Below are 288,358 nucleotides of genomic sequence, written 5' to 3'. Positions count from 1 at the left end.
GAAAAAGAAATAATTTGCTGAAAACGTGACATGTTTTAGTAAAGGTTTAATCCATGCAAAATGTGCATGCACTTTTAACATTGTAAAGGTCTTTGTCTTCATTTGCAGGCAAAATATGAAATAAGTGCATGGATTTATTGAAATGTGAAAACATATATAGAAATACAATATATAAAGCAAAGAGTTAGTGCAATTCTAACAAGCTTGAAAGTCAGTCCACCTTTTTTCTTCAACACAACTTGAACTCTCGTAGGCAAACTTTCTGGTCAGATGCTTTTGAGACAATATTGGTGGATCATTGTTACTTTTCTATTTCATCTCTATCAAACTGTGTTATCTTTGGAATTTGTCATCGATTTATGACAACAAGTTGTGTTTTTTTGAAACATGCTCACAGTAACAAAGTACCGAAAGGTGACATTTTAAATAGACACAACACTGGTTCATCCGTTGAGTTTCAACCCCAGGATTTTGTATGCTCTGGTGATTCACTGATCAGTGTTACATGGCTTAACAAACAAACAAACGGTTGTGGGCAAAAGACCTGCAACTGACAAATAAAGCCTATCTCATCATCATCTCATCATCATCAAACAAAATTACTATGAAGATGGTGTGGTACAAGGAATAGACTGAAAATGAGTGAAAAAGCAGCCAATGTCCAAAGAAAAACTTGGAAAAACGTTCAAAAAGTCCAAAGAGCAATTGCTTAAGACCACTTTAAAAGTTAGAGGAAAGTCTGACTCTTTGGAAGCAAAATACAGAGATGTAAGGGTGGCACAAGACTTTTGTACAATTCTGTAGCTCACCATTTCCAAATTATGAGGCCCAATAAAAAAAATTTATAGATTTATTAGCATAAAATCTACCGATGACCATTAAAGAACACAACAAGCCATTAATACATGTGATATGCCAAAACATTTAGTTGCTGCATGCTTTCTCTTGTACAGCCTCAGAATGAATTTACTTCTGTTGGGGGCGTTGGTTATTTAATAAAAGCAGCCCTGGTGAGTGATCGTAATCCTGTTTGGGGCACGTATGCAGCAAATCTCCTACCATTACACTTGGAATTACATTTTTACAGTGTAATTTAAAGTCCACTTTGGGTGAAGCCCTTGTATTGTAAAACAAATCACTGGTTTTGATTCTTCAGACACTGTAAAGGCAGTAATGCATATGTAGTTAAAGTGATAATAGGGAGTGTGTGTGTTTGTGTGTGTGTGTGTCTATATGTGATGTGGCCCTTGTACCTCAGCTGGTATTGCTTAGCATGAGAGGGTGCTGCCAAACTCTGTGCCTGATCTTTCAACACCTTTACGACACACAAAGTCACAAATGAGCTCTCAGCGCCTCGGCTACAAAGCCTCAATAAGACATGTCCCTGCTAAGTGCACGGGGTCACATATATGAATGCATGAACAGGGAGTGTGTATGCATTAAAAAGATGGATTTGAAATGATACGTAGGACCAAATGAATTCATACAAAACAAAGAATGTTGTCTAAAATTTGTCAAAAACACACTGGAAAGCATTTGTCTTTGTGCTTCTGTCAAGTTCTCTGTCTCCTCCTTCAAGTGTCTGTTGTGTAAGAATATACAAAATGGAAACCATGTAATCCATTTCTGTGGGGTTGATGTGGAATTTAGCTTCACAGTAAACACGTTTGAAAGAGAGAAGCATCTCAAATTTTTATTTATGCTTGTGTGTGCCCTCAAATGCATTCCCATGACTCCCAATTCCATTTGCAACCAAAAGACCCTTTTTAATCAGTAGACTGCATTCATATTGCCCTGGCCTAAGTTTTATCATACTCTATGTTTGTACTTATTGTTTTTTGGGGGATATATTATGCTGATTTAAAGATAAATCCATCCATTTTCTCAGCTGTTTATCCAAATGGTAAGCTGTGGGAGAGCTTTAGCTTATCCTAGCTGTCATTGGGCGAGAGGCTGGGCTTACCCTGGACAGACTGCCAGTCAATCAGAGACAACAAAGACAATCACTATCACAGTCACACCTATAGCCAATTTATAATCACTGTTAAGACCCTAGTGACACGGGCCTAGAGACTGGTCAGTGACCCCTTACTTTTTTGTATGAACCCATCTGGTGCATCTTTGAATGTGTATTTGCTAACGAGTTGCCATCTGATTGCTGGAGGTTGCAACCAGTTGGTAAGTGGTTTCTGGAGGTTGCTAGATAGATAAAAATGGTGCTGCACCAAAAAACTGTTTTCGATTGCTTCATTTGCTATCAAATTCCATTGCATGGAACATGCTGACGCATCTGAAAACACTCACCAATTACTTGTCGAGCGGTAGTTTGGCACAAAACATAAATAGAGAGCTTAACCTTAAAAGCACGGTGAGTACTTGGTGTTTACATGGAATGTGCGAACTGGTCTGCAAACTACAGGTGACCAAAGCAATCACAAGAAAGTTTTTGGTGCAGCACCCTCTTTGTGACTGATCTCCACTAGCAACAGCCACCAACCACTCACAAATATTAATTTTTCCCTAACAACTAGAGGTTTCCAGCAGATTACAGACCTGTCTCTTGGATTGTTTGACTGAGGCCTAAGTTAAATGGTAAATGGCCTGTATTTATATAGCGCTTTACTAGTCCCTAAGGACCCCAAAGCGCTTTACATATCCAGTCATCCACCCATTCACACACACATTCGCACACTGGTGATGGCAAGCTACATTGACAAGCATGTCCTTGGACTGTAGGAGCTGACTTCACACAGGAAGTCCTCAGCCATCCAGGAAGCTGAAACTAGAAACCTTCTTACTGTTATTGAAGACTCAACCACTCCACCACTAAGCTCTACTCAAGGAGTGTCATATAATTTACAATTCAGCAATCCTTATTTAATGTAAGTACATCCTTTCTGTTCATCCTCAATCTAAAACCAGTTGTTTCAGCTCATTTCCCTCTACAGGAACTTATTTTTGAACGGCTCCCCCTTCCCAAACAAGTCCGAACAATGGTCACTTTGAAGTAGTGATATATTAATTGACTCTCCTTGCACAATGTTGTGTCTGTGAAACACATGGCAACATATTAACAGAAGAGGAGGAGACTTATTTCCATAGATGTTATAGAGCGGTCTCAGTTCCCACAATTGCACACAAATGTGTAAGAAGACACACTCTACACAGGAGGTGGGGTATGTTTGTGGTTAGGGTTGTGGAACTATCAGTGGCTTATTCCATCATTTGCCGAAGCTCGGGGGGTAATAGGGAAGAACTCCACCAAAGCACCAGAAACCACAGTAAAGCATTTCTGTTGATGGAGTGAGAGAGAAAGAATGGAATGCAAAAGAGACAGAGAAGCAAAGAGAGAATGAAAATTGACAAAAGAGAACAAGCAACTATCCATCTCAAGGACAGATGGTGAGAAATAGACGATAGAATGGAAAGAGCAGTAAGAAGTGTGACTACAGTACGTCCATGGGGGTATGGCTGCCAAGTCTCAGTAAATTAGGAGTTTTTAAGAGTTCAAAAGATCAAAACAAAGATCTCAACACAACCACTTGCATCTTGGATCCAATCACAAATAATGACATTAACAAATTTAATCTGAATGGCCTTACAGCTATAATACATTTTTTATATTTTCTAGTCATGTCAATCTTCTACAAGCATAGAAACTAATATATTTGCAGTTCTGAATTCTTGGCTGGACCCACAGACGCAAGACTAGAAACAGAGAAAAACACAAAGGAGAAGATGAAAAAGGCCGAGCGTTCATTGCACTGAGACACCAAAAACACAAGTTGTAGCAAACCGCAGGCGAAAGTTCAAGGTGCTGAAAGAAATTTCTGTAAAAGTTCAATTGCTCTGACAAGGAAGGCAATTACTGCATATGCCATGCCGGTGTGTCACCGCTCTGTGGTGGATAATGAAGCAGAGAGGGCAGGGAGTTTAAAAGAAAAAAATGAACAAATTACCTTTCACTCAGTCAGTTCAAACAAAGGCGCAGAAAGATGAATGACACCAGGAGAAAACAGGAGAAATTACTGAGAAAGGTGAAAAGCAAAGAAAAGAGGGGGAACGGGGACATCTATTAACATTACAGTAAAAACACAAGCTCTCACTCTAACCTTGACATTTTAAAAGCCTCTATGAGGAATTTTAACTCTGAGGTCAAAATAAAAAAATACCAGAGCACGGTGTTTTTCAGAAGTCATTGAAAGGAACCTAAACAACTCCAGGACTCTTTTTAAAGTAATTAATGGTGTCACAGAGGCTCCACCAAGTATAAGTATAGACCCCTCCCTGGAGAAATGTGAGAATTTTTTTAATCATGAATTAAATTGATAGCAATGGGACTATTATGCCTTTTCTACAATGACTAAAAAAGCTGTTCACTTCATCTCCATCTATGGAAACTCTGACTGAGATGATTAATAAAATTAAGCTCTCTTCGTGTGCCCTGGATATCCTGCCTGTGGGGAAGTTAATGAATCTATCAGTCCACACATTCTATCTCTAAAAAACCCTGGATAATTGGATCATTTTAGACCCATTTCCAAACTTCCCTTTCTCTCCAAGGTTTTAGAAAAGATTGTTGCTGAACGGTTGATTGCTGTTTTAAAACAGAAATGAACTCTTTGAACTATTCCAGCTGGGTTTTAGAGCAAACCACAGCACAGAGACAGCTCTGCTCACAGTGATCAATGACGTGCTACTTGCCGCTGATGATGGCAAATTCTCTGTTTTAGTTTTATTATATTTGAGCGCTACAGTATTTTGGGGGGTTATCTTCAGTACTGAATTGGCATTTCAGGTTCAAAGTAGGTCTTTTACTATTGTCACTGGCAAGTCACATCCACTTTCTATAAAGATGACCTGTGGTGTACTTCAGGGGTATGTTCTCCGACAGTGTTTCCATAGATACATCTGGTCCAAAATGCAGCAGTTGGCCTTACTAAAACCAAAGAAAGAGAGCACATTACTGTTACTTTAGCTTCTTTTCACTGGTCACCCCCTTTTTTTAGAAGTGACTTTAATTAATTGATTAAATGCTCACTTTTAAGACTTTGAGCTTACACCAAAATATATATCTCAGACGACTCACTGACCCTGTATGCCCCTGGTCATAACCTAGGGTCCTTAGCCAAGTCTCTGCTGGCCGTCCCACAATATCAGCTGACAAAAAGGGTGATGGGGCTTTTTTCTGTCAGGGCACTCTGTCATTGGAAAAACAACATCCCTGAGGAGATCAGACCTGCAAGCTCCTTGTCTCCTTTAAATCCCTCATAAAGACATATTTTTAGAATCAAACCTTTTCTTTGCCCCTGGTTATTTTGTTGCTCTTTCTAATTGTTTTATCATCTCTTTTTAGTGATAATTTTAAATTATATTAATATTTGGAAAAATGCTTTTCATTGACCTGTTTTTTTTATTTTTAAATGTTTATGTGAACGTTCTCATTCATCTAGGTCATCATAGTGTAAGGAGATTGAAAAGAGAAGCTTCTGGACTTCATTAGGTTTCTTAAAGATGTTTCGCCTCTTATCCAAGAAGCTTTATAAGTTCTAAGAGCAACTAGAGGAGTTCCAGATTTTAAGCACTCTGGGAGTGTCCCCAGTCATGGACCCCCTAATGATCTTCTACCTAATCACACGAGCTAAGGTGTGGAAACGGGTGTAGGTCACAATCAGCCAAGGTTTTGGGTGAACCCACTATGAAACCTAGCCCCACCCTATCATGTGATTTCCTGAGGTCAAATGGTCCAGTCTGGGGAAGGGACTGTCGTAAACCACCACCTCTGTTCGAAGATGGTCATTGACAGTAGACATAGATGGCTTCTTTCACTCCTCTTTCAAACCATTGATCTTCTCTGTTCAAAATGTGAACATTGGCATCCTCGAAAGACTGACCTTTATACTTTAGATGGAGATGAACAACTAGACGGGACAACTAGACTGTCCCGTCTAGTTGTCTCTTCTATGTTGTTTTTAAATGTTCTTTATTCCTTGCTTTTAATCTCATTGTGCTACCAGTCTCCCGCTTCTGAATGTAGTTTTACCTTTATCTTTTTAAACATTTTATCACTACTTGCTTCCTGTCTTGTCATGTGGAAGTTTGTTTTGAAAGGCGCTACAGAATAAAGATCATTATTTTAATATCTGCACCTCTGATTTTTAGCTAATCCGAACAGTTTCATGTTGTGTGTTCTTCACAAACATTCTATTTCTGCAAAGAAATCCCCCAAACAAAAAGCTACATTGTGGTCATTCATCCAGCCGAATAATTCTCCTTCTGCAATTACATGAGATGGAGTGAAATGAGAGAGGGATGAGAGAAACAGGAGGATGAGTGCCAGGGATGAGTGATGCTCTGATTAAAAGGAGGAGAGTTGTGATGTTAATGACGCATCTGTCCGCTGCACCTGACCCTAATACCTGCAAATGGCCTCACTGACATCTATCGGGGGGTGCATCTGTCTTTGAATATCTGTAACAGCCGTTATTCCTCTAGGAATCTGACACGTCTTTCGGCATCTTCTTATTTAGACACCTGGAGAAGACAGTTACGGATGGACCACCTGCAGCAAGATATTTAAGGATGGACCGATGAAGGCGACCGAAATGCTGAAAGATCCACAGACAGTGAATATCTCCAAGGCCAAAAAATTGATCCTTATGTTGAGGCAACTCAGCTGAAGCTGTAGGCATTGAGAGAGGAACCACACACAGATTTGTTGTTTAGCACTGCTTACTATTCAAGATGATTTCTTATTTTGTACAATAACTTTAACATATCTAATGACTTTCACCCTGATATGAGTTATGCGTCGAGCATATCCTTTTCCCACATTTTAGACTTTATTAGTTCATGTACAAGTGCATTAGATTTTAAGCTCATATTTCAGCTCTCTACAAAACTGCAACTGCAATTGTTGCACCATCCACAAGCGTAGTAATGCTTTAATTAATTTTTTTTCTTTTCTTTTTTTACTTAAATGACCTCGGACAAGAAAACCTAATTTCTGCTGTTTAATACTGAAGAAATTTATACTTTTTAAAATTATGCAAAATTGCAGAATATTTTTAAGGTTATCTGCTATAAAAAGCCAAGCCGGGAAAATCTCCTTCATGTTTTTCTGTGTTTTATTCTCAATTACTTTGACACAAAGGCATCTGCTGTGATGCTCACACCTCTGATAAAGTCTCACAGTATCAGTACTGATAAATGATCAGAAATTTAATATTTCTGACTATGTGAGTCATAATTGAATCGAATCGGGACCTCGTGAATCGGAATCGAATGGATTATAGAAATCAGTGATGATACCCAGCCCTAGTGAGCAGCCTAGGCCCGGCAGAAGTAGATGGAGCTGTGGGTAAAAAGAAAAGATGAAAAGAACTGTTGATACATTTTTTATTAAGGCCTGATCCGTCTGAAATTCATAGCCAGTGCTCTGACATGGAGCCATCAATCTCTCAATGCTGAAAAAGCACAGTGTGTCCAGAAAACACATTATATGCTGCTATAAATGCACTGCCCAAGTGTCTCCTCTCCCCACTGCCTTTCAGTGGCAGGCAGCAGCAAACAGGTCGTCAGAGGAGGCCTGTGTGATGATTAAGTTTAACATTGTCTACAATATTGCCAACGAGTGCCAAAGCACTTTCAGCACAAGCACTTTTTCATTTTTTTTTGAAGAAATGTGCTTCAAATAAAGAACTCTGTGTTGACAAAATTGTTAATTAATCGTTTGCAAATGAATGTTGTCTGTAATAACAGCAATTTCCCCCAAAAAAAGTGCACATGTAAAACCGCAGTGTTAAAAATTTGGGTGCACCTAAATTTTTTTTCTTTTTTTTGTTTGGCGCACCAGTGCAACCGTGGCAAAAAGTTAGTCTAGAGCCCTGCCCTGTGCCTAATCGCTTTGGGGAAGAGTTCAAAAGGGCAGTTTGGGTACAGTTTCAAGGGTCATACTACAATGTGGGGTATGTGGCTGTTGAAAACAGGTTATAAAAGATGAAAAAAAATATCATTTTTGTAATCTACATTTTGATGCCAAGTTCATCTTCCTGACATGAAGCCTTCTGTTTCAAAAATGATTTTATAATAGAGTCATATGCCACTTATATCACACTTGTGATAATAGTTTTGGCTGTAAAAAGGAGGATAAAAATTGCTGTTCATGTTCTAACATATAGTTTCGTGCCATCGTTAATTTCTTTTTATGTTGCTTGGACAATGGAAACAGAGAAAAGGAGGCAAAAATAGAGATTGTGCAGTGAGCTTGCATGTCAGTTTTTGTGACCACCTGTGTTCTTCACCACAGCCTTAACTCTCTTTGACAAGACTTGTAATTTCTTTAAGTAGTCTTCAGGAATAGTTCTTCAGGCTTCTTGAAGGACATTCAAGGCTCTTTTTTCAGTGCTGGCTAGTAGTTGTTCTATGCTTTGTAAAGACGGTCCAATGCTGCTTCAATAATGTTGAGCTCCAGGCTCTGTGGCGACCAATCAATTACTGATAGTGTTGCGTTGTGTGTTTTTTATCTAGGCACACTTTTACTGCATTGGCAGTGTGTCTGGGATCACTGACAAGCTGAAAAATGAACCTGTTGCCAGTCACTCTCCAGATGGCATTACATGGTGGATCAACATCTGATCAGTGTTCATGATTCCATCAGTGTTGACAAGATCTCCAACAAAACTGGCCGAAATGCAACGCCAAACCATGACAGAGACTCCACCATGTTTTACAGATGGCTTTAGAGACTCACTGTTGTATCTCTCTCCTGACCTCCTCCCTGCATAGTGATGATAATTTGAACCAGTAATTTCACATTTGTCCAGTTTCCGAAGAACACACAGCACAAAGTGCATATGGCACGTTTTGAGCTAATAGCTCTTAGTACTATTTTATGACTTTCAAACATAAGTTACATGTGTCTTTGCCATTTTTAGTAGATCCAACTGAGCGCTAGTAACAAAGTGCCTATCACTGTTTAGGCAGTGTTGTGCAGACATGACACTTTGAATGACTTATAGGTCAATCTTTAAAGTGGCTTAACAAACAAACAAACAAACAAACTAACAAAGAAAATCATCTAAAAAACATTAAGGTACAAGGATTGTACTAAAAGTGAGAGAAAAAGCAGCCAATTTCCAAAGAAAGCATGAAGATCAAAGGTTCAAGACCGCTTTACAATATTACGAAAAAAAGTCAGTTTCCTTCGAAACAAAATTTAAAGTAATGAGAGGTGGCTTACGGTATTTGCACAGTACTTTATAACAGTTTGGATTTATAACTTTCTTAGTTATATGTTCAATTATAATTCCAACTATTGTTTGGACATAAAATTGGTCCAATAACTTTCTTGAACAAGTTTTATTAATGTGAATTACCCTGGTAACATTACATTTTTGTGACAACCCTGATCAACACACAGAATGGTCGTCAAAGTGAGCAGTTTGGTTGGTTTAATGAAGAAAGTACTGTGTGATGAAGTCTGGTTTCACCATGCACTCATACAGGCTTTCCATTTAGTCAGCATGTTTTTTCACCTTATATTTCCATTCAGTATTATTTATATAGCACAGCAGGTGCTTTTTCCTTTCAGAACCTAAATAATCAGACAAATCCTGAAGAGCAAGCACTTGGCGACATCAGAGAGGAAGAACTCCCTTTACACACGGGGCATCTGACAGAACCAGTCTAAGGGAGGGGTTGCATTCTACCACAACTAGTTGAGCTTTGAGGGGAAAGTAAATGGAGAAAAGCAAAATAAAGACAGACCAAAATCAACAAAGTTAATGACCTACATTAGAAGCATGTAAATGCATGAATGAAAAGAAGGGAGAGGCAAATCTTTCATTACAAGAAGTGAGATTCAGTTATTTGTTGGACTGGCAAACAGCCCACCTTGTCATCCTGCATCAATTCAAGAATACATTTACAGAAAAAAAATACTTGTTTTCTCCCATTTCTCTCTCACCTGTGAGGTTTAATTTATGTAAAAATTCTGCAATTAAAGGATCAGAACTTCTCCACCTTCATGACGTCATTTGTCCAGCTTAGAGGACTAAACGAAAACACATAACCCACGGTGTATTTAACATTATCAATGTGTCCTGACTGGCCATGGCAATTTATTAAAAGGAAGGTCATAAATGTTGGTTGTTCCATTAATTTTTTATAAAGCCCTTATTTAAAAACATCATGATTTCCATTATTAAATATGACGCTGTCTCATCTCGTGCCCTCGGTAATGGCGGCAGAGGTAATCCTGGGTAAGTCTCCATATATCAAGCCTCCAGCATGAGTTCACTGCCAGTAATTGCACATGTGGCATCAGGTCTCATCTTTATGGTGAAACACTGAACAACAACAAGAAAATGGGAGAGATTTACTGTAATGCTGAGGTCAGTCGTTTTTTATAACTCACAGAGAAAAACACGCACACGGATCCACACAGTATCAAGCCAGACAGATATGACATCATCGTGGTCTGTGATTCAGTCGCCACTGGCGACTACCGCAACCAAAGCACATGACTGCACACTCGTATATCAAGACCCCTGTGGTGTATGAGCGTGTGTGTGTTTTCTGATGGGGGATCTTTGAGTTTGGAAAAGCTGACAGCTCTATCCATTTTTCTGTCCACATGCTCCCCTGATGAATGTCTGTCTCTCTCAGCTTTTTCAGCTTTGATTGCGACTGCCTGTCTTTAACTTTTACCCTACGAATGTTATGTGTCTCTTTTATTGTGACTTTCAAATCATCCCAAACAAATACACTTCTCGTGACCTCACAGCCATTTTGCAGCACAAAGCACCAAGAGAAATAAAGAGGAAATGTTACTGGGGCTTATTCCATGAACTGCATACAAAAGATGGACATGGCATGATGTCACTCATTGGTTTTGGACTCTGGAGCCTTAACATTAGCATTTTGGCCACTGCCACATTAGGGCTTTTCTTAGAACTAGAAGTTAAGGCCAGGAACCTGGGTTAGACCACAGTCACACACTCTAGGCCAACTGGCTAGTCAACAATCTGTCTGGTTGTAAAGAAAATAGATATTCTTTGATTGATTTTGAAATAGCTGGAGGCCGATGATATGGGAAGTTAGTTGCAAAGACTATTATAGTGCTGCCCTGAAAACCTTCTTGGGATTGCTTTGATCGCCAGCAGGTTGTTGTGGTTGTTGTTTGCATGGAAGATGCTGACTTGTCTGCAAACACTCACCAACTAGTCAGCAAGTGGTAGCGAAACTGTGAAAAGTGCCACACAAACTGGAAATGTAGTGTTCAGCTTCAAAATAAAAATTGTGTTGTGTGCAACTTTTGCTTCGAAGAAAAAAAATGTTCTCATTTTCCAGTTTGCAATACACTTCTGGCAAAGCATCTACATTTCCACTCAGGTAGTAGTTAGGGAGTGCAGACCAGTTGGTGTCTTCTATGCAAACTATAAGCAAGCAAAGCAATCAGGATTTTTTTTTTAATAATACACAGGTGATTGCCAATTGGTATAAAGGCCTGTGTTAGGGTTAGGGTTAGGGTTTTATCCTTGATAAATTGCATCCATAGACTTCATAGGTGTAACATAAAGACATAACTATTTACTAACTAGTTTGCAAAAATGTTTTGCATCAACTTTTTAAAACAGTCATGCCTCTTGTGCCCTGGATAACTTGCTATGAAGTGGTAGTATAAAATAAATAAAATATAAAATATTTGAATTTTGACTGGGACATGTATTTTTCTTTCCTCTTTGATAAATCTTGAAGTTACACCTTCTTTGTTCCTATGACGTCCACTGTAAAATTTGGTATGTATTGTTCCCAGTGTTGGGTAAGTTACTTTAAAATAGTAACTTAGTTACATTACTAGTTACTTCTCTCAAAAGTAACTCAGTTACTTCAAGTTACTTGTTACTTTCAAAGTAACTAGTTACTAGGGAAAGTAACTTTGGTTTTACTCAGAGTTCTCTTGTTAATGTGTTTCTTCCATAACTTTGCCAGTCTTCTAGCTTGCTTACTTGCCACAAGTGCACTGTGCCACCTACCAATAGAAGGGAAAATATAATGTATAATATATAATGCATATTTCCACGAGAGAAATCCCACGCCTGGACCGTCATTGACTGCTGCCATGATTCTAGCCTACATCACAGAGTCATGCCTTTTACATCCAACACAAAAACTGCAGTCGTGGTGCTTTGATTGTACTCAGAACTCTGAAATTCTGCCTTCTGAATAGGAAGATGTAGGCAACACCAGACTGCAGATGAGCTGCATACAGGGCTGGACTGGGACTGGGAAAATTGGCCCGGGCATTTTGACTAGAGACCGGCCCACCATTATAGGAAAAATCATAAAGCCTTTGAATGAAAATAAACACTGTTGTGACAGTGATGTACACTGTTTTGATGGTATATATGCATCAATCTATCAATCGTTTGTTGAAAGATTCAGATAATTATTTTTTAAAAGCTAGACATTTTAAATGAGAATAAGAAAGAAAGGTATTTCTTTGTGCCCCCCTCTCCCTGTTAATGCCCTACATGCCCCCCTGGCAACACTTTGCTAGACCCGCCCCTGCACAGTTACCAGCTGTCAGCTACCTAAAAAAGGATCCTGGTGTTATTTGTCTCTCAGAAACAGTTCATAACTTCCCTTCAACTCATTCATGTCACCTAAAAGGTAAACCTGTTTCTCCATCACCTGTTCAGCTCTGATGGTTCAGTAAGGACATCTTCTGGTTTCATCTTCATGTTTCCCTCTCACCAGATAACCAAACCATATCATGACCAGCAGGTTTACAGCTGTGGCTCCAGCAAACATCAGCTGATACTAGAAAGTAATATTAAATAAATTCTAACAACAGCTGATCAAGCTTAAACGTGCTGCTGTTGTTTAGCGCGACATCCCCTGGTTTCCTCTTTCGGCGCAAAGTGAGCGATAAACAAACAAGAGAGCCGATCAGCTGATCATTGATCAGTTTTCATGATTGAAGTAGAAACGGGAGAGGGAGGGTGAGAGGAGAGAGAGAAGAAGAGGCAGCTGTGCAGCGTAAACACAGAATAACTCCAGCTTTATGTCTTTTTCATTGTAGCTGAATTACGGGACAAACTGTTCCTTTTCACCTCAATACGAAACGCGTAATATTTTCTCTGAATACCAGACGGGACGGTTGGCAACTCTAATAACTTATGAACAAAATAAAGTTCAACATCAGTAACATCATAGCACCCACCCAGCTGTATAGAAACTCCGTCATGCTAGCTAGTACGCAGTACGAAAAAGTCAGCATAACGAAAATAAACTCCACCTAAACTTGGTTCATATCTGACCCAGAGAGACTGCAGGTCATAACTTCTTACCTGAAGTTCAGTTCACACTTGGACCGGCAGCCGCCTCGGGTCTCTTTTCCTTCTGCGTCCCCTTTCCTTCATCCACCTGCTGGCCTCCACCACTTGCTAATGTTACTGAATCTGTGGAAGCTCCGCGATAGCCACCACACGAAGTAACGAGTAACGACCCTATCTAAATCCCAGTAACGAGTAACGCGTTCCTGATTTTGGCATAATAACTAGTTACCGTGCTCGTTACCACAATAATAACGTAGTTACTGTAACGCGTTACTTAATAACGCGTTAGTCCCAACACTGATTGTTCCTCACAAAAACCTATATGATCATTTAATGTGATTACAGCAGCCCTGGAAAAAACACACACCATGTGCTGAATGTTGGATTTCTTCTGAGTCATTAATTTACCTGATTTTATACTAATAATATACTTTATTGTATTGTTAATAAGGATATCAGCCAATTATTACATGAATTACATTGTACACATATTGCCTGCAGGTGTCTTTGATAGTGAACTCCGTCAGTGTTAATTGTAGCACACTGTTATTTCTGCTTTATGATGTCATCATATGCTGAGGTCCACCAGTGACCTCTGATGAGGTGTAAATTGCACCAATTAGCTTCATGGCTCCTTCTGTGTCCGTCTGCCTCCAGAACAGTGCAATCAATTGATCTCATAAGTATCAAATGCTGAATAATAAACGCAGACTCTCAGACTCTCAGACTCAAACTCTTAGACTGGATTGACCCCAGCCCTCCATTAATGCCCCGTGGTGCCCAAAGTGATCAATGCAACAATTTTCCTCATGGCGTCACCAGATATAAAGCGACAGGGCTCTTAAAACCCATTTTCTATTACCTGTTTAGGGAATACAGTTGCCAGTAATATAAGAATATTCAACTTAGTGGATTTAGCAGTATATTGACAGAAAGATAAATGTCAGTCATATTTATAGACTGAATGATGTTATGCTTTGCTCAAGACGTGAGTGGTTTCTTATGCGACTGCTGTGTTTATAATGCCCAGGGTATGCAACCACAAATAAGCAGCAGACTGAAGCATACACTTTAACCCTCTATAACTGTTTAAAAACAGATAAATTAAAAAAATAATAATCAGCAGATGCAAAAATAATGAAAGCCAAAACAGACTTACTGGCACGATGGAAGATGCAAGATGGCCTGACAGCAATGACAGAGCTCATGATTCAGTCTAAGGCTACGTTCACACTGCAGGTCTTAATGCTCAATTCCGATTTTTTGATCAAATCCGATTTTTTTGTCTGCTCGTTCACACTACAAATAAAATGCGACAGCAAACGCTCTCTAGTGTGAACGCTCAAAGCGGCCCGCATGCGCAAAAGAATATGTCACACACAACGCGCTCTGTTTAGACCCAGAGCAACAGTATTGTTTGACTGATGGCCCTTAATATAAAGACTTCGGTCTTCACGTTTCCCAATTTTTGCTTTAAGTTATTTTGTTATTTACATAATAATGTAAATAACCTAATAATGATCCTTATTGCCGTTTAAGAGAGGAGCGGTGCTTCAAAGGATAGCTGTAGATTTCTGTCAGAATCTGCAGATTATACAGTACAAAATAAAATGTTTACGTTGTCTTCCCAACAGTTTCACTGACATCCACACTGGATGGCCAGGAAGCGTTCGCGATGTCTTCTCGGGCGCTTCTCTGGCGCTGATAATTGGCTTCAGTCTTGTGTCGGTGACGTAAAAGGCGGATTTAATGCGACTTGACCGTTCAAACAGCAGTCGCTTTCTAAAACATCGGATATGTATCGGATTCAGTACCACATACGAAAGTGACCCAGATCGGATTTGAAAATATCGGATTTGCGCCGTTCACACTGTCATAGCATGATCGGATATGGGTCGCATAGGGTCAAAAAATCGGATTTGATGCGCTTTCGCCTGCAGTGTGAACGTAGCCTTAGTAAAGCCACAGTATAACAACCAATATATAACTGTAAATCTATGACTGTGTGACAGTTCAGCTATGGGAGGCGTAGAAAACACTGACCATTTCTCTGTGTCAGGAACGATTAAGAATAATTAGTATGTAATTGCAGGTTGGGCCATGTGCAAAGATGAACACTCAGAGCAAAGACATCTCCAAACAGCTGCATGCAAAATGTTCAAATCATGGTTCCTCATTGCAAACTAGAGATGGACCGATCCGATATTACATATCGGTATCAGTCCGATACTGACCTAAATTACTGGATCGGATATCGGAGAAAAATAAAAAATGTAATCCGATCCATTAAATATCACAAAAGCACCTCACAAAACTTGCAACACGCCGTAACTCGCCTCAGAACGTTAGCACGTCGGAGCAGTATGCATCACGTGATAGAGCGGCTGGTCTGGATAGCATGTGGAGCTTCGCTAGCAACCCGGCATTTCATCTCCGACAAAGTTATCCCCGAGAGAAGTAAAGCAAGTGTGTAAGTCCATCTCTGAATGTTTGTAAAGCATTCCTGCGTTAAGCTTAACAACTGATATATGGAGCGACTGCCTCTTCTTGCTGCTACTTCAATCATGAAACTGCTTAATGATCAGCTGATCGGCTTTTCTGTCGCGAGTCCGTCTCTCTTGTTTGTTTTTGGCCCACTTTGCACCAGAAAGAGGAAACCAGCGGATAAACAACAGCAGCACGTTTAACCTTGATAAGCTGTTGTTAGAATTTATTTAATATTACTTTCTACACCAGGATCTTTTTCTACGCAGCTGACGCTGGTAACTGAGCAGGGGCGGATCTAGCAAAGTTTAGCCAGGGGGGCCGATAGGGCATTAACAGGGAAAAGGGAGCAGAAAGACATACTTTTCTTTCTTATTCTCATTTAAAATGTCTAGCTTTTAATAAATAATTATCTGACACCCAAAGTTTTAATTTGATGTAAAATGAATAGAAGTCCATTACTGTATATAGTAACTATTAAGTCTAATATATATACCCTAGTAAGCTATAGTACTTTTTCCTTTGGGAAGGTACCATCTGTGCAGTCTGCAATTTTGTTGAAGAAAGATGTTGAATCTATTTAATATTTTAATATATTGAAAAATAATTTATTTCTGTGCATTTTTTTTTCACACTGGATCAAATTAAGGTTGATTCAGTTGTTATATCTGTAAAGCACTTTGTGATGTCTATCTAGAAATGTGCTATATAAATAAAATTTTACTTACTTTACTACGTCGATTAAGCATCATGAGGCGGCGCGTGAGGGGTGGTTCCCTATTTTTTATTTATTTATTTTTGTTGTTGCTGGGAGTTGGAACCCTATTAGTTAGGTTGCTTAATATTTACGCTAAGTACTCTTTAAAATACCAGAATAGGGAGGATGGTGTAGGTTTAAGTTTATTAGATTGATCAGTATTGCTGAACTATGAAATTTTTTTTTTTTGCATACAGGTATAACAGAATAGCTTTAGTGTAGTTGTTGTTTTAAACTTGAGTACGAACTTATACAAAATGCAGCAAGATATTTTAAAAAAACAGTTTTGTTGAAAAACACTATATCGGATTCATATCGGTATCAGCAGATATCCAAATTTATGATATCGGTATCGGACATAAAAAAAGTGGTATCGTGCCATCTCTATTGCAAACAGGGTCAGAAAAATGTCTTAGTACAAAAGAGTTTAGCAAAACACAGTTACCAGTGTGGCTTTTTCATGGATGCTAAAAATATATGTATACACCTCCACTAATATTTGGTTAAAGATCTCTCAAGTTGCAACTCAACTAGATGCTTTTGGTATCATCAACAAACTTCTTACATTATTCTGGCTCAGGGCCGTGCAGAGAGGTTTAAAGGGGCGGGTGCTCAAAGTTAAAAAGGGGCACATTGAACCAGGCTGAATAACAACAACACACATTCATCAAGAATCTAATATGGGAAGGGCAGGGCTGTGTTGATCTGAGACTGTAGACAGTAAAAAGTCCATAGGAGAGATGGTAGCTGATTAAATGTCATGAGATAATAACAAAATGCAAAGATTGGTGACAGCGCTTGGAACCATAAGGCAACAAAAAACTGTGAGAAATAATTTAGGCTCTGCCTGTGAATCACTCTTTGCTTCTCTTCTTCCTTCCATCCCATCTTTTCATATATCACTCTCCACTTGCTGTCTATGTGAGAACAAGGCACAACTTGTTATTGCAATAAACTATAATTTAATTATCCACACCTAACAACTCTTGCACTTAATCTATAATAAAATGATGACAGAAAAATGTTATAGCCCTGCCTTTAGTAGCCTCACACAGCTCCTACTGTTTCCTCCTCATGTCCTTACCAGCCATGTCTGGACAATGTTATATCCTGAGTAATAATTTAAAAAAATCCATATACATAAAACACACACATGCACGCACACACAGGGACATTTTAGACCTTCTTCAGAATACTGTATATACTATGGGCATCATGGTGCTGATCCAGAATCCTTACATTATTATTTATTACTAGAGCTACAATAATAAAGCAATGAGGAGGGGGAAGTAATAAATATGAAATAATGTCATTATGATGATTCCATTTGTTTCACTATCCACTCTGTGCAGGGGCAAAGCTTATTACATTTTTAAACTGTAGAGATACAATCATTTTACTGCTGTAAAATCCAAATTTTGTCTTATTTAAAATATAAATCTAATATAATCTGCTTCTTAAAGTATGTTCTTTAAAATACAGCGTGTGTTTTTAATATATTATAATTATAATAATTATTATGTGGACATGCATATTAGATCGTTTTTTAGTGAAATACAATCCCTCCAGAAAGGCAGGAAAAGCCCGGAAACTTACTTTAAAACTAAATATGTTTCTAAATACTTTAAAACTAAATATGTTCCCTAAAACGGTGACAGAGCTACAGACCCATGACAGCCTTACACAGGTAGCCAGCAGCTGTGACCAGCACTACCTGTGCAGTTAATAAAAGGACAGGTAATGTTTGTCGCGCTGTTGCACACACAGCACGCTCGTTTGTTTCAATTCGTCAGTTGCCACAAGACAGCTTACCAACGTTTACGTAATAAGCTAATACTCCTGGGTGCTATACACTACAGTGTACGCTGTACACCTACTTACTGGTTTTGTCACATCAGTCTGTGTCTCTGAGTTAATTTGTGTTTCTCCTACAGCTCCGGACCGCTAAAAATGCGCGTGCTCTTTGTGAGCTCGTTCCTGGCTCGTAACCAGCGCGTTCTGCCGTCAAGGGCGATCATTGGTTAAATGTGATCATGTGACTGATACAAGCCAGATCCTTTTATTTAGCAAAACTGTGATTAATAGTTAAATATTATTGTTGAGGGGCACAGACAGGACTCCGCACGCACACACACATAAAAATAAATAAAACATTTTTTTTAAAAAGTTGCCTCAACAAAAGGGCACCTTGGGCACCCATCAGGAAAGGGGCGGGTGCTCAAGCCCCTCTAGCGCCCCCCCCCCCTCTGCACGTGCCTGTTCTGGCTGGATATTTGACCACTCCTCTTGTCAGAATTGGTAGAGTTCATTTAAATTGGTTGGTACAGAGGGCTTTTAAAAATAATCCACAAATTTCAGTAGAGTTGAGGTCAGGGCTTTGGGATCCCAGAAACTTTATGTTTCATCCATTCAAAATTAGTTTTTGATGTGTTTGTCATCATTTACCTGTTGGAACACCCAACTGTGTCCAAGTTTCAACCATCCATTGAGGTAAATTTGAAGAATTTGGAGGTAGTGTCACAGTTCGGCTGTGTGCAGGCAAGAGTAGGACCCAAACGCAAACTCACAGAGTCAAAAGGTAAACTCAAAAAACACAGCTTTATTGCTGGCGTGGAGTGGGACACGAAAAACAATACAAAATAAACTAAACTGGGAAAAACTAAAGCACAAGGAGCCACAGGGAAAAATCACACAGCTATGATGGAGGACGCAACACTGACAAAGAGAAACATGGGGCTTAAATACACTGAGGGATAACGAGGGGGAATGAGCCACAGGAGGAGAGCACAGCTGAGAGTGATTAAGCAGGACGAGGCAAGGGAAGCAAAACTAGAAACATTAACATAGAACAGACTGTGAAAGTAAAACAGGAAACACACTGACGGAACTCAAGACATGTGGACTTAACAGACTGGGGGAGACAGAACATAGGGATCTGAAACATGGAACAGAAAGGCACAGTAGATCAACATGAACATAACAACGCCACAGGGGAAGAGTAAAACTGAACACGATGAACACAGAAACACCAGACCTCTTCACAATAAAACAGGAAACATAATGAGACGTAGACATGACAACCCAAACTTCACAATGTAAGACACAGACATGAAACACATGAAAAGCAGGGGAGATTTACCATAGTTGGAAACACGAGGGGGAAATAATAAGAACTAGAAACACTTAAGCATGATAACAAATGAACTTAGGAACCTGAAGGGCTTACATAAACTAAAACATCAAAATGAACTAAAACTCAAAACACTGGGTCATAAGACCCAGGATCGTGACAGGTAGTCCTAATTCTTAATTATTCCATCCACTTTGCAATGTTCGAGTGCCATTGGAGCCAAAACAGTCCCAAAGCTTGATGCTACCACCACCATGCTTGACAGGTGATACAGTGTTCATAGGTTTTAAAGTGTCAGTTTTATTCTTCCAAACATACCTCTTGTCATTGTCGTCAACAGTGTTGGTCAAGTTACTTGAAAAAAGTAATCAGTAACTATTTACTGATTATTCCCCAAAAAAGTAATCCTGATTACTTATTTTCAAAAATAATCATACAAAATGTAATCAAATGGAAAAGTCTCATTTTAAAAATTGTTTTATTAGTTTTAATCTTTTAACTTTATGCATCAAGCAAAAATTTAATTATATGCAACATTCTCTGACTGGAAGAAATTTGTTTAACATTTAAACTTGTTTTCTGCACATTCCAGCACATAAAATAAAACATGTTTTTGTGTTTACACTCACTCTTTCAAATAAATGCAAGTGAAACACAGCAGAAAATAAATAAAATCAAAGACTAGCGGTCCTGTTGCTCTATTTTCACCTGTATAGCAAGTGGAGGTTTACCCTGGTGCAGGTGTGCTGCAGCGGTCAGTTGAAGAATCCACGAGTTTCTCTGTGAATTTCACATTACGTGGTAGCGCACTCGGTGCTTGCTCGGAAGTTAAGGGGTTTTTTTGCTGTAAAAAGAAGTTTCCTTCCCACGCAGTGAACAGCGGTACACACAGCTGTTGTCACAAACGTCACACTCGCTTACGTCATTTTCACGAGACACTCGCAAGAAAATCACGGTTTTAGTAACGCAGTAACGCAGCGTGCTTACGGGAAAGTAACAGTAATTTAATTACTATTAAATTACTATTGTTTTCGCAATAGTAATCCCTTACTTTACTCATTATTCGAAAAAAGTAATCAGATTACAGTAATGTGTTATAAGTAACGCTTTACTGCACATCTCTGGTCGTCAATGCCTCAATCGCTGACTTGTTTGAGCATAAAACTTTTCTAAAGAAGAAATTTGGCTTGTCCATGTTCTTGTGAGGAACCTTCAAGTCCAAGGTTATGTAAAACTAGCTTCACTGTGGACAGTGATATGGTTTTCCAGCAGGTTCCAATTCATGACAGGCTTCACCCTTGGTGGGTCCTGGGTTGTTCTTGAACTTCCTAACCAATTTCCTCTGACAGTTAGGGTCTTCTTCCAGACTCTGACAAAGTGGTGACACACTCAAATAACTGAAAACTGATGATCTTGACAGTTAGTGTAAATAGGTTTTGGACTTGCCAAATTGCCACTTGTAAAAAAGGATTTAAGTGAGTGTATGTATATCTATTTCTGCCTATATATGTACTTTTGACACTGTGGATTAGACGAGATTGAAAACAAATTCAAACTTGTGCACCCAATTTTTGTTTGTTAAAGGCATTAAAGGTGTCAATGCTGTACAGTTCAAAGAAATAATGAAAAGCCCATGATGAGTGAATGTAAATATCTGACCACAACTGTATACTGTGTTGTAAAAAAAAAACACAAACTATGAGCTGTAGTTGGCTTAAAAAAAAAAAGATATGTGTGTATTTTTGTCTTTCATATGCCTTTTGATCTGCTGTTTGTGCACCAAAATGAAGAAATAGCAAGCAAGTCAGAAAGTCACTATATTCCCTCCAGCTCCAGAGGTGCTGCGCCAGCGCTTAAGTCTTAACTTTGACCTCTGCTGGATCAATAAACTATCACCTTATTATCAAAAGTTGGATGATCCCTCTGCTGGGCCAGCACTTTAGTTTCTTCCGCTTTTATCGGGTTTCACACTCCGGCAGCTGTTGAGTTTGAAAGCAGCAGGGTGTCCATCTCAGTTATGGTGTGCGCGGATGAGTGTGTGTATTTGTGTGTGTATGAACAGCATCAAAATGTGTTTTACAGCCTGGGACGGTACCGGCCTCGTGTTGTTAGTGGACTGCATTCTTCTCTCTCTTTTCTTAATCACGTACAGACCCACAGTTCAACATCAGGGCAACACAAAAACACACTGCTTTCATCACAGAAAACATCTCTCATTGATATATTTTTCTCATTAGTTCAAAATCTTTTTCCTATTAGCATCTTATACTGTTCAATAGGATATTTTGCTGGAGTATTTGTACATGATAGCAGTATAATTTTCAAAGCGTGTCATGCTTTGAAAACTATATCGTTATCTTGCGTGCCAATGTTTTCCAAAAATGATCTCGCTTCTTATTTAAAAGAGTTTCACCTTTTGCTCCTAAGATCCCTCTGAGCCATGTTTATAGATTTATTTTTCTTTCTAATCAGGATCAAAGAAGCATTTATGATAAAGCTGCAGTCATAAAATGTGGAGAACATTTTGCTGTTTTGAAAAGTTGAAAAGAAGTTTTTTTTTTCTGGGCCAAATGATGCAATTTTCAGTAAACCTTTAATTGAAATGTAAAAGAACTTATAAAACCTAAAAGAAACGCTATATTTCTAAGGCATCTCAGAGGAGAAAGCATTGACCTTCTTTTCATTGTTCTGTTCAGTTATTGTAACAGTTTTGAGGCAGGTCCTAATAAAGGACGTCAGTCCCTCATGCCATGGTCATAGAGACGGATGCTGACAATTTGTTCAAGGTTCTTTATTTGTCACATGCATAGTTATACAAGTATAACACATAGTGAAATGTAGCATTGGAGAAACACGCACATGAGTAGTCTGTCAGAGGTCATTTTGTAGGGCTGTGCGGCAGTTCAACTCCTGTTCCTCCATGCACAAAGCAGCAGATACCCATCCTAGTACTGAGGTAATGCCTTTCAACGGTGCTATCCTGCTCTTCCCCTCAAACTGTCCTGCATACTCGTAAAACTGGAGGAAGTGAACTGCATGTGCAACTTTAATGGGCTGCAGGTACTCTCATATGAATGCAGATTTCTGAGGAATGTTTCCAGTGCCTTGAAGAATCAAGACATGGCATTAGTTTCTATGTTGAACAACAGTCATCTGTAGTCATATTCATGGCCAATCTGTCTCCTCTATATAAAAATCTGAATATTTTCATCCCACTGTTTTCTTTGAGTGCTATTTGTTAGCATTTAGTGATCAATCATTAAAAACTTCAGCATAGCATGTTTTTAACAAAATTCATTGGACCAGTGTAAGTGAAGGCAATTAATAAATTACTTACTCAGTTTCTGTGGTTTTGAAAATTACTTGCAGTCATTTTATGCGGTGGCAAATATATCAAAGGAAGCTAACATAAATAAAGCAAGCTAGCAAGCTAACATAAATGAGCAGGGCCGGAGGGGCAGTGTTAACATGCATTTTCACTCTTTGTTGCACATAATGTGTTTAGAGCACAGTGGTCTAAATAATTATGTAATGAAAGAAGTCTGAAAACACTAAGATTCTTCCAGCTGTTGGCAGTCTGGCCAAACTCAGTATCCAAGCAAGAACTGCCACCCCCAGTGTTAACCAACAGGCTCTATGATAGAGCCCCATTAGAGTTTGTGAAAAAGGTACAGAACTAGACAAGATGAACACCAGGACAACTCAACAGCTAGCTGATATCATCTCTATGGCAAAGCACAGTGGCAGCAGCCTTGCGCTTCTCAGAGGCAGTTAGAGAGACAGTCTGTGGCAGGGAAGGGCCTGTTTCTGATGAACGACCTGAAATTGGGCTGTTGGTTAAACTATCAGTACAACAGTGACTAATGTTTTCAAATTGTGATTATGATTTATGTAGTTCAGATTAACCCTCTGTACCCAATAACAGCCACAGCCAGCTGCTCAATGGATGCACTACGATTTGTATGTAAAACATTTTCTGCACACTATGTTTTAATGTCTTTGAATAATTTAACATTTACTATAAATCAGGAATAAAAAAGTGCTGATTAAATATTTTAGTGAAATTTTACATTTTTACCCCAAGTCATCTGTAATGCTCTTGCCAGCATTCATTGGTAGCAAGCAGGCAGTAGGCAACCTTTATTGTGGCAAATGCAAGCTCCAGAGTCCAAAAAGTTAATGACAATACTTAACACTGGCTGGTGACAAGCAGGGAAGTTAGCATAATAAAAACAGCTAGACAAGACATGACACCAGACATGACAACAAAGGACAAGAGAACTGAGGTCATAAATACACAGAGGCTGATCAGCAGAAAAGGGCACAACAGGCAAATGAACCTTGCAGGAACCTCAGGATATCAACACACTTGCTTGAGTCAAAAACTGCTGGCAGAGCTTATAGCTTGTTCTTTAAGAGAAATTGGCTGCAGAATTCAGAGGAACAGTTCAAACTTCTCACCTCTCTCTCATCTCCCTCGTCTGTCATCTTCTCTAAGGCCATGAACCTGACAGGCGTTAAATTATACCTTTGTTCCTCCTTCCTTTCCACCACCTCTTTCCTCAATCATACTCTACTGACCTCTACACATGTACGCACACACATGTGGCACATGGGATGTGAGTACATGTGGGACAGGAACTAGCATGCTTGAATCTAACAGATCTCTGCCATATATTATTGAAATGTTGTATCGTGTATTAAATTCAGGCAGCTGCAGTGGAAAACTGACTGACTGGGTCAGATAATATACAGCAGGAAGAAGGATAGCTCAGAGAGGCTGTTTGACAGAAAACACATTATGTTTTAGGCTTTATTTTAGCCATTTAATACAACAAGTACATGCATACCTAGATAAGAGAGGAAGCTTTCACAAAATGAAATGTTGTTTTTATGTGGTGAAAAAGGAGTGAAAATGAACAATTTAGTCATGAACTTTAGAAAGATTAATTTATCTGCACAGATTTTAAATAATTGTAACATAATTTAGTATAAAAACCTGTCACTCTACATGCAACAGTCACAACCTGACAACATTGCAATGACATCGAAACTGATCATTAATCAACGAGGTTAGTACTTTAGGGTTGATGTGAGATTGAAAATATTTGAAATAACTAAAAGACAAAAGATGGGAATTGGATCATTAAAATTGTAGGATGCAAGTGAAATAAATATATTTCTATATAGAGATATATAGAGACATTATATACAGTGGGGCAAAAAAGTATTTAGTCAGCCACCGATTGTGCAAGTTCCCCCACTTAAAATGATGACAGAGGTCAGTAATTTGCACCAGAGGTACACTTCAACTGTGAGAGACAGAATGTGAAAAAAAAATCCATGAATTCACATGGTAGGATTTGTAAAGAATTTATTCGTAAATTAGGGTGGAAAATAAGTATTTGGTCACCTCAAACAAGGAAAATCTCTGGCTCTCACAGACCTGTAACGTCTTCTGTAAGAAGCTTTTCTGTCCCCCACTCGTTACCTGTATGAATGGCACCTGTTTGAACTCATCATCTGTATAAAAGACACCTGTCCACAGCCTCAAACAGTCAGACTCCAAACTCCGCCATGGCCAAGACCAAAGAGCTCTCGAAGGACACCAGGAAAAGTATTGTAGACCTGCACCAGACAGGGAAGAGTGAATCTACAATAGGCAAGCAGCTTGGTGTGAAAAAATCAACTGTGGGAGCAATCATCAGAAAATGGAAGACATACAAGACCACTGATAATCTCCCTCGATCTGGGGCTCCACGCAAGATCTCATCCCGTGGGGTCAAAATGATCATGAGAACGGTGAGCAAAGATCCCAGAACCACACGGGGGGACCTGGTGAATGACCTGCAGAGAGCTGGGACCAAAGTAACAAAGGTCACCATCAGTAACACACTACAACGGCAGGGAATCAAATCCCGTAGTGCCAGACGTGTTCCGCTGCTGAAGCCAGTGCATGTCCAGGCCCATCTGAAGTTTGCCAGAGAGCACATGGATGATACAGCAGAGGATTGGGAGAATGTCATGTGGTCAGATCAAACCAAAGTAGAACTTTTTGGTATAAACTCAACTCGTCGTGTTTGGAGGAAGAAGAATACTGAGTTGCATCCCAAGAACACCATACCTACTGTGAAGCATGGGGGTGGAAACATCATGCTATGGGGCTGTTTTTCTGCCAAGGGGACAGGACGACTGATCCGTGTTAAGGACAGAATGAATGGGGCCATGTATCGTGAGATTTTGAGCCAAAACCTCCTTCCATCAGTGAGAACTTTGAAGATGAAACGAGGCTGGGTCTTCCAACATGACAATGATCCAAAACACACCGCCCGGGCAACAAAGGAGTGGCTCCGTAAGAAGCATTTGAAAGTCCTGGAGTGGCCTAGCCAGTCTCCAGACCTCAACCCCATAGAAAATCTGTGGCGGGAGTTGAAAGTCCGTGTTGCTCGGCGACAGCCCCAAAACATCACTGCTCTCGAGAAGATCTGCATGGAGGAATGGGCCAAAATACCAGCTACTGTGTGTGCAAACCTGGTAAAGACCTATAGTAAACGTTTGACCTCTGTTATTGCCAACAAAGGTTATGTTACAAAGTATTGAGTTGTATTTTTGTTATTGACCAAATACTTATTTTCCACCCTGATTTACGAATAAATTCTTTACAAATCCTACCATGTGAATTCATGGATTTTTTTTTCACATTCTGTCTCTCACAGTTGAAGTGTACCTCTGGTGCAAATTACTGACCTCTGTCATCATTTTAGGTGGGGGAACTTGCACAATCGGTGGCTGACTAAATACTTTTTTGCCCCACTGTGTATATATATATATATATATATATATATATATATATATATATATATATATATATATATATATATATATACACACATATGAGACTTTGTGTTTTACACATCTTAAACCAAAGCATTCATTACCAAATGTGAAAACTTTCTGACACCATTGAACTATATACATATATAGGTGACCATCACAGTCACAATGTTTCAGTTTGATTATCTGACAGTTTTCTAGCACCTGACCACCTCTACATGTTAAAAAACACTGATTCGCTGCCTTAATATTGGCTGAATACATATTTGCATGATGAAAGCAGTTAAAAAGGTGGACTGAGCAATGTGTGGACAGTGCATGCATATTGCGAAAGACATTTGTTTTAAGAGATTGAATGTTTTTTGGAAGTAATTTCACAAGCTCTTTTATGGAGATATTTGTGAATTGTCTTCAAAGCCCTACTCACTCATGGCACTCACATGAGCGTGTAGATTTAGCTGTGATGAAGCTGAAGGTTCTACGTGAAAATAGCACCTGTCCACATTCATAAAACACAGTTGGTTCATGTTTTAGCTACGCTTTTTACAAAAGGAATTATTATTATTTTAGAGCCTTAAAGACAGAAAATGTAGTTTATTCTTTTGATTGACAACCAATAAAGTCGTCAAATGCATGAACTTAAAAAAAAAAAGCAAAACAACGTTAGCGCTCATTTACAACTTCCAGTAGGTTTCAGCAAGTACCACTCAGGACTCGAGTGTGCATGCTTGCATTAGGAAATATTTACACATTCATGCGTCACTGTGCACGATCATGTGTATATGTGATCTTTGTGTGTCACTACGTGCGTCACTGAATAAAGTGGCCGTGTGTGTTCCCATTATGAGCTCCCTCTAACATAGGCAATGTTACAGTCTTACATCGGTAACTTGCGTTTCTTCCCACCCGATCATGCGTCAGCCTCTGGTTAGTAATCGCTCTAATCGATGCAGAGACAGAATTGCTCGCCCGTCTTGCCTTGCTCTTCTGAATAAATGCTGCCACAGAGTTCGACCTCCACTCTTTCCCCTCCTTTAATTCCCCACACTTTTCCATTTCTTACAGTTTCTTCCTACTCGTGTTTCCCTTGCACTGTGTGTTTTAAGTTATTCATGGTCTAGATCCCATGTGTCGCACAGCTGCACCACAGATCTTACCAAATCCTTGACCCTAGTCTTGGATGGATAGGTGGACTGGATGAAGTGTGACTGCTGCTGCCAAGGTTCTCTCTGCACTGAAGCTTTGATCGTGTCCTCACCTCAGGTTTGTGTGATTTTGTGAAATGAAGATGTCTTAACATGCAAATCATGAGCACTTCTAACTGTAAGAAGAACAGTTATATAAAAAGAGATGTGATAGCAGAAGCTTTGGTAGAATACGTTTTGCTTTACCTTCACCAGTGCAGGTGCTAATCCCCTTTGTGTTCAGTTTTTAAGTTGAAAATATTCCCTTGAAACTCAGTGCTTTATTATAGCACTTCTGTTGTTATACTTATCATTATTCAAAACATGCTGATGATAAAGAACAAGATTTCCATACCAGATGGGTCAGGGCCCGGGTTAATAAGGACCGCCTCAGGTCTGGCCAACAGAGTGCTGGTGGAAACTGTGCCACTGTTGGCTGAAGACAAAGGCAGAAGATGGGGGGGGGGGGGGGGGGGTGTAGAGTGAACAGTGTTGTGGAGGAGATAGTAGGGACTTTAAATGTGGAGAAGGTTCATAGATGTAGTGAATAAGGACATGGAGAGGGTTGGTGTGATAGAGGAGGATGCTAGACATAGGGTGAAGAAAAAGATTATCTAATGTGCATCCAGAAAAAGAAAGAAAATGTGTCTATTATATTAATTAGCATCTGGTTGCTTTGCAGAATGAATATCCATAGTTTTCAGACAAATTAGTGACTAGTTAAGGAAGATTTTCTTCAGGGGGAACAGGTGGAATGTAAGTGCTATGGAAAAACAAAATCTATTCATGTGCAGTTTCAAGTCTGGTGTGCAAAATTAAATAAAAGAATATAATTGCTGGCTTAGATGTTCCATTAGGAGGCTGCAGTTTGGCAAAGGCCTCACTGAGGATCAGAGTTTTCTCTTAAATGCCTGGCAGATCCCTTTGACAGAGGTCAACAATCAGAAAAATAAACTCTGGGAGGGTGTCGTGCAGTAACGAGAACAAGTAAGCATTTATAGATGAAGAAGGGGATTATTTAAGGTGTGGTCCAGCTGCTGAGAATCTGATAAACTGTCATGATCATGTTTCTTTGACCCAGGTTTTTGAGTTTGCTTAGTGTTTTGCTCATTTCTCTCAGGTTATTCAGACACTTATCCCTTTAAAACAGGTCAGAGCGGGCACGCTCCGTTTTGCGTAACTATTTTTAAATCCCTGTAGAACCGAAACCACGTAAGCTAGCGCAATAATTTTTTTTGCATATGAAACCGGAGGAGTTGAAATTACATCTTGTGCCATCAGCTTGTCCTAGGTCACGGTTTCCTTCCACATATCGCTTTGCAAAGATTGCATTAAAAGCACTTGCAGCAACAAAAGCATAATATTCCAGAAACACGCTTTGCCGATCCGATCAGCTGTTCATAACACTTCCTAAATTGAAATAGACGTCAGCGCGAACTATCGCATGTCCGCCATTACCTGCCCGAAACCAGAAGTGACATGACGTCACTTCTGGTTTCGGGCAGGTAATGGCGGTAATTTCGCGGAAAATGCAGTTTTATACTTATAGGCCTTATAAGCCTATAGTGGTGTTTTTAAAAGTCATGTTTGACATCAAGCTTTTCTGAATAGTTGCTGGGATGCTTAGAACTCAAACTGCACTGCTTTAAATAGTTTATTTTGATGCACCTGCTGTTTTCTTTGCAAATTTGCATAATAGGATTGTTTTTCGTTTTTCCTGCAGTATATAAAAATTGGTGTATCTCAAAAATAAAACTAGGAAGACACTCAAAATAAATTTCCTGTGGTGGGAAACTATTTTTTCAACTTTTTTGTATTTAAAGTTTTGAGGGATAAGCCTCTTAAATTTCTCTAATTAGAAATATATGTAAAAAAAAAAAAAAAAAAACAATTTTCAATTTTTTTGTAGTCTATTGCACTTTTTTTGCAATTTATGTAGTTACTATGCACTTAATGCATACATATTATTTAAATTTGGGCTATAACAGTTGTATTAATGTATAGCAACTTGAAATGCTCCCAGAAATGGCACTACAGCATGTAAAAATATAAAGTAAGCTCTGGCGGACTTGGTTCTATGGTAGGTCTTAAAGGGTTAATTTGAGTTTTGGTGTCCGTGGTGTGTAGTCTATAAGGTCTGTTTATGGATGTCAAGTTTGGTGTTGCTCTCTTTTTTCTTTTGCTGTCTCTCTCCCTTTGTCTCCCTCTCACTCTCTTGTCCCTTGCTCTCTAGCTCCCTGGCTCTCTCTGTGTTTCAGCTCTGTCATGCTCGTCTACCATGTGTGCTGTTGTCTTCCCACATCAATTTGTGTGTCTTATTCTGCATCTTGGTGTGTGTTTCTTGCACATCCTGTTTTATTCTGATAGTCACTTGTCCTTTGCGCATCATGTTCAGTTTTGCATCCTCTGTCTCATCGATTAGATTACATCCAGCCATGTTCCCCAGGTGTTTCCTCTTTGCCCTGATTCCCTTGTTTTTATTGTCTGCATTTCCTTCTGCTCCCTGTTGCGATCTCTCTCAATGCTGCATATTCTGTCCACCTAGTGTCTTTTCAGTTTTTTGTCTCTAAACCCAGCAATAAAGATGCCTTTAAGTTTAGTTCTGCCTGAGAGTCCTACAGTTTGGGTCCTACCCTGCCTGCCCCGCACCATGATAATAAATTCTCTCAAATACAGCAAAACAGTAACAATAAAGTACGTTTTGCATTCAATAATAAAACCTCAATAAGAAAACATCCCCCCCTCCATCTTTTGATTTTTCTGCAGTCACAGGGTGTTCCTGGTCTCTCCGTATCAACAACCAAACCAAGCAGGGCTAATCAAGCCCCAGCTTGCTGGTCAGAATAAAATAACCTTATAGTAAAAGTTGTGCAGAGTAAATTCTATCAAAATCTAATAATAGGTTTGGTTCCATTAACAGCCGCCCAAGGATAGATCAGCCCTGGCTATCTAGTGGCTTTCTTTGTGGCCCTTCTCCTCACCTGTCCTCTATTGCCCATATGCTTGAGGACTTTGGAGTAACCATCCAAACAAAACTCTACATCCAACCTCTGTGGGCTCACAGAACATTTTGTCAAGACACAAAGTAATGGGGGTGATTTGTGTTTTTGTCGTCTCATAGATGATGGTCGCATGTGGCAGCTGCTTGTCCATATCCACATGTAATTGCAGACAGAAGACCTGTCCTCATTTTTGACTGCAGTAAGACTTTCACAAACGGGATCTTGTTTTTACTCTGATATCATTTTCTTCTGTTTCATTTTTTTATTTTTATCGATCCTTCCTTTTTTAGATATCTGTCTGTTAACCTATCCCTTCTTTCTCTTAAACTTTATGTGTACAATACTCTGTCTGTGTGACCAAAATAGCAGCTCAGGTACAGTACCATGTTTTCCATATGGCTCCCATTCACTTACTGTGGAGAAAGGTTATATTGTAGCAACCTGGCCTGTAAAAACAGAGGCAACTCTTAAAATATAATGAAAACCCCACTTCGACATTTACGTTGCCTGTAGGAGTAGTTTAGCAGTGAAGTAGTGGGTCTGTGTTTGATCCTGGAAGAAAAAGCAGAAAAAAACATTAAAAAAAAAAAAAGTCCTAAAAGTAAGAAACTGAGCATCAACTGTACCAACCACCTGAGGTACATTTTTTTTAATCCAGAGGAAAATTTTCCAGGTGAAACATGTCTGCACGAAAATAAAAATCACTAACTGTAAAAAAAAAAAAGTATTACTTTCATAATCATTTTACAGCAGGAAGTTACTTTTTACAGCTTTAAAACTAATTGTTTTTGGAACAAGCTATAAACAAAAAAAAAAAATCACAATTCCATACATATAAATACACAAAAATGCACATTATGATTTTACAATGACAAATGTTAGCAGATAATTGCCTACCGTTTCATCACCGTCCTTTGAGCTCTATATTTGGTCTTCACCACCCCAAACCAATTCAGATACCAACTTTTTTTTTTCTTTTTTTGCCTGTCCCGTTTGGCTCTTTTGCCATTTGAATTGTTGTCTAAAGGCAAAGAAAGATGCCGAACGGATTTACTTTACCAAATTGACCATCCCAGCCTTGCCGTAATGGTCCATTTGATTCACCTTTTATTGTTCATTTTATTTTCACTTGCTGAATACGGGACAGACTTGACTGGGGGAAAGAAGGGGAGAAAGAAAGAGGGAAAGAGAAACAACTGAGAATAGGGACGGGGGAGAAGGGCAAAAGACAAAAACCAACAGAATGAGCAGAAAAAAAAAGAAGAAAAAAAATGCATCTATCGATCACCTGGATCACCTGCTGAGAAAGAAAAAAGAAAACAAGCAGAAGAGAACAAGAGTAATAGAATAAACAACATCACAATGATATATGGGAATATGACAGTAAATACTAAATGTTAAACATTATTGTGCAGCACATAAGATCAACAGAACACAGTGTGCTTTGAGGTAGGAGCCAAAAAGGGTGTAGTTTGTGGGTGTGATCACCCGTGTGTACACCTGTGAGCATGGACGCGCTTGTTTTTTTTTTTTTAAAAGGTTCCTTCATGTAATGATCTGCTAGAGGGTGTGGGGGGGCCACAGCCCCGTCCTCCAGGGCATGAAGCAGGTGTGGAGGAGATCAAAACTCCAGACATCCAGAGGCCCCCAGAACACAAGAGACCAAGGAAGACCAACAGAGGGGCAGCCGCGCCACTGTCCCAGAAAGAGCTGAGGAGAGTCCCAGATGAGGGCTCACTCAGCAGCCGCGGAGCAGAAGCCAGGGGGAGTTGCAGTGACGCGCCCGTGAGCTCCGCCGGCAGCGAGCTGCGCCTGAGTGACCGAGCCCCAGGCCGAGAGGCCGGGGGCACCCCACCTCCGAAGTGGCCCGAGCGAGCCCCAGGCTCCAGGCCCCGATATGCGGCCGCCAAGGAGTCAGCCGGTGTGTACCCGGACGCCCATCCCCGGACACAAAGAACCACCAACGCACCGATACCTGAGGGAGTCCGCCACTGGCAGGGGAAGTGGTGGTAGGGGGAGACAGGCCTCCAAACCTTGGAGGGCCTAAGATGTCCCCAGAGAGGTGGCGCCTGACACCCAACCTGACATATAGACACAGAAATACAGACACACACATATACAAACATCCATTCCCACCCTCATGCTCTCATATGCACTTACTCCACACTCAACCAACGTGGAGACAGACATAAAGAGACGCTGTACACACGATCACACTCCCCAAGCGTACTCTACAAACCGGGTCTAGGTACCCTTGCCCCTGGAGGGGGGAACTGCACCCAGACCCAGATACCAACTTTAAAACTAAGGGTTGGTATATAAAAACAATACAACTAAAAGCACTGAGTGATGATTCTTTGTGCATTCATCGTTGTGGGTAATCTCTTTCATATTTCTTTTCTATCTATTGTTTATATATTTCGGTTTAATGAACCGGCTTTAAATAATCGTGTAAACTTTTAGCAAACATGGAAACTACAGGGAAGTGAACCAGATAACATGTAGACATTAAAATAAACTTTTTTTGTTCTTCGTAAAAGATCTGTCTGTATGGTTTTCTTTCTGATTTAAGCTGGAACTGATTTAAACTGGCACTCCATTGAAGTGGACGAGTATAAATGAAGACAAAATGCCAACACCGAGTGCGACTCGGCTGTTACTCATTGTTTGAACTCAGGAAGGAACCACACAAACCGACATGGATTAATTTAAAGATATCAAACATACAGGCAGAAACAGGCATTACTAAAATAATGAACTCTACTTTTCAGGCCCATTGTATTAGTAGAAACACATGGCTGACACACACAAACACACACTCTTCTTGGCTCACAGGCATTAATATCAGGGTGATATAATGACTCCCGAGGGCTCTGACCTTTTTAAGTGGGATGGAAAACAAAGGCAATGCTTAGACAGTGGCCCACGAGCTTGTACGCACACATCCACACTCAGCCGTACCATTCCAACTTTTTGCTGTGATTTATTGTGATAAAAGGGAGGACCATGGCCTTGGCAGTCTGTGATACATTTTCTGCCGTTATTTGTGTTGGTGCTCGATCGTGTGTGTGTGTTTGTGTGTGTGTGTTTCCCTGTGTGAGGGTCTAGACTGGTGTTAGTCTGTGTAGCCTTCCCACTACAGACTTGATAACTTTCCAGCTACTGAAAACATTTATTTATTCTTTCCTCCCTTTTTATACAAATGGTCTTTAGCAGTTGCTGGGAGCATGTGTGTGCAAGTGTGTGTGTGTGTGTGTGTGTGTGTGTGTGTGTAGTAGGTTTATGTTTGAGTTTATTGGGTTTATTTGTCTAAGGTTTAAAATCAGTTTTGTATATTTAAGTTGTATTTTTATGGGTTTTATGTATCTCTGTGTGTAAGATTTTCTTTTTTTTCTCCTGGGTTAAGTGAAGGAGTGTCCATTTATCAAACATTAGAAGGAAGAGAACATGTACAGAGTAATACATGAAGGATATCATCATTAAATAGCCACATGAACCAGTGCAATGCTTGATTGCGTCTGAGAATAATCTGTATAACTTAGAAAAAGGTCAGACAGGGTTAATGATCAGCAGCAGGGTACAACACCGCTCTCCTGCTTTCTTTACTCAAGTGCCTTTGAACAGTGATGTGACCACTTAGCTGACGGGGGGGGGGAATGCCAAGTGTGAGTGAAATTCAACAAATCTTTAGAGGAGGTTAGATACCAGAAGGGACTACATTTGACTAATAATATACTGTATGGGCGCATTACACAGACATAGATAATTGTTACATATATATATATATATATATATATATATATATATATATATATATATATATATATATATATATAAAACACCCAGCACGCCCCTGCGGGCGGTTTATCCTTCAAGCTCGGGTCCTCTACCAGAGGCCTGGGAGCTTGAGGGTCCTGCGCAGTATCTTAGCTGTTCCCAGGACTGCGCTCTTCTGGACAGAGATCTCCGATGTTGTTCCCGGGATCTGCTGGAGCCACTCGCCTATCTTGGGAGTCACCGCACCTAGTGCTCCGATTACCACGGGGACCACCGTTACCTTCACCCTCCACATCCTCTCGAGCTCTTCTCTGAGCCCTTGGTATTTCTCCAGCTTCTCGTGTTCCTTCTTCCTGATATTGCTGTCATTCGGAACCGCTACATCGATCACTACGGCCGTCTTCTTCTGTTTGTCTACCACCACTATGTCCGGTTGGTTAGCCACCACCATTTTGTCCGTCTGTATCTGGAAGTCCCACAGGATCTTAGCTCGGTCATTCTCCACCACCCTTGGGGGCATCTCCCATTTTGACCTCGGGACTTCCAGGTTATACTCGGCACAGATGTTCCTGTACACTATGCCGGCCACTTGGTTATGGCGTTCCATGTATGCCTTGCCTGCTAGCATCTTGCACCCTGCTGTCATGTGCTGGATTGTCTCTGGGGCATCTTTACACAGCCTGCACCTGGGGTCTTGCCTGGTGTGATAGACCCCAGCCTCTATGGATCTTGTGCTCAGAGCTTGTTCTTGTGCTGCCATGATTAGTGCCTCTGTGCTGTCTTTCAGTCCAGCTTTGTCCAGCCACTGGTAGGATTTCTGGATATCAGCCACCTCCCCTATCTGCCGGTGGTACATACCGTGCAGGGCTCTGTCCTTCCATGATGGTTCCTCGTCTCCCTCCTCTTTCTTGGGTTTCTGCTGCCTGAGGTATTCACTGAGCACTCGGTCAGTTGGGGCCATCTTCCCAATGTATTCTTGGATGTTCGTTGTCTCATCCTGGACTGTGGTGCTGACACTCACCAGTCCCCGGCCCCCTTCCTTCCGCTTAGCGTACAGCCTCAGGGTGCTGGACTTGGGGTGAAACCCTCCATGCATGGTAAGGAGCTTTCTTGTCTTTATGTCAGTGGCTTCTATCTCCTCCTTTGGCCAGCCTATTACCCCAGCAGGGTACCTGATCACGGGCAGGGCGTACGTGTTGATGGCCCGGATCTTGTTCTTACCATTCAGCTGACTCCTCAGGACTTGCCTGACCCTCTGCAGGTACTTGGTGGTTGCAGCTTTTCTAGCGGCCTCTTCATGGTTCCCATTCGTCTGTGGGATCCCCAAGTACTTGTAACTGTCCTCTATGTCTGCAATGTTGCCTTCTGGTAGTTCAATCCCCTCAGTTCTGACTACCTTCCCTCTCTTTGTTACCATCCGACTACACTTCTCCAGTCCGAACGACATTCCAATGTCATTGCTGTATAGCCTGGTAGTGTGGATCAGTGAATCGATGTCTCGTTCACTCTTGGCATACAGCTTGATGTCATCCATGTACAGGAGGTGGCTGACAACTGCTCCGTTCCGTAGTCGGTATCCGTAGCCAGTCTTGTTAATGATCTCACTGAGGGGGTTCAGGCCTATGCAGAACAGCAGTGGGGACAGAGCATCTCCTTGGTAGATCCCGCACTTGATGGTGACTTGTGCTATGGGCTTGGAGTTGGCCTCTAGTGTTGTACGCCACATCCCCATTGAGTTCCTGATGAAGGCTCTTAGGGTCCCATTGATCTTGTACAATTCTAGGCATTCCAGTATCCAGCTGTGGGGCATTGAGTCATAGGCCTTCTTGTAATCAATCCAGGCAGTGCACAGGTTGGTCAGTCTGGTCTTGCAGTCTCGGCTGATTGTTCTGTCTACCAGTAGCTGGTGTTTTGCGCCTCTGGTATTCTTGCCAATTCCTTTCTGTGTCCCGCTCATGTATTGACCCATGTGCCTGTTCATCTTAGCCGATATGATGCCCGAGAGGAGCTTCCATGTAGTACTGAGGCAGGTTATTGGTCGGTAGTTGGAGGGGACCGGTCCCTTCTTGGGGTCCTTGGGGATCAGGACCGTCCGGCCTTCAGTTAGCCATTCCGGGTGTCTCTCGTTAACTAGCAGCTGGTTCATTTGGCAGCTGACCTGAAAAATAGGATCATGGCCAAGCTTGAAACCTGGATCCCCCGTAGCCGGTTACCAAGATTACGTGAAGTACCCTCAGAAGGTCTGCTAGATGATGTTAATGCAGCACTACGGGCAATATATATATATATATATATATATATATATATATATATATATGTGGATTCTGGATACTGCAATAGAAAATGATATGACTATTAGGTGAATTAGTGATTTGGAGTGTGCCCATCAATCTTGCTCTAGAATAGCTGCAGACTCAAGCTTTCTCAGGACCCTAAATTGGATAAGGGGCAGAAAACAAGTAGATGGAAATTGTTTGACAATAACTGTCTTTGCTTTACTTTTCTTTCTTTTTGTTCTACCCTGTGAGGTCTAAGTCTATGATAAAAGATATCATTTTTAAGAAACATAAGAAAAATCAGGGAGCAAAGAATGATTGCAGCTGAAACACATCAAAAGCCATTTACCCTTTTTTCTCTAAAAAAAAAGTCCTTTTGTTAGGGTTTGGGTCCTCACTGATGACACTGATTTTAGAACCAAGCTGTAAAGATGTTTATTCCCACATATAAATTTATGGAATTTTAACAAGGGGATCTATGGGGATTGGCTTGCTTTTTGAGTCAGCCACAAGTGGCCATTCCAGGAACCAAAGGTTTTGGCACTAACGTATTGTCATTTTTCAAACCAAGAGGTCTCGGTCTTATCTGGGAAGGACCACTTGCTGTAGTCTGCAGTTTGGTTAGCTTGAAGCAGGATATGGGGTTTAATGTTTGGGAGACAACTTTAAATATGATGTCATCTTAAGGTGATGGAGCAGACATTTTTATATTTACATTTTATAATTGCTTATTCATACTGCTGCCAGAGGGCACTTACATTTTAAACCCAATGACAAAATGAGAGCTGTAAAAATGAGCTAATGGGTTGTTTTCTGGGAAGGATGCTCATTTTTTTCCACCTCATGCTTGCTTGATCTTTTTTTTCTGGAAAAAACGTCAAGGAACACTTAGAAAACACATCAGATGTCAATGGAACAAAAAGCCATTCTGGATATATATTCTGATATGAACTGGGTAATGTGTTGGGAATTAAATTATGCACATTGTTGGAAATATGGAAATAAAAATTATCAACCTACAGAGGGCTGAATTCAAAGACAATCTGAAAACTAAAGTGAAAAAATTATGCACCAATCCGGTCCATTTTATTATAATCTCTTTACAGCAACTCAAAACGGTGCTCAATAGTTTGTATGCACCATTACATGCTTGTGTGCAATATTGACAATGTGAAGGAATACTCCTAATGAAACTACAGATGGTGTGTTGGAGTGTCGCAGGTGTAACCTGGAGACATTGGATGGACTGAAACATAATGTCCCAGAAGTGTTCTACTGGGTTTAGGTCAGGCGAACATCGGGGGTCAGTCAGTGGTATCAACTCCTTCATCCTTTAGAAACCCCCTGCATACTTGTCATCACATGACGCTGGGCATTGTCGTACAGTGGGAACAATACAGGATTCACTGCACCAGTTTGAGATCTGACAGTGAACCCATGGAATTCAAATCAAATCACTTTTATTGTCACATCACATGTACAGGTACACTGGTACAGCACATGTGAGTGAAATTCTTGTGTGCGAGCTTCACAAGCAACAGAGGTGTGCAAAGTACAATAACATAAGAACAAGCAAAATATAAGAATGGCTAAATCTGAGAATTATATGAATAAATATATGTACAATATAAGAGTGTATGCATATTACTGAATGTGTATACTAAATATGTATGTCCATGTGTGTGTATATATGTGTGTGTGTGTGTGTGTGTGCATATGTGTGTGTATATGTGTGTGTGTGTATGTGTGTATATGTGTGTGTGTGTGTGTGTGTGTGTGTGTGTACATATTTTACAAATTAAATAGAGTAAACAATAAATAAAATATATAAAATATACAGAGGTTGGTAGTTGGATATTGTGCAAAACAAGTGGCATTTATATACAGTGTGGAGTGCATAATGTTGAAGTTCCAGTAGTGAAGGTGAGGTGTCTATGACGTGTTCAGCAGTCTGATGGCCTGATGGAAGAAGCTGTCTCTCAGTCTGCTGGTTCGGGACCGGATGCTGCAGAACCTCCTTCCTGATGGAAGTAGTCTGAACAGTTTATGGCTGGGGTGACTGGAGTCCTTGATGATCCTCCCTGCTTTCCTCAGGCAGCGCTTCCTGTAGATGTCTTGGAGGGAGGGAAACTCACCTTCAATTATCCGTTTAGAACACCGCACTACTCTCTGGAGAGCTTTGTGGTTGTAGGCGGTGCTGATGCATCCAGTGAGGATGCTCTCAATGGCACAGCGATAGAAGGTCCTGAGGATGCGGGGGCTCATGCCGAATCTTTTCAGTCTCCTGAGAAAGAAGAGGCACTGCTGCGCCTTCTTCACTGCCAATTCATCTCAACACCTAATGGTAGTCTATGGCAAATGCCAACCACTAGAGAATGATGGTCCCTCAACCCACCCTCATGAAGTCAGTTTCTAATTTTTGGGCAAAGAAATTTACACCAGTGTCCTCCTGGAGGTCATTTTGTGGCTGGCAGTGCTCACCCTAGTGGTCCTTGCGCAAAGGAGCAGATTCCCATCGTTTGATGGGTTAAGGGCCTTCTACAGCCCTGTCCAGCTCTCCTAGAGTAACTCTCTGTCTCCTGGAATATCCTTAACACTAATGAAGAATGCTAATCAGCTGAAACTGATAACCAACTGCCTCTGCTACTTATTTCACCAGATCAATATCCCAGAAGTTTAACTGACTTGATGCTATACTCTGATTAAAAAGTGTTCCTTTATTTATTTATTTTTTGAGGTGTATATAATAAATAGACATCTATTTGCAATGAACTGAAGAAAACAAAGGACAAAAATGTAGGTGGTCCTTACCAAAGAATGCTTTACAGTCTCATTTACTTTTGAAGTTGGGCCCCATCAGATCAGCCTGGAAACACTTGCAAACGTGACATACCTGGAATGTTCCTCTGACCCCTTACCACCAGGCTACTATGGAAAGCCTACTATATCCACTCCCCTTATTGGTTTCTCGCAATATGCAGAGGAAGCAGAGGAAGCATTTTAAATTCTTGACCGCCCACAAACACACACACACACACACACACACACACACACACACACACACACACACACACAGAGTTAAAAAGTCCTGATTAATTATTGAAGCTGCCTTGAAACAAAAAAAAAAAACATACATTACCTTAGGGGGGGGTAAAGCTAAATCAACTGGTGAGACTGTGATGAAGGTCACAAGCACAAGACACACACACACACACACACACACACACACACACACACACACACACACAGAGAGAGAGAGAAAACTGCACCGTGCAGTGCAACAGAGCTGTTATGCTAATGGATTACTCTGCCGCTGAATCTGCAAAACACACACACGCAAGAATTTGTCACACATGAAAATATACATGATATACTTTAAAAACACACAGAAATACCATGTATTATGTTACAGACACACATACAAACACACACCAACAAGCCTGTAAAAGCTCCATTAAATGTTCTGTGCTCTCTACCTTCAGCTCTAATTGGCGGAGGCTTGTGATTGGCTGCTGGAAATCTGCCAGCAACCAGTGAGAGGTCTCGGTCTGCTTGATCAAAACCATGGCTCCTAAAACAGCAGGGGGCAGAAAGTGCGTGGGTGTGTGTGGTCACCTTAGTCAACATTAATAACACTCACTGGCATACATTCATGGTTGTACCGCCCCACTGGCTACATGGATTACAGTGTACATTTACCATAAAACCTTAGATTAATGAAGTATGTGAAACATCCTGTGTGTTTGTGCCACATGTGCTGGACTCATAATACTCACAGTAGGAGGTCTCAAAGCCACAATGGGCACTGTAATATAATTACCGCTGCACCACGAGTTGTCTGACACAACTTCAGACTGATACACACCACAGTGCATTGTAACAAGACCCCCAAAAGATTTGCAGGATTCAAAGAGGCATATACATTTAAAAGTTGTGCTTTTAGTATTTCAATATAAAGTATGTTGCATATTACACAAGTTTTAGTGCCAGGTTGCAATCATATTTATGTTTTCTGTTAAGTTGGGAACTATTTCTTGCACCTCTGTGTTGGCTTCATTTTCCAGCTGTTGGAAAATGAAGCCAACACAGAGGTTTGCACAAAGACATTGAAACAAAGTAAATGAACAAAAAACAAGAAAAAAAAAAAGACATGACCACAAAAAGAAACACCATCAGGCGAAACTGCCTGTCTGGCAATTCTCACCATTCACTATCAACCATGAATGAGCTATTCTGCTAGTCACTTTTGAATATTACATGATAGTATGGTGTTTAAGCCAATGTGTAAATTCCCACGATTAACATATTAAGTACATGGAAACAACACACTCACTATATTAAAGAAAAAAATCAAAGTTATTCTGTCCAAAACAAAGAACCTATTAAATTCTAAGGAAGGGTACACACCTACACTTCTTACTAGCTGGACCTGTGGGTGTGGGCCTTAAAAACAATGATAAATCATGTATATATATTTTTAAGGAGTTTAATCTAAAAGCTCAGTGTTCTTTATGATGTGTCAGATCCCGGACTCACAGAGGGCTGCTGCTCCCCTGACCCAAACCTGGATAAGCAGCAGAAAATAGACAGAATTTTCACACATATATATATATATATATATATATATATACATACATTAGGGGTGCAACGATACACAAAATTCACGGTTCGGTTCGATACTTTTTTCGATACAAAAAAAATGTTCATGCCTTTTTTATTTGTCATTTATTAAAATGATAAATATATATTTTAATTCAAAAGTACAGTTTTTAAATTTAATGTTGCTGAAACAACAAAGTAATAAAAAAAACTATATGATCGAGAAATCACTCATCTTTGGAAAAGAGTGTATTACAGGGAAATGGCTCTTTCCAAACTAAAAGCTATACTATACGCTTCTTCTTGGCTATATTCTCAGCAGCATATTAAACATATCAGGTCCCCATAAGGAGAATCATGTGCTAACGGCTGTCTAAATCAAGGTTATTATCGCTAACGAAAACTAACGAAATAACGAAAACTAGAAGTGAAAAAACATTTTCGTTAACGGAAATAAAAATAAAAACAAAAAAAGGAAAACTAACTAAAACTGTAATGAGTGTTCACAAAACTAACTAAAATTAACTGAATTTATAGCAAAAATGTGTTTAGTTTTCATTGATGTGTGCGTGTCATACAATAGTCAAGGGTTAAAATGAAGTTCAGTTTCCAGATTTTTTTCTTGCTGTCTAATTATGCCAGCAGGTGGCAGTACGTTAGTCGAGTCATCTGTGTTGCTGCTCCGTCCACGCGCAGAATCATGTCAGGAAAAGTCGGGAGAAAGCGCGAGAGTCCATGACGCGCTTACCTTCAGGGTCATACGTCACATGAAGACCAAAATAGTTCCAAACGCCAGATCTGAATGAGGGTGGGGGAGGTTCAATTTGCCATGTTGCAAGGAGAGCTTAACTTCTGTCTCGCTAGCTTGCCCTGCGCTCAGTGTATCTGCGCTCGACTACTCCGCCTAGGCTGCACTGTCGAGCGCAGATCCACTGAGCGCTCAACACAGACAGCATCGTCAGAAGGAAAGTTGATAAAATAAATGAAAAATTTTGTATTGTTTGATACATATGCGTACCGAACCGAACTGTATCGAACGGTTCAATATCGATACGAATATCCTCGCACCCCTAATATATACATACATATATATATATATATATATATGTAGTATATACATTGGGTGAATGTGCAGTAGTAGCAGCAAGCAGGTGAATTCTGTACATTAATGAGAATAGACATCTGACTATTTTACAGGAGAGATACAGACTAGAGAAGAATTATTTTAAAAGAATCAATAACAATAACAACATCCAATATAAAATATATAAATAATAGTTATTATAATAAAAATCATCATTATTATCTTCTTCCCACTGTCATAATCATCTCATCATCATCATTATCATCAGTACCACCATCTCTTCATCATTTTCTTTCTTTCATGTATATAGAAGATGTTAAGATGATCATATTTTAATAAGTTATTTATATATACATATTAGGTAATATAAAGGGTGTGACTAATATTCATATAAAGTATAGCTCATATAGTTATATAAAGATAACATTTAGCATGCTTGGAAGGCCAAATAAATAGAAATTATCTTGCTTCATGTGTTTATAAGAAAATAAGATGGATCTCCATATTTTCTGCCGTATGCAGATTTATGCAGATTACAGATGCAAGTGAGCGAGGGAATTTAGAATGAGTCTGATTCAATAATGACTCCTCTTTCTTTTTGTGCTGGGTACGATTGTTTCCAACCACATATTAATGAATGGAAGCCAATGTTATAATGTTGTTTGTCATGTTCTCTGTAAATCACACAATTTTGAAGCATGAATTCCAAAAAGAGCAAAGTGGAGGTGGAAAAAAACACAAAAACTGAAAGCTTCATAAAGGGACTTCCAAGTACTGTCTGTGCATCTGAAGCCCCACCGTCCCAAAACTGGTAAAAGCACAATAATGACCGCACTTCAGCACTGAGCAACGTCCTCCAATCACATGCATTTATAAACAACAGAGCCAATATAATGCAGTGTAAACAATACGGATGTGCCTGAAACCTGCATTCTATCTGAATGATGATGGCGCTAACTATGGTTGCAAAAAGACTTCCAGACCTATAGAAGTCTATAAGAAAAAGACTGTCTGACATGACCTCTGTAAAAACTTTTACTGGGTGAAAAAAATTCAGTGGATTTGTAAATCAACGATTATCTGGGGTTTTGATATCTATTTTTGTGCAAACAAGATGAAGACGTTGGCTGATCAAGCCAAATATTTATCGATGCCGATATTGACACCAACGCTGGTATCGGTATCATACTCAAAGTTTAGTATATATAGCGCACAGAATTAAAAAAAACAAAACGTTTTTTGTACATGGTATCAGATTGGTAACAAATTTTGCAGTATCAGCCAGCACTAACATACACTACATTAGGGATATTTAAGGCAATGCAACATACCCACAAACATTTAGAGACATAATTAAGCACTGACAGCATGATGGAAAGTGCACTCTGACCCACTTGCATGTGGAAAATATCTGTTAATACACTCCTGTTACACACAATCATATAGTAGGTCAGCCGATTAGAGCAGACTAATAAGGGAAATAGTTTTATGTTAAGTGGAAACTGAGCAGAGCTGAGGAACAAAACGTACACTAATGTATAGCTCTATTGTAGCTCCGAACATGCAAACACACATATGAGCACACACCAGTGTCATTAAATGTCAGAAACACACACACACACTTGCTCACACATGCGTAAAACATTAAAAGTTTGGGTTTGTGCACATGCACACACGACAACCCTGAAACAGGCTGGGAAAACAAGCGGTAACCTCCGTTAAAATGGATTTATTTTATGAAATCTAATAATCGCAGCAATAAAAACCTATTGGAATAATGTTTGGGTCGTTTCCTCTCTGACGTCTGAAGCCCATTATTCCCGCTCCCATTCACAGAGGTGAGCGAAAGGATATGAGACTGCATGTGCGCCTTCTCGAGGATGCAAAGGGGAAGAATGAAAGGCTCCAAGTTACCCTAAAATAAAAGGATTTAGCCCAACGGGATGTTACATCATGGAGCTGGCCGGCATCCCAGCTGTCTGATTGGTCATTTTTCATCATTCTGAGTCCAAATGTTTAGTCTGCACCGCTTTAACTTTTACTATAGCGCTATAAGCCTCGGCTTTAGGAATTACACATAAATGGGCCATTTCATTTAAAGAAATACAGCAAGACGAATGGAGGCAACGGTGAAAAAGGGGGAAGAATTGGCAATAAAATTAATGAGAAGCACAGCAAGCAGACAGGAAAGTTAAAAAAAAAACAGCAGAATACAAGGAAAACATGAGTTATATTGCTTTAAAAGGAAAATAAAAGAATAATGTGAAAGATTGAAGTGAATATATATATTTTTTAAAGACCTGGGTTAAAAAAAAATGACTGCAAATGGCTTTTCCAGCTTCCAGTTTCTTTACACAGCCAGTCGACATTCTTCAGCCTTCTAATGTTTCAGGATAAGGTAAGAAGATGGCACACACTCACATCCACTGGGAGAAGCTCGCAATATTATAATGGGATAAAAGTATTAAGCTGGGGATCGTCTACTCCCCGAGACTGAAACCTCTCAGAGAGTTAGAGATCCAAGAATAAATAGATAAATAGCACAGAATATACTGAGCAGGCCTGCTGGATATTCATTCTAAAACATCTGCACACGCAGGGTGAACTCGTCTCGGTGGTTCATGGTGGCTGGCATGCAGCGCTACTGAGAAATGTCGTGACACTGGAAGGTCTGGAAGGGGTTAAATATTGGGTGCCGGGTCGGTACAGGGAAGTGTGTGATGTCAGAAAGAAAGTACTCTAGTGACTGTTTGCCATTTATAACTCTTGTTGTAGATGAAGCTTTTGAACTCAATCCAGTTGACTCACTTGAGTCTAGCATTCTGCTAATGCTTCACAGTTTCAAGTCTGAGCGTGAAGAAAATTTGCTAACTGAATATGACATACTTATTGGCTTATCTGACCTGGGGAAAACATGGAATAAAACACAAGGAGGGGAAACGAGGACTCACAGATACACAGGGGGTAAGTCACGAGGGGAAATCAAATAAGCAACATTTTAACAGAACAGCCAAGGGACCATGGAATAAAAGAACAAAATACAAAAACACAAAAACTAAGAATGTTAGTGGATCATGACACTTACAGTACATCACCTGTGATAGGTCACTTAACTACGACCAGTAAAATCCAATCAGAACCACATCTTACATAGGTCAAAAAAATAAAACATCTAAACGTCGTGGATATTTTCATTGCATGAGTCAGAAAAATCTGTGCCTGGAAGAGCAAAAAGGAAAAAGAACAAGGAAATGAAAAAACGAGTAACTAACAGAAGGGAAGACGAAAAATACAATGTGTCCTATTGGTTAGATAGATGTGAAATCTACTCACCCAGTTAACTACATGTGACATACAGTATCTGTTATGCAAAAAATGTGACTACTATGACATACAATCAAAAGAAACCCTCAATAAGGAGTTCTTACACCACCATCAGACCACTCCATCCTCAAGTGTGAGAAAACTCCTAAAGAGGCGCATGCATTGTTGGATGCAGTTATAAGCTTGTTCGCACTTTTAGAAGCCAAAGCATAAAGCTTATGAAACCAATACAGAACCTTTGCAAAGCATGCAAAAAGACTTTTTGTAGGTGGAAACATCAAACTTGTTTCACGACTTGACAAGGAAACACCATGAAGAACAGAAGAGATGCTAGCAGATGGTGATGCGCGACCTAAATGTAAACAAATGAGTCCACTGATCATGGCTAGTTGCGCTTTATGTGCACTCTTAGAGGCAGGTTAAAATGCTTATATAGCAAACCAGGTTAAAAAATATATATTTTTCATGTTACTGTGTGACAATATTGAGCAGCTCCTGAGGAGCCTCAAGGTTACATCACTTTAGCTATTGTTGAACTGAAGTGTTAAACAGTTATTTTATAGTTGTACCTGAAAGTTAGAGGTCTTCTCTTTGCTTACATTTGACTTAATTTGTTCATTTTGCTAAACAATCAAACTTACATTAAGCAAAAGAGGAGAAAAAAATCAGTTTTATGCTCAAATGATCCGTTTTTGACAAAAATATATATTGAAATGATAAACCAAATAAATGATGAAGATAGAATAGAATCGTTTTGTGTATAAAAGCAGAAGTTTCTTTTGATCTATCCACCCTTTCATTTCATCTGTATTCAAAACACGCAACATGGTAGGAGTCTTGGTTGATGGTTGGCGCCTCGAAAAAAAACTTTTTAAACTTTTTAAATTTAATAGCGAAACAAATAAAAACTGAAGTGAACGTAAACATTTTTCAGACAATAAAAAAAACTGAAACGAGCAGCTCTGCTGTGGAAACGAACTGAAAAATAAACTCAACTACAAAAAAACTATGAAATAAAATCTAATTAGAAAAAAAAATCTATAAAGCTCTGTGTTCAACCACAGTTTGCTTTGTGGGGTTCACGCTTTTGTTAAAGAGGAATGCACGGTAACATCTGAGATCAAAGCCTTTGTTCCTAATGAATACACATTGTGGCCTTTTTGAAGACATCCAAAACTATGGATCTACCAGTAGTTTATTAACAAGATTGGTTTTCAAAAAATGCTGGAAAGGGCAGAAATGTTGTTTTATTTCGTAATTTATTGTGTTGGATTTAACAACATTATTAAAATGTTGGTCTTGACCTGGACTCTCTTCTGAACTGGACCAGGAGGAGGTCCGGACTCTGGCTGCGAGCTCTTTATGACAAATCGACATTTCCTCAGAAGTGTCACCAGCATTAACTCTGCTTTGCCAAAAAGCACAGCTTGGTGTGTATGTGCGTACTTTTTTAAAAACCGCAGCTGAGGGGCTAAGAGATGATGAAGATGGTGATGAAGAGCCCGGTGACCAACCAGCACGGCTCTCGCACGAGACAAAGAACAATGAGCTGCACTAAAACACACTCAGTGTGCACTTAGATTTATAGAGCAATCATCACAGTACGAAACTAACTTTACTATCTATTGTTGCTCGCAACAACACAGAGGGATATTGTGCAACTGTGACCACCAGAAACTGCTGCAAACACACACAAACAATGGGTACACAAATATACTTCGCAATGCAAAAAAAAAGAGAAGTGTGGGCTAAAATGTAATACACCAACATGTGCAATAAGGCACATAAACGCTGACATGCATGCTTGGAAACCCACACACACTCTTTGAAAGCATGAATGCAGAAGACAAACAGACAAACAAACAAACACGAGAGGACAACAGCCGAGGCCGGGAACGTCTATGGTAAAAGCCATTCAGGCAGTAACGCACACTTCATTTCACTTCATTGCTGTTTTTACTGTCAGCCTCTGAGCTTGTTAAGAGCAGCGCTTAACGAGCAAATAAATAAATAAATTAAATGTTTGTTTCTGTTTTAAATTCACTCTTTTTTAAAGCCTGAAATCTTATTAGTACTGATGCTAATTTGTAATCATAACATCCCGCCGCTGAGCTAAAAACTACGTTCAATAAAAGGCCACACGCTTTACAGGCACGCAACGATAGGAGGCCAAACAAAGATGGGCATTGTTGTTTGTTGGGGGGGTTCTTTGTTGTGTGTGTGTGAGACAGGACAAAGTTACAGTTCCCACAGTGGAATAAAGGTGAGGCCTGATTTTTTTTTTCATCCCCACACTAAAAAACAGGGCATTTTGGGTTTCTTTTGTCAGCTTCCTGTCCAGCACAGGAAATGGACAGGCATTCTACAGGAGCCTCTCTGCGACCGTGTGAGTGACACCCGTCAACGATGACCTTGAAGGTGCCTGAGGTCGAGTCACCTTCGTTTAACGTTCGTCATGATGTCTGTGTCGTTTCCTTAAAAAGTCCCTTCAGGATAAGTCGGGACGTCCGCCCTTTGGCTCCTCTTCCTCCTGCTCTGCTCACTCGTAACTTCAGCTCTGTGGTTTAAACGCCTCGGACGTCCCAGACGTGGAAGCAGAGGACTTGGGAATATCTTGGGAAAATTACAGGAAAACATTGTGACCCTTCCCTGAGTCTTCAGGCAGACACGTTGAGTGGATGACGCCAGTTTTCATGGGAAAAAGAACTTTTCAAAAATCACAATAGGCACTGGGGACAGCGGGCATTATATTGAGGGTCAGATCAGTAGCAGAGCCTCTTTAGGAAGCACTGGGACATACCTCTGCGGCCCATACAGTTTGTATGGGTCAATCCGTCACAAACGAGCCAATTTTTCTAACAATTTCAGCTCAACTATCTCAGTTGCAAAGACAATACTGGTCATTTCTGAATGGTTTATATTTAAATTTCACAATAATGCAAAATTAAACATGTAAAATGCTTAGAATTCACAGACAATGTAGAAAAATGATGTGCACCCTGTCACCATATTTGGAGAGAGGAGTGTGAAGTTATCAGCTCCTGCACACACATATCTGCTAATTCGCTAGCTGGGCCCACGTCCACATTTTAGGTTTGACAGCATTTTAGTAGATAAAGATGAAAGGCTTGGACGTGAACTGTGCTGCGGTTTGGGGAAGGCCTCGAAGGGGACTGGCGACAGCTCCCGAGCCTGGCAGATCGCCATGTACTAAAGAGAAGTGAAGAAGTTAAAGAATTGAAAAGGGCAGGGAGGGTGGGGCACGTAAATGAGAAAAAACAGCTTGTAGAACTGGGGGAACATATATAGATAAGAACCGGAAGGAGCGTGTTTGGAGGCATGGTCCCGCTCTTAAAATGCAGATACTTTATCTCCAATTTGTGAAAGAGACTCACCAAACCTTTAAAAAAAAAATCTTTTGGGATGTCTGTTTTACACAGCAAGTCATAATTTAGGTAATAATCCTTTAAAAACGGTCCAGAAGGCATCAACAGTAATCACAGAGTTAAGATGTCCATCATAAGGAGGCGAGGCCTGGGAGAAATCTCTCAACTCCTCAGCTCAGTCAATGTTGGGGCACCAGTCAATCTCATTTATGCCTCAAACTGAATTTTTTTCTTATTAAGACGAGATAAAAAAAAAAAAAAAAAAAAAGATTAAAGAAGATTTTAAAAAAGATTACAAAAAATCCATCCCCTAAGAGCTGACCTGAAGAGGTAAAGTACCCATAGTGGCCCCAGCTACCAGGTTTTAAAGACACTTGTTGGGAACGTTGTATACTTTAACATGGAAGTCTATGGGGAATGATTGAAGTGACAGTGAAAGGAAATGTAGTTATTTGACTTAAGATAATCTAAGACTCTATTGATCCCACGATGGGGAAATTGTTGTGTTACCTCAGCTCAGGTACAGATATCAGAAGGAAAAATGCAAGTACAAACAAATAAAAAATAAAATAATACACTATATACAACGGTAGTAGTATGTGATGGTGGATATGGTTGTGGAAATATGCAAGACATAAACTATACAGCTTTACATAATTATTGTACCACTACACAGCAAATTCAAAAGTGTTAAATTTTTTGGTGTTAATAGTCTCCTTGCAAAAGTAGAGTTGATTTTACTCTAAACAGAGTCACATTCTTTTAATGTAACTCTGAGGTGTAAAATGATAGTAGTTAAAATCGAGTGTTAAAAATGAGCGTTTCTCTGTCAAATCTGGAGGTGTTAAAATGGAAACATTAACTCTTGACCTCTTAACTCTGAACTCCTACAGGGGCTATGACACCAATAGAGTAAATTCACAGACTCCGCCCCCAGCACGGCTCCAATCGAAGCTGAAGTGAAGCCGTTTCAGAACATTTTGCTCTACATATTTGAGTTGTTTGCCATTGCTTGGTAAGTCATTTTTTCAAAGATTGTTTCAATTATTATTATGAGCTTTTACTTCTGTGGCTCTTTGGAGTTGAGACAAAGCTGTGTGAAAGGCATTAGCCATGTTGCTCGGTGATAGCAAAATATTCTGTTTTAGCTAGCTGAAAGGTATTGTCTGCGGGCAAATGCCACAGCCTTGAAAAAAAGCTTGCATGTGAATTTTCAGTCAAACTTTTGGTCAAATATACCTAAAACAATGTCTAGAATGTGAAATGTTGGTATAATGGTGCTACTTGAAGCCTGAAAACGATCGCCCATAAAAAACAAACAAAAAAAACGAGCAAACAGCAGTAGCAGACGTCCTGACTGGGTTCTACGTTAGCATAGATCCCTCCAGAGTTTTGTGCACACGGTTTAGGTAAAAATTAAAAAGGTTGAGGTTTTACATTTAGTTCAGTATTACCTGTTGCCTGTGTCTTTGTCTTTTGGGAAAATACTTTACACAAGTAATGGCTCAAAGAGAATTCCTTTTTTTTTTTACTGTGCTGCAATTGTTTACTGGATTATTTGTGCCATTAATTAGTGTCAACTAATTTTTATTCAATCTCCGCACAGGATATGCTTGTGAAGATGGAATATGGGGGAGAGCAGAAGTGCGTTGAAGTTCCACAAAGTGATGAATGAAGGACATGCATATTGTATTGAAGAAATAAGTGATGAGCATGCTGTTATTTGCATTTACCATGTCAGACCTTTTGATAAACAAAATTCTAATGAAAGTGAGAACATGTATACTGTTACATCTTTCAGAAAATGTTTTGAAATTGTGGTGCACAGTTCAGAATAAATGTTTTTCAAAAACCATTGTATCTTTTTAGTAAATGTTTATTTCCAAAAGAAATTTCTAGAAGTTCAGAACAGTAAAATTCCCGCTTTTAAGAATGAATTAGAAGATAACTCTTACGTAGTTAAACTAAAATACTCTTTGAGAGTTAATATATAAACTCTTAACACCAAGTGTTAAATTATCAACTCCAGACAGATTTGGTGTTTAACACTAAATCAGAGTTAACGTACCAACTCTCCAAAAAGAGTTAAATTAACACTCTCTGGTGTGGACCCATATAGACACTTTAATAGTGTTGAAATCAAATCCGACAGTGTTAATTTGGACATGCTGGATTTGCTGTGTACTATTACACACACACACACACGTATACACTAAATATAGATATGTGCGTTCCCAACTCCCGTGACATGTCCTCTTCCCACTGTTAGTGTTTGTTGTCCCCGCTTCTCCGTGTCTGAGCACCCCGTGCTCGTTGCCCTCTCGTCTCCGCACTTCTCCTGGGGTAAGAGGCAGCCGTTAGACACACCTCAATGAGGCTGACTAATTGTACTCACTGGCCGAGAGACCAACGTGAAGTCACGCAATGATGAGCATCAGAGAGAGCTCCACCACACTCTTAAGTAGCTCCTCCGACGAGGCTTGATCAGCTGTGTGATGCTCTTCAGGTGTGGCCAACCACCTGGCAGGGCCCCACCAACCAGGCCTGAAGTGCACCTGGAAACAGGTGCTCCCAGACACACCCATACACACACACACACACACATACCTGCAAGCAGGGAGGACAAGAACACCAAAAACACATATAATATAATACAAGTCCATAACTGCTCAGGGACCCTGGGTTGCTCAGATCCAGGTCCCTGACTGGCCCTTCTTATACAGGATGTCTGTATTTGTAGTCCAGTTTATTGTTGAGGTGAACACCCAGGTACTTGTAAGAGTCCACCATCTCAATGTCTTTACCTTGGATGTTCACCGGTGTTGCAGGGGGTGACTTCCTCCTGAAGTCTATGATCATCTCCTTTGTCTTGCCGGCGTTGATTTGGAGTGCGTTGGTCTCACACCAACCAGCAAAGTCACTGATGACCCCCCTGTATTCCTGATCATTCCCGTCTGATACACTTGCAGTGATGGCTGTATCATCTGAGAACTTCTGTAGACGGTAATCGTCCGAATTATAACAGAAGTCTGAAGTATAAAGGCTGAACAGGAAAGGTGAGAGAACCTTGGACACACAGTCATGGAGCCTCTCATACTGTGGTCTGTTGGTAAGGTAGTCGATTAAAATGCAGAATTACCACAAAAAATGGCAGAGGAAATTATGTGTTCCCGGTTGCTCCATAACAGTAAGAATGGTAACAAACAGGTAAAGTACCTATAATATAAATAATGCAATATACTATGAATGTGAAACACCCACATTCACCTCAAGGTTGTTCTAATCATAAGGAATTAAATATAAAACTTAAAATCCCCTTAAAAAAGTAACTCATTATTTGTTTCCTGAGGGAAATAATGGAAATGAATCAAGACTGTTTTAGTTATGAATCATCTCTGAAATGAATCCTGAACAGGTGCTTGTCACAAAAAGAATTCACAAATCCATTTAAGCAAATAAGCAGAGGATACCTGCACCTCTGGATCTGGATCTTCATCACACCGGCACAAGCAACAACTTCCTGGTTTGGAGTCACATGACTGGGATTCAGCTTCAGACATGAAAGCAGAAGGATTAACTGAGGAAAAGGATAAGCACATGCCCTTCTGAGCACTTGTTAAAATAAAGGTACCACTGCAGATGTTGCAGTGTCTTACTGAAAACATATTTGCAGTGATCTCTGAGTTAAAGCACATCCAGACTGACTTCATTTTGCAAAAGGTTAAAAGCACATGTAAAGGTTAAGAACAGTGTGTAACGCTCAGTCAAAAACTAATCACCATTACTTAGATAAACCATGTCCAAGATCTCACAGGCAAAGCATGAATGTATTAAAAATGTTCATGTGGAATAGTGAAAAATATCACTATTGACAATCAGCTGCATGTAAAAGATGTAACATGTCTGAAAGCGAAGCCACTGAGGAAATGTTGCAAAACAAACACATTATTTATATCTATGAGAGTCTATGAGAAAATGACTCCTCGGCTTCTTGATGAGTGATCCAGTAAATGCTTACAGGATGAGTTTCACAATCTCAAGCCTCAACTTCGTGTCTTATTGCAAACGACATGACATTCATTCTGTAAATTATGGTAGTAGCCAGCGGTGTTTCTCAGTGTCAAAGTCAAGCTCACAACATCTGGTTTCGAAAGCCCACGGTGACGACATCCAAAATGCTCAGATCCTCAAAAAAGGTAATATTTTTAAAAATGGCTTTGACCATAGAAATCAACAATAAAACAAATATAAAAGAAGTGAAAACGAAACATACCCACTGCCTCGCACCACCACCCCCAGCAGCAGCCTGAGCCGTTGATACAATGTAGGATGGAGTCATGCTTTCATGTTAGTACACAAATTCTAACACAAATTCTTCTTGTTCTTAGCTGACAGGAGTGGCACCTTGTGGGGGAGGTATGGTCCCTTGCTCAGCTGCAGGGGAGGGGTGGTGCAGTGAGCTCAAGGGAAAGTGCCAAGGAGGTTGGAGAGACAAGTGCACTGAATTAACTAATGAGGTTTCTCCCTTATATATAGCGAAGCCCAAAAGCTGAGGAACATGGTGCTAAACCTGAAGAACAGCAAACAGTTTTGCCACCAAATAAAACTGACAAATAAACAGTGTGTCGAATTGTGGTCCTTTCCACACACCTTTTGTGGTCTTCTGCTGTTGTAACCCCACTTCTTGCATATTCAGAGATGCTCTTCTGCATACCTGAGTTGTAACAAATGACACTTTGAGTTTGTGCTGCCTTTTCTATAAGAAATCTGATCACTGGATATTTTCTCTTTTTCAGACCATTCTCTGTAAACCCTATAGATGCTTATGCGGGAAAATCCCAGCAGATCAAATAGTCACACCGGCCTGTCTGGCACTAACAACCATGCTCCAATTAAAGTAATTGAATCACCCTTCTTCACCTTTGTAAAAACCAGCAGTTGAGCAGGTGTACCAAATTCAGCAACCAGTCAGTGCAGTGTCCCGATAGAAAAAAATCTGTGATTTCTTTTTCCATTTAAAAGACATTGTCTACTCTTCACATCCACCCAACTGTTAAAGCCGGAAGCCTGAGACAAACCAGAGGATGAAGTAAATAGCGAGCCCACCCTCTCCTTACCTGAGCTCCCAAAGACGTCACCGCGTGCAGCTACACGGTGACTAAACCCCGCAACAATTTGGTGATTAGCATCCTGTTAAATTATATTGCTTTTTCCACTGAGCTGTTCAACTGCATTCCTCACCAGTAGTTAACACAAGCACTAATGAGAGGAGCATGGCATGTAAAATGAGTTTACAGCCGTGCACCGCTGATACACGGACAACAGAAAACAAACAATAGGGAAGACACACTGAGACTGGCAGTCACAGCAAGGCAAGCCCAAGCACAAAGGCTGCGCACAGACATGCATGTAACATGTGGTCAGCCCAGAAATATGAGAGTTACAACAGCGGTCCCCAACCTTTTTTGCGCCACGGACCGGTTTATGCCCGACAATATTTTCACGGACTTGCCTTTAAGGTGTCGCGGATAAATACAACAAAATAAAACTAGTACCGGTATCGAAAAAAAGAAGATTTATTCATAACACACGTGAAAAGACCAAGGAAAACCGAGTTAACAATAAAAATGATAACAAAATAACGCTGAAAGCCGATAAAAACCCTGAAAACCATACATTTCACACCTGAGCCTCAACTCTCGCGGCCCGGTACCAAACGACTCACGGACTGGTGCCGGTCCGAGGCCCGGGGGTTGGGGGCCGCTGAGTTACAAGGTTTATTATGTCAGTCTATGGCTGCTGATGTTAAGCCATTACAGTGTTCATCCCCCTTATCTGCTGACTTCCAGAACTTTTATCTTCCACATAGTGCAGCTCGCCTTGACTACAGCATTGACTACAACATCAGCGCTCACTGACAGACAGCTTCATCGAGGCCGGGATTTGCACTCTGGATGGCCTCGGAGGTGTCAGCGCAAGCTGTTAACGCACATCTGTACACATGTGAGTGTTTGCAAGCTGATATCATATGTCTGCATGTGTGAGAGAGTTTGTAAGCTGATATCACTGCTCTGAACTTTGGCAGTGAGAAGGATAGACTCACAGGTACAGATGGAGCTACTACAGTTTTACTAGCTGCAAGTGCTTGATGTTATAGGCCTTCTTGCCCTGACGTGTGTGTGTCTGTGTGTGTGTGTGTGAGTTTTAGGTGATAATGAAACAACTGGAATTCTGTTTGCGAGCCTCCCCTCCAGTCATTTTCCATCACGTCTGGTGAACGAAGTGCACTTTGACCCCATGTTCAAAGCTGCCCTAAGAACACAGGAGATAGTCTGCGAGCGCTCCCCTGTGCCTGGCTGTAAACAGAAGATTGCTTTGGAGAAATCACGTTTATTTCCTCAGCGAGTTTAATTAACATAGTGGCGAGATGAGGCAACAGGGCGAGGAGAGAGAGCAAGTCGGGAGGTCGCAGGGAGTGTAGGATAATAAAAAGGACAAAAAAAGGAGGGGGATACTTGTGTTGGAGCAAGTGAAGATAATTCTAAACTTCTTATATTTTAATGTGTTGTAAAATAAACATGACAGTTGCCACGGTTTTTATCATGCATCTGTTTATCTTCTTACCTTTTGTTTCAGATTTTTGGGTTATTAACTGAATCGGACATAAAGCACACTTAGGCATTAGCTAATGTTCATAGTTCATTCATGGTTCATAGAGATTTCATATTTGTTTGAGAACAAAAAAAAGCATTTATTGTGAGGAAAACGTGCAAATACAAGCAGAAACATTAATATGCCAAGAAGTACCAAGAAGCTGAAGATTGTTCTTCTGTTATTTTAAGTGAGTTGAGGTAAAACTGCTGTTGTGATTTGGTGCTATGTAAATAAAACTGAAAGGAACTGAATCAACTGAATTAAATTGCAAGCAACTTTACTTTTAGCTGAATTTTCATAGGTTTTAGAGCTTTTCCTGGTGAGCTTTTCCTCTCCTTATGGACATTCATACTATACCGAGACTTTTCTGAGCAGTTTCTTTTCTTGACTGCTAGGTCCATGTCTTATTTAATACAGCATGGCATTCATTTTGTGAATTATGACATTAAAATCACTAAATTTATATTTTGTGGTGGGTCTACCTTGTGACTCATAAAACACCACCCATATGAGCGTCCAGCATCTTTATTTTCACTGAAGATCATATTCTCAAAACACCAGGGTTGATAAGCCGATGGATGATGGCATGTTATTATTGCTGGCGCACACATAGCTGTTGCTATATGGTTGGTATCTTGAGTAGCAATAGAGGAGGGTTCCTCAACCAGTTTTCAACCAGTGGGAGAAGCCTACATCATTACCAACAGTGATGCTGGACATACAGTAGCTACACTATAAAAGTATAAAATATTTGGGCAAAGCTTAATTTTCAAGTTCAGTGTATAAAAGTTGTCAATGCTCTGCTGATTGAGTGACTGCAGGGCTCCAAACTTCCTCTGGTATTAACATCAGCACACAAACTACACCAGGAGCTTCACCAAATCTGAGCAGCTCCTGCAGGTGTAACATGCACGTTGCCCAGTACTTTTTGTCCAAGTAGTGCAGCAAATAGATGAGAGCAGTCGATTTTTATCAGGAACCGAGGTGGCATGTATTAGCAAGCAGTAACTTCAGGTTTTACCCCAGGTTTTTAGGGTTACAAAGTTCTTCCTGAGATACGTCATCATGCACAGCTCACCTGCTATGGAGTTGTGTATGACAGGTTATCTGGAAGATAGCATCACTGCTCTTAAAAGAGTCTACAAAAGTCTTTGTATTTGATAAGCAAAAATGGAAAATACTGATTTTTAGGGACCCTGCTGGCTATAATTATGTTTAAAGTAATTATATTGCTGTATATGACTGAAAAAAAAAGAGTATAAATGAAGGAATTAAGCTTTGCGGCTTGGGGATCGAATATTAACTTTTTGCATATTCATGCTTTACATGTTTATCAGCAGAGATGTAATCTGATTACTTTTTTCAAGTAACTAGTAAAGTAAGGGATTACTATTGCAAAAACGGTAATTAGATAACCGTTACTTTCCCGTAGGAACGCGGCGTTATTGCGTTACTAAAACCGTGATTTTTTTGCGAGAATGTCTCACGACAGTGACGTAAGCGAGTGCGACGTTCGTGACAACAGCTGTGTGCAGATCAACAGTGGATCACATGTCGAGTGCGGGAGAGAGTATGAGCGTGCAGTGTTTAAAGCGTGGAAGTACTGACCTTACTTTGAGTTTGATTCCATAAAAAGTGACAAAAACATTAGTGTCTGGTGTGTGTGGGAGAAAAAATCTTTTTACAGCGAAAAAAACCCCTGAACTTCCAAGCAAGCACCGAGTAGCTACGATGTAAATTCACAGAGAAACTCACGGATTCTTCCACTGACCGCTGCGGCTCACCTGCACCAGGGTAAACCTCCGCCTGCTCCAGTCCTGCTTTACAGGTGAAAATAGAGCAACAGGACCGCTGAGTCTTTCACTTTATTTATTTTCTGCTGTGTTTTACTTGCATCTATTTGAAAGAGTGAGTGTAAACACAAAAAATATTTTATTTTATGTGCTGGAATGTGTAGAAAATAGGTTTAAATGTTAAAAACTAATTTATTCAAGTCAGAGAATGGTGCATTTTATTTTTGCTTGATGCATAATTTAAAAGATTAAAACTAATAAAACATGTTAAAAAAAAGATACTTTTCCATTTGGTTACATTTTGTATGATGGATTATGTAGAAAAAGTAGAATTGGGCTGAAAGATCTATCGCTTTATCACCTCTTCAGGTTGTAAATCGTGTTTTTAAAAGTATCTAAGTAACTAAGTAATTAATCACTTTTGAAAATAAGTAATCAGTAAAGTAACGGGATTACTTTTTTGGGGAAGTAATCAGTAATTAGTTACTGATTACTTTTTTCAAGTGACTTGAGCAACACTGTTTATCAGTGCTGAGATTGCAGCTGAGTGAATAAGGCTAAAACACACCATAAGACCAGCTTGAATCCATAATTTAACATGTTCGTTATGATAGAAGAGCAATTTTAGTGAGACCTTTTTATGTCTTAATAATGGCTCTGAATGGCCTAAAAAACACAGTTTTATCTCAAATCAATATTATTTCAGATTAGTAATCTCAAAAAAGGAAGTAAAGGCAGAATAATATTAAGATGCATACTGATTTTCTTGACCCATCAAACACCAGTACATTTAGATTCTCTGTAGGTTGCACGGGTAAGAAGATATTTTTTCAGCAGACTTCACAGAAATAGTCTTTGACTGTGATTGATGGATTCTGTAACTACTTTCTTTCTTCTGTTGAGGCTTTATTTAGATTTTCAGTGCAGCTTTTCAGATTAGAAACCACCCATTCTTCGAGAGAAAGCCATCACACGTGGGACGTTTTCAGCTGCAGCGCAAACGCAGCCAAAAAACACAGAAGGACTGATGTGCACGACAGAGGAACTGATAAGGAGCAAAAACTGTGAAGGAGTTCAAATGGAAGAAGGAGGACGACGAGGGAGGTCAAGGAAGGGTAATGAGGAGGAGACGGAGGAAGATGTAAAAGTCAAAGAAAATGAAAGAGAAAGAAGAGTGAAGACAGCCCACCCACACTGCACACACACACACACGCTGCAGTCAGAGGTTCACCTGCAGTTCACGCTGACCATAACAACACCCCTGAGAAAGATCGCAAAAGCCAGAACACGAGACGGACAAGGAGAGGAAAAAAGAAAGAGGTTACGGGACGAGGAGGGATGGAGGGAGGAAACGAGGGAGAGGTGGGAAAGCAAAGTAATAATTTAGGGCTGAGGGAGCTCAGGAGAAGAATCGGTCAAAAAAAAGAAGTTCAGTTCAACTTCTGCCGACGCTGCAGGTTCAATCGGAGGTCAGCAAACTAAACCCCCTCAGCATATATGTGCATCCAATCTCCTTCTTATTACATACACAAAGATGTATCTTCAAGCTGCCCAAAACCTCTTTTTTTTTTTAACTTTTTTTGGGGGAAAAGAAAATTGTTTTCAAGAAAACTGTTAAAGTACAGTAAATCAATCTGTGGTCTCTGGTGTGCTTTTAGATCTTTAGATCTTGAAATACAATTTACTGCAATCAGAGTTACTAGTCACAGCGCCAACTCATTGATTTAATGATTCAGCCTTAAATAAATTAATTTGACTGTAAATACAATCATTTATCATTGTGTATGAGTATCATTGCCCCCGTCCCTTCAGGCTAAAACTTTTCCACACACTGGCCAGTTTTTAAAATTGTAGTGCTTTTTTTCCCATTAAAGGTCATATTTTAAAATAGTGTAAGGAAAATGTAGAAAACTGAGTGTTAGTTGTACTACACTGTTTTATATTTCCACAGGTTAGTGTTTAATGAGTAATACTCCCTTGAGAAGAAACCGTCTTCTCAATGCAAGACAGTTTCTTGTTGGTATTTGCAGCGCTGTGAAAAAGTATTCATATATTTTTCTTTTTGCATATTTGGCATGCTAACATATTTCAGATCATCAAACAAATTTCAATATTGGACTTGATTTATCTAGGGAAAAGAAGCAATCCGAACCTACATGGCATTGTGTGGAAAAATAACTGCCAGCTTGCTAAATCATGTATCAACTGTAGTTAATTTTCAATCAAGTAATTTATTTTTTTGGAAAGTTGTTTGGAAATATAAGTTCAGTGTCAGTAGCACCACCCAGATGTGATTACTGCCAGACTTGCTTTGTCAAGAAATTACTTAAATAGAACCTGAAGTAGCGTATCTTAGATCACTTTCTTTAGATCACTCCATGATCTAAAGAAACAGCTGAGACACAAAGTCATCAACATCTAGCAGCCTGGAAATTATTAAAAGCTATTTTTTAGGCTTTGGGAATCCAGTGAACCACTATGAGAGACATTATCCACAAATGGAGAGAACATGGAACAGAGGTGAAGCTTCCCAGGAGTGGGCAGCCTACCAACAACACATCGATGACTCATACAGGAGGGCACAGAAGAACCCAGGACAACATCTAAAGAGCTGCAGGCCTCACTTGTCTCAGTTAAGGTCGGAGGTCGTGATTGAACAATAAGAAAGAGACTGTGCAAAAAATGGCATCGATAGGAGAGTTTAAGGAGAGAACCACCGCTCATCAAGAAGAACACAAAGGCTCGACTACTACATAAGCCAAAAACTTAAATTGATGACTTTTGGGAAAATATTCTGAACTGACTGACTGATGAGACAAAAGCTGAACTTTTTAGAAGGTTTGAATCCCATTGCATCTGGTTTAAAACATAATTTCATAAACAGAACATCATACCAACAGTCAAACATGGTGGTGGTAGTGTGATAGTTTGAGGCTGCTTCAGGACGACTTCCTGTTAATGATGGAACCATCCTGAAGGAGATCTGCCTTAAGTTCATGCTCTGAATGTCAGACACACCTAGGTTCAGCAGCAGGAAAATGTCCAAAACCGAGCAAGGCCTCCTCTGAGTTGTCCATAATTCATCCTGCCATCCAATTGAGATGGTTTCACATGATCTTACACAGGGTATTCGTGCTTGAAAACTCAACAGTGTGGCTGAATGTAAACAATTAAATGGTCTGTATTTGTATAGTGCTTTACTAGCCCCTAAGGACCCCAAAGCGCTTTACACATCCAGTCATCCACCCATTGGTGATGGCAAGCTACATTGTAGCCACAGCCACCCTGGGGCGCACTGACAGAAGCGAGGCTGCCGGACACTGGCGCCACCAGGCCCTCTGACCACCACCAGTAGGCAACGGGTGAAGTGTCTTGCCCAAGGACACAACGACCGAGACTGTCCAAGCCGGGGCTTGAACCAGCAACCTTCCGATTACAGGGCGATATCCCAACTCTTGAGCCACAATCGCCCCTATTCTCACAAATAAGAGTGGTCCAAAGTTCTTCTAACTCATTGCTAGTTGTCTAATCATGTAATTGCCCCTAAATCAACTGAATTTGCTATAGAACCAAAGAAGAGTTTCTGAGACCACTGAAGTTTGTAGAGCATAAGATTCTTTCCTCTGGTCTAAGGAGCTAGGAAAGAAAAGTGCCTGGACTTCTTTAACCTCCTAGGACCCGGCGTCCACATATGTGGATGTCACATTTTGGGTTGTCTAGACCAAAATACTAAATTTTGCTCTACAACGGCCTGATAGCCACTTACGAGGAAATTATACTGCCACTGTTCTATCAAAATTTAAAGCGAATGTCCTAATTTGTGGATCTCATTTCTGTCAGAAACAAAAATCAGGTAAAAAAAAAAAAATCACGTAATTCTTTGTTTTTACATTCATCAGGTCCCAATCAGCACAAATAGAAATTAAAGAAATTAGAGAAATTAAAAATGCATGCCATGAAAGAGTTCGGGTCTTAGGAGGTTAAGTTGCTTGAAGACATTTCACCTCTCATCCGAGAAGCTTTGTCAGTTCTAGAGTCAAATAGTGGAGCGTCCCAGACTTAAGCCTTTTAGGAGTGTCCCCCCAAGAGGGACAATGGACTCCCTAATGATCCTCTACCGAATCACACGAGCCAAGGTGTGAAAATTGGTGTAGGTCACAATCAGCCAAGGCTTTGGGTAAGCTCATTGTGAAACCTGGCCCCACATTATCATGTGATTTCCTGAGGTCAGATGGCCCAGGATGTGAGTGGGCATTAAGGCCCAGTCTTGCCGAGTCTTGTCCTGTGGAGGTGGCTCTTCTATGTTGTGCCATGCGTTTATGAAGAGGCTGTTTGGTCTCTCCAATATAGAGGTCTGGTCATACCTCTGGGCCTCTACCATTTGACCCTAGAACTGAAGAAGCTTCTCGGATGAGAGGTGAAACGTCTTCAAACACCTTTTTTTTTTTGTCCCGTTTGGATCTTTAGCCATCAGAATTGTTGTCTTAAGGCCAAGAAAGACGCTAAGCGGATTTATTTTACCAAGTGGATCATCATGGCCTTGCCATATTGGTCCATTTGATTGACCTTTATTATAATTATGAATTTATTTTATTTTCAGTTGCTACAAACGGGACAGACATGACTGGGGGATACGACAGGGAGAAAGAATGAAAGAAAGAGGGGGAGAGAAAGAAAACCAAAGGGGAGAAGAGACGGTGAGAAGGGGGAGAAGAAAGAAAGAAAAACAAACAAAAAAAACAAAACACCTGGATCACCTGTATGGAGAAAAAAAACAGAAGAGAAAGCAAACAACAAAGAGCAACATAATAAAAAAAAAACGGCACCATCACAATAAACTAGCTAGCAGTAGATATCAGTAGATACTAAATAATAAACGATATTGTGCGGCACGCAAGATAGACAGCGCACAATGTGCTTTGAGGCAGCAGCCAAGAAAGCTGTAGTCCGCGTCTGTGAATACCCATGTGTACACCTGTGTGTACACCTGTGTGTACACCTGTGTGGATCAGCATGCTTGCATTCCAAAGGTTTCTCCATGTAACGATCTGCTAGGGAGTGTGGGGAGCCACAGCCCCGTCCTCCAGGGTATGAAGCAGGTATGGAGGAGATCAAAACTCCAGACATCCAGAGGCCCCCAGAACACAAGAGACCAAGGAAGACCAACAGAGGGGCAGCCGCGCCACTGTCCCAGAAAGAGCTGAGGAGAGTCCCAGATGAGGGCTCACTCAGCAGCCGCGGAGCAGAAGCCAGGGGGAGTTGCAGTGACGCGCCCGTGAGCTCCGCCGGCAGCCAGCTGTGCCTGAGTGACCGAGCCTCCGAAGTGGCCCGAGCGAGCCCCAGGCTCCAGGCCCCGATAAGCGGCCGCCAAGGAGTGAGCCGGTGTGTACCCGGACGCCCACCCCCAGACACAAAGAACCACCAACGCACCGATGTCTGAGGGAGTCCGCCACTGGCAGGGGAAGTGGTGGTGGGTGGGTCTTCAAATAAGTCCAAAAGCTTTTTTTTCCTTAGACTATAATGACCTGGATGACTGAGAACCTTCACAGACATATCCTTTTCTCTGGTCTGTTAAATAATGTATTCTGCATCACTGGCTCATTATCTCTGGAAAATCCTCACAGTGTCAAATTAAATGCTGCTTTTATGAGCATTTAAAACACTGCCTTGACTGGATAAGCAGAACACTCAGCACTGATTGAGTAAATTGGCACTTTCACAGCACAAAACAGGATTAATTAATGAAATTTGTTCAATCCAACATTAAAAAAAAGATAAAAAGTCAAGAAAACTACAGGAATTTTATTACAGGACACAATGCAAGACATACCCACATACAAGACTGGTGTATGTACTCTGTGTGAGCATGTACTTTGATATTTAAACCCTCATCTGTTTTTCCAGCCTAACGGGCCCCACTGTGTGTGTATATGCATTTGTGAGTGTGAGCCAGCAGGTTAATAATCCCTTAGTCGACACCAAAGCCTCTCTGATCTACTTTGTTCCACTCATTTAATTCAGGAAAATGTGAGTCTTTACCTCCACAAAGCACACTCATTTACTTTCTTCTACATGAGAGTGAACTTGTTTATTTGAACATGAGTGGATTCCAGATTTCAAAATAATGCAAAGAGTCAGAAAAAAAAGGTATATTTATCTTTTTGTTTTAATTACAGTGGAGCAGACAGGCTCTGGTATGCAATACCAGTCTGTGCACACTGGGCGGATGTTTTGTGTCCAAAAAGTTGTCAGTGGAAATCAGATGTTGCTGGAGTAAACACTGGTTTAATTTCCTTATTGCAATAATCAGATCAATATTTCTTGTCGTCCTTCGTGGATGGCACCTTTAAGAGGGTTTCCAGGCAGTGTTAATTTCATTGTCCAATGGTTTTCATCAATTTTGTTCCCCAACGAAGCACGAGAACAAAAAAATATGATAAAAAGTATTGACACTTCAGGTCAATAAAATATTGTGGAGAAATTAGATCCGATCAGAACTTTTTTGTGTGTGTAGACTGGCCAGGTGAGCTTGAATGTGATCCAGTTAGAAGTAATCTTCTTGTGTAGTAAGGTGAGACACAGAGTACAGGATCATCAATAATGTTTTTTTTGCTGTTAACATATCCAGTCACTGATTGTTTAAAATATATTATGATAGTAAGATTAATATACTATCTCTCAGGTAGGCTGTGGCATTCAAACCATGCTTGAATGCTACTAAGGGGGCCAAAGTGTGCCATGAAACTTATCCCCACACCCGCCTGCACTGATAATAAAAATGCAGGATGGATCCATGCTTCCATGTTGTTTATATCTACTTCTGACCCTACCATCTGAATATTGAAGCAGAAATCAAGAGCAGCAACATTTTTCCAATTTTCTATTGCCCAGTTTTGGTGAACCTCTGAAAATTATAGCCTCAGCTTCCGATTCACCTGGTGTGGTCTTCTGCATTTATAGCCAATCTGCTTCAGGGCTTGAGATGCTCTTCTGCATACTTTGGTTGCACTGTAATTTCTGACGACCTCTGGTGCCTTTGTCATACTCTGTTACTCGCGTTAATGTACAGACAGCTGTTTATAGAGAAGAGTACTCACTCTGGTAAGTTTTAGTATTTCTAAGCCGATGATATAACAATTATATACTCACATCTACTTACCGTGTCAGTCAAGCTGAATCTAAAAACATCTCTATTGTGTATGAGTCTTCACTTCAGGTCACGTTTTTTCATGTGACGTACACATGGCTTATGTTTCTTCTCGCTAATTAAATTCACTAGTCGAAGGGTAAGATTGCAGTTTTATTGATAATACAGACATAATGCAGTGCACACAGTATTTCTCTCTGCAGCTATGAAGTCTAATTCATATCTTGTGTAGAAAACATTCAGTGCACATCTCCCACAAAACATTAAACAGTAACAGCAAAGGGCTTTGTCCTTTCACATGACAAAGTCCCCGCGTGTTATTTTTCAGTGCAGTTTTTTGGCAGCAGGAGTTTATCACAGCCAGCAGCAGAGCCCTGCTTGTGTCTAAAACTGAAGCACAGTGCAGTTTACAAGAAGAGTAAAACAATAGGTTCAAAGAACAAGATCAACCCCTGGTTTCTGCAGATAACAGTGAAGAGATAAGCAGCATTAAACTGTCACAGAAGCATGTGATTTTGTTTTCGTTTCCTGTTGAGGAAGGTGTTAGCTAGTGTTGCTATACGACAAGGCAGCAAAGCTAAAGGCTAAAGACTTGAAGGCACGTTGCATTCACTGAGAAGAATAATGTCAGGTCAAAACAGCGCTGAGTTAATGTTCGGCTTCTCGAGACTTCAAATAACCAGTGTATATGGCACTGTAAGCAGGATTGTCTCAGTAAAATTTCACCCTTTCAAGACTTGTTAACATCAGCAGAACTTCAATATATAAAGGTATTTCAAAACTCTAAAACAAAAGTTACAAACTTAAAAAAGCTGAAGAAATATTCTGCTTTTTCTGCTTAATTGACAATAATGCCCACCTCTAAACAGAGATCTGATGCATTACGACACAAAGCACAGAACTTTTCATGTTGTTTAGCATTATGGTCTTTTTTAAACGCACAAATGTTCACCTGCAGATGACATTCATCCATCCATTATTTCTGTAGGACCTGCAGAACTACAAAAGTTTTTAAGTTTTTAATTCAAACAATTCTAAACTATACTGTTTGCATCATTTTTATTAGCTATAATAACAACAACAATAATAATAATTATCATTATTATTATTATTATAATAAACTTGTATATGAACCAAGAATATCTGCAATATAAACATCTGGAAGACCCTCAGGCCAGTGAGAAGTAACCTGAAATACTTCCCCATAACTAACTTGAAACCATCAGACACTTTAAACATCCCACAGTCAGGCAGATTTGGGGTATTTGGTGTTCCAGCTGTGTCTGCTGGAAATGTTTTAGAATAAAAATGTAAAGTGTGTGTGGGTTGTTTTTTTTTTTTAAATAAATTTGAAGTTTATTAGTCTGATCCTTCTTTTCTCTCACAAACTAAAATTATAATAAAGTTGGTTTTTTTTAGTGCATTAAAGTTAGGAAGTCAACAGTGGAGGACTAAAACTGTCAAAATTTAAACAAATTATCATTTTAAAAAAAGACCTAATAAATAAATATGGCATTACACGCATTGCAACTAATACACTCCATGTAGGATTTTTTTTCTTTTTTTTGGTTTCATTTAATGCTCGTTAATTACCTGTACAACCAGTCTATTTACTTTCCTATTTTTTCCATTAATTTTTTTCCCTCAAACCTTTTTATTTTACATTTCAGTTTCATGATGAAAAAAAAAAAAAACAGTGTGGCCACCAAGGTGTGGCTTTTAGTATTTGTTCAATATATGCTGGGAAACTTTCTTTAAGATCATCCTCGTGGTTGATCAACACCAGGAGGCTTTGTGTCCAAGAAGTTAATTAATCATTGTGAAAATAGCACTGCCATTTAATACATAAATAAATACATTTAAAAATGAGTAAACTGATTTAAAAAAGCAAAATAAATGGTAAATAATAAAGTGAAAGTTACACAAAAGGTGCATAAGTACATAAAAAATGTATAACAATTGAAATTATGCATTTCATCCACAAGCTTTTAAAAGAAAATAATGCTTATAATATTTATAATTTGCTACATTTAATGCCATATTCATTCATTTTCTGATGTTAACTTTTGTCTTTCTCTGGCAGCTTTGGTCCTCCACACTTTGGCTAATTAAGACAGAAACTATGGAATTCATACTTCAAAACTTAATTCCCTACATTCAAAAAGGGAGATTAAATGCTATGCAGAAACTCAACATACTGTGAGTACTTGGAAAATAATCATAAAGCACTTGATTTCATTTCATATGTATCTGCAGCATAAATCAAATGCACTTTAGTAAGCCTTACCCTCAGAGGTTTTTGAATTTGGTTTTCGTGAGACTTTTTGCCTTTTTAGTTGAATCAAATCTCTGATTAAAAAAAAATACAAAAAAAGAGAAAAATGCAGCATTTAAAGGTGAACATTGAAATACGCTAACGTAAAAAACAAACAAACAAACAGAATACACACAAAAAAACACCTACTCTCAGAAACAGTGATATATGCTGATGTAGTGAAGCTTGGAGGTAAATCCTCTCTGACCTGGCAGGACGACAGGTTACCAAAAGTGCTCACGTTAATGAGCTGCTTGTGAGTCGATGTGACTTTTATTTACGAGGCCTGCTCGACCTGTAACCAGCTGGTGTGAACCTAAAATGAACTAAAAGGGTCCAAGTCAACTTTTCCACTGTGGAGCAAACCAAACTAAGCCAGGATGTGGTTGCACCCAAAGAAAAGAAGATAATAAATATAAGCAAAAATGAGACTTTACATAAAATTTTTCAAATCATGACTCTGTTCTTCTTTATCGTTCACCGATGTTCGGCTTTGCTCACTAAAGCTTGAGCGGTTTAAGGATCAACAACACAATGTGTCCTTGTGTGTCCGTATCAGCCCACATCATCTATCTAAAACATGCTGTGTAATAATACGGCTCAAAAGCAAATCCCTGACTTAACCTGCTGAACCCTGAGGAGGAGAGGGATTAGGTTGGATAGAGAAGGAGGAGGGGGAAAACGGAGGAAGACGAGGGAAAAGAAGGAGAAGAACTGATAGTTAAGGAGAGGAGCTCGAAAATTTGTTTTTAACAGTATTCAGTAAGTGCTGGGAAATCCCACACAACCTGTATGTGACCTGCTGTAATAAAAATATAATCAAAGAAAAAAAAACACCCAGCCTGGATATTATGTTTCACTTCTAACAACTTAACTCTGATCTGAACATTTTAAAAATAAAAGTCTGATTGCACTTGAAAGCAGCAGGGCAACAACATTAAAAGGTGATTCAAAGAGAATGATAGCTGAAAACTCCCGCCACGCTTTAACCTCAGATTGAATTTTTTGGAGTGATAAAGTTTGACATGAGTCGGTAAACTGACTGCCTGACCTGACTATGCCTCTCGCAGGGAAGCAGCGGGCGGTAAAAAGATCAAACACCATCAAAATCACGATCTTTAATTCTGTTTCTGCCGTTTCGGAGCGCAGCCTCACTCAGCGGCGAGCTTTTCTTCTTGTCCTCCCCTGCATGAGGGCAGCAGAGAGAGCGCGAGGCGGGAAGAGAGATGAAAGCGGTGACTGAGGGATGACGGCGATGCAGACGGCACACGCTGAGTTCTGATAGTAACTTTGGAAACGCTTTCAGCACAGAAGTACAGAAGTGAATCTAACTGTAAAGGCACAAAATGCACACATATCAAACATAAGCGCACATACAGCCACTGCTAATCAGGTGTGACTATATCAAAGGACATCTGGATCTGACAATTTGGCTGACTTCATCACTCATGACTCCAGGAAGACAACAGAAAAAGTCTCAAAAAGAAGAAGAAAGGGCTAATAAAATCCGTGCTTGTTTCACTCTCAGAACAGTGGTGTGGTTTCTCATTGTCTCCATTTGTTCACGTCTGTTTGTCTTTTCCTTCAAATGCTCCTCATCTTAAGTTGTTTCCTTGGCTGGTCCAAATGGTCCCACCATCTTCATGGCAGCATAGTTCTGTGAGAGGAAAAACACAAAATAATGCAGGAAGTTCCTTTCTTTTTGTTGCTAATGCTTTCTCTTCTTCATTTTCTCCCCCTCAACTGTCATTTAAAGAGTCAAAATTTGTTTTTTTACAATTTCTTATTTTTTACATTGATTTTGTAATTTCTTAATGTTCTTTTAGTTTTCAGCACACTTCTTTTGCCTTGTCTTTGCCTCCGTGTCTCATTTTCCCAGTGTTATTCCGTGTACGGCTTCAGTCACACAGACCTAGAGACTGGTTGGTGGCACCCCGGCAACTTCTAGTCCCTCAGGAAAAACTGTTATTTACTGACTGACTGGCAAGCGGTTGCTGGATGTTTGCATTCGGTCTGCAATCCCTTGACAACTAACCATGAAATTTAAGAAAGTGAGATACAGACCAAAATAAGTTGTGTCTTTTTGACTTCAGTGGTAAGTCACAACCTTTCCTATGAAAGCGAATTTCAATTTCACTCCTGCTCAGTAAACATTTGGCAAACAGCTTTTGGAGACAAGTCCGTGTCTTCCATGCAAACCGGGGGCCGCGGCAATCTTAGAAGTAATTGCAAGGAAGGTTATGGTGCAGCTTGTTAAGCATCTCCAGCAACCACTTGCCAACCAGTTGGGGATTATGCATTTTTCCCTAGCAAGCGGTGATTACCACCATCTTCCTCGGTGGTTACCACCGCTTATCAATGACCGATCTCTAGGCCTGCATTACTGAGGTTTTAGCAATCAATTTCACTGAAACTGCCACCAGCCTCCAGCAATCACAGCAACCGGTCAGTTACTGTGATTGCTGGAGGCTGGTGCTGATTGCTTACTCGTTTTTCAATAGCATCTAGAGGTTGCCAGATGGTTGGCAACCAGTTTCTAAACCTGTGTGACTGTCCTCTCTGTCTCTGCTGCAGTGAAGCTCCCTGAATCTGCTTAGTCACAGTTTCTTTCTTACACACACACACACACACACACACACACACGCACACACACACACACACACACACACACACACAAACACACACACACACACACACACACTAAAACTTGCCGGGAAGGAGTAGAGGAAGACTCCAAGGAAGAGGATAATGAAGAAGAGGAAAATGAAGAGAATGATGAACCACTTGAACCGTCTCCACAGGATGTATTTGAGGGTCTTGTAAGGGGAGGAGAACCACAGGAAGGATGTCTCTGGACGCCTGAGAGAAGAAAAGACGAGAATGAGAAACTATATTTGTGTGTGTGGTTTTTAGTGTGTGTGTGTGTGTGTAGACTCACTGAGGCTCCTCCAGGTGAGGGTTCATGTTGGGTTCATCTCTGCCGAGGCCGGCTGGTCTCTCCTCTTGCTCCTGCTCTGTCACTATCTCCAGAGACATCTCCACCTTCCCCTGAAATGGAGGCAGCAAACACACAGTTTGTCTCATCCTTTCTTCAGAGAACAAAGTAGGCACGACTGGCAGGTGGGTAAAACGGATATTGCTCAGCGGCTGAATGATGTTTACTTTACTTTGTCTTTATGGGAATTAAGGGATTTTAAACTTCATGTCAATACAAAGTAAAATACTCAGTGCCAGTGTTTGATAAATAACTGTATGGCATATGAATTACAAATATTTCAAGATTTTCTTGCATTTGGCATGGACTTGGTTTACTTTGATCTATCATTAAAATTTGTTTCATGAGCCTGAAGCGTGCTAAGTGTGACAAAAATGCAAAAAACAAAAAGGGCAGCGGACTTATATGTTTTCGCACCCTGTTGAAAATGGTTGTGTGTGTGTGTTTGTGCTCTCACAGCGATGATCTTCTCTCCATTGTTCTCGCAGGTGCAGGGCCACCAGCCTTTGACAGTCTTCTGTTCAAACAGAGACACCAGTTTGTCCGGTGGCTGGTCGAGCACCAGAAGAGTACACTTCTCTGGAGACTTTGCTGGACGCAACATGTGGTTCAGGTCCATCACCAGGTGACCTAAAGAAACAAGCACACTACAGTTAGACAGAGACTCATATACATAATAAATTAATGATGATAACAACACCTGCTGAATATACTGATGTCTGATATTTTCCTTTTTTTTCCTACATTAAAACGTCTAAACGATCCAGCCCCAGGATTATCAATTGATTTTGTAGCATTCACGTCGCATATTGATTATGTTGCGGGACGCACAGACGTGTTGCTATGACGACAGCCACACACATAATGGAAAAGGGGCTTTGTTAGAATGTGAAAAAATAAAGCCACCAAGCAGATTAAACTAAACAACAATGACACAACAGCCACCTTAGCAGGAAGAAAACTCATTACCCACAATCCACCTCACAAAGAGATGAAAAGTGTTTGATTTGTAAGTATTTCTCCTGCTCTCACACATTGCTTAATTTCATACTCTTTGAGAACGGGTCAATTCAAAAATTCACACTAGGAAACGTTTTTATGAATTAAAAGGTCACAATGGCAGATATAGTTACTCGGGCCCAAAAAGGTTTACTTAGCTACTCAGTTTAAGACGATGGTGCACAGACAGTTAGCATTAGCTTTACACTTGTGAATATAAAAAATGACTTCATTGTCCCACCTTGATGGATCAGAATAATAAAAGCTGGGGAAACATGCAGTGTAAACTCTCGATAGGGCACCTTTTCGTGCAACAACATTAACCAATGATATCCTCTTGTTTCTCTTCATGTTGTTTCCCTTGCAGCTCTTTCCTAATGACATTGTACTAGATATGAAAATGTCAAGCTATGATTGGCTCAAGGTTTAACATCTCATGAGACGATGTAAAGACCTAATCACACAAATAATGGAGGAAAAAAAAACAACTTTCTGCCAGGTGAACATCCATAAATCTGCCAGGAAGTCAAACTATGTCAACCACGACAATTCCCGGGAGTTTTCTGTTAGCCGATAAACTGCACTTTTCGTGCAGTGAAATATTTTACAGCCTGAACTCTGTATTTGTTAAAGCAGGGTTGGAGGAGATGGATATTTTGGGGCAAGCAAGGCTTAGATCTCTAAAACTCAGCAGATTCAGCTGTCTGTTTAGCCAGTTTTTCTGAATGACTAATTATCGAGCATGCGCTGAGTGAATTATTGGCGACCCTGTGGTGAAGGGTAGCTAGTAAAAGGTTTGATCTTTGTTGACATTAAGTTGTGGGCTGAAGAGAGACCAGAGATCCACTGGAAGTGTTTTTCCAGAGTTAGCTTCAGTTTGACAGTACAACCGCAGGAAAATGGCTCGTGTCTGACCCGCACACCGTGCAGGAAGATTAACAGTCGGCGGTCCGAGCCGACGAGCTGAAGACAGGCAGGCATGGAAAAAATGCTTTGAGGTGGCCACACACCCGCAGACTCTATGAGGTGAATAAAGTCGAGCGGGAGAAAACGCTGCAGCAGAGCGAGACGGTGACAGACAGGAACAGGTCAGAATCTGGATTCCTCATCTTCCTCCTTGTCTCTCACCGCAGAGGGACGCTCCGTCCACAGACTGTCATCCTCCCTTCTTTGGCAAAAATAAAGAAAAGAAGCTGAACCCATGCAGGGGGAGCGAAAGGGGAGAATCTCGGTGGTAAGTTATTTTAAGGGAATGGGCTGGGGCAGCGTTAGGGGTGAAGGAAAGGCAGAATTTGGACAGCTTGAGACTCGAGAAAAAAAAAAAAAGCAGAAAAAGCAGCCCCTCCCTTGCTGTAAAATGTGCAGACACAGTGGAAACGGGCGAGTGCTAATTCTAAAGATAAATGTTATCACAGTAGCTGTTCGTACATCGCACATATGGTTCCCTGGATATATTTACCTCTAAACCTTGAGCCAGAAATGAGGGGAAATCTGTCTAAATGTCATACACAAATGAGTTAAGTGCATTTCAACCATCCAAAGTCGAGCACATGTGTTTCTGACCTGGAGAATACGGATCCATTTACACGTTTTACAGTAAATCAACGAACAGAAGAAATGGCTTTTAGTCCGACTTTGATTTCACTGAAGTTTCGTGAAGGAAATCCAATTATGTTTTTACCACACATCATGGGTCTAAAATCTCTGGGACCAACCAGCTGTGACATGTGACAGGATGAGATAAATCATGATTTTTTTTTAAAGACCTCGCCTCATTTTCACAGTAAACACAATGTGGCACGCCAGAAAAAACAAACACAGACAGTCAAAGTGATGGTTTTTACCTAGGTAGTCGTCAAAGGAGAACTTGTCGTTGTCCCAGATCTGAATGGTCAGTTTAGGAGCCAGTTTAGTCTCGGCTTTATCCAGACTCCAGAAATGTTCCTGCAGACAAACAGAAGGCAGAAAATGGGAAACAGCTGCAATTTCATAACACCAGGTTCCTTCTTTCAATGATAGATCCTCAAAACATGAATTCTGATTCATTTTGTTTATTCTTGTACAGAGGTACAGGGTCAACACTTGGGTTATAGAAGCCCTGAAAGAAGATCTGCCTTTTTATTTATGTCCATTAAAGACTGAAACAACCGCTTGGTGCTTGGAAAACATGCCAGCTGACAAGGCTGTCAGCGAAAGAAAGAAATGTTGAAAGAAAGAAAGGAACTCAAACAATACATGGAAAAATTACAGATAAAAAAATATATTTTAAAAAATTCATCTATAAATGGGTTATATGGAGATATGGAGCAAATACATTGTGATATGAAATGGAAATTATGAAAAAAATTAAGAATAAATTTGTTTACCTAAATATCATAAACCTATTTCTCCTCAGCTGTGTCCATTTCAGGCTGAGAAAAATATACATAATGCTGGAGGTACCAGCAGGTTTATCACATGGAGTTTGGAGGGTTGTCACCACTCATGGCTGCACTGACTACATCACTGGTGGGGATTTCATTAAAGTCAAAGACTCCAACCTTAAGGAACCATTTTTAACGTGAAGTGTCTGTAACAGTAACAGAGCTCCGCTGTGTGAATCCAGTCCACTAGAGGTGAAAGGAATCAGTGAGTGTGACTGATTTTTATGCGTGTAGGGAAGATCTAATCCAAATCTGCGCTTTTTTCACAATAGCTATCAAAAGTTTTTACCATAGCTATCGGTGTAGCATCCACACATTTCCAGCAAGTTATGTGCAACACCATTGTTTTGTATACCTGACATTTTGTAGCTTACATAATGCAATTTTAAGATTTAGCATTGAGGGCACAATAAGAAAACCATGCACCTTTAATATAATATTTGTTTTCTAGCATGAGCTAACCGTGCAAACGCGTTGACGCCGTGTAGCCCCACACGCGGGGTAAGCTCGTTAACGGAGATTTGCCGCGTTAATGCAGTTATGGTGTTAACGTCATTTTAACGAGAGTAACGCTGACAGCACTAAAATATCTATCTATCCCGATGAACTCTCTTTCAGGTCCGTTCCTCTCACACTCAACCCTTCTTCTTCCATCGAACTTGGGGCTTGGTACTTAATCTCGGGTGGAGGTGATGATATCTCCCCTTTCACCCGTCATCCTGGCTCCCCTTGCTGTAGAATTTGTGTTTGGTATTGAAGATTTCATAGGTCCTTCATCCTATTCATGTAACCCCTTCCGCTTGCACAACCCTGGACTTTATATTTCTTCATACCATTTAGTACTAGTACAGCTGCTGTTATTGTTCTATATTTCTTCATAATTTCTTATATATATATATTTCTATATTGTGTATTTGTGTATTGTGTATTTTGTTGTACAGTTATTTTATTTTTAACTTTAATTTTTATATTTTATTTTATTCCTTTTTGCTAAATTTACCCTTCATTTTAATTTTCATATTTATTTCCTATCCTATTCATAGTCTTTTTTTTTCTTTAGGTCACGAGCAGTTGTCTAAGCATTTCACTCCATATCGTACTGTGTATGACTGTGTATGTGACAAATAAAATTTGAATTTGGGGTTACAAGTGTACTAACATTCCCACAGCGAGGTGTTCTCATAACTTGCCCACTTGCGTCTTCTTGTTCCCGTAGGCCAACTCTCATCAGTGTGTCCTGGGATCCGTGTAGTCTTACCACTACCACCACTATCCAGCTACTCAGCAGCTTTATATCTATTTTAAAGGAGCGATAGAATAAATCTTTTGGTCAGTGTTACTGTTTTTAATGTCGCTCTTAATGACCTGCTATTGCATATGATTCACACGTGCTCACTGGTTTGTACTGAATATTTGGGTTTCTACTTGTTATGCAATTTGTTGTTACGTTTGCTGCCTATTGACCAGGTCTCTCTTGGAAATTAGATTTCATAAGGATAATAATAATAGAAGGTGATTTACCTTTAAAAGTCTGCTTCATTCTTCTCTAAATGTTCTCAAATTGTGCTGAAAGATGTTGCAGCCACTCCATCAACACAGGTCTCACTGCATCTCCACTTCCATACTGGAAGTCTGTGTGTGTGCGTGGTGTGTGTTACAGTATAGTTATTATGGCCTCTGGTAAATTCACGCCACACTGGCAGACAGAAACTGATCCCGTCTCACCTTTGTGCTAATGGGCTTCACTGTGCAGCTGCTGCACATCAAGTTCCTCTCTTTCTCTTTCCATTCGCTCAGTCGTCCTTTTTATCTGCGTGTGAGACTTTGTTATGCTGACATAAAGTACGGCTTTTCACACCTGAATTAAAATTACCCCCCTCTGTGATTTGCAGAATACGACAGCATGTTGCTGTTACTTAATATAGCAAGGAGATTTTACACAAACAAAAAGTTGCACTTGGCAACCTTTGAATGCAAATATTAATTTTCTCCCTCTGACTCTTTCGTGTCTGTTACTGTGGAGCAATAATCCCAGGATCTGTTCATTCCTTTTCATGCTGGTGTTGCGGTGCCATCATGGTGGCATCATGGAGGCAGGACATACCCCCACTCAGTACGATCAGGTCGAGGGGGTAGCAGGTTTTAGTCTGAGACCCTCTTTCAGGGGCTGAATATTGTTTTAAATGACCTGAAGCCATTAAATGCTGACCCACTGACTGGATAACAGAGTTGATGACATTTGTGGACTGGTAGTTCCTCATGTGGACACTAGAGGCTGGCTCCCAAAGTGAGTACATATCCAGAAACTGTTGTTTTAAAATATTGAACTAAAAGGCATTAAAAACAAAACAAAAACAAAACATATTTGCAGTGTGCTACAGAAAAAACTCAAATACATTTGGATAGTTTGCTCCTTCATGTTATGTTAGGTGAACATTTTTATAACTGAGAGCAGACATTTGAATTTAGTTTTTGTCACCCGTAGGAAAGAAGAAGAAATTACACATATGTTTTCTGTGTGCGACACTGTATACTTCCTCGCCTCTTTTTGGATGTAGCTGTCGCTAGCTGGCATATTCTCCTAGCGACAGAGAGGAAACCTCCAACAACCATTCACCAAGTGGTTGTGTGATACATACAGCGGAACCCCGACTTACGAAATGTTCCCGAGGGTCTTTCGTAAGTCGAAAATTTTCGCAAATGGTAAATGGTCTGTATTTATATAGCACTTTACTAGTCCCAAAGGACCCCAAAGCGCTTTACATATCCAGTCATCCACACATTCACACACTGGTGATGGCAAGCTACATTGTAGCCACAGCCACCCTGGGACGCACTGACAGAGGCGAGGCTGCCGGACACTGGCGCCACCGGGCCCTCTAACCACCACCAGTAGGCAACGGGTGAAGTGTCTTGCCCAAGGACAAAACGACCAAGACTGTCCAAGTCGGGACTCGAACCAGCAACCTTCCGATTACAAGCTGAACTCCGAACTCTTGAGCCACGATCGCCCCACAAGTTGAAGCACCGATCGCGCCTTTTGAGTGAGGCGATGCTGAACGATAGGCTATAGGCTAATTGCTAACTAGAACAACAATACGTCGTTCAAGTGGAACAGCGAAGCGCAATTACGAAAGCCAAGGGGTTGTCACATGATTCGGAAGGCATTGTGGGCATTGTAGGCTTAGCCAATCAGAGCCAGCGGATTTCGTTACGCGAGCATTTTGCTGTAACACGGGCAGAAATATTGCCATTCAGTGCCTTCGTAACTTGAATTTTTCGTTAAATGGGGTATTTGTAAGTCGGGGTTCCACTGTAATTTTTCTTAGCATCTGGAGGGACAACTCGGAGGCCAGTTAGTTGAATAGAACAACAGACCTTTATTTACTGTTAGCGGAACAAGACCACAGAAGCCAGGTCTCCACAGCTCTACTCTGTCTGTACATACATGTGCCAGGGTTAGGTAGTCGCCATCCTGTTACAGTAAACACACTACACCCTCTGTGTGTGCGTGTGTCGCTCCTAAAGCTTTGTAAGCTCCTTGGCTCACTTCATCCACAAACTACATACATCCAAGTTATCACTTCACAGATGTCACAAGTCAGGGTGGGACGTCTATATGTGTGTGTGTGGGTGTGGGTGTGTGTGTCAAACTGCTGCTGTATCTAGCAGCAGCAATCAGCAGCCATCAGCTTGTCATTTTGTTGCCAGAGTGCTAAGTGCAGAAATTTGTTTTGTCTTCTTTCCAACTTCCTTGACTCATTGTCCTGAGTTGATGATGGAGCTGAACTACATACAGCATAAATAAATTCAGCTAGTGTGCCTTTGTTCTTTGGGCATTGTCACGTTTCAGTAACAAAACAAGTATACTTACAGTGGCAAAATTTGACAGGTGTGTAAATGTCTTAAACACTGTCAAAGAGTTTGATATGGAAAATCTGTGCAAACAAGGCACGCACGGGAAATCAATTTCAAAATCATAGTTAATTAAAGAATTTGAAACACCTGTAACAAAAGCACTGGAGCAATGTTATTGGTCAGTCGTGCTTCAAAGGGCGGTAATATTCTCAAACTGCTGGTGTGCCTACCGGGTGTAGCTCAAGAGTCTCCAGTGGAGCCAATCAAAAAGAGTCAATGTGCTTTCTCTTTCTGCTCCCTGTCAGTACTCTCACTTCAGGATTTTGGATCAGCTGATGGTTTTTCAGTATTTTAACCTGAATGAACTAGTTTTTCAGCATCACTCTGAGTCAATAAGTTTCTAATTTTAGAGATGTTGCACAAATGCACATATTTGTTGCCGACATTGAAAGACATATCCTGGTTAACAATCCCAACATCCTTCACAGCCTTACTGGAGGCCAAGGTAACGCCACTGATTGTGAAGAAAAATGGAGAATATTCCAGTTTGGATAAATTTGTTTGCCTTCACTGGCGAGCAATGCTGTCTTACTAATATACTTGATCTGCTGCTAGGAAAATATTTTAATGACCTCTGTTAGTGATGTTAATGGGCCTGTGGTGCTTAATAATGCCTGTGTCTCTAGTTTCTCTAGTTGTTCATTATTTTATTAACAGATATCAACTCAGCAAAATTATATTATTGGAACATCCAAATGGATGAGTGAGGAAATGTTTCTCCTGCTGAAAGTGTGGTGTTCAGACAAACTGAATCAAATCTTTCAGATTTCTTTACCTGGATTATTGAGCATCAAGAGGCTACATTTCATCCGCTGTCCTCCCATTATGCAAATGATCGGTGAGGCACCAAAGGTTTCGGCGATCCAAAGTGTTAAAATTCAGGGAAATCTCCCCAAAATGACTTATCTGTTTTTGTTTTTTTAATTAATTTGCCTAAAAAATCACATTCCCAGTTACCACACTGAATTGTACATTGACAACTCCATCACTACTTGACTTTCAGTCCTTTGGTTTATGTGCGAGTCAATCTGAGTGGGTTGGAGTTCTGGTCAGACACAATGAGAACACTTCAGATATCACACTGCGCTGTGAGGGAACGCGAAAGGTATATTTAAATATTTTAATCATTAAACTGAATGATAGATCGACATTACAATTGAAGGCTGAATTTTAAGGCTGAAGTCAGAAAAACAGACGTCATGGTGACATGGTTGAACTAATCAAGCTGGAAAAGACAACAAGTGTGACTTTTCCTTCCACACACCCCATCCGACCATCACACAGCAAGACTGCAGAGTGTTGATAGCGCCGCTGATTTGTTCCTGTGACTCAGTGATTATATCACCAACCGCTGAGGTTTCTGGCTTCATAAACTCCGTTTCTGGCCGCAGCTCTGTTTTCGAGCTGAGGCTCTCTCCGCCCAGCGGAGTTTTTCATTTAAAACTCCCTCTCGTCTGTTCAGCCGCTCGCTGATTGAAGATGCTGCTGCAAGTGAGAGAATGCCGTCGTAAAACATGTCGGCCGCGAGCGGCTAAAGAGCCTCTGGCTCATGCCAAGAAAAGCAAATGACAGCCGGGTTGTTATTCCAGTTTTCGGGAGTGATGTTATTTTAGCTCTTCACTCAGTGTTATTGTTGAGTCTCAAAGATTCAACAACATTTTACTCACAACTCTTTCTTGTTAAATTGTCACATCATTATTTTTGTTAACTGAAGGCCACAGTAGATTCGTTAGCGGACTCTGGAGGGACGACCTCGCCTCGGAAATTCCCCCTGACCGAACTTTGTGCACTGGCTCATGTTTGGGTGTGATGGTTTTGCCACATGTCTCCAGCTCATAGAAACTAACTGGTGATAAGATTCAACTAAATTTGAGGCTGTTTTTTGGACTGAGCAAGGGGCTTGTAGCGAGGTTTTTTTTCATTATAACTGAACAAGTTTACAGTGTGCGTCTGTTTGCAGGAACTGAATGTTATCAATACATAGGCTGGAGTATGGGGGTAAGGAGGTGGGGGTTTCTTTATCAGGATATTTTCAGGTCAGACAAATTTTCTGCATATTTGCAAACTTTTATGAATCATTTTGTAAATTTTCTGCATCACTTTATGACAAAGTAAGGTATATTACAACCAGTGTTGGTCAAGTTACTTCAAAAAAGTAATCAGTAACTAATTACTGATTACTTCACCAAAAAGTAATCCCATTACTTTACTGATTACTTATTTTCAAAAGTAATTAATTACTTAGTTACTTTTTAAAAACACGATTTACAACCTGAATAGGTGATAAAGTGATAGATCTTTCAGCCCAATTCTACTTTTTCTGCATAATCCATACAAAATGTAATCAAATGGAAAAGTCTCTTTTTAAAACTTGCTTTATCAGTTTTAATCTTTTAACTTTATGCATCAAGCAAAAATTAAATTATATGCACCATTCTCTGACTGGAAGCAATTTGTTTAACATTTATTTATTTTCTGCACATTCCAGCACATACAATAAAATAAAATATGTTTTTTTGTGTTTACACTCACTCTTTCAAATAAATGCAAGTGAAACACAGCAGAAAATAAATAAAGTCAAAGACTAACGGTCCTGTTGCTCTATTTTCACCTGTAAAGCAGGAGTGGGGTAGGTGGAGGTTTGCCCTGGTGCAGGTGTGCTGCGGTCAGTGGAAGAATCTGCGAGTTTCTCTGTGAATTTCCCATTACGTCGTAGAAGTTTAGGGGTTTTTTTTCGCTGTAAAGTTTTCTTCCCACGCACAACGGACACTAATGTTTTTGTCACTTTTTATGGAATCAAACTCAAAGTAAGGTCAGTACTTCCATGCTGTTGTCACGAACGTCGCACTCGCTTACGTCATTGTCATGAGACATTCTTGCCAAAAAAAAAAAAAAAAATCACGGTTTTAGTAACGCAGTAACGCAGAGTGCTTACGGGAAAGCAACAATAATCGAATTACCTTTTTTGCAATAGTAATCCCTTAATTTACTCGTTACTTGAAAAAAGTAATCGGATTACAGTAATGCATTAATGTAACACATTACTGCCCATCTCTGATTACAATACATCTCAGGCATTCCTTCCAAATATGTGTTGTTCTATAGCAGCCACAACCTTTTTTGTGCCACGGACCTGTTTAATGTCAGACAATATTTTCACCGACCGGCCTTTAAGGTGTCGCGGATAAATACAACAAAACAAAATGATATGACCAACACAAAAAAATGCAGCGTCCTCCTGAAATGTGCCAACAACATTGAGAGTAACATCCTCTGCCCCTTAATGCTCTCTGGTCACTATGGTAACATGTAAATAGTTCTTTCAAAATAAGACTCACAACTACAACACGGGAAAAGACCCAGGGAAACCGAGTTAACGATAAAAACCCTGAAAACCATAAATTTCAAGTCTCAAATCGTGCGGCACGGTACCAAGCGACTCATTGACCGGTACCACTCTGTGGCCGGGGGTTTAGGACCGCTGCTCTATAGAATACATTTTCTATAATAATTTGCATATTATTTCTGCATTTCTGTACATCCCACCTTAACCCTAACCCTTGATGCCTGTGAATATTTCATTATTGTAACAAACTATAAACACCTCATTATCCCTGTGTTTTTATGTTCAAAACGTCAAGTATGTCAGGAATATCTGTGCTCCAGGATGATTTTCAGGAATAGTATTAATTTCAAATGTTATTGAAGCATAGATTAGTTAGCATAGTAGCAACAACACTACTCTTAAAAATGTCATCAGGTCACTCAGAACGTTCTCGGTTTTAAGTTAAAGTATCCTAGTATTCTGACTTCTCTGTGGTTTTTAATCTACTTGTGTGGTGCGCTGTGACACAGGTGATGACGTACATGTGCTTTAACTACTGAGGGGTAGCTCGTCCCTGCATTTCCTCTACTTTGGTGGTCAGATGCTAAAATCATACCCTGGCGAAGTTACAACAAGCTGGATGGATGGCATTTCCAAATGGGAATGGAAATGTAGATTGGTAGCCTAATTGTATCAGTGTCCAAACACAACTTTCAAAGCCCAGTATAAGTATTCCCAGAACACCTTTCTTTCAAACTTTTCAACACTCGTCTCTTCGTTGGTTTCTAAACCCCATATGCAGCATAATAAATTATTGTCAAGTGATTGCTAAATTTAGTCTTAAAGATCATGACGATGGCATGAAATCACAGCCTCACCACAGTGGATTTTATGTCCCAGTGGGTCTAATTTATTCAAACCAAACACAGGGTCCTTCACTGTATTTGGGCTCGTTGTTACCTTTTTGTCGACGACGCACAGTTGCTCTGCTGGTAAGTAGTTGAAGGGAAACAGGAATCTGTAGTTGAAGTTCCCCTCTCCTCCCAGAGAGCGGTAGTGGACGTCTGTCTTCTGCTTGTTGTGTTCATGTCCGTCGAGCCAGCTGAAAGACAGAATCAGTTATTGTGACCCTCACCCAGTTTATTTAGCTTTATTTTGAAGTTAAATGATTTGTTCCTCTTACCCTTTGACATAAATGTCGCTCATCTTCTCCCCGCTGATGCTGACATCATCCAGGATGACATCACTGGTGTTCCAGATGATGCAACGCAGGAAGAACCTGAAAAAAAAAGATTCAATTACCTCAGATACTGACTGACTTGTTTTGGTTATCAGAACGGGAAATGGATTTGCCTTTCTTGACATATTTGTGTGTTTGTGTTCCTACTTTTTGGCCTTTCGTGGCGTGATGTTGAACGGCGGTCCAGGTGGTCCCAGAGACTTGGGGAAGAGGTCAACCCACATCATCAGACGCCCCTGACAGAGAGCACCGACAAGCAAACAAAAGGTAAGAAAATGCTCAGGAAAAGAAAAGCGGGAAAGGATGAAACTGAGAAGAACTTAAGCACACACACAAGTGCAGTGTGTGTGTGCGTGCTACCTGCTCTATGTCAGGTTGGAGCGGGCTGTAGAGTGGTCTGCTTTCCACATGTTCGGGTACCAATCCCAGTTTCCTCAAGATGTGAAGGGACAGTCGCTCCTTAATCGGGCCAAGATGACGTTTGGACACATTTTTGTCCTCTGAAAACATGACACACACACAGAGACACACACACACACACACACATGCAGAGATTAGGGTTTAAGTACAGGGCCGGGCCACTCAAGAGTGGAGAATGGAAATCCAGAATACTGGGCAAACTGGGAAGCAAGCAGGTCACTTAGGAATAATTCATTATTCATACGCACATACACACTTAGTGAGACACTAACACACTCTAAAGCATTGGTTGTTCTCTCTGCATCACAACCAAATGAGGAAAATCTTCACGGCTTCCAAGCAAAATGAAAATATCAAGCTAACGTCAAAAGTTTATGACTGTAAACTTGGAGTCACCTCGGCTGTAAGAGGAGAGGAAGGAAAGACTGAGGAGGCAGAGGAGAGGAGGGGAGATGTGAAGATGAGAGCAGAGGAAAATGAAAGAGGAGCAAAGCAGAAGGACGAGACTAGGCAAAAGCACAGAGGAGGGATGAGACGAAGTGGAAAGCCAAAAGAGATATTTAATTTGACTTCTGAGACAACAAACCCACAGAAAAGAGAACAAGAGAAGCAATTCATATTAAAACTAAAAGGAAGAAAAATACAACCGAAAAAAAGAGGATGGAGAGCAAAAAGTAGAGAGGCACAAAGGATGGAAGAAGAGCAGAAACTCAAGACAGAAGAAAGAAAAAACAAACGAATGTGACGAAGAGGTGGAGAGAGTGAAGAAAAGCCAAACTCATGAGGGGAGGATGAGGATCGTGGCCTTTTGGCCAATTAGCAGCCCCGTTTGATGGACAGCAAGCTGACGCACAGTAACCGCGGCAACTGTGGAAAGAAAACGCTGCAGCAGCGCTCCTCACCAACCGAGAGACGACCATGATGTTGACGTTGGCTCGTCCACACAAGAACGCACACACACACACGTACCATAAATCACCCCCCCCCCCCCCCCCCCCAAAAAAAAAAAAAAAAAAACGACAAGCGTGACCCCCGCACCGTAGCAGCCTGCATGGAACATATGTGTGGGTCAGCTTTGTGTGCACACAGGGATGATAATGAATCTTGAATATTTATCTCATCACTCCACTCTTCAGGTGGTCCTGCGGTTTCACTCCCCCACCTCCTTTTTCTTCTCTACACCTCCATTTCTTTAGTGGCAGAGGAGGAGGGTAAAACTGAGGCATTGGGCAGGGAAGGAGGGGGTGATGAGGGTGAGAAAGCATCAAAAGAAAGTGAGTAGAAGGAGTGAAATGTTGGAAAAATTGAACGGGGGAAGCAAAGAAGTAGAAGAGCAAGGAGAAAGTACGAAAGGATAGAAGGGGAGCAAATGAAGGGGAGGAGGATGAAAGGCAAAACCGAGAAGAAAGATGATGATATTAAATGTAAGGTGCGATTCATTTGAGAAAGTTTTTTTTTTTCCAAGAAACCAAATGTTGAGATCACATTGACTCACAGTGTTAGTTCAGGTAACTGTTAAGGCAAGTTCTTCCTTAGACGCCTCAGGATGTTACTGAACACTTCCCTGTTAGCCCTGAGGGGAGACTTAATCACAGCGTGCTGTGATTGACCCTGTGGATGTCTGATAAAGCTACAAACTACTAAGGGAGACAGAGCTTTTGCCACTGTGGCCCCGAGACTGTGGAACTCTCTCCCACTGAGCTTAAGATCTGTGGACTCAGTCGTTCTTTTTTTAAAAAACAACTAAAAACACATCTTTTTAGAATTACATTTTGTTAACTTTTGTCTGTTTTTGTTTTATACTTCGTCATCCCTGTGTGAAGCACTTTGTGATCTTTTTATCTAGAAAGGTGCTATATAAATAAAATTTTACTTTACTTACTTACAAACGTGCTCCTGGTTTCACTCCTGACCTGCTGGTGCCTGTTGGGGGTGACTGTACCTCAGGTTATCTACTAATTGGAAAGATGGTGGTTCGATTCTTGGCTGCTCCAGTTTGCATGCCTTGGGAAAGATACTGAACCCTGGGTTGTATTCATTGAAGTGTGAATGTCAGATAAAAAGCACTTACGTGCAGAAAAAAAGAGCTTGTATGGATGATTAATTTTATTTTTATAAACTGTTCTGCACATGTGGAAACATGTGCTTTCAAACTAGACTAGAATAGAGCTTGAAATCAAAAGCGAAAATGAACAATATCAACCCAAGAATAATGTAAATCCCAACAAATATGGAGAGGGGATGGTGGAAAAGAACACGTAAGAAGGAAAACATCAGAGACAGAGAAAGAAATTAAGGTGGCAGAAAGTTCGAGATAATGATGAGAGTGAGTGAAAAGAAAAGAGGAGAGGACGGTGACAAGGAGGTAAAAGGAAAGAGAAAAACAAGAAACAACAAGAGGGAAAATGAGGGTGATGTAGACGGCGTGATGGATGCTGTGAAGAGCAGAATCATGGGGTCAAACTGAAAGAAGAACAGAAAAGATGAAGAAAGAAAAGCAGAGAATAGAAAGGAGGAAGAAAAGCACAAATAAAGGAAGAAAAAGAAGAGAGTGAGGGGGATATGGGTGCAGTGGGAATACAGTGCAGACTGATTTACTTGCTGTAAATGTACTTAAGGGGCACTGAGCATACGTGAATATGTGGACGGTACAAATCTGCGGTTTGTATTTTTGGTAAGCAACTTAATCAGCTGTGTGAAAAGTGTGTTTGTGTTTGGCGGAGCGACGCTCTAATCAAAACACAAACAGCATAACAGCTGCTAAGACCGAGACATGTCCACCAAAGCTGGTAGAACGCCATTTAATATCTGATCTGTGGAGTCCTTTTACTCAATTTAAAAATGTTTTACTGTTCTCAAATCAGATTTCTTACGTTTTTCATGATGGCATCCCTGATTTGTTTATTTATTTAGGCATTTAGCCATCATTTGACAGTGAAACTGAAAGTGAGACCTTCACGTCTTCTGCTCTGCCTCTGCTCCCACTCACTGCTGTAAGGTTGTAAACTACTGCTCTTCTTTGTGTTATGCAGTATTTGCCCCAGTCCTCATTGCTTAGCTTAAATACTTCATCAACCAAATTTTTATATTAGACAAAGTGAAGTCAGCTAAAAGATCTCAAAAACAACAATATGGACTATGGCGAAAAGGGGTTTGGAGGTGGTAATAGAGTCCCTGTGCAAGGTGAATATAGGATCTGCAAAAAGGCTTAAGTAGGTGTTATGTGCCAAAGCACCATCCACATGGATGGTAGGACCCAGGGTTTGCCAGCAGAACATTCCCCAGAGCATCACATTATCTCGGTGGGCTTGTGTGCATCCTGGTGCCAGGTGTTCCCCAAGTGAGCAACGCGCAAACCCGGAAAACATGATTCATCAGACTAGGCCACCATCTTCCATTGTTCTGTGGTCACTGTAGGTGCTTTCGGTGGTGGACAGTAGTCAGCATGAGCACTCTCACTGGCCTGCAGCTATGTAGCCACAAACCCAGCAAACTGTGACTCTCTCTGTATTCTGACACCTTTCTATCAGAACAAGCATCGACATTTTTAGCAGTTCGAGCTACAGCAGCTCGTCTGTTGGATCAGACCACACGGGCCGGTCTTTGCTGCCATGTGCATCAGTGAGCTTTGGCCACCATGACCCTTTTGCTGGTCCACCACCGTTCCTTCCTTGGACCACTTCTAATAGAAACCGACCACTGCAGACCGGCAACATCCCATAATAGCGGGAGGTTTGGAGATGCTCTGATTCAGTGACAGTGCTCTAAACTGTATGCCTGATCAATGTACGGCTCAAGTATTTCATATCTATATACAGTAAATGTATCAATATAACGAACGGTATAGATTTATTATTGCACGTGTTTATATACTTCAGTTGAATTGTGAGGAATGGTCACTCACCGAGGTCGGCAGCGATGTATCGTTCTCCTTTGAAGCGGACTGCTTCGTCTTCATAGACTGGCTTCCGCAGATTTCTTCTCTCACAGAATCTGTATAGCAGCTGCGTGGGTGTCAGCTGGTCTCGCCACTGGTTTACTCCAGATCTAACAGGTGAGAGACAAAAAAATAATATAAATAAAGTCTTATTTATTTTGTTATATCTGTCTATAATCCATCCATCCATCCATCCATCCATCCATCTTCATCCGCTTTGTCCGGGGCCGGGTCGCGGGGGCAGCAGCCTAAGCAAAGAGGCCCAGACCTCCCTCTCCCCAGCCACCTCCTCCAGCTTGTCCGGGGGAATACCAAGGCGTTCCCAGGCCAGCCGAGAGATATAATCTCTCCAGCGTGTCCTGGGTCTGCCCCGGGGCCTCCTCCCGGTGGGACATGCCTGGAACACCTCACCCAGGAGGCGCCCGGGGGGCATCCTTGTCAGATGCCCGAACCACCTCAGCTGGCTCCTTTCGATGTGGAGCAGCAGCTGCTCTACTCTGAGCCCCTCCCGGATGGCCGAACTTCTCACCCTATCTCTAAGGAAGGCCAGCCACCCTTCGGAGGAAGCTCATTTCCGCCGCTTGTATCCGCGATCTCGTCTGTCTATAATCATTGTCACAAAAAAAAGGTTTTGTTCTCACATCCATTTCTGTTGGGTGACATCTGGAACAGTTCAGGGTCTAATTTTATCAGTTTAATTGAAATTCAGTTTAAGCTTAATAAACAGAAAAAAATGTCTCCTCACACATGATATGACTGTGGCAGGCCACACATGGCTCCATATTTGGACAGGAAGCGGTTCTCCAGGTCAATCACCGTCTCGCCGATCTTCTCGTCTTTGGTGAGCATGTCGTGGTCGTACAGCATCACGCGAAGGTCCTTTTCCAGTGGGAGAGAACATGTGAGCTCAAACATCCTGTAGAAAAGGAAAGCAGAAAAGGATTTTCAGCTTTGGTTCAGGCATTAGGAGCTTTCCAGTGGCCTCTCACGCGTTTGTGTGACCACATCAATGACAGGAATTGTGATCACATTTTAAATGCATGTAGAAGTGATTGAAATGCAGATACAATTTTTGTGGTTTTTAAGGCCAAAATTATGTCCTAACATGCAATGTCAGATAAAACCTCCTGGAAAAGGAGCATAAATCTGCACGTCCACTTGAAGGAACTTCTTAAGTTTCACTCCTGTGATGAGTAATGTGTGCTGGTCTGCTAGGACATTTGTCAAGCCTATCCCCCTGTTGCCGTCTTCATGAGTCTATGGAAAGACATTTTAGCAGAACGCTGGTGTGCACTGACTTGTCACACTGACTGAGAGCAGTTTACAGCCAGCAGTCGGAGCTCTGATGTGCACCAAGTTTCTGCTCTACTGTGGTCTGGTGCTCTGATTGGTTTGTGTGTAGTGACCCCTACTGGCAAGAAAACACACATAAGGGCGAAGGACACAAAATAGAGTAACAAGCATACGAAAGAGTGACAGAGTGAATTCAGTATGTGTGCTTATGGAAATAATTCTGAGTCATGTATTTAGACTGGATCCTCATCATCCTCATCATCATCATGTAAGACATGAGTTTGCAGAGCTGTCCCTGTGTCTGTCTGGTTTCTCTGGGTACTCTCACAGTCCAAAGACATGCACTTAGTGGGGTTAGGTTAAATGGTTATTCTACATTTCCCATAGGTTTGAATGGTTGTGGGTCTGTGTTAGAACTGGGTCAGACTGGCGACCTGACCAGTGTGTACCCCGCCTCTCGCCCTATTGTAGGTGGGATAGGCTCCTGCCCACTGTGAAGCTGAATAAGGATAAGTGGAATAGAATAGTTAGAGGATAGTTAGTTGGGTTTTTTTAATCAAGATTTTTTTGTTTTATGAACATTTTACAATGGATTGTCTTTTAATTATTTTAAGAATCCATGTTTTATTATTGTACCCTCTTTAGTTTCATTTTGTCAGCTTCTTTTAAAGTCATTATATTTTATTAGCTCTAAAAAAGATAGAGAGAAGCTTTAATAAAATTATACAAAAGTTCTCTATAACACTGCTTCATGCTAAATTTATGCAGCAATCACCAGAGCTGGATTACCAACTAAGCAAAGAGGCCACCTGCTGATGACGTCTCATACTCAGCTGGTTTTATTAGTCTCCAAAAAAGTCTATTTGCTTTATCGACCACCAATTGATTACTTTTTTTCAAATAACTTTTAATTATGCTTATGTATATGATGGTTGAAGTTGATATTAAACATGGCAAATGAGCAAAGGTTCAAATAATACATTCTGTATATGTATAAGTAATCCCTGTGAGCACAATGCTCAGGTTTCAGGCAGTTTTTGTCTGCTCTTAGGCTCTGTATGGTGTCAGAGTGGATGTAGTCATTAGAGGGAAACTGCTCTGTCTGTGAGCACAATAGCCCCACCCAAACCTTCTGTTTGTAAAGGACATCCAATCACAGGGAAGTTAGCTTAACAAGGAGGTGGCCTTAAAAGGAAGGGCAGTAAAACAGCTAGAGGTAAACAGACAGAGGAACAAGTCCTAATATAAGATTAACAAATATTTGAAGTTTGCAAAGCGACTCTAGTAGAGCTCAAGAATAAACATGAGGATGTGGAAATGAGCATAATCAGTCCCAGAGTGCTGAATATAAACAAATGCAAAATTTAAACTTCAGTTTAGTTAAAGAATAACATTTAAAAGTTAGTTTTTGTACTGCAACCTCAATTATTATTATTTTTGTCCAAACTAGGAATCAGCCGGGACATACAACCTTCATCCCTCTACACATACACAAAGATTTGTGGCACAGTTAGACACAGACTGAATCCACATCCTTTTAACTTGGGGACAGATTGGGACCTTTATACATGATACGTGACAACAGTGCAACATGTGTACACTTCATCCTACCCCTGTGTAAATTGTGTAATAAATAGTTTCTCATGGTATATTTTCCTGTTCTGTATTTTGTTTTTTAACATTTTATTGATATTAAGACATTCAATATAAAACAATTCATCAATTAACAGGAACCCATGGGTAGGTATTCAGTTCCCTGTGAACCATTGCGGTTTATGGCACTGAAAATGTCAAGTGGTATGAAATATGTGCCAGGGTGTGCTGGTTTGCATGGAATAACAGAGGATAGAGGAGTGAAGTTTAAGGAAGCCTGCCTCTAGACCAGAGACTCTGAAAGTCTGTGGATCGCCTCCGAGTCAGCAAGATCGGGGAAGTCCAGACTTTTGGTTTTAGGCACAGATAGACAGAAAGGGGGGAAAGAGGGACAGACCAAAGAGGCATTAGTGTACGTACTTTCCAAAGACTGGGTCCAGTGTACAGGGGATGTAGTTTTCATGGTCGTTGACTGACTTCTTCCCCAGCGTGATCTTCACATACGGGTCACACTGAGAACAACAAGCTTTCTGTTAACTCATGTCATCTATTTCCTTGGTATCACTTATACCCTCCTTGGTACAAATCTTTTCCTTGACCTTAATGAGTATCCTAACCATGAGTACCTAATTCTGGTTACATTTTCTAGCCATCCTCTTCTACATTTCTCTCCCTTTCTCCCCTTATACCTTCCCATTGGGGTCTTTGGGCTGGAGTCCATGAGCCTGGATGATGTAGACTCGGACCAAGCACTCCTCGATGCCATTGGGAGGCAGCTTTCTGAACTGCCTTGGGGGAACAGGGGCACCGGGGTCATCTGGCAGGGGGTAGATCTTAAACATGCCCTGGTTCATAAGGGAGAGGGGTGGAGGGATTGTGAATTAAAGAAGTAGATGTGAAGTGGTGTAAAGGAAGCTTTTAAATTAATAAGTACCGACAAAGATGAATGAATCGAGATAAGCTCTAGGCACAATTTAGCATGTGATATGTGATACGTAACTTCACATCAGGCTGCAACAACTTGCAATGTGGCGACTAGAAGAAAATGGCAAATAGTGAGACTCGACCGAACAACTTTTAAACTTTGCATTTACCTTGAACTCTCCCACCACTGAGGGATCTTCTCCTTCATCTTGAGTCTTTCCTCTGTACAGTTTGAATGTTTGGCAGAAATCAGAAAGTCCTTTAAAATCCTCGATCTTCTCCAGCTCCCGGTCATACACCTGAGGAGGAAGAGCAGAGCGGGATAGGAGTTTATTTAGCCCTAAAACAGGTCTATTTTAATAGCTGACTCACACATTACAAAGTAATAGATACGTTTGGGGCAAAAAAAAAAAAAAGAGAAAGAGGAAAAGCAGAATAAGGAGGTAGGAGAAAAAAAAGAGAAAAAAAAGACATTTAAGAGAGTGTAAAAGAGGGGCAGAGATGGATGAAAGTCCACAGCGCAACAAGATGTGGAGATGACAGAATGAAAGACATATTTTAAATTACAGAAGACTCAGAAAGGAATAAAAGGAAGAGACGCTTGGGGTATGGAAGGAGGACACATCATATGCTTACTATTTAGAGTAGTGAACATGAAAACATCAGAGCCAATGAAAATTGGTGAGCAGACAAAGAGAAAGAAGAAGAGGGGCTGTGAATGTAAACGCAGAGAATGAGAAAGAAAATGCTTTTTGGATCTGTCGCAATCAACATGTTTAAAATTTCAAATAATGAATTCAGAGTATGTAAAAGTAATCCCTGTGAGCCAAAAGCTCAGCCTTCAGACTGAGGTTTTCCAAGTCTTGGATCTGCATGATGTCATAGAGAGGGGATATCCCCAAGGCCTCAATTATACTCTGTTGCAGACAAGGACACAGGCAGCTGGAGGCACCACGGCTGAGTAATCATTCCTGTTATACTTCACTGAAGTCCACTGCCTCGGATGCATGCAGATGCATGCAACGCAAAGTGTCCACAGAGGAGACCACCTGATGTTCAAGCCTTTTATGAGGGACAGCCAATCACAATAAAGTTGGTCAAAATAGGGAGAAGCCAAACATGGATGAATTGAGGTCCAGTAAAAGATACACAAGGCTTATTTTAAGCTGTGAATCATGCAAAGCTAAAGAGCTCATCAATATATAAGAATAACAGTGGTGTTTACATCTAATTCATGTTCAGTTTTTAAGACATTATCAAGTTTATCAAGTTTTTTTTCAAATTAGATACACATGTGTGAGAATTCAATGGGTCCAAAGCATGACTAGATTAATTTGTTTTCATTAGTGATGATTTTCTACTTCACTAACTCAGTCAAATTCATTGACTTTCTTCAGCTTATCAAGTTCTGGAAAGTCACAATCTAGTATGTGAAAGAGGCAGCCAACTGAAATCTCATATTTGTCACCAGCTACAGGTTGTGACACCAGTCACTTTTGTGTTTGAAATTTCGCATCTGTAACAATTATGATGAAAAAGTAGGATAGACTGAAATGAGCTCCAGTCACACAGGCACAGAGACTGATCTGTGACCATCTGGCAACCATCTGTGAGGGAAAAACACATATTCCCCAACCAGTTGCGAGTGGCTGTTGGATGTTAATGGGATTTGCTGGTGAAATGCTTGCTAAAGTCTCCACTTACGCAGTCCAACAAACCAGCCAGTGACCCTGTGATAACAACCTGTTGCTGGGGGAACATGTGCACTCCCAAATCTCATTATTGGAAGATTGTTGTTAAACAAAAGGCTGTTGTTTCTTTCTTGCAAATGTTTTTTTCAAGTTATGCAGAAACTAAGACAGTGGTCTTGCAAGCACTTTTTCAAAATGAATTGAAAGAGGGAGGAGAAAGGTTGTGAAAGCAATGAGATGCTTTCCATTTACTTTGTTATTAAACTGGGAAGGGGAGGAAAGAGGATTGTTAGGAAATGAGGAGAAACAAGGGGGTTGTGTTGGATGAAATGAAGGGTGTACGGTTAATGCTGTGAAAGGAGAGAGGTGAAAGAGTTGGAAAAGCAGGAATGGGGGCAGGAACTGTGGAAACATACCGACGACGGGGGTGATGTAAATGAATGAAAGGTCTGGAAACAGCGATTCATTTCAGTACTTCAACACCAAACCCAAAAGGGCAAGGCAGAGCATGGAGAAAAAGGCTCTGGCAAAGCATATACAGTTAATAATGTATAGGATACACACAGGTACTAAACAGATACCTTGCTGATTAAACCACGATATGATTAAATCATATCACTTATAGAAAATGTACTTAGAAATTACGTTTTTGATATAAAGTTTAGCTAAATTAACCTTACATGAAAAAAAAGACAGAAAATAGCAAACCTTTCTCGATCAAAACGTTAAAGGTCACCTTCTCAAATTCACCAGTTAACAGTTTGCATTTTATTTTTCTTTCTTTTAAAAAAGCTCAAAATAACACTTTGAACTTGTACTGACATCTACCATGAAGCAGAGACTCAAAAAAGCCATTGGTTCTGACTAAGAAATAGCTGGCTTGTTCTCAACAGAGCAAGACAAGTTTGGAAATGCACCCAATACCAATGGAGATGGAAGGCGGTGGGAAAGGAGACGCCAAGAGACAGGCGAAGTCATAACAAGGGTGGTAACAGCGGTGTCTTTGTGACAGAAGCAAAACTAACCAGTTCTGCTGTCTGTTGCAGGGCAGAAGCAAAGATGTGAAATGAGTGGTCAGAGTGTGGAAGCAGTGGAGTAAGCCCAAGGTTTGAGAGAACATCACTGTGTGGATTGAAAAGGACAGTACAAAGAAGGTAAAATGGAAAAATTAGGAGATGAGGTAAAGGCTGATGTAAGACAGCAAGAAAGTAAAAAAAAAAAAAAAAAAATGCAGCGCACCCACTAGAAACCACAGTGGCAATCACAGCTCTTGTTCCTGAATGTCACCAGTCAAAGCTGTTTTATGACTTGGTTTACCAAATTGTTTAAATCATGAATGTTTTTTTTTTTTAATTGCTATAAATCACTTTAGTGCTAGCTAACTTTTAGAGTGTTACAAGCTATGCACTAGCATTAGCATTATACTCTTTCTTCTAGCCTGTATTAACTTTAAGGTCATTGTACACAATGAGATAAACCATGTATCATGTGCCCTGCATAAAAATCAGATGTGACAAACATGAACTTAGTGAAATACCACATAAAAAACTTCAACTGACTCTTGCTCATGTTTGGATGCTTGATTAGGACTTGGTGTCACATTTAAATGCAATGATAACCCTTTAGGCTACGTCCACACTAGCCTGGATAGATTTGAAAACAGCGTTTTCATCCGAAAACGCTTCGCGTCCACACTAGCGTTTTCAGTCGTTTTCACAGAGTTGTGTGTCCACATTGAAATGGACGAAAACGCTTACGTTCCAGTACTGTGCATGCTTGAAATGCAAGAAGATTCGACCTGCCTCATTTCTGTCTGCCGCTTATTTCTGTCTGCCGCTTATTTACTCTTTGAAACGTTGCGGCAAAATGTCGAGGAAAGGCACAGAGTTTTTTTAAATGGACTAACAATGATGTGGAGTTGTTGCTGCGAGTAACACAAAAGTATAAAGTAGAAAAACAAAACAACTGCTGTATAATGCCCTCCGCTATCTTAGTTTAATTGGTCACATGACTGCATCATATGACTAACATACATCATCGTTTTACAAAGTCTGCGTTTTCACTGTCCACACTGCGACGCGAAAGCACCATTTTCAAATGTATCCGTTTTCGAGAGCGTTTTGTAAACGCTGCGTTTTCCATGAGCGAAAATGCCGTCTCAGTGTGGACGAGAGGCCAAGACGGAGAGAAAACGATGCGTTTTTAAACAAAAACGCATTAGTGTGCACGTAGCCTTAGTGTCATTTGTTTGCATGTTTCAAACCAGAGCATTAACACGGTCTTGACTGTGCCATACCTCCTGCCTTTTTAAGTTTAAGTTCAAAGATGTCTGCGTTGCTGAAACTGGAGCTAATAAATCTTACTAAACGGTAGGAAACACAAAATACATGTAACTCCACACAGATTATTACAGCTGTAAAATAGTAGGAGAAATATTAGCTTTGATATTAGCATTGCTAGCAAAGCATAGCATTATCTTTGTGCTAATCATTGCGTGTTGACAGAGCATATTGCTATCATGTCTGTCTAACACAGCCTTTGTCTTCATCATGTTTAAACCATGTATTTAGCCCGATAATGTAAAGTAAGTTTTATGTGAACTTTTTGGTGCTTTCAAACTTATTTTATTCAAACACTGTTGCAGCTGAAGCATCATAGTGGCAAAACCCAAGGCTTTGTCTGACAGCAAACCCATGCATTTAGCTGTACTTCAAACTTATCATCAAAATGAAGCTGATTTAAATGATTTTGAATGTCACATGGTAATTGGTGACAGACAGGCTGGTCTGAGTATTTCAGAAACTGCCGATACTAGGATGACCAAATGGAGAGTGGTCAGGAAAAAGAGAAAATATGCAGTGAGCGGCACTTCTAGGGGTAAAAATGCCTCACTGATACCAGAGGTCAGAGGAGAACAGCTGGACTGCTTTGAGCTGTAACACAATAACCAGGGTGTTTTCTATTTTCCAAATGAAGATTTGCAAAATAGTATCTCTTAATTCACAAGAAGATTGGCTACAGTAGCAGAAGACCATACCGAGTGTCACTTATGTCAGCCAAGAACAGGAAACGCAAGCTACAATTCACACAAGCTTCTATTGTCAAAACTGGACACTAGAAGATTGGAAGGACATTGTCTGGTCTGAGGAGTCTCGTACAATATGATGATAAAAACATATGTTTAAAAAAAAAAAAAAAAAAAAAAGGTCTTTCTTAATTTTGACTTTTTTCTATAGTGATAGCGGGGAACTGGCCACACTGAAGTTCAATTCAATTCCGTGTTATTTATATAGTACCAAATCACGACAACAGTTGGCTCAAGACGCTTCATATTGTAAGGTAAAGACCCTACAATAATACATGCAGTGAACATTTTCATTCATTCTGATGAAGAAAATCTTTGTGGTATTTACTTATTCTCTAGTGGATTGCATTATTCTTCCAGACAATTAATTTTATTCTCCCATTTATGCCAGTTTATTTATTTTTTTAGCAAAGTCTCTATTTTCACTTGTTCTCAAATATTTAGCCCTTTTCGAATGTCATTTTCTTGTCCACCTTCATATGAGTGGCACACCAGTGTGCTAAATTGGTGATGTAACCGAAAAAGTTTTTGCAGCAGCGGGAGGAGATGGAAACAGAACCAGAAAGGTGACAAAATGAGGGGAGCACAAAGCCAAGGCTGAGAAGAAAAGTAAACAAATTTTCCTCAGGTCAGAGCAAGGGCTGGAAACTGTGTCTGCTGACAGTTGCTACCCAAAGACAGTGAAAGGTCAGAGGAAATCAGAAAAAGAGGTTGAAAAAGGTTGGAAACAGCAGCTAATTTCTCTGTGACAGTAGCAGATCTGAGTTAAGGACTTGTCAAAGACATAAAGGAAACAGAGTGGGAGAAAAGTGGAGAGGGGCGGGGGGGAGTAAATCAAAAGGAGGTGTTGGCACCGAGCTGGTCGGTGAAAGGGTGAAAGTGAGGCAACGTGACGATGGAATCAGTGGCTCACTGGTCATTTCACTAGTTTCCATCCAACTGTCAACTGAATTTTGAGCAAAGTTTTGAAATGTCGCAAAAACTCAGAGGTGACTTAGATGTGTTTCCATCGGCCAGGGTGAAACCATTTAATAGGCTCCTGACTGAAAAAAATACAACCACTAGAAAAATGGAAAGAGTCTTTCAAGGGTCAATGACTATTGGGCAAGATGTAATTGTTCTCTACTGTGCCATTTAGTTTGAGCTCTACTTTAATGGTTTCATATAAAGAAAGAGGCAAAGAAATATTATTTGACATTACAGCACATATAGCATGGCTTTTATGGAAAATCTCTGGATGTTAAAACCTATTTTTAAACGTTTTTTTCATTAGATTCATGACTAACTGTGTTGCTATGTGATTGAATAATATTAATAAATACACTTAAAGCCTATCAATTACTAATATTTTACTTTTAAGCCCTTGATTTTGACTTTGTACAACATGTATGTCAGGGTACATGCAGACAACCTGTTGTTATTGCTGTGATGATGTGAAAGGGCTTTCAAGGCAGAGGTTAGAGCTCTAATTAAAGAGTAATAAAAAAGGCAACATTCTGACATGATTAGTCATTTGTTTGGGAATCAGACAAGAGACTGACGTGTGCTTTGAATCCCGGTGGAAGGAAAGGTCGCCGTTTGGGCCAAGAGAAACGGGATAAGGGTTGAACAGAGCGTGGGCGATCAAGGGTTGCTCCTGGGATGGCGGCAGACTCTTAAAGGACCAGACTATAGACAAACATTGACGACGGCTCATTTCGGAGTCGCCAACATCAGAGCACAGCCATTTCCCTGAATCTCTCCCACTGTGGTGTTCCCAAAGCAAATTCAACATGGATGAGTCATGGATGAAGAAGTTAGGGAAACGGACAGAATGTCACGATGCCGAGACTTGTGATGATGGAGCATGAGAAGAGAGGGGGAGGAGGGGAATGACAGACTGACAGAGTGAACTGGCATTAGGGCAGATAAATGATTTAAATGGTGAGGTTTAGAGCAATGAACGGGTTTTAAGAAAAAGGAACAAAGGCTAAAGGCGTCTCCATCTTTTTCATGTTTTCTTATTACTTTCTCAGTTTTTTATTCTTTCTGCTACTGTTACCTTTACCCTATTATACTCTCAGAAATAAGGGTATGGTAAAATTCAATTTCTGTCCATACAAGTCCAAGGTGCATGAATTACACATCAATTAATTGTTGGGACTCCAAGCATAGCTGGACTGGCCATCGGGCATACCGGGCATTTGCCCGGTGGGCCGCTGGCGATTTTTTGTTTTTATGGGCCAATGGATTTTTTATTTATTTATTTTTTTTATTTTTTTAGGAAGGGTATATATAATGAAAGGTGTTGGATTGGCCAATTGGTCATGATCGACTCTGGGCTGGACCAATTACAGCCGAGGAGGCCAGATGCACCCTCCCCCTTGTTTAGCAATCACGTGATTTTCGCGCATTGCATGCTGGGAACTCGTGGCAAAACAATCCAAGTACCGCATCAAACGCAAGCATTTGCAGCACCGCAAAACGTTCATTCTCCGGTTCCAATACCTTCTTGTTTTTTTCTTTGCCGCACAAAAAAGGAATGTACAAAACAAAAGGAGAACCATGCCAGTCCGTACAAAGACAGACTCGACGAAAAGTCAAAGAAAAATACGAGGAAAAAAATCAAAGGAGTGAAAGGGTCAGACCCTTACGAGCACACAGAGGGACAAAAGACGTTAGCGTGCTGCCCAACTTTCACCACGCTCAGATTTATAATCATACGGTTCTTGGAGTGAGTGCCCACACTCATGAAGTTTAGTAACTTCAGGTCACTGCAACAAGCCCAGGTACAGTTTACCGACGGATGGGTACAGGACCTTGAAATGCACCGTGTAGAACGAAAGACCATCGTACGAACAAAGGTAAGTTTACCAGTCTCACAAATCGTCGTCATAAATACACATTCGTTAACCGTTTATTAATAGGACCTTTGAGCTCAACGGTAATTAATTAGCAGTGGAAATAATTTCTGGTAGCATTACAGAAATGTAGCAGTGACAATAATATTGTATGCTGTAATCGTACTGGACAATTAGTGATACAAAACAACTGTTTTATCCTGTGAATAAAAGTATATGTTTTTGTCAACGTACCATGGCAATAACAGAAGCGAAACGCAATATTGTGTCAGGACAATTCACTATTTATGCACAATAAACACAATAAATAAAGGAGCATAGCGCGACAATTTCTGTTCAGCGCCAGACTTGCTTGTAACCTATATCACCAATTATGTTAAGAAAAATGACGCATTAACTACAACAGCAGACTGACCTTTGTGGGAATGCTTGGAGCAGACTAACATGTGAGCTGGAGTGTTCTGAGACGTTATATTTGGTATATCCAGACCATCCGTCGGCTCTTACTTCGGAAACATGGCTTAAAAAATTTCTCTTCAACGACGTAAAAAAAAAACCGATCTCTTTACCCGTCGGCTTCCCGTGGCTGTCATGCGACCGGCTATTGCAGTTAATAATACAACAGCTTCTTGCCATTTTTTGGGTTTCTTTTTATCGCTGTGTAACTGAGTTCAATTGAAAGCCTGCGTGCGCTAGTACCGCTTGCCACAACTTCCCAGAATCCTTTGCGGTTTTACCCCTGAATGATGTCACATTTTCAATCTTTATCCTGGTGGGCCGGTCTCTAGTCAAAATGCCCGGGCCGATTTTTTGTCCCAGTCCAGCCTTGACTCCAAGCTAACTAACTATGAGCACATTTCCGAAAGCCAGTGTCCCCAGATAGAAATGGTGTAGTCTTTCACTTTTACATCTCAAGATGCAATATTTTATTGCTGTTTATTTTGGGTAAATTAAAAGCATATACGCATACACTGAAAAAAGGACACGGGCCATCTCTTGGATTTATGTAAGCATCTTAGGTGTATTTAACGGAATTGGAATTTAACGGAATGTTTTATTGTTTCTAAAAATATCTAATAAGGCAATCTAATACATTTGTTGCTTTGTAAGATGAAAGGTCCACTTTGTACATTTACATTAAGTTTCGCAGTTTATGTCTGCAAGACACAAACTGCAAAGTAAATACCAAGGGTCTAAAGTATAATGGTGGTTCATTAAGGGGTACTTTCCCAGTCCCAAAAAAACTGTTCCCCTAGAAATAAAACAAAAGAAAAAAAGTGTCTGTTTATTTAGTGACAGTGTACATGCACATTGATGGAGATGTTAAATAAGCATTTTGGAAGATAGTGTCAGATTACCACTGAATAAAACTGTCTCTCCCCCCCACAATGCACGTCAGGGTTATTTTTATGACAAAAGCGTCAACAGAAGAAATACAAAACCCCAAAACAATGTACAACCCTTTTCCAATTATTATGTGACTTACAATACTAATGAAAAAGAATAAAAATACAATAAATACTATGTAAATTAAATAGGTAAACTCTTGTAATTGAACATGATCTTTATTTTTGGTCTGAAACTACACAAATCATAAAAATAATAGCTGCAAACCTTTCAGCTCAAAGCTGACAATTACCTTTTAGCGTCTATTAATCTTTTATTTATGAAGGCCAGGAAACCACACCATATACAATAAGTAAACTTTGTGGAATGTGAGTTAACATATGCCTTAACAGGGAAAAATGGGGAATGTGTGCATAAATTTCATATTATTATAGAAATACAAAGATATCACAAGAACTTACATATTTCCTCAAATAGTAATAGTATGTAGTGCAGTTTTACAAGATGCACATGTCGCATAAAATTATTTACTCATGAAAGCAGCCCCAAAGAGCGCAAAGACAATTAAACAATGAAACAATTACATTTTTTAATTTGTCATGTTCCTTGGGTTCTTTTTTCCTTTGACTGTTTTTGGCTATTTTGTATTCGACTTTTGATTATCTCCTGTTATTTACTTATTTATTGTTTTACGTTTTAACTTTGAAGGATAGTTTTCTTTGATAGTTTGCATTAAAGGCTTGCCTATTGCTTAATATTCAGTCTGCAGTGTCCTGCATTTGGATCATCTCTCTTACTGTATTCCATAGTCCTTCATAGATGATAAATGGCCTGCACTTTACATTAACCCTTTACATTAACCTACCACCTGAGCCACAGCTGCCCAAAAGCTACAGGAGTGTTGTTGCACTGATGCATTGACAAAGCAGAGGTTAGAAAAAAGTTTAAACTCTGTGACAGCAGGTGTATACAAAAATTATTCAGGTAAGTGCACTTATAATTGTACTAATTTAGCAGTATCCATAACATGATTTGCTTAGTGCTCTGGTGTGATGAGGCAAAGACACTGAACATGCTGGCACACTGAGTCATAAGTGAAACCATAACCTTGTGCAAAGGTTTTATCAGATTTGGCAGAGTTCTGCTGACCAATGGCTCAACGAATTCATTTACATACATCTGCTTCAAAATAACTTCAGATATGCCTTGTAGGAATAAAGAAGACACTTCTCTCACCATCAGCCTCCCCATTTAAACTAAATTTAGTACTAAACCAATGCTATCTTACAAGCTGTTACATTATTGGTGTTGGTTCATGCTTCAGACAGCTGGAACTTTGAAGTTTTACATTTTGTCAAATGTGAGTCAGAATAATCGAATGTTATTTCAGATTTATTAACTGATTAAGCAGCCGTCCACAACTGTCCCATTTTCTCTTGGGAAAACGAATTGTCCACCCCTGGATGCTAAGAGGTTAATAAAGGGTTAGGTGGTTAATTTTCTCATGGATCAAATGGAAAAAGTAGGGCTGCTGCAAAGGGCTGGACCAGTAAAAGATGGATACAATTAATGCTTTGAATTAACTTACCACTTGAGCCACAGCTGCCTAAAGAATATAGCCAATTGCATGTTCGAATATATGAATTCCCACATCATACTAGACAAACTTAATAAGAATCTTGTATCTAGTTGTAACATATGTATTATTTGCAAGCTTCATTTGAAAGATTTAAACATTTAGTTAAGGAAAAAACAAAAAAACAACAACATTTGTTTCCTACAAGCACTTAACACACATCCTTACCTTGAGAGTGTCAAAGCCTTCCTCCAGATAAGTCGCACACTTGTTTTTCTCTCCAGTTGATGCGTAGAACTTACTCCACCAGTCCATAATCTCTTCTCCCTGTTGGTCACACAATCAGATGTCAGAGTTTGGAAGATTGAATAGGAGGTGCTGAATATAAATAAGGCTGTGTTGTTTGGTAAAACCCAAAGGATACTTTTGAATCATTCAGGTTTGCTCTGCATGCAGTCTTATGGCTTGCGTAATATTATTTTAAAAAATATTTGTGTTGGTTAGACTTCATGTTTGCGTTACTTTCTTGCTGCTTCATTTACCTGACGAGTCAAACTAAAAATAAATAAATAAATACTTGAAAGGTCATTTCCAATTCCACCAAATTGTCTGTGGCTACTGAAAGTGATTTTTGTGTCGTTTATGGGCTGTGTTTGTTTGATATCTGAACTTCTTCTGAAGAACCTTTGACCTTTCAAACCTGTTCAAAGTCCTGCAGTGAGTAGAGCACTGCAGCGCTTTTCATGATTTTTCCAATGATCACATGGCAACATCGAGTTAGCCAAGTTACGTCAACACAAGTAAAAATTGTCTCTGGTGACTCCATGGCATTAAGGTCATGGTATATGGGCGTTCTGAGGCAATGGAAACGGGCAACACTGGGATGGGAACTGGCACAAGGTGGACGAAAATCAACATGGACATAAGAAGAACCGAGTTATGCCAAAAGAGTCCAAAAATGTATATTTATTCATGAAGAAATTAATTATTCTGCTACCTTGCTCCAAGCTGTTTTTCACCACGTCTCTCTATAACCTAGTAATATTCTTCAGGAACAAAAAATACTTGGTGCTTTCATTGTCTTTTTTGGGTGTTTTATGCTGATCAGACGAGGCCAGATGTAGTGAAAATGTGAAAATGTTAACTACCTTCCCGAAAACACAAACTCACTGAGGCTGGACTGAAGTTATCTACCGAGAGATTGGCTGGTGTAGTTCATGTGATTAAGGGAGTATGAAAGAGGTCAGACTAAGTGGAATCCAAGTTTGTAATTTGTGCGCAACCCTAAATTTAACATACCCCTGCTTAAATTTAATACCATTTAAAGTTCTGACAAAAAAACCCATAATCTAAAAAAGGTTTTTTAGTGTTAGAAGCAAAATGTCTCTTAATTTGTTTTCTCCAAACGCATTACTTCTCAGTCTCTGGAAAACATTGATTGCTTTGATTTTATTGTTTCCTAAGTATTTCTTTCTTTTTTGGAGCCAATCTCCACCTGAAACTGGGACTGTTGTGTAGGGCTGCACCAATAACACAGAGGTCAAATGAATATTAAGCAAAACTGAGTTCAGTTTATTGGTGTGGTCCTCCACAACAGTCCTTGGCTCTTACGAGGTGAGAAACTGGGATGGTTGTGAAGAACCGCAACAGTAAGCTTATAAAGAAATAAAATTAATACGGAGTAATATTGAGCTCATCCTATTGATGCGGCCGCCACAATAGTCCCACTTTATAAAGATAGAAAGTTAATACTAAGCAGAATGGAGTTGTTGAACTAAATTAAGCTGATCTCACCTTTGCTTAATATAAAATTTTTAAGCTTATTGGTGTGGCCCTCCACAACAGTCCCAGTTTCTCATGTAGCCTGCTGGGAAAATTAATTTTCCACCCTGAGTTAACAGATGGGGCAAATGCATGCAAGTGCAAAAGTTACCAGAATGAGATGCATTTACACATATTGCACTGCCAACATAATTTCACACCAGATGGGTGTCAGATACTGGAGCTCCATCATGATGCACAAGGGTTTTGGGTGCAGTTGGGCATATAGTTTCCCTTTTAAAAGGTCCACATTAAATGTTTTTTAAGTGCAATAAATCACTGGTGTAATAAATCACAGTGTTGCATTTCGTGCTTTGTTTCACCTAATTTTAATTTCTGCTGTTAGTTTGGCTTACAAAAGCTACTCGGTTGGGTTTGGGAAAAGATTGTGTTTTGGTTTGACAAAATTAACCCTGCAGCTAAAAAAAAAAAAAAAAAAAAAAAAAAAGCCTACCAATTTAAATGTGACACCAAAGGCCCTTACAATCATCAATAACCCGTTGCATCATGGCACAGATGCCAAAAGAACAGCAGCATCTGATGCTGGGGGATTATAATGCACTGGTAGTGCATAATGTGTGAAAGATTTCAGTGGTTTTGGCAAAACCACACCATCTCACACGCTTGGAATGGCATTTTTTATAAGTCGGTGCGCTCCAAAACTTACCCACTGTAACATCTAGTGTCAGCGTTAACAACAAAAGACAGGTCAGAGAGAAATTTAATTTCACCGTAGACTGCACGATCACTCAGTGCAGACGCACAAATGCTGACAGAATTGTAACCACGCATTAAAGTAGAGGGATTAAACACATTTTAAGGAGCTTTTCAACACATTTCTTAACACGTTATTCTCATAGCACATTAGGGGTTTCAATCCAAAATGAAACATACACCATATAAAAAAAAAAAAAGTAGAAGAAGAAATAAATCCCGCTATTACAAAATGACTGCTGGCATTAAATCAAAGGCTGTTAAAGCCTTACTATTACAGCTATGAGTCATCCTGCGCTCACAATGTCGTTCTGTTTTGGAGGGTAAAATATATATCTTTGTTTTTGAAATCTTGACTGATGGCCTTTTGAGGTTTGGATTCATTTTGATTTATACGATGTGATTTTTGGGGAAATATGTGACATCTCGGAAAGAAACCCTGTTTCATGTGTTTTATCAAGACTTCCATTTTCTCAAGCGTGAAGCTGCCTCATCCATCAAATTTACTAAAAGTCTGCTCACATTGGCAACGCCGACCGCAGAGCTACTTAAAAGCTCATTTTTGATTATTTTCTCACAGAAGCGAAAAGTCTGTCCATCTCACTGTGTGTGTGTGCGTGTGTGTGTGTGTGTGTGTGATGGCAAGCTGCTGGCTGCTCACAACAAGGAAACAGCGACCACAAAAATTGAGAATACAGTGGGGACAGATCAACCTACAGTGTGTATCTTCACACACATACAAAAACACACATTTCATCCCCGCCCTGCAACCTTCAACCCTCTGAGGAACACTCCAGAAACACAGTTGTGACGCATGCGCCACTTTTTCCTGTGTGTGTGTGTGTGTGTGTGTGTGTGTGTGTGTGTGTGTGTGTGTGTGTGTGTGTGTGTGTGTGTGTGTGTAAGTAAAGGCATAAATGTTGAACAAAAGTGCTCTTATGGCACTGGGTTTGTGTGGAATCCCCTTTCTCCTACTTCCCACAAACTCTGAGACAGAAACACACACACGCACACAGGAGAAGTAGGGGGACTATGGAATTCCTAATTTTTCCAAAGTGGCAGCATGGCATGGAAAAGGTCAGCACGTGGCGTTTAACTAGGACATGACACACACACACACACATGCACAGTGCCCTGTGTCTGAGGCGTGAAGTGTCTGCTGTGTGTTTATGTGCCCTCTGTGTGCTGCTGGTGCCAAGCATTGATGACCAGGGCGCCAGAAAGTGAGTGTGTGTGTGTCCACGACTCCTGATTCAGACAGATTAAGGCCGCCGGTGGAGTGTTCCAAACTCTGTACTAAGTATACACTCTGGAGATCGAACACACACACACACACACACACACACACACACACACACACACACACACACAGAGCCTGTAGTGGTCTGGTCAGGGTGTCGGTGTGGTTTGCAGCCTATCATTATGCCCTGTGGGGAAAGCCAGCCTAACCAAACCAGACTGGCACTGCCAAGAACTCTATGAGCAGAGCGAGTGCATTTACATAAGAGTTCATAAGAGCACCGAGCTGCTTCATAAAAGCTTTTTTGTGGGGAAACCCCATCCACAACAGAGTCAGAGGTCACAGGTGGGGCTGGAAGAGGCTTCCTTTAAAGTTCACACACATAAAGAGCCAAATCTGACAGAGCGTTTAGGAGCTTTTTGTTGCCTTGTAATGTCAAAAACATACACATTTATCACGAGGGAGCTGCTCTCTAACAAGAAAAGAAAAGTGTTTTTAGATGAATTATAATCTGTGATAAGTTCCAGCATGCCAAAGTTCCAACAGCATGAATTGTGACCTTACATAATCGACGACATCAGGAGCCTCCCAAAAAGCTGCAATTTACCCGGTGAATCATCTGTGGAGGTTACTCTGTGGAACCGTAGACTGTGAATAAAAGATGGACTTTGCCACCATGACATCATTGCTTGGTTTGCCTAAATGTTAGCATTTTGGCCACTACCACCACCTGCTACTTTTAGAGCCAGAAGTGAGCATATTTGGACACAAGGGTGGAGGTCTAAAAGGATCTGCTAACACTAACAAGCTCGGTTGGCAAGCACTTATTACACCAAATACATGCTAATTATTCCTGAGAAACACAAAAGTAACTAAACCTTTACTTATCAAAACTGTAATGCACATTTCCTAGACTAACTGTACAGCTAGTACATCTTTTGTCAGATAACTGCATTAAAAAAAGAAGTTTGTGCTTCAGTTTTGATCTGTAAAACATGTTGTGCGTTCCTACTTTGTAGTAATTATTTGTGTGTGGCTGTGTGCGTTTGATGAACCAGCACAGTCCATGAAAGCAGTTTGTTTGGAGTAGCTGATAACTTAGCGGTCCAGATGATGACCTGGATGACTGAGAACTTTCACACTAATTAAGCTTAGTTTTCAGCTATAGATGCTGCTTGGTTGGATATATTGGCTCACTTTGGTGGTGTGCAGCATACCCGGGAAACCGTGCAGTGTCCTCTAATTTTATGCCAAAAACGTACTGTATGGTCCATTTCAACCAATCCGGCAACGTTGACTTCAAAGCACCCGAATCAAAAACTTTTCCTACTCAAAGATCAGTTGTCTACTGGAGAATTTTCTGAAGCAGCAAGCCATTCTGCCAAAAACTCAAATTTTCTTTGACCTCATTCCATACCTCTAAAATAAACTGGTCAGTGTGAAGAAAGTGGAAAAACTATGTTGGCTTCTTAGGCACAACTGTTTGCATGTATTTGTCATTTGCTCCACTGCGGTTTCAAGGCAGAACAGCAAACCTCAAGTAAAAATCTGTGGCATTTGCACATAAATGAATGTCTTCTTTGCTATCATTGATTGATATTACACAGGGCTGACTCAATCTACAGCATGTCCAGTTTCTGAAAGCTTTTTTCATATGCTGTTCTAAACTCATACCACCGACTAGCCCATTTATCTGAAAAGCCAATCTGCTATGCAGAAAACAATTTGTTCTCACATTCTCCCCAATTTAAAAGAACCTCAGAAGCCTCAAAAAGCGACACAGGTTTTGAAAATAACAAACTTTCTTGCATTTGCTACTGACTGTTTGAGCAAGCTGTGGCTGCTAGTAAACAGTCCATGCTATATGTAACACCAAAGACAATTGGGAATCATATATGGAGGACTAGCAAAACTTGGGGTGACAGAATAGGAAGTCATGGACACTGATTCAGCCCACTGGGTTGAGAAGGTAACCCATATAGGCCTGGGTTCGAATCTGCCCTGAGGCCAGTAACTGTGCGTCTTACCCCTCATCCTGGCTTTCCTGGTATCTCTCCACTGTCCTGTTAAATAAAGGTTAACAAGTATAAAAAAAAAAGAACAGATAGCCTTAACCCTGATGCCCTAACTACCTAAATGTTGACTGTTGGCCTCAGATGCCAAGTCAGATAGGCTCTCTATAATGTGGGAAGCATCTGTGTCTGCATCTTTAGCTGCTAAATGGTCCGCTATGGTCACCAGCTACAGTAAACAATGTCCTTCTACTGTCAGGGAGATGTTGAGTGAATAAGGCTTTTCACAGGAGCTTTTTGAAAGTCTGTCTGATATCTGAAAGTTCAAACACTAACTTGCGACTAATGATAGACTTAAAAGTACACCAGTGCCATCTTTAAAAGCACAGACACATCTGGATGATGGTCTGGGCAACAAATATGTGCAGCGCTCAGATTCTGGAGTTGAACAGCAGCTTACATCAGCCTGTGGCTGAAATTAGCAGAACAAGAAAAACAATAATGATTTACTAAGCTATTTTGACATCTTGTTTCTGGTTACAGTGTCATTATAGGGCCATAAATGTGTGTTTCACAAACCCCCAAAAATGCCACAAAGTCGCCTGGCACAAAGCCATGTCAGTTAGTTTCTCTGGATCCAAAGCAGCCAGGAAGGATTTATGGAAGTTGAGGTAAACTGCAACATTTTCAGAGCAGGATTTTTAACCAAAACTGACTGCTTTTTGGAGAAGAAGTGGAATAATTCTAATAAGAATTAATGGCAGAGGTACAACGATAGAAAAAGCAGACACAAAAACCAGATTATAGTGACCTGACAGATTTTTGAAATCCAGTTTCCTTATGGAAATGAGAAAACACAGAGGTTGGTTTGAACCACGATATATACTGTCATCGTGCACGCATTCTGCCGATGAGACGTGACATATAATGTTCATTTTCCATCTGAGCGACGTTAGATCTCAGATATCACGAAAGGGGGGCTGGAGCCTCCGAGCTTTGAGGAGCCATGACGCTCCTGACAGCCGATCTTCTTAAACTTTTCCAACTCTGAAACTAAATCTGACTGATCTGCTTTGGAAGCGGCTCTGCTGAGCGCACACTCTGCTGCAGTAATCTGGTAATCATCAGACATACGCGCATGACCTGTTCTTTTGGTTGCGACCCAGAGATTAAGGATGCCAGGATTTACGGCACATGAGAGAGCATGCTTTCTTTCTCTGGTGCCGTGAGATATTAGCCGCCTCTTTTTGCTCCTTTAGTTGAAACTTTTCTGATTCTTTTCATTCTCTCTGCTTCTCTTTTAGTCACTTTCTCCCTCTCTCATTCATCCATCCCTCCTCTGTCTTTTAGTAAGAGCTCACAGAGAGTTGTGGTATAGAGGATCTATAAGCAGCTCTGTTGACTTTGGCCATGGCCAGACAGAAAACTGAGCTTTTAATTTGACTGCTTTAAATATCTGACCCTTAATAAAACAAATATCTTTGTTTGGAGAGGAAGAAATCCCCCCCCCCCCCAAATTCGAGCAAGAAAGGAAAGAGCACTACTGGATGTGTATGTTTGTGTGCTCAGGCTGGTCCGGGTCATGCTTAGTCTTCAAACTGACCTGGCTTAGATAAATAAAATAGAAGAATGTAACAAGCAGCGGAGCCCCCCCCACCCCAAGTTCAAATGTGGGATTAGATTTCCTGTGTAACCGCACAGCTCGGTGTGTCGCTCTGTAAAATCTGGCTTTCTCAAGTAGGATGCATTTTTTTTGACACAAGACCAGCAAAGCAGCAAGTCTCCCGTTTCATCCTGGCAGCAGGAAAAAAGCCCCACTTTTATCTCATTCCAGATCGGCCCTCATCTGTCTGCACTCAGTGTTATTCAACAGTGTCTTACTTTAAATAAACTTCATCGATAGATAGCAAAACTAAAACTGTGCTACTGTCTACACACTGTGACCTGGCATCACCTGAAACATTGTTTATTAGTTTTAGATTTTGACTGCCTTTTTACTAATTAATGTGTGTTTTTTGTTTTGTTTTTTACTTAGAGATGGAAAAAAATTCCCACAGACTGTTTTGGACCCCATCCATTTATAGGGTCTTTTCAGCCCTGTTTTTGGGGTATAATAGGCAGGTAGGTGCTTCTAAGTAGTGCTGAAAAACAGCTGGTTGGAAGTGAGGGCTCACATTCACACCTATTGCCAGATAAGAACCACTGGGCCACAGGCATAAGGACTTGTCAGCAATCCCCTGGCAACTAGTCTCTGACTGGTTGGTGAGTGCTTGCTGGCTGTTACTGAGCCTGTGTGAGTAGGAACCTAACCTGGAGTACCCAGAGAAATATGCAGGCAATGGAGGAACATGCAAACTCCACATGAAAAGGCCTCATTATTGCAGGCACATGCTACTATAAGTTGTTGGTGCAGTAATAAGTAATGAATGTCACTGCAAAAAACAAAAAAAACCCCTCAGGTTTTGAATCCGAGGTGTCAGACATAAAGAGAAACCTTTTTCCAGACATATTTTCACTGACCTGAAAGAGCAGCATTTCACATTAGATGTTTGGTTTTTTTTACCCAAATTCCAGCATTGTATTTTGAGAGCATATTAAACATCTTTTCAACAAGTTTTTGCTGAGTGGCAAAGACCTTCTTCAAGAAAAGATAAAACACTTTGCTGTTTTTTGCAGTGGAAAACAGCCAAATGATGATATCCATTAGAGAAACAAATGAATAAAATAGAGTTACATACAGTAACTTGAATTTAAATGTAAACTTTGGGAGTTTTTTTTTTTTTGAAAGCCATTTTCATTTTATAGCAGCTTTTTCCTTGTGGACTCCTAACAACATCCACTGTATGAATTTTATCAACAGTTGCAACCTCGCTAACATCTTGAGTTGTAACAGACTTGTCTCATGGTGCATGTGGTGCACAAATGAGCCAAATGATAAGAAGGGAGACCAAACATTTGGCTCAATGCTGTGTTCAATATAAGAGCGACATCAGTTTCCACTACTATCCTCTGCCTGGCGACCACTGCAAAAATTTCCTGGCTCTGGTGTAGACCTTTTTTAAAAAATCTAGACAATCAGTTGCCAATATGAGCAGATTTGCAGTAAGTATCCACTTTTCTTTAGTATGTGAAAAAAAGACAATTAAGTGGGAGGCTGGGAGGCATGATGTATGGATGGATGATGAAAAAAAACAAGTGCAATGAAAAGTAAATGCAAAGCATGACTGACATTCTTGTTCAATGAATGAAATGAATGACAAGATGAGTTTGTTACCTACATGAAGGCTGGAACTAGAGGTTGAAAGGTTAATGATAGCAGAACTGGTTCCATCCGCAAGCTACAACACATATATACACACACAGAAACACACACTTTCAGGTTAGTTTGTTAGAGTTAGCTTCAATATTTGCAACACATCTCAATGATGAATCATAAAAGACAATTTGAAAGTGTTAATCACTCAAAAAGAAGGAACATGATATTAGAAATATACATGAAAATTACAACATTAGACACTGTTAGACATTATCTACTAACATTTGAAGGGACATCAGCGACTCAAACACAGAAACATCACTGTCACCACTATGGAAGAAATGCAGATACCCAGGTCTAAGTCATCACTGTAGATGACCACAGCCCTAACCCCAACTCTAACCCAAGGCAATCAGAATATGCCTTTTTTTCTCCATGATATTGGTAAAATACAGAAGCAATAAATCTGTTTTATCTTCCACCAAAATACACATTAGAGAAGGATTGGGGTTAGGGTTAGTAACGGCCTTATACTTCAGAGAATTTACTCTGATGGACTGTGACAGAACCTAGATTAGGAGGACAAAGAGCCAGATTTACTAAACATGAGTGATTTACAACAGCTGAGCTGTTTTTATTTCATCGCACAGTTAGTTAATTTCAAAATCAAACATAAAAAACACACCTTTTTTTCTGTATTAAATATCATACCATGCATCATATCATGCATAATTAGCAGTAAATTATGTGTCGCAGATGCTAGTAAATCAGTTTGAGAGTCTTTATAAAAACAAACAGTATTTTTGCTTTTACACCACTGTATAATTGTACAGTGCTATATAAACACAACTCACATGAATTTAAAGGCCAGTTTGCATTCGCACCACTCATCAGTAAATCTGGCCTCAAGTGTTTAGACAAAGTTAGAGATCAGCTGAGAACAGAGAAGGATAGAACAAAGATAGGATGGGAAAATCTGAATGCAGTTATTGTATTTTTGTGCCGTCATCACCTTGCAGTGGTAGACTTTATATTAAAAAAATGTATGGACATAACTTGTAGATATTTGTAACAATAGAACCTTCAGAAAAAACTCCTAATGACTTTATGACCTCTTACATTAGTCTGAACTCTTACTATAATTTAATTTACTTTATAGTCCAATAATAGTTATAAATCAGGATGAAAGCATCGTTTATGTTAGGTTGGGCCAACCTTGTTATTTACATGTCAGTACTCAATAAGCATGCAGTGACCTTGTTTTCACAGTCAGATCCCCACGTCCTGACAGTTCCTCGACAGTCCTTGGAGCACCTCTGCCAGGTCTAAGGGGTAAATACTGATGCCTTTATAACCAAAAGCCTGAGTAGCAAAACGGGTGGAAAGTAGGTTTGTGCTCACGGAAGATGATGCAGGTAACCGACGATGGTCAGAATGACTGCCAAAAGTTAACAAATCGTGTTAAATAGTGATATTTGGCTTGTTTCCCAACTGATTATTGTAAGATTCCTATTAAAGAGAATTTATCTCACTACTCTGTGCGATCTCTTGTAAAAAGGATGCTTGTGCACGTGCAGATCCAACTTTTTGTTTAACCAGGTTTTATGTTTGTCATTTTACTGCTGAGCTTTTGACTGCGGAGTACAGGGAAGAGCAGCGTAGAGAGAGAGACTGAAAAACTTAGATGAACTATAGGCCGAAAGAGAAAAAGATTTTACTAAATATGGAAATGGAAAATGAAGACTATGTCTGTCTCTCTTTGTGTCTCCAGGATTACTGCTGCTGGTGAAACGGTATGTATTATGGAAGTGGATAGTGTCCCAGACTTTGGAGAAAATCGTCCAGCCCTAGTAATAGTAGTAAACCCTAGTGAATTTTCAAACATGTGTAATGATTTCAAATTGGAAAACAGAGTATCAGTATTTGTTTGGTTGGAGCAATCTGAACTAATAGCAATAATTCACGGAAAAAAAAAATGCAGCTCTTAAATGCTAAACTTCTTTAAAAATCAGAACAAAGTTAAGTGGTTTTCAACCCATGTTTAACCAAGGTTACATGCAACCTGATCTCAGTGAATAATGTGAAGTGACCACAGCCTCCTCAAAATGCATTATGTGGTGATGGCACACAAGGCACCAGGAAAACAATGCCAATGGAAAGTCAATAAGGAGTTTGGTTGTGGTGGGTGGACAAATTCCCTGGCAATGATGTTGCCGCAAAAGCTGACGACTCATCCAGAGGTGGGTGTGAGTGTGATGGTAGCTTGAATTACACAAAATTCTCACATAAGGGAGTGGAGTCATTATGAATTGCTGTGGACATCACTGTCCACTGAACTGTGGACAGCGATGTCCTTGTAGTACTATAAATAAATTAGTTATCTATAGTTCCAATATTCAAGTATCCAATTGGACACTTGATTCGATTTGACTACAACTGGTTGCCACATGTCTCTGCTGACTTTGACTTTCATGAAGAAACCTCAGCGTTTAATCATTTTATTTTGCACAAGCTGTGAACTGATCACCATCCCACTTTTATTCTTTAAAAGTTTGCAATCTTCAAGTTAAGAAGAAACAGATGAAGCTCCACAAAGATTGATTATCAAAGACCAATTTAATTAAACAAGTTAGCTGTGCGCCAAGTTTGGGTTTTTTGCATTTTTTTTTTAAAGTGCAACGAAGAATTTCAGCAGTACAAAGAATCCGCTGAAACAAAGCTGCTTGTTGCTGATCAAATGTCGCACTTTGCTCCATTAATTTACAACTTCTAACTCATCGCCCGGTCTGAATCTGCAAATTGGGTTGACAAGAGTGCAGATTTTCTTTTTTCTTTTTAAGCTGTCACTGCAAATTTATCATCCAGTTGCGTGACTGTTATTGTACCCACACAAAGCTGTTCTGATGATGAACTGCACATTTTAATTGGATAAGGGTGTTAATGTCAGGGAGTGTACACTGATTTCAACACCCGCAGACGCACTAATTAACCTCGCTTATTTAGCTCATGTTGTACATATTTTTTTGAACTCCCATGTCACTAAACATTTACCGCTGCCCTCCCCCGTCAAACACAACAAGGCAATTGAGGTTTTGCATCAGTGCAAGAGAATGGAAAAATGGTCAGTGTCGTAAGAATGAGGTAACAGCAATATATTAGAGACAGTCCCATGATGTCTCCTTATGTTAAATAGTGCACGTATTTGTGTGTATGTGTTTTCCTTATGATGTAAATGCATAAACACGTCTCCATAATGTTGATCATTCAGTTTTAACATGAAGTTTTGGTAGGTTTAGTCAAGGGTTTAATTATCATTTAGATAAATTAAAGTCAATGTAATGTTCTCTAAGTGACAGAAACACAAATGTGTGTGTGTGTGTGTGTGTGTGTGTGTGTGTGTGTGTGTGTGTGTGTGTGTGCGCGCGCGCAGCTTTTGTGGCGCCTGTGGGTTAAGGGATACCAAGGAGGGCCGCACAGAGAAATTAAAAAAGGGAAAAATTCCAGCAGGCATTTCAAGATGATGAAAGGATCAGTGAGGGGATGATTGGCTGATGAACCACAACAATGAAGCGAGAGAGAGGAAACGGAGGAGGATAACATGAGGATTCCCCCTAATGAGCTGCCACATTAAAACAGCTGCCAGCTTGATCGATAGAGAAGGGAAGAAGGAATGAGAAAATGAATTAAAAGGGTAAAGAGGGGAAGGCAAAAGACGGATGGAGAGAGAGAGTGTGAGAAAAACTGGGTTGACTGGAGAGGGAAAATAAAAAACAGAGGTGAAGCAAGCTTGAAAAACAGAAAGATGGAGAACAATAAAATGGAGAGATGAAAGGATTACTGAATAGATGAAAACTGCGCAAAAGAAAGTATGGCTAAAGTGAAGATAACAAGAATGGCGATAAATAGAGATAGTAAAGTAGGAAGGAATTTAGAAGGGAAAGGGCAGAGGGATGTAAGGAATGGAAGGATACATAATGAGTGAAAATAAGGACAGAAGAAGAGATGGAGCAAAGGAGGTTTTACTGGGAAAAGGGAATAGAGTTAAGTAAATTTTATGTAACAAGGAAAAGAAGCAAGGAAGGAAGGCAGAAGAAAAACATAATTTGGTAAAAGCTAAAAAGAGCCAGGAAACTGAGCAGAAAAGAAGGAACAACAACTGATAAATAAAAGGAAGAAGTTAGTTAGACGGCAACAAAAAACAGATTTAGAGAGTGCATCTAAAACAAGGTAAAAGGCCACTGAGACATCAGCTACTACCTTGTGGGCCAATGGTCATTATGCTAAAAGGCAGCAGCAGCACAAACGCAATTAAGTTATCAAGTTCAGTGAGTGTTATTAGTCAGCTGTGTTGGCACATCTACCAGTCAAACTGGCGGTGTTCCTAACTTTAAGCCCCAGTTTGGCACAAGTTTTATCTGTCGGACAGATGGCCCCACATTCGAGTCTAGAATACTTTGGTATATAGATAAGTTCATGGTCGACACAGTCAATACATGGTGCCCAGGTCCTGTGCCTACAAAACAAGCCACAATGCTCAGGCCTCCACTGCTGTGCCTGAAATTTAGTTTTCTTGAAATGTGGTGCCGTGGATTATGGACACCACTTTTGCCATGTCTTTACACAATGTTCCAAGAAGCAAATTGGCAAAGCAAGGCCATATGCCAATAGTTGTTTTTTGTTTGTTTGTTTTTTAGAGGGAAGAGGCTTTGTCTTGGCAACCCTTGCAAATCAACCAATTGCATTTGAGAAGCAGCATCTGTCTGTAATTTGTCCTTTTAAATCCTATGGAAGCAGTAAGGGTGTAGGTAGTACAGACTTTATGGACTTCATAGAGTCCTATAAAATCATTCTTTTTCATATGACTGGGCATTTCTCCTATTAAGTTGGTCATTTTACCCTGGGAGTCCATGAGGGGTAGTTCACTTCTCGAGGAAGTCCAAAGTGGCTACTTGAGGAACTGCAGTTTTTGGCAATTAAGCATCCATTTTACACCACTGGATATTTTGCAAAGAAGGAAAGTGGCAGGAAGTGATATAAAAGTAGTGTGGGGAAAAGCTGAATGTAAAGAATGAAAACCAAATAATCGTTTTATTGTGCAGAGGAGAGAGAAGAGGGAGAACAATAGACAGAAGCAAAGGAGGAAGACCAAGGGTCTTCAAATAAAATGACTGACAGCTGATGACAGCAGAGAGGGGAAACTGAGGAGAAGAAAAGAAGAAGTAATAGACATCAGCAAGAAGGTGCAGGGCTCCAAAACAGAAGTCTTGAATTGTTTTACTCTCACAGAGAGGGCTGACAGAAATCACGAGCTTGGAATTCTTTCCAGAAAACTCACAAGTCCTCTGCAGATTCACTGTCTTCAAAAGTTACTTCAGTATTCTCAAAGGGGCCAATCCAGTGGTTTTCCATGTTGTAGCCCATTAACTTCAAATCCTGCACACTTAAACATTACTGCAGAACATTTTCCAAGGCCTGCCACACTGTCTTTAGTGATTTCTGAACAGGCAACCATTGGTTTTGCATAATTACAGTTCAGAGCAAATACCAACCAGCAGAGACAACTCATCTATTCTTTTAGTTATGTTAAAGGAATATTTTCATATTTTGATGAGTGTTTACTTTCTTATCATGGCTGCCAGATGGGTATTTTAGCATAAAGATTGTAGACAAGGGTGCCAGTACCTTTACCATCTCCAAAGGTAAGAGCAAGACTTCTAACCTTAATGATCATGTAGGCTGTTTGTTCCTACCCTCTGACCTAACATACAATGATCATAGAGGCAGAAATATGCCATAAACTGTTAAAAGTGCTGAAAAATAGACTGGCCATTTTTGATGACACAATGCTATCGTAAAAGTATGGTTAAGTTTAAACAGAGTTAAATGTTGAGACTTTTTAGAACTCCTTTAATGCCACTAAAAAGTGCCCACAAACATGCTCAACCAGTGTGGTGGTCCAAGTGACAACAACCCAGGGCTTTAAAATGAAGCCAAAACACGAGTGCCAAAAAGTGCAGTTCTTCTAATGGACACATAGGGCTGACTTCACAAGTTTGTCAGTCCCCAACAGGGTCTTATGTTAAACTGTTAAAATAAAAAACATATTTGAGAGGCAAGAAAATAGTGTTTGCTTCAATAGACTATAAAGCTATGTCTTCACAGAAACCAGTACAGTGCCATGGTGACCAGACACCGCAGAAATGACACTTGTTGACTTCAAGCTACAGGTGACACAAAGTAAGCGGGTCCTGAAATACACTTTCCTCAACTTGGAGGCAACCAACTGAAGTGATTGTCAATAAGAGTGCCAGATACCACAGATAAACCTATGACCTGGTAGTGAATACATTAGCGGATTACCTAGGAAACTGGAGTCCGAAATGTCCACTGGCGATCAATGGTCAACTTCGAAGAGATACATGACAAGTGAATCGCTCCCTGTGTGAGTGACAAATGTGCCAATGCAGGCAGCTGGAGCCAATCAGTGTCTGCTAGACCTCATCCATTGCTTCAAGTCATTAAATTCAACTGAATTCATTTTTTGTTTACATGTGGGGTAGCTGTAGCTCTGGTGGTAGAGCAGGTCATCTACTAACTGGAAGGTTGGTGGTTCTGTCCCCGTCATGCCAAATAACATTGGGCAAGATACTAATACAAAGTTCCTCTCCGAGTAACTTGGGATCTGAGTAACTCCCAGGTTAGATTTTGATTTTGTCATTCAAATCAAATTGGTTCTGACTCTGAATAAAAAACCCATCACATCAGGGACCAAAACTCTACTGGTGAACCTTGAAAATGGAAAGTTTATATTGGCTGTGTGTGGTTATGCATGCTGCAAATATAAAAAACACCTTTGACAAACTACAGTTTGGTTCAGAAGCATTTCCAGACATGTTCTTGTACCATTAGTAGTTATTATTATTATTATTATTATTAATAATAATAATAATAACCTTAATAATCAATAGCCCAGCAAAGCACTTATTACATGTATTTACTTATTGTTGGGCCTACTGGTAACTCTTCTCCTCCTAACACTATTTTTAGAAAATGTAACAACAACAACAACAAAAACATCTTAAACATAATAATGACTTTGCGTTTTTGCAGTTTTTGGGGGGACCACAGTTTGATGACAATGCATTCCTCCTGAAACTTTCCAGCTCCCTTCAGTCCTCAAACATGATTACACAACGATAGCTGCGGTCTGCGAGTGTGTGTTTAGCATTTATAGCGCTGCATTATTTATGTTTGCTCCCTTCAACGGAACCTCGTGCGGTCTGCCAAACCAATAAAGCCAAATTATGTCACGGTCTAATTCTATACAATCTTCTATTCACTAATACACACAATGAAACCACTTACGACTGTGGACCAGGAGGGGGGTAAGAGGGGATATTTAAAAAAATGCTTTAAAAAGACTACATTTTGTTAGTAATTGACTTTGTGTGTTCTTCAAACTGGGATGTCAAAAATCTTTGACCAGTTATCTGGTGAAAGAAGAAAGAGAAAAAAAATGAAAGGGTAAGACAGTGGGACCTGTTGCTATGAGCCTAATAGGGCTGTGTCCTGTATATAGGTTCCCTCCTCACCACTATCCTTGGCAGTTTTAACTCAATGTGAAAAATAGCCTTTACTAAATAAACAATTTTATCTGCATTCGAGTGATATTGTTGGATAGGCTCTTTTTTTCCTTTTCTTTTGTCAAAGATTTTGGATTTCAACAGGAAGGTGAAAGTCACAGCCCAGCCAGAGAATCCTTATGTTAGTGAGAGGAAATTTAGAGATGAACAGAAAAGTGTTTTTGATGCTTTAAAGGCAGTTTTGTGGCAATTATTTAAAGTACTAATTACCAGTAATTACCTACAGAGTAATTAGCCAATAAATGTACAGTGTTGTGTACACAGAGCAGGTTTAGGCAACTAGCTGATACAAAAAGCTCTTTTACCTGGTCAGACACAAGCGGCTGCTCATCATCGATGTCAATAAAAACCTCCCCAGAAATTAAATGGGGCGTCTCACCTACACGTGCCAACACACACAGGAAAAGAAGACACTTAACATTTATCATCAGTGTTAATCATTTTTGCTCTATTTTTTTCCACTGCTGTGTGCCTTACGTCTCCATCCTTCCTCCTCTCCCTCCAACTCCACAGCTTGCTCATCTTCTTGGTTGTAGCGGTACTCCTCCAGCGAGCGGATGGTGCACTGCCCAACCACCGGCTTCCTCCCAAACTGACGATTGTCAATGACTTTGATGACAATTGGCGGCATGTAGAGCTCCTCTTGGGGAAGTCTCTGTGGTGAGATGGAGGAAGATGAAAACACAGGGACTTAAGCGTCTGGCTGCTTAACGTCTATTTCTAATTGGTTATGCCACCTGCCTGCGTGATGTTGACTGGCTGTGGCTGCTGATTGCCTAAAACTGATTGGTCACCAAAGCATGACCAATCAAGGCTTAAATGGACCTTTTCAGATGTAAAGGAAGAAATAGCTGAATCTGCAGAGGTGCAGATACCATCTTTGTGATGGAAATCAGGGTACATACAACACTTTGAGTTAAAGTGTCTTGACGCATGCTCAATCATCCAGGTAAGGAAATCCCCCAAAAGTTGATTCTGTTCATCTGGACGTAGCGTTTTCAGTTGGAGAAACGTTTTGTCACTCATAATCAAGTGACTTCTTTAGTCTCAGCTGACTGCAGGTTCCCCCAAAACCTTTCAACAGTACCTTTGCACAACGCTGAAATTAGCCCACTGATTGAACAGTAGGATGGGAGGTCAGTTTCTTGATCATTGGATTAATATGCAAATTGTCATGACCACTGATCATTGACAATCTTACAATTCTGTGATTGCAGCCATTCCCCAACTCTGTGAATGGTACTGATGGCCATTGATCAGTTGTCACTGACAGTAATGAAACATTTCTCCCACTAAAAATATGACATCCAGATGAAAAGAATCAACTTTTTGGGACTTTGAGTTAACATATAAGTTGAGGATTTTAATATAAGGTTTGCAAGTAAAGTGACACAAAAAAAAGATAAAACAAAAAAAAATAAAAAACACACACACAAGTTGCGGTAAACTCTGTCCTTTTCAGTATATGCCATTTTGTTCTGTCATGTAAGTGTCACTTCCTTGCATTATATCTGGCTCCATTAATCTTAATCGCACACTAGAGATTTTCACACCAGTGTTTTGCAAAAACAGACTGTTGTGAACTTCTGGGAATGATGACCCTGAAGGTCCAAAATGAAGGCCGTTACTGCGTTGTAGGACTATAGTTTGCTCTGTAAAATAAAACAATGAAATGATATTTCATCCTAAGCCTTTCTTATTTATTATTATAATTATGTATTTATTTTAAACTAAAGGTACTCCTGTGCAAACACTTTGGGAAGCTGTGCTTTTTTTCAGACTTCCTCCTCAGTAGTGTTTCTCCTGTTATTTTACTGTTGTCGTCTTTTATGGCTGCACAGTGGTAGGAACATCACATTCCATGTGCTTTTATTTTGTTCTATGCACATATCAGCGTATGAAGCCCATTCTCTTTAAACAAACAAACAAATAACCGCAAAGAAAAAACAAAAACCAAGAATGGACCTTATTCATGTGAGTTTATGGAAAAAATCTAATCAAACCTTTCCAGAATTACTCACAGCTGACTTAACTAGAGCAGAAAGAACAACTTATATCTGCCACAGCCCAATAAAACAATTAGAAAGTTACTAAACAACCACAAATCTGATCAACACTGAGCATTTTATCTTCCTGTTTTCATACAGTCATCATGATCTTCTATTAAAGAGGATTCAATTTAGATTTAAATGACATGTAGCAACATATTTAGTGAAATCTATACAATCCTCTCTTGCGATTTCCTGTATAAGATCTGACTTTTGGTCCAGAACGTCTGCCCCCTTTAAGTTTGCAACCTTCATTGGGTTGTACGTCTGCAGGCTTTAGAAGACAAGCAGACCATCACTTGACCTGCCAGGCATGTTCTCCCGCTTGATGCTGATACTGTAGGTGCTGCAGCTGGCAGAGCTTCTGCAACAGCTATATACTTAAATAAAATTCAACTGGCTCGAGTTCCCTCAATCCTTCTTACTTTTACAGAGAGCTGCAGAAGAAGAATCTCAAAGAACCAGCTGCATAATGAAACCCTCAAAACATTTACAGCAGCTACATCTGAAGACAATATGGCAACACAACCTCATTTATCCAAACTCACTCAAAGGTAAATAAACAATGGGCTGGCAACTGTAATCTGTTTGACCTCTCTGGCTTTAAGAAAGGCTTAAGTGAGGCTGATGATGCTAAACTCACACAATAAACTGAGAGAGCTAACATTAGGTGGTTAGACACTTCAAAGAGAAATATTTAAGGAAACTATGCCCATGACATTTTCTTTTGCTCCCGTGGCATAAGAAAACACTTACGCAGTCATCTTAAGGCCTTAATATTGTTAACATTAAATGCTTGGAATTGGTTCAGCGGCTAAATTTAAGGGGAAAAGAAATGTGCACATTTCCACAGTCCGATTGAGGCTGTCACACTCGTGCGGTGGTCAAAACAGGACCTTAATCTTGTTAACATTAAACTGCAGGAGTCAAAGCAAGGATCTGCATTTAAGGGGAAAAAAGTGAATATTTCCATACACCAGTTATAGCTGTCATAATAAAACACGGAGGTGATCAACTTCAGACCTTAATATTGTTAAACTCTCTAGCCTGTTTGGAGCCGCTGTTAGGAAAATGTGTTTAATATTTCCATATTTCAGTTTAGGTTTTCATAAGAAAACACTTAGGTGGAATTCAATGGCACCAATGTAAACTCAGTGGAAACATATTCTCAGAGGACAGTGTTACATTCGAAGGATAAGTAACGACTGGTACGATTCCCTGCTCTGAAGATTGCGGCTGGTCTGATTAAAATAAATGAGTGAATTAAAAAACGCTCTTTGCAGAGTGACAGCGAGGGGAGCGCAGGCGTCGACGTGCATGCAGTTGGGTTTTTTTAGCGACCATACAACCCTTTTTTTTAACCTGCTATAACTTGTGTTCTTTCATAATAGCCCACTATATTCAACTCTGCAATTCCTCTCAGCCTTACAAGGCATTTTAGCTCACTTTTGGCTCCCACTTATACATGGAAATAAATTTAGTGAAACAAGAGAGATGAAAAGATGTCAGAAGCCAATTTCATGTGAGTAGTCTTGTAGTCTTCACATTGGTAGCCTGATACAAGACCCCAAACATAACCTTCAAACTACAACAACTGCCCAAATAAAGTTTTATTTAAAAAAAAAAATGCATATAGATAGACAGCATATAGGGCAGAGGTAGAAAACTTGCCCTGCGGGTGCTCAGAAAATAACCTGATGTTGAACCTCCTTAAAACAAAATAACTCATAATGGACTTGGGAGGCACAGACAGGTCCACTCCCCTCTCATTATAAATGGAGAATGGGTGGAATCTGTCTCCACCTTCAGGTATCTGGGCACCGACATCTTCGCTGATCTCACTTGGACCCACAACACCAACGCCCTGGTAAAGAAAGAGCAGCAGCGGCTGCACTTTCTCCCTGCCGGCTTTCTACTGCTCCTCAGTGGAGAGCGTGCTGGCCGTTTGGTACACAGGGGCCAAGACTGAGAACAAGAAGGCCGTGCAGAGGCTAATTAACACCACCCAAATAACCACTAGCTAGCTAACACTTGAGATGGGATGACCCTATTAGTAAAACCTGATAACCCATAACTGAACTACATGTCAGATAATGCACTGTGTGTGAGACACCCCTGATATTACCAGTGTCAGCTGGTTAGCAATTTGTGCCCTTTTATGTACTTACTTGCAGATTCATGTGCAAATGTGACCATAACTTCATTACACAATCACAAAGTCTTAACAAATATAAAACTTCTACATATTTTATTTATTCCTAGGATCCCTGAACAAGGTGGAAATGTCTGCCTCTTCAGTGGTGGAAAATAAGATGAATTGGTTTATCCAAAGAAAACTACATCGATGTTAAAGGTATTATCCCTGATTTACTAAACATCAAACTCAGCTTACTATTGACCTTGTACTACAGTGACATCCACTTTAAGAACATCCAGTAAGCATCTGTACCCTCCACCATACCCATGGCAAACATATCCACCCTGCATTTATGGTACATTAATGCCTATGCTAATAGCCATGGAAGATAATTAACTCTTATCTGAAGAAACATTCACTTTTCTAAAAATAAATTTTTAAAAATCTGCTGCAGCACACAAGGAAACCTATAATTTTCTTGGAAAAAGAGAAGGAATTTCTCTATTCTGCCATTATTGTGGTTTCACTGATGAAGATAAATGAGTAACACAAACCACAGCAGAGCTGTCCTTAACATGGAAGCTGTGGGCACTGATTACTCTGTGTGTTTAAGTCTAGTACAGCATAGCTCACCACATCAAGGAGAAGCGTATTAATGTCAAAGTTAGGCTTCTTCTTCACACTGCGGATGACGCAGCTCTGGACCATGCTGCCTCCACACTCCACCTGCAGGCTGGGGGAGGTAACGCTGGCCAGCTGGAAGCTCTTCAGGTTCCGGACGCCCCATGCTAAAATCTGTCAGGATGACACAGAAAGAGTAGTGTTGGTGTTGTCATTTTTAGACTTGTAATAATTAAATCTATCAAACTGCTCATAGATATTCAAAATTAAAAAAAACAAAAACAAAATGAAGATCCTTTAAGTTTCTTTGAGTTTAAATTATAAAAATATTAATACTGAAAAACAACAGAAACTCTCAGTTGAACAGATTTTTATCATATATAATGACTGAAGAGGACACCAGATCCAGACTCATAGAGAAGCATTAAATGAAACCAAGCTTTAAGGCAAACCAAAAATCCAGCAGGAAAAGCAGGAACTTGTGGGAAACACTGGGAGCTTTAAAGAAATAACTACAGTGACGCTACAAACAGGGACGGCAAGAAATAGGAAACACGATGATCCAACAAAGGACAAGACAAGACAATTTATACACATGGTAATGAGGCGAGGGGTAAACAGGTGGGAGACACAGTGGAAACAAATCATGGATAACAAGACACAGGACGACAAACCCAACACAGGACACAGAGTTCAACATGTACCAAAATAAAACAGGAAGAGAGACACAGCAGAACAGCAATATTAGATCAACGTAACACAACTAAACTAAGGACCATGACAGACAAGACCAACACAAAGACGAGCCTGAGGGAACAGCAAGGGAAGGCTAAAGGGAACTAATAAAGCTAAAGTCATCTATAATTAAGACACACATAACACAATAGAGAATCAGTACCAGGGATCAAAAGACTATGATCATTTTCACCGTTTCTCAGCACCCAGGAAGGTGGTGATAATGAAACAGAAAAGTTAAAGCAGATAATTAGTGATACCTCGATGGCGGTTCTCTGCAGAACAGGTTTGATTCCCTGAGGAATCATGAAGACATTTGGCTCTCTCTGAGGCGGTGGGTAGGGAAGGTCTGACTCCTCCGGCTGTGAATATGGATGCAGGAAAGTCGCAGGTCATCAACAAGTGACCAATGAGAATTTGTGCAGTCATGGAGTATTGGAATCATCTGAGAAATGACTCCCCGACTAGGAAAATCCCCTTTTCTGGGTGACTTTAGTGACTTGAAATTACACAAAAATCTGGTAAAGGTTTGGTTTAAGGTAAGAAACTTTAAATCAATTGACTTATATGGCTAACGTTTAATCAAGAAGGTGATATGACATTGTCACTGTTTAAAGCAGTCCATGAGCAATAACGTAGATTAGGCAGAAAACACATTTATTAGCTGGATAACAAGTCTTAAATCTCTGTAGTGTTTTTGCTGTTTCCAAATTCAAATTTAAGAACACATCAAATTCTGAAGAGGAATTTCCCAGGTCGGGACCATCCAAGCAGCACATGAATGCACAACAACGATTTAAACAGCTTGCCGTGCTATTTACTGCCAGGTGAATTGTTCTATGGAAACAAACATGAAGAAATGTTAAATGACAATGTTTAGGATGAGTATATCAATTTTGTTTTAGAGTGTTAATACCACACAAATGTAATAACATTTAACATTAAAAAAAACACTTTAAAAAGCATAAAATAGTACTTTACAACAAGCAGCCTGTTATGTATTTTAAAGCATGCAAATTTAACATTTATTTGGATTAAATATTTTGAATACAAAAGTAATGTAGAAGACCCAACAAGCATGTTAATCCTAAAATCATATAAAACACGTTGAATGTATTTGAAACTCATTGTGTTTGTCAATTTTAAGTTTGACTGAAAAATATAAAAATATGCATCACATTAAATTTCCTACATTGTAAATTTATAAACCACATAATCCAAATATATGTAAAATTAAGATGCGATTAAAATGCATAAGAGGCAAAAATATTTTTGCACCTACAAGAATCTGTAGAAGACCAAAGACAACATCGGTAAGCATTTCTCCTTCTGAGCTTCAGTATGTTTTCCTAAAAAGGTGTAATTATAGTAACAGAAACATTATCTGATTATGATATAATGTTCTCTTTCTTTCTGTGACACAAAATTATTAACTGTACTCACTAATGATAAAATTTAATCTGGAATCTTCTGAAAGTGAAACTTTCTTAAGCTCCTATAAAAAAGGTAAAAATGATTTAAAGTCTGCATGCATGCTGTCTTTGGACTTCCATACGCATCTGCATACAACATACAACAAACCACGTGTAAAAACCACACAGTGTTAGATTACTGCTGATCAAAAATAAGTAAATAAACATTTCAAGTTTTAGAAAAAGGGGATGGCTTTTAACATGCACGTGAGATAAAATTATTAGCGTATGCAGTAAATGGACAGAGACATCAAATGGGATGACCATGGATGGATTTGACTTTGTGTTTCTATATTGTACCCATTGCTGCAGGTTTTCAGAGAGGAATCCTGGAAACATCAGCTGAAGAAGCCAGAATGAAGAAAAAAGAAAATAATTCAGCACAAAAGATAAATGAAAAGAGCTGTAACTGCACAAATATACTGCAACATGTGGGGTGTTTTTGATACGACTGGAAGACAGGCTGTATACTGCATACAAGACGCATAAAGCTGAAGTGAAGACAAATGCAGAAGTGCCATGAATCTGGCTACTGGAGGAACTGCAGAAATTAGCGTTAATTTTTATTTGCCTTTGATGTCACTTGCTTATTTTATGATCTCCAGTTTCAAGATGCTTTTGTCAATTATGGCTCCCAATTACAGTAAAATAGGTCATAAAGCACCGTATTGTTCATGGTGTAGTAACTACGTTTGATCCGATCCTCGATCAGGGAATTACAAAAAATGTTAAAGTTGTGGCTTCAAAATAGAACATCACTGTGTCCCCTTCTATCTTTTACATACAGTTTATGAAGAAAGCAGCAGAAAGAAAAACTGAAGAAAGGACTTCATAATAAATTATTCTGATTTAGCCAGTTTGCTTACTTTGAGACTTTTCCTAACAAAAATCAAAAATGGGGGGGGAAAAAAAAGTTATTTAAATTTTTTTATGAATATTTACTCTTTGACTCTCCTAGACTGTGTGATAGTCTCATATCAGTCATGTTTACTGTCAAACATTTAAATTTAGAGAAAAACGGTACAATACTTGGTGTGGTTTTACCTCATCTAAGATGTGGGTGGAAGTCAGGAAATCTCCCTGTAGGTGATACGACATGAGTTATATTTCAAAGTTAAATGGAAAAGACAAAAATTCAAGAAGGAATGGGAAAAAATGGAGATAAACGTACCTCTTGACCTGGAATATGGTGAAGTGACGGCTGTTGGAATAACAGTGAAATCAAGACTCGTCCTCAAAGACTAAAGCATCCATATCAGAACCACATGCCTTTTTAAAAACTTTGAATATGACAGGAAGGAAAAAGACCAGTAGGTGAAAGTGTCAAGTTGACCTCTGACCTTTTCTCTGCGTATAAACTCAAAGGCAGCCAGCAGCTCGCCAGCGTTCTTGTCCCCTCTGCGAATTGGGAACCAGGCCAGGCGTGGCGACCGAGTCAGTGAGGGCTGGCACACGCAGCGACCCATGAACTCATCAGCTCCCTGAAGAATGAAAACACAACATAGACATACATGTTACATCCATGTTTTAGCAATATAGGAAGACAAACAGATGTTCAAAGACCTCTAAATAGCTTTCATGAGATTTAAACACTCACGTATGTGTCCTGATCGTAGAGTTCCACTATAATATTGGGGGGGCTGGCCATCGTGACCTCGGAGTCGCCAAAAATCTCCACTTCATAGAAGATGAGCGTCTGGTCCCAGGTGGGATTGAGAGTGTTTCGCACCGTCACCGTCTTCTGGGATTGGTGGAGGAAGGATACGATCGCGTAGGGGTCTGGAGAGAAAAACACTGTGAGCCTTTCTTTTCGCTAGTTTAAACTTGGTGAGAGTACATATGACTCAAGGTCTGGACGTTTGGCAGAGTGAGGTCATTTATTTTTTAATGGCTCAATATTTGTTTACTCAACCTATAGGGTTTCCTTTACCTATGGAAGATATAATGTTATTGATGTATTAGACTGGATTATTAAAAGGATTTTTTGCATGACAGTTCCATCCATCCACTTATCTGGGTCCAAGAGAATACCCATTTTAGAAGGGAAGCCCATAGCGCCCTCTTCCAGCCATTTCCTCCCACTGTGGACCTTCACAGGGAGGATAAGGAGTATTATCCTCCTGGAGTTGGAACATAAGCTCAGGTCCTTTTCCTTTAAAAAGTTACCACCACCACCACTATAATCTGCTAATCCAGACAGGCCTACCCAGAACTTCACCAATGCTGCAGAGGAGTGTCAACCAGGGCAGCCCCTCAACATCCAGAGCCTTAAAGGAGTCCCAGTGAATTGTATCCAACCCACAGGCCCAGTGAAACAGAGTCATCTCCAGACCCTGCATCGTCTACAGAGGTCGTACTAGTGGGGTTTAGGAGATGGGTGAACTATTACATCTAGCTTGATGGATACTGAAGAGTTTCAAGAAGCTGGCCCTTAGTGATGCATTAATGAGAAGATTTGTCACTTGCAAATTAGAAAGAATGAAATATAATGCAACTTCTCAGAGAGACCAAACATGTATAAGCAGAAAGGGTAGTTTCTGTTTTTCACACTGGGTCTCATTTTGGTCACTCCCAAAAAAAAAAGAAAACAAAAGGAAAATTAAATGGTTGCAACATCTTCTGGGCGAAGGTTTTGGAAGCTGCTTACGAGCTTTTGCCGCCCTAATTTGCAAAGCAGAGAGCAAGGTTATTATTGAAGATGCTGAGTGAGTTTTTAAAGACGGTCCTCGCAAGTATAGCAGTACAAACTTATGCACGATTATGTCCAAACTGTCCTGGCGTCCTGCACAGTGACATCAGCAGCTTGGGAATGCCAAGCTGGAGACAGAGGGCTGGGAACGCCGCTCTGGGAAGTTTGTTATTCCAGGTTAAAACGGCTCTCCTCCATGTTAAACACACACACACACACACACACACACACACACACACACACACTGAATTAAACACATGTAGCCTACGTACAGTTACACAGACTGAGTAGTTTGTTGTTTCAGGCCGGGTAAAGAGTCTCTGTGGAGCCGTTAGCATTGGAGTAAACAGAAGTTAAGATGCATTTTCCCACCAGCCCTCAATTAACCCTATATCTAAGACACACACACACACTCGCACACAGTGTACAGACACACCACCCATGGTGACCCATTCAATTACCGTCCATTTCCAACATCCCATTAGCTCATAAAAACCACAATACAAACAGCCCCGGGGGGTTATGTAAGTCTGTGCTTGTGTGTTTTTAGTGAGAGTGTGTGTGTTTATGTTTGTGTAGAGGGGAAGCGGCAGTAGTCAGGACCCTGGTGGGAGCCACAGAGGGACATAAGCAAACGAAGACTGGGAAAAGAGAAAGAGGAGAGGAGGGAGGATGGAAAGAAAGAGAAAAGGAGGGAGGAGAGGACAGGAGGAAAAGAGCATTATCTCTAAATGTGGAGATTTTGATCCAAGATTAGATACAGTTTAAAGGAAGAATGATGAAAAAAATCCAAGAAGGGGAATCAGTGGAATCAAGCCACACAAGCATTCTTCATGACTTTATTTCTGCTTTTTGAGGGAACATAGATCCTTACAAAAGACACTCTGTCAGAATAAAATACTAAAGAGCTTCGCGGCAGTTAAACCTGCAATGTTTAACTTTTGTCTCAATCTTCTGCGTACAGTATGCCCATGAATGACCGCAAAAAATAACAAAGTACAGCCAGCTTGATAGAAATAGTGGTGAGCACAGTGCATAGCACTTTCTATAAAGTACCTGGGTGTATTAGACGTTAGTGAGGCCTGTACAGCCTACTTGGGCTACCAAGAATCTAATCAAACAAGTTCTTAAATTCCAAAGTAATCAAATATTGTCTCTACGGGGGAAAGAGTTACGTCATTTTAACATGAGAACATGGGAATGGACTCTAGTTTGAATACAGCTTCAAGTGGTCATTTGAGGAACTGCAGTTTAAGGGATCGTCGGGGCTTTTTTTAACCTCAAGAAGTTAAACTATTAGGAGAAAATAGTCTCGCCTCTTTGTGGCTTTTGTGAGCACAAAGCTTAAATCAAAGCAGGAAGTAAACCAAACATGTAAAGAGAAGAAACACTTCATCAGCTGATTGCTCCACTAGTTGCTTCGTCAGCAAGCAGTTTCTTGCTCTGGTAAGATCATTGCTTCAGCAGGTTGAAAGAAGCAAACAAACAGAGGCAGACGGCAAAGGGCAAACGGGGAACTATAAAGAGAAGCTTAAAAAGACAGATGTGCAGGAAAAGCAGAAAGAAACACAGACAAAAGATGAAAGGCAATCAGAGAAAAAGACAACAGACAGAAGGAAAAAGAAAACAAGAAAGACCTCAGCGTCTTTAATCATGGATGCCCAGACGCCATGTTACACCAGATTAACGCACAAGTGAAGCCCATCCATCAACTCTTCTCATCCATTACATTGTGTGTGTGTGTGCGTGCTAAGGAGACCGAGTGAATGAGAGTGATAGCGATTCATCATGTCAGTCTGTGGCCAGGATGCTCTCTGAGCTTCTTTCTCTCTAACCCTGTCTTTAACCAACCTCCCATCTATCATCGCTCTCCCCCTCCATCTGTCCGTCCATCCATTCGTCTGTTCTCTGAGAGCTCTGTTTTTACATGTGAGTCTGCGGTGGGTTTCTGATTAACACAGGCTCGCAGCAGTCGCAGTTACCGTGACCTCTCTGAATGGAAGAAAAACATGTTGTTTTGTGCGTGTGCTTTGCTCTCTCATTCTGTGCGCCTGTTTTCTGCGCTGCTTCCCTCTGCAGTGCAGTAACACCAGCTGCACATACACAACTCGGTGCTTCATATCAAAGCTTCTTTTTCTTCATGTCCCGTAAGGTTCGCCTGCTGCGGTGCATTTAAAGACTTTATTTATTTATTTGAAAAGTCAAAGGATTGTTAGCAATGACAAAGCGTGAAAAGACACTTGTCAATAGTGATGTTTTAACTTATGAACATATGTTTTCGGCCACATGGGGGCAGCAGAGACATGTTAAATGCAAGTTTATTATTCTCTCTCTTAGTATGGAAGCTCGTTTCCGCCACAAAAAAAAAGAAAAAAGAAAAAAAGGATCTCGAAATTTCGACTTATTAACTAAAAATTTCGAGAAAATAACTCGAAATTTCGAGTTATGGATACTTGTTGTTTTGTCTTTTTTAGTGGCAGAAACAGGCTGCTACTTGATATGAAGTAGCAAGTGAGTGGAAACAATCCACCCTCCCTCAACAATGAGCCTGTCATGGCCTTGGACACAATTTATTTATTTTTTTTCTTTAGTTGTGCATTGTTGTAACTATCCTTGTGTTTTGATCTTTCGATCCTATTCACAGATGGAGTTTCATTGTTCCAGGTTTTGCTTCATGTTGTAGTTATATTTGCAGCTGCAGGCCATGTTCTGTCTTGTGTGTTTATGCACCCAGAGTCAGGAAAAATCTATTTCTAAGACACAGAAAGATGAAGGCATCCTACAGATAATGCAGTTTGGGATAATTTTGCACTTTGTATGTTTTTAAAAGCACCATCACTTTTACTGCCTTTAACTTTTGTCCTGTATATGTAAACATAACACTCCGATAATCACCACAACCATAATTTCTTTCTGGAGGGACGGAAGAAAATCCATCTTATGTAATAAACACTGAATATACGATAATTTGGCGTCTGGATTGGAATAAAGGGGGAAAACAACATTAAAGGTGTCTAACAAAATAAAATCATCAAAACTGCTGGAAAAAATGATTTGGGGTCAACTTTGGCTGCCAGATGATGCAGCAGTTCCAACATTGTCTTCAGTACCTGAGAAGCTGTCTTTGTCCATGGGCAGCAGGTCTCTGGCTTGATACAGATAGCACCGCAGATGGTATCGAGTGCCACCTGCATATATACAAATGCACACACAGACACAGATATGTACACACATCATTATACACACAAAAACAGGGACGGGAAAGAAAGGGAGGAAAAAGGAAGCTGCCTTACGCTCAAAGAAACAGGAAATGGTAGGCCTGTTGACTCCAAACGTGGTCGTAACTGACTTGTCTTCATTCTTGTCCTCTATACTGCTCTGTGGAGGAAGGGTCGGAGGAGAGGAGCAGAACAGAAACAAAACCTTTTACAAGCACTTTCTTTCTGTGTGGCCTTCAAAATAAAAGACTGTGTTACTTTTACTGCACAAATAATGACAGGTCAAATCACTTTATTTTATTTTATCTGTACCATTTTTGATGATTTTGTCCACTTAAGCCCATCTTCAAGTATGTCGCCAAATACCAGTGATAAAGCACAAAGCCAGGCCAATTAAGGGATAAATTACCCAGAATTTGGACTGGATGAATTTGATTTTGCAGCAGGAGGTGGAGCAGGTCATGTGCTAATCAGGAGACTGGAGGTTTGACCCCTGGATTTCCAGTCTTATGCGAGTATTTACCTTTTTTTTCTGTTTCTGACCCTGTTGAGTTCTCATTCTGTATTGGCTCTCCAGGTCTGGGTGATAGCCACTTTGTTTTTTCTTTCTAGCTCACTTCAGGTCTCAGCCTGCGCCTCATCAGTCTGTTTCTACTGTTCTTCATTTGGTCTGTGTGACGTTGTCTTTGTTTCTTAAAAATGGCACTATGTGGTTGACCTTAAAGAGTTTAACCAATCAAATGTTTTCAGGAGAACTTAGTCCAGACACTTCATTTTTCCTATGAGAAAAATCCTGAAAGAATTCCTACAGGTGAGACCATCCAAAAATCAGCTGATAGTTCCTGTGGTGGTAAACAACACATGCCTGCAGGCAGCCATCAAAAATTCAGGGTAGGACTTTTCAGAGGAGGACTAGCAGTTTTGAACATGTGAAATCAAAACACCTGGGTTATATATTGTTTAGGTGTCTACATAATTTGGGGCACTTCCTCACCAGAGAACACTCAAGGGCAAAGATGGCTGCCGGTCCTGTCTTCTCCAGCGGCTCCATGCGGCGCCTCCACCTGCGCCTCCTGAAGCTGTCCGTCTTCCTGGGCTTGAGGTGGAACCTCCAGCCAAAAAGCGAGGCGTACTCCCAGCCCTCCCTCTCCGCCTCGTCTGGACGCTGCTGTGAACACGAACATAAACTTAAATCAGCTTTTTCCCAAAAATAAAAACATGAGGGCAGAAGAGACGCTCAAAGCAAACTTTCCTAAATTCATTTGTGGAGCTTGGCCACCATCTAGTGGTTACTATGGGGAACTTCAGCTGTTCATGACTTAATTTTGTAATTACATTTTTATTTTAAAATTCAATTTAGGAAAAACTATTAATCCACATTTTTGACTAACATCATTTTTTCACTTGTCTTCATCAGCTCCTTTCTTTATACATCAAATCAGGCCAGCAAATCCTCACTGACATGATATTTTGGTCAAATATATCTTCTCAAAAGATAAACAAAAAAAATAAAATAAAATAAAACATACAGTGTGTGGAATAAAATAAGCCATCAAACTGATGGAAACTTTAAGACTTTAATGTTCCTCTGACTATTATCATGGTTGCCTTCTTCACATCACCGGATTTCTTAGGATGGGCAGACATGATGGGGATACACGGATCCGTGACCTAAAAAGAATGGGATGTAAAGTAGGATATCTTCTGTGTTACAGAATGTATCATAATCCCAGAGTGAGAAAAGTAAAGAACATAATTTCTTCTTAATTTCTTCCTAGAAAACAAAAAAAAAAAACACTTGAGGAATTTACAATATGCAGCATGAAGAAATAGGAAATAAGAATTCCAGAGACCAATATGTATTATTTATGGGATTATTTGACAATCATTCATGCAACACCTCAAAATTAGCTGGTAATGCTTCAGAATATGGCCCACGACTCAGAGTGAATAATAGAACATCATCATGTACATCAACATAATACAGCCCACGCTCCGATGGGCAGTTTATTTCTGATGTCAGACGGAGAAATTGTGTTGGGTTTGTTGCAAAGTTACCATAAAATTACGCTGAACTTAAAACTGCTTACAGTATATTTTGCATCTCTTTTCCTGAAAACACCCGAAGTTATGCAAATACACACATTGAAACTGTATTTATCATGCCCTTGTTATAAAGTGTCACCGCTTTGTTCATTGCAGACTCATTTGTCCTGCTTTTGGCTTTGTTGAAGCGCCGATATTTAATATGTCAGAAAAAACAGTGAATGAAGTATATTTTGTTCAAACTCATTTCCTTCTCTTCTGCTACCTTTCTCAGAGCGTCCATCTTCTGCTGGTCTCGTCGCCTCATCCGTATCCATCGTCTTCGTCGGTTGGTGTGGTACATCTTCTCTGCCGGCACCCACGACTTGGGACGCCGGTCTGGGGGAATGGTGATGCCGTACTCCCAGCCTGAACACACAGAAAAGGACTTATTAGTTTTAATTTACTCTCTATTGTTGAAAGTGGTATTATTGTGTGCCTGTGTGTACCTTGATCATCCACAGCCCTGTTGAGATCCTCACTCCACTCCACCTCCTCCCATACCCAACCTGGTGGACACTCAATCTCGTCCTTTGGCACCGCCTTCTCCCCGTTCTGACAAAGACACACTTGCTTAGATTTACTGCGATGACTGAAGCCAAAATATGTTACATAAGCACTTATACATACCACATCCGTGTATCCTTCCTGCATGCCGATCCACTGGCCACCTGGTAGCCTCATCTGGTTTTCAAACACTTCCTCTGTGAAGGTCATGTGACCGGCATCCACATCAAACAGGAGTCTGAAGTATTAACAGCACAAAGCAACAGATACATACACATTCATTTACAAATGACCTTCATGTTTAAATATTTTCATTTGCCACATTTAACTCACTGCTAAACAACTACAGTTGTGGTCAGAAGCTTACATCCATCATCGGAGGCATGAATGTTGGGGTAATTTTGGACTTCTAATTTTGGATTTCTCTAATCTACACATGGTCAAAAGTATACAGATTTACCCCCCACACACTCTAATATTTAGTTAAATGTTCATTAGCACAACCAGATGTTTTCGTTAGCCGTCAACAAGCTTCTGGCACAATTCTGGTTGAATATTTGGATACTTTTCTTGGCAGTAACTGTAGAGTTCATTTAAACTGGTTGCTTTCCTGACATGGACCCAACTTTTAAGCTAACTCCAAAAATATTCAATAGGGTTGAGGTCAGGCTATGGGGACGGCAATTCCAGAAGCTTAACATGAGATTGCTTCATCCATTCCAGACGCAGCTTTGAAGCATGTTTGTGATCACTGGTTTGTTGGAACACCCAACTGTGTTCACGTTTCAACCAACAAACTGTTGATTTGAGGTGAAGTTGAAGAATTTGGAGGTAGTCCTCTCCCTTCATTATTCCACCCACTTTGTGCAATGTAGCAGTACCGCTGGAAGCAAAACAGCCACAGAGCATGATGCACCACCACCATGCTTGACAACTGATGCAATGTTCTAATCCTCCAATATCCCTCTTATCATTGTGGCCAAATAGCTCAATTTTTGTCTCGTCTCATCATAAAACCTTTCTCCTTGAGGTATTTAAGCTTGTCCATGTGGGCAGCTGCAAATTTCAGGTTGAGCTTGAAAGTGTTGATTTTAAAGTTCACTTCACTGTGGACAGAGATGCTGGTGTTTCAGAAGTTTTCAGTTCATGGCAGGCTTGAGCCTTGGTCGTTTCTGGGTTGTTCCCAAACATCCTAACAAATTTCCTTTCATCTGATTGTGACAGTTAGGGTCTTCTTCCAGACCTTAGCAAAGTCATTATACATCTGATTAACTTGTGTTGAATTGTTTGAAATGACAGTCTATTAATCTGTAGCTGTTAAGAAATGGAAACAGACCTTCCAAACTTGTGGAATCTAGAGTTCTCCTTATTTGATCCGAGTTGCTCGGACTTTCTTATCGTTTCAAGTATCAGTCAATCCAGTAAGTGCTGTCAAACAAATCCTTTCTATGCTGACAAGAGAAACTACCAGTTGCCACTCAATCACCAACCGTGATTTAATAGACCTTGAAGTTGTCAGGTTAAGACCTTCAGCCAGAACCTTTAGCGCCACTTAATCAAAGATTTAGGCAACTGTATGAACACTTTTGACCCTGCTTCGATTCAAGATAATTATATAAATTTCACAAGAGAGCCTCTGAAAATTTTGGAAAGAATCACATCAAGATATTTGCCATAGCTTTCCTTTCACACGTGTAGCATACACCAGGAAATAGTCTGGTTCAGTCCGTTTATATATTATAATGTCTAGAAAAGTTCAGGGCTGCACCTGTGAAAATAAGTAAATCCACAGACTAAATCCATAAGTGTTGTAAATATATATATTTCCTAACATGTATAAGTGTCTCCATCTTAATGTATAAAACTGACTGATGGGTTCCAGCCTGTCCATTTGTTGATATCTGGAGCAAATATGTTAATCTTAGTGGATAAATTAAACCTAAAAATGTGCCTCTAAAAAAAATCAGTTAAAGCCACAAAATTCCCATGTTCTTTCCAACAGCTTCAGCACACAACAAAGCCCAGAGTTTGAAACTGTTAATCACAGAATAATGAGAGTGCGAAAGGTTAAAGGAACAGACTCACGTCCTCTCGGGGCTGATGTACCAGTCTCCAGCCCAGGACCAGCCGGGCGAGGGTTTGAAACTCTCTTTGGGCAATTTAACTCTCCCGGTGATGTCGCTATACTTGGGGTAGGTTAAACCTGTAGTTCCCCAGCTGCCCACCAGGGCGAGCCGTGTCTGGTTCTCATACTACAGACAGAGAGAAAGAGGCAGGCTGGGATCATTGCTAATATTTAAAGACTTCTTTTTGAGACTTCATTCTAGTTCTGTCGACTTCTTACCGACTCGGCAAAGACAGACAGTTTTCCTTCAGCATATTCATTGAAGTGTTTGACATCAGCAGCCAATCCAAACCAAACTTTAACCCTCAACTGACCGGGAAGTTTGGCTTCTCCTCCACTGCCCTGTGGACACTGCACAGCAAACACATACAAACGGTGAGTCACACTTTGTGTCAAGAAGCTGATTAACGTAAGAGGTGTAATGTCCTCTGATGTTACTCGACTGTGAGTGTGCACCTTAAGAAAGACAGTCTGCAGCTGACCGCAGTGTTTCCCACAGTGCTGCTGGGAGAAGATGACGGTGTGTGCTGGGATGCGGTGGTACGCTACCCTGCGGTCACCCTGCAACATCCATATCACGATGTCTGGAAGGCTGTTCTGGGGCTGGAAGATTGACGTAAAGGAAGAGAGAGAGAAATTAGTGGTAACGAGTTTTCTCATTAAAGGATAATTTAAATGAATAATAGTTTATGGAATGTGTCTATGCATCCATCTCTAGGCCAGATAAACTTTCAGAGAGGAAATGGTTGGTCAGCTTGTTTTTTTTCAAAGCTCATCACCTTGAATAACATTTAAAATTAATACTTGAATTCATTATAGGAAGACCAAGAAAAGGGAAAACTTATATGACGTTTGCTTAAAAATGACTCAATTTATTTATTATTATTTCCTGTGCTCACTTTCACCCACCAGATATCAAGAGCTTCTGACTCAAACTGTAGCAGTTTATTTAAACGCACCTCTTCAGTCATGGTCCTCAGCCTGTTGGCCCAGTCCTCAGCCTGCTCCAGCATCGTGGAGAGCTCAGTCTCCGGGCCGTGTTTGAGAGCCAGCGCCGCCGCGGCGATCTGCTGCAGGTGGAGGGTACGAACGTGCCTCAGCGAGCGATCCAGAGGCGTTGCACACTGCCACTGATCGAGTGAGGGCAGCTCATCACTGGGAAAAGAGAGCAAAAAAGACGGGAAGCAAACATGGCAGAAAATGAAGAGTTCACCAGTGAGAAGTCACGGGGCTAATGATGTGTGCAGCACGTGCTGGTTGATAAATATCTTTTTTTAAAACAAAGAACAAAGATTATTGTCACTAAAAACAATTAATGTACTTTTAATGCTCCAGAGATGATTGCTGCTTAGCTCAATATTATGTATTGAGGCTGATGCAGCTACATGAACTCACTTAAACTGAGTCAGTTCCCTGGATAGAGATCATTTTAATTACTCTATAATTTAACCAGCAAAAATCTGTCATTAAAGGAATTTAACTATTTTTTCCAGCAAAGTCTTAATGACACATTAACAAATAAAAACTTCCCTGGATTTCCCTCCCTGCAATGAAGCACATATGAACACTTGGGAATAAGTGGATCACAATAAGTTTAAATAACACTGAGTTTACCTGCAGTCACTGATAAGCTGGTCCAACAACTCCACCACTCTGAGCTCCACCTCCTCCAGATCACCGCCAGCCTTTACTGCCAGCTGCACCCTCTGCAGGTTCGCCTCCTGGACAGACAAACCCGTTCACTCAGTTAAAGCTCAGCATACAAATTTAACAACCGACTCCAGGGAGCTTTGAGTTAAATTATTAACACTGATTTTTTTTTTAATGTAATTTTAGATAAAAATAACATAAAACAACTATTATTTTCATGTTTAAATATTTGCATAAAAAATAAAGTATTTAAAGCTTCAACTCGATTTAGTTGTAACAAGTACAGATGAAGACACATTCGGGCACACACCAGCCTGTCTGTGATGGCCAGCAACATGTTGAGAGCCTCGATCCTTGGCTTGATGTCCTCCCACTCAGAAGAGAGAACAACCACCGGCTTAACATTTCCCCATGGGAGGTAGTAATAGTGGCAACCTGAAACATATGCACACACACACATTTACATAGGCAGCAAGAATAGAGACAGTGCTGTAAAAACAATTAAATCATAGTTTTTAAATCACAATCTGCATGAAATTTATCTGCGTTATAAAAATACACATTTTTAATCATCTGAACTGCAGATCCATCGAAATCTGATACTGATCATTGAACACCAATCATCCTCTGTAAACTATATTTGACTTTATGATTTGAGAACTAATACATACTACCTGAAACATAGTTCTTTGTTCACTACATATGCTGTATATCATTTATTTATGCGTAATTGTTATTATTATTTTCACTCATTTACTGCTCAAGTGTACCACTTTGTTACATTTGAACATTTCTCTTGCTTTTCTGCACACACATTTAGGTGTACAGCAGACATAAACTACCCAACAGCTCAAGATTTCAGTCCTTTTTAGTTCCCTGAGTGTCAAATACTCTGAGTTGTTGGTATCTCACAGATAAACATAAGGTGTGTATTGGCATCTTAATCTGTCTCATATGGAAGATTGCAAAGGCGTCATATTTATACACACGGGGTAAGTGTAATATGTTTAGCATTGATGTTTTTCATGGCTATACCTAGCCAGCAAGTGAAAACTGAGGAAAACAAAGTTTCAAATGAGAAGTTGACTACACTCGTCTGGATGGCAAAAACTGTTAACGTACGCCAACTACACTGGGGTGCCAAGTGCATCACCACAGGCTTTAGTACGCGTCTGTAGTGGCAACCATTTTTTGACACGTCGGGATCTTGAAAATGTTTAAATTTTCTTATATTAGTACATAAAGTTATATTTTGAATATTATCCTTCTGAATGTCACACCGGTTCCAGCCTGACCTTTGACCTCTGACTCACCGTCAAACACTGCCCTGCTAAACTGAGTAGTGGAGGCCAGAGGAAGGCAGGTGTAGTCGAACTTGTTGCCGTAGTTGCCGATGCTGACTTCAAACTGGATGGCGTCGTCGACGTCCTGGAGGAGCGTGGCCGAGTAAAATGCAACGAAGAGCGAGAACTTCCTCTTCCTGAGAAACTTCTGCATGATGGCGAGGGGCGGGGAAAAGAGGGATCAGTGTATCTGTCTAATTATCCATCTATCTTTCTTTCTATCTGGAATCAGGTCCTAATCTCTCACCTCCACCACCAAAAGATCATCTGAGGGTATGTCTTCAGTTTTTTGCTCCGGCTTGTCCACCAGTTTCGTGGTAAGTTCCAGTAAAACCCGGCCTCGGTATGCCACGCCCTCCCCCTGACGGACAGAAAAAAGGGACAGACGCTGGCACTGTCACAGTTTGTCATTACAAACCCAGTCTGTGTAGATAACCATGGATAACCTTTAAACAAATACACCTCCACAGCCTGTACTGTACTGTAAAACATGTGATACCATTCCTAATGAAGCCTTGAGCTGAATGTTCTGATCCAACAACATCTTGATATTTTAAAACCAAAGGACACTGTGTGCTCATCTGATACAGACTGGGCCTGCACAAAAGCAGGCTAATTCTCTGCCTAATTCTCCTTTTTGTGCTCCAAATGGGTCCATAGTTTACAAAATGAACATGATATTGAATTCAAAAGGACTTGAAACTAGCCATGGAGATCATGAACGCATTAACAAAGATAAATAGGTTACTTTTCCCAAGTTAAGAGCCTCATGGGGGTCATTGAAGGCGGTGAACTCTCTGGGGCTGCCGTATAGGTTTACAAAACATGGACCAAATGTTGGCAGGAAACCAAGACTGTCATCCACTGTGGGGACAAAAAGGACATAATGTTTTATTATGGAGGGGTTAAGATGCAGAACTATGATTAGAATCAAGCAGGTATGATTAAATACAATTGCAGTGATTAGATATTTTCTAGATTTCTCCAAAATTTAACCATGATTGAAGGAGATTTGAGTTTAGAGAAGAGAACATCACAACAGTGAAGTGAGACAGTGCAAATGACTGCCCAACTCTTGCACACAAAAGCGTTACAGTACAGAGAGGATGGTGGACGTACTGCCAGAGTGGACGCTCCGTGGAGTCAAGTCATCTGAATGCGTAGAAAGGAAGGATGGTTCAGAATCACAGAACAAGAGGAAACAGATGTGTTTTGAACGCCACTCAAACTCAAAGCCCAAACACGACATGCAAAACACTTCAGCTTAGCTTGTTTGAAGTACATGACTTTAAACAAGGTGGGCAACCGAGTAATGGCAGAAAAAGGTACTTAATATAAAATACTTTTAGAAAAACTTTAGAAAGTCTATGAAAGATTAAATATTTTTGTCCCTGATTATTGTTATTTTTACCACATAAACAATGCTGATAAAGTTAGACCCTTGCTGCCAGAAGCAGCATCAACACTATGTGTGAGTCAGATTTGGAGGGAAATCTGGTTGATGGCCTTACAACATGAAACAGGAAATCACTCACAGTTATTGGCAACAAAAGTTAAAGAAAGGAGGAAAAGAGCTGATGAAAAACATGAAGGTGAGTGAATCACTTTTAACCATGGGTGGTTATTAAAGATGTACACAGCCACCATGGATCGTTAAGTCCTCTTTTGAAGCCTAAAGTTAAACATTTTTACTCTTGCCAACTTGTTTTGTTTTTTCAAACCAGGTGTAATGAGGGATGTAGTGGATGAAAAAGGGTCTTTTTTGCAGCACCATAGAATACAACAGAGTTTTCTTGAGTACTGCAATACTTCTGGCACAGTGACACAGCTTACTGCACTGATACAATAGAATAAAATAGAATAGAACATAATAGCCCTTTATTGTCAATGTACATGTACAATGAAATTGTGGGTGCGCCACATTAAATAATAAATATAAATGGTAGACTGCAGGAATTAATAGCAAAGATGAGAAATATATACGGGGATATACACAAGACAAGAGAAATGTATATAAAACACTTTAGAGAACATGTTGCAAAGTGCTTGGAAGTAGTGCAAAAATACTTGATCTGAGTATAAAGTCTGTATGTGAGTTGCCTGAGTGATGAAGGTTACTCAGACCATGGCTCAGAGAAGCATACAGTCCCAGCAGGACAAGTTCTCTACCTCTGCTCTGTACACTGTCTCATCTCCTTCAGAGATGAGCCCAACCAACAGTGGTGTAATCATCATACTTGACGATGACGTTTGTTGGATGGGTTGGTGTACAGTCACATGTGTACAAGGCGTATAGTAGGGGGCTGAGAACGCAGCCCTGGGGTGATCCGATGCTGAGTGACAGTGGAGGGGAGAGGTGGGAGTCGGGCTGATTGAGGCCGGTTGGTGAGGAATGTTCTATTACTTTTCTGGTGTTTCCTTATCATGGTCTGGTTAAAATGGCTCATTATTATTCACGTATTCCAGACAAAGAAGAAATTACATTTACCACAAGCAGTGACCAAAGCTCATGCACCTTCTCTTTTTTTGCAGCTGGGGGCATCAAAGACTGAAAACTCAAGCAGTGTCAGTGTTTCCCACACAAACATTACCGAGTTAGTCTTCATACATGCCACTGAAGAAACATCCATGCATTTTATGCACAAACCACAGGTTCTTTCTACGTAGCACTCATAATTCTTATTCTCATGTATATATGTTTGGCACTGATCACCACCTGCACTCATGTATATATCTTTCTACGTAGCACTCATAATTCTTATTCTCATGTATATATCTCATGTATATCTCATGCACATATCTTTCTTTCTTTCTACATAGCACTTTAATTCTTATTGTCTGCACTGAAGCACCGCAGCAATTTCCTAATGTTGTAAACCTCAACATCTGGCAATAAACCCATTCTGATTCTGATTCTGATTCATTCTGTGTTTCAAAACTTTACACTTCAAGTTTTCAAACGCTAAAACAAAGACATTAACTGAGATGTGCACATTTGGAAGTCACCACAACAGTAAAGACATGTTTATTAGATCCTGGTGAAAACTAACACACTAGCAAAGCCATAAACTATAAAGTGATGCATTCAGTTAAAGTGGTGTATTTCAAAGCTGCACACACTTGAAGGCATTCCTTCAACACAGTCAAAATCTCAGTTTTAAAAGTGTCAGTAATACTGATTGTGTTGTGTGCACAACAAAGTGGGAAGGGAAATCCTATAATATGCACCACTTGTAAGGATGGTTTTGCTTATTCAAAAACAACTTATCCAGTAGAACTGCTGTCGAAGCACACAGTCAACAAGGTTAGCAAAAATTTCATCAGAGAGAGTGGAAAAGTCTGTTGTGAACACAGACAGCAGCACCTGAGACAAACAGTTATCACGTCTAATTGTTCAAGTAAACGTGTGAGCAAATGGTGTAACAACACACACACAATGGCAGAAGTTGTTTAAAGTCTAACAGATGCATCTACTGATTCAGGCTGCAGCTCCTGAGGGTACTAAGTTAATAACTTAAGTGTTTGCAGGGAGTATCAACCACACCAATCAAACTGGGTCATTTCCTGAGCTGACGTGTTAAAAAAAATAAACCGAATAAAGCTCAGTGTTTGATCTATAGTACTGTGTTCACTTTTACCCTGTAGGGTGTAGAACTTCACTGTAGTCTGTCATACACCTGCCCAGAAACTTTACCGCAGCAACCACTGCAGGCCTGTTTGGTAATAACTAGCACAAAGATAATCCATGAAACAAAATGAAGCAGGCTGCAGGCTGTCAGTGTAGACAGTGCTGTTTCACTCATGTTTAAACCGCTCAAATTACACATATTTATATAAATAGAAGACAGAACTAAGGTTTTTATAGTTTTTTATAGTAAGTTGACGTTAAAGTTGACAAAAACCTTATTTTGACCTGTATGATCAGCTGAAACCTCGCTGAAAATATCTCTAAAACAGGTTGGGCATTTTCCCCAAGCTAATGCTAACTGCTTTCAGGCAGAGCTGAATGTGATGTTAAACACTTCAAACAGTGTGATTATCACTGGATGTCAGTAATCAAACCAGGCAAGTTTCAACACTTTGGTGCAGTTTAAATCCAGCCTGAACCAGCCTAATCTGATCTGGTAGAGTCTAGTTCAGACTGGTTGCAACTTGTTACTCACCATCTATCTCTCCTCCGGGGGCGGAGATCTTGGACATACAGAGGTGGGTGGTGCCGATAACGTCGTTGTGACTGGCTCTATCCCTAAAATGAGAAAGCCATAGAAGGATGCAAAGCGCATAGGTCAAAATGACATAGGTCAAAATGTATCTTATACACTAGGGCGTGGTGGGATAATTAATGTTTCTATTTCTACATGAAATACTAGGACTTATAAAGAGATAAAGTTAATACTGAGCACAACTGAGTTCAGCTTATTGGTGTGGCACTGCACAACAGTCCCAGTTCCTCATGTGGGAAATTAACTGCCCACCCCTATTTTTTGGTGGTGTCCCATCTTTTAAAGAGGTCAAAATAATATTGATAATGATGCTAAGTTTGATGAACAAATGTGAGAAAGGGAGATTTTAGCTGAAAATCACCAGTCCAGAATTCTGATCCTCATCTTCTCACACATGGAAGGAAACTGGGAAGAAGAAAGAAAAAAAACATGTACTTTCTAGTGACAATGAAAATACAACTTCTTGGCACAAGAATAGTCTGTCTTTATTTCTTACTCTGACTGGCATGGCCAGGCGCTGGTTCCACTGTGGATTGGCATTCTTTTCCAAAGTCTTAGTGCAAATCTGACAACGAAAAACAAGACAATCCTCATTTGTTTTTATTAACTAAAAACGTATTTGCTTTCCAGTTTTATTTTATTTGGTTGTTGACTAACAATCGTTTTATCAATGTAATGAACTTCTATAGAGTCATATGCACCGTTTTGCCAGCAAAGTGAATCTCCACCAGAGGATCCACCAGATTCTTCCTGTTGCTATCAAAGCCAAGAATCTGCCTCATCCCATCCATGAAGGCATCGTCCACTTCAGACAGAGAAGCATATTAGGAATCTTTATACATATTTTTTTTTCAAGCTTATCAAATGTGCATAGAATAACAACAGAGACTCACTCTGTGGCAGGTCTTCAGCTCTGAAGATCCTCAGGTTGAACGAGGCTCCTCTCAAAGACAGACCTGCAGGCCTCAACAGGTTTGATTCTATATCCTCTTTATCCTCCACACACTCACGTTTATCAGCCTGCAATCACATTAAAGTACAAATACTCACTTGTGATAATGAGTTGCACAGAAAAAGCACAACCATGTAAAAATAGAACAACTCATGTTACTTGATTGACCTCATAGCCTTCTAGGACTATCTTGTAAAAGAGTATGAAACTCACCGGTGGCTCATCTCCAGCAGCTAAGACAAACAAGCTGACCTTCAGGTAGCCTTTGACCCCAGCAGAGAGGTCGTCAGGGTCACAAAGCAGAAGCCACTTCCTCAAGAAGCAGTGCCCTGAAAAGAGGGGAGGAAGAGAGAGGTTTAAAGCCAGAAGCTTGTAAATTCAGGATAAACAAAAGCAGCTTTGACACACGTCAGGAGAAACTTTTCACAGTTATCCTTTCTCACACAAAGCAAGACATAATGACACCAAGCTGCAACCCATGGAGCATGTGACAAAAAACCTTAGCTTTCTGATTGGCATGGACCAAAAAGTGATCTTGATTTTCTAAATATTATATACAATCATCACCCTGGATTCCTATTTAGCTGTAAGCATCATTGCTTGACAGACTTAATGGATTTTAACACATCAGTATCACTGATATGAATATATCTTCAAATATTTTAATTTTGACTGCCCTGACAGTCAATGATAATACATTCAAATATGTTTTGTTTTGCTTTTTGTTCTCTTAACACTTGTATAAATGTTTGCTGGACCCTTTAAAGTGAGATGTTACAGCTTGTGAGGTCTATGAATACAGCTGTCCATCCAAGCTTGCTAGCTTTAGCTGATAACTTCGCACTCCAACTTCTTATCCAGATATCATTATTTCTGGTCCAAAAAACAAAGTGGCAGCAGCAAAAACAATTACCACAGAGGGTTCAAAAAGTGGTTCAGAAAACCGGTGGGTGGCATCATCTAATGGTTCAGAAACATTTTCATACCTGGAAATACTAATGTGGTTTAGCTAAATGGACACAGGCAGTAGGCAGCACACAAGACTCTGACTTGCTAGTGTTGAATACACTGGACAGTTAACTGCATTTGCACCCTGACTCAATCTGACATCACAAAGTCTTTGGACCTGGCAGGTTAAAGACCGTTTTAACATTTGTCAAGTTTTCATTTGCCAGGTTGCTGTGTAGAACAGCAGCAGTGCCAATGTGTGAGAACAGCTCTTCACTCATCCTTTTTCATAACCACGTATCCAAATCAGGGTCATAGGGATGCTGGAGCCTTTCCCAGCTAACACAAGGGAAAAAGTCAGGGAATAAGCCCAGGAACCCTTTTGCTGTGAGGTGAGGTGAGAATGCTAGCTGCCTGACTAAATGGCTAAAAGCTAAGTAAATGAAAAATGTCATCAGACTGATCAATCTGACATAATTTACAGTTTAGCATTTAGATCTTTGTTTAAACTTTTTCAAGCAAATACACCTAAAAATGTTTAAATCAAACAACCATATACTCACTGTGCTCATTGTAGATGGTGCCCACATCCATCTGTGGAAAACAGAACACAGAGACAGATGTTTGAGTTCTTCTAATTTCCAAAGCACACGTGCCCCCCCCTCCTAATTTATCACAGTACACCGCAGTCCAATATTCATAGAAATCATAGACTCAAGTTAAAGCTCTTACCTTGAATTCACCTATCACGGCGTCAGTTCTAAGCGAACGAGAGTCACATACCTGAAAAAGAGAACGATTATAACTCTGATAAAAATAAGAAACGCTGATAGTGTTGAATTTCTCCCACATGCTGGATTTATTCAAGGTAAACAAATTTTTTAAAAAAAGAGAGAAAAACGTCACACTCACAGTGATGAAAATGGGTTCGTCAAACAAGTCTGAGGGTGTCTCGAAGAAGTTCAGGAAGAAAGTCTGTGGAGGGAAATAAATGCAAGTTGAAGTTTGAGTAAAAAGTAACATGTAAAGTTATAATAAAAAGCAGCAAAAACATTTACTCACCTCATCAAAGACTGGGTTGTTCCCCTTTCTGATTCGGGTCCTCTTGGACTGCCCGGCAACTGCTATCTTAACAACAGGTTTAATGTTGATGCCCGGCAACTGTCGTCCCTCAATGACCCGCACACGAATCTGGAAGAGGACACGTGTGGACAGCAACATGTATGGAGTGTAAGTATTCCTTTAATGTGTCTTTTTTAAGTATCGTAACTAACCTGTAGATCCTGTGGTTTGTTGGGTAGCTGTTTGGGCTGACTGCTGGCTCCTCTCCTCCTCTTCCTCAGCCCTCCTTGGGTGTGGTAGGATGGCGGTGAACGCTTGGGCGTCTGGGCGGTGGGGGATTCCTGGCCCGGGGGCCCCTGAGGACCAATTATCACCATGGAGCGTCCATCGTCTGCTCCCTGGTCCTCTGTGGGCTCAAGCATCATCATACTCTCTGTATCCTCCTCGCCCAAAGTATCCAGAGAGATCACTGCACAGAAAGTAGTCCCAGGAAATAAATCTTGGGGTAAACTAACAAAATGGAGACACTGGGTTGGGCAAATGGAAACAGAAGAAGGGGAAAAAAACATACAGTGGTGTGAAAAAGTGTTTGCACTCTTCCAGGGTCTTTGTATGTTTTTGTTTTACACATAAATGTGTCAGATCATCAGATAAGTTTAAATATTTGATAAAGATAATAAGTAAATACAAAATGCAGTTCAGTTTCTAAATGAAGGTGTTGAGATCGCGCAGTCTGGAAAAGGTTACAAAGCATTTCTATAGCTTTGGGACTCAAGTGAACCAAAGTGAGAGACATTACCCACAAATGGAGAAAACTTGAAACAGTGGTGACCCCCCAGGAGTGGTCAGCTGACCAAAATATATATGTGTGTGTGTGTGTGTGTGTGTGTGTGTGTGTGTGTGTGTGTGTCATTACATCTGCTGTAAAAGTAACACAGCATCTCGAAAGGGGTAAACACTTTTTCACACCACTGCAATTATTGTTTCACTATATGACACGCTGAGGTTACTTGTGACCGTGTCCAGCTCCACACTGGGATTGTTATGAGGCTGAGGGTCCAGCTGGGGAGGAGGCTGAAACATCGGAGCCGATCCCGGAGGAGGAAGGTAGGAAACTTGCAGGGTCAGCGTGGCCTATGGGAGGCAGAAAACACAACTTGTAGAAGATCTGTCATGTTTGGCTGTGTGGCAGGCAGAATGTAGGACCCAAACGCAGGGCTTGGAGACAAAATGCTTAACTAAAGGTGGCAGCTTTATTGCTGGAGTACACAAACTAAAACTAGGTATATGAATGCTGAAAGAAAACAAAGAAAAGATAAACTAGAACTAAAAATCTTGCACTCAACATTTCATGACATGGCTAGAGAACATGGTGCTTATGCAAGAACACACAGCAAATGTGGGGGCCACAACAACAAACAGAGGACCATTTGTTGTTGTGGCCTGAGGACTGAGGACTTAAATACACAGGCAGGATAACGAGAGGATGGCGAACAGGTGCACACTCAGCTGGAACTAATCATACATAAGAAGGCAAAGAGGAAGTGAATGCATAGGACACTTGTATACGTCTCTGGAGAAGTACAGTAAAAGATGATGGAAGAGCAGGTCAGCGGATGGCACTTAATAAGTAACTTAACTGCAGTGGCCTTTATGCTACCCATGCTATTCATCTGTATCATCCGGGTTAGGCTTAGAGACAGAGTTTGCCACCCTACCTTCAGATTTACTAAAACTGATGCAAGACTGAGTTATAAAACCATTTCACTCTGTGTTCAGTTGTTTTGGTGGTGGAAACTATCCAACGAGGCCAAAACAGTTATTTAAACTGTGATTAATGCTGTTAAGTTTAAGCTTTTAAGACAGGAAGTCGTGACTTCTATTTAGTGCCTCTACAGGCCTTTTGAGGAACTGCAATTATTTTTTTAGCACTTTTTAGCAGTTTTATTTGTTTTGGGGTTTTTTGTGCCCTACAAGTTGGGATAATTAAACTTAGAGAATTTCACTTCATCATACACCTCAGCACAAATTATGCATAAAACATGTGGCTCATTGGTCTAGGGCAGGGGTGTCAAACATGACTTGGCCTGGCAAAGATTCCAGTCTGGGACACTGGATCGCTTTCGGAAAATGCAAAGGAGAACATAATATTTGGACTTTTAATTGTGTAATTGTATAGTTTATTTGTATAAGCTACAACTTTTCCTACTGATGAAGACCTCCCCTGTAGCCATTTGTATTTCACCAAAGTAATTCAATTATAGATTTCTGTAGTTTAGTTTAAGCTCAAAGAGTTGTGCTGACTTTCCTTCAGTTGAAATAGTACTTCACTTTTGTATATAAGATATCTCAGGGATTAAATATGTAGTTAAACTTCTGCACACTGGCAGAAAGAACCGTTTCACTGGTCTGGTTCAAGTTTAAAGTGCAATTTGTCCCTGGTTTAAATCCTGGACGAGCCCACCATTCTTCACTTATGGTTCTCTACCCAAACTCAAAGTGGCATTTAACCTCACCACCACCACCACCAGAAAAGACCTGTTTCCTGCACACTGTAATCAAGATGAGTTACCCTGTGGTAGCAGGGGTGGCTTCTACTGTTTCCTTCAACAGGAAAAAGCAGCTTAAGTGATAAGCTGTTATGTTTCTGTAAACAAACTCATCAGACTCGGCGTGTCCAACTCTGGTCAGACTACAGTTTCTATGGAGTAGATGTTAAGAATGTGAATATCTTGACATGTTTTTCTTGATTTCTTGGCTCTATCTCACTGAATCTGTGTAAGATTTTGTTTGTGGAAGCAAACAGTTGTAAGGGCAGATGCATCAAGAAATCTTTGAAGAAACAATATTAGTTTTATTTTTGTTTGTAACAGAGTTTGCTTTCTATGACTAATGAAGAAAAAACCTGATAAATCACACATTGTACATAGCATACAGTGTGTGTGTGGGTGTGCGCACATGTATGTGGCATCAATCAGGTCCAGTCTGACAGTGACAGGAAGACTTTGTTTTGGCTTCAGGAAGCAAGGATGGGGAAGAGAACAGTGTTTCATTTGCTGCTATAGGTTTGGCTGCCAAGGTGTGTGCGTGCATGTGTGTGCGTGCCCAGATCTTATACTTCTGCATCTTCTTCTTAAAGACCAATTTGAGTTTGAGCTTTTTTGGAAACTAAAACTACTGAACAATTTTATTTTAGTTGGTGTTGGGTTAGACCAGTAGCTGTGATGACTGGTTTTCTAGGCTACACCTGTATTATGTCAATGTGGGTCTCCATAGAGCAATGTTGTATAATTAGAGGAAAAAGAAAATCAAGCATTTCATCACTGAATAACCATCAGCTGCTGAAGGTTTCTCATCATTAGAAGTATTTTTTTTTTATTTTAAAAAAGAAAAAGGCTCCAGTAATACTAGTCAGTAATAGATACTGTATTCTAGGTGTCTTTTCAATGACAATAAAAAAAAAACAAAACAAAAAAAACACCTAGAATACAATATCCCGGCTGCCATAAGGACCCTCAGAGAATACATGCAGAACGGAGAGAACATGCAAGCTAGGACTTTCTTGCAGTGTGGTACCAGTGCTTACTAGAGTTAATTAAATTTGACATAACCTTGCTGATATAAGATAAATAGTAGTGCTCACACACTTGGAACAAACGGAAAAAGATGAAAAACATAAAGAACATCTCTTGCTTCCAGCAAGACCTTTGCCTAATTTTGAACTCATGAGTTCATATTTTCCAACAAAAAAGTACAAGAAATATAAACGGAAAATCCATGTTGGATTTCCCCAGCAGCACATGAACACATCAGTGCCTCATCAAGTCCAAGACCCACCCACTAACCACCTGTCGACCATTTTTCTTGACATTACAGCCCTGATCAGCCTTAGTCAGCAGATTAGCAAAAAACCCATCTAATAAAATCAATTGCAGTTATTTATAGTTCATTTTATTTGTTGTGGAGAGACATTTTTGTGTTTCTGATTCTTCTTTTTTTTATTAAGGATCCCAAAGAAGGAAATAACAAATCAACTATGATTCAGAAATGTTGCTCACTTTATTTTAAGCTCAAAAGAGGAAACTTTGAGTCATTTATAATCGACTTGTGACGCAGTTAGGCTGCAGATTAATCAGTCAGTGCAGTTCCGTGTGCTCACCCCTGTGTTGTTCCTCTTAGTGTCCAGCAAGGAGACGGTGAAGGTGGCGGCGAAATTGGGAGAGTTGAGCACATCTCTAAGACCTAGCCGACACTCCCCCAGAAACCTGAAAGAGACACACACCAGAAACACAGAGATGGATCTTAAAAACAACTGTGTTATTTACAAAATAACATCTTTAAAGACACAGCTGGAGTTGATCCCAAGTACATTTTCCCTGGAAGTCCCAGTATGAGAATCAAAGAAATGACAACATTAATATGTCGCATGATCTGATATAGTCGTGTTGGTGTTGTTCCCAGATCAACATAGTAAATGTTGTTCCAGGATCAACATTGCAAGTGACCAATCAGAATGTTGTGACATCATACTTTTGCGACTTCGGGAAAAACCGGTAAAACAAAAAACTGTACTTAAGCTGCGAGAAACCGCCTCTGTCCGCCGATCAACGGACCCGGACCCTAACCCTAACCCTTTAATAAACGCTAAGCAGAATTGATATTGTCCTTGCAACATTGGAATTTCATAAATGCACGAATGGCTTGGCGCGCCAAAGAATAACGTCACAACAATGTGATTGGTCACTTGCAATGTTGTAAATGTTGTTCCAGGAACAACACCAACACGACGATATCAGATCATCCTAATATGTCAGCCACCATTGGGCTGAAAAAATCAAATAAACATATCAGAAAGAGAGAGAAAACTTTAGGACTGGTAAATTCTTAAAAATTAGGAATGCACTAACCAGCTCAGCAACAACCAAGAAAAGCTGATGATCCCAAAATTCATTCCTTTGTTAAAAAAACAAAACAAAAAAACCTCTTCCCAACATCTGGCCAAAGCACGAACACTCTTGAGGAGGCATGCATGCCATTGCCAAAGTCTCCAATAATGAGATGCATTATCTGGCAAAGCCTCTCAAAGAAGGAAACCCAGTATTTGGTGATATCCATCTGTTATAGACTTCAAGGACTGAATTACAGCTCTTACCACATGACCCTAACGGTGTTGCACCTGTGCCTAGTCTCTGATAAACTCTTAGTTTCCCTGTTTCCCCATTCACAGTCATTTTCTGACATCTTACAACATTTATTCCCCAACCTTGGTGGTTATTTTTGTTACTGTACAACATTGTCAAGCAAAGTTGTAACGCCTAGAGAGATCAAAGGAACATGGTAAAGCAAATACACCTCAAAATGACAAATATGCACTTCACACATTAAGTCCAGGTGAACAGAAAATCACCGACAACAAAAAATGCTGTGTAAGTTCTCAGTCATCCAGGTCATGGTACTCTATCCAGTTATGAAACAAAAAACTTCTTTAAGTTTCTTGAAGATGTTTCATGTCTCATCTGAGAAACTCCTTCAGTTCTAAAATCAAATGGCATTTAAACTCTAGTGGGAGTTGTCCCTCAAGAGGCTATCTATCCACACTGTGAATGACCATCTTTGATTAGAGGAGGTGGTCTGCCACCTACAACGCGGTTTTGAGATCCCTTCCACAGGTGCCTCAACCCCCAATCCCATCTTGCTTTAGGTGATCTCAATAAGTCACATGATAGGGTGTAGCAAGGTCTCACAATGGTTTCATTGGAAAACTCATGACCCATGCCTTTTTTCACACTTTGGCTCATGTGGTGAGGCACATGATCAGTAGTGGGTAACTGAAGAAGCTTCTCAGATGACAGGTGAAACGTCTTCAGGAAACTTAAAGACGACCAATCGCTTTTCTTGAAGCTCCTTAGAAAACAAATACTTAGTCCAACGATAATGGATTTATGCTGAGAGCTGAGACACAGTCAAGTTCCACTGTAATTTGAGTGGCTGATTTATGGATCCATTCATCTTTCAGCACAACAGAGAGTGAATGGGTGGGAATTTGGCAGAATAAATACCACAATGAGGGGAAGACCTGATTCTTTGGTTCCTGCCCCTTCCCTTCTGAAAGAACTCTGACTGGTGTGACATCTTGATTGAGTGAAGTAATCCAAAAATAACCCACTGAGGGGTCCTCTGGCCACATCTCTACTGTGACAATGTGCAGCTCCATCTAGTCAAACATAGTATGACAATCCTAAATGTATTATCCCAGGGGTGATTTGTACATATCGCCTCTTTATCTGTCTGTTGGCCAGCACAAGGTTTAAAATGATTTACAAACAGCTGCCAGTGATGAGAGATTAAAAGTAAATATAGCCCGTTTGGAGTTTAAAACAGACCTTTCCCTTTTACTCTTCAGTTGTATTTATGGGTTTGATCTATTTTTCTTGTTTAAAACAATTATGCCTCTTTTTTTTGGAAATCTCTAATGATAGGATCTGTCACCATCTGAGACACTTGCCTGCCTATAAAAGGAAAACTACTTAAAGAAGTTTTTTCAGGGTCATTTTGTATATTTCTTCAGTGTTTTGATGCCACATCTGAATGCATATAATTAGCATAGCACAGAGTACCTGTTTCTCCCCATTTTCTCATGATCTTTAACAACACAGTGAATCTCAGCTCCAGAGTCCAGAGGAATCCCCTTCAGATCCCACTCAAAACCCTGACGGACACAAAGGAAAGAAATGTTTTTTTTTAAAAAAAAGAGTGAAAATGGGATCTTATAGGCAGAACATTTTAATTATGATATTTTGTAATATCCTTACTGCACCTTTATTGCATTATATTTGTGAAGTACTTGCAAATTGCAAATAATTTTTTTGTCTGGTTATTTTGCTCATACAGAGATGTTGTCACAATTTCACCAGCTCGTAATGTTGCAAACTTACTAAATGCACTGAATGTGTTTTTAGGGTATGCTAGATAGGTGGTAAGCTAACCCAGGGGAAAGCCAATTCAGGGTTGATTTCAATTCCCAAAACATCATTCATACAGGCTTGTGTAAGTAAAATCAAACAGGTTTTTTTTCTGACTAACGTTAGCTAATGTTAACTTTCACGTTAATTGCAAATTGCTGACTACATACAGCAAATTTCTATCTTAAGCAGTTATGTTAATTATTATAAATTTCCAAGTCAGATCTAACTTTCAGGTAGCAAATTATTTTACTCACTTTGAGCGGCCTGATGTTGCAACCAGATATGAATAAAGAAGCAGTCAAAACTAGCATTGTTAGGACCCAATGGTAGATTAATGTACCATAACAACAGACTTACCTAAATTGCAAGGCTGCTGCCATTCTAACAAATAAAACATTATCTTTATATCTTTACTAGATCTTTTTTTGTTTTCAGTTATTTTTGTCTGTATTTTGAGTTTCTATATGAATCTATGGATGCTTCACTTTGATGAGGACTCCAGGACTGTATGCAAGAGGAGGACTCATCCTGCATTTTCCACTTTGAGTTCTTTACCAAGCAATGTCTTACTTTTAAATTAGGTTATAACTTGTTCTCACATTAATAATTAAAATATACTTAATATTTGACATTGCATTATCACACACTTAGGAACTTTAACGGATGATGGGTTGATGAATTTGTGGCTTAATGGAGGACTTACCTCATTCCACACAGGGTTAGGATTGTTTTTGATGACCTTTGTCTTCTTCTTGGACCCTGAAACAGATATAGAAAATGGAAAATGTAATGTTTGTTTGTCAATACAGATATTGACCTTAAGTTGTGTCAGAAATGAGAAAAATAATTTTTAACGCCATCTCGGAAAACCTGAAAGTCTCCTTTTTGCAGTAACCAACAACTTAAGTTAGAAACCTGTGTGTCAAATATATTTGCTCTGCTATTAGCTCAACTAATAGTGCAAACTTTACTTACAAAGTAAAGTTTTGACCAACATTTATGAGCATAGCCATCTTAAAAAACAAATTTTAAAAATCAGATTAGTGGAAAAAAATATTTTTAACAATAGAAAAGAAAATGTGTCCTGATCTACTCCAACTTTGAATAAGCATAATAATAACTCAGTAAAGGCCTTCAGAAAAGTCTATGCAGTCACCCCTATCTATCCTACACCATCCACACTGACAAACATTTTAATGAAATGTGTAGAATAAAATCGTTAAATGTTCCAGTAAGGGTGGATTGTTTATCTTTACCACTCATGTACCTGTATAATGATAAGAAGAACTGCTCCATCACATGAAACTTTTGTTACCCTCGTTCATGGTTATGCTAATCAAAGACATGAAGTTATTCTGAATATTAAAACATAAGAACAAAAAAAAAACTTTACACATTGCACCTTAAAACTTTGGAATAAATTACCCTTCTCCATAAAAAACTGCTAAAGTCAGAGTTTAAAGTTGAAATATATACTATTTTTGGTAAACAAAATTAAGACTATTGCAGAGATTGAACTTACTATGTAATTTTTATTATCTGTATTTTAAGTTGTTGTAAAGATTAAATAATATAAGTATATCAATTCTAGTCAGCTCATTTTGTGTGATGATTACTGACATACATTTTATTGTAATTTCTCCAAAAGGTGCACTATAGAAACAAGTTCGCACATAAACAGTGGTATAAATATTCTGCTCTAAAATAACTACTGACACACAATAGGTTTATTTGTATATGTGTGTTATCTTTCCATGGCTTCCTGTAACATGAAGTTCGGAGCTCTGATTTCCTGCCCGCTGTCGGGCAGCTTTAACCAGAAGTGAGAGGTGAGACAGGTTAATACCCTGCCAGAATAGGTACTCAAATACTGAAGGCCACTTATGAAACAATATGTGTACAAATATGTGAAAATGTGAGTTATCACACAGGGGGGCAGTTATCACAGTTTCCAATTATTTTTGGTAAAACAGGAATTGATTGAGACAGAGACTAAACTGGTGCTTCCAGATAAAAGGAAACAGAGTCAATGGCTATTGTCTTCATCTTTGAAGTTACCTTTTCATTTCCATGACATGCTAATTCCTGGTAAATGTCACCAAGGACAGCTGAAGCTGATACAAATGACGGTAGTTTTGCATGTATTGACTGCAGTTGTTTATCTGATAATCCCATTAGATTAGATTATTTTAAAAATTACTTAAGTTATTCTTGAGGAGCTTTTACAGACATGCTTTTTACATTATGATGTATTTTAAAGGCAAGTGCAAATAAAACAAGAAAGGTCAGGGGGTTACAAAAGTCAAATATGAATAATTACAGATTTTTAACCATGAGTAAATAAAAAACGCTGAATGAATAACTTAAACAACTGGTGCATAAAATGTGCAAAAAAGAGAATCAGAAAAATGTAATAAGAGGATAGGAGACACTAAAAATGAAAGTAAAAGGGTGTCCACACAGGAAGCTATTTTTTCATTGCACATCATTTTGTTGCTTAGGTTTGGTCACCAACAACATTCTAGGCTCAGCTTGCCTTGGTAACCTTCTGGATTCATCACCCTGCCATATCATCCAACTCAAAGTTGACACAAGTTTATCTTAGAACCACAGGGAGTATCAAACGTGGACATAACTTCCAGGTCAAAAAAATTAAGTCAATGCAGTTGTGCCTAAAAACCTGTCACACTATGGTGATAACTTTAGTTGAACAAAGACTTGTTGTCCTATAGCAGTTCATGGGAAAATAACATCACATCTTTTCCCCTCACCCCCAAATGGTTTGAGCAGATGGTGGCCCCTCCCTGAGCCAGGTAATGCTGAAATTTCTTCCTATTAAAAGGGAGTTTTTCTTTTCCACTGTCACCAAGTGCTTGCTCATAGGCGGTTTGATAGTTGGGGTTTCTCTCTAAAATTGTAGGGCCTTTGCATTGATTTTTGTTGTGATTTTGTTGTTGTGATTTTTCATGAAATAAATAATATTGAATTGAATCTCATAGACAAACTGCTGAGTTGAAGGGTTCAGTCATTTATTAGGGGTTATATTAAATAAAAAAAATGAGGTACTGTTTTATCAATCTTGGTCATACAATGTTATAAAATAGTATTATCTGTGTTATAAAACCATGTGCTCGCTTATGACTTGTCAATCACGAGTCATTAGCCAATGAGTGTTGGCTTTTACAGTCAGATCGACACTTCTTTGTCTCATCTTAGCTTTTCCAACATGGTTCGGGTGGAAGCAGTCATCTCGAGGCTTCAAAACAGAACTTCAGAAGCCAGTGGGTGATGTCACAGTACTTATGTCAGTCGTCTATACATACGGTCTGTATTTGGAACCTTCCCACTTCACATTGCCCTGATAGCATATTAGATTGAAGTCACTGATGTTGTTGAATTTCTCTGGTCTCTAGTCACCACGTTTCTGCGAATTTCTTTCTGCGTGGACACTTTTTTTAGCGCTCTAAACATGCAAGTCTGGTTGTCTAAAAATTTCCAGACCCTTTTGGAAACCAAAGGTCACATATCTTTGGCTTCAACTGGAGTACAATTAATATTTTTAATACATGTATTCCCAGTATGCACACACACACACACACACACACACACACACACACACGGACAAAAGTTGTTTGCCTTCCTGTTTTCCCTACAGCGATCACCAAGTTTGAGAACACAAACACAAACAGAGAGCAATAAAACCATTAATTCAACTATACACACCCAAGCAAGTGCACACACACACACACACAAGTTACCTACGTAAGAGTGCCTCCGTTCTTGTGGGATATAAAAAAAAAAAAAAAAAACATCTCCACCCTTCCACAGAAAGGTTGAGAGGTTACATTTGATTCATGAGTGAATGTGTGTGTGTTGTGCGTGTCAACTCTAGAAATCTCCCAAGTGCTGGTGCCACAGTCTGGAACCTGCAGAGAGGAAGTGGCACAGTATTAACTTCCCGGTTCAGCTTGGCACATTTCTATTATGAGCTGAGAATAGAATAGTGCAGCCCTCTGGGTTTTCAGACACGTATAGGAAACCTAGATTTAGACCTTCACTGTGTGTGTGGACATGTATTTTTAAAGTCAGCTCAAAGTTTAAGGAGTTATGGTCACATGAACAACCAATCGCCCATGTAGTTTTCAGAGCCTGATATATTTGGACCAATAATATTTGGAGAGATTAGAAATAATGAAATATCTCAGTTTACGTATTTGATGTGTTTTCTAGGTTCTTATTGTGTGCGTTTGCACTCTGCTTGAGCACTTTTACAGTGTCTCTCAATCATTCCTTAGGAGTAACTCATGGTTCTGTATTTTAGCCAATGATACTTTGATGACTGATACTGACAATTTAAAGCAGTAATATGAAACTGAACAATATACAATTTATGTGTACGGTAAATGTTACTATGTTTTAATTATTTTCAAGAAGTGACTTTGGAAATAGAGACTATGTCACAGTTTGTAGACTTGAAGTGTTAAGGGTTTATTATTGTTGCCTCCTGTTTGGTTAAGGAGTGTCTGTGTGGAGTAATTGAGAACAGTACCAGCAGCTCAGTCTGACCCACATGGGGGATCCACATTATAAATAGTACAGTGCTGCCAGCTTTTATTTCTGTTTTGATTGAGAACAACACTCACTGACAATAACAACACTTTGGCCGGAAATCCTGCCTTTAGGACACAAACACCAGCACACGCTGCCAGATTTAATCACAGCACCCATAGACTCATTGCTCACAAACACAGCGTAGGAAAAAAAACAGTCATCTGTCTGTGCATTAGTACTCACCATAACCTTGTGCAGAAAGAGTTTCCATGAAAATGTCTATTGTATTGGTCACTATTATAGGCCAGAATTGCTCTGGAAACTCTGGGATACATTTCCACAAACCGTTTTGAATACATTAAATGCAGAAAATGCATATCCCTCCCTCTGGATCCGTTGAGATTAGTCAGTTCATATAACAGTTGCTCAACTAACATCTCTGATGTCTAAAAATGGACATGGTATCTGTGTTCTTGAGGGGAGGAAATTCTCTTTCAATTTTTCTGTCATTTTTCTTTCGAACTCTAAATTCTTCAAGTTATTGGAACACAGTTTTGTGGGGGAAAAAGCCACCAACTCGTTTATTTTCCATGCTTTTTTAAGTATATAAATGGATTATATCATTCATTTTTGATGCTTAAGGTGTCTGGCTCTGCTGGAAAAGGAAAGATGCAGAGTCACTGCACCAAATTCACTTAATTTAAGAGTGTATGAGGAGAGTGAGATATGCATGAGTAAACAAAATAGGAAAAACATCTGCTGGCACGTCGCTTATTAAACCGTGAAAGAGACTTACACTAGTCTTTGTTAAAAGTGGGCTGTTGATCTGTGCACTCAATTTAAAATTAGCAATAGATTGAGGTAAGACGACGATACAAGTATTTGTGTGATGGCACGAGAAAACTGTTAGGACAAAGGCAGGAAGTAGAAAGCAGAGCGCTCTTCATAAAGGAGTCAGATACTGAGTCATGGAAAGTAGCCCTACACGAAAATCAGATCGGAAAACAGGAATGCCGCTGAGGCAAAGTAGCTAAGAGCTCATTTATTGTCGCTGATTGTGACATCACCACAGCCCTGTCACCATGAATAATGGAGAAGAGGGCGTGTCCCACATGCTGCAGTATTCTACTGAACAATAGGTGTCGCCAACCAGAAAGAAATCTAGCGCTGGTACAAGAGTAGAAGAAGATTTATTTTGTTTGTTTTCTCCATCTTTTTAGGTGTTGCAACATCTCCCTCTCTATAAACTGGGAATCTTTGAGCTTCTGCATTTATCCAATATTGAAATCATGGCAAAAACCAACAGAATCATGACATGACAATCCAAAACTTTGTTGGTTTACTTTGTTGGTTTACTTTGTTGCGTCCTAGGCATTTTTCTGATTTTAAGACACCAAAGTCTAGACTGGAGGCTGCAGTTCTGGCTTTAAGTCCTGAATAAATAATAAAAGGTGATTTCACGCAACTTATAGTGTCCAAAAGTGGACTCTGTTTATCTGGACGTAGCGCTTTCAGTGGGAGAAACGTTTTGTCACTCATCCAAGTGACTTCTTCAGTCTCAGCTGACTGCAGGTTTCTCCAATCTTATAAACAGTAATGCATGAAACTAGCACCACTGAATGAACAATGGGCTGGGAGGTTTCTAAATCATGATTATGCAAATTCTCATGACCATTGATCAACAACCACTGATCAAAGACAGCTGATCAATGGCCATTGATCAATGAATGGGACCTCCCAGCCCATTGTTCATTCAGTGGTGCTAGTTTCATGCATTACTGTTTATAAGATTGGGGAAACCTGCAGTCAGCTGAGATTGAAAAAGTTACTTGGATGAGTGACAAAACGTTTCTCCCACTGAAAGAGCTACGTCCAAATAAACCTAATCAACTTTTGGAGATTTACTTACCTGGATGATTAAGAATGCATCAAGACGTTACATTTGAGTGCTCAAACTGAGTAGAAAAGCACTATATAAGTACCAGTCCATTTACCATTCATAGATTTTCTGCAGTGATAGGACCACCTACATTAGTGGTGCAGTTCAATAATTTCATTCATGCAGTACTTTTTTAGATTCCAGCAATGACAGATTAATAACCATTAGTAATAGAATTAAATTTAAACACCAGTAAGTTCAGTGTTGAGTGCCACTGTTAGCCATCTGTTTAGCCACCATATTTGACTTTCGTCATCAGTATATTTGTGTTATTGCCTAATTTAAAAACAATGTCACAGTAAAAAATGTCTGAGATTATAAAATAAGCTGCAAAAGTCATATCTGACAGGCTTTGAATGACAAAGAGACAGCTTATGCTAGCTGAACTCCTCCTTTTTTTTCCTTTAATTTAAGGTAAACATGTGAGTACAGTGAAAGTGCCATAATTATATAAATAACATGAACAACTTTTAGTGGGAATAATATCAGTATGCTTCAAAGCTAATTAGCCAAATAGCTAGTTAGCCTGGCTTTCTAGAATCAGTTAAGAATAAAAACCTAACTTGTTAGCACAATGGGTGATCCAAAATTTCACATGCAATAAAGACACTCAGTTAATTCAATTTAGTTATATTATGTTACCAGCAGTCTGTGTATGCATGTAAAAAAATGTAAAAGAAGAACATAAATGGCTAAGACATTTCCCATTCAAAAGCATTCACCTCAACTCCCAGCATTTGCAACCCACATTTCTTAGATATCTCTCACAGATATGTGCATAGTTATATTCTTGGATAAAAACTGTGTACAGTAGCTGCAGTGAAATGTCTAGTTCATTTATCCAGACACACAGACTCAAGAATTGTGTCTTTCATTCGAAACTCAACTTGGACATCAGCAATACTACAATCAACTCAATGGTCTGTTATTTCTACAGTAACATAATTTTACAAATTACGTATATTACACCTTAATTTTCAAGTCAAATGAAATTAAAAAAGCAACACACACACACACACACACACACACACACACACACACACACACACACACACACACACACACACACACACCAGCTTGAGCTTTCAGCAGCCAAAGAAACAGATATTTCCAAAAACCAAAGAACAAGCTAAGAGAACTGAAACAGTTTTATTTTGAACATGTTACTTGATATTTTTAACAGCCAACTTTCCAAGTTGATCCTATTATTCCCTGACTTTATGCATGCCCTGAACGTCCCATAATCCTCTTACCTCTGAAAATGACACTGGCCTGAGGGTCAGAGTGTTTCAAGTTGTTGGCTCGCTGAATAATACAGCGTAACATGTTGAACGCAGCACGATCCTGAAAGCTGAAAGGCTGTAAAAACTCTCTCAGAAATGAAAAAAATCAAATCCCACTGTCACAGGGTTAATACAAGGTGGATCCAGTGCCGAATGAACCGCTGATTACATGACTACAGGGAGTTTGTAATGAAAACAACCAAAGCAGTAGCGGCGAAAAAGTTACAAGCTAAAGACCAAAAAGAAGAGATAAATCAATCAGTAACTTATTTCCTTATTTGCCAAAAACTGATGACCAAAAACATGAAAGAAAAATAGTCAGAAAGATGAATGAAAATCCAGAAAAATCAGAAAGGAAAATATCCTCAGATAGCTTCTCCACATTGCCTCACAACATCTCCCTCTTTCAGTAACTACAAAATAAAAGCTCTTCTTCTCAGTCGGAGATGTCTCTTTCTTCTCACTGTAACACTCCCGGAGGGAAAGAGGGTAGTGAGCAAATATGTCAGGAACCCAACAACCAAAGGAAATCTCAACATTTCCTGTGCTCTTTTCCTCTCGTCTTCTGGTTATTTCCTTGTCTTGCCCAAATATTTTCCTGCACACCTCTTTCACTTCAGTCTCTCTCTTAATCCCTTTATTTGCTTCCATCTCTCTCATGTTTTCAGTAAACCGGCACCTTTGCTAAAACCAACAGTTCTTATGGAATTTGGAACAATGTTCTGGATTTCCTTCAAAATCCTAGAAAATGAACTGGTATATGATTCCAGGAGTTTCAGTGGCTTTTGTTTAGTTAGATTTATCAATTCAAAATTGGCATTTTCTTGTAGAAGACACGATCTTAATTGGTTGAAATGATCAACTAGACTATGTGTGCCCTTCGCAGCGAAATCAGGTCGAAAAATCCAAAAGTTTTAGTTGCACTGAGATAAGTTGTGGAACATTTATAAAAGGTTAATTTAAACATTCTGTCAGAAAAATGTAGGCTATCTGCAGCAGAGTTGAAGAGTTGTGAGCCTTAACTCTAAGACACATAAATTCCAGTGCCAGCTAGATGCACAGGGAGATAGCACCACCTGCAGATGTAAAGTGGGGGACACACATACCCCAATTTTTTTAAAATTTGGAATAAAGTGAGTGTGGTTCAGGAAAACCTGAATCACCTTCCAATAAGTTATTCCTCATAATGTAAACATTATACTGAAATGTTTTGAAAAAAATATGAGGTGTTGAGCAAAAAAAACAATAAGAAATATTGGTAATCTATGAGTCACTTGTTAATAAAAGGGTCCTACAAGCTGTCGTGCAACTAGTTCATGGGATTGTTTTTTAATGAAACGTTTTTAACACAAGCTTTACAATAATATATTTATAATTGATTTCTAAAATGGTATTTTATGAAAAGTGGTGAGAAAATAAACTAGTCATCTGCATGAGAAGTACTAACAGAAGTAGGCTGTCAGTATGCTTCTTATTCAGTAACTGAAAGCTGAGTTTCATCTGATTTTTCAGGATACCTACAAAATTTCACCCTCTGATTAAATGTTGAAAATTGCCGGAGTGTATCCGTGCTGCTGTATCAATGTTATACTTTATGTCCAAAATGTTTTCATCTTACATCAGTTCTTCTTTATATTGTAATAGTAACAGTTGTGATTTCTTTTACTTTGGGGCATCTCTGTCTGCCTTCAGGCTCGACTCAGTGTGTCCCATGTGAAGTAAATTTCTCTTTGATCCTTTAAGATAACTTTGGATCTTTGAAGCTGATTATACGCAATCTTAAAAGTTGATAAGTTCAAGTACAAACTACTCAAGAGCAGCTAGTTACACCAGTGTGTTTATTATCTGTACTTAAGGCCTAGAGACCAGTCAGCAACCCCTTTAAGCCAATTCTTACTAGGCTAAAAAAAATATGTATGTCCTGACCAGTTGGCAAGCGTGTGCTTAAGGTTGCTATGAAACCTTTTGTTTCAGTCACATGACCCTAGAGTTCACACAATGGTCCCCTGACAACCATAGGGAAAAATGTCTATTCCCCAAATTACTGGTGATTGTTTGCTTGACATTGCTGTCTATTACAGGACAAATGTACTTTTTTTGTTTTTAAATGAAAATTATGGGTGTGAATCTGCTAACCTTTTTGCAGACATCACCACCTAGCAACTGTCAGCAACCACACACCAACCGGTCATTCAATTTGTTTGTCCCTAAGGATGTGTGGTTGATGCCAGTTGCCAACCGGTCTCTAGGCCTTTTTGTCAGAACCCTTAGGAAAGTAGAAAAATTCAATTTAAACAAACAAATAAGACTATACTTATCAGCATGCATCCAAGAAAGTGTCAAGATCTGCAGCAGCAGATTGAGTGGAGCAGCGAGAGGACCCAAATGCAGATGCGTGGAGACTGGAGTTAACAGAAGGCAAGCCGTTTATTCAGGCTGACAGGCAAAACAGCATAAAAATAAGAAAATCAGATTGAATGACGAACTAATCAAGAAACACTGAACTGGGAAAACACTGGGACCCCTGGACCACCAGGATCATAGCTGTAGATGAACAGACTCACTGACAAAAACAGAGGAAAATAGAGACAATATATACACTGATGAGTGATCAGGAAGATCAGGGAACACATTTGAACACAGCGGGAACAAATTGGTCGTAATTAGACAGAGGAAGCAAAACTGAACATAACACACAAGAGACAAAAACTGTCAAAATAAAACAGGAAGTAGCACGAACACCGAGACGCAGACAAGGACATGCAAACTTGACACTAAGATGAGGTTAAACAAACATGCAAACACACGACCGACTCAAGAGAAAAAGAATGAAACACCCAAGAGACGAACATGAGAACAGGTAACGAGACAGAACACAGAGACATGACTGAGGCGAAGAAGAGAGAGAGCGAAAGAGAAAGAAACAGAGATGTAAATAAACATGGAGACAAGACTGACTTCCACAGGAGACACTAAGGACAGGACATGAAACTAAACAACCTAAAATCATCTGAACCACAACAGATGATAGTACAATCAGAAAACTCAAAAGCACAAGAAAACTAAACTAGTAAATGTAACCCATTCTTTGAGATCAACAACAATAACCAAAAAAGATTCATAAACACTGCAACCCAGAACCATACCAGAAAATAAACTGCAACAACCTGCAAAGATAAAATGTTACTGAGAGTTTTGAGACCAGCACTTGAGTAAATATGAACTTTGGTACCTACAAATGTACCCAGCTGTTCAAAGAAAACAGACCCAAAACTTTTTTGTGTGTGTAACTAATTATCACCTTTAAACATCTACATTAAACAGCTTTTCAGTCATCTGAACCCATATTCTCAAAATAGTCCTCTCATAGTAACATCAAATTCTCATACTTGGTGTCTGCTTTTTTAAATTGTATGCACTCTATATCACTATCTAAAGTAAATTTAGTAATAGATTAAACTGTCTGAACTCTGCTTTGTTACCATTATCAAACTGTAAGGAAGCTGAACACGTAAGTATAATGTAATTGAAAACTTTCTGATCTTAAATAAAATTTAAAGGAAGTTCACATATGTAGGTAAACCGTGTTGATGAACTAAGCCATGTCAGTCTGTGTCTTGTCTGTTTGTTCCTCTCTTTTCCTGCAGCATCCTCTCATCTGCCCTGTGCTCACACATCTTGTTCTTCTGAGGCAGTCAGCAGATCTAATTACACTTGATTATATGATTAACTGAAAAAAACACAGTTTCAGTTTATTTTATGCGTATATAAAATTAACCTTGTAAAATTCCAGCAAAATAGCTTCAGACCTGCCTTTGACATCACTACTTAAAGAGAACGAAAAGGGAGATGATAACCTAGAATACAACATAATGAAGATCAAAAATACAGCCGACACCAGCAGGGAAAAAATACTAACTGAACTAACATGGGAGGAACACAGTATGACACAACAAAGGAATGCAGGCACGTTCATGCATTTCCACTATGAGACAGCTGAAACTATTCAAGATGACAAGGGGAAGTGAAACTAAAGGCACACGAGACAACAAAGAATCAAACTAAAACTGGAAGTAACTGGCTGAAAACAAAGACAAAGGACCTCATGATGGAATCAAACCCGCACTGCTGCATTAGGTTCAGAGGTTGTGGTTTCACGTTTAAGTGCTGAATTAAACCAGCTACACTATAGAGCCATTAAACTACAATGCTCTTTATCAGCCTGATGTGCGATTAGCTCTCGTACCATGTTAGCCATCCTGACTTTACAACACAGTGAATGTGGTATGCTTGTCAGTTGATTTTTGTGTTAATGTAGGATCTGATTTAGTGCAATAAAATTCCCCTTATTCATTCCCAGATGAAAGTCTCTGCATTTTTTTTTATTTCTGAGGTCCAGTCTCCTGCCTTTACACAATCCTAGACTCACTGCAGAGAAACCAGATGATGCTAGGACAGAAACGATCGAAATAATCTAATGAGCTTACACTTTCCAAACCAGGGTATCTGTTACTATCCTTTCTTCTTCAGTAGCATTTGAGGCCTTACTGATTCAAAGAAATGATGCAGCAGTTTTTAGGAGCAGATGCAGCAGACACAGCAGAGACAGCATTCAGCTATCAGGGGGAGCAGATGACTTAAAGCAGAACAAGTGTCAGATACAGTGGAACCCCGACTTACGAATACCCCATTTAACGGAAAATTCAAGTTACAAAGGCACTTAACGGCAATATTTCTTCCCGTGTTACGGCAAAATGCCCACCTAACGAAAATCTGCTGGCTCTGATTGGCTGAGCCCAGAATGCCTACAATGCTCACAATGCCTTCCGAATCATGTGACAACCCCCTTGGCTTTCATACTTGCGCTTTGCTGTTACACTTGAACGACGTATTGTTGTTGCAGTTAGCAATTAGCCTATAGCCTATCGTTCACTCAAAAGACGCGATGGGTGCTTCGACTTACGAAAATTTTCAACTTACGAAAGAGCCTCAGGAATGAATTAATTTCGTAAGTCGGGGTTCCACTGTATCAGTGAGGAGGAGAAGCTCAACAACAACCTGAGTGTTCAGCTGTTCGTCAATGTTTTCACTGAGCAGCCACAGAGTTTTTGTCCTAACCCACCACAGTAATGACCACTTTTTCATTTGCATGCAGGAGACTATATCGTATTGCAAATTTTGATAATTACACAAAGTCTGATTATGTTGTTTCACCATTACTATGATTCAGGCATTTAAATCTGCCAAATGGTCACATTTTAAAGACAGTGATTTCAGTGATGCATTAAAGATTGTGCAAGAACTGCTTGATCCTAAGAGCATCACTTGTTTTTCTCCAATAAAACTATATTGCAGCTTTTATGTAAGGCAACATTTTATACAGCACAACATCAGATCCACATCTATAGAAAATATGAATTTCTGATTGACCACTTACTGCAAAATCTCTCGTCTCCAAGGGTTAACTAGACATGAATTTCACCTGCAAATGTTGCCGACCTCAAGACAGGATAAACTATCTGCATGCTGGAAAATTTAACTCTTTTTTGTGATCCATATTAGAATATTAGAATATTTTCATTTGTTCAAGCCAAAGACATAGAACCAAGCATTTCATCTTTTTGCTTTCAGGAAGTCATCATGCCATTTTTAAGTGTGCATAGAAGCCTGCAGTTTTGTATGATGAAACCAGTGCTCCTCCATGTTAAAAGGAGACCGTTGAGGTTCCTCATCCATCTGTTCAGGGTGGTTTCCAGACATTCAGCTGGAATATCCCATTGTAAATAAAGAACCCATAAGCCTAGGAATGCCTTGGGATCCTCTATGGATAACTGGAAGATGATGGATGGATGACTGGAAACTCACTGCTTCAAAAGAAAAAATAACTCACTTTAACTTAAGAGAGGCAAGTTACACTAACTTTATAGTTTTGAGTGACCATTACTTAAAGATGAAAACTTAAGTATCAAAGTGGTCTGTTGCTAGCCAAACCCTAACAGAAATAATTATACCAGCACTACTATATTAAGAATTTTTGTTAAACGTTAACAGTCCCCATTAATCTTTGTGCTTCCAGTGAAAAAGTTTACTTTGCTTAGAAAAACAAGCAGAAATGATTAAAACAAAAGAATGCACAATAACACACTTCGAGTGTAATACACTTGTTTGTCCTGAAACAGATTGCAAAGAGGACTTGCAGAAGTGTCAGGGTTACAATTAGGTTATGGTTAGGTTTAGGGTAAGGGGGGCTAGGGAAATCATTATGTCAATGAAGGTCCTCACTAAGTTAGCTGAACAGGCTTGTGTGTGTGTGTGTGTGTGTGTGTGTGTGTGTGTGTGTGTGTGTGTGTGTGTGTGTGTGTGTGTGTGTGTGTGGCCTATATCACACAGGGAAACATTTGTGCATAGTCATAGTGTCAAGAGTTCATGACACATTTAAGACAAAACAGTCTTTTCAAAAAACAAACCAAATGTTAAAAGCAAACAAATGATGAATAAATAAATGAATAAAATACTTCCCTCAGCTGGGATACAAGATTAGTACCAGTGTGTTTACTGTTAATTTGAACATAGACAAACGTTCCAGATACTTAAAATTTGCTCAGAGTAACAAGTTATCCAAGCTTTACATCAGCTGAGACATAAAATATTTTTGTCCATAAAAGTCCAAAAGTCTTTTTTTGCTGAACACTCGAGCAGAATGACAAAATGCTGTGGTCCTTGGTATTTCTATGTTTTATGTGTTGCAGTCCTGTTAACAGGAGTGAATACGGACTTCAGTCATTACAATCGTTTTAGTGCCTAACAGCCCTCGGTGTATAAATAGCCCTGCTGTCCCTTCAGTCTTGGGCAAAGTGTGTGTTGTGCCTTGGTTATTTCTGGATTTGAGTTTTGTATTTGCTTTTTGGGGCTTTAAATGAATCCTTCATGAACTGGTTTTATTATTTTTAAGTGTGCCTCCAGTGTCCTGAAATTAGATCGAAACTTCTGTACTCCACACCATTTTGGCACAAAGTACAGAAATGCACTAACAGATTTGAAGTCAGGTTACATCTGAATGCTCTGCAGCTAAACATCAAGCTCTTTGAAATGACCTGTAGGCACATAGAAAAGTGTGATCCAAAAGAGATCCATGGAAAACTCTACACATCTTGAATCTACATTAATTAATTTTCAAATAATACAAATGTTTCAGAATAATAGGACAGAATAATAATTATGGCAATGGTTACCAATTCCAAACCTTAGCATGCTACTTAGCATCTGCTAATCACAACTAAACAGCGTTTACAGACGATACAGGACAAAATGTTGCTGGTATTTGGTTATAAACCTGAGGCCTGTGGAATTAAATGCACTCTACTTTAACTTAAAATTGAAGTTTCAGATTTCTGTTCAGGTTTCAGGCTCAGGGTTCAGTTCCTCTACTTAAAGATAACAGCTAACAGTAACAACATTAGCATACAAGCCTTTAGTAGGTATAATGTTTACCAAAGTTTTTAAACTTGTTAGAAGGTAAGCTAGAATTTGCTCAATAAATTAAACCAATTTATTGGACAGTTGAAATGTTGCAGTGATCTATTATAATTCATTCTAAGGGGGGAAGTGAATGAGTGGATTAAATTTCAAGACTATCAGGCCAACGGCTATCACGACAGATCACTCATAACCACAAATGGCAATTTCATGGGAGCACAAAAGAGACAGTCAGACATTTGTCATGTACAAGAATAACTTCTTTGTTTTATGTAGACCATGACTGTGTGAAATCTCAGTTCATTTAACAAGATTTCTTTTTTTTATCAGGTCACCTAAATATAAGAACCTGGATGTTACTTTAAATTGAAGTGTAAACTGAAGCTGCAATTGAAGCCGAGCGAGGAAGTGCCTCATAAGATAAACTCTGCTGAAAGACTGCAGGTATCTATAAACACAGAGGTGCTTTACTGGAAACACAGTCGGCATACTTTCTGGACTGCTTTAACTCTTCATGTTGCTCACATCCTCATCTCCTCTCTCTCCCTCTTCCTCTAGGTCTGTCTCTTTTTCCTGTAAGCTCTTCTTTCTCTGCCCCACCCCATGAAAGATAATCAGAGGTCACTTTCAAATAACAACTTCTCAGCTGTTTTTTTTCCCTTCAGGCCCCATGAACAAGCCGTCCGTACCTTCATAGGTGACGCTGCAGTAGGCATCACTGATGTCATCGTCCGGCGTTTGCAACCGCTCTGCACACAGAATGAACACGCGTAGCATGGCTCACACACACACAGCTGTCAAATCCGAGCAAGAAGCACACTGTGATCCATATGAGGGTGACAATATAGAAAACGTATCCTTAAAATAAAAAGAGATCCATGGCAGTGAAAGAGAAAGGGCGAAATGAGAATAAGAGACACGAGTCAGAACTGAGAGAGCGAGTGGTCTATCTGCAGCTCTCAGCTGTCTCCCTCACTCCCCACAGACGCGAGACAAACGTAGCACAGACCATAGTGCACTATAGCTGACTCATACACACACACACACACACACACACACACACACACACACACACACACACACACACACACTGTCCTTTCAATCACAGCTGGCTTAAAGGGCCAGTAAGGCACACAAACACACATACTTATGCACACACACACAAACACAATGGCCTTTAGTTTTTTTTTTTTAACTCAACAGAATCAGCATTCAAACACTGCCAACTTAAACCAACACATGGGCGGCTAGAAAATGTGCCAGTCGATGCAGATGCAACCAGAGCAAGGTGTAGTACAATCAAAGATGATCTTTAAAGGTGGTGTAGAGCAACTATAGTTGCTGGGTTCACTGTCACAATCTGTGGATTTCTCATGAATTATCCCCCCCCCCCCTCCCCCCACCAATCGCTCCAGGAGTTGAAGTACACTAAAGAGACCTTCTGTGTAGTCAAGTTAATTCAGAATGAAAGTTATTGGGACACCCAACTGTCCAGCAGAAGGCAGCAATATCACAAAAAAGCCTTGAATAACAAGGACAATGCTAAATACAACTTGGCTTAACCTCTTCCAACCCCACCCCTAAAAGAAATTAATATGCACTTGTAGTTTTGAAGTAAACTGTTTCTATTTATGTCCTAAGGCCCAGGAAGTTTTTCCTTCCCACTGTCGTCAAGTGCTTATTCTTGGGGATGGTCTGATTGCTCTGGTTTTATATAAAGTGCCTTGAAGAGACTGTGTAGATTTGTCCCTATATAAATAAGGAGTTGAATTGAATAGACTTTAATAAAGGCTACTGGAAAGAGAGAACTGTCTTAAACAGAGTGCAACAAGGCTGTCATGGAACGATGGCTCCCTTTCTATATGGCAGCTGAGAAACCAAATCCCACAACTTCAGAGTCCTGGCTCACACAATACTTCTTATCCATAATGAAGTTTGAGGGTCATTAATTTGCTTTTCCCCCGGCTCCTCAAAACCTGGAATGTCATGTCTGACCTTCCTCCACCTCCACCTCATCTCCTAACAGCTCTAAGCATGGCTCCACCTCCACAGTTCAGAGGAAAATCCTTTCTGTCTCACTCAACCATCCTATAACTGCGATCAAACTAGACCTTCTGTCCACTTCAAGGGACAGAAGATTAACTGCTGTTTCACTCATTTTAAGCCCATTCCTTGTTCCTGACAATTTTCAGAGAAAGTGAATGAGCCAGTGTTGAGTCTACACAAAGTGTTGCAAAATAAATTACAAAAAACAAAACAAACAAAAAATTTTGTTTCTTTAGTTGAATCTAAGGTAAATGTCAAAAATAGCACAGTTTGACAAGCATAAAACAACAGCGCTGTGCCAACAAGGTGATTCCTAAAATGCAGTTAGCCAAAGATTGGCATGCCATTTTTAAGGAAGAGAGACTGAGAATAAGGCTGAGGTGTGCCAAATTACTCAATTGAACCAACTTCAAAACCAACTCGAAAAACCATCTGACCTTATTGAGTAATAAGTCCAAATTAGAACGCTTTGGTTCATATCATCAGGAATTTCAAATGTGTGTGTATATATATATATATATATATATATATATATATATATATATATATATATAGAGAGAGAGAGAGAGAGAGAGAGAGAGAGAGAGAGAGAGAGAGAGAGAGAGAGAGAGAGAATTTTTCTGAATATTTCAGAAAATAACCATGCAAAATTATGTTTCCACTTACGTTTTAATGCAGAAATGCAATTAAGAAAAATCAGTCAATCAATTTCCTTGTTTCTGCTTGTCTGGGTCTTGGGGGTAGCAGTGTAAGAAAACATGACCAGACCTTCTTCTAAGGGGACACCAAGGTGTGTGATGAAGATATTGGGATTAGATGAATACACTTTTAAATTCCAAATAAAGTCAGACTAAGAATGAGTGTGATACTTTACACCATGCATAAATTATCATTGAGTCAAACACTAAATGTTATTCGACTCAGTGAACAGAATCACAATGCAATCTAGACATTAAGACTCTTCATGTGACTGGCTTCATTCCGGTCTCTGCCTCGCATGACTAAAGTTTTACCAACGCACAAATGAGAGAAGGCAGCAAAGGAATTTGAACTCGTGACTTTTTGGAATTTGCTTCTCTTCTACTAACTAAACCTTCAGCAGAAGCTTATATATAATGTAGTAAATAATACAACTATATGAAAAAATCCTGCTAATGTTCAGTAATGGGGTCAAGCTGCAAACAGACATGGGGGGATTTTGTTTATCTTCTATTTATAGTTTTACCCACTGCGCTGCAGTCATCTACACATTTAGGGCGAGCACGTAGAGAGCTTACGGGAAGCATGCTGACTTGAGGGAGCAGGGACAAAAATAATTTGTGTGTGTATGCGTGTGTGTACTGCTGTGAATGTTTCTAATCTGTTAACGACACTGTGTGCATCACCCAACATCTTCAATCACTTTAATTAGAAGATATTGGTCCTATAAATGCTCCTCTCTCCGGAGAGGCTGACATAATTAGAGTTTCTCCCACATTGTTATTTGTTTACATAATGAATCATGTATAACATAAAAAGATGTATTTACATTTTGATTGGAAAATGGAGCAGCTGACCCACTGTGTATGCCTGACTTTCCTTCTGTTTAAGAACGTTTCTTTAGACAGCTGAAAGTTACAGTAGGCCTTTGTGACTCTATGTCCAGGATTTGATTCTCACTTTGTAAGAATCAAATCCTGGATAAACCTGTTATGTCAGGAAGTGGCTTTGAATTAGTGGTTAGTAGTGATCTGTTAATTACTCATGGTATTCTCACAGAAAGCTAAATTAGATGATCTAAGAGTTTTACTTAGTTAATCAGATGACCTCAGAGAAAACACAACATTAGACAACGTTTGTGCCAGCTGTTAATTCCCAACCAAGCAGGACGTATCTGTGTTATCGCAAAGCTGTTTGGCTTGCTTTTAACCCCTATCTAACATTTCTAGCAAAAACTGCCGTCCCTGGGTGGGCTCGAACCACCAACCTTTCGGTTAACAGCCGAACGCGCTAACCGATTGCGCCACAGAGACCATGCTGCCAGCCCGGTACCAAATGTAACAAATCCAATAAAAGTGTCACAAATATTCCGCATGACGAACTCTGTCTGGCCTCAATATTTTTTAATTAATTAGCAGCGACATAATTTCATCTGTACCCTTGTGTGTGAACCTCACATTACCTGTTTTCCAGGAAAACGTTGGAAAACAGGAGACCTCTGTTTGCTCAGATTTTTAAAATTGTGTTTTGCACATTTCATTTATGCAAAATAAAACTGGAATTTCGCCCGCACATTTGCACCTGTACTGGGGGCACACAGACGTGCACATACGGGACATGCACATTGTGTTAAACACAACATGATAACATGACATAACTTGATAACATGCACAGACTACATGAAGAAACCCTGACGCAAGATTGCCAGGGCTCGTACGGGATTTGTACCTGAGACCCAGCCGTAGCGAGACTCATACCCCAACGCAGAGGTGTGATGCCAATGATAGCGTGAAAGGAAACATATGATGAGCTGTGGCGACCCCTACAGCGAAAGAAGATGAACAGCACTTGATCCACACAACAAATTTCTACCTTTTAAAAGTGAAGCTGAGTAGAAAACTTCACTAGTAGTGACACTATAACAAGCCACTTTGTGATACAAAGCAAAGTCCATCAGAAGAGAAACTTGTTTAAGTGTTACTTCAACTCATTTGCAGCTAATGGAGTAAAATGCAGGACTGACTGTAAACAGGGATGTTATGGGCAGCTAGGTGTGAATAGGTGTGAATGAGCAAGCCTGCAGAAGAGGCTGAAGGCTGCTAGTTTGAGTCCCTGTTCTGACACATTATCACTACAATGCATCACTCTTTGTGTTTCTTTGATTTATTGTTTTATTGTTAAAAAAGGGAAAAGGCGAAAATATCCTGAATGTGATTTAATACATGTATCTAAAAATAAGTCCTCTGTGCTGCTGCAGGCTGATGAGAATTAAAACCAATATTCGTACATTCACTTCAGCTTCAGGTTCCTGGAGGTCAACTTTACAGAGCATCCTAACAACCTCCATGACTGTCCGGTATGGTAGTCGCGCCAAAAGTGACAAAAAGGCCCCCCAGCGTGTTGTGGAAACAGGACAAAACATAGTCAGCTAACAGCTGGCATCTCTGGGTCATCTTTACACCACTTTTGTGAAGAGGGCTGGGCAAATCCATGAAGATAGTACACACCCAGGACACCATTTGTTCACGCTGCTTCCATTTTTAAAAACTAGCCAAACACACACAAACGGACTGAAACACAACTTGTTCCCTAGGACTGTAGCACCCCTGAACCTGACACCGCAGCACCTATGTACCACCCTCATGTGCAACAGTCTTCTGCCCAATCCCACATCCTATCCCTTGCCCACGTAACTACTACAGTTTATAATATGTAAATAAAGTTCACTTTGTACTCCTCAACTCCAAACAACTAAAAGCCTCAGGATATACATAAAATATGTATACACATGGCCTGCAAATACCTCATGTTCAGTCCATGCACATGATTTTTTTTCTTATATCTATTTCTTACTGGGTATTTGTAAATTTGTGAATGTAATGAAGCATATACACGTATTAAACATTTTACTTTCTCATACACAGTAAATTATATCTAAATATTGTGATTTATATTTATATTCATATCAGTATTTTTGTGTTAAAGTTTTTGTACCATGTGAGGAATTATTGCCTTGATTTCGTTATTTTGTCATAATAATAACAACAACAATAATAATAATAATAATGATGACAGCCCAGCGGGTGTTTTCTACGTCTGTCCTCGTGCTTCTAATGTGTCTGAGCGGCCTTTATTGTGAAAATCAGAGGCGGAAGCAACCTGTTGACCGGGGTCGGCTGCTCGTTGCAGAGGGTCATTCACATCTTGGACATGGCGGGTCGGGACCGGGTCGTTCACCTGCTTAGGCAACTCGAGCGCGCGGCGTAAGTTAAATTCGAACCGGAAATAGATTCATCCAGACTGAAAAGAACTGTTAATGGAGACAGAGTGTGCCAGAGTCCGCTCAAAGATAACAGCGTTTTTGAATTTTCCGGTTAAAGTTCAGTTTTATTGAGGGAAGAGCTCAGGAGGCCACAAGTTCTGGATCAGAAGAGAGTTCTTTAAAATCCGGCTCACCTGTGAAAAACATGTTTCACTGAAAGATTTTTTAAATTAAAACTCCTAGTTTTGCAGTCACATTTGACGTGTGGTCAAATGTGACTGCATACATTTCCGATTAAAAAAAAGTGAAATTTGAGTGATTTCTGGGAGCACATGTGACCAGGTACAGGTGTAAAGCTGCACCTGGAATATCTAATGCTTTTAGAGCCCCTTTCACATTCTCTCATGTAAATTGTCAGTGCATCCTCACATTTTGCACAGTTTGACGTCTAATGCTCGCTCTGATATCATGGTGTTGTTCCTGAATTAACAAAACTAATCTTTGTCCAGGTTCAACATTGCAAATGACCAATCACATTGTAGTGGAGTCATAGGACGTGGAAACATCGTGACACTAACATAAAAACCTAATGGTCTCCTTTTTGGATGTTTTCATGAGTGGACATTGGCAGTTTGGGTTCAAATACTGAACCCATCTTTGTCAGGTTGGAGGAAGAATGACAGGGAAATGCTTCCTGTGTATGAGATGTTCACAAGCTACTGCAACAACTCAACTGCTGAACCTTCTCTAAATGTGCAGATTGGTGACATGACTTCTGCTCTGTGTGTCTCTGTGTGAACAGGTGCAGATGTCCTGCTCACTCCAACACCTTCCACCAGGGTAACCTGCACTCATCTACACATCATTCATGTATTTATCAGAGTCTCTGAAAAAGCAGACAAGTGCATCCTGATCAATGTGGATCCTTAACTGATGGCTTGATTTCTATCTCTGCAGGTGTCAGAGCGGCACCCTGCACCGTCCGGAAAACTGACTATGCCTTTGAGGTAACGTCACACCAGACTCTGTTTAATAAGTGTCTGATTTAAGAAGTTCAGCTTGAAGGCTGTTAGGAGATGTAAATCATTAACGTGTGTCAGCTCAGAGTTCAGCTCACATTCACACATTCAAATGAAGCTTCTTTCATTTTTTTAATCAACTGATGGATTCAACCAACCACAGAATGAGAACTTACAGTTTTGAATGTTTTCCTGGATTCATCTGCAGAAGTAGCTAAAACTGTCAGCTCTCCAAACCGAGCTCCTCCCTTTTCTAAGACCCACAAAGTAGTTCCTTTAGTCTGTGGGATTGCTCTGAAAATGCACTGAATTTCATTTGAAGCTTTGACCTGTACAAATACAGGAGAGACTAAAAATCAAAGCAGCATGAAAGCTGCAGTTCTTCTAACATCCAGCAGAGGGTCCAAGGAGTAACTTAGTCCCCATAGACTTCAATGTTGACATGTCCAACTTTCCAACTTTCCAGCAGAAATAGTCCCAACATGTTTACACAGCTTATTTTAGTACAAACTTTGCGGCTCGCATGTTACACATGGATCTGTTGATCTAGAACTAACTCCCAAACCACCGTATCTGTATTTCCTGTGGTGCATTAACAGGAACTGACACCTGTAACCTCCACCTACAGACTGTTGAGGTTGTCAAAAATTCCAAGTTTTGAGTTTGTATAAGTTCTTTGATGCTGCTCATCTCATCTTTGTTTCATGCAAAGTCTGCACAGTGGCATTTTTACTCCTTAGCCGTAAAAGGCTGATGGGGTATTATTGGCACCCTGTTGGACAGGCCATGGCATAGACCCACAAGTTTGTGAACACAGTAACTCAAGAATGAGGCGATATAGGATTTTCAGATTGATACTTAGGTGTATCTATCTTGGATAAATGCGTAAGGTCACTGGGTCATAAGGATTTCTGTGGGTGAGGTAACAATCCTCAACTTTATGTGTACCACCATCAGTCTTGACTTGCTCGTCTTTGTGTGGACAGTCTTTATCCCAATGATAAACAGACTGATAAACTACACACTTATATGCCTTTTCCATTAGCACCTACTCAGGTAGGTACTGCACTCACTCTCTTTTTATTTCCTTCAGATGGCGAGTTCCAACATCCGCTATGGAGAAGGAGTCAGCAAAGAGATCGGCATGGTAACCATCTTCATCCTCCTCATTGCTGTCATGTGATGGTCAGATAGGAATTTTTCTTTCTTCTTTTAATGTGATGCATTGAGAAGGAGTGACCAATGTGGCTCTCTGTGTTGTCCTTCCTATCATTGTGGCTGTTCGCTGTTCTCTGCGTGCAGGACCTGCAGAACCTCGGCGCAAAAAACGTCTGCGTGATGACAGACAGGAACTTGTCCCAACTTCCTCCAATGAAGGCTGTTGTGGAGTCTCTAGTGAAAAATGGAGTCAAGTACAAAGTCTATGACAATGTCCGCGTCGAGCCAACGGACTCCAGGTGCGTTCAATGAGGTCGCTGTCACAAGTGACGGTCTGATTAATGATTGCCTGTCAGATGAAGAGAAAAAAACATGTCTTTGTGTCCAAAATGTCTCATCAGAGAGGAGAGAAGAAAGTTCATCAGAGCCAGGCTTTTTCCTGGCTCTGAGTCAGCTCACATACCTACATAGGGGCTTTTCACAGGGTCACATGACCCTTCCTCCTCACAGAATGAACCGTGTGCACATCAGAGTGCTGAAATACTTAAGCAGTGTTAATGGCAGACAATCAGTAAGTAAATGAATAAGTTAATTTATCAGCTGAAATGACCTCAGCTCGATCTCTGCTGAATTTCAGCTTTAAAGATGCCATCTCCTTTGCTAAAAACCACGCCTTTGATGCGTTTGTGGCGGTGGGCGGTGGCTCAGTGATCGACACATGTAAAGCGGCCAATCTGTACGCGTGTCACCCCGATGCCGACTTCCTGGACTTTGTCAACGCTCCGATTGGCAAAGGGAAGCCGGTGAGTGGAGCTGTGAAACCCCTGATTGCAGGTATGACGCGTCCCGCTTTTTTTCCTTCTTCCTCCATCTTTGTGGCTAACTTTGGGTTTTTGTGTCCAGTTCCCACAACTGCAGGCACCGGCAGTGAGACCACAGGTGTCGCCATTTTCGACTACGAGCCCTTAAAAGCCAAAACAGGTATAAAAATAGGGATATAAAAGCATATTAGAAGTTGATTTTCCCCTTTGAGATGTTTTAGAAAGACAGTCAGTGAAGATTTAATAGAAATCATAAATCAGCCAATAGAAACCAAGCTGCAGGAGCTGTTACTCATTATCCAAGTTCTTATGATGGACCCTGAGCTGTGATTGGCTGTTTATGCTCAGGAATTGCCAGCAGAGCCATCAGACCCACACTGGGCATCGTGGACCCGACGCACACACTGAGCATGCCTGAGAGAGTCGCCGCCAACAGTGGCTTCGACGTCCTCTGGTCTGTCTGTACTTACTTATTTATTCATTTTCTGCATTTTCTGTCTTTTTTGATTCATCATTAATATTTTTGTTATCATTATATTATTAGTATTAATATAATTATTATTTGCTGTGATGATGGCGTGTTCCCTTCATGTTTTCGTAGAGGTAGAGATACTGCCAACCTGATGTGAGACACTTCCATCACACTGATTGATCTCTGCCTTTCAGTCATGCCCTGGAGTCATACACCGCCCTGCCCTACGACCAGAGGAGCCCCTGCCCTACAAACCCCATCAACCGCCCAGCCTACCAGGGCAGCAACCCCATCAGCGATGTCTGGTCCCGCCATGCTCTCCATGTGGTTGCCAAGTACATGAAACGGTATGGCCCCAACTACAGCTAAAGTATATCCATGATATGCATTTCATTCAACTGAATTCATTTGTAATTGAAATAAGTCTTGATTGATTGATTACAGAGCTGTGCGAGACCCTGAGGACCTGGAGGCTCGTTCCAGCATGCACCTGGCCAGCGTGTTTGCGGGGATTGGCTTTGGGAATGCCGGGGTTCATCTGTGGTAAGACTAAGACTGAGATTTCCTGTAATCCTGCATGCAGGCTGTTTGTGCTCATCAGCTGATCTTCTTTTGAAATTTGTTTAACTATTTAATTTGCTTCAATTAAACTGCAAACGTTTCCTTGAACTTCATCAGTGAGAATGGAAATCAGGCTTTGAAGAGGGTTTTTAGCTCATAAGTTCATGGATCTGTTTCTGCAGCGTTGCAGTACAGACAGCTGATTGTGGTTTTAAAATGTCACCTGTGATTGTAGGTGTTCTTTAACACTTTGGTGACATCACATTGAAACTTTAGGGACAGTTTAAGGCCTTATTTACAGTGATGAGTGGATGAAATGCACTGAAAATGTAGAAACACCAGCAGACGATGCAGAAGAACAAAAAAAAAAAAAACAGATAACAAACCAGAAGTGTTTTTGTGGAGTCAATCATGTGATGAAAGTAACAAGCTAATGGTATACAGCTAATAGCAAACATGTATCTGCAGTATTGTGTGATTCATGTGATTGAGACATACAACTTTATTGCCCCCTCCCGCAATGTGTTTTGTGTGCTTTTGTAGTGTTTTTCTATTTGCAGGACTTTTCTTATTTTGCAGTTTATTTGAGCTCTCATAGCCAACGTGCATATTTTCCTATTTGAGCTAAACTGATCCAGACCTTTGCGTGAGCGTTTCAACCTGTTTGTGGTTCCTTCCTTTCAGTCACGGGATGTCCTATCCCATCGCAGGAAACGTCAAGACTCACTCAGCCAAGGGTTACAACGTGGAGCACCCCCTAGTGGTGAGTGATCATTACTGGACATCACAGCTGGCAGTGACGGTCCTAGCCTGTTTGGCGCCCTGGGCGCCACACACACACACACATAAAACATATTAAGGATTGTACATTAACATAAAACTGTTGTCAGAACCATACTGAATTTCACCAGAGAAACACACACATATGAAGTTAGAGAGAGTAAGCATAGTATGCAAACGGCTACCAAACAGCTATCATGATACGTCATACAATAAGAACAGGACAAATCAACAATTGACAATGACTAATTAATATTAAAATCTGTAACATATTGTTTGGAGTTGAGTCTGTTACTGTTACTATTTTTACCATTTCTTTTTGGGGCAACTGTAACGCACATAATTTCCTTAGGGATTAATAAAGTATTCTGATTCTGACTCTGATTGTTTCAGGATGACCTGCCATTATCCAATGACACATCTGCTTACCTGTATCTGTTGCTCGTTTCTCCTCCTCTTCTTTTCTATTTTTTCTAAACTGAGCACCTGATGACTTTCAACTTTTCTTGTCCATCTTGGTTTTAGTTTTGCACTTCAGTATGAACATAAGTCCCCCAACCCGATGATCACCACAACATAACCTAATAGACCTACATCTTAGTTCACAGATTTGCTTTGTCTAAGGTGTATTTCTGGGATTTTGCACAACCCAGAATTCAAATCATGAATACACAATGAGCTTGGATTTACAACATTATGAATGAAATGTGCTCTATTTGGAAGCAGCTGCCCCCCCCTCCCCTTTCGACGGGTTGTGTGTGAGACTTTAAATCATCAAACTGTAAATTATAAATTTTAAATTGTTATTGATCCCTTTACCCCAAGTCCTAAAGTTATATTTATTTTCTTACTCTTCTTATATTTATTGTTTGTTTTCTTGCACTGCTGTAACTGGAGCCTCGTCGTCTCCTCTCTCTATATACTGGACTGTAGCTGATGACAATAAAGTTTACTTTGACACTCAGCAGCAGAGCAGGTCCACCCACCTTTCGCGTACAGAATTTAGAAAAAACATTGGTACAAATTACAAGTCTGTATCATAATGTCTGGTGTCTGTCCCGCCGCCCCGCCTCCTCCTCCCTGTGCCACAAGCAGCAGTCGCACCTTGCAAACTCCCAGCTAATGGGACCGCGGTCAAGTGAGCCCTCACTTACGAAGTCACAGTCAAGCTAGCCGCAATAGAAGGCCGATCGGTGCCTATGCCATTCCCAATATGCGCTGGCTGATGTTGGGGCAGCATGAGTACGAACAATTTTTTTTTTTTTTTTTTTTTTTTTGGCCAATGTCCGTGATGCCGCACCCCACCACGATGCCGCCCCGGGCAACCGCCCGTGTCGCCTGTATCAAAAACCGCTACTGACAGCTGGCACTGCAAACAGATGTTCTTGGCTGAGATCACTGGTGTAGTGCAGCTGGAGTGATGATTTTCATTTTCCAAGATGGAAAACAACATTTCCACGGTTATTTATTCAGGATTTATCCAAAAGAGAGCTGCATTATTACAAACAGAACTCTGTGTGAAGCAGCTGGCCTGTACCATGAACACAATTTATCGCTCATTCTAGGCCTGAGTACATGAAGGTGCTGTTACTGTGACATGTGGACAGTTGCATGCCTTTATTTTTCTGCAGGTACTTTTTAAAGTCTAACACACATCGTTTGTAGCGATAAGTTTATGTTTTTGTTTTTTTTTATAATGCAGTGCTTTAAAGTTTGATTAGATATGGTGCAGCAGCTTGATTTGGTTTACTTACAGTAAAGTCAAGACTGAAGATTAAACTGGTAAAAACAGCAATGAAAATATGCAAACATAGAAATGAAAGAGCACCAATCTCTCCAATCAAGATACAAGAAATCAGTTTTTTCCTCAGGCTCATAAATTTGTTAATGATCCATTTTTCAGAGTATGACTTATTACCCTCGGCCCCAGTAAACAGCAAGTACTTGTAAAACAAATCACTATAAGCTCTCCTTTGTCCCAACATCTATTGTACTTTGGAGTCACATCATCATGTACTTGAATGTTTGCTGGAGCTGTATTAAGGGAAACAAATTTTTACTAATTAGATAAGTAATTTACTTCTCGAGGTTTGGAGCTGGTTTTCACATGCAAGTGCTGCTATATTTAGTACTGTTTGGCCACGTGGGACAATAAAGTTCCTTCTTATCTTAACACAGTCACATTAACAGATGAGGTTGATACACATTTCTATCTGAAGTGTATGAGTCTAATAGAAAGAAGACACTGTAGGAGAATGGTGTTTTGAGCAAAGTCCCACAAAAATATTTAGATTATGACCCAATTTCTGTGCAGAAATGAGACTAAAACCCTGAAACTTAGTTAACTTCAGTTCTGCTGGTTTCAGCAGAAGGGGGCTCAGCTATAAACACGCAGGGTCAGGAGTGAGTGAAGAGCTATGGGTTTGTTTATTTTAAAGGGACTGTTGCTTCTTGGTTTTTAACATATAGATATAAAAGCATATCATTAGCAAACATTTATAAGTTACACTACAGGTACAAATTTCAGGTAAATCATTTATGTACAAACTGACCAACAAAAAACTTGAGGTACTCTGGCATTATTATAAAGTTTTTAGTGATATTTTATTAATTACTCACATGTTGTGATGAGAATAATGCAGAATTAAAAATTGAGCAGAAATAAGTGAAGTAGAGAGATGGCAACGTTGGAAAGACTGAGAGAAAAGACACCAGGGAGGGAGAGAGCTGTGAGCAGCATGGAAGAACTGATGAGGATGGTCAGACAGATGACTTCATATTCTTAAATTCATTCTGACGTTTGATCACTTTGCTTAATTAGAGCTGAATGATGGTCAAACAAGATTAGAAACAAAGGATGACTCAAGCGTGGCCAATGCTCTGGTGCTTAAACAAAACACTACACCTCTGACTGAGATGGACCCGTGCAGGTTTCCTGAGGAACTCCACACAGAACTTTGCTTTGTTTCATACTCGACCTGTGTAGCTTTTAAATAAAATGTTCTGTTAAACTTTGTGTTTTCAGCCTCACGGGCTCTCCGTTGTCCTTACGTCTCCGGCCGTCTTCAACTTCACAGCCCCGATGTGTCCGGAGCGCCACCTTGAGGCCGCAGAGATCCTCGGTACCTGAACGCCTCACACTAGGCCATATTAGATTTAGTATAATAGAGACTGTGTGGAATGTCTACTTTATTTATCCAGCCAAACCAAAAGGTTTCCAGACTTCAATGAGCCAAATAAAACCAGTTAGAAAAAAAGACAGAAATACACTGGAGAGGAACATCCAACAACAACAGGGCACACAAACAGTGAAACATCAAACATCCAAGACAGTCAGCGGGACCTTAAATGCCTCCATTGAGAGACTTTTCAGTTATTTAAGAATATTGAAGGTATTCAAAAATAAGGTTTTTAAGGGCTCTTTGTACCTTTTTAAAGAAGTCTAAAATAGAAAAAATGTAATTTTCTTTCTTTATTTTTTGCAGTAGTAGCACTTTATTTCTTCAGCTATCAATAGAAAATATCCAAATTCACCAAAACTGCCATCACTCTTTAAAAATTGTGCAGTAACAGACTTTCTCTGTGCTATGTTCAGGTGCAGATATCCGGCAGGTGAAGAGGGAGGATGCGGGTGCCGTTCTGGCCGACACGCTGCGTCAGATTCTGTTTGGCCTGCACGTGGAAGATGGACTGGGAGCTGTGGGATACACCAAAGACGACATCCCGGCACTAGTAAAAGGAACTATCCCTCAGGTGGGTCAGAGTTCACCTTCATATGTGTACTCCTGGGTTAAACTGTGAATTTCTTGAGTCATCCCATATTTTTACATTAAGACATCAACCTCTCTCTTTTGATGTCACTTCTATCCCCAGTTTGCTTCCTTGTGACGATTATTCAAGACCTTAGTGCTTAGGGTGTGAGAGGTCCTGGGTTCACATCCTGTTCGAACTCAGAGGCTACTTGCTTTGTATGTTTTTCCTCAAAAACATGTGCAATTTGTTTTCTGGTTTGAATGTTAGAAGGGTATTAAACTGTCCAGACAGAGTGGAAGGCCCCGTAGTATTGTGTTTTCTCCCCATGTAATCTTTTAATGCGACCTTGTTATTCATAGACTTCTTTGATTCTTTGAATTAGCTGATTTCATATCTGCAAATGTGATGTAATGTGAGATAGTGAAGGACACAGGGCCAGGGTGGACCAGGCCTAAACCTGGTCCACCCTGGCCCTGTGTCCTTCACAAGGAGGTGCTATTTGTAACGTGGCTTTAAGGAGATATTTGTTTAGATACATGTGTTGATTTATGTTTTATTTCTTCTGGTTTGTTTCCAGGAGCGAGTGACCAAGCTGTCTCCCAGAGCGCACACGGTGGAGGATCTGAGTCGGCTCTTTGAGGGCTCCATGAAGCTCTACTAAACTCAGCTGCAGTTCCTCCCACAGCCACCAGAGGATGCAGTTCTGAGTCTAAAAAGCCCTCACAGGCTCAAAATCGTTGACGTTTTTCGTTTGAGCTTTGATTAGAAGATTCTTAGGGATTATTATTGAGCTCATCTTTTAAATTCTTTGAAATGATCACCGATTCAAACGTATTGAGCTTCTAACTGCTCATAACCACACTGTGTTCTTGTTTTAATTTGTGAAACTTTTAGAAAGCTGAGTGAAGTCATATTAAAGATATGGTAATTTTATGGAAATAATGAAGACAGTTTTCTCACATTATATCTGCTCTAACAGACAGATGAATTATTTGATAAAATCCTGCTTCAATATCAGAAAGTATCAGGTGTGTTTTAGATGTAACATTTTAAGGTTTCTGCTGCAGAAACTCCGATTCTGATGAGTTGCTCAGTCTGGTATAGTTCAAATAAAGAAGCTCAGCACTTTGAGCATGTTTTTCTGGTTGTTTTCTGATTTATTTATTTTTTATTACAAGATCAAATTGTATGCATTTATTTCATATGTTTCACAATCCCGAGCCTACAATAGTACAGAGAAAACCCTAACATTTAAAGAACCTCCTGTGAGTAAGCACTTGGTGACAGTGGGAAGGAAAAACTCCATTTTAAAAGGACAAGACCTCCAGCAGAACCATGTGCAGTGAGGTGCAGTCATCTGCTGGTTGGGGATGAGGGGAGGAAGACACTCCTTCACATTTACACAAATGATACATATTTGATGTTTTAATAATTTGACAAGTTAATGTTTTTTTTCACTGATGGATTGATTGTTTTGCCAACTTGCCAAATTATTTTGCTTGCTTGCCTAACTATTGACTGATGCCAGTTTGTTTAATTAATATTTTGTTCAGCTGATTACTTGTGTCTATTTAAATGGTAAATGGCCTGTATTTATATAGCGCTTTACTAGTCCCTAAGGACCCCAAAGCGCTTTACATATCCAGTCATCCACCCATTCACACACACATTCACACACTGGTGATGGCAAGCTACATTGTAGCCACAGCCACCCTGGGGCGCACTGACAGAGGCTGCTCTCTTTGATATTTAGTCAAAGAGAGCAGCTTTAAACACAACAGGTTAAAGTCTGAATTCTCACAAAAGGTGACTAAAACGCAGTTGATTGAAGTATGAGTTTGTCAGCATGAAGCTGCTGGTGTTTGATTGGTCGCTGTCAAAGCTGCTCATTAAAAGCACAGCGTTTTTCTGACCTGATTAGATTGTCTGGTTGTTTAGTCTCAAATTCTAGTTCATCATGTTTTCCTGTAAAGCTTCTTTCTTAGAAACCTTGATGTCAGCTTCTCACACTTCTCTCCAGAGGTTTGTTTTGGTTGTTTAGTCTCTTTCTCTGCCTTCAGTGAATTATAATTTTCCATAAAACCTTTCAAATATGTGTACTCCTGTGTTAATCTATGAGTTTCTTGAGTCATCCCATATGTTTTTTCATTAAGACATTAACCACTTCTATCTCCAGTTTGCTTCCTTGTGATGATTATTCACGGCCTTAGTATGACTATAAACAGTGATCTACCTGCTTGGCCTTTTCCCTCAGACTCCAGTTTCAGGCATCTTTCCTTGAAAGTTTGATAGATCTGGAGCCGTTCATTAACCACGTCAATTTGATTTTGTAGGTTCTCGTCTTTTTTATGGTGCAAATCAGCTCAGTGTTTCTTCACACAGGGGCGCACTTCTTAAAATGTAATGTGCAGCATTACATACAAGTGATGGAGCTGGAAGAACGTGTGTTTGGTATTGAGTCAGTTTGAAATCAGATTCATAGAATTTGTTAAAACATCTAGGCTCACCTAGTAATCGTAAGGTTGTGATTCTGCGCTATATAAATTTGAATTGAATTGAGTTTAAACAAACCAATTATGGATTGTGTCAAGACTTCGAGTGCAGAAAGAACAGATTTCTAAAGGCACCACTGATGCTCTGTGTGACACAAATGACAAGACAACACTATCAAAGGACAAAGGGGGACGGACGAGGCAAAGAAGAAAAAATGTTTCAGTGTTTGTTCAACCTGTCTTTTTAACTTTTTCTGTTTCCTTCTGACCTGTTTGCCTCACATTTCTGCCACGTTTCCACAGATACAAACAGTTCAGAAGGATAAAGATGAAACTATACTATTGAAAAGCAGAACATCAGCAGAGACAGAAAATCACACATCAACTGCCCGTAAAAGACAGGCATGGCCAGGATATACAAACACCTTGGTAAGTACATTTAAAAAGACTAATCTATAACATTAATTTTATGTAAGAATCCTGTCAAACAATTTTGAGTTGCTTCATTGCTGCAATATGTAAAATGTATCTATGCAAAAACTTCCCCCTGTGGTTTGTACAGCTTGCACACATTTAGTGACTGGAAAGTGGAAGTGACTTCTCTGGTGGGAAGGAGCTTGGATTAGTGCGTGAGGTTGAGAGGTACTGGCTAGTCAGGCTGACCTCAACACACGGCCTTGGGCTCTAGCACCAGTCTCCTGGAGAGGGGCTGGACTCTGTCTCAGTCTGGAGTTGCCCTTGGTGAGAAGCGGCGGGCTGGGGTGGGTATCCTAGTATCCCCTCGGCTTACTGCCTGTACGTTGGGGTTTCTCCCGGTGGACGAGAGGGTTTGTTCCCTGCGCCTTTGGGTTGGGAAACAGATCCTGATTGTCGTCTGTGTCATGGTCCGGGTGAGTGCTGTGTTTTCTTGCGTGTCAGTAAATCCATCACTGGGCAGAGTCACCACACCCCTCGTTTGTGGCACCTGTGTGTAATTTGTTGGGAGGCTCTTAAGACCAGCGTTCTCAAACATTCCTTGTTGGAACGTCAGCTAACCCGCGTTAGTGAGAGTCATAGCTCGGTAAACCCTGTTTTTGTCACGCTAACCCTGTCTACTTGCCTCTGCAGCTTCACAGTGGATTGGATCTTGCTGCCTGTAACCACTCACTCCCCGTCGCTGGCCTGCTACTATTCTCGGCGCTATTCACCTGCCTCCCTGCCCTACACTTCACAGTGAGTGTACACGAACCTGTTTAGCCTCACTCGGACCACTAATCCCCTCCTAGCCTCGCCGTCAACCCAGACAAGTAAGTCTGAATTTTGTTGCCACCACTTCTTGGACTGCTGCGTGGGGCACGCATTGACTCTACACTCCTTTCATTAGCCTACAGTGACTCAGAGAAACCCTGTGACCCTGTACCTTGTATGCCTGCTCCGGAAAATCCCAAATAACGTGCCCAGCCCGATAAAGAGACTATTTCCTTTTGGCTTTGCTGCTGCACATGCAGTGTGATTCTTGTTTATTGGTTTAACAATTATTTTGGTCTAGCCAAGACTTGTTTACTTTCTCTGCATTCCTGGTGACAGCTTATCTGCTAGCCCTTGCTAATCACAGTGGGTTTGTAGCTACAGATTCTAAGTACCATAATCAGAAACTTTGATAGTAGGTAGCCAATGTTCAGAGGTCTGTTTTCCCTCTCGCCCTTAGTTCACGATTAGCGTTTTTGTTTCTTATACCTCGTCCATGGTGTAACACACCCAAAGAAAGATTCTAGGTCTGACCAACCGTCTCTGTCGTGGGCAAAAAGATGAGAGTCAATAAAATTCTAAAAGATAATTTATTGACAAAAAAAAATATCAAGAGATAAAAGATAAAACAGTCCAGTGTCCCATTTATGAATTATATAAAAAACACACAGTCCCAAGGCCAGAGCCAGCTATGCCACACGGCCAGTTGCACTCCACGTGTTGCCTGTAACAGGGTTAGAAGTTGTCCTTGGAGACCCACCACCCTGCAAGCATATAGCCAGTGGTCACTCCAGCCTCTGCAACTCTGCTACCTTTAGGCTGTGGCATATAATAGGCCCTGGCCTGCACAGAGAGACAAAACGACACTTTCACTATAGAATTCATAGCACAAAATCCATCTATCCCAAACATATCTGATTTCATCACATTACATACCTGCACAGAGAGACAAAACGACACAGCAGTGTTTGTAGTGTGGGCTATAAGTAGACCAGTGTATCAGTGCAATCAAGTACACCTGCCTCTAATTAGTCCAACCCCATTCCAGCCATTGGCTCACCAAAAATGTGACACACACACACACACACACAAAACCACTCCCAACCCAGTGCAACTTCACACAATAATATGGAGCTGAATTAACACAGGCACATTAGTCTACCATGTTACCATGTGTGCCATTTTTGAGTGCCAAATAAATTGTTCGTTTGCACTATACCTCCGAGCCGCCGTGTGGTGTCTGCATTTGAGTCCACTTACCTGTGTCTGGCCACCCGGTCGTGACAGTCTGTAGTTTCATCGGAAGACAGCTCAGAGTACCCAGTCTTCTTGGAGTCCCTTTGTGGGGTGCTGGAGCATGCTCCACCTTGGTACTCTGTCGTCCTACTGGTTATCCATGAAGGCCATAATAGGTGGCAGTCTAATGCCACACTAAGTAAGGGATCCTCTATGCTCAACTTCAGCGGCCTTTAGTAACATGTTCATATTTTATAGACAGGGTGCACCTCACCGTCGTGAGGGTGTCACCGCAGTTTGTCACACTGCGCACGCGCAAACACAAATGTCAGCGAAAAAGACGGCGCAGCACGGCAGTGCAGCGTGTGATCTGGACACAAGCGATGGAGGCACAACTTGTAGAACTTTGGAAAGCTCATCCGAGCCTTTTCGATGTGGCCTCACAAAATTATCACGACACAACAACCGTGAAAATAGTTGGATCTACACTGCTGCTCAATCACAGCTGCCTGATCAATGTTTTTCATTAGCAATTTAGCAAAGTTGATGGTGGTGGCGTGTCTGTGTGAGTGAAAGACAGAGAGAGCGAGCGACAGATTTTCTGTTATAACCTTCATTTTATGGACGCACAGTGTGAGCACTCGGGTCACATCAGAGCATCGGGTCGTATAGTGTGAGACCCTGCATCGTGACCTATGAACTTCTAACCCCTGCGAGTCAATCGTACAGTTTGAGCAGGAGCTGAATCGCGCGACTGAAAAAATCGCACAGTGTAAGCCCAGCATAAGATCTTAAAGTTATAATTGGTGAGGACAAAAACAGTTTTCAAAATGTTGTGATCACTCGAGTACTGTAACGTAGAAGAATGCCTCATTTTATCAGCTCAAAACATTTCTATGTAAAAAGAGCTGTAAATAAAGAAAACTAAGTATGTTTGCATGTTTGGTTTCTCCCCTTATATATGAAATCATGATTTAATAAGTGAAATTTGTATTTAGTCAGATTAACTTTGACTGGGACTAAAATACTTTTTAAAAAGAAATATTCTCTTATTTGCAGAACACTTGAAGATTATCTTGCTGGGAAAATCTGGAAATGGGGAAAAGCAGCTTGGCCAACACCATATTTGGAGAGATGGTGTTTGAGATGGGTCATGCTGAAAACCCTGGAACAAGTCAGTGTAGAGAAGCTACCAGATTGGTGAATGGAACATCTGTCTCTATAATTGACGATCGCACGTCTGAAGAGGATCTGAGGAATGAGATTACAAGGAGTGTCGTAGAGTGTTCTCCTGGACCTCACGCTTTTCTTATTTTACTGAAAGTGGAGAGATTCACAGATCCTGAGAATGAGGAGAATGAGGTTATTACCAATATCATAGTCTTCATAGTCTTCTGTCATAGTCTTTTTCTGAAGAAGCTTTCAGGTATGCTGTGCTTGCCTGTGACAATCTTCCTGAAGGAATGCAGATTGAAGAGTTTTGCAGGGGCAACAACCGTCTATGTGAGTTGTTAGAGAGATGCGGTGGGCGCTGCCACGTCTTTGATAACAAATACTGGAACAACAACCCGCAGCATGAATACAGAAACAACCAGCTACAGAGGGAAAACCTGCTCAACACAATAAGAGATGGTGAGGAACAATGGCAGTGGCTGTTACACAAATGAGATGCTACAAGATGCTACAAGAAGTGGAGAAGGCAATACAACAACAGCAAGAGAGCATTATCTATGAAGCGCCTTGAGGCGACTTTTGTTGTGATTTGGCGCTATATAAATAAAATTGAATTGAATTGAGCATTAGATCGTCATCAAGAAACATGTCACAGGAAGAAATCAGAGAGGAGGCAGAGAACAGAGTCTACAATATTCTCAAGATGGCTGCTGGTGTTACCACAGGGCTGTTGTTGGGAGCACTGCTTGGTGTGCCGGGAATGATTGCAAACGTTGTTAAAATGCCGAGGACTTTGAAAATACCAGTAAAAATACCAGCAAGTGCCGTAGTGACAGGAGTGGCAACACAGGGAGAACTTCCAACGACTGGTGTTAAATTGGATACAGTTGCACGGCTTGCTGCTACTGCAGTAGCAATAGGTGGAGGTTCCATAGGATATTGTGAAGCTGATAAAGCAGATTCAATAATAGAGGCAGTTATGAACACAGCTGAGGCTCTTGGTGTACTAGCTGTAGAAGCAGGAAGAACTCTCACAAACCCTGAAACAGAACGTGTTAATCATTTAGAAAAAGATGAACACATTTCAAGACACGTGTAATGCTCTAAACTCCTTATCATCATTTTATTACCATTTTAAAGTGTCACATTTGAACAGCACATATCTGTATTAATTCTTGATTACTTTGTTTGGCTAAGGCATGTATTGCTTGGTTGCTTGTGAATTTCACTTGTTGTTTTGTGGTAAATGTGCTGTGATAATCCTTAATAATACATTTGTAATAATTCATGCTGCTGGGTGTGGTTTTAAATTGGTTTCATTTTTCAGTACATGTGTACAATAAATTTCCCCATTCCTCTAATCAACGTCTGTGTATGTGGAGCCCTTCATCCTGACATCCTTTTGTCTTCCATTATTCCTGTTTTCTCCCCCAGTGTGACTTCGGTTTGTATCCATGGACTTTATTTTGTCAGCAACAGAAAACAAAGTTTTGCCTTTGGTTTAATTCTGTCCCTGGAGTCATCAGTACATTAATACAGTAGCTCTCAGATACTGGAGTACCTGGAGAGAACCTGGGGAGACATTAACATTGCATTTTCAATCACTGGTTAGTGGCCAGTTACATTGCTAGTATAAATATTAGCTGTCATCTGAGCATCCCTCCATCGATCACCTGTTTCTGTGCACATCCAGATCAAACCCGGGTTTCTGATCACCTGACCTTCCCAGCTGTCACAGGTAGGAGTCACGTGTCCCTGTTGTCCTAATTGGCCATATTCTTGTTGACTGATGCTCCTCATGTCTTTGTATAGATCACCTGCGGATCGTTTCGTCTGAAGCCTTCTCTCCATCGATTGCTGGTATGTGTTTATTGTGTGACGTATGTTTAATTATTTTACCTGGTAGTAAACAGTATTCGTAGGTTGGAGCTACAGAAGCCTCCTATTGGCCACTTTTTTTGAAAATCGGGCAGCACTTTTTGATCAGTATGTAACTTTGATTTGTCAAGATTGTTATTATTTTTTTCCCAGGGCTACATTACAGAAGCGCTGCTTTGACTTTCCCTTCTTTCGTTCGGGTTTCCTTCTGCCCATTTCAGTAACTGGTGTTAAAGAATAAATATATATTCTTAGTGCTTATTTTCTGATTATATTGTTTTGTGCATTTTAATAATAAAGGCCTGTATAAAAGAAGGCCAGCTTTTACTCACAAACAAAGTTCTCAGCCAGACTAGAAATACAGGAAGTGCAGAGCTGCAGAGGCAATATATTAAGAACAGGAAACCAGACAGAAAAAGCGTAACTAAGTAACACACACACACACACACACACACACACACACACACACACACACACACACACACATCAAGTCAGGCCAGAAAGAGTTGTTTTGATCTAAACTATGTGTGACGTGCTAATGACCAAAATAACACCTATATGATACACATTTTTGCCTTCTAATGCTAGAAATCTGCAACTGGCTTTGGGCTGTGCACGGCTCTCTCTTCCGGAAGATGAATAAATGAATAATTTTAAATTGACAATGCTATGTTAATGGCCAACATTAACATTAAAAAAATAACACAGACTAAAAAATTATTTTTGTTGCTGGAAAAACTGGAGATGGAACGAGTGCAGGCGGAAACACAATCATAGGAAAAGAAAATCGATATTATCAGCTCTTTATTTGTGACAAAAAAAGGAAAGTAAAATGAGACCTTAACACTTTTACAGTAAATCTGAAGTGAGGGCAATGAAATCTTTAATCTTGTTATCTTGTTTGTCTTCCTCGCAATGTTTATTGTTTTCCTAAACTTGTTCCTTCACCTCAATGAAAATGTCATGTGTGGAGATAAGACAGGCTTTTGAAATACAGCAAAAATAAACTGGCACATGTCAATATTTAAAAAAGAAAATCTTGGTGAATGCACACAGCATGAGCCACGAGTTAACCATTTGTAATATATGGTTTCTGATCCACTTTAGAATCTGCCAAAAACAGTGTCCCTGAGATGATAACACAATCAAACCAAATAAACTGAAATCATTAAAATTACTCAGTGCTGGAAATAGTTTTTCATAATGTACCATAACATTTCAACAATAACACAGCATTTATAAATAAAAAGGTCAGTTACTAAAGCACGCGCACATTAAACCAATTCATTTATTTTTTCCCCGGCAGTGGTATCTATCTATCTATCTATCTATCTATCTATCTATCTATCTATCTCTCTCTCTCTCTCTCTCTCTCTCTCTCTCTCTCTCTCTCTCTCTCTCTCTCTCTCTCTCTCTCTCTCTCTCTCTCTCTCTCTGAGTAAGTGAAAACTGAAATAACTATTAGCGACCCACAGAAGAGATACTGATTATCTGTATGTAACCTGGGCAATATTCTAATTACACTTCATCCAAAATTTGAGGACCTCTTGCACCCTAAAGAACGAGCAAACCCACTAGTCCAACATGCATGTACAAGTCTTACTTTAAACCGCAGATAGCATACACTGAAGACTGCAGCTGGACCAAGACTGGAGGACGCTAAAGTCTTGTTGACGTCAGAGGTAAAAGGCTTCTTTTGATAAATGCTAATAATAAACTGTGCTTTATTAGAAGAGCTGATTTTTTTTACTAACACGCTTTTTAAAGATGAAGATTTATGTAGTCTTTAAATAATAATGTAAGACTGTTGTTTAAACTGTTTAAAATAAGTATAAATAAGTATAACTAGATATACTAGATAGACTCTTTTGACCTCCTTTAAAAGGTCAAAAGATTATTTCCATTTTTGTTCCTTTCTTGGTTTATGTGATCAACAAAAACAGTTTGTTTAAAGGTGCATTTTCCTAATAATGAATAAATAAACAGGTACATGTGTATACACCACATTAAGTAAAATGTTCAAATGTGATAAACAAAGATACAGAAAATATTTGGAAACACTGCATAGTTCAAACAATACTATGTTATTTAGTAGACCTGTTCATGACAATTCAAATCACTTGCATGACACAAATCTACAAAATAAAATAAACACACAGAACAAAGTTCATGTAAAAATCTTTGTTCTTTCTTTTTCTCTCTCTGTGACATCAGTGTGTGTGTTTTACGTTGCAGTTGCTGCAGTGCTCTGCGATGTGGTCACACTTTTTAAAAAAAGCAGTGCACCAACCATCACAGCTACACCTACCAGGACTTTAACAGATTTTTTGGTTGTGTATTTGGTCAAAAGTCTGTAGACTCTGTGGAGAGAGGCTGATAATGATGATGGTTTAGTGCGCTCTTCTTGTTGTCTCTGCCAGTCTTTCAGCATCTCAGTGGTGTAGCTGCCTCCTTCATTTTCCATCAGCATGTTCTGTATTGTGTTGACCAGCTGTGTCACCTGGAACTGGTTGTTCCTGTACTCGTCCTGCTGGTTTTTCCAGTACTTATTATCTACAACGTGGCACCGACCACCACACTTGTCTACCAAATCTTTCAGAGGCTTATTATTTGCGATGAACTCCTTGATGCTCATTCTGTCAGGTAACTGGTCACCATCCGTGAAGACAACTGTTGAATATTTAAATACATCTGCAGAAAAACACTCCTGCAGTTTCCTGATGACAGCCGTCTCCTGCTCTGTGAATTTCTCCACTCTGAGCACAATAATGAAAGCGTGAGGACCAGGAGGACACTTTGTGACACAGCTTTGTATCTCATGCTTCAGCTCCTGCTCTGAAAATCCTGGGCTAAAAAAACCAGGAGTGTCAATCAAAGTGAGATTTCTTCCAACGACAGATCCAGACTTTGCTTCACAAACATTTGCTTGTGAGTCTGAAAAATTTAGGACTTTGAACTCATTCCTTCCTAATATAGTGTTAGCCAGGCTGCTCTTCCCAGCTCCAGTTTTCCCCAGCAGGACGATCCTCGTTGTGTTTGGAACTAGAAGAAAAAAAGATTAGTTACACTTTTAACACTTGTCTGACTGTAGGCCTAATTGTGCTGTTTGTAAATTGTCTCCTTTATTGGTTTTTGATTCCTGTTTTTAGCAGATGGTGTCACTTAAAGTGAGTTCCAGTTTTGCAGCTCTGTGTTTTGGTTCCTGTTTAACTTTATTAAATATGTAAAAATTGTGTATGTTTCTGTTCTGTGTCTTGTGTACTGTTTGTTTGTGTCTTTCTTGCGGCTGTTACACCCAAATTTCCCCTTGTGGGACAATTAAAGAATTATTCTATTCAATTATTCTTATTCCTGTCCACACGGCAACTTTCAGTTTTTGGTTGTTTTGTTTTATTTTTTCTTCCCACTGAGCTGTTTTGATAGATATATTTTCATTTAACACCACCTTTCACTCAAATAATTCACTAGTCTTACTGTCCCAGTGTGTTTTACCACCTACTAAAGTTCTTTACACTCAGCGGATTAATGATAACATCCTACCACACAACCAGAAGAAATCAAAACCATACTTACATGTAAGGTGTGACACACACAAAAACTATATTCGCGTTGCGAAAGGCATGTCCACAATGTTACACTCATTGTGGACATGCCTGGAAATGCAAGTATATTGGACAGAAATTCATAACTATATTCATCATGTAACTGAGATTACACTTGATGTTTCTCTGGGATGGTCTTTAGCCAAAGTGTTTAAAGCACTGAAGGTTTGGGTAGTAATGGCAATAATAATCGGACAAGTCTGTGTACGTCCTCAGTCGTCCAGCTCATGGTAGACTAAGAAACTTGGACAGCAAGCAGCTGGAGTTGTTATTTAATTATTGGAGCTAAAGAAGTCTCCTGGATTATTATTATTTTTTTTTTTACTAAACTTACAGAAGTCCAGTTGCTTTATTTTGCCAAGCTTCTAGGAATGATTGAAATTCTTTTAACAACATGGATGAATTCAACAACGCTTCAAAGTGAAGGTCATTGGGGCGACCGTGGCTCAGGGGGTCGGGAATTGCATCTGTAACCGGAAGGTCGCCGGTTCGATCCCCGGGCTCTCTGTCCTGGTCGTTGTGTCCTTGGGCAAGACACTTTACCCTACTTGCCTACTGGTGTTGGCCAGAGGGGCCGATGGCGTGATATGGCAGCCTCGCTTCTGTCAGCCTGCCCCAGGGCAGCTGTGGCTACAACTGTAGCTGCCTCCACCAGTGTGTGAATGTGAGAGTGAATGAATAGTGGCATTGTAAAGCGCTTTGGGTGCCTTGAAAAGCGCTATATAAATCCAATCTATTATTATTATACATTTAAAAGAATTTATGTGTGGGTACAGAATGACAATGGATTGTATTTCACATTCAATTGTTTTATACAGATATATTCTTTATTTTATAAACTATTCAATGTCAATTGTTCTTTGATTTAGTTAACTACTTTTTGTTTAGATACAGACATGCTGGAGTACTGACTCTCTTTACATTAAGTTTTAATCTACCTTGTATGCCTGCTCCGGAAAATCCCAAATAACGTGCCCAGCCCGATAAAGAGACTATTTCCTTTTGGCTTTGCTGCTGCACATGCAGTGTGATTCTTGTTTATTGGTTTAACAATTATTTTGGTCTAGCCAAGACTTGTTTACTTTCTCTGCATTCCTGGTGACAGCTTATCTGCTAGCCCTTGCTAATCACAGTGGGTTTGTAGCTACAGATTCTAAGTACCATAATCAGAAACTTTGATAGTAGGTAGCCAATGTTCAGAGGTCTGTTTTCCCTCTCGCCCTTAGTTCACGATTAGCGTTTTTGTTTCTTATACCTCGTCCATGGTGTAACACACCCAAAGAAAGATTCTAGGTCTGACCAACCGTCTCTGTCGTGGGCAAAAAGATGAGAGTCAATAAAATTCTAAAAGATAATTTATTGACAAAAAAAAATATCAAGAGATAAAAGATAAAACAGTCCAGTGTCCCATTTATGAATTATATAAAAAACACACAGTCCCAAGGCCAGAGCCAGCTATGCCACACGGCCAGTTGCACTCCACGTGTTGCCTGTAACAGGGTTAGAAGTTGTCCTTGGAGACCCACCACCCTGCAAGCATATAGCCAGTGGTCACTCCAGCCTCTGCAACTCTGCTACCTTTAGGCTGTGGCATATAATAGGCCCTGGCCTGCACAGAGAGACAAAACGACACTTTCACTATAGAATTCATAGCACAAAATCCATCTATCCCAAACATATCTGATTTCATCACATTACATACCTGCACAGAGAGACAAAACGACACAGCAGTGTTTGTAGTGTGGGCTATAAGTAGACCAGTGTATCAGTGCAATCAAGTACACCTGCCTCTAATTAGTCCAACCCCATTCCAGCCATTGGCTCACCAAAAATGTGACACACACACACACACACACAAAACCACTCCCAACCCAGTGCAACTTCACACAATAATATGGAGCTGAATTAACACAGGCACATTAGTCTACCATGTTACCATGTGTGCCATTTTTGAGTGCCAAATAAATTGTTCGTTTGCACTATACCTCCGAGCCGCCGTGTGGTGTCTGCATTTGAGTCCACTTACCTGTGTCTGGCCACCCGGTCGTGACAGTCTGTAGTTTCATCGGAAGACAGCTCAGAGTACCCAGTCTTCTTGGAGTCCCTTTGTGGGGTGCTGGAGCATGCTCCACCTTGGTACTCTGTCGTCCTACTGGTTATCCATGAAGGCCATAATAGGTGGCAGTCTAATGCCACACTAAGTAAGGGATCCTCTATGCTCAACTTCAGCGGCCTTTAGTAACATGTTCATATTTTATAGATAGGGTGCACCTCACCGTCGTGAGGGTGTCACCGCAGTTTGTCACACTGCGCACGCGCAAACACAAATGTCAGCGAAAAAGACGGCGCAGCACGGCAGTGCAGCGTGTGATCTGGACACAAGCGATGGAGGCACAACTTGTAGAACTTTGGAAAGCTCATCCGAGCCTTTTCGATGTGGCCTCACAAAATTATCACGACACAACAACCGTGAAAATAGTTGGATCTACACTGCTGCTCAATCACAGCTGCCTGATCAGTGTTTTTCATTAGCAATTTAGCAAAGTTGATGGTGGTGGTGTGTCTGTGTGAGTGAAAGACAGAGAGAGCGAGCGACAGAATTTCTGTTATAACCTTCATTTTATGGACGCACAGTGTGAGCACTCGGGTCGCATCAGAGCATCGGGTCGTATAGTGTGAGACCTGCATCGTGACCTATGAACTTCTAACCCCTGCGAGTCAATCGTACAGTTTGAGCAGGAGCTGAATCGCGCGACTGAAAAAATCGCACAGTGTAAGCCCAGCATAAGATCTTAAAGTTATAATTGGTGAGGACAAAAACAGTTTTCAAAATGTTGTGATCACTCGAGTACTGTAACGTAGAAGAATGCCTCATTTTATCAGCTCAAAACATTTCTATGTAAAAAGAGCTGTAAATAAAGAAAACTAAGTATGTTTGCATGTTTGGTTTCTCCCCTTATATATGAAATCATGATTTAATAAGTGAAATTTGTATTTAGTCAGATTAACTTTGACTGGGACTAAAATAGGCTACTTTTTAAAAAGAAATATTCTCTTATTTGCAGAACACTTGAAGATTATCTTGCTGGGAAAATCTGGAAATGGGGAAAAGCAGCTTGGCCAACACCATATTTGGAGAGATGGTGTTTGAGATGGGTCATGCTGAAAACCCTGGAACAAGTCAGTGTAGAGAAGCTACCAGATTGGTGAATGGAACATCTGTCTCTATAATTGACGATCGCACGTCTGAAGAGGATCTGAGGAATGAGATTACAAGGAGTGTCGTAGAGTGTTCTCCTGGACCTCACGCTTTTCTTATTTTACTGAAAGTGGAGAGATTCACAGATCCTGAGAATGAGGAGAATGAGGTTATTACCAATATCATAGTCTTCATAGTCTTCTGTCATAGTCTTTTTCTGAAGAAGCTTTCAGGTATGCTGTGCTTGCCTGTGACAATCTTCCTGAAGGAATGCAGATTGAAGAGTTTTGCAGGGGCAACAACCGTCTATGTGAGTTGTTAGAGAGATGCGGTGGGCGCTGCCACGTCTTTGATAACAAATACTGGAACAACAACCCGCAGCATGAATACAGAAACAACCAGCTACAGAGGGAAAACCTGCTCAACACAATAAGAGATGGTGAGGAACAATGGCAGTGGCTGTTACACAAATGAGATGCTACAAGATGCTACAAGAAGTGGAGAAGGCAATACAACAACAGCAAGAGAGCATTATCTATGAAGCGCCTTGAGGCGACTTTTGTTGTGATTTGGCACTATATAAATAAAATTGAATTGAATTGAGCATTAGATCGTCATCAAGAAACATGTCACAGGAAGAAATCAGAGAGGAGGCAGAGAACAGAGTCTACAATATTCTCAAGATGGCTGCTGGTGTTACCACAGGGCTGTTGTTGGGAGCACTGCTTGGTGTGCCGGGAATGATTGCAAACGTTGTTAAAATGCCGAGGACTTTGAAAATACCAGTAAAAATACCAGCAAGTGCCGTAGTGACAGGAGTGGCAACACAGGGAGAACTTCCAACGACTGGTGTTAAAGAACTCTCACAAACCCTGAAACAGAACGTGTTAATCATTTAGAAAAAGATGAACACATTTCAAGACACGTGTAATGCTCTAAACTCCTTATCATCATTTTATTACCATTTTAAAGTGTCACATTTGAACAGCACATATCTGTATTAATTCTTGATTACTTTGTTTGGCTAAGGCATGTATTGCTTGGTTGCTTGTGAATTTCACTTGTTGTTTTGTGGTAAATGTGCTGTGATAATCCTTAATAATACATTTGTAATAATTCATGCTGCTGGGTGTGGTTTTAAATTGGTTTCATTTTTCAGTACATGTGTACAATAAATTTCCCCATTCCTCTAATCAACGTCTGTGTATGTGGAGCCCTTCATCCTGACATCCTTTTGTCTTCCATTATTCCTGTTTTCTCCCCCAGTGTGACTTCGGTTTGTATCCATGGACTTTGTTTTCTGTTGCTGACAAAATAAAGTTTTGCCTTTGGTTTAATTCTGTCCCTGGAGTCATCAGTACATTAATACAGTAGCTCTCAGATACTGGAGTACCTGGAGAGAACCTGGGGAGACATTAACATTGCATTTTCAATCACTGGTTAGTGGCCAGTTACATTGCTAGTATAAATATTAGCTGTCATCTGAGCATCCCTCCATCGATCACCTGTTTCTGTGCACATCCAGATCAAACCCGGGTTTCTGATCACCTGACCTTCCCAGCTGTCACAGGTAGGAGTCACGTGTCCCTGTTGTCCTAATTGGCCATATTCTTGTTGACTGATGCTCCTCATGTCTTTGTATAGATCACCTGCGGATCGTTTTGTCTGAAGCCTTCTCTCCATCGATTGCTGGTATGTGTTTATTGTGTGACGTATGTTTAATTATTTTACCTGGTAGTAAACAGTATTCGTAGGTTGGAGCTACAGAAGCCTCCTATTGGCCAATTTTTTTGAAAATCGGGCAGCACTTTTTGATCAGTATGTAACTTTGATTTGTCAAGATTGTTATTATTTTTTTCCCAGGGCTACATTACAGAAGCGCTGCTTTGACTTTCCCTTCTTTCGTTCGGGTTTCCTTCTGCCCATTTCAGTAACTGGTGTTAAAGAATAAATATATATTCTTAGTGCTTATTTTCTGATTATATTGTTTTGTGCATTTTAATAATAAAGGCCTGTATAAAAGAAGGCCAGCTTTTACTCACAAACAAAGTTCTCAGCCAGACTAGAAATACAGGAAGTGCAGAGCTGCAGAGGCAATATATTAAGAACAGGAAACCAGACAGAAAAAGCGTAACTAAGTAACACACACACACACACACACACACACACACACACACACACACACACACACACACACACACACACACACATCAAGTCACAATAATTTATTGACAAAAAAAAATATCAAGAGACTCTCTTTACATTAAGTTTTAATCTAAATAATAATTGCTTTTATTATTATGTGTAAAGATTGCCACTTTAACTAAAAATATATAAAGTTACATTAAAAAAAGGGACATTAGTAAAGGCTAATCAGGAAGAGGAAACATAAGGCAAAGCTCCACCAGCATTATTATTCCTGCAGCAACAGGTTAATATCAGTGGGCATAATAACCCCCCCTCCACTATCTGTTTATCTATTCAACCATCTACTTATATTATTCATATTTAGATTATATTTACTTACTATACTTTAGGGTATTCATAAAACACACTCTTACTTGTTTCTTCTGTTTTTCTATGTGCTTTTTTTGTCCAAATAAAGCTCATGTTTAACTTTATGTTAAAATGTGTTTACAATAATTTTCTACAATTTCTTTTACTTAAAATCTTAACTTACAAAATATAAAGTGTGGTATCGCAAGAAATAAGTGGTTATATAAATATATGAGTATACATAACAGTTATTATTCATAGATACCTACATCCTAAGTTCCTGTTATTCTTCTGAAAGAAACAGAATGAGTGTGTTGTTACAATGGTAATGCCAGGAGAGGCAGTATTAGTTCTGTGTTACATTAATGTTCAAGATGGCGCTGGAGTGACGGCAGCCTTTCCAAGTAGCTCTGCAACACCGCACCTTTTTGTTAACTTTAACTTTTTAGACTAGGCTTTTCAAACTTTTTTTCACCTTCCTCTACTTATACCTCTTAGATATAGCGATACAAGATGGATAATGCACTTTTTAAAACTTCTGGAACCAGTTCCTTCATCTATTCGAGAGCGGAGCTGCTGGCACTAAAAACAAAGGGACAGACCGGCATGCGACACAACATCCCGGCCGAGCTAAAGAGGAGCTACAGAGGCTGCAAAGCTGGAGCGAGGAGAGCGGATCACCGGAGGCGATTCAAACCATCAATCCCGACAGTGATCATGGGCAACGTGAACTCGTTACAGAATAAGATTGACGAACTGTGCGCTCTGAACAACCACAGACTATACCGTGAGTGCAGCTTGTTTATCTTCACGGAGACGTGGCTAACCGAGCTAACGCCGCAGGCTAACGTAGACCTATGCGGTTTCACACCCGTGAGAGCCGATAGGGACACGCAGGCCAGCGGAAAAAGCAGAGGTGGGGGACTCATTGTCTACGTTAACAACAGATACTGTAACCCTGGACACGTCTCCGTTAAAGTTTCGGTATGCTGTCCGGACCTGGAGCTGCTAGCTGTTAGCTTGCGGCCATATTATCTACCTCGGGAGTTCAGTCATGTGATCTGTGTGTGTGTTTACATCCCTCCGAGGGCCGACGCAACAGCTGCCTGTGAGAAAATACACACAGTCACAGCAAGACTTCAGACACAAAACCCCGAGGCTTTCATTATTATATCTGGAGACTTTAACCATGCCACACTGGACTCTACTCTGGCTGCTTTTCACCAGTTTGTGAATTGTCCCACAAGAAGCAACAGGACAATTGACCTACTGTATGCTAATGTGAGAGATGCATACAGAGCCACCCCCCTCCCCCCACTAGGGAAGTCAGACCACAACCTGGTTTACCTACAGCCACAATACACACCCCTCGTCCAAAGGCAGCCGGTCACAACGCGCTCCATCCGGAGATGGACCCCAGAAAAGGAGGATGCTCTGAGGGACTGTTATGACACCACAGACTGGGATGTGCTCCTGAGCCCACATGGTGAGGACATAGAGGGGGCGACACACTGTCTTACAGACTACCTCAACTTTTGTGTGGACACGGTCGCCCCTGCTAAGACGGTACGGTGTTATCCTAATAACAAACCGTGGGTAACACAGGAAGTCAAAGCTGTCCTCAACATGAAGAAGAAGGCTTTCAGGAGCAAAGTGAAGGAGGAGATGAAGGCAGCACAGCGGGAGGTGAAACGCTGCCTGAGGGAAGCAAAGGACACCTACAGGAGGAAGGTGGAGCAGAAGTTGGAGAGGAACAATATGAGGGAGGTCTGGAATGGTGTGAAAACCATCACAGGCCACAACACCAAGAAAAGCACAGTGGGGGGGACTGTGGAGAAGGCAAACGAACTCAACAACTTCTTCAACAGGTTTGACCAGCCCACAACCCCCCCACCCTCACCCTCACCTTCACTACAGAGTCCAATCCCCACTCTCCTACCTCCCTCGCTTCCCCCCCTTCCTGACACCATGACACCCCCCTCCTCCAATCCCTCTCTCAGCAGCAAGACATCTCCCCCCCTCCCCTCTTCCCAAACATCTCCCAGTGTCACAGTGGATCAGGTCAGGAGACAACTGAGGAAGCTTCGCCCCAGAAAGGCAGCAGGCCCAGACAAGGTGTGTCCTAGGATGCTAAAGGCGTGTGCTGCTGAACTTGGGGAGCCGCTACAACGAGTCTTCAACCTCAGTCTGCGACTGGGGAGAGTGCCCGCCCTATGGAAGACATCCTGCATCGTCCCCAAAAAGAACCGGCCCAATGAGCTGAATGACTTCCGACCGGTGGCACTGACGTCACATCTTATGAAGACTCTAGAGCGGCTCTTCCTCAACCTCCTCCGACCACAGGTACAACATGCCCAGGACCCACTACAGTTTGCATACAAGGCGGGTGTCGGAGTGGAGGATGCCATCCTGTACCTCCTACACAGAGCCCACTCACACCTGGATGGGGGAAAAGGCACGGTCAGGATCCTGTTTCTTGACTTTTCCAGTGCCTTTAATACCATCCGGCCCTGTATGCTTCAAGAAAAACTGAACAGGATGGAGGTGGACCCCTGCCTGGTGGCTTGGATCTCCGACTACCTCACCGACAGACCACAGTACGTCAGGCTGAAGGACATCACGTCTGACACAGTGGTCAGCAGCACAGGAGCACCACAGGGAACTGTGCTGTCCCCTCTTCTCTTCACCCTGTACACCTCTGACTTCTGCTACAACTCTGAATTATGCCACATTCAGAAGTTTGCAGACGACACAGCCATCATGGGGTGTATCTGGGATGATCAGGAAGAGGAGTACAGAAGTCTGGTGAGGAACTTTGTCGCATGGAGTCACACAAACCACCTGCAACTCAACACCTCAAAGACTAAGCAACTGGTTGTGGACTTCGGGAGGTCTAGAGCAGGTCCACTGCCGGTTCAGATAGAGGGGGAGGAGGTGGAGGTGGTCAACAAGTACAAGTACCTCGGGCTGTGGGTGGACAATAAACTGGACTGGTCATGCAACACAGAGTACCTGTATAAAAAAGCCCAAAGCCGACTGTACTTCCTCAGGAGGCTGAGGTCTTTTAACATCTGCAGGAAGCTCCTGAGGATGTTTTACCAGTCGGTGGTTGCTGGAGTACTTTTCTATGCTGTGGTGTGCTGGGGGAGCAGCACAGCAAAGAAGGACTCATCCAGGCTGGAGAAACTGATCAGGAGGGCTAGCTCTGTGGTCGGCATGAAGCTGGACACTCTGGTGACAGTGGCAGAGAAAAGGACATTAAAGAAACTGATGGACATTATGGACAATGCCAGGCATCCTCTGCACACGGCCATTAACAACCAGAAGAGTCTGTTCAGTGACAGGTTGCTTCTCCCAAAGACAAGAACTAACAGACTTAAAAACTCCTTTGTCCCACACGCCATCAGACTGTTTAACTCCTCTCTGGAGGGGAGAGGGAGGGGAAACAGGAGGACAAAGGAGGGAACAACTAAGCTGTAGTGCCTCTTCACCTCACTGTGCAATACCTTTTGTGCAATACTTTTGTAAATAGTCAACGGTGCAATAGACTCAATACTTGAAATGTGCAATTCACTTGTATTTTTATTTTTATTCCTATTTATTCTATTTATCCCCTTCGTATATTTTATTTATATTGTCTCTGTATTTATATATATGTGTGTGTGTATAACTCTGTAACTTCTGTCGGTGCTGTGCTTTTTTGGAAATCGAATTTCCCAGAGGAACCCACCCGAGGGATTAATAAAGTTCTATCTTATCTTATCTTAATGTGTAAGGAAGTGGAAGAAGTGTGTGTCCTGTAGGAGGCAGTAGAAAATGGATGCTCATGTTCTGTACATGCCCTGAAAAGAAGGTTCAGTAAACCAGTGCAACGATACTCCGGTGTAAGGCTCAATTATTGTATTTTTATTTTTTGAAGATGCAACATCTTTTTGGCGATGAGGACGTTTAGGGGGAAGGAGTTTGGGCGATCGGACTGAAAGAAAAGAGAAGAAAATAAAGTGATGGAGTCGGCTACAGGTTTGGCTAGCTTTTCAACGAATGCAAAAGTTTTCGGCTGGAAATAGAAGGCAGTGACCTCGAAGCGGAAATGGCTACAATTGGCACGCTAGTAGCGTTCGATCCAAAGAATCAGACTTGGGACGAGTATACGGAAATACTCGAGCAGTTTTTCGCAGCTAACGGGATCGACGATGCAGAGAAACAAAGAGCGATATTAATAAGTGTCGTCGGAGCAGCGACGTACAGCTTGATGCGAAACCTTCTCAGCCCGGCCAAGCCCAAAGACAAAACCTTCCAAGAGCTGGTGCTTCTGATGAAAAATCACTTCGATCTGAAGCCCAGTGAAATTGTGCAAAGGTATAAGTTCGACTCTCGCTCCCGCAAGCCGAATGAAACCGTCATGGAATATGTAGCGGAGCTGCGTCGCCTGGCACAGGATTGTAACTATGGCAACACGTTACAACAGATGTTGAGAGATAGGATCGTCTGCGGAATTAAGGATGACCGAATTCAGAGACGTCTCTTGTCAGAAATAGATCTCACTTTTGACAAGGCTCTGTCAATTGCAGTAGCCATGGAGACTGCAAATAAAAATGCACAGGACCTGCAGACCTCAGGGGCGTCAGCAAAATGTTTCAGTCTCACTAGAGGACAACAGGAGAGTCGTACCTTTAAAGCAGAAAATAAAGAGTGTTATCGTTGCAAAGGAACCAAGCACACAGCAGCAGACTGTAAGTACAAACAAGAAAAATGTCATGCTTGTGGTAAAGTGGGACACATAGCTAGAGCTTGTAGAAGCAAGACTAAACTGAACCAGAAAAAGTATGGATCGACATATGTAAAGAAAGAAAAAAAGCAGAGTTCACACTACAGTACTCACAATGTGGGCGAGAAAGCAGATAACAACAAAACTGATAGCTCTGAAGATGACTCTTTTATGTTGAACTGTGTCAAGTGCAGTCAAGGGCACAACAGAAAACTGTTCAAGTTAGGGCGTGGCAGTGTGGTACACTTAAGAAGAGTAGACCCCTACACTGTGGATATGCAAATTGATGGGAAAAAGGTGAACTTTGAAATAGACACTGGATGTTGCCTAACAGTCATGAACGAAGCAACATTCAGAGAAACAGGGAAAGACAGCAAGCCCCCCAGCCTGCAGCCCATCAAAATCAAGCTCGAAACTTATACAGGGGATCCTGTTAAGGTGATTGGTGCAACACGAGTCAGCGTCAAATACAAGCAGCAGAAAAAACATCTGCCCCTGGTGGTGGTCGAAGGCGACGGCCCCAGCTTGCTAGGTCGAGCTTGGCTCGAGGAAATTAAATTGGACTGGGGTGAAGTGAAAAACAGTCCTAACAACAGAAAGCTGCACCAAGTCAAAACAACAGAAAAAACACTTCAGCAAGTGTTAAGTAAACATGAGAATGTGTTCAAAGAGGAGTTGGGCACCCTGAAAGGAATGAAAGCTGCTATTCATGTGAAAAGTGATGCCACCCCACGCTTCTTCCGTCCGCGTTCTGTCCCCTTTGCTATGCGAGCAAAAGTCGACGAGGAAATAGACCGACTGTTGAAAGAAGGCATCATCTCGCCAGTGAAATATGCTGAATGGGCGGCACCAGTAGTGCCACTCCTGAAGCCCACAGGGACAATAAGACTGTGTGGGGATTACAAGCTTACTGTAAATACCGTGGCTTCACTGGAGCAGTACCCCATACCCAGAATGGAGGACTTGTTTGCCACACTGTCCGGGGGTAAGCAGTTCTCAAAATTAGACATGAGCCACGCTTACCAGCAAATCCTCTTGGATGACGAATCGAAAAAGTACGTGACAGTAAACACATCTCGGGGGCTGTTCACGTATAACAGATTGCCTTTTGGAGTGGCCTCTGCTCCAGCAATATTCCAGAGGACCATGGAAAGTCTTTTGAAGGGGATACCTCAGGTAGCGGTGTATTTAGATGACATCTTAGTGACTGGAGTGGATGAAGTAAGCCATCTACAGAACCTGGATGAGGTGTTGACCCGGTTGGAGGAAGCTGGGTTGAGGTTAAAGAGGTGCAAGTGTGCCTTCATGCAAGAGAAAGTGGAGTACTTGGGGCACATAGTGGACGCCCAGGGGCTCCACCCAGTGGAAAAGAAAGTTAAAGCAATCATGGACGCACCTACCCCCACAAATGTCACTGAACTGAAAGCATACTTAGGTTTGCTAAATTACTACAACAAATTCCTTCCAAACCTGGCAACCCTGTTGGCACCCTTACATGAACTTTTGAGACACGAGGTACGGTGGACATGGCAAAAGAGACAAGAGGAAGCATTCCAGAAATCTAAGAACCTGTGGAACTCAGCAGAGGTGTTAGTTCATTATTCTGCTGACCGTGAGTTGGTTCTCTCATGTGATGCATCCCCATACGGCGTAGGCGCCGTATTGTCACATAAGATGGAGGATGGTAGCGAGAGACCTTTGGGGTTCATGTCACGCACACTCTCTCCTGCTGAGAAAAAGTATTCTCAGCTTGACAAAGAAGGTCTAGCTGTGATATTTGGCATCAAGAAATTTCACAAATACTTGTATGGCCGAGTTTTCACGATTTACACAGATCATAAACCCCTAATCTCACTGTTCAATGAAAAGAAGCCTATACCTCAGATGGGCTCACCAAGAGTACAAAGATGGGCCGTGACATTGAGTGCTTACGAGTACAACATCAGGTACAAGCCAGGAAAACATCATGAAAACGCGGATGCGCTCAGCCGGTTGCCGGTCCCAGACTCAGCACCTGAGCAAGAGATGGCTGAGCAGGTTTTGATGATGGATGTACTGGATGACACATTAGTGGACACTGCACAGATCAAACGATGGACAGCTAAGGATGTCTTGTTGTCGCAAGTCCACGAGTACACCTTAAAAGGCTGGCCAACTGAGACCGATGCCTGTTTAAAGCCGTATCGACAGAGAAAGCTGGAACTGAGTGTGAGGGATGGTTGCGTGCTCTGGGGAGCCCGAGTAATTATTCCCACCAAAGGCCGAGACAAAATATTGAAACTCCTGCACCAGACTCATACAGGCATGTCGAAGATGAAAGGCTTGGCAAGGTCGTATGTATGGTGGCCAGGGATGGATGAGAACATTGAAAGAGAAGTGCAGGCATGTGAGGAGTGTCAGAAACACTCCAAGTCACCACCTACTGCACCATTACACCCTTGGGAGTGGCCGGAGTCACCATGGTCCAGAATCCATGTGGACTATGCAGGGCCTTTCCTCGGGGAGATGTTTCTAATCATTGTGGATGCTCATTCCAAGTGGATGGACATTTACCCTGTGAAATCCTCTACATCACAGGTAACTATAGAGAAACTGCGCCAGAGTTTCAGTGTGTTTGGACTACCTAAAATGTTAGTTTCAGACAACGGAACATGTTTCACAAGTGCTGAATTTGAGTCATTCATGAAGCAGAATGGAATTGACCATGTAAGATCAGCACCTTTCCACCCTTCTTCAAATGGGCTGGCTGAGAGGGCGGTCCAGACCTTTAAGGAGGGGATGAAGAAAGTCAAAGGTGATACCTTGCAAACCAGACTGTCCCGATTTCTGTTCAGTTATCGCATCACACCGCATGCCACTACTGGTTTATCACCTGCAGAGTTGATGATGTCACGGAGACTCAGATCAGTTTTGGACTTGCTCATGCCTGATGTGAAAACAAAAGTGCAGCACAAACAATTGAAACAGAAAGAAAATCATGACACCAAGAAAAGACTGAGAAGTTTCACACCAGGAGACAAGGTCTTCATCAGAAACTACTCCTATGGCCCGAAGTGGATTCCCGCAGTCATTGTGAGAGCATCGGGTCCAGTGTCTTACATTGTTACCATTGGATCAGGTCAAACTGTGAAGCGGCACGTGGATCAGGTGAGAGCAAGAGTGGCTGACACTGTTCCCAGTACGCCAGACAGGGAGGTGGAGCCATTGCTTGACAAAGAATCAGTGCCTGAGTGCTGCTTGCCATTGGAGTTGGACACATCGCCACAACCTCCAGCAATGGAGTTGCCTTATGCTCCGGAGACTCCAGCTCCCGGAGACTCCTCAGTGACACCCGTGTTGCGACGTTCCCAGAGAGAGAGACGTCCACCAGAGACTTTAAAGGACTTTGTTAGGTAGTGTGAGATCTTCCAGAAATAGAGCAACAATGCGCTCTGATCTCACAGGAAGGACGTACCTTCCTAGTTAGAAAAAAAAAAAGAAGAGAAACATGGAAACCTATGTACAGTTGTATGGTTGTATGGTTACCTTAATTACATGTTGATTGCTTGTTAAGCATTCTTTAGATAAACAGTTATTTTGTAAGTCAAGGGAGTTGTTGACTTAAGGGGGGAGGAGATGTGGTATCGCAAGAAATAAGTGGTTATATAAATATATGAGTATACATAACAGTTATTATTCATAGATAGGCTACCTACATCCTAAGTTCCTGTTAATCTTCTGAAAGAAACAGAATGAGTGTGTTGTTACAATGGTAATGCCAGGAGAGGCAGTATTAGTTCTGTGTTACATTAATGTGTAAGGAAGTGGAAGAAGTGTGTGTCCTGTAGGAGGCAGTAGAAAATGGATGCTCATGTTCTGTACATGCCCTGAAAAGAAGGTTCAGTAAACCAGTGCAACGATACTCCGGTGTAAGGCTCAATTATTGTATTTTTATTTTTTGAAGATGCAACATAAAGGTTCATATTTTAGTGAAATGGTAAAAAAGTGGATTAATACCCCCCCCCCCCCCCACCCTCCAAAAAAAAAAAAAAAATTATCTTCAGTAGTGCTCCTAAATGAAACACTTACTGTTTATCTAAGATGGCTGCCATAGCACACTGAGGAGAAATGAGCATAAACAAAGCGAGGAACATGTTTTAGCTAGGATGTCAAAACACAGCCCACTGTGTAGCCTGTTAGCTACAGTATAACAGTATAAATAAGATTAGATATGGAGGAATAATTTAATGTTAATCATCCTTTGAGGTATGAACACGTTTGCACTGCTTTAAGAAAGACTTGAAAATAATCAGACTGTTTACACTGGTGCTGAATGATACTACAGGCACTTGTATGCATGTCTGTGTACGTCTAAATTCATTGCTCAGTGCATAAAAAAGAAGTTAACCAACTTACCATCCATGATGAAGGTAATCAGCGGTAGTTGTGCCTGAAGCTTATAATTAATGGTAAACTGTGATGTCGGTGTTTCCTCTCTGCTGTCGGACTCTGTAGTTCTGTTTCACTTTCTGTTTCTGTCTTAAGCTGCAATACACCAAAACAACAAGCAGTTGACGGGCTGTGTTTAAAATCTGTAGCTGTATGGAAACTTAAATTATGATTAGGCTACAAATTTTAAATTACAATTTTATTAAAGCAGAATTATTTTTTGTCATGCATATCTCTCCACTGGAAGTTAGCAAAGACTAAACTGTCTTCCTAAATGATAATAATGATAATGATAATAAATGTTTTAGTGATGCTCAGTTATTTGTAATTAATAAGTAATTAATTCAAAAATCTTAAAATAATGTTGGTTAATTTTTAGAACAGTGGAACTTTCCTCACAATTAAAAAAATAAAAATGATTTGAAATAGAAAAATAACTGTCCACAATCATTCGATGTATATGAATGTGAGAGCAATATTCAGAAATACTCAAAACAATGGTACAGGTACTTGTACTTTACTAATGAGTTCTTTTATAACAATTAATATTTTAATGTCTCAGAGGAAATATTACAGCTGCATTTATTACATAATACAGAGCCCCGAAAGGGATATTTGAGGGAAAAAAATTAAGATGAACTCTTGCGAGATCTCACAAAAGTTTTGCAAGATCCTGAGTTAGAGATCCTGCTACTTTTTAAAAACGGGTCTGTTTCTGTCCATTCAGGAATGAGAAGTGTCCACAGAGCAGACATGGAGGAGGATTTAGAATGTTTCCTGTGGTCACGAGAGGTCTCACAAGAGGACATCACGCACACGCAACAAGACAAAGTATGTGTAAAATTCAGTAAGTGAAAGAACAAGATAGCATAAAACACTGGGGTTGAGAAGGCAATTGACTTGTAGAATAGCAGAAGTCGTATATGCAAGCCTTTAATGTTAACTCTTGTAATTATGTTCAGGTTCATTAAACATAACTTGTTAAGTGCACATATGTTTTGAAATGTCATATTGTAATCTGTCTGTATTGTTACTATTCTAACGTGGACGAAGTCCTTCTGTCAACAAACTAAGTACAGTACGGATGAAGAGACTCTTCTGCAGAACCTAAGATATAAAATTGCAGTATGGAAAGTAAGATCAAAAACCAAAGGACCACTGTGTGGTCCATCAGGTGTGTTCCACAAGCAATGTGAAGGGATGGCGAGACAGTGAAATACTGCAGGAGAGAATATCTGCAGAAAAATTGACACTGTTGGCAAACTTTGTGAACAAACCAATTTGAAGCCCCTGAGATTTTACATGATGACAAGACGAAATATGGTCAACTTTTCAGTCCTCATCTGAGTGGATGAATATAGGGAAGATTTCTTCTTCACAGTATTTTTGTGGTGAGGTGTAGAAATTGGCAGCAGCTGGTTCACTAAAACATGTCCCTCTAGTGAAAATATTGTTACGGGTTCAAATATTGAGGAGGGATACAGGAGGAATTCAAATCACAACACTGGTCCAGAAGGGTTAGGTCAGACGATGATTTTAATGAACACACGCGTGGAGAGCTGAACACCGTCACACACTCAGCGTCGATCTCTCCCTAACAATACACAAGCAGTTGTTTTATATCATCAGGGCATTATTACGCCCCCTCTTGCGTTAAGCAAATACAATACATGCAGAAGTCAAAACCACAAACGTTCCGTTAACGACTTTGACACAGTTTGAAAGAACATCTTCTTTGCCTCCAAGCCAGGTGCTTCCGGTAGCTCATCTCGCTCTCGCTTCTCCAAAGTTGGGCTTTTCTTAAATAACCCAATATAATCAGCATATAAGCATTTAAGATTATAAATTTAAACTCAACAGTTTAAAGTGGTTATAACTGCACCTGTAATAAAGGTTAATGTGATTATGATAACACCTGTAATACAAATTATAACATAATGCCAACAGCTTCAATAAATACTTTGATGAAATGATGATTGATGCAATGATAAAGATGATGGTTATGAACAGTAGCAGTAAAATAATTTCTTTAATCCTACAACATGTAACTAAGAGGCAGCTCTGCTGTCAGGGATATATAGAGAGGAGCTTGTGTGTGCGGTTTTTATAGACTTTACAAGGAGCTGGTTCCTCTGAGGGGACAGAGTGTGCATGCAGGTGTGTGAAAGCAGCAGCAAGGTCTATATTAAGAACAGGGTTTGTGATATACTGTCAGTGCTCAGAGCTCCACACTTACACAGGTTAAACAACCAGATTAGAGATTAACTCTCCTTTTTTTTCACCAAAACAAAACACACACAAAGTATGAACTCCTCTCTCATAGAAAAGTAACCCAACTTAAATGATATGCAACCAACAACTAACTGTTTCGGTTTCGCTTTCTGCCTCACCTCTCAGCCACGTCCCCACATGTTCAAACACCACAGAGCAATAAACAGGAAAGTGCTGAACAGCAGAACATCAGCAGAGACAGAAAATCACACATCAACTGCCTGTAAAAGAGAGAAATGGCCACTCGTCAAGGTCAGTACATTTAAAAGACTAATCTATAACATCCATTTTATATAAAGGGTAATAATAATAATAATAATAATAATTTCCTCTCTTCAACTAACAATTCTCTTTCGATGGTTTTCTAAGCACTTTGTACAATTTGATGCCCAACATGAACATCAGCTTTTAAACGCTGTGTAAAAGAAAACTAACGCAGACTTTTAATTTCTTGTTTCTTAAATTAAAACCCAGAGTCAGAATCTAGGAAAAGAAAATTAAAATGTTTTTTTCAGTAAAAAAATTTCTTTTAAATCAATATCATCAACAGCTTCTTGATGACACAAGACGGAGTAAAATACGATTTGAACACTTTTTACAGTTAAACCTGCTGAAAGGAATGAAGTGATGAAGGTGTTTTCTCAGCACTTGTTTTCTTCACTAACAGACATTTAGCACTCTGAACCAGGAAGTTTAGGGCAGCAAACTCCTGTGAAACAGTTCTGTGTCGTTTCATTGCTGCAATAAAGCATGTATATGTCCTCCTTGTGGTTTTTGCAGCTTGTACATGTCTACTTTCGCTTCTCTAATCACCAGCAGTTTAATTTCCACCCACCAAATCTACAATACTTGGTTGGAGACGGTGCCTGGATCTTTAATAGTTGACACAGCGAGAAGGTTTCTGGTTTAAATTCCGGCAGTGATCTTTTTTATGGCTTTTACATGTTCTCCTTGATCCTGAATGGGTTTCCCCCCAGTTACAGCAGCTTCCTCACACATTCCAGACCAGTAGCGGTTTTTGATACGGGCGGTTGCCCGGGGCGGCATCGTGGTGGGGGGCGGCATCACGGGCATCGGCAAAAAAAAAAGAAAAAAAAATTGCTCGTACTCATGCTGCCCCGACATCAGCCAGCGCATATTGGGAATGGCATAGGCACCGATCGGTTTTCTATCGCCCATTTGCTGGGAGTAAGGGCGTCCTCCGTTTGCGAGGTGCGCCTGCAGCACAGGGAGGAGAGGGCGGGGCGGCGGGGGATTCTCTGGCTGGCTGGAGCAGCATCTAATGACCAACTCACAAAATAAAACAAAATAAAAACAAAACAACAAACATGAAAACAGCAGACATTATAATACAGACTTATAATTTGCACCAATGTTGTTTTCGAAATTCTATAAAGTGAGCGTGAGAGCCCTCGGTGCGCCTGCTCGCTGCTGAAGTCAAAGTAAACTTTATTGTCATCTCCGCTACATACAGTCCAGTATACAGAGAGACGAGACGACGAGGCTCCAGTTAAGTAAACAAACAATAAATATAAGAAGAGTAAGAAAATAAATATACACTTTAGGACAGCAACATCAGAAAGAACACAAGAAGCTGGAGAAATACCAAGGGCTCAGAGAAGAGCTCGAGAGGATGTGGAGGGTGAAGGTAACTAAGGAAATTACAGTTGGTCCAAGAAAATGACAGTAACAGACTGAACTAAATTAAATAATTATATATATTACAAACTTATATATAAAAAAAACACCCAGCACGCCCCTGCGGGCGGTTTATCCTTCAAGCTCGGGTCCTCTACCAGAGGCCTGGGAGCTTGAGGGTCCTGCGCAGTATCTTAGCTGTTCCCAGGACTGCGCTCTTCTGGACAGAGATCTCCGATGTTATTCCCGGGATCTGCTGGAGCCACTCGCCTAGCTTGGGAGTCACCGCACCTAGTGCTCCGATTACCACGGGGACCACCGTTACCTTCACCCTCCACATCCTCTCGAGCTCTTCTCTGAGCCCTTGGTATTTCTCCAGCTTCTCGTGTTCCTTCTTCCTGATATTGCTGTCATTCGGAACCGCTACATCGATCACTACGGCCGTCTTCTTCTGTTTGTCTACCACCACTATGTCCGGTTGGTTAGCCACCACCATTTTGTCCGTCTGTATCTGGAAGTCCCACAGGATCTTAGCTCGGTCATTCTCCACCACCCTTGGGGGCATCTCCCATTTTGACCTCGGGACTTCCAGGTTATACTCGGCACAGATGTTCCTGTACACTATGCCGGCCACTTGGTTATGGCGTTCCATGTATGCCTTGCCTGCTAGCATCTTGCACCCTGCTGTTATGTGCTGGATTGTCTCTGGGGCATCTTTACACAGCCTGCACCTGGGGTCAGTGTATAACACTGCATAAAAAGAGATTTCTTTTCACCCAAAACAAGTCTTAAATCCTAAAAAATTCATTCTATCTGCTCTCTGAGACATTTATTAAGACACACTCACACACGTTATATGGTCTGTTCGCAATTTATCCAGCAAAGTATTCCAAGATGAAAGGTGTCTACAGACATGTCTGCTTTCTGATGAACAGGGATTTGTTTGGGAAGTGTCTAAGTGTCTAGTGTTTTCATGCTGCCTTGCAGTGAAAAGAGAAACATAAAGAGAAACATTTCCTCTATACAAACTAAAATTTTGAAAAACAAAAATCCTGGGAATGCAGCCAAATAAGAAGAGAAAAAAAATACTGTCATACTAAAGTCAAGTCAGCTAGCAAAGGAATCTGACATTCTGATGTCAACCTAAATTCTTGTGACACTACATTAACTTCCTTTTTGATTTTGATTTGATTTTGGACGGTGAATTATATTTTCTTATTTTATTTTTTAAGGAAGTCTTTGCTAAACTTTCATTGTAGAAAGTAGAAACATGCATAAACGTATCCTCCTTTATTTTATCTTTAACACGTTACAGTTGTAGGTGGTTGATGAGGATGCCAAATATGGAAAAAAAAATTCAGGAAGTAATTTTTCTCTTATTTGTAGATCCCCTGAGGATTGTCCTGCTGGGAAAAACTGGAAGTGGGAAAAGCAGCTTGGCCAACACCATATTTGGAGAGACACCATATTTGTTTGAGGTAGATCATACTGCAACCTCTGGAACAAGTCAGTGTACGAAAGCTACCAGAGTGGTGAATAGAACATCTGTTACTATAATTGACACTCCTGGTTTCTTTGACAATCGCAGGTCTGAAGAGGGTTTGAGAAATAAGATTGCAAGGTGTGTCGTAGAGTGTTCTCCTGGACCTCACGCTTTTCTTATTTTACTGAAAGTGGAGAGATTCACAGATCATGAGTACGAGGTTATTACCAAAATCATAGAGTCTTTTTCTGAAGAAGCTTTCAGATATGCTGTTCTTGTCTTCACTCGTGGTGACGATCTTCCTGAAGGAATGCAGATTGAAGAGTTTTGCAGGGGCAACAACCGTCTACGTGAGTTGTTAGAGAGATGTGGTGGGCGCTGCCATGTCTTTGATAACAAATACTGGAACATCAACTCACAGCATGAATACAGAAGCAACAAGCTGCAGAGGGAAAAGCTGCTCGACACAATACAAGAGATGGTGAGGAACAATGGCAGAGGCTGTTACACAAATGAGATGCTACAAGAAGTGGAGAGGCTAAAACAACAACAGCAAGAGAGCATTAGATCATCATCAGGAGACATGTCATGGGAAGAAATCAGAGAGGAGGCAAAGAACAGAGTCTACAATATTCTCAAGATGGCTGCTGGTGTTACCACAGGGATGCTGTTGGGAGCACTGCTTGGTGTGCCAATAATGATTGCAAAAGTTCTTACAATACTGAAAACAGCATTAAGCCCTGTAGTGGCAGGAGTGGTACAAGCAAAATGTCCAATAACTGGTGTTGGATTGGGTGTGGTTGCAAGCCTTGCTGCTACTGCAGGAGCAATAGGTGGGGGTTGTGTAGGATATCGTGAAGCTGATAAAGCAGATTCAATAAAGGAGGCAGTTATGAACACAGCTGAGGCTCTTGGTGAACTAGCTGTAGAAGCAGTAAGTACTCTCACAAACACTGAAACAAAACGAAGCACACACCTGATTAAAAGAGATTAACATGTTTCTAAGAAACATGTAATACTCTAAACTCATTATCATCATTTTATAGCGTCACATTTGGACAGCATTTATCTGTTCTACTGCTTCATAACTTTGCTTTTCTTAGGCTACTTACAATGTCTATATAGGTTTAAAGCTTTTTTGTGTTATTCCAGTATTTCTTTATATTTCCTTTTAGACAATCAAAAACAATTGCTTGTTAATTTTATCTCTTAGTTTTTGAAAAATTTGCTGTGATAATCCTCAGTAAAAAATTTGTCTTACATTGTCCTGCTAGCTATGGTTTAAGATGGTTTCACTCTTCAGTGTCTGCATACAATAAATGTTGAGTGTTGTACTTGAAGCAGATATTTCCAGGTTGGTTTGCAACTTGTATGTACAGTATAACCCTATGTTATTGGGTTATGCTGGGATTTGTTTTCTATTCCTGAATAAATAAAGTTTTGTATTTTTTAAAAATATTCTGTCCTTGGAGTCACTAGTAGAATAATATATTAGTTCCCAGATTTGTTTTTAAAGTTACAGTTAAAATAGTGAAGGGTTTAGAAATACCATTAAGCCCTGTAATGAGAGCAGTTGGGGTAATATTAATTGGTGTTGGATTGAGTGTAGCTGTAGGCATTGCTGCAGGAGCAATAGGTAGAGATTGCATAACATACCAGGAAGCTGATAAAGCAGATTCAATAATGGTGGTGGATAGAAACAAAACACACCCATGATTAAAAGAGATTAACTTGTTTTCTAAGATACATGTAATGCTCTAAACTCATTAGCATCATGTAATTGTGTCACATTTGGACAGCATATTTTTTATTTTTTATTCCTATTTATTCTATTTATCCCCTTTGTATATTTTATTTATATTTGTCTCTGTTTTTATATATATGTGTGTGTGTGTGTGTATATATATATATATATATATATATATATAACAATTCTGTAACTGTAACTTCAGTCGTTGCTGTGCTTTTTTTTGGAAGTCGAATTTCCCAGAGGAACCCACCCGAGGGATTAATAAAGTTCTATCTTATCTTATCTCTTATCTCATATATCTGTTCTACTGCTTGATTAAATAGGTTTAAGATTTTCTGAGTTGTTTTAATATTTTATTTATATTTCGGTCATGGTATTTTTAGTCATACAATTCTTTTTAGCCAATCAAAAATGATTGCTTGTGAATTTTATCTGTTATTTTGTGGCAGATTTGCTGTGATAATCCTTAGTAATACATTTGTAATACATTTGCTGGGTGCGGTTTAAATTGGTTTCATTCTTCAGTGTCTGTATACAATAAATTTTGAGTGTTGTACTTTCAGAAGATATTTCCAGGTTGGTTTGTAACTTGTGTGTGTGTGTGTACAATATAGCCCCTTGTCCATTGAGTCTTCCACTGTAGCTATTTATATCCTCAGTGTGACTTCTGTTTATATTGATGGACTTTGTTTTCTGTTGCTGACTAAATGAAGTTTTGCTTTCTGTTTAATAATTCTGTCCTTGTCACTGATACATTAATTAGTACATTAATACATTAGGCATGACTTATTATAAACATTCATAATAGGCATATCAGTTATGTATGATGGCAGAACGTTGTATCTGTGAGGCAACAGTGTTGTGATCAAAACTTTTGGCAGTGGCAAAAACTTCATACATGTGCTTCATCCACGAGACAATTAAAAAAACACATCCAGATGTGCAGAAACAACTTTTTTGAATTGTTCAAAATAGTTATGAACAATAATAAATATTTCATTAGTTTCAAATACTTTTATTGGAGGTTAATGGATGTTCTAAAATAGAGGACATGCAGAGGGTTGGTGTGACAGAGGAGGATGCTAGGGATGCTAGGAGGCAGATGAACTGCTGTGATGACCCCTAAAAGCAGCAGAAAGGCTGCATTTTGCTCAATGCCAAAAGGACATCGTTATTCCACAGCACAAACCAGAGAAAGGAGTGGGTTTCAGAACATCAGGCTTTCTATGTGAAAGCAGCTTAATACATATGTGACCACTCTTTTTTCGTGTGAAATAAGTAAGAACTAGTAACTGGCATAAATGCCACCTTGGCTTGTCTGTGTCCAAAGTAATTTGAACCCAGGACAGCTAACATATGTGGACATATCCAAGTATCCAACTCAGAGGGTGTAACATATACAGGGTGGGCCATTTATATGGATATACCATAAGAAAATGGGAATGGTTGGTGATATTAAAGTCTTGTTTGTGGTACATTAGTATATGTGAGGGGGCAAACGTTTGCTTTTTCAATAGGAAGAGGGCCATGTATAATAATAATAATAATAATAATGTGTATGTGTTAGACCCCATAGGGAAATAGTTCTTCTGCATTTAACCCATTCACCCAGTGAAGCAGTGGGAAGCCACCAATGCAGCGCCCGGGGAGCAGTGTGTAGGGACGGTACCTTGCTCAGGAGTACCTCGGGGTAGCCATTCAGTGGAGTTGAACCCCCGACCTTCCGATCATGGGGCCACCACTCTACCTACTGAGCTATCCCTGCCCCATACTGAGCTGTGACACATCAAACTTATTGGTAATGTCACAAGAAAAACAATGATGTTCTTGGTTTCAACGTAACTTTATTCTTTCATGAGTTATTTACAAGTTTCTGACCACCTATAAAATGTGTTCAATGTGCTGCCCATTGTGTTGGATTGTCAATGCAACCCTCTTCTCCCACTCTTCACACACTGATAGCAACACCGCAGGTGAAATGCCAGCACAGGCATCCAGTATCCGTGGTTTCAGGTGCTGCACATCTCGTATCTGCACATCTTCACACCATAGACAATTGCCTTCAGATGACCCCAAAGATAAAAGTCTAAGGGGGTCAGATCGGGAGATCTTGGGGGCCATTCAACTGGCCTTGCTAGAAAAACTCAGGGAACGTGCCAGCTTCAGTGCATAAAGAGGGAAACAAATCATCATGTAGCAATTTCAAATATCCAGTGGCCTTGATGTTTCCATTGATGAAGAATGGACCCACTATCATTGTACCCCATATACCACACCAAACTAGAGATGGACCGATCCGATATTACGTATCGGTATCGGTCCGATACTGACCTAAATTACTGGATCGGATATCGGAGAAAAATAAAAAATGTAATCCGATCCATTAAATATCACGAAAGCACCTCACAAAACTTGCAACACGCCGTAACTCACCTCAGAACGTTAGCACTTGGAGCAGTATGCATCACGTGATAGAGCGGCTGTGGCATGCAGGACCTGTCGGTGGTCTGGATAGCATGTGGAGCTTCGCTAGCAACCTGGCATTTCATCTCCGACAAAGTTATCCCCGAGAGAAGTAAAGCAAGTGTGTAAGTCCATCTCTGAATGTAAAGCATTCCTGCGTTAAGCTTAACGAGCGACTGCCTCTCGCTCTCCGGCTGCTACTTCAATCGTGAAACTGCTTAATGATCAGCTGATCGGCTTTTCTGTCGCGAGTCCGTCTGTCTTGTTTGTTTTTGGCCCACTTTGCACCAGAAAGAGGAAACCAGCGGCTGAACAACAGCAGCACGTTTAAGCTTGATCAGCTGTTGTTAGAATTTATTTAATATTACTTTCTACACCAGGATCTTTTTCTACATAGCTGACGCTGGTAACTGTGCAGGGGCGGATCTAGCAAAGTTTAGCCAGGGGGGCCGTAGGGCATTAACTGGGAAAAGGGGGCACAAAGACATACTTTTCTTTCTTATTCTCATTTAAAATGTCGAGCTTTTAATAAATAATTATTTGACACCCAAAGTTTTAATTTGATGTAAAATGAATAAAGTCAATTACTGTATATAGTGACTATTAAGTCTAATATATATACCCTAGTAAGCTATAGTACTTTTTCCTTTGGGAAGGTACCATCTGTGCAGTCTGCAATTTTGTTGAAGAAAGATGTTGAATCTATTTAATATTTCTTGAAAAATAATTGATTTCTGTGCATTTTTTTCACACTTCATCAAATTAAGGTTGATTACGTCGATTAAGCATCATGAGGTGGAGCGTGAGGGGTGGTTCCCTATTTTTTATTTTTTTATTTTTGTTGTTGCTGGGAGTTGGAACCCTATTAGTTAGGTTTCTTAATATTTACGCTAAGTACTCTTTAAAATACCAGAATAGTGAGGATGGTGTAGGTTTAAGTTTATTAGATTGATCAGTATTGCTGAACTATGAAATATTTTTTTTGTATACAGGTATAACAGAATAGCTTTAGTATAGTTGTTGTTTTAAACTTGAGTATGAACTTGCAGACTTGCAAAATGCAGCAAGATATTTTAAAAAACAGTTTTGTTGATTAAAAAACACTATATCGGATTCATATCGGTATCGGCAGATATCCAAATTTATGATATCGGTATCGGTATCGGACATAAAAAAGTGGTATCGTGCCATCTCTACACCAAACCATCACTTTTGTTGTTCCAACAGTCTTGGAGGGATCCATCCAACGTGGGTTAGTGTCAGACCAATAGCGGTGGTTTTGTTTGTTAACTTCATGTTGTGGAAGTTTTCCATTAATTAAAGCCTGCAGACAAGCAGTGAGCGGTAGCTAACATTCTTTAATCAAAACACAAAGAACAGACAACCAAGTTGGTGGAGAACCTACATGACCTACATGGCCATGCTAGTCTCACCTGAGCCTAGCATGGCTCTCAGTTAAATACCTTCTTTAGGAACGAAAGGCAGTACACAGCCGTTTCACACCTTAAGGTTCACACTCCCTTGCTACCTCCCAAAGTCATCAAAGAGACAAAAGATTCTTCCTGTGGAGTTGTCTGCTTCCCTTGTATGAGCTATTACTTTCATTACTGAAGGATTACCAGACCAAACATTCTCCGTGACATTTCAGTATTTTCTGAGTTTTACCTAAATTGAACTCATGTTGGCTACAAACACCTGTTGTTTTGTTTATGTTCACATTTTCCTGCCAAAGCAGGAAATGTGTACTTCCTCTACACCTTAACAAACCCTTTATTTTGTTTATAGTGTACATAAACTCCATCCACCTTTAATAACTTGCTACCAACTGAGATCAAAATAATTCTGAGTTTTAACAGCAGTACTGTAAATTTTATTTATTTATTTATTAACCTTTATTTAACCAGGAAGATCCCATTGAGATTAAAAACCTCTTTTTCAAGGGAGACCTGGCCAAGATAGGCAGCAGCAGATGTCTCACAGTTACAGAAATTACTCAAACACAGGCAGCAACAACACACATGCAACAATAAGTGAAAGAATACAAATAAAATTAAAATAAAATTCAATAAAATTCAAATAAAATAAAAAGTCAGTTAAAATGACAATCAATCTAATTGAAACAGTTGCATGTTATGGACTTGGCCTCAAGGATTCGTAGTTTAGATTTAAAATCACTTAATGAAATGAATTCAGTCATTTTCCATTCCTTCTGCAGTTTGTTCCAGGCCGAGGGTGCTAAATGGACAAAAGCTCTTTTACCAAGTTCAGTTCGGGCAAATGGAACAGAAAGCAACAAGTAACGATGCGGACGAAGAGAATACCGCCCAGCATGTTTCATTACAAGCAGGGAACATAGATAAGAAGGCAGCAACCCAAGTATCGCCTTATATATAAAACTGCATAAATGAGAGTTCCTCCGACTTACCAAAGCAGGCCATCCTACCTGAGAGTATAACTCACAGTGGTGAGTCTGAAATTTACAGTTTTGTTTGTCTGCAAGGATAAAGAGGGTGCAAGAATATGCATGTAAGTCACATTCATCCAAAGTAATTTCAATGAAAGCAGAACTACACACAGAAAATAAAGTCCTTTACGTCTTCTTTAGGCACACTGGATTTAACTCTGGACTGCAGTACTCCCCATCCAAGACTGGAAAACTATGGTGTTGTATGGTGTTGTAACTAGATCTTACAGTCCCTGATAATGCATTGCTTTAAATGGAGAGAATCTTGAGAGATGGCAGCCCAGAAACTTTACCAGCAGCTCACATCGTTTGGTCTTTTACCCAAGCTAATCTGCCATTTTTTCTTCCTTGGTTAGGTTAATTCATCAACTTGCCCAGGTTTCAGTTTATGTTTGTTTTTGTCAAGGACCAAATAAATAGACTGTTGATTGAAAGATGCTACAAAACCGGAAGCTTTTTTTCTTTTCTTTCTCGTGGCTGCTCCTTAACGCTATCCAGTTAGGGGACTGCATTACAGGTGTGACTAAACATTAAACATCTTAAGTGTGTGGAAAATTATTATGGTATTTATATTATGACTTAATTTTTCCTTTAAAGTAGCTATGTTCCAATGTGCCTTTTTAAAGCATTTTTTTGGCCTTTTAATAGCTTAATTTGCTATTATTCATATAGTCCAACCAATTCATTCCACTTTGTGGTTTTTGGTCATATAGTTAATACTGAAGTTAGCTGGATAAATTTAACATTCATTTTTTACTCATATTGCTTTAACATGTGTGAATTGGTGGGTGCAACTGCTAAAAATTAAACGTTAGCCATTTTGACATGACATTGTAATTGACTAAAGATTTTGCCAGTGACATTACTTAAGTCATTTCTGTATTTATCCACGATTTCATGTTAAAATGTCAGGTGTACAGTTGGTTGTAGTTAGTAATGTAGGTACTGTTTTAAACTACTACCTAAACATTCTGCTAATCTGTTCAACTGCTTTTTATTATGACTGTATTTAAGTTGTTTTTCTTTTCTTTTTTTTCTCCCTCCTACTTAGTATCATGCCCAAACTGAAGAACGGTGTCTGCTTCAGGACAAACAAGATAAAAGTAACACGGAAAACAGTCAATGGCGTAAAATTTTTATATCTACAAATGAAATCCTCGCCTCCCAACTTTTTTTTTTTTTTTTTTTTTTTTGGCCTGTCCCGTTTGGCTCTTTTGCCATCAGAATTGTTGTCTAAAGGCAAAGAAAGATGCCCAACAGATTTACTTTACCAAACTGACCATCCCAGCCTTGCCGTAATGGTCCATTTGATTCACCTTTTATTGTTTATTTTATTTTCACTTACTGAATACGGGACAGACTTGACTGGGGGAAAGAAGGGGAGAAAGAAAGAGGGAAAGAGAAACAGCTGAGAAGAGGGACGGGGGGGGGGACGGGGGGGGGGGGGGAAGGGCAAAAGACAAAAACCAACAGAACGGGCAGAGAAAAAAAATGCATATATCAATCACCTGGATCACCTGCTGAGAAAGAAAAAAGAAAACAAGCAGAAGAGAACAAGAGTAATAGAATAAACAACATCACAATGATATATGGGAATATGACAGTAAATACTAAATGTTAAACATTATTGTGCAGCACATAAGATCAACAGAACACAGTGTGCTTTGAGGTAGGAGCCAAAAAGGGTGTAGTTTGTGGGTGTGATCACCCGTGTGTACACCTGTGAGCATGGACGCGCTCGTTTTTTGTTTTTTAAAAGGTTCCTTCATGTAATAATCTGCTAGAGGGTGTGTGTGTGTGTGTGTGGGGGGGGGGGGGGGGGGGGGGCACAGCCCCGTCCTCCAGGGCATGAAGCAGGTATGGAGGAGATCAAAACTCCAGACATCCAGAGGCCCCCAGAACACAAGAGACCATGGAAGACCAACAGAGGGGCAGCCGCGCCACTGTCCCAGTAAGAGCTGAGGAGAGTCCCAGATGAGGGCTCACTCAGCAGCCGCGGAGCAGAAGCCAGGGGGAGTTGCAGTGACGCGCCCGTGAGCTCCGCCGGCAGCCAGCCGCGCCTGAGTGACCGAGCCCCAGGCCGAGAGGCCGGGGGGCACCCCACCTCCGAAGTGGCCCGAGCGAGCCCCAGGCTCCAGGCCCCGATAAGCGGCCGCCAAGGAGTGAGCCGGTGTGTACCCGGACGCCCACCCCCGGACACAAAGAACCACCAACGCACCGATGTCTGAGGGGGTCCGCCACTGGCAGGGGAAGTGGTGGTAGGGGGAGATAGGCCTCCAAACCTTGGAGGGCCTGAGATGTCCCCAGAGAGGTGGCGCCTGACACCCAACCTGACATATAGACACAGAAATACAGGCACACACAGACACAAACATCCATTCCCACCCTCATGCTCTCATATGCACTTACTCCACACTCAACCAACGTGGAGACAGACATAAAGAGACGCTGTACACACGATCACACTCCCCAAGCGTACTCTACAAACCGGGTCTAGGTGCCCCCGCCCCTGGAGGGGGGAACTGCACCCAGACCCAGGTGGTGTTTCCCTTTTCCCTGCAGTGGGGGGAGGCAGACCGCCCCGACTCCGCAGCAGCAGGAAGGCTCCACACTCCAGACCGCAGTCGGACGGCCAACTCCTCCTCCTAGCCCCCCCGCTCCAGCAGGTCGCAGAGAATGGGGGTGAGAGAAGACTCCAAACCTCCCTCCACCCGCTCATTGTAGTGTTGATGCATTTGTGTTCTAAGGTGCAATTAAAACCCAGGAGGGCATGGAGCTACCTGCCAGAGAGCAGCAGGTAAGCGCATGGTCCCTCCTGCTAGCCCTCAATGTCTACGTGTATTTAAAATTGAGAGGTGGGCAACGATGCCAGGGGTGGGGTGTACACCCTGATGGTACTCGCCTCCCAACTTAAGTCAGACAGATTCACCTGTCCCCACACCAGTCACACCACTGGCTGAGAATATGGATAATGTGACTTGCAACACATTTGGTGAAGAGACAGCATGCAGTAAGGCAACGACAAAAGAACTCAGCCTGTGGGATTCAGTGAAACATCAAATTTTGCAAGTGTCACATAAATTCTCAGCACTATCCAAAAACATTTGCACTATTTGCAAAGAACATGGAGAAATAAACATGTATATTGCAAAACGTGTATTAGGAAAACACACAAAAACTCCACCTTCCAGAGAAGTGGAATGTAAGTAGCTAATTACTACTTATATTCTTAAATGTTTTTTCTTTTAAAATAGTTCATAATTACTCTAAAATAGATATTATCTTTGCTGGAGGTTTTTGTGTGTGTTTTCCCATATTACTTGTCTTTCTACAGGAAACCTACTATGAGAAGGCTTGGCTTGAGTTAGAGCTACATTTACCAGAGGATCACAGTACCCATGCAGTATACACAAGAGAGATAAAAAAAATTTGTGAACACAGATTTGTTCTTAGAGATTTATTACTTAATGCCATACTATTTTGGTATAATTTTAAAATGAAATATATCAGATTAGATAAGATAAGATAAGATAAGATAGAACTTTATTAATCCCTCGGGTGGGTTCCTCTGGGAAATTCGATTTCCAAAAAAGCACAGCACCGACAGAAGTTACAGAGTTATACACACACACATATATATAAATACAGAGACAATATAAATAAAATATACGAAGGGGATAAATAGAATAAATAGGAATAAAAATAAAAATACAAGTGAATTGCACATTTCAAGTATTGAGTCTATTGCACCGTTGACTATTTACAAAAAGTATTGCACAAAAGGTATTGCACAGTGAGGTGAAGAGGCACTACAGCTTAGTTGTTCCCTCCTTTGTCCTCCTGTTTCCCCTCCCTCTCCCCTCCAGAGAGGAGGTGTTTGTGTTGTGACTCATTCTTTTGGATTCAAGAGATTTTCATAGTTCAGTATTAGTTGGTCTTTACTTTTGTATTTTCTGCATCTAATTTCATTCTGTTAGTCCGTCCTAGTTTCATCTCAGTGTTTTGTGCCTGTGCCTGTGCGTTTTACTCCTTGGTCTCACCTAGTTCATCATGTCTCCATGTCTCTATTCTGTCCCAGTGTCAAGTTCACGTGTCTTAGTTTGTATGTGTCTGTCTGTGTGTGTGTACTTCCTTTTTTATTTTGATAGTCTCCCATCTTGTGTGTTTTATATTCAGTTTTGCTTCACCCTGATTCCTCCAGGTTCTGTGTTCCCCATGTGTGTCCACTCTGACCTGATCTCCTCCTGTGTGCTGTTTGTGTCGCCCTCTGTTCTGTCACGTTGTAATTATATTCGTGGAGCTGAAAGTTTTCCTCTCTTTCGTCCACTTTTGTCTCTACGCAACGTTACTCTGCCTTGCCTCTCTCCTTCACTGAACACAACTCCCCCTCCCCCATCGCTTCACCTGCAGGCAACAACAAGATGGACACGGCAGCTATCAAAGAGGAGCTGGTCGGTTAAAAGAAAACATCTGGAAATTACTATTTTAGTGCTGGTAGCGTTAAGCTCGTTAAAATGACGTTAACGCTATAACTGCATTTACGCGGCAAATGTAAACTTTTAGTTTACATTTTGACTGCACAATTGTGAGCTTTTTTTATGCACAAAAACAACATTGTTTTATTTTATTTATGGAGCATTACTATTTAATAAATGCTGATAATTTATTTCTGAGTTGTTTTTTTTATGTACATCTACGCTGGATGTTAATAAAAGTGCCTGTGTGAGATCTGGGACACAGCTTTGACTAAGAACTCTCTTTTTGTTCTTACTTTATGGCTTTAAAAAAAGCTTGAGATATATATCGTGTATCACCATCCAGCTAAATAATATCGAGATTTTTGGGCCATATGTAACGTAACATTATGTAACATGCTATGCTCTTCAGTTGTACAGAGTGGAGGCTAGATTTGGCTGTGTGATATGTTACAGAGAAAGTATTTGCCTAGCTTCTGGGCGTTGCCCTGGATGCCTGGTCAGATATCATACCCTTGATATTCTCTTTCTTTGATTTATTAAAAAGCCACCGTGGGCAGCATGGTGGTTAGCACTGTTGCCTCACAGCAAGAAGGTCCTGATTTTGCATGTTCTCCCCGTGTTTGTGTGGGTTCTCCATGCAGTTAGAGGGGTTAGGTTAATTGGAAACACTAAATTGCCCATAGGTGTGAATGTGAGTGCGCTTGGTTGTCTCTGTCTATGTGTCAGCCCTGCAACAGACTGGCGACCTCTCCTACCTCTCGCCCTAAAACACCTGGGATAGGCTCCAGTGATCCTGAAAAGGATAAGCAGTAGCAAATGGATGGATGGATATTCAAAAGCCAAACAGAAATATGATGACATGGAAAATAAGAATTTAAACCCTCAGCTGGCATATATAATGCTGATTTCCATTCAGGGTGGCACAAGCCACTGTACTCCTAGTTTGAGTCACAAAGTTAATGTCCCAGACAGGGTCTTCATGCAGGTTTGTGAAAGCAATAGAAACATCAATATTAAATACGGAGTCTGTGATTAACTGTCAATACTCAGATCTCCACAATTACATAGGCCAAAAACTAGGATTTGAGATTAGCTCTCCTTTTTTCTTCAATACACCAAACACAAAATATGAACTCTTCTCTCATACAAAAGTAACTCAACTTGAATCACATGTAACTAACAACTAGCTGTTCCTGTGTCCTTCTCACCTTTCTGCCCCACTTCTCAGGCACGTTTCCACACGTTCCAACACCGCAGAGCGATAAAGAGGAAACTGCTGAGCAGCAGAACATCAGCAGAGCCACAAAATCACACATCAATTGCCAATAAAAGACAGACATGGCCAGCAAACACACTAGTCCTGGTGAGTACATTTCAAAATACTAATCTATAACATTAATTTTATATAAAGGCAAATAAAAGTCAACAGCCACTTATTAAACCAAACATGTATCAGATTCTAGACATTATTTTAATTTATGTCCTTGTTTGATCTATCCCTTTAACAATTTCCCTTTGTTATTACTACTTTTAATGGTACTTTGTACACTGTGATTCAAATCAGAATTTTAGTCTACAAATCCAAAAGCTGGTTCATGAAATGCCCAACATGAACATCAACTCTCAAAAGTTAAAAGAAAAGTTTGACTGAAAAGTTATTTTCTTTTATTAAAGCTTAGAGTCAGAAAGAATGTAGGAACAGAATTGTTTTTCAATTAATGTCATCTGGAGTTTCTTGATGACACGAGAAGTGGGAAAAAAAAAGATTTGAACAGTTTTTCTACAAAACTACAGAGGAACAAAAGAAGGAAGGTGTTTTCTTGTTCGTCTCCTTCAACATTTGTTCTGTTCACTAATAAACATGATTCTTTACCCCGCTTCAGATTAATGGTCCACTCACCAAATCTACCAAGACTTTATTTCCTTGTTTGATCCAATTCCAAAATATTTGTAAAATCTAAATAAAGCCAGATTGCAATGATTAGAAAATCTAACACCCAGATTTTATTTACAATAGAACATAGAAAACACATCAACTATTTAAACTGAGAAAATTACAGTATCTGTGTGCCTTTTCTTTATTTAATTTGATGTAACAGGGGTGACAGAAGTCAGGCACCTACTGGTTTGGAGTCTCTAAACAGTTAAATATTACTATACTGTAGGTATCATCATATATGGCGCACATGAAGAGGAAGTCATACAGAGGTTGAAGGGTGAGGGAGAGATGGTGTCTTGACATCATGATCTATAATAATTGACACAGTAAGAAGGTTACTGGTTCAAATCCTTCTGTGATCTTTTTATTTTTTTCCTGGAGTTCGCATGCGTTTTCTTCCTCCAACAGTCCAGAGACACACTTGACATAATAGAAAATACACATTGTTTGTCTTCAGAGTTTGAATTGTGAATATATTAACTTTAAATTTTACCTTTAAAATGTTTATTACTCTTCAGCAAAACAAGAAGAACCAGAGAAGCCAGAACTCAGGATTTTGCTTCTTGGAAAAACTGGAGTTGGAAAGAGTGCATCAGGAAACACCATCCTAGGAAAGGAGAATGCTTTCGAAGTGATATCATTAGAGTGTCAGAAGGAAAGAGGAAAGTTTGAAGGTCAAAAGCTGGCTGTAGTTGATACTCCAGGTCTGTTTGACACCCGTAAGCCTGAAGATGAGTTGACAGCAGAGATGGAGAGAGCCATCTGCTTTGCTGCTCCTGGTCCTAATGTGTTCCTGGTTGTGATTCAGGCCAACAGATTCACAGAAGAAGAACAAAAAACTGTCAAAATCATCCAGAACATGTTTGGAGAACAGTCAGCATGTTACACTATGGTCTTGTTCACCTGTGGAGACAATCTTGAGGCAGATGGGGTGACCATAGAAAAAATGATCAATGATAATCCAAATATCACTGACTTCATCAGTCAGTGCGGTGGAGGATATCATGTCTTTAACAACAGAAACAAGAATCCCTTTCAGGTCAGAGAGCTGCTGGAGAAGATCAACACAATGATTGCGAGAAATGGAGGAGAGTACTACACCAATGAAATGTTCAGAGAAGCTCAGAGAGCCATGAAAAAACCAGAAGCCGACCTCAGGATTGTTCTTGTTGGGAAAACCAGAGTTGGGAAGAGTGCAGCAGGAAACATCATCTTAAAGGGAAAAGTATTTAGATCAACAGACTTCTCTTCCTCTGTAACATCAGAGTGTAAGAAGGAAACGTGTTGATTTGATTCATTCAGAAGATATTTGGTGAACAAGCAGCTGATTACACAATGGCCTTGGTAATCCATGAAGATGATGAGAATAAAGACACCATAGAAGAAGCAATCAAACATCCAGATCTCAAAGACTTTATCAGTCAGTGCCGTGGAGGATATCATGTTTTTAACAGCAGAAACAAGAATCCCTCTGAGGTGCTGAAGGAAATCAACAATCTGACTGAAAGAAAAGGAGGATGCTACACCACCAATATGTTTGAAGAGGCAGAGAAAGCCATAAAAACAGAGATGGAACGACTTCGGAAAGAAAATCCAGAGATGACGGCCAAAGAAGCAAGATACAAAGCAGAAAGAAGGAACGAGTTTACTCGGTGCATATGGGATGCCATTATTGGTGGAACTGCTGCAAAAGTTAGTGCTGGAGTTGCTACTGCTGTTGGTGCTGCAGTTAGTGTTGGAGTTGGTGTTGGATATTTTGCTCAAGGAGTGAAAGGTATAGGAGCTGCAGGGTCGGCTGGATTTGCATCAGGAGCTGTAGTGGATTTTGCAATAAAAACAATTTTTAAATTGAAATTGGGGGATTGTGTTACACAGTAATACTCAGTGGAAGTCAACATTTAGAGTGGGGCAAAAAAGTATTTGGCAGCCACCGATTGTGCAAGTTCTCCAACTTAAAAAGATGAGAGAGGCCTGTAATTTTCATCATAAGTATACCTCAACTGTAAAGAACAAAATGAGAAAAAAAAAAACCCAAAAAATCACATTGTCTTTTTAAAGAATTTATTTGGAAAATAAGTATTTGGTCAATAACAAAAGTTGATCTGAATACTTTGTTATATGCCCTTTGTTGGCAATGACAGCGTTCAAACGTTTTCTGTAGTCTTCACAAGGTTTTCACACACTGTTGCTGGTATTTTGGCCCATTCCTCCATGCAGATCTCCTCTAGAGCAGTGATGTTTTGGGACTGTCGCTGGGCAACACAGACTTTCAACTCCCTCCACAGATTCTCTATTGGATTGAAGTCTGGAGACTGGCTAGGCTACTCCAGAACCTTGAAATGCTTTTTAAAAGCCACTCCTTCATTGGCCTGTCCCCTTTGCAGAAAAACAGCCCCAAAGCATGATTTTTCCACCCCCATGCTTCACAGTGGGTATGGTGTTCTTGGGATGCAACTCAGCATTCTTCCCACTCCAAACATGGCAAGTGGCGTTTATACCACATAACATTCTCGCGGGTTTTGTCCCTGTGGCCTTAGACAGCTCTCTGGTCTTGGCAATAGTGGATGTTGGAGTCTGACTGTTTGAAGGTGTGGAGATGTGTCTTACTGATAACGAGTGGAGGATAGAAGAGCTTCTTAAAGAAGAAGTAACAGGTCTGTGAGGGACAGAATTCTCGCTTGTTTGTGGGTGCTAAATACTTATTTTCTGCACCATTATACAAATAAATTATTTAAAAATCATAAAATGTGATATCCTGGGTTTCTTTTTTACATTCTGTCTCTCACAGTTGAAGTGAACCTATGCAGAAAATTACAGGCCTCTCTCATCTTTTTAAGTGGGATAGCAATCTGTGTCTCCCAAATACTTTTTTGCCCCAATGTATCATCAGCTGGTAAACAAGGAATTAAATGAAAAATAATAACAGTAATAGTGTGAACCTTTTTTCAGTATGTGTTAGAAAGAGAAACAGAGTATATTGTGGCGCGCTTATACAAGGAGGAGACAGAGGTGTCCTTTGGTCTTGCTTCCCGCGAGTTAGCCAGGGAGCAGAAACAGCACACAGCATCAAAAAGGCGTTCTCTCCACCCAGAAACACACAGTCGCAGAGAGAGAGAGCGCGCTACCTGTAACCATGGCAACATAACGCTGCCGCCTGGAACAACAGAACATAGCTGTCATGACCCCAAACAGCCCTGACCCGCTACAATATGTTACCCAAAGAAGAAGGACATGAAGCTGAAAGAAACAATCAGTTTCTTTGGGACAGATGAGTTTTTGTGATCATTTAGCAGTAACTTAAGGACAAATTATCATAAAGACAGAAGAACATAACCACAGCATAGCATAACTGTCTTTATAAGTCTCTTTTTTAATTTTTTTATGTGAAATATAATCTTCAATAACATCGTTTTTGTTCGTTTGCTGAATAGAAACATGTTAATCATCACTGATTATTAGCCTACTTGTAATGATTGGGGGAATTTGAATTTTGAATTCTACTTTGTACATAATCTGACAGACTTATTGGTTTAATGTGTCTTGAAGCTGTGGTATCACATTTAGTTTGATCTCCTGAATAATGTATCATTAATAAAACAGATTAAATGTATTGATGGGGGGGGGGGGGGGGGTTTCTTGTCTTTTCTAATAAAAAAAAACCTGGAATGAACCAGTTTCCCATGAAGAAGTTTCACTGAAGTGTTTGAGCTGATCAAATGACATTTATTTCATGTTTTCTCCACTGGGTTAAATACATTTTTATTCAGTTATTAGATGGAACAAATTAAGAAGTCAACAGTCAAGTGAAAATAATCTGCACACGGAGGGTTGGAAAAAATGCATCAGCCATCATTGTGAATCAGTTTGTTTGGTTTCATCCAGCAGCACCACCTGCTGGACTAACTCTAACCTGCAGTCAAACTTCAAACGAAGCAGAAATATTTCTTTCACCTCTGAACTTTAAGTGTGTGATCATCTGTGCTGAGGGATGGGAAATCAACGAGAATGAATGTGGATGGATTTTTTAAATCAACTGCTATTAAAATCAGCTCAAAGTAATAATTAATCAGAAATAATGTGTGTGAATTGTGTCAAAAAAGATCAGAGAAACTTGTTAATATGAGAATAATGTACAAAAACACCTGAAGTTAAGGCTGGAACTGAAAACGCACATTTATTAAACACAACTACAACAATGTTTAAATAATAATAAAACAAGACTGATGCAAACACTGCAAAAAACTTAAGACATTACAGTAATGGTAAGACACCATAATAGTTTTATACATTAATATGACTCTAAATTAAACTTACAGTTGCTTTACTCAAAGGGGGGGAGTTTACAGGCTTTATCCTTTGCCTGTTGAATTAGGAGTGTTGTCCAAATTCAAATTGTAGTTTCAACACAGCGGACAGCTCTTTTCATTTCCTGACTGCAGTTCCCCTACCCTTCTTTTAACCTCTTATTCCGGTTAGGAAAAAGAGGTATCGCTTCAGTCTGTCTGCAGATCAAAGTTAATGTTACTGATTGAACAGGTGTTCCTGGTGTGTGTTCGCTGTTCAAACAGCTGCAGGTACAGCAAAATGTAAGCGAGGAGAATAACATTTAATACATTTTCCAAATCACCACATTAATACACACACAGGTCGGTACAGTGCGTATGTCCTGGTTCAGCTCATATAATAAGGCGCATAGAACAAACTATAAATCCGCCTCCTCTCCCTGCAGAGGGCTGAGGAATCTTTCATTAATGATGACGCTGTGTTCCGGAGACCTGATTGGTCGGTGGGCGGTGCTTTCACACCTGTTGCTCTCTGATATTTTACTTAACCTGCTCCGGAGCAGGTAGATCTACTGCACAGGTTATCATAGCGATTTATGTCGGTGATAAGTGAGCCACCTTCATAGTAGGCCACGGAAGTCACTCGGATAAACCCAGACCTTGCTTCGTAGTAGGAGTAGATCTTTGACGTCGTTATGGCATCCGCTACACGGAGAAACAATGAGACCTCGTTAGACGAATGTCAGTCATCGAGCAAACTGCCGCGAAATGCCAAGAGTCACATAGCAGCTTTAATTTTAGCTCGAGGGGGGAGCAAAGGGATCCCGCTGAAAAACATCAAGATGCTGGCCGGGGTCCCGCTCATCGGGTGGGTGCTGAGGGCCGCCGTGGACTCGGGAATGTTTGACAGGTGAGGAAGGACAAGAGCTTTTATTGTAGGGTCAGATGAACGAGCACCAGCAGCCAACTTTAATGTCTTTTCGTTATGAAAACATCAAATCAGATTTGATTATATTATATTAACCTACTTCTGTCCACATGTCATAACGGCCTCCTTAAAGTATTCTGCACATCAGTAAAGTCAGGGAATATAAAATGCATCAGTTTGCTCCCTGATCGCTAAGCAGCTGCTGAGCAGCTCTGTGCTCAGCTTTAAGCGTGACGTGGAGGAGTCCCACGCGTCCTTTTAGGATGTTTACTTAAACAAAGTCACAAATGAAGAAAACTGCTCGCATTTATCTACTATATTCCACTTCTTTTTTTTCATCGGCGTGACTCCGCAGACATAACCTGCACGTTATGAGAAACATTTTCTAACATTTTTGTCAAACTTATTTTGACTTTACAAACACTATTACGATCTGGAATTTGTCTCTTCCTATTAAAGTCACCCTCAGCTGAAACATAACTACTCATACACTTAAACTGTGAGTTACAGCAATTCATACAATTATGCAACAAAACCCTAAAACGTCCAAACTGCCAATGAGTTATTGCACTGTGAGCTCAGTTTAATTATCCGTTAACAGTTTAGTGCCGCTGCAGCCATCGTTTAACCAACATGAGATCATTCATCAAAAAATCTGCTTACTATAAGTGCAGGTTTGTTTGTTTGTTTGTTTGTTTTTATCGTACATCAGATCCGTTCATAAAAAAAAATGGAGCATGCGCACTGAGCTAGGGCATAATTTATATTCCAGCGAAAAGAACAGCAATTACCAGTTATTTAGTCTTCCTACAACTGGTTTGTTCGTTTACCGATAAGCTTGGAGGTACGTGTGTCACCAAGAGGCTGGCAGGTTGTGTGCGTGTGGTTAATTACAGACACAAATTCTCATTTTGTTTTGTTAGCTTTTTGCGGGTCATGTCTTGTTTTCTGATAAGGTGAGACTTCTCTGCCATCATTATCACAGCTGGCTGTGTCATTGTCGACAATTATACTGGACACATTTATTAATATTAAGCCCAGAATCCCTCTTAAGTCGCCCCAACAGGTGGATACACAGATTTGATTTTGCAAATTTCCTGATCCTCCCCCAATTTTTTTCAGTGAGCTTTCATGTGTTAAGTAAAAAAAAAATGTGAAGAGACTGAGTCTGTCTAATCTCCTTAATTATAATGGATCACATCCATAGACCAAAAGTCGATATCGATATAAAAATGTCGACATAAAAATTAAATAAGCAAAAAAGAGACGGAAGAAACACCCTTCAACTATATTACGAGTGTTGACTGTTCAAAGTTCCAACTTCCCTCTTGCAACACCACAACTTCAACACACTGATCCGAACAAAAACGGGAGTAAACAAACAATTAAAAAAATAAATAACACATGACAATTGGTAGAGAAATTAACTGTTTTGTATATCCAAAAACAAAAATATCGGGCGATATATCAGAGTATTGTTTTTCTCAATCGCTTACATTGGACGATCTCTAATCACTATAGCTTTGGCTATGAGGACAAAATACAGAATGTCTAGTAGTGTTATGAAAAGAGACGGTTACAATTAATAATAATGATTATGCACCTTCACTTTCACAGTGTGTGGGTATCAACGGACCATGATAAAATTGAGGAAGTTGCAAAGGCATGGGGTGCTCAGGTGCACCGGAGGAGTCCTAAAGTCTCCAGAGACTTTTCCTCATCAGTAGAAACCATCCAAGAGTTTCTTGAGCACCATAAAGGTAGGAACGTGTTTCTAAGATGGTCTCAAAGCGTTGCCCTGCTGCCACACAGTGCAGATTACTCTGCTTTTGTTTTCACAGAGGTGGATATAGTTTGCCACTTCCAGGCTACATCACCGTGTCTCCACCCGTTCCATGTGAAGGAGGCCTTGGAGAAGATCACGGTGCACGGTTACGATTCAGTCTTCGCAGTGGTCAGGAGACACCAGTTTCGCTGGAAGGAGGTTAAAAAAGGATGTAAGTGAGCAAGTCTGCACATTTGACGTCTGATCTCACGTTTACCTTTTACAAAATGTGTTACTGTCTTACAGAAAGTATTATGAAGAGAAAGAGAATGAGCTGCCTAGTTAGTTAGAAATATACTGTAGTATATTTTTATATAATAAGCTCAAGTTATTCATCTATTATCCATTACGTGCTCCTACATGTTTGTATAGCTAAACATATCAATGCCTCCTTTATCTGATTCTTATTGCACTACAAACCTCTTAAAATGCATTTAAAAACAACAAAGAACATAAATTAATGTAATTAATGAGGTTTGTGCTCTTGGAGTGCTTCTTATATTTCAGCTGCCTAAAGGAAAGTATTTAAACTATTTTTAGAGGGTGTGGTTATCCTTTTCATCTTGTTTGTCTTCTCTTCCAAATAGACCTGTGTGTTGTTTTTTTACACTCACTTTCTCAATTTTCACAAAAAGGTCAGATTTCTTGCTGGTATGTTAAAGGATTCAAATGACAGGGAGGAGCAGCCATTAAATACACGATCTTTGCACCTGTACCTTAGTAATTATTAACTGCGATAAACAAAATCCAACAGATGCTTCACTGGACAAACAATGAATCCTTACAGTGACAGTCTTTCTTTTTTATACTTGTTTTTTAACTGCTTGGTGTTTCTAAAAATGGGATTGGAGAACTGGTTCCAAGTTGAGAACTGGTTATTTGAGCTATTACAGTCCAAAATTTCCAAGCTTATCAGCTCTCTTCATCTGATAATTATTGATCTGCATGCAAGCAGCTTTCAGTTTTGATACTTACTCACACTTGTGCTTGTTTTCCACCCGGGGGAAGCACAGAGGCAGTTGTTAGGCATTCATGGATTACTTGTCTCCCTGCAGAGAGTGTTTACAAAATGCAATATACTGCCAAAAGCATTTGCTTGTCTAACCTTACATGCATATGAACGGCCCATTCTTAATCCATAGGGTTTAATATGATCTCTGCTGACGTTTTGCAACTATAATGGCTTCAACTCTTCTGGGAAGGCTTTCCACAAAATTTAGAAGTTATATGGGAATTTTTTTTTTAATGATTCTTCCTGGGGCACATTTGCGAGGTCAGACAGTGATGTATGATGAGAAGACCTGCCTCACAATCTTCTCTCTAATTCACTCCTCACATAGTGCCTCAGTATCTGCTGACCCTGCTCTGTGATTATGTGCCCTACCACTTTTTGGCTGAGTTAAAAGAGGTACCAATAATTAAGTCACTGCACACTGTGCCTGACATTTCTTACCAACCTAAATCAGATGCAGCAGATTCATGTAACAAAACAAAAGTCAGGTACTTGCATCATTTCCCAGTATGTTGATAGCTTAAACAAATAACATAACAAGACACTGATCTTTTCAATCTTGTTCACTCTCCATAGTTATACTAATAATAATCCAAAACATTGCCGGTTATCACGGCTGTCACTAGTTCATTTTCCACTTTTCTTCATTTATATCTTGCATTCACACAGAGTGCCAAAGAGGAGTGCAGCCATCTGTCAGGTGCGCAGCTCCCGGTAGTGGCTGGTGGCATTGTCACTTTGAACATAAAACTGCTGCTGTGCATTAATAAAACAAAACTAATAACAGCTAACATTTAAAAATCTACCTGACTAGTCCCACACTTTTGTATTTTAAAAGAGGCATGAAAGACCCAGAATCTCTCAGAAGTGAAGGGTTTTTGCAGGAACAGTGAATCTCCTCAGACAAGAACTAAAAGACTCTTAAGTTCCTACTGTCACCATACGGAGTGCTAATATATCCTGATGCGGTGAATCATAAAATCAAACTTTAAGTCCTAAGTTGTTAATTCCTTTTCACTTGCTTACTTGTCACCAATAAGACATTTTGAACCATGCATCCTGTTTTACTTGGCATAAAGTCATTTCACTTTGGCACATGCATGTATTTCTAAGTTGTGTTTGTAATTACCCACATGCACACAACCTGTCAGTGCACTTGATTACACACCTACCTCCAGGTTTACAACCAGTTTAAAGGTTAACTCATAAACTGGTTGTTGGAGGTATAGATCGTGACTGTTGTTCCTTTTACTGGAATTTCCTTTCCATCCTTCTTCATCCTGCACACTCGTGTTTCCTTTTTTCATTAGTTTTATGAACAGATCAATACAACTCTTAACATGTATTTGATAAAAGACATACAAACAAACAAAGCTACAGAATTTAACACATTTCTCACAGATTTGGTCACCCACCTACTATGATGGCATGAATTTCCCTTCAATGTCTTTTTAAAAACTCAGTTCACTCACACACTGGTTACTATGTCAAGAAGCAGACAGCTTCTCTGTGTAAATAACTACTTAATGGAAAGAGGAGTTTGCATTGTTATTAATGGATCCTGCTTCTTTCTAGCTGGTGAGCAAACAGTGCCATTCAATCTGGAGCCAGCCAAACGGCCACGACGTCAGGACTGGCCAGGGGAGCTGTGTGAGAATGGCTCATTTTACTTTGCCAAAAAAGAGATCATTGAAAAGGAAGGACACTTGCAGGTAAAGGTGGTGGTGGTGGTGCATATATGGTTTAAAATGACTATAATGACTTTATAATAACTGAAAAAACAGCCCCAATGCCCAACAATTAAACCGTGCCTTTTTTTTTTATTCCTGGTTGGCACCAACATTAAACACACACCTATAAGACAGCAGCAGATGAGATTGATGACAAATGGATCAGATTTCATCAGCTAAGTTGTCGAAGAGATTGTTCAATCCCTATTGCTGTAAAAATATCTTGGCATGCTGTCTGCAAGCTTTTGAAATCTCCAGACTCTTTATTATGAAAAGGAGTCCTTGGACTGCAGGAAAAAAGTCTGCTTAAAACAGGAACAATGTTATTTTTATAGAAAAAAGTTTCATTGAATAAGAAGCTTAACTTAACTTTGGGAGGAAGTAAAGAAAAAACAGACTTTCTGAGCTGGATTTCCTGTGTTGAAAGTTTAGTTAGTTGTGTTCTATTTTTGTGGGATTCTTACTGAAACTGTGTTACGTTCCCCTGAGGGGTCTAGGCGATGAGGGGGGAGTAACAAAAAGTGACCGGGTTAGAAAAAGGAGTCAAGGAGGCAAAAGGGTTAAATCAAAGAGTTTTATTAAAGTTCCCTTTCAAACTCAACTAAAAGAGACGGACAAACCACTGTTTAAGAAAACAAACAAAACTCAGGCGTGGTCAATAAAGTAAAACGTAAGCCAAAAAGAAAGAGCAGCTCACTAGCTGAAAACCACCAAAAACACTAACACAGCTCACTAGCTACTAACACAGCTCACTAGCTACTAACACAGCTCACTAGCTACTAACACAGCTCACTAGCTACTAACACTCAGCTCACTAGCTGTAACCGCACTCTGGCCCAGAGCTCACCTTTCCCTGGGCTTAAATCTCCCTGATTACTGACGGGAGTCAGCTGTGTAAAAGGGAAAGGTGGCACCTCAGGCAGAAGAGGTAGTGGGACACGCCCACACAGGCACCTTCAGGAGGAGGCCCTGCTAGGGCTGTAACAAACTGATATTGGGTTCAATTTCATTTGATACTCAGAGTCTTGCGTATTTCTCTCTTTAATTGTTGTGTAGTTTGATGTATTTAGGAGAAGAATCTGGCACAAAACAAAACCCAAAACATAAGGACAGAGATCTGGCTGGTACCCAACAAGGGGAAAAAAATCTATAATAAACCAAAGGACCAAATTGGACTGTGACAGCTCCACGGCTTTTCCAAACCCTTTGTGTAACAATACATCTAAGTCATGCTTGTGTTTTCACCTCTGTAGGGCGGTAAGTTAACCTACTATGAGATGCTGCCGGAGTACAGCGTAGATATAGACGTGGACATCGACTGGCCTGTGGCAGAACAGAGGGTTCTCAGGTGAGAAGCGCTGAAAATAATGTCTACCAGTCAGCTTTTAATCAACTATCCATTCCCTTTCCTGATCCAGCCTATGTTTCTCCAATCAGGTACGGTTACTTCGGTAAGGACACACCAGAGGTGGTCCGCCTAATGTTCTGCAACATTTCCGGCTGTTTAACTGATGGAAAGATCTTTATGTCTGTGTCGGGAGAGGCAATGGTGTCTGTCAACACCAGAGACACAACTGGGCTTCGGATGCTGCAGGAAGAACAAGTTGAGGTTGGATTTTTTTTTTTTTTCAGCTGTCTGAACAGAATTACGTAAACTGGCCCATCTTGTGGAACGTCGCTCACAAAACTGCACTCTGTCTCGCTTCACCAGGTCATACTGTTGACCACAGAGAAAGACCACATTGACCCAGCTTTGCTTCAAAAACTTGAAGATAGGATAATGTGCAAGGTTGAGAAGGTGGGACAGGAGCCGCTGAATGATTTGCAATCAATCGTTGAGAAGAAGAAGCTGGAATGGAAGGATGTGGCGTTCATGGGTAAAACTGTATTTTTATTTGTTAACAGTTTAATTGGCAGGAATTGGAAACATGTTGAGGCTACTGCTTTAAAAAGTGGTGTATTTAACATTTATGTTAAAGTGCTGTTTTAATCAAATCTGAATAGTGTCTGGCAACAAATTAACAATTAAAGATGTCTGACTGTTTGTGTTTGTGCAGCCAATCTCTGCAGCTTGTTTAAGTAAATTATTATAGGGACTAATGATCTTCTGTTCCCCTCTCAGGTTTTGATCAAGCAGATGTGAAATGCCTGAACCTGGCAGGGCTGAGTGCAGTACCCGGCGATGCTCCAGCTGTGGCTAAAAAGGCTGCAAAGTACATCTGCCATTGTGCTGGGGGATCGGGAGCCGTGAGGGATTTCACCGAGCACATTCTGCTGCAGAAGCAAATGGCAAAATCTCAGAGGGATCACGACCGCATCGACCGCCACAACTTCTAATCTTAAAAGAAGTCTACATGGAAAAGGTTGAGAGTACTAAAACAAAACGATGCACATGCATGTTAGAAATATTGAGGCCAGATTTACAGTAGCCCACCCTCTTTCAATCTAAGGTTTTATATATCAGGACATCAAAAAAGTCATGTGGTCTGTACATAAACACAAAACACATTAACACATTATAAAACACTTTTGTTTTAAAAAATAAACTACAAGGGAACTGTTCCCACTAAAGGTCCAAACAACAAACTTGTTGCACCAAAAATGTCTTTTTTTTCACTATGGCTAAGCAATGTACTTGACCTCTTAGGTTCTCAAAATTGTCTTCATTTTTAACACTAATAGAAGTTTTTTTTTTCGGTTGATTTAATAAACCTGGTCAAAAATATTCCCTGGCATTCATGTCCAACTTGGCAGTAGCTGGGTTAAAGCAAAGAAACTTGCACACGGACCTCATGCAGTGAAGGTTTTTGTCCCCCCTCCCCACACACACGCACGCACACACACACTATGAATAGGATTCTTGCACATGGAATAAAAGAAGAAATTTTGACAACGCTTTGAATTTCATACGTTAAATCAGATGTTAATTTAGGTTAGGGTTGAATTCCATCACACAAAGTAAAGCACCAAATGTAAACATAACGCGTTAAGCTAGCACTAGCAAGGCTGCACTGAACTGTCACATTTACTACAAGGACACTGGAGGACTGTACTAGAAAGCAATGTTTGGGGTCAACTCTGAAGCTACTGTCTAAGCTCTCTCTGTAATCACAAATCTACAGATGGCGTCACTGTTATGTTTTTCTTTTTTGAAACTGGCAGATAGTGCCTCCAAGTCCTGGGAAGAAGTCATGCAAAAATCCAAATAATTACAAGGTCGATGTGAAAAAGAAATGAAGTCCTCTATCACCTCTCCACTCAAAAACATGTCACAGTTATCATGCATCTGTTGTTTATGCCGCTGATATCCCCTGCTGCCCTGCTTCAAACATAAGGGCAATGCCTTAAATAAAACTGAAGTTTGATGGTTTCTTGGTAAGGTTTGGAGGTGAAGCTAGCTGGATTCTGTCACTTTCCTCTTTTTGCAGGCTATATGCTTAGCTAGGTTTCTCCTCACTGTAGTATACTCTAGATTATTCTAGAATAGGGTAAGAAAGCAAACGTATTCTTTAAAAATAAGAATTTAACAGTGTTTGTGAGGGGGGGGTAAGGTGGGGTAAGGTGTATGTGTAAAGGTGTATTCTTTCCATTTTTAATTCTGTTATTCAAAGATTTTGCTTGCTTGTGCTTGTTTTGGTTAAATGTCTTTTAAATCATTCTCTGGTTTTAATTTGACTGGATTATGATTATTTTATAATTATTTTTAAATTAATAAAATATTTCAAGTTAACAAAACAAGTTTGGGTACTGTCATCATTATCCATTTTCTTAACAGGAATGTAGTTGGACAAAGACAATTTAGGTCATCACAAAAACTCAACACTTCATGGCATTTGCTAATGTTATTTTGAACATCGGACAATTTCTCTGCCAAAAGAAATTCTGGCACGGGTCAATTTTGGTCTCCACCCTTTTCCAGCTGAGGACCATGGCCTCAGATTTGGCAGTGCCTTCCACTGCCAAATCTGAAAGTGGTGAAAGCCTTCCAGCACTTGGCTATGCCTTGAAATTCTGTCCTCAAAAATTACAAACAGAATCGGTGACAGACATGATCTCGTTTCTGGTTGAGTCCGACTTATTGCCGGCCCACAAATAACCCATGATAGGTGAAATCCGCGAAGTAGCCAGCTTTATTTTTTACAATTATTATAGATGTTGTAAGTCTGAAAAACCCCACAGTACACACTTTATACACTTTTCTCAGACAGGTATGAACATTTTCACACTTTTCTTTCTTCTTTAAAAACTCTCAAAGTTCAAGCCTTCATAGAAAAATAAGGTCAGTATTATAGAATGAAACCAAAGATCAAAGTTTTCAGGTCTAGAACATGGGAAACATGGGGTTAGTATCTTGCCCAAGAACATTTGGCATGCAGACTGGAGCAGCCTGGGACCGAATCACCTGCATCTAAAATGCCCACTGAAAAACAAACAGGCTTAAATGTGCATGGAGTTTATTTCAAGATATTGTAAGTGCCAAACTGTCATTGCTAGAATTTCTTAGTGCAGATGCTTTTGTCTTGTTTTATTAGAAGTTTATACAATGAAAATCTTTGCATATGAAAGTTGCAAATCAGGTTTGTTCATTTGCATCAAAGGTCATGCCTTTAAAGACAGAACTAACTGTCAAACTGTCCCTGTGCCTTGAGTGTTGCCTTGCCACTGCTTTGCCCTTTTTGCCGTGTGTCATTTCCATGCCCTTTCTCATTTCATAGACTGCATATCCTTGATTCCCCTCTTTACATCTTAGTCCCAAAGAAGATAAGGATGCACAAATAATTAACTGACAGGAATAAATCCTGCTTTTTTTGTGTCTCCACTTGCCTGCGCCGACTCATCTCTAAAGTATTCATCTACTTGTCACAAACACCTGACTGAAAAATGTCACCAATTCCACCTGTACAACCAGATAATCAGGATTTCCACACCTAAGTCAGGTCAATGACATTTATTTGTTATTGTCTGTTAGTAAATCTCTTAAAATGAATGGATGAATGAAAAAATGAAGGCTACAAAATGTTTAAACGGCTTTAAATGTGTCAGCAATGCAGAGATAACAACCTGCTCCTGAATACATCCAAGAAAAAAGAACTGATCACTGACTTCAGGAAGAAAAAAACAAGACAATAAGCCTTTAAATATCACCGGGGGACTGTGGAGAGGGTCACAGACCTCTGGTTTCAGGGACTTTACATCAAACAGGATCTAACCTGGAGTGTAAACATCACAGCAGACATAGCAGAGACTATACTTCCTGGGGGTCCTCAGGAAGAACAAGTCTCTCTGAGATTGTTTTGTCCTCCATAAAGAGCTTATTATTTACATGACTTGAATCTTCTTTAATGGGGCATCAATGTACGAGCATTAAACACAGCAGCATCTATTTGAATCTGCTCTGTGCACAAATGGGTTGGGAATAGCTGTTGTAATTTTTTTCTGTTTTTATATATTATGTAGCTTATAGTTTCTTTGGGGTTTTTTTATGACCGCTGTGAGTGATCTTTGCACTGTTGAGATCTTTGCACTATATTAAGTTGCACACGTTAAACATTACAGTGAGAATAAAGACACATTCTAACTGACACTGGTAATGAGGAGGCCTCTGTGCCCGTCCAGCATGCTGACAATGAGGCTCCCAATGCAGGAATATGATGTTGGATATAGTGACCTGTCTCTAGTAACACTGTGCCAAAGATCATCTTTCTGTTACACACAATCAAAGTGAACTAACAGAACTATGCAAACTGAGACACACCGATGATATTAGTTGTGAATGTACGAATGCAATACGTTTGTGTATTATCTGAAATCAATGGGTGGGTATTTTAGCAAATGTACAATGATTGTGTCCATTGTTATTGTGTAGCAGCTTATTGTTTTCTTTCATGGTCCTGGGTCCAGTAATTTAGAGTTAGTATCTTATGTTCAGTCTTGGTAATATTAGTATGTTGTTATTTTCCCTGATCATGAATTATATAAACTTTTTGCGGTCTGTTTACTCTCTAGTCTAATCTCTTTTTATGATTCGAAGTCTGTCTCCCCAGTCAGGTCCCGTGCCTGTCTGGTGTTGATGTTCCTTTTTACTATCCCTGTCTTGTCAGTTAGCATCTGTTCAGCTGTGCTCCAAGGTGTGTCCATTCTGCCCTACTCTCCTACTGTGTTTATATCTCTTTGTCATGTCCACCCTCATTGTCTGTTGGTCTGGTCTGGTCTGTTATTGTGTTTGCTTTTGTTTTCTTTGCCTTTTGCTAAGAAAATAAAAGCTGTCATTTTAAGTTTTTGTCTGTTTGCAAGTCCTACACGCTGGGTTGATTCTCTGCTTGCCAAACCCCCTCCAGCACATTTTTAATCTTTGTGCTTAACTAGATCAGCCTGCTTTATCAGTACATCTCTGGGCCCACCTCTACTGAGATGTTTCTTTACTATTAAGAGTGTTTTCCCCTTCAGCAAACATCAAACTCACAGAGTTTACTCTCCAGAGTTATGCAGGGAGTTAAAAACCGTCAGGCTCACTGATTTTCTTTTGGATACCCAGATTCCTGTTTCACAGACACCTAACCTTGTAAACTATACAGTTGTAAGGAGGTCCAATACTTTATTTAATCATATTTTTTTAAAAACCCTAAATGTCTAAATTTTATTTTAATGATTCTTACTGCGTTTATTTTTACAAGAGGTGTCATAATCCTATAAAGAAGTCTTCAGTTCCCTTAAAAGGCCTTACTACTTTCCTTTAAGGATGTGCGTAAATGGCATTAAACTTGGAGCCATCTGGCAAGGATTTAACCTTTTGATCTAACCAATAATTCCTTCTCATCTCCTCATAAGTTAAACCGTCATCAATTCATTGAGAGCTTTAAATGGACAAACTCGTCCCTGTGGCATGCAGACAACTGAGCACAGGATAAACTCACAGGGAGGAGCCGGAGGAACAAAATTGCACACACACAGGACTGACTGGAAAGTGCAAAGAAGTGTAAGTGAAACTACTCTGGCTGGGTGAAAACGATAATGATGAAGGAAGGAGAACAAAGGTGAGGAAGAAAAATAAAGCAAGTCACCAGCAAACATTTTTAAAAATAAACTGGAGACACCAGAGACACCAGAAACGATGATTGAATACAGAAACTAAATTCTTAACAAATGCTGACGTAATGGCAAATCCTTTTTTTTTTTAGCTCTAATTTAATTTTGATCCGAAAATGCACAGAAATTGAAAACACTTAGCCTATTGTTGGCTATCCAAAGCCTTATAGTGGCAAATATTCTTTAAAGCACTCATTAAGTAAAAGGCACTTGAAGTCCTTTTTGGTAAAAACTACAGTTCCCAGTTATTTTGGGAAAGAGAGCTATTTGTCTTTCTATCCAGCTTCCCTGATGTGATTTTTCAATATGACAGATCATCAACATTCGGTTGTTTCTGCATGAAGAACCAATACTGAAACAGCAAAAGTGACAATTGTGCTGTTTATCGTTCATTTTTTGTGCAAGTTGCCTGACGACTGCAGGTGCATCCACAAATGTCATTTACCAGCCACTTTATTAGGCACACCCTTGCCAGGTTGGAGCTTCTTTGTGGCACTTGACATGACAGCAGCTGACAGTTATTGCAGATTTATTGGCTGCACATCCACAATGAGACTCTCTTGATCCATCACATCCGAAGGTGCTCTAGTGGACTGAGATCTGGTGACTGTGGAACAAATGTGATGGACATGGTCAGCAACCAATTCTCATGTAGGCTGTGGTGTTTAAATGATGCTCAATTGGTACTAAGAGACCTGAAGGGTGCCATGAAATATCTATCAACATCATTACACCATCATTACCAGCCTGAGCTATCGATAAAAGCTAGGATGGATCCATACTTTGATTTTGTTTATGCCAAATTCTGTCCCTACCATTCAAATGTATCAGCAGAAATTGCGACTCATCAGACCAGGCAAAGTTTTTCCAGTCTTCTATTGTCCAGCTTTGATGAGGTTGTATCAATTGTAGCCCGAGTTTCCTGTTTTTAACTGACAGGAGTGGCACTTGGTGTGGTCTTCTGCTGCTGTTGACCAGACCAGACCAGAGATGCTCTTCTGCACCAAATGAGTGGTTATTCGAGTTACTGCTGCTTTCCTGTCAGCTCAAAGCAATCAGGCCCCTCTCCTCTGACCTCTGGCATCAACAATTCCTCAATTTTGGAAATTTTCTCTTTTCAGACCATCCTCTGTAATCTTTTGACATACTCACACCACTAACCATGTCAAGTTCAAAGTCCCCTTTCTTCCTCATTTTGATGCTGGGTTTGAATCTAAACAGGCTCTGTTGACCACTTATGCCATGTGACTAGCTCATTAGATATTTGGGTTAACGAGTAAATGAAAAGATGCACCTAACAATGTGAGGTGTGAGGTGTAAATTACTAATCTATAAGAAAGTCTCTCTGAGGTTGTGTGTGTTTGGAGATATGGTTGAAAATCAAACCTGCTGGAGTCTCTACAGGGCTGCTTCCAGAAAGATTAGTAAAAACACTCCATGAGACAATGAAGTACACGTTTTTTTAAAAAATCAGATGTAATATCCTGATCAATGAAAGGAAATGGGGTTGTCTCTTTTAAAAATCTAAATAGATTCATATTTCTGTATACTCTGGATTCAAACAGAGGCTTTTCGCTTTATTTCCCTCTGTCCAGCTGCTATGAGAGGAAAACCACACAGAGCAGCAGTGATGCCTTTCTAAATTCTGTTTGCACTGCAGGTGTGTGCCTTTGACTAGGATGTTTGAGTCAATATTTAATTTTTGGCATGGATGAATGGTGTTGTCTGCAAGTCCTGTTCAGCAAGTGTCCGATGGCTTTGTGATAAAAGGGATAAATTAATGATCTACTACAAAGAAATGCATGTAGCCTGAAGGAGAGGTATGAGGAAATATTACATAATGACTATAACAACAAGAGCACCCAGAGAGCACAACTGCCCTTGAAGGGCAAGAGCTAAACTAATACTTGGATGTTTTGGGATGTTTTCATTACAACATGTTGACATCCGCCTGTTTCAATTAAAATATGATAATTTCAGGTAGTTATGGCATCACCTTGATGTTGTATTACTCTTTACAATTTCTTGAAATTTTTTTCAAGGTTAGCTTTGAACTTGGGCACTAACAAGGTCAAATGCTTAGCCAACCCAGGGCCTTGTGTCCTCCAAAGATGAATATGAAAATAGTATAAAATAGAATGATTTTATTCTATTCATCCCCACCACCACTGAAGGGAGGGAGCATGCAATCATGCTTCAGGTGAACACATTTCTCACATGTAAGGGTAGGCATCCATACTAGTGGTGTGGATCAGTCAATCAGTAACTTGTTCCCTCCTGGCATACATCTTAATGTCAGAGAGGATGTGGCTCAAGACTGCTCCATTCCATAAGCCGTGTAAGATCTCTCTGTAATCACAAATCTACAGATGGAGTCACTGTTATGTTTTTCTTTTTTGAAACTGGCAGATAGTTTCTCCAAGTCCTGGGAAGAAGTCATGCAAAAATCCAAATAATTACAAAATAATTGATTGCCTGCAATAGGCTCCAGGTGTGCAGGAGCTGGAGTTGGCCCTGCCCAGGGGCGGATCCCAGGTCAGTTCAGGAGCCTTATGGAAATTCCAGCCACCCACCGCAGCATCTAGCATGTCTAATGTGTGTCACAGAGTTGCAGTTATAGATAGATAGATAGATAGATAGATAGATAGATAGATAGATAGATAGATAGATAGATAGATAGATAGATAGATATATTATTATTATTATTATTATTCCCCTAGTGACTCCAGCTGATGTAATCAAGGTACTTGAATCCTACTTCAAGGATGATATCAAGGATAACAAATCAGTGTCTCAAGATGACATTCTCTTTCTGAACATGTTAAAGGAAGGCATTTACAAAAACACTGAAGGACATCATGAAATGCCACTTCCATTTAAGGACAGACCCCTCTTACCAGACAATAAGCAAATGGCCACTGTGCAGCTTCAAAGTCTCAAAACCAAACTGTCAAAAGACCAAAGGTACAAGGAACGGTATATAAAGTTTATGAGTGAAATCATAGAAAAAGGTGATGCAGAGGAAGCGCAGAATGAAGCTAAAGAAGGAGAAAGGTGGTATATTCCTCACCACGATATATATTACCCCCAAAAACCAGACAAACTCAGAGTAGTGTTTGACGGCTCCGCAAAATACAGAGGTACCAGTCTTAATGATCATTTGCTGTCAGGTCAAGATTTGCTGAATAGCCTTAATGGTGTTCTTATCAGTTTAAAAGGTATCAAGTTGCATTATCATGCGACATTGAAAAAATGTTCCATCAATTTCATGTGTATGAAGCAGACAGAGACTATTTAAAAACTTTTAGGGTGGAAAAATGGCGCAATGAACACCGAGCCCAAAGAGTTTCGGATGAAGGTGCACCTTTTCGGTGCTACGTCCTCGCCAGGGTGTGCAAATTATGGATTAAAGCATCTTGCTAAAGAAAACGAGACACAGTTTCCTCTTGCATCTCAATTCATAATGAAGGATTTCTACGTGGACGATGGTGTGACCAGCACTGCAAGTGTCAAAGAAGCAATACAGCTCGCTCAGGAGGCTCAGACACTCTGTGCGTCAGGTGACCTCAGACTACACAAGTTACGACAAAAAAGCATTCCAGCATCTGAATGTGCCTGCCCACAGCAAGCATGTGACCTGGCGTTTAATGACTCTAAATTTGAATGAGCGCTAGGTAGTGATGGGTCCAGCAACACTAACGCACCGACGCATGTATCAAGCTCACAGAGCGAAGCCTGTATCGGGGCGTGCGTCGCTTTAAGAAAAAGTCACGTGATCGATACAGCTGCTGTATCGCTCATTGCCAACGCGCCAAACTGTGTTTAAAAGGTACCGCATCCAGGTACTCTGGGGGCCTCTGGATATCTGGGGCCTGGACCTCCTCCATACCTGCTTCATACCTGGTGGACGGGGCTATGGCTCCCCACACTCCCTAGCAGATCGTTACATGGAATATAAGCATGCTGATCCACACAGGTGTGCACACAGGTGTACACACGGGTGTTCACAGACACGGACTACACCTTTCTTGGCTGCTGCCTCAAAGCACATTGTGCGCTGTCTATCTTGCGTGCTGCACAATATCGTTTATTATTTAGTATCTACTGATATCTACTGCTAGCTAGTTTATTGTGATGGTGCTGTTTTTTTTTTTTTATTATGTTGCTCTTTGTTGTTTGCTTTCTCTTCTGTTTTTTTTCTCCATACAGGTGACCCAGGTGTTTTGTTTGTTTCCTTTTTTTTTCTTCCCCCCCTTCTCACCGTCTCTTCTCCCCTTTGGTTTTCTTTCTCTCCCTCTCTTTCTTTCATTCTTTCTCCCTGTCCTATCCCCCAGTCATGTCTGTCCCGTTTGTAGCAACTGAAAATAAAATAAATTCATAATTATAATAAAGGTCAATCAAATGGACCAATATGGCAAGGCCATGATGATCCACTTGGTAAAATAAATCCGCTTGGCATCTTTCTTGGCCTTAAGACAACAATTCTGATGGCTATAGATCCAAACGGGACACACACACAAAAAAAAAAAAAAGGTACCGCATCTGCCAACGGAATGAGTCACCACCAACCCCCCCCCCCCCCCCCCCACAAAATTACTCTTGCAAAGACAAAAAAATACATATCTCTCTACAACAAATAAAAATACACATCTCTCCATAACAAAATGGAGCCCGAAAGAAAAAGAAATGCTTCTGCTGTGTGGGATCATTTTGATCTTTTAACTGCAAATAAGGTAATAGTTTGTCTGCCTTTGTTTCAGTGTAATCTATCAGAATAGAAAAAAACAGCAATGTGACTTGCAGCGTAAATTATTTATTTCATTTTATGCAGGTTGAATGTCGCATCTGTTCTGCGGAGCTTTCGTACACAAACAAAAGCACCTCCTCAGTGTTTAGGCATGTTACACCCCGGCCTAGGCAACCGGGGTGCAACGTAGAAAAGCAAAGATAAGGAAAATAAAACTACGAAGAAAAACACTAAGGCTCTCCACCAAAATCCCAAAAAGTGTCTCAAAACGAATTTATTTACATCAAAACACAAAACGTCAAACTATTTACAACGGGGGGAAGATCACGACCATGATCAACTGACACACAGGGCTTAAATACATGGAGGGAACAATCAGGGAATGGACAACAGGAGGGAAACACAGCTGGGGCAAATCAGAACTGACGAGACAGGGAAACGTAAACTGAACACACTAAGATACACAGACTTTCAAAGTAAAATAGGAAACACATAACAGTCACGCAAAAACAACACCTTACCAACGCCAAATCGTCAATCCCGGAGGAGCACCTAGACACTCAAATCCACACACAATTACGGTCACAGTCGTAACACCCCCTTACCCAAGAATTAACATTAACCCCAAAATGTTTAATTCAAGGAGACAGTGCTCTAGACAGGGTGTCAGCCAATACGTTATCCTTCCCTTTCTTGTAACTGATCCCCAAGTTAAAATCTTGCAACAACAAGGACCAGCGCATAAGTCTTTGATTGGAGTTGCACATTTGGGAAAGGAACATCAGTGGTAAACACCTGCACAGGCAGCACACTTGACCCAGCATAGACCTAACATACCCCCCACCCAAAAAAACAAACATTTAAAACATACAACCCCAACGAAAAATGTTCGTTCCATGTCCAGCCCATACGGCACCGGCCACCGTCCCGGCCTAGGCAACCGGGGTGCAACGTAGAAAAGCAAAGATAAGGAAAATAAAACTACGAAGAAAAACACTAAGGCTCTCCACCAAAATCCCAAAAAGTGTCTCAAAACGAATTTATTTACATCAAAACACAAAACGTCAAACTATTTACAACGGGGGGAAGATCACGACCATGATCAACTGACACACAGGGCTTAAATACATGGAGGGAACAATCAGGGAATGGACAACAGGAGGGAAACACAGCTGGGGCAAATCAGAGCATTACAGAGCCAAACATGAAAATGAGGAGACAAACACACTGAGAATGAACACAGGTCGGCCTATATTGACACTGAACAGCTTTATCATCATTTTTTTTTTATTAATATGTGTTTTATTATTTTGAAATCAAGCATCTGGGAAGACTGTTCTGGACCAGGCTGTCGTGAATTTTATTATAAAGGAGTGCCAACCCCTTAGTATTGTGGAGAGTGTCGGAGAGAAACATTCCAAGATCAGAGGATCCTTTAACGAATATATCCTTTTCTGAATAGAAATTTATAATAAACTCTGAGTCAATTACATTTAAATGGGTAATATTACATTCACAATACTTTCATTTTAATTTTCACTTAATGTCATTCACAATATATTTTAAAGATGTCTTAAATATTTGCAATGTAAAATATATAAAATGATTCCATGGAAAGTACAATACTTTACAGTGTATACAAGTATGACTAGGTCATTGAATCAGTGTCTGTTGTGAGTCTCAAGTAAGTTGCCTGCAGTGATATTTAATGTCCAGCAGGTGTCAGTATGGAGTAAACCAGCAACACTGTGTCGACGCAGTATCGATACAGTTTGGGGAATGTGCTGAAACGCTTCACGAGGCCTCATCTACCCATCACTAGTAACAACCACCCGAATTACTTTTTTCGCTATACCAAAAAAAGTAGAGGCGGCTGCTCGACTTGACTGAGATGGATGCCTTCCTCAAACCACGATCCAAAGCACACGAGACTGAAATCCCGTGCGGTGTCGAGAGATTTAACATTGCTATATTATTGACCTACTTCACTCGAACATGATATGAACAATTTAATATACGCTCTCTGCATATCATGTGGTTTCCACACTATATAGTTATACTTAACTTTAAAGCATGAGGCAATTGTGTTAAATGCATGCAAGATGCTTATGTAAATCCAAGAGATGGCCAATCCCTTTTTTTCAGTGTGTATCCGGGTTTCCGGACTCATGACCTCCCCAGCTGTCAGAGGTAAGAGTCACGTACATGTCCCTGTTGTCTGAATTGGCCATATTTTTGTCAATTCGTGCTTCTTATGTTTTTGCAGAGATCACCTGCAGATCGTTCTCTACATCGATTGCTAGTATGTTTTTATTTTGTGTCATACGTTTAATTATTTTACCTTGTAGTAAACAGGTGTGTTTATAGGTTGGAGCACTTTGTTTGAGAATCGGGCGGCGCCGTTTGATCGGTGTATAACTTTGACTTGTTACGATCTTAGTATTACTTCTGTCGTAATCGTCTCTTGCAAATGCTAATTTCACGATACATTACAGACAGTCTGGTCTGGGTGGGCGTCTGATAGCTTTACAGCGGGACCGCTACTGCTTCTCTGCGCTAAATTACAGACGTGTTGCTTTGACTTTCTTTCGTTTGGATTTCCTTCTGCCCGTTTCAGGAAGTGTATGGACAGTAATTAGTTTAAAGTCGGCTCTTTGTCTCATGCACAAGCGACTTGGATTCATGCGGAGAGCCAGAACATCTAAAAACAAAGTTTTTATAATAGTGTTTGAGGAATATGTGGTATATATGGAAGCCTGTTAAGCTGCGTTTCATGTATTGAGTTATTCAAATAGAGCAGTTTGTATGTAAAAACTTCACATAACTGAGTCATCCGTTCTAAAATTAAGATTCCATTTATTTTGTGTTTGCGTGGTGGGGTGAAGGAAAACCAGTAAAGGTAATTAAACGGTACTGATAACGTCACCTGGAGGTAGAACTACACCGCAGAGAATATTACACTAGCCAGTGCAACAGTTTTAACAGTTATAAAGGCACACAGGCACGTTATTAACAAAGAAGAGGCGTGGCAAATCAGTTTCATTAAACAAAAGTTTATTTAACAAGAAAACAGAAAATAATATAGAGCCGCAGGAAGGAAAACGTTTCCTATTTGCTCTCCTGTATGTGCCTTTGATTTTCGTGCCTAGTCCATCCTTGTTTCATCTCAGTGTTTTGTACCTGTGTCTGTCTGTTTTCACTATGTTTTGCTCCTTGGTCTCACCTAGTTCGTTGTGTCTCCACATCTATCCCCAGTCTGTGTGTGAGTGTGTGTATGTGTACTTCCTGTTTTATTTTGATAGTCTCCCATCTCCAATTTTGCTTCCCTCATCATCATTCAAATTCTGTTCTGCTTTGTTCCCCATGTGTGTCCACATGGCCTGATCTCCTCTTTTGTATTGTTTGTGTGATATGTGACAGAGAAAGTATTTGCCTAGCTTCTGGGCGTTGCCCTGGCTGCCCGGTCAGACATCATACCTTTTGATATGAGTTTTCTTTCATTTAATAAAAAGCCAAATTAAATATGCTGACATGGAAAGGAAGAATTTAACACTCAGCTAACATATAAAATGCCCATTTTAGTCAAGCTGGCACAAAACTATACTCGTTTGAGTCACAAAATTAATAACCCAGGCAGAGTGTGTGAAAGCAACAGAAACATCAATATGAAATACGAGGTCTGTGATTAACTGTCCACACTTACACAGGTTAAACACCTAGATTAGACATTAGCTCTCCTTTTTTCTTCAGTGCACCAAACACAAAACATACACAAAGTATGAACTCATCTCTCATACAAAAGTAACTCAATTTGAATGACATCTAACCAACAACTAACCGTTCCTGTTTCCTTTTGATCTTTCTGCCCCACCTCTCAGGCACGTTTCTACACATTCAAACACTGCAGAGCAATACAGAGGAAACAACTGAGCAGCAGAACATCAGCAGAGACAGAAAATCATATCAACTATGGCCGATATGGCCAGCAAATACACTCGCCTTGGTGAGTATATTTTAAAAGACTAATTTATATCATTAATTTTATGTAAATCTAATAAAACTCAACCCCCACTTACAAAACTCAACATGTATCAGACATTATTTTAATTTATCTACTTGTTTGATCTCTTCCTCTAATAATTTCTCTTTGTTATTACTACTGTTAATGGTTTTCTAAGTACGTTGTACACTCTGATCCAAATAAGAAGTTCAGTCTACAAATCCAAAAGCTGGTTCATGAAATGCCCAAAATGAACATCAACTATCAGAAGGTAAAATAAAAGTTTGACTGAAAAGTTATTTTCTTTTATTAAAACCCAGAGTCAGAAAGAACGTAGGAAAAGAAAATTAAAAGAATTTATTAGGAAAATAATTGTTTTTCAATCAATGTCGTCAGCAGTTTTTTGATGAAAAAAGAAGTGGAAAAAATAAGATTTGAAAAGTTTTTCGACTAAAACAGAGGAACAAAAGAAGGGAGGTATTTTCTTGTTCGTCTCCTTCAACATTTGTTCTGTTCACTAATTAACGTGATTCTTTACCCCGCTTCAGATTAATGGTCCACTCACCAAATCTACCATGACTTTATTTTCTTGTTCGATCCAATTCCATCCAATTCTAAAATATTTGGAAAATCTAAATAAAGCCAGAATGCAATGATTAGAAAATCTCACACCCAGATTTTATTTACAATAGAACATAGAAAACGCTTCAAATGTTTAAACTTAGAAAATTAAAATATCTGTGTGCCTTTTATTTATTTAATTTAATGTGATTTAATGTAATGTGGTGACAGAAGACAAAGGGGGACATTGACAGTGTCAGAAGATCTCTCTTTTTTCTCAGCACATTATCACATATTCCCACAGAGTCAGGCACCTACTGGTTAAATATTACAATACTGTAGGTATCATCATATATGGCGCCAGTGTTGGTCAAGTTACTTGAAAAAAGTAATCAGTAACTAATTACTGATTACTTCCCCCCAAAAGTAATCCCGTTACTTTACTGATTACTTATTTTCAAAAGTAATTAATTACTTAGTTACTTAGTTACTTTTTAAAAACACGATTTACAACCTGAATAGGTGATAAAGTGATAGATCTTTCAGCCCAATTCTACTTTTTCTACATAATCCATCATACAAAATGTAATCAAATGGAACAGTCTCTTTTTAAAACTTTTATAGTTTTATTAATTTTAATCTTTTAACTTTACGTTAAAAGATTACAAGTAACGCATTACTGCCCATCTCTGTATGGCGCACATGAGGAAGACATCATACAGAGTTTGAAGGGTGACTGAGAGATGTAGTCTTGACTTCATGATCTATAATAGTTGACACAGTAAGAAGGCTACTGGTTCTTTTGGGATCCCCTTGAAGAAGCCTAAAGTGTTCTATGAATGTATGATTGATGTGTGAATTCTTGTTAAAAGGACTTTGAGTGGTCATTAAGAGTAGAAACGTCCTACACGAATGCAAATATATTACATTTTCACCTCCAATGTAACAAAATAATATAAAATTAAACAAACTAGAATCCATTTGGTCCTGAGATTAATCTAACAGAGAGCTATCAGACATTAAGTAAATTTAGTGAAACCATGTTAAATATTACCTTTATTATACAAAATTGTTAAAAAATAAGCCATCAGTGGGAAACCCAACACCAGTCTTCCTTCTCTCACTCCTGCTGATCAGCTCTTGTAGGTTTTCTTTTCTTGGACTGTGTCGAAGTTTAAAAATAATTGCTGGAGCCCAGTGTTTCTTATTATTTACTCAGTGATTTAATGTCAGTTTGGCCTGCATATGATATACAGTGGGGTAAAAAGTTCGGGCAACCTTGTTAATAGTCATTATTTTCCTGTATTTATTATTTATTATTTTCCATTGGTTGTTACAATAAAAAATGTCAGTTAGATATATCATATAGGAGACACACACAGTGATATTTGAGAAGTGAAATGAAGTTTATTGGATTTACAGAAAGTGTGCAATAATTGTTTAAACAAAATCAGGCAGGTGCATAAATTTGGGTACCACAAAAAAAGAAATGAAATCAATATTTAGTAGATCCGCCTTTTGCAGAAATTACAACCTCTAAATGCTTCCTGTAGGTTCCAATGAGAGTCTGGATTGTGGTTGACGGTATTTTGGACCATTCCTCTTTACAAAACATCTCTAGTTCATTCAGGTTTGATGGTTTCCGAGCATGGACAGCTCTCTTTAACTCGAGACAGATTTTCAGTAATATTCAGGTCTGAGGACTGAGATGGCCGTTCCAGAACGTTGTACTTGTTCCTCTGCATGAATGCCTTAGTGCAAGCCTATTCAAATGGTGGCCCGCGGGCCAAATGCGGCCCAGAAGCAACCTGCGAGTGGCCCTGCCTGTGGTCCTGGCAGAAACACAGAGAAAACGCAAAAAATGAATTCATTAATTAATTTTTAAAAAATTAAAAATTCCTACAGCGTAGTGTAGACTGTGAATGCAACACTCCTAGTAGCCTAGCAATATTTAATCCACAATGCACCGTGATGTAAACATATTAAACAATCATCGTAATATATGATGCGACAACAGCATGTCTTTCTCACTCCAAAAGCGCAAAATTGACAATGAAAACTGTCGGTTTAACCCTGCCTGGACTGACAAATACTTATTCATTTTACCGAGTTTAATAATCTTACAACCGGAGTTGTACTACCATGGTGTTACACCCCGGCCTAGGCAACCGGGGTGCAACGCAGAAAAATAAAAATAAGGCAAAAACACACGAGAAAAAACTAATACGGGCTTCCACAAAAATAATCCCAAAACGAGATTTAAAGCAAGAAACGACATTTATTTACATCACCAAACACAAGACGTCAAACTATTTACAACGTGGGGAAGATCGCGACCATGACACACTGAAACACAGGGTTTAAATACCTAGAGGGAGCAATCAGGAAAATGGACAACAAGAGGGAAACACAGCTGGGGCAACTCAGAACTGACGAGACAGGGAAACGTAAACTGAACACTAAGATAACACAGACTTTCAAAGTAAAACAGGAAACACATAACAGTCACGCCAAAACAAAACGCCTAAAACAATACACTGCCAACGCCGAACCGTAACATAACAGTCACGCCAAAAGCAACACACCGACAACACCAAAACGTAACAGTTAGTTTGACGTCTTGTGTTTGGTGATGTAAATAAATGTCGTTTCTTGCTTTAAATCTCGTTTTGGGATTATTTTTGTGGAAGCCCGTATTAGTTTTTTCTCGTGTGTTTTTGCCTTATTTTTATTTTCCTGCGTTGCACCCCGGTTGCCTAGGCCGGGGTGTAACATATGGGGGCTCGTCCGGGATTGCCTTCGCTGGGGGGTCCGGGGACCGCCCCAGCCTTTGTCGTCTGCTGGAGGGTCCGTGGGACCGCTCCAGCCTTCATTCGCCTTCGCTGAAGGGTCCGAGGGACCACTCCAGCCTTCATCCGCCTTCGCTGGATGGTCCGTGGGACCGCTCCAGCCTTCGTCGTCCGCTGGAGGGTCGGTGGGGCCGCTCCAGCCGTCATCAGCTTCGTCTGCCTTCGCTTCAGCCGTCCGTCTCCGCTGGAGGGTCCGAGGGACCGCTCCAGCCTTCATCCGCCTTCGCTGGAGGGTCCGTGGGACCGCTCCAGCCTCCGTCGTCTGCTGGAGGGTCAGTGGGACCGCTCCAGCCTTCATCAGCTTCGTCTGCCTTCGCTGAGGGGAGGGTCTGTGGGACCGCCCCAGCCTTTGTCGTCGTTGGAGGGTCCGTGGGACCGCTCCAGCCTTCATCCGCCTTCGCTGGAGGGTCCGTGGGACCGCTCCAGCCTTCGTCGTCTGCTGGAGGGTCAGTGGGACCGCTCCAGCCTTCGTCGTCTGCTGGAGGGTCAGTGGGACCGCTCCAGCCTTCATCAGCTTCGTCTGCCTTCGCTGAGGGGAGGGTCCGTGGGACCGCCCCAGCCTTTGTCGTCGCTGGAGGGTCCGTGGGACCGCTCCAGCCTTCATCGGCTTCGTCTGTCTGGATCAAACTTTTCACTTGGTGTTAAATGTTTGATTTTTGGGTGGGGGGAACTGTTACGTTTTGGTGTTGTCGGTGTGTTGCTTTTGGCGTGACTGTTATGTTACGGTTCGGCGTTGGCAGTGTATTGTTTTAGGCGTTTTGTTTTGGCGTGACTGTTATGTGTTTCCTGTTTTACTTTGAAAGTCTGTGTTATCTTAGTGTTCAGTTTACGTTTCCCTGTCTCGTCAGTTCTGAGTTGCCCCAGCTGTGTTTCCCTCTTGTTGTCCATTTTCCTGATTGCTCCCTCTAGGTATTTAAACCCTGTGTTTCAGTGTGTCATGGTCGCGATTTTCCCCCCGTTGTAAATAGTTTGACGTCTTGTGTTTGGTGATGTAAATAAATGTCGTTTCTTGCTTTAAATCTCGTTTTGGGATTATTTTTGTGGAAGCCCGTATTAGTTTTTTCTCGTGTGTTTTTGCCTTATTTTTATTTTCCTGCGTTGCACCCCGGTTGCCTAGGCCGGGGTGTAACACATGGTGAGGGTCCTGTACAGCCCAAGAGAGAGCTGCAGCAGCTTCCCTTCGTGTTTGCTTCTTGGCGAAGAAGAAAAGGCCTTTCACAGATTCTGAAACAATGAAATACTGCAAGCTGGCCGTGGTGGATGCGGTGAAAAGTGAGTGTGACATCTGCTATTAAAAACGTACCCCTGTAGGACAGTTCAAATATTCGTAGAATTGAAGTTCTGGCGTCAGACGAGTTTGAAATGCTGTTAGATGACCTGAAGAAAACTGATGTAATGTCTATAGCAGGGGATCACTGACAGAACTGATAATGCACAGTTGTGAGTATATGTCCGTTTTTTGGATGGGAAATTGCTCGGCTTGCTACCGTTAGAGGGACACGCAGCTGGCGAAATGATGTTTGAGAAGATTTAAGCTCTTTTTGAGGAAAATGGTCTGGATATGAAGCATGTCTGTATACTTGTGACGGATGGGGCTCCATCCATGGCAGGAAAAGTGAGTGGTCAGCGAAATATTTATTTTAATTTGAAAGGGAATTATCAAAAATGGTTTTTTGTTATTATTATTATTAGTATTTCAAATGTGCAAAAAATTGTTTAGTTATAGCTCCCTTTTTTTTAAATGGACCTTTTGGTGTGCATTTGTGAGAGGTCACCAGATTTATAGGGGAAAAGGAATAAAAAAAATACTTGTTTTTCAGTACAGTTGTGTGGGTTTGAAATTGATCATGATCTGCTGCTTACTGGCTTAAAAAAAAAAAATATCTGGCCCAGATAAATTCCTCGGTTTGAAAATCTGGCCCAACTAACTTCGTAGTTGAATAGGCATGCCTTAGTGGGTTTTCAGCAGTGTTTCGGGTCATTGTCTTGTTGAAAAATCCAGCCCTGGTGCAGCTTCAGCTTTGTCACGGATTCCTGGACATTGGTCTCCAGAATCTGCTGATACTGAGTGGAATCCATGTGTCCCTCAACTTTCACAAGATTCCCAGTCCCTGCACTGGCCACACAGCCCCACAGCATGATGGAGCCACCACCATATTTTACTGTAGGTAGCAGGTGTTTTTCTTGAAATGCTGTGTTCTTTTTCCTCCATGCATAACGCCCCTTGTTATGCCCTAATAACTCAATTTTACTTTCATCAGTCCACAGCACCTTATTCCAAATGTACTTTAGCAAACCTCAAGCGGCTCTGTTTGTGCTGTGGGCGGAGAAAAGACTTCCTCTGCATCACTCTCGCATACAGCATCTCCTTGTGTAAAGTGTGCTGAATGGTTGAACGATGCACAGTGACTCCATCTGCTGCAAGTTGATGTTGTAGGTCTTTGGTGCTGGTCTGTGGTTTGACTCTGACTGTTCTCACCATTCGTCACTTCTGTCTATCTGAGATTTCTTTTGGTCTGCCACTTTGAGCCTTAACTTGAACTGAGCCTGTGGTCGTCCATTTTCTCAGTATGTTCCTAACAGTGGAAACAGACGGCTTAAATCTCTGAGACTGCTTTCTGTATCCTTCCCTTAATAAACTCAGCCGTCTGCTCCTTGCTCCCTAAAATATAACAGGACTAAATTCTACCATCTCACACTTCTGTTTAATCAGTTGTCTGCTTGACGTTTATTCAGCTGTGTAAAAACTATAACTTTAATCTCAGCCAAACTGATTTATTCAGGAACAAATAAAACACTGAAAAAAAGCCAAACAATAAAATTTGTAAGTTATCTAAGGGACTCCTATATCATGTTTAACCTGAGTAGTGAAAGACCACTGGGGGTCTGAAAACGATGTGCTGGGAGTTCGGTGTTCTCACCGGCTCAGATATTTGAAGTATAAACAGCTACATTCTCGCCTGAAAATATCTGAAAACGTTATTTTGTGACCCAGAAAGAGTAATAAGTGTAATATTAAAACTAACTAGCTGCCGCCATTGTTGAAAACTGGAATTGGCTGGGCCACGCTATGAATTCTAGGATGCGGTTCCTGAATTTGGACACAGATACGATACCAGACACAGCTTCTTCTTTGTCGGGGTTTAACGGCAGCTGGCATCCTTGTAGATGCAGTGCTGCCATCTTCTGTTTCAGTCCGTTACTACACTCTTAAATCCTACTACTTATTCCTGCGTCTTTCAGGATCTTACAAAGCTTCAAACGATGTGCCGACTATCAAATTAGTCATTGATGATTTTGAATGTCGACTAATCATGGCAGACCTACTCTGGATAACTGTTTTTGTCATGTAATTGGATTGCACTTCGTCAGGCCTCTACCCTAACACCTGACCAACTTGGGTGTCCCACCTGAAGGCTGAGCTTCTGCTGGTCAAGCTGTTATGGTCACTAAGGTGCGCAAACCCGCTGACCATATTAAGGTGGCAATCTCTCAGGGGGATAACAGAAACCCAAATAAACTAAAACTAAAATAAAATATTGCTCATCAGATTCTAACAACTAAAAACATGGCATTTAACTTAATTGGATCGCCTATATCGAATATATTTGAAACAAACAATAACACTTCACACTATTGCCAATATTAACAAAACTAAAAAGGGTAGGCCTGGTTTAAAAAAAATAAAAAATAAAAAAAAATAAACAGAATTCACAAAGTCTTGAAAAATAAAACTTAAAAATAGAAATACAGAATAAAATAAAATATCCATCCAGATCTTTACCACCAACAATATAAAATCTATCATAATTGGAGGGCCTAATTCAAATAAATTTGCAAAATTAAGTAAGAATAAAATAAGACCTCTCAATACAGCCAATACTTACAAAGCTAAAAAGGGCTGGCATAGTAAACGCACCTCATTGCCTGCAGTAGCCAAATGGAAAAAGTACGCTTTTCCCAGCTGCACTTCATCTCAGAGGTAGGTTAATAAATTGGATTTAACTTAACCACAATACTTTCACATGGGTTCTTTAACTGGAGTCCAACTTGAAGGCGGTGGCAAGATGTGTCGCATGGATGCTGGGGGGAGGGGGAGCTCTCTGCCGAGTGTTGTGTGAGCCTGTGCATGAAACCTATCATTTAATTTGTGCCTTTTCTTGCTGATTTTTTTCAGCTACTGTAGTAAATCTTGTCCATATTCAGCTTGTGGGTAATAAATTATTTTCTTTCTAAACTTCTAAAAGTTTGACTTAAGGGGGCAGGACGTTTGTTTAAGGGGGCATTGCCCCCTCTTGCCCCAGCGTATAGCCAGCCCTGATAAGAAGTATGATTCAATGCAGAGGTCTATTAACACATAGTGAGTGAAAAAGGTGACTGAAGAAGAAATACTGCATCATGGGAACCCCCCAGCTGCCTACATCTATTGCAGCACAACTAAGGGAGGACTCAGGGTCACCTGATCCAGCCCTAACTATATGCTTTAGCAAAAAAGGAATTCCTCACATTTTCTATTTGTATTTCTCTTGAGTCTCCCTTCTAGAAATATTATATTAATGTAAGAAATCATTATTGGATATGGTTTTTTACTCTATAGGATACCAGATTTCAATTTAAAAGGTAAATTATACACGTAATTACACTAAAACCATGAGTTCTGCGAAAAAAACCTGACAAGGTGGAATTGTTTCAGTCACAAAGCCCTTTATGATACTCCATTTCCTCTCCACCTTACAAGTTAATCTGCTGTAAGGTATGTGTTGGAGAATTATACCAGGGAGTCAAATACTTTTGATTTGAGGTTCCCTTTTTCACATGAGATACAGTATCCAGAGTCATATGTAGTGAGGAGGTAAAATTATTAACAAGATAATGATAAATTAAAAAAAATTGTACTACTGTTGTAATTCAACAGAGGAAGAAGAACCAGAGGAACCAGAGAAGCCAGAACTCAGGATTTTGCTTGTTGGAAAAGCTGGAGGTGGAAAGAGTGCTTCAGGAAACACCATCCTAGGAAAAGGGAATGCTTTTGAATTGACATCATCAGAGTGTCAGAAGGAAACAGGAGAGTTTGATGGTCAAAAACTGGCTGTAGTTGATACTCCAGGTCTGTGTGGCTCCAGTAGAACTGAAGAGGATTTGACAGCAAAGATGGAGAGAGCCATCTGCTTTGCTGCTCCTGGTCCTAATGTGTTCCTGGTTGTGATTCAGGGAAACTGCTTCACAGAAGAAGATCAAGAAACAGTGAAAATGTTTCAGAAGTTGTTTGGGAAAAGGTCAGCATGTTCCACATTAGTCTTGTTCACCCATGGAGATGACCTGAAGTCAGATGGAGACACCATAGAAGAATTAATCAGTAAAAATCCAGCTCTCAGTGACTTCATCCGTCAGTGTGGTGGAGGATACCATGTCTTTAACAACAAAGACAAGGATCCCTCTCAGGTCAGAGAGCTGCTGGAGAAGATCAACACCATGGTTCAGAGAAATGCAGGAAGATACTACACCATTGAAATGTTTAGAGAGGCTGATCTTAGGATTGTTCTTATTGGGAAAACTGGAGTTGGAAAGAGTGAATCAGGAAATACCATCTTAGGAGAAAAAGCTTTTAAAGCCGCAGCAGCTTTTTCCACAGTGACATCAGAGTGTCAGAAGGAAACAGGTCTGTTTGATGGTCAAAAACTGGCTGTAATTGATACTCCAGGTTTATTTGACACCAATAAAACTGAAGAGGAAGTGAAGAGAAAGATCAGTAGCTGCATCAACCTTGCTGCTCCTGGTCCTCATGTGTTCCTGGTTGTGATTCAGGCCAACAGATTCACAGAAGAAGAACAAAAAACTGTCAAAATCATTCAGGATATGTTTGGAGAACAGTCAGCAAGTTACACTATGGTCTTGTTCACCTGTGGTGACAATCTGGAGAGAGATGAAGTCACCATAAAAAACTTGATCCATGATCATCAAACTGTCTCTGACTTCATCAGTCAGTGTGGTGGAGGATATCATGTCTTTAACAACACAGTCAAAAATCCCTTTCAGGTCAGAGAGCTGCTGGAGAAGATTAACACAATGATTGCGAGAAATGGAGGAGAGTACTACACCAATGAAATGTTCAGAGAAGCTCAGAGAGCCATGAAAAAACCAGAAGCCGTCCTCAGGATTGTTCTTGTTGGGAAAACCAGAGTTGGGAAGAGTGCAGCAGGAAACATCATCTTAAAGGGAAAAGTATTTAGATCAACATCCTCCTCTTCCTCTGTAACATCAGTGTGTCAGAAGGAAACATGTCAGTTTGAAGGTCAAACAGTGGCTGTAGTTGATACTCCAGGTCTGTATGAAACTAAACTAACTAAAGAGGAGGTGAAGAGAGAGATTGTTAGATGCATCTCCTTTGCTGCTCCTGGTCCTCATGTGTTCCTGGTTGTGATCCAACCAAACAGATTCACCAAAGAAGAACAAAAAACTGTGAAAATCATTCAGAAGATATTTGGTGAACAAGCAGCTGATTACACAATGGCCTTGGTAATCCATGAAGATGATGAGAATAAAGACACCATAGAAGAAGCAATCAAACATCCAGATCTCAATGACTTTATCAGTCAGTGCCGTGGAGGATATCATGTTTTTAACAGCAGAAACAAGGATCCCTCTGAGGTGCTGAAGAAAATCAACACAATGACTGAGAGAAATGGAGGACGCTGCTACACCACCAATATGTTTGAAGAGGCAGAGAAAGCCATAAAAACAGAGATGGAACGACTTCGGAAAGAAAATCCAGAGATCACGGCCAAAGAAGCAAGATACAAAGCAGAAAGAAGCAACGCGTTTACTAAGGGGAGTCGGGATGCTGTCATTGCGGGGGCTGATACTGGTGTTAATGTTCGAGCTGCTGGTGCTGGAGCAGGGGCTGGAGTTGCTGCTGGTATTGGTGCTGGAATTGCCATTGAAGTTGCTATTGGAGCTGGTGTTGGAGCCATAGGGGGTCCAGTGGGGGCTGCAGCAGGAGCGTTAGCTGGAGCTGTAGTGGGACTCGCAGCTGGTTTCATAGTAAAATCTGTAACTTCGAAAAGAAAATTAAAGGATTGTGTTACACAGTAATAATCAATGAAAAATAACATTTATCAGCAGCTTGTGAATGTTCCATTTACAAGGAAATAGATAAAAAAAAATAACAGTAATAGTAATAATGTTTTGAGTGTTGTTTAGATGGACTAAAGAAAAACATAATATATGAGCTGCAAAGAAGAAAGATATAAAGTTAACCCTCTGGGCTCTATCCTGGCCATTTGTGGCCACTTTTCTTTTTTCAACCATTTTCATTCGGTTAATACAAATGGAATGAAAATTCCCAAAGGTGTATATTTTTTTTCTGATTTTTTAATTTTCAACATCGGCTCCTTAATAATGTCAATAGTATACACTATACACCAAATTGTTCCTCTTGACTCTATAATGGCCATTTTGGGCCATGATAGAATAGTGTAATTCTTATTATTGTTGTTTTTTATTACATTAATTAATACCTTTAATAACATCATCGTTTTTATTAATGAATTGAATAGGAACATATTACTGATTATTAGCTTTCTTGTAATGATTGTGGAAATATTAAATTCTACTCTAAACCAATCAGTCGTTCAGATTGTGTACAATGTGTTTTGAAGCTGTGGTCTCACATTCAAATTCAGAATTATGAATTAAACAGTTTAAATTTATTGATGAAAGTTGTTTTGTTGTTGTCTGTCCTAACGAAAACACCTGAAACGGACCAGTTTCCCATGAAAAGATTCACTGTGGTGTTTGAGCCGATCAAATTGTGATGTAAAAGAACAGCAGACATTTACTTTATGTTTTCTCCATTGTGTCAAACACATTTTTATTCAGTGATAAAAACGGTTAAGTGAAAATAATCTGCACACAGAGGAATAGTAAAACTGCATCAGTCATCATTATGAATTAGTCTGTTTGGTTTGACGCAGCAGCACCACCTGCTGGACAAACTCTGACCTGCAGTCAAACTTCAAACGAAGCAGAAATATTTCTTTCAGCTCAGAACTTTAAGTATGTGATCGTCTGTGCTGAGGGATGTGAAATGGACGAGACTGAATGTGGATGGATTATTTTTTTTAATCAGCTGCTGCTTCTAAAATCAGCTCAAAATTAAAAAAAAAAAAAAATCAAAAAAATCTGAATATTGTGTGTGGGACAAGAGAAACTTGTTAATATGAGAATAAAATGCAAAAAGACCAGAAGTTAAGGCTGGAACTGAAAACACACATTTATTAAAGAACTACAACAATGTTTAAATAATAATGAAACGAGATTGATACACATATTGCAGCAAGCTTTTGTAATGTCAGTAAGACATTACAGTAATGGTAAGACAAAACAAATGAATTATACAGTACTTTTACTCGAAGTTAAATTTGCAGTTACTTTACTGGAACAGAATATTGTAATAGGTTTGTAATTTTACTGTAAATTAAATAACCTCAAAAACAGTAAATTAAATTGACCATTAATTAGATTGAAAATATTTATTACAACAAGTACAGCGATTGCTACTGTGATATTTGCATTAAAGTGATATCAATTACTGCAAATTTCAGTTGCAGAACTTTTGCTGCAAAATCAGTTACAGCAGGATTTTTTTTCTTTGCTATACAAATGTTTACAAAGTTACTGTGAACACTTTTTACAGTAAATTACTTGCATCCAGCTGCCAATAAGTGTTATAATTTACAGCCACCTCTTACAGTGCAGTGCTATCATCCTCCTCTGATTGTTTGAGCCTGCTGTCAGCAGTCAGTCTCTGATTACACCAACGTGCTGCAGCCAAAGTAAGTAAAGTTATGAACATATATTGAATACAAATTGTAAAGAGAAGATGGAGGCGGCTGTGTGACATCACCATTTACACATTACATTGCTGAGGACTCAAATAACATGGTTGGATGGATGGCTCTCCATACTCTAACTCATACTAATAGAACAAAGTTTAAGTTCAGTCATACTTATAGTTTCATAAAATCACAGCTGCACAGAAAAAATTGGAGTGTTACAATGTGCTGGAGTAAATGTCTCAGAGCTGATTTTAACTACTGTTACGGATTCAAATATTGGGGATGGAGACAAGAGGAAAAAACCACAATAACAACACTGGTCCGGCCAGGTTGAGTCAAACAATGATTTTAATGATCACACGCGTGGGAGATGGACACCGTACGCAGACAGCATCAGATCTCAAAATGGTTTAGCATTGATCAAACTCTTATAGCCTCTAGTGGCCCCCACCTTATCATAAAAGCCAAACATTCACATGCTTTCTCTCACACGGCGCCTAAGCTACGACCTTGGCTCCCCGTTTATCTGCTCCTGCTGAGATGGGGCAGAAAACTCCAGTATGTTCTGTTCTCTTCTAATCAGAGAAATAAGGCAATGACTTTCTGCGAACAGTATTTCTTATAACTCAGCAGTATAATGCATCATAAAACAATATCATTCATTCACAATAAATCAGCAGTCTAATGTAATGCAAATCAGTTTAACAAATGCAATAGTTACCACCTTCTTCTAATTCAGGAGAATAATGCAAACTAAAACTACATAATAATTCACAATCTTTAATTAGGGGTCTAACATGGCATAAAATAATATTATAATCCCACACTCCTACATCCTGTAATCCAGTCTGGCCGGGTTCATTTCTTCTCACTCCTGAGGCCCTTTGTCCCCCTGATGGGCGAACCATATGTGAGATGACCTCTGAGTTTGCGCAGTTCAGATGTAAGAAAAACTATTATTACAACAATAGCAGGTACAGATGACACTCCCCAGTTCTTCTACAGCTTTATTTTGGTGCTACCTTATACCCTTCAGACGTACTCAGACTAGAACCTCTGCCCGAGGAGCTTTTAGCCTTTATCTTATTGCTGCAGCTACCAGTGTCGTCCAGTTGGGTGATCCTCTGCTCTTCTTTCTTCAACCTCAGGGGTTAGACAACCCTTCAGTCGTGGCACAGATCAGGGGATTATTCTGCCCCGATTTCAAACAACAATCTGTGTATTCTTGGGTCCTGTGTAGCTAGGATGGATCCATACTTTGATTTTGTTTATGCCAAATTCTGTCCCTACCATTCAAATGTATCAGCAGAAATTGCGACTCATCAGACCAGGCAAAGTTTTTCCAGTCTTCTATTGTCCAGCTTTGGTGAGGTTGTATCAATTGTAGCCCGAGTTTCCTGTTTTTAACTGACAGGAGTGGCACTTGGTGTGGTCTTCTGCTGCTGTTGACCAGACCAGAGATGCTCTTCTGCACCAAATGAGTGGTTATTCGAGTTACTGCTGCTTTCCTGTCAGCTCAAAGCAATCAGGCCCCTCTCCTCTGACCTCTGGCATCAACAATTCCTCAATTTTGGAAATTTTCTCTTTTCAGACCATCCTCTGTAATCTTTTGACATACTCACACCACTAACCATGTCAAGTTCAAAGTCCCCTTTCTTCCTCATTTTGATGCTGGGTTTGAATCTAAACAGGCTGCGTTGACCACTTATGCCATGACCACTTAAGCTCATTAGATATTTGGGTTAACGAGTAAATGAAAAGATGCACCTAACAATGTGAGGTGTGAGGTGTAAATTACTAATCTATAAGAAAGTCTCTCTGAGGTTGTGTGTGTTTGGAGATATGGTTGAAAATCAAACCTGCTGGAGTCTCTACAGGGCTGCTTCCAGAAAGATTAGTAAAAACACTCCATGAGACGATGAAGTACATGTTTTTAAAAAAAAAATCAGATGTAATATCCTGATCAATGAAAGGAAATGGGGTTGTCTCTTTTAAAAATCTAAATAGATTCATATTTCTGTATACTCTGGATTCAAACAGAGGCTTTTCGAATTATTTCCCTCTGTCCAGCTGCTATGAGAGGAAAACCGGTAATTCTAGCTAGAATTTCTACACAGTTACATCTTAAGGTCAGTCAATACACAAGTTTTGATTGATTGATTGATTGATTGGTAATTTATGTCAACATGTGAACAATATACAAGTACATTTAGAAAAGAAAATAAGAAAGAAAAAAAATACTATACAAATTGCATACAAAAAAAACCCGTTCTGATTAATTTACATGTTGAAAGGGAGTGGGAAGAAGTAAACACTTATTTAATCCCACCCCTTTGCCATAAATTATCAGTTAATATTTAGTCAGCTTCCTTACTGATATAATTTGTAATAAAAATAGTGAACAGATTTCTGATATACTATATACTATAATATCACATCATGAGGGGTTTTTTTTTGTTTTGTTTTTTAAATAGAGACATTCACTTAATTTAAATATTTTCCTTTTCTTTATAGTTCGAGAAAATCATATTTTTATAACTCTTTTTGAACAGTTTTATGTTTGGACATTGCTTTAATTCCATATTCAGACTGTTCCATAGTTTCACTCCATGAACAGAAACACTAAAGCCTTTTCTTGTAGTACGTACCTTCATTGTTTTGAAGTTTTTTTTTTAACTGCTTTCTAAAACAGCCCAGCACATGATCTGTGGTCAGTTAATTTATTTGAAGCTTTTTTCTTTATTATGGATTTCAGACCAGCTGATCCAACATGGATCCAAACATTTTTTTATGCACTTCTTTCCTCTACTCTTACTTTTCCTTCTCATTTATTCTCCTGGATGTTTGTCTTTATCAATGCCCTGTTCTTATGTCTCCCACACAGAGTGGTGCCTTTCTAAATTCTGTTTGCACTGCAGGTGTGTGCCTTTGACTAGGATGTTTGAGTCAATATTTAATTTTTGGCATGGATGAATGGTGTTGTCTGCAAGTCCTGTTCAGCAAGTGTCCGATGGCTTTGTGATAAAAGGGATAAATTAATGATCTACTACAAAGAAATGCATGTAGCCTGAAGGAGGGGTATGAGGAAATATTACATAATGACTATAACAACAAGAGCACCCAGAGAGCACAACTGCCCTTGAAGGGCAAGAGCTAAACTAATACTTGGATGTTTTGGGATGTTTTCATTACAACATGTTGACATCCGCCTGTTTCAATTAAAATATGATAATTTCAGGTAGTTATGGCATCACCTTGATGTTGTATTACTCTTTACAATTTCTTGAAATTTTTTTCAAGGTTAGCTTTGAACTTGGGCACTAACAAGGTCAAATGCTTAGCCAACCCAGGGCCTTGTGTCCTCCAAAGATGAATATGAAAATAGTATAAAATAGAATGATTTTATTCTATTCATCCCCACCACCACTGAAGGGAGGGAGCATGCAATCATGCTTCAGGTGAACACATTTCTCACATGTAAGGGTAGGCATCCATACTAGTGGTGTGGATCAGTCAATCAGTAACTTGTTCCCTCCTGGCATACATCTTAATGTCAGAGAGGATGTGGCTCAAGACTGCTCCATTCCATAATCGGTATGTGTAGCCACTCTTTTCAGTTATCTCGCTGAGGGTGTTCAGACCTATGTAGCACAGCAGTGGGGGCCGAGCATTTCCTCAGTAAATCCCACACTTGATGGTGACTTTTGCAATTGGCATGATTTTTATATGGATTTTTTTCTTCAAAAACCTGGATTAATTCCATATTCAATTTTGAAGCAATAAATTGCACCAAAAATGCCAGATGTAGCAAAATTGATACAAACTAAAGCTCCTATCTGCAAACTGACTGAGGGGATTTAATGAGGCCAGTGTGTCAACCCCAAACAAACTACCGTGTAAGGGAAATTCAGGTGAGAGGAATGTAACATCAGAAAGCAGCTTTAAGTCGATTTTTATATAAATGAATACATGTATACAGAGATGTGCAGTAATGCGTTACTTGTAATGCGTTACTGTAATCTGATTACTTTTTTCAAGTAACGAGTAAAGTAAGGGATTACTATTGCAAAAACGGTAATTAGATTACCGTTACTTCCCGTAGGAACGCTGCGTTACTGCGTTACTAAAACCGTGATTTTTTTGCGAGAATGTCTCATGACAGTAAGCGAGTGCGCCGTTAGTGACAACAGCTGTGTGCAGATCAACAATGGATCACATATCGATTGTGGGAGAGTATGAGCGTGCAGCGTTTAAAGCGTGGAAGTACTGACCTTACTTTGAGTTTGATTCCATAAAAAGTGACAAAAACATTAGCGTCCATCGTGCGTGGGAAGAAAACTTCTTTTTACAGCGAAAAAAAATCCTAAACTTCCGAGCAAGCACCGAGTGCACAACGACGTAATGGGAAACTCACAGAGAAACTCACGGATTCTACAACTGACCGCTGCACACCTGCACCAGGGTAAACCTCCGCCTACCGCAGTCCTGCTTTACAGGTGAAAATAGAGCAACAGGACCGCTGAGTCTTTGACTTTATTTATTTTCTGCTGTGTTTTACTTGCATCTATTTGAAAGAGTGAGTGTAAACACAAAACATATTTTATTTTATGTGCTGGAATGTGTAGAAAATAGGTTTAAATGTTAAACTAATTTATTCAAGTCAGAGAATGTTGCATATAATTAAATTTTTGCTTGATGCATAAAGTTAAAAGATTAAAACTGATAAAACAAGTTTAAAAAAGAGATTTTTTCCATTTGATTACATTTTGTATGATGGATTATGCAGAAAAGTAGAATTGGGCTGAAAGATCTATCACTTTATCACCTATTCAGGTTGTAAATCGTGTTTTTTAAAAAGTAACTAAGTAATTAATTACTTTTGAAAATAAGTAATCAGTAAAGTAACGGGATTACTTTTTGGGGGGAAGTAATCAGTAACTTGACCAACACTGCATGTATATAAATATGCAATCGTTTCTGTCTTTACTGCGGGCCACCTGCAATACCTTCGCGGACCACTAGAAGGTGCGTGCACACTGGGGATGACTGCTTTGACATGCTTCCTGGATTTTAAGGTCAGTCAGCGCCGGTATTAAGAGTTTGGACGCTGAAGGTAGTGATGGGCAGATGAAGCCCCATGAAGCACTGAAGCTTTTCATCCAATTGGTTCACCCCAACGCGAAGCTTCATGAAGCTTCATTTGCTCTAGCAGGACACCTACTGGACGTAAAAATAATAGCTGGCATGAATTTGAAGAGTGTGGCCTTTTGCACACAGCCTGTAAATGTCAACAACAAAAGGAGTGTGTAAAACATGTATATTGTAGTGATGGCAGTATACTGTGTATATTTATAGTGGCAGTATGGGAAATGATCATTTGGAAATGCTTAAAATGGAAATGATCATTTACTGTGAGGTGAGGTGTGGTTGGGGTGTGGACAGTAGTTGTGCTTTTGAAACGTTGAGGTATGGACAGCTACAGCCTCAGTCCTGCCTGTTCACATTTTAATCTGTAAAAACTAAATTTTCACTGCTTTTATGACCTTTTTAGTGGGGAGAACATAGCTAGGATTTAATGATTTAACAAATCTTTTGAATCCTTTGTCCTCCACAATGCTAAATGGCTGGGAGTCCTCAATCACCATGCTGACCAGGTCTTCATCTATTTGAGATTGTTCTCTGAGGAAAGACAACAAAAACAAAGCACAAATATAAATATCACACACGTAACTTATTACAGCTGTATAATATTGTTATATCATTTAGTAACATTACTGCATGCTATATTATCATTGCATTTGATGGCTCACCTGGTCTTGCTCCACAATCGCTGTTCCCCTTATTCTCATGCAAAGCTCTGTAGTGCCTAAGCATGGATGAGGTGTTGTTGTCATATCCCAGCTCCCTGGCACATAGAAAACACTTCACCTTGTACAAAAGTAAAGCTGCTTAACATTAATTGTATTGCACCATCAGTGTTATGAAAATACATCTTCTGTAGAAATTTACATACCTTGTTGGGAGGAATAAGATCACAATGTTCCCACACAGGGGAGGACATCCTCCTCTTCTTAGCCGGCTCCATTCTCTCCAGACTTTCTCTCCTCACTCTCATAAACCTCCAAACTGTCTCCAAACTCTCACTAACCGCAACTCTCCATCAAACACCCACATTTTGATTGAAGTCTGAGGGTTTATATCTCTGTTGTATCTCGCGGCAAAGTTCGAACCACTTCATGAACCAGTCACGTGGTACAGCCGGGCAGCGAGGCTTCGGACGTCATCATTTTCAGCTCCTCCCATAAATGAAGCAAGCCTCGATACGCGCTTCGCGGAAACGCCCCCTCCATTACTCGACACACGCTCCGAAGCCTCGATACAGAACGTCCCATCACTAGCTGAAGGTAGAAAGACACGCGAGATTAAAACGACTACAAATTGAAGCCATGGATTTTGGGCGTTTGGATCACGGGCTTTGCCGGTTGGCATTAGTGAGACAGGGATTGCCCCGTGGATAGGCGGCGGCATGGTGACAGGACGGTTCATGGTGGGAGAAGCAGAAGAGAGGAAGGAAGTTTTTAGGAACACGGAGCAGCAAACGAAGTTCATAGAGGAAAATAGCTCAGGTGAAGGTAAGTGTAGGACAAAAAAGATGATCAGAGAAGAGGTTGCAATAATCTTTTAATACCAAAAATAATTTAAAACAACCCAGCAGTAGGGTTACAGGTAGACGGAGAAATGCCAGGAGACACGGACAAGATCATCCAACACAAGATGTGCTTAAACCCTGCTGGGAAGAGGAAGGAGGGATAAAGAGCTCTGTGTAGACAGTGAGTATCATTTTAAACTTGCATGCATGGGTCAGTTTTACAGTTATGTCCAAATATATACAGATGCACCAAAGCCAACAAACCCAGCTGGAATGGCATTTGTTGCGCATGGTTTTCATGCCAAAGCAGGAAAAGGATCAGTGTTGGGGTCAGTGGCGAATCTAGAGAAAGTTTCTTAGGGTGACAAAATCAAAGCCATTTCTTTACACATATGCAGGTGTTATATTCTTTGTGTACTATATCATTGGTTAAAATACATCAAGTACAGCAAGTATACACATACACAGAAATAATCTTTTTTTTCATGCTTAAATTTACAAAAAAAATGTCAAAAATCTGCACTGTCATGAACAAACCTCTTTCTTTTTTTCATGATTTATTAGGTTAATAACTCACACCTTCATGGCTTTTCCAGAGTTTAGCAATCAAGCACCTCTGTAATCTAAATTGCCAGTGATGTTGATTAATAAATAAATATAGAAATAAAAATGTTTCTATATTTATATAAATATAGAAATAATGCAGTTTCAGACTATGCGCTGAACCATTTTTTTTTTAAATGGGAGACAGTAACATAATGCAACATATGCAGTTTTTGAATTCATATTCTGCATTAATTGTAGCTAAGCTCAAAGTCTTAGTGCTAGCTTATATTAATAAGCAATATTGTCATATGCAAAACCTGGGTGCCACACACCACCCCAGTATATCGGCCTCTGGTTGGGGCATCAGTATACACAGGTGAAATGCTTTCAATACCTTTTACCTACTCAATAGAGAAGACACAAGGCCATAAAGAGCAGTGATATGCCTAGAGTCAAGTTCATCATTAACTGGTTTACAGTGCTGTAATTCAGACAGCAGAGCAGACATCCTGATAGAAATTCACAAAACACTTGATTTGGCTTAAGGAGACCTTTTTTGGGTACCAGCACACTGTGGAGTTAAAGCGTATGAAAGCCACAAAAAGTCTTTCAGAGGATGTGGTTATCGGTGTCAGCGGGACAATGAAAAAGGGCATAATAAAGCAGAAAATGAAGAAAAGGTGGCAAAAGCAATGGTACGAAGAAAGAAAAGGAAGATGGTTTTACAAAATCCAAAGGAAAACAGCAGAGATGAGACAGTTAAATCACAACTTAGATTTGGGCAGCAGGTTATTTTTAAGAGGAAAGAGCCATACACGAAAATGGGACTGTAATATGGTAAATGGTAAATGGCCTGTATTTATATAGCGCTTTACTAGTCCCTAAGGACCCCAAAGCGCTTTACACATCCAGTCATCCACCCATTCACACACTGGTGATGGAAAGTTACATTGTAGCCACAGCTGCACTGACAGAGGCGAGGCTGCCGGACACTGGCGCCACCGGGCCCTCTGACCACCACCAGTAGGCAACGGGTGAAGTGTCTCGCCCAAAGACACAACGACCGAGACCTTTACAGCGAAGCGTGACTGCATGTTTTATTGCAGTGTCAGAAGCACGATGATGAAAGAAGACAACTGATCAAAAAGCTTGACGATATTAAAGTAAAACTGGACTTGGTTGATTTATTTCGCAAGAACTCAGTGAGTGAAAGCTAGCAGGCCATATTTTCGTTTTTAAGGCAGACTCGTTTGTTTGGGAGGATTTTTTTTATTTATTTCTCTGTCATTTCGGTCCACACTCCACGCCAGTTGGTGGCGGTAATGCACCATTTTGCTGTTTGTAAACCCTATAAAGAAGAAGAAGAAGAATTTGTTTCCAGCAGCTTCATTTCCTCCCTTTTGCCCCAAAAGTCTGTTTTTAACCACAAGAACCGCTTTAATGTCCGCTAAGCGAAGACACGATGACAACGATGCGGACGGAGCTGCTTCTTCCGACATGAAACAGAAGAAGAGACAAGTAGCTGCTTCTTCCAACAAGAACCAGAAGAGACATGTAGCTGCTCTCATTTTAGCACGGGGGGGAAGCAAAGGCATTCCGCTTAAAAACATCAAGCCCTTAGCCGGTGTCCCCCTCATGGGATGGGTGCTGAGGGCTGCTGTGGACTCCGAAGTGTTTGATAGGTACGTTGCAAATGTGTGACGGTGATTTCAAACTGAATTAGAGCTGCAAGGAGCTCATATCTCTGTGTCTGCTGGACTCGAGACTCCTCCATGTCCCTGTGGAACCACCAGTTCAAATTAGATCCACATGGGATGATCATTGTACCCTACTGCGCATTTCCCTGTTTCTTATAGGTGGCTCTTTAAGTATTAACGAATGGCTCATCAATCTACTCTGAGTCGGTGTTCCAGGCTAACTGTTTTTTACGGGTTATTATTACTGGTTAGATTTATTTACATATTCCACTCTCCGTGTTGCATCCACAGATTCGTCATAAACACAATCAAGAGGGATATATAAAAGAAGAGAAGGGAGAAATTGGAGAACAAAGTGCTTTGAAGTAGCGCAAAGGACTATGTGTGTGTATAGAGTCCATGTGTGAGCGGTCTGAGTGATGGGGTTACTCAGCCGACTTATTTGTTGGTGGATATGTTTGCCCACTGTTATCAATTTGTCCATCTGTCAGTATGGGCCTTTATAGTGTCCGATAAATAAAAATGAAACGTGAAGAAGAGAAGCACCCTTCAACCATGCTATGAGTGTTTATATTGTGTAGTTTTTTCACCAGAGGGCTCTCTACAACTTTCTTGTTGTTGCAACATGCCTCTGTGAAATGCAATAAAAACAACAACAATGCGTCTTTTCTTTCACAGTGTGTGGGTATCAACGGACCATGCCGAGATTAAGAAAGTTGCTGAGGCATGGGGTGCTCAGGTGCACCAGAGGAGTCCTGAAGTCTCCGGAGACTCTACTTCATCATTAGAAACTATCCAAGAGTTCCTCGAATACCATAATGGTAGGTACACCTGCAACCCACAGCTGCCCCTCCCATCACGCAAAACTGCTGACGTGTCAAAGAATCGGTTTTTACGCTGTTGTTTCACGAGCATCATTCTTCTGCCACACAGTTGAAAATTCTTTGGCTTTTGTTTTCACAGAGGTGGATATAGTTTGCAACATCCAGGCTACATCCCCGTGCCTCCACCCGTTTGATGTGAAGGAGGCCTTAAAAAAGATCACAGAGGACGGCTATGACTCCGTCTTTTCAGTGGTCAGGAGACACCAGTTTCGGTGGAAGGAGGTAGATGAATTATGTAAGTTAACACATGTTTGACTGTTATGTGCATGCTGAGTTCACAGACAGTTGTTCATAGCATGCATTGTTCTTGAGCTAGTCTACAGGCCATGTTAGGTTTGGAGGTCTGAAGTGATTGGCAACCTCTGCACACTGTGTGCCTCACCATTAGCTGAGCCTGCTCTGCGATTTTATGTGGCCTACCACTTTGTAGGCGAGTTGCTGTCTTTCAGTTGCTTCCACTTGGGTATAAAACCACAAACAGCTGACTGTGAAATATTTAATAGCAAGGAAATTTCACAACTGGACTTGCCGCACAGGTAGCATCCTGTAGGTGTAATAGTAGGTGCTTGATTTTATACACCTGAATTCAATTATTTGGATAAGTGAGTGAATAATATTGACATTATATTGTATCTGTAAATGACATTACAACAGCCTATTTGAAGTAATTTTAGACAGTCTTGGTTCGTTGATGTTTTATTTGTTGTTTTGCTAAATAGATCTATGTGCATATCTTTACAAGTTGCAGTCTGTCAGTTCTGCAAAATCTTTTTTCTTTTTTTTGTCAGTGTGGACCTACTTTGAATGTGCCAGTGGACCTCCACCTTAGTAACTTATTAACTGGGATGAAACGAATCCTACCAATGCAACTCGAATATTCTCCTGTCTGAACAAACAACTGATCACTCACATCCTTTGAATTTTAGATGTTAGAGTGACATCAATTAATTAATTAGATATCAGTTGTTATGGTGGTATTGTGTGTAGGTTGTCTGTCACAACAGGCCCAACTTTACATGCTAAAGTGGTTTACTGTCTTAGAGGGGCTTGGCCTCAAATATGAGGAATCCCTAAATGCGCACAGTCAACCTCACTGTCTAGTCAAAGACCTATAACAATGCAGGACTATAAATGTTGCATTAGTTGATGTCTGGAAGATCAAGAAATCTTTTTAGAGTTGCTTGTTGTTCTTCAGTAGAAATCTGAACTCCTGGTGTAACTGCAAAAGGCTTTCAGGAAGACTGGCGGACTGAGGAGTGGCAACATGCTGTTCTCATTTTCGTGGAAAACTTATGTACACAAGTACGGATCGGGAATGCTTTGGGCTCATGTTGTAGCTAGTACCACTTCACCAATAGAGGAAAGAATTGATTACCTGAAGGTGAAACTAAAAATGGAAAGATCGGCGAGATGAAGATCCTAGTCCTGAGTGATGAAGGTTTTGCCTTGGCTTTTAAAATTCTGGATACATGAAATACAGAAAATGAGCACTCACTATCAAATTGATAACAACCGATAACTCTGTTATTAGGTTCATTTTATGTTTTTCCTCTTTCCAAATTTAGTTACACGGCTGCTGCAATGATAGCCTGAGTTTCCACTATGTTTGATTTTTGAAACTCTATTCAGTCATATGCTTTTAATCCTTCAATTTATGTAATTGAGCGTCTTTCCTCCTAGCTGATGAAAAAACTGAGGCTATAAATCTGGACCCAGCCAACCGGCCGCGGCGTCAGGACTGGCCCGGAGAGCTGTGTGAGAATGGCTCGTTTTACTTCACCACAAAAGATCTCATTAAGACGGGACAGTTGCAGGTAATGGGGCAAAACTGTGCCTCAAGTACCAGTGCATGAAACTACACCATCTTTCATTCAGGTAACTGCATATTTTTGTCACCCTTGCATTTTCACCTCTCTAGGGCGGTAAGTCGATCTACTATGAGATGCTGCCGGAGTTCAGTGTGGACATAGATGGAGACATCGACTGGCCTGTTGCAGAACAGAGGGTTCTCAGGTGAGAAGCGCCTCTCAGTCTGCTTTTAATCAACTATCCACTCCTTTTTCTCATTTAATCTGTGCTTCCTCAATCAGGTACGGGTACCCCGGTAAGGTAGTCCGCCTGCTGTTCTGCAATGTTTCTGCATGTTTAGCAGAAGGAATCAACGCTCTGTCTAGTAATACCAGAAACACATCTGCTATTCACATGCTGCAGGAAAAACAAGTGGAGGTTGGCTTTTTTTTTTTTCATCAGCTGTCTGAACAGAATTGAGTAAACTGACCCGTCATGTATAACATTGCCCACAAACTGCCCTCTGTCTTGTTTCACAAGGTCATTCTGTTGACCTCCAGTGATGACGCTGTGGCCCAGTCTTTGGCTGCCAAACTTCAAAAAAGGACAGGGTGCCAGGTCATGGAGGTGGGAAAGAAGCCGCTGGACGATTTGCAAGAGGTCATGAAGAACAAGAGTCTGGACTGGAAACATGTGGCATTCATGGGTAAAACAACTGCACTCTTATTTCTTGAGAGTTATCATTTCAGTTTAGCCTCACTATGTTTTTCTGTTTCCCCCATCAGGTTTTGATCAAGCAGATGAGAAATTGCTGAAGCTGGCAGGTTTGAGTGCAGTACCCGGGGATGCTCCAGAGTTGGCCTCAAAGGCTGCAAAGTACATCTGCCCCCTTTCTAGGGGATCGGGAGCTGTGTGGGATTTTGCTGAGTACATTCTCCTGCAGAAACCAATGGCAAAACCTCAGTAGGACCACAGAATTTGTAAGAACTTCTAATGGCAGATTAATTTTGATAAATGGAAGAAATCAAAATAATTAAAATTAGTCATGTATATGTTAGAAATGTCAAGAGACGGGTTTGTAGTAATGGTAAAAAAGCAGATCCTCATTCAATTCTAAGGGTTTTTTTTTTTATTTTTATATCAGGACATAATAAAATAATCATCTGGTCCTCACCAGTTGTTAAAAATGGGGAAAGGCAACTTTGGATGTGTAAAAACACACGGCCTACTACACTTTGTCCCAATTTAACAGAAGCTAAGCCAAAATGCAGGAGGTTAGCAGCACCTGCTAGTCAAATTCATTTGATTAATTTATCATCAGCATGTGTGTGGACCTCTATAAAAGCAGAGGTTTGACCATTTTTAAGGTCCAGAGCTCTCACCTGTGAGTTAACACAATGCCACACGCTTCCCAGAAGTTGACGTCTCATGGTCCCAAGGTCGGACTGTGCGATGTTCAAAGAGTGCAAAAAAACAAACAAACAGAAAAAGACTTGACGAGTATGGCTTGTTTGGAAGGGTTGCTAGCAGAAAGTCTCTTCTGCTTCTAAAAACAATGTGACAGCATGGCTTAGGTTGATTAAAGTGTATCTGAACAAGACTTCTGACCCGGCCAAGGTGGAGATGTTTAGCTATAATGCACAGCACCATGTTTGGAGAAAACGAGCACAGCATCAGCAGAAACACCAATCAGCTGTCAGACATGGTGGTGTGTACCAAACTATTCAAATGTGAGGCCATCTGTCTGTCTTTACTGAAACTGGGTCTTGTGTTGCAGAGAGTTAAAGTCCAACTCTGAACCCTTTAACTGTGTAAAGAACAGTGAGCTAAAATTCCTCTACAGTGATCTGAGGCTGCTAAAGTGCATACGTAGTCATTCCTGCTGAAGGTGGTTCTACAAGCTACTGATTCATAGCTTGTAGAACATTTGGGGTTTTTTTTACACATTGTTTTTGCATTTTGGTTTAGTTTTATTAAACAAACAATGTCATGTTGTAATATGTCGTGTTTTTGTTCATCTGATGTTGCATTTACCTAATTTTAAGATCTGGTAAGGGCCAGAAAAGTTTATTACATCCTGATATGTAATTTTTTATTACCATCTCTAAGCAAGAAACTTTACCTGTGTCGAGCAAGAGGAATGTCAGCAGTGTTTTGAATTTTAAAAATTAAATCAAATGTTAAGAAAGGCTGTGTTTGCATATGATCACATAAAGTGAAGTATAAACAGGAAGGATCACTCATTTTACTGCAAGGACACCAGAGGCCTAGACTATGGAGCAGAATCTGGGTTTTATTCTGAGTTTCTGTACTACGAAACACATTCACATCTTATCAGAGAACATCACCATGGTACCACATGATGTAGAAAAGAAGGTGAGGTGCTAAAATCAGAATCGTGTTTATTGGCCAAGTATATGTGCAGACACATACAGGGAATTTGGTTCCGGTAGATGGTGGCTCTCAAGCACAGCAATATAAATCTCACACACACACACACACACACACACGTGTGTCTATATACACACATTGCACATACATACACAAAGCTGTGTAAACCAACTATAAATAACAAATCTAAACTTATATACATAAAATACAAAAATGAATGAGGTGGAATGAATACTACAGAATGTACATGAGGTGCAGCTGCAGTCTGGCAGTGTGACAGGTCAACTGTTAAGAAGGGAGATGGTGAGGGGAAAGAAACTGTTCCTATGTCGGGTGGTCCTGGTCTGCAGGCTTCTACACCATCTGCCAGAGGGCAGCAGATCAAAAAGTCTGTGTGCAGGGTGTGAGGGGTCTGTGATGATTTTCCCTGCCCGTTTCCTGGTTCTTGAGAGGTACAGATCCTGGATGGAGGGCAGGGGGGTGCCGATGATCCTTTCTGCTGCCCGTACAGTCCGCTGCAGTCTGCTCCTGTCCTGTTTAGTGGCTGCACCATACCAGACTGTGATGGAGGAGCACAGGACAGACTCAATGACCGCAGTGTAGAACTGGATCAGCAGCTCCTGTGGAAGACTGTACTTCCCCAGTTGTCTGAGGAAGTACATCCTCTGCTGGGTCTTTTTGAGGATGGAGTTGATGTTGGTCTCCCACTTCAGGTCCTGGGAGATGGTTGTACCCAGGAACTCTTCACAGTCGACACAGGGCTGTCTGATATGGTGAGGGGTAGCAGAGTTGAGGGATGTCTCCTGAAGTCCACTGTCATCTCTACAGTTTTAAGAGTGTTCAGCTCCAGATTGTGCTGACTGCACCAGAGTACCAGCCGCTCAACTTCCTGCCGGTATGCAGACTCATCACCATCTTGAATGAGGCCAATGACAGTGGTGTCATCTGCAAACTTTAGGAGTTTAACAGCCAAGTTCTTGGAGGTGCAGTCGTTAGTGTAGAGGGAGAACAGTAGTGGTGAGAGGACACATCCTTGAGGGGCACCAATACTGAGGGACCGAGTTTCAGAGGTGATCTCCCCCAACCTCACTTGTTGCTTTCTGTCTGTCAGGAAGCTGGTGATCCACTGACAGGTAGCTGGTGACACGGTGAGCTGGGAGAGTTTGGAGGAAAGAAGTTCAGGCACAATGGTGTTAAAAGTCCACAAACAGGACCCTGGCATAAGTTCCCAGGCGGTCAAGGTGTTGCAGGATGTAATGCAGCCCCATGTTCACTGCATCATCCACTGACCTGTTTGCCCGGTAGGCAAACTGCAGAGGGTCCAGCTGGTGGCCTGTAATGTCTTTCAGATGGGCTAACACCAGTCGTTCGAAGGATTTCATGACCACAGACGTCAAGGCGACAGGTCTGTAGTCATTCAGTCCTGTGATGGTGGGTTTTTTGGGAACAGGGATGATGGTGGAGCGTTTGAAGCAGGAGGGAACTTCACACAGCTCCAGGGATCTGTTGAAGATGCGAGTAAAGATGGGAGCCAGCTGTTCAGCACAGGTTTTGAGGCAGGAGGGTGAGACGCCGTCTGGTCCGGGGGCTTTCCTGGGCTTCTGTTTCTGGAATAGTCGGCTCACATCCTCGGTGTGTATTCTGAGTTTCCTGGAGGAGGAAAGGGGGGTGAGAGGTGTGGTGGAGGTCGTTGAGTCTGGATTGGAGAGGGTGGTGGTGGTCGTTGAGTCTTGATTGGGGAGGGTGGTCGTTACGTCTGGATTGGGGAGGGTGGGGGTGGTCGTTGAGTCTTGATTGGGGAGGGTGGTCGTTAGGTCTGGATTGGGGAGGGTGGGGGTGGTCGTTGAGACTGGATTGGGGAGGGTGGGGGTGAAGGGGGGAGAGGTGGAAGGTGTGTTGGGGGTCAATGTCTGAAGCAATGTCCCTGAGGAGGGGAGGGTGGGGCGTGGGAGTCTGTCCGTCTCAAACCTGCAGTAGAAAGTGTTTAACTCGTTGGCCAGGTCTTTGTTTGCTTCAATAGTGGGTGGGGGGCGTCTGTAGCTGGTGATTTCCTGCAGGCCCCTCCACACTGACACTGGGTCGTTGGCTGAGAGCCGTTCTTCCAGCTTCTGGGAGTAGATGCTTTTAGCTGCTTTGATCTCCTTGGTCAGTGTGTTCCTAGCTTGCTTGTACAGGGCCCTGTCACCACTTCTGTAAGCGTCCTCCTTGGCCTTACAAAGATGTTGGAGTTTAGGAGTGAACCATGGTTTATTGTTGTTGTATGTGCAAAAGGTCTTTGTTGGCACACACACGTCTTCACAGAAACTGATGTATGATGATGTATGAGTTTCTGGAAGTAAAATTAGTCAAATGTCACATAGTAAGGTATTCAACACTCAGTCTTGAAAGGTTTCTTTGACTGTGTGCTGACGTCTAGTTCCAAGATGGACAAGAACATATTTGTAGTCCCTCAATAACCTCAGGAGCTATGTAAGCTACACTATATTATGCTGGACAATATTTTCTATCAAACATAATTAAATCTAAGGAGCTTGGAAAGAAAAGCTTCTGTACTTGAGTTTCTTGAAGACGTTTCACCTCTCATCTGAGAGCTTTCTAGAGTTCTGAAGAACTACGATGACCTGGATGGGCCAGGTCCATCCAGCATTAACTACAGTGTCTTACTACCTCTCCTTATTACTGCAGCACCTTGTTTCATGCACTTTTAAGGTGACTGTCGCTGTGTGCGCATAATCTTATTGTCCACGCACTTGCAACAATAAGGAGCTGTAGCGAAGCATTGAACTGACAGATAGGTCCTCTGAATCCTTGACAGAAGACATGCAAGAAGCGAACAATAACAAGGTCAGTGTGGGAAGAGAAAAACATTTCACAGTTATCATGCTGCTCATATCCCCTTATAGCACTGGTTCTCAAATGGGGTTTGCAGGGCTCAGAGTTATTCAGTCCATTTTTTCCTAATTATCCAAGTCATCAGAGAGACAGACGTTCATACCAACAGTCAGTTTAGAATCACCAGCTTACATAAAGCCATGCATGTATTCAGGAGTGCCCAGAGAGAGAACACAGATATGTGAACATGCAGACTCCCCAAGGAAAGATCCTAGAGTGAATTTGAACACTGGATCTTTTGGTTGTGAGGCTGTAGTGCTAACTGCTGTGGTCCCCTTTGCAATCAATTGTAGACCCTGTGCATCTGATTGGCAGGACAGGCTCAGGCAGCTTTTGTTGCAGACCTGAGTTCCTCTAGAACATTTCTGTGTTTAAGATTGAATTTGATAAAGTAAGGCTGGAGTTCTCAAAGTTCTTTAATATGCTGCTTTTCCTGCTGAGAAGATTGCTGCTAGCTACATCTACTAGCCCGTTACACTTTAGCCTAACCCAAAGACCAGAAATGACATGGTGTGTGCTGGAAAGACCTTCATATATAACCAAAGGTTTTTTTGTTGTTTTTTATATTTTTGTTTTTACTTGGTAAAGTTTAGACTTCATGCGGGATTTTGCCGCTTCCACCCACATTGAGGCTTTATGCTTGGCTAAACTGCTCATGATTTTGTTAAAAATGTATTTTTTCTGTTTGCAGATCGATCGATCGATCGATAGATAGATAGATATGGTAGGATATTGACACCAGTTGAAAGTGCAGTCAAAAAAATAAAGAAGTTTGTTGATTCAATTTCCAAAATGACCAGTGATGGACTTTAAAGCTGTGCTTTTACATTTTATGTACAGATGTATGCGATAATTTGCAGGTTAGCCAGCAGGTGGCAGTGTTGACCTTTACTAACTTTCTGTAAACACAGCGAATCGTTCTCCAAATCGTCGGGATGTTAAGCCTCGGGAGTGAGAACGGCCTGCTGTAATTTCAGGGAAACCGCGCTGAACTTAGTCTTTCTGTCTCATGTGGAAAAGCATACAAGTTGATGTAAATGCTGATTATTAATTATAAAATCAACTTTTGTAATATAATTAATATAAATAAATGGTCTGGTGTGAAAGACAAAACCATTCTGTAATGTTGACTCCTGAACAGTCTCTAAAATGTTGAATTATCACAAATGTTAATTTTCGTACATCGTCATCTGACCTGTCACAGTGTAGTTATGTAGATTAGTTAGAAACAGTCAAAGGATAAAATAGTGTAGACTTTAGCTCAGGCAGGAAGTGAAAACACTGTGTGGACGGAGGATCTGTTGATCTGGGTTAGCTGTGGAGTAACACCCACAACAAATTCACAGAAATAAGAAAGTCATGTTGATGAGTTCTGGTGATTCACAACTGAGCAACTTTTCTCTGCATTCACTTTTTTTTTGCTCAACAGCGCCACCTTTTGCTTTTGGACCGACGAGCAAATCTGCTGTTTTCCTGGATAATGACTGAATTTCTGGACCTTCCCTTTTTCCTTGCACATATAAGTCATTATGTTTAGTCATGTGCTGCTGCAGTAATAAAGGCTACTATCCTTTTGTATGTGGTTAGTCATATAATCTAGAAACAACCTGTCCACAAATAATATAGTTTCTTCCAGGTTATTGTTTATACAGCCTTCCTTTTGTAATTAAAATAAACAGTGTTGTGATGACTGTTGAGATTTTCAGACTGTCTTGTGTTATTAGCAGAAAACTACTTGATCCTATATTATGTAGGACAGTAGTTGCTAATTATGCAGAGAAATGTTGTTTTTAATATAACAGTGATGTAACAGTGAAATCTACTCTAACAGCTCCAACAGGAGAAGAAGAAGGAAATTGGTTATGTTCTAGTTTATCAGAGTCTATCAGCGTACCAGTGAAATACTGTGATTATTATTGGAGCAGTCCTAAAGATTTAGACTGGGACACTGTAGTATACACTTCCTGGCCACTTCATTAGGTACACCTTGCTAGTACTTGGTTGGACCATTTTGGCTTTCAGAACTGACCTAATTTTTTCATGGCATTGCTTTAACAACATCTCAGAGGAAAATCTTCTCAGAGATTTTGGTCCATATTAACACAACAGCGTCACACAGTTGCTGCTGATTTATTGCCTCCTAATCCGTGCAGAAGAGCATTCAGAGATGCTCACTGCATACTGCATGCTCACGTTTTCTTTTTCAGATTCAGATACTTTTGCTGTAAACCCTAGAGATAGTTATGTAAGAAAATCCCAGCCTGTTTTCTTCCCGGTTCTGATGCTCATGTGATTGGTTGACTTTGTTGACAGAGAGTCTAATAGAGTAACCACTAGTGTACACTTTAGTCCGTATTTTGGTCTTTGGTCTCTTTTGTCAAAATTTCCTCAACAGTGTGAAGTGTTTGAATTGGACTGACTTCAGTAATCCTTCATGCACATTTATATTATATTCAAAATGAACAATTTATTGCTGAAGCAGTTTGTTTTTTTCTTTCTATGAGGCAGAAATAAAAAGAAGAACAACAGAGGAAAAGCTTATCAATGCAAAGGTTTGAATAAATACGCCATAGTGATTCTGATTCAATGCATCACACTGCAGAAAGGAAATGAACAAAAAGGGAATTTGAAAGCATTTAAAAGACACAAATGACACAAACACTACAGATATACAAAGAACTACAAGGCTTTACTGATGGATATATAGTGAATGAATTAATAATCAGTTAATAATCTAAAGATTTATGGCCTGACAACCTTGTTGACCTTTTACTTCCCAATAGAAATATCACAACACAAGATTTCTTTTACTGAGTCACGGAGACTGCAAAAATATGAGGATTAAAGTAAATTCCTCTCCCTTACAGTTTAAGTTTAGCCATTAGTCGGTTTTAGTTTGTTTTTGTAGAGCACCACACAGACGTTCATAAATCCCACATGAAAAATGACGTATCTAAGAAGTGCTGACAGTAGCCGGTGCCTCTTCCTTGTAGCTGTCGAACTTGTTGTTTTTTTCTTTTCATTTCGTTTCATCTCTCCTGCAGGCCCTTTGTTACATTTCTTCTCAGGATTAAAGAGAAACATTGTGCATCTGTCAGTCAAAAACCAAAATATACTTCACCGGTGCTACACCCAACACTTGGAAAAATATGCTGTGCCACGGCAGGCTTTTCTTGTCAACAACTGCACACACACACACACACAGGTATGCTACCTGACCAGTGCTCCTACCTATGGTTATATATTAAAAAAAAAAAGCAAAGGCTATAAATATGAAGTACCCAAACTGACCTACTGCAATAATATATGACGGGCAAAGACGATTAAAGAGGATTAAAAGTAAAGAAAGAAATTAAAATAAGTAGGTCAGTAAAAATAGTGGCCGTGATGAGCCTGAAATTGGATTCACCACCTATAAAACACCAGAGGGAGTATTTTTAAATATTAATAATTATTTTATATTTTTGCTGTAGCTGACTGAAGATAAGTGGGATAACTTACAAATGGCGTGTTCAGATATCTTAAGTCTTAGTTTAGCATCTCACCTTTTGGGAGCAAACACAGGAAAAACCAAGGACACTAACTCCCATCATCCTCTGATATGTTAACACGCTAAACCAACATTGTTCAGATGCTTTCTGGTGGGATACACAAGCTTGAAGGTGTTCATGTCATACATTTCAAAACCGATCAACAATAAAAGATGGATCAATGTTCTCTTACATACATCTTACATCTTTACATACATACATACTTACTTGAATAATGAGGCCCCATCTTATCTTAAAGACCTCTCAAAACCATATCACCCCTTTAGAGCACTTGGCACTCAGACTGCTACCTTGTGGTTCCTACAGTATTAAAAAGTAGAATGGGAGACAGACACTATCTCTACTTTTAATATTAGGCTTTAAACTTTCGTTTATGCGACAGCATATAGTTAGGGCTGGATCAGGTGACCCTGAATCCTCCCTTAGTTATGCTGCCATAGGTCTAGGCTGCTGGGGATTCCCATGTTTCTTATACATTCACTTTTCTTCACCCAATATGTGTTTTTACACTTCTCCACATTTGTAACAATTCTGCAAATATGAGTGGACCATTATTCCTCCACAGAGCTGTAAAAAACTCATCACTTATCACAAAAAAAAAGTTCAAAACTATAGTAAAAAAAAAAGAGAGATCGGGTAAAAAGAAAATATAGAAAGGAGAAAATCTCTACAAATCAAATTCTAAATATGACACAATGTGAAGCTTGGGTCCTAAAAGAACGCAGGTTTTCAGCTAAAACGTGGGTTAGACAACACGTTCAGCTGTGTGTCCATTAAGCGGTTGGGACTCATTAATTATCCACAGCCACTGACGTTTGGATGACTTCTGCATTAGCTGATGCCGAACTGGCTTCAAACACCCACAGGAATAACAGATTCCCTCAGCAAGACATATTGATGCATTCCAAACAGGTGGCAGTTCAACATTCAACCCACAGAAACGCTCCTTCACAGTAACACATCTAGGATTACACAACCAGTGTTGTCCCTCCATAATTCATATGTCCACTCTGATTAACTTTCACTCTGTGACACCTACTCAGCCACAACAATAAAAAAAACATATTGATTAAAATCTTGTTAGAATACAAAGCTCTGCTGGGAAACTTAGTTCCTGCCAATAATGTGGATGTCACTTTGAAAAGTACCACCCACGTAAACAGAGACAATTTGTTATAGGCAAAGCACAAACCCCAGTGTGGCAGTATGGCAAAGGACATCACAAAGATCCCAAAGTGTCAAAGGGTCCCCCCGATCCATGGGGAAAACTCCACAGCACATCCCAAAAAAGTCAGACAAGACCCTGTGCAGGTTGTAAGTTTGGCATCAGTTGTATGAAGAATTACGCTCCCCAGGTCATCTTAGCTGAAACTTCTCCACAGCCTCAATAGCCTCTGACATTCATGTATTACAACTGTTGACTGTTACTTCAGCTGCTGTTGTCCGGTCATCATCTTTGGGTTTCTATGAGCATGCACATCTGTATTTTTGTGAATCATCTCTTTTGAGACGCATGTGAGTTCAATAGTAAAACGTAAAGTTAGCCAAAATGTGACATACATTCTCAGTAAGAGGCATAAATAATAAAAATGCTGTGCAGTCTCACATAAAGATGGATGCCAGGTATGTGGGCTTGGTGCACCTAAGCAAAGGGGAGGGATCGGGCTATTTTCTGCAAGAAAATCAGCATACTAACACTTTGATTTGTATCTTATTTCCATGCTCTCCGATTTTTGCCACTCAGAGCTGCTGAACTTACACATTAACCAGTTTTAACACATGAGGCCTTTAAACTTACCAGATCAGGTCAGTCGTGTATGGAAAAGCACACTGTGAGGTGTCCTGACACAAATGATAGCAAATCGAACAATCTAATATTTTTACTCATAGTTTACACAGAAGAACAAAACTTATGGGAATCTCTGCCTGTTGTGTGGTAACACACAGTGAGGGGGAAACTCAACAAATTAATGTTCACGCGGAGGCGGACCGAGAAATTACAAGGCCGTTGATCAGGTCCAACTGGTGTAAAAGTTGGCTTTGATCCCTCTGGTCTTGCTGGTTTGAGGTTAATGGGCAACCAGGAAAAGTAACGCTGGGATTTCAGGTGATAAATTGGGATAAGTTGCACCAAAGTGTAGTGTAGTCTACACAAGTGTAGATGGCAGTTATGAAGAATGAAAGTAAAGGAAGAGAGGGGAAGCCACCCCAACCCATCTTCTAAAACTCCTCCAACAGCACGGGCGACATACCGCTCATTCATTTATCCTGCACCACTCCTTTTCTTCTTCTTCTTCATACCTGGGTCTGATTTCTCCTCCTCTGTTCAGACACTGCGTAAGTTTTGCATAGGTTTATTTTTGGATGGGAAAGGTTTTGTTTAGGCGTTTTGAGGGCGTGCAAGGTAAAGGAGAGGAAGACATCCCAGCAGAGGTGGACAGCGGAAGGAAAAAAAAGAGTGAAAATGGCACTTGGTAGTAAACAAAGAGGGTAACTGAGCTGTACATGACAACACAATGTGTGCGTACAAGCCTTAAAATATTTGCTTTGAATAAATTCTTACATTTAAAGACACGTAAGCTACCAGGAAATGAAAATGATTTCTGCTTGTGACATGTGACAAAAAAGGGTTTCTCAGGTAGTTCCTCTGATGCATAGTTGGAAATGATCCAAAACAAACACAACCAGGGTTGCATCTATCAAAGGCGACTCTTCTTGGAACACAGTTTGTGTCCTTTGACGTGGAATTCATGAGCTGATTTTACATTTCAGTCACATCGCGACCTATTCTACATCCAATGACCAAACCTTTAGTGACATCACAGGTTTAAAGACTACTTACAGTGGGGCAAAAAAGTATTTAGTCAGCCACCGATTGTGCAAGTTCCCCCACTTAAAATGATGACAGAGGTCAGTAATTTGCACCAGAGGTACACTTCAACTGTGAGAGACAGAATGTGAAAAAAAAATCCATGAATCCACATGGTAGGATTTGTAAAGAATTTATTCGTAAATTAGGGTGGAAAATAAGTATTTGGTCACCTCAAACAAGGAAAATCTCTGGCTCTCACAGACCTGTAACGTCCTTTGTAAGAAGCTTTTCTGTCCCCCACTCGTTACCTGTATGAATGGCACCT

At 40.3% G+C, this 288,358-nt stretch overlaps 9 protein-coding genes and 1 pseudogene across 17 annotated transcripts; 8 read left to right on the top strand and 2 right to left on the bottom strand.

Annotated features, from left to right (window-relative positions):
• Positions 1 to 64,908: 64,908 nt before the first annotated feature.
• dysf (dysferlin, limb girdle muscular dystrophy 2B (autosomal recessive)) lies at positions 64,909 to 168,375 on the bottom strand. 3 transcript variants are annotated; one of them, XM_082528688.1, is made up of 57 exons: positions 168,099 to 168,375; positions 152,864 to 152,919; positions 151,813 to 151,904; positions 149,355 to 149,460; positions 146,206 to 146,329; positions 145,408 to 145,664; positions 145,196 to 145,324; positions 145,046 to 145,108; positions 144,866 to 144,916; positions 144,697 to 144,727; positions 143,399 to 143,514; positions 143,127 to 143,253; positions 142,935 to 143,038; positions 142,730 to 142,798; positions 142,595 to 142,638; positions 142,174 to 142,256; positions 139,130 to 139,162; positions 138,759 to 138,874; positions 138,258 to 138,371; positions 137,981 to 138,158; positions 136,978 to 137,102; positions 136,632 to 136,738; positions 135,977 to 136,172; positions 135,474 to 135,620; positions 135,237 to 135,368; positions 134,978 to 135,144; positions 133,016 to 133,130; positions 132,835 to 132,940; positions 132,612 to 132,754; positions 131,295 to 131,468; positions 130,376 to 130,460; positions 130,193 to 130,270; positions 125,991 to 126,172; positions 125,734 to 125,874; positions 125,565 to 125,594; positions 125,438 to 125,473; positions 124,694 to 124,735; positions 123,182 to 123,283; positions 122,199 to 122,360; positions 117,858 to 118,035; positions 117,686 to 117,759; positions 109,760 to 109,819; positions 100,923 to 101,021; positions 90,326 to 90,454; positions 89,921 to 90,076; positions 89,652 to 89,743; positions 87,091 to 87,261; positions 86,313 to 86,455; positions 82,349 to 82,488; positions 82,136 to 82,224; positions 81,932 to 82,027; positions 81,709 to 81,850; positions 72,927 to 73,026; positions 70,541 to 70,713; positions 70,027 to 70,136; positions 69,800 to 69,947; positions 64,909 to 68,745 (listed from the first exon to the last, which is right to left on the bottom strand). In XM_082528688.1, exons 1-57 carry the CDS (start codon positions 168,184 to 168,186, stop codon positions 68,689 to 68,691), a joined length of 6,408 nt encoding a protein of 2,135 aa, XP_082384814.1. In that variant the 5' UTR covers positions 168,187 to 168,375; the 3' UTR covers positions 64,909 to 68,688. The 3 variants fall into 3 exon arrangements, with proteins under 3 accessions (XP_082384814.1, XP_082384815.1, XP_082384816.1); XM_082528689.1 differs by lacking the exon at positions 139,130 to 139,162; XM_082528690.1 differs by lacking the exons at positions 139,130 to 139,162; positions 168,099 to 168,375 and adding an exon at positions 159,904 to 160,425.
• Positions 168,376 to 173,304: 4,929 nt separating this feature from the next.
• Positions 173,305 to 183,111, top strand: adhfe1 (alcohol dehydrogenase iron containing 1). The gene is made up of 14 exons (XM_082526366.1): positions 173,305 to 173,417; positions 174,219 to 174,256; positions 174,374 to 174,423; positions 175,529 to 175,582; positions 175,738 to 175,892; positions 176,231 to 176,427; positions 176,497 to 176,574; positions 176,763 to 176,868; positions 177,081 to 177,233; positions 177,331 to 177,429; positions 178,132 to 178,210; positions 181,253 to 181,349; positions 181,823 to 181,980; positions 182,558 to 183,111. Exons 1-14 carry the CDS (start codon positions 173,365 to 173,367, stop codon positions 182,639 to 182,641), a joined length of 1,401 nt encoding a protein of 466 aa, XP_082382492.1. The 5' UTR covers positions 173,305 to 173,364; the 3' UTR covers positions 182,642 to 183,111.
• Positions 183,112 to 187,056: 3,945 nt separating this feature from the next.
• On the top strand, positions 187,057 to 188,963 carry LOC309703101 (GTPase IMAP family member 7-like; annotated as a pseudogene). The gene is made up of 3 exons: positions 187,057 to 187,069; positions 187,995 to 188,297; positions 188,339 to 188,963. The product of its transcript is annotated as a GTPase IMAP family member 7-like (transcript).
• A 986-nt stretch (positions 188,964 to 189,949) lies between these two features.
• On the top strand, positions 189,950 to 215,669 carry LOC309703424 (GTPase IMAP family member 7-like). Of its 4 annotated transcripts, XM_082528223.1 has the most exons (4): positions 208,095 to 208,296; positions 209,207 to 209,310; positions 210,877 to 211,002; positions 213,775 to 215,327. In XM_082528223.1, exons 3-4 carry the CDS (start codon positions 210,987 to 210,989, stop codon positions 214,863 to 214,865), a joined length of 1,107 nt encoding a protein of 368 aa, XP_082384349.1. In that variant the 5' UTR covers positions 208,095 to 208,296; positions 209,207 to 209,310; positions 210,877 to 210,986; the 3' UTR covers positions 214,866 to 215,327. The 4 variants fall into 4 exon arrangements, with proteins under 4 accessions (XP_082384351.1, XP_082384350.1, XP_082384349.1 ...); XM_082528225.1 differs by lacking the exons at positions 208,095 to 208,296; positions 209,207 to 209,310 and adding an exon at positions 189,950 to 189,968 and having other exon boundaries at positions 210,906 to 211,002; XM_082528224.1 differs by lacking the exons at positions 208,095 to 208,296; positions 209,207 to 209,310 and adding an exon at positions 198,410 to 198,479 and having other exon boundaries at positions 210,906 to 211,002.
• On the bottom strand, positions 190,774 to 208,560 carry LOC309703425 (GTPase IMAP family member 9-like). Its single transcript, XM_082528227.1, has 2 exons — positions 208,447 to 208,560; positions 190,774 to 193,028 (listed from the first exon to the last, which is right to left on the bottom strand). The coding sequence occupies exons 1-2, from the start codon at positions 208,451 to 208,453 to the stop codon at positions 192,211 to 192,213; spliced, it is 825 nt and encodes a 274-aa protein (XP_082384353.1). The 5' UTR covers positions 208,454 to 208,560; the 3' UTR covers positions 190,774 to 192,210.
• A 10,616-nt stretch (positions 215,670 to 226,285) lies between the features above and the next one.
• On the top strand, positions 226,286 to 263,753 carry LOC309703794 (GTPase IMAP family member 8-like). 2 transcript variants are annotated; one of them, XM_082528700.1, is made up of 2 exons: positions 226,286 to 226,389; positions 260,902 to 263,753. In XM_082528700.1, exons 1-2 carry the CDS (start codon positions 226,365 to 226,367, stop codon positions 263,076 to 263,078), a joined length of 2,202 nt encoding a protein of 733 aa, XP_082384826.1. In that variant the 5' UTR covers positions 226,286 to 226,364; the 3' UTR covers positions 263,079 to 263,753. The 2 variants fall into 2 exon arrangements, with proteins under 2 accessions (XP_082384826.1, XP_082384825.1); XM_082528699.1 differs by lacking the exon at positions 226,286 to 226,389 and adding an exon at positions 252,462 to 252,579.
• Positions 227,213 to 228,253, top strand: LOC309698401 (GTPase IMAP family member 9-like; the record flags this gene model as incomplete). The annotated part of the gene is made up of 2 exons (XM_082520834.1): positions 227,213 to 227,234; positions 227,484 to 228,253. 2 exons carry the CDS (start codon positions 227,213 to 227,215, stop codon positions 228,251 to 228,253), a joined length of 792 nt encoding a protein of 263 aa, XP_082376960.1.
• On the top strand, positions 231,740 to 240,437 carry cmasa (cytidine monophosphate N-acetylneuraminic acid synthetase a). Its single transcript, XM_082528710.1, has 8 exons — positions 231,740 to 232,158; positions 233,794 to 233,936; positions 234,018 to 234,173; positions 236,589 to 236,725; positions 237,997 to 238,091; positions 238,181 to 238,352; positions 238,455 to 238,620; positions 238,866 to 240,437. Exons 1-8 carry the CDS (start codon positions 231,944 to 231,946, stop codon positions 239,078 to 239,080), a joined length of 1,299 nt encoding a protein of 432 aa, XP_082384836.1. The 5' UTR covers positions 231,740 to 231,943; the 3' UTR covers positions 239,081 to 240,437.
• On the top strand, positions 255,752 to 257,095 carry LOC309703807 (uncharacterized protein). Its single transcript, XM_082528724.1, has 2 exons — positions 255,752 to 256,678; positions 256,740 to 257,095. Exons 1-2 carry the CDS (start codon positions 256,066 to 256,068, stop codon positions 256,784 to 256,786), a joined length of 660 nt encoding a protein of 219 aa, XP_082384850.1. The 5' UTR covers positions 255,752 to 256,065; the 3' UTR covers positions 256,787 to 257,095.
• A 9,603-nt stretch (positions 263,754 to 273,356) lies between the features above and the next one.
• Positions 273,357 to 283,365, top strand: LOC309703293 (N-acylneuraminate cytidylyltransferase-like). Of its 2 annotated transcripts, XM_082528066.1 has the most exons (9): positions 273,357 to 273,700; positions 274,394 to 274,536; positions 274,679 to 274,834; positions 276,280 to 276,413; positions 276,518 to 276,612; positions 276,690 to 276,825; positions 276,928 to 277,093; positions 277,173 to 277,367; positions 283,100 to 283,365. In XM_082528066.1, exons 1-8 carry the CDS (start codon positions 273,459 to 273,461, stop codon positions 277,352 to 277,354), a joined length of 1,254 nt encoding a protein of 417 aa, XP_082384192.1. In that variant the 5' UTR covers positions 273,357 to 273,458; the 3' UTR covers positions 277,355 to 277,367; positions 283,100 to 283,365. The 2 variants fall into 2 exon arrangements, with proteins under 2 accessions (XP_082384192.1, XP_082384191.1); XM_082528065.1 differs by lacking the exon at positions 283,100 to 283,365 and having other exon boundaries at positions 277,173 to 278,576.
• The last annotated feature ends 4,993 nt before the right edge of the window (positions 283,366 to 288,358 follow it).

The sequence above is a fragment of the Aulonocara stuartgranti genome, assembly GCF_965226115.1.
Source record: "Aulonocara stuartgranti genome assembly, chromosome: 3".
NCBI classification, from domain to species: Eukaryota; Metazoa; Chordata; class Actinopteri; order Cichliformes; family Cichlidae; genus Aulonocara; species Aulonocara stuartgranti.
Note: the sequence above shows the minus strand (reverse complement) of the source record. Positions and strands in the feature narration are given on the sequence as shown.

Excerpts from the sequence above, each read along its gene's own strand:
- dysf (XM_082528688.1), bottom strand. The coding sequence starts at position 168,186 with ATGCTACGCGTGTTCATTCTGTGTGCAGAGCGGTTGCAAACGCCGGAC. Across the intron at positions 145,109-145,195 it reads ACAACCCAGTCTTTGATGAG|ACTTTCTTCCTGAACTTCTT; the intron begins GTGAGTAAATGT and ends TTCCCTCCACAG. Across the intron at positions 143,254-143,398 it reads CTGCTGGAGATGAGCCACCG|GCTGATAAACGTGAGTGTGT; the intron begins GTGAGTTTCATA and ends ATGTGATTGCAG.
- adhfe1 (XM_082526366.1), top strand. The coding sequence starts at position 173,365 with ATGGCGGGTCGGGACCGGGTCGTTCACCTGCTTAGGCAACTCGAGCGC. Across the intron at positions 175,893-176,230 it reads GTCGAGCCAACGGACTCCAG|CTTTAAAGATGCCATCTCCT; the intron begins GTGCGTTCAATG and ends GCTGAATTTCAG. Across the intron at positions 176,869-177,080 it reads AGTGGCTTCGACGTCCTCTG|TCATGCCCTGGAGTCATACA; the intron begins GTCTGTCTGTAC and ends TCTGCCTTTCAG.
- cmasa (XM_082528710.1), top strand. The coding sequence starts at position 231,944 with ATGGCATCCGCTACACGGAGAAACAATGAGACCTCGTTAGACGAATGT. Across the intron at positions 233,937-234,017 it reads GTTTCTTGAGCACCATAAAG|AGGTGGATATAGTTTGCCAC; the intron begins GTAGGAACGTGT and ends TTGTTTTCACAG. Across the intron at positions 238,092-238,180 it reads GCAGAACAGAGGGTTCTCAG|GTACGGTTACTTCGGTAAGG; the intron begins GTGAGAAGCGCT and ends TTCTCCAATCAG.
- LOC309703794 (XM_082528699.1), top strand. The coding sequence starts at position 252,546 with ATGGCCGATATGGCCAGCAAATACACTCGCCTTG. Across the intron at positions 252,580-260,901 it reads CAGCAAATACACTCGCCTTG|AGGAAGAAGAACCAGAGGAA; the intron begins GTGAGTATATTT and ends GTAATTCAACAG.
- LOC309703807 (XM_082528724.1), top strand. The coding sequence starts at position 256,066 with ATGGTCCGTGGGACCGCTCCAGCCTTCGTCGTCCGCTGGAGGGTCGGT. Across the intron at positions 256,679-256,739 it reads GTTACGTTTTGGTGTTGTCG|GCGTTTTGTTTTGGCGTGAC; the intron begins GTGTGTTGCTTT and ends GTATTGTTTTAG.
- LOC309703293 (XM_082528066.1), top strand. The coding sequence starts at position 273,459 with ATGTCCGCTAAGCGAAGACACGATGACAACGATGCGGACGGAGCTGCT. Across the intron at positions 274,537-274,678 it reads GTTCCTCGAATACCATAATG|AGGTGGATATAGTTTGCAAC; the intron begins GTAGGTACACCT and ends TTGTTTTCACAG. Across the intron at positions 277,094-277,172 it reads GAAACATGTGGCATTCATGG|GTTTTGATCAAGCAGATGAG; the intron begins GTAAAACAACTG and ends TTCCCCCATCAG.